The sequence below is a fragment of the Castor canadensis genome, chromosome 4 (genome assembly GCF_047511655.1).
Source record: "Castor canadensis chromosome 4, mCasCan1.hap1v2, whole genome shotgun sequence".
Lineage (NCBI taxonomy): Eukaryota > Metazoa > Chordata > Mammalia > Rodentia > Castoridae > Castor > Castor canadensis.
The window spans coordinates 111134205-111380472 of NC_133389.1; the positions used below are offsets into that span (position 1 = coordinate 111134205).

General features: G+C 38.4%; 2 protein-coding genes and 2 non-coding genes across 16 annotated transcripts; 2 read left to right on the forward strand and 2 right to left on the reverse strand.

The window, feature by feature from the left end:
* Positions 1 to 17884: 17884 nt before the first annotated feature.
* On the reverse strand, positions 17885 to 35560 carry Nr4a2 (nuclear receptor subfamily 4 group A member 2). 9 transcript variants are annotated; one of them, XM_074070819.1, is made up of 8 exons: positions 35122 to 35560; positions 24030 to 24153; positions 22682 to 23369; positions 21797 to 21926; positions 21235 to 21398; positions 20122 to 20324; positions 19612 to 19790; positions 17885 to 19461 (listed from the first exon to the last, which is right to left on the reverse strand). In XM_074070819.1, the coding sequence occupies exons 3-8, from the start codon at positions 23354 to 23356 to the stop codon at positions 19205 to 19207; spliced, it is 1608 nt and encodes a 535-aa protein (XP_073926920.1). In that variant the 5' UTR covers positions 23357 to 23369; positions 24030 to 24153; positions 35122 to 35560; the 3' UTR covers positions 17885 to 19204. The 9 variants fall into 9 exon arrangements, 8 of the variants coding, with proteins under 8 accessions (XP_073926920.1, XP_073926918.1, XP_073926919.1 ...); XM_074070817.1 differs by having other exon boundaries at positions 22682 to 23547; positions 35122 to 35558; XM_074070818.1 differs by lacking the exon at positions 35122 to 35560 and adding an exon at positions 25830 to 26112 and having other exon boundaries at positions 21310 to 21398; positions 22682 to 23547.
* A 41112-nt stretch (positions 35561 to 76672) lies between these two features.
* Trnaa-cgc (transfer RNA alanine (anticodon CGC)) lies at positions 76673 to 76744 on the forward strand. The gene has a single exon. It is a non-coding gene; the product is annotated as a tRNA-Ala (tRNA).
* Positions 76745 to 77013: 269 nt separating this feature from the next.
* Trnag-gcc (transfer RNA glycine (anticodon GCC)) lies at positions 77014 to 77084 on the reverse strand. The gene has a single exon. It is a non-coding gene; the product is annotated as a tRNA-Gly (tRNA).
* Positions 77085 to 106059: 28975 nt separating this feature from the next.
* On the forward strand, positions 106060 to 243222 carry Gpd2 (glycerol-3-phosphate dehydrogenase 2). Of its 5 annotated transcripts, XM_020186043.2 has the most exons (18): positions 112069 to 112205; positions 147137 to 147246; positions 162542 to 162713; positions 174475 to 174599; positions 175865 to 175962; positions 176803 to 176966; positions 206580 to 206744; positions 207580 to 207724; positions 214329 to 214522; positions 225957 to 226091; positions 226327 to 226502; positions 227612 to 227743; positions 228955 to 229113; positions 234025 to 234137; positions 234251 to 234329; positions 234909 to 235007; positions 240001 to 240122; positions 241973 to 243222. In XM_020186043.2, the coding sequence occupies exons 2-18, from the start codon at positions 147145 to 147147 to the stop codon at positions 241974 to 241976; spliced, it is 2184 nt and encodes a 727-aa protein (XP_020041632.1). In that variant the 5' UTR covers positions 112069 to 112205; positions 147137 to 147144; the 3' UTR covers positions 241977 to 243222. The 5 variants fall into 5 exon arrangements, with proteins under 5 accessions (XP_073926922.1, XP_073926924.1, XP_073926923.1 ...); XM_074070821.1 differs by lacking the exon at positions 112069 to 112205 and adding an exon at positions 106060 to 106279 and having other exon boundaries at positions 240001 to 243222; XM_074070823.1 differs by lacking the exon at positions 112069 to 112205 and adding an exon at positions 111198 to 111344 and having other exon boundaries at positions 240001 to 243222.
* The last annotated feature ends 3046 nt before the right edge of the window (positions 243223 to 246268 follow it).

Sequence of the window (246268 nt, forward strand, 5' to 3'; positions counted from 1 at the left end):
TCACACACTAAGGGGAGAATGCATACAGGAGGAATAGGGAAAGGGAAGGAAACCTAAAACTTGAAAGTGTTTGATGTGACCACTATAGAGGAGCGAATAAAGTAATCTTAAACTGGCAGAGGCCACTATGGGAAGGTGACCCCCAAAGTAGTGAAGAGGTCTGGTAGAGATGAATCAAATTGGGTTGTAATACACATGTGCATGGAAGCAATGCTAGGAATCTCTCTGTATAACTATCTTTATCTCAAGCTAGCAAAAATGCTACATCATTCTTGTTATCATTTATGTTTTCTCTTCAACAAAATTGGAGAAGAGGGTAGAACAGGTTCTGCCTGGAAGTGAGGGGGGTGTGGGTGGAGGGGGAAAGGGGTGGGAGCAGTGGGGAGAGATGGCCCAAACAATGTATACACATATGAATAAATGTATAAACAATTAAAAAATAAAATAAGACCATTTACATTTAGGGTTATGTATGTACCTAATTTTCCCTTTTCCATCTTAGAGGTTTACCGGTTTGCCAAGGTAATGTTTGATTTAAATTCTCTCGTACTTGCCATTTTTCTATTCTCCTGGTGATATTTATTCTTTTATGATTTCTCATGATTGTGTATATTCTACTACTTTTGTGTGGAATATTCCCTTAAAGTATTTTCTGCAATGCTGGCTTAGTGATAATGAATTACTTTAGATGATGTTTACCAATGAATGTATTTCTCCTTTGACTCTAAAGAATAACTTTGCTGGATATTATAATCTTGTTTGGTAGTTATTTTGTTTTAGGTTGTGAAATACATCAGTCAATGTTTCTTGGATTTTAGGACCTCTGCTGAGAGGTCTTATGCTGATAGGTTTGTCTTTGTAAAATCTTGGCACTTCTCTCTTATAGCTTTCAGTGGTCTCCCTTTGTTCTGTACTCTTGGCATTTTAACTATAATATGTGGAAGGTTCTTTTCTGGTCATGTCTATTTGTGTTCCTAAATGCCCCATGTCCTTAATGTTTACTTCTTTCCTTAGATTTTGGGTTATTCTCTGGTATAATTTCATGAATAAGTTTTCTATGCCTTTGTTCTGTATCTCAGTTGCCTTTTCTACACCTCAGATTCATAGGTTTTGTCTCTTAATCATGTGATTAGACGTTGTGATCATGATTGGTTTTTTCTTTATTGCTATCTGAATTTAATAAATCCTCAGCTTTGCCTTCAATCCCTGGTATTTCTTCCGCTTGGTCTAGTCTGTTGGTCATGCATTCCATTCAGCTTTTTATTTTATTAAATTTTTCATTGCTAAGATTTCTATTTTTTTAAATAATCTCTGTATCTTTCCTTAATTTCTTCTCCGAGTTGTTGACTTTCTCTTTGTCATCCAGCTCTTGAGTTGACTTTCACTCATCTGTTTATTTGAATTCTCTTTATTTTTTTTTTATGGTAGTGAGGGTAGAATTCAGGGCTCTGGATTTACTATGTAGATGTTCTACCACTAGAGCCACTTTGCCAGCCCTATTGCATTGGTTATTTTTTAAATAGGTTCTTGCTTTACGCCCAGGTCAGCCTAGACTGCAATACTACTTATGCTCCCCCACACCACTGGGATACAATGCATGAATCACTGCATCTAGCCATTGACTGAGATGGGAGGCTAGCAAACTTTTGGCCCTATCATCAAACTGCAGTCCTCCTGATCACTGCCTCCTAAGTAGCTAGTCTTATAGGCTTTACCCACTTCTCCAAGCTATGAATCTTCTGTAGGGTCATTTATCATTTTTAAAATAGACTTCTAAAATTTTTGTCTGGTATTTCAACCATTTCAATATTTATGGGTTTAGTTATTGAAGAGTTGTAAACTGTTGGTGCAATCCTGTGTCCTTCCATTTTCAAATTTCTTGTATAAATTGTGATTTACATGTCTGCTGGGATGGATATCTCCTTCTGCTTTATTAGTGAACAGCCTTCTCTTGAGGACTCAATCTCTAGCACAATGCATAGAGGAGGATAGCAACAACACAAAAACAAACCAGCTACAGAAATATAATTAAAATCAATTAGATGTGACTATTACACCATGAGTAACCAGTAAAAAAAAAGAGAGAGAGAATTAAAAACTAAGATAAAATCATAATGATAAATGAAACAAATAAGGGGGCAAGGAAAGGGAAAAAAGAAAGAAGCAAGAGAAAAGAAAACAAGAAGGAAGAGAAGGAGGAGGTGAAAAAGGAGAAGGAGAATGTGAGAAAGAAAAATCTGACTTCAAAACAAAGAAAAATACATAAAATTATATGAAAATAAGAATAAAAATAAAACATAAAAGATATCTAAAAAATAAACTAGTAAAAGAATACTAAAAATGTAAAAATTTTTTAAAGTTTTGTGTTTAATGAAGAAGAATTGGAGAAGCTTCTTTCTGGCCCTCTAATAATGGAATCTGGAGTCTATTGCAGTTCCTACTGTTCAGGATGGTGCTACATGAAGGCTGAGGGCCAGGATGGTCAAGGGTTGTTGTCAGCATCAGGGCTGCAGCTTTAGGAGCTTCCCTTCTTTGCATATCAGGAGCCACTACTGAACGCAAGGACCATGGCAGCCTGTAAACTAGGCAGATTCTCACTCACTCCAGAAGACCCCAGTTTGTTCACCCAAGCTTAGGGGTATTCCCTAAGTGTGTCAGAGTATAGAGTAAGCAAATAGAATACTGAAATCTACACTGGAAAAGGGTGAGAACTGAGGGAACCCAACACTCTGCCTGTTGGTAATCAGCTTTGATACTCTGTCTAGCAATAAATCCTTGTGGGAAGGAAGAGGCTGGGGAAATCCAGTGACCTGGACCTGAACTCAGAGCCCTCAGCCTCCACAGTAATCTACAGCTCACCCACCTCACTCTGTGCCACAGAGGGCAGGCCACCAACTACTGTGTTCTTCACAGCCCAGTTTCCCTAGTGCTTAAACTTCTCAGCAGGTCCATGTCCCCCTCTCCACAACTGTTTCTGTGGCCATCTCTTACCCAGACACCATGGCAGAGTGTCCGCAGGCTCCCTAACTAGTTATTGTTCCTCATTTCTGGTACCCAGAATAGCTCAGTCTCAGACAAACACTCAAGATACTGACTGGTTATAGCACTCCGAGATATAGGGCCCAACAAAATGAATTTCTTTTTCAATGCTGGCTTGACATACAGGAACTACTGTCACATCAAATTCCCCACCTCCACCACCACTTGATTTAAGGCTTGGAGAACTGTGGCTTGTCCTGTGGCTAAGATTGCCAGTCTGTTGTCATCAAAGCTGCTTGGCTTAACCATGTAGTTGTGGCTTGGGTTTCCCCATCTCTCCCTGGGGAGTCAGGATTTATGCAGGGGACAGTCTCCTGCTTTTCTCTAAACAGTCTTTCTGTTTCTCTGTGCTTTTCAGCTGTCCTTGTCACCTCTTTCTTGACTCCCAATGCTCTTCCTCTCTTTCCCTCTTGGAAATAAAGTCTGTTCTTTCTTACCCTGACTCTTCTTATTCACAGTGTCACACAGAGGAAACTTCTAATCTGCCATCTTACCCAAGAAGCTCTTTTTTCAGTTGACATTAATTTTAAACACTTGGGCATTACAGTTTGGCAATTTGCTGCATATATGCAATGCATAATGATCAAATAAAGATAATAAACATTTCCCTCTCCTTAAACATTTATCATTTCTTGGAGTTGGGAAGCTTCAAAATACTCTTTTCTAGTTTTTCATAAAATACATAATATATTCTTGTGAACTACATTCACTCCACTGTGCTGTACAGCACCAGAGAGTATTTCCCCTTTGTAACTGTATTTTGGTACTATATCCAGTCTCCCTCCAGTCCCTTTCCCCTCTATACTTCCAAGCCTCTAGTGAAGACTACACTCCCCCACTTCTAAGAGATCAACTTTTTTAGCACATTTTAAAACATGAAGTCATTATTTATAAATCCACAAAAAAAGTGTTAAGCAACAAAGCTCACCATTGTCAAAAACTCTCACATTCATACCAACTTAAAGACTTACTCCTTGGGAAAAAAAATCAGTGGAAGTTATTCACATATGTTAAAGAATCATCTCAAAAAAGTACTTTTTCTATAAATAAATACATTTTGTATAAGTAAGCCAAATGTACATAATGTAATTTAGCTACACTTGGCATCCTAAAAACACTTGGGAGAGTATTCACTAAATCATTCACTAAATGCTGTAATATTCTGTCACTGTATCATAATATTTTATATGCAAAATATGCCCTTCCTAAAGTGGGCCTAAAAACAGTCATTTCTGAGACGTTTATCTGGAATATAAATGTGTTAATGCACTACAGAATAAAACAGTTCAGTGCCTAACAATTTTTCACTCAGTCCCAAAAATTCATCAAAAAACAAATCTTTCATTCCCTTTAGTGGGACATCCAAAGAAGTTAACATCTAAATATTAAAGAGCTCTTTAATTTTGTTTTATTTTGTTTTTTTGCAAGTCCCCATCCCATGACACATTACCCTTATTTAACTGAGATGTTGTCTTTAAGGGAAGCAAAGCAAGATTGGCCACAAGAAAGAAAGATGGCCTTAGCCAACCTTGTGAGACCATTTTAAGCTTTATCATTTCACAATTCAATAAACAAATAAGTGCTTATCCTCCTAAGATAACAAATGTAAACTGTCTCAAAAGTGAATCTAATTCACAAAACAGACCTCATAAACATTGCACAATTTATGTTATAGTTAATAACAATGTTCTTGTTATTAACACAAAGAAAATTCAAGTACTGTACAATAATGTAGTGAATTTGTTAGAACCCAAGCTGTCTATACAACCTCATTGCACAAACTTCAGCTTCCTTAACATGGATGTTTTCAAAAGACAGGTGAAGAAGAACCACAAACAGCTGTGTAAGGAAAAAAAGCAATTGCTTAATTACTTCAGGATGTTTGTGGTTAAAAAAAAAACTCAGCTCAAAATAATTTAGAGATTAAACTGAACAAAATGTTTAATGCACAAATTGAAGGGTTAGGACTAAGATTCTATATGGAAGCCAAGACTAAATGATAAAAAGAAATAATTAATTTTAAGCAACTCAAATCCTTGGTTATTGAATAAATTAAAAATTAAAAAATAATAAAAGCACTTTGCAATTAAACACTTAGATATAAGCTCTCTATATAGAATAATTCAAAATTCAACATTCTTTTAAATGATCAGAAGAATTAAAAATGCTTGGAGTAAGCTAATTAAAAAGCTTAAAACAAAAAACAACCCCTTCTTTATTCACATTGGTATTTTTAAACTCACAAATAGTTACAGCAGAAATGTTTCTTTTCAGAATAGTTTATCATTAGTCTTACAAGAAAAAGTCAATGATAGCAGCTTTATTTACTTTAATTAATTTTATTGCAAAAATAAGGTCATTTTCCTACCAAATTATTAACACAGTAACAACAGCAAAGCAATTTAACAATTATAAATGTTTGCTTACAGCATAGTCTACCTGCATAATCTGTTCTCTACTGCTTTTTAATGAAAAAGTGATTAAATTAAATCTTTAGGCTGAGGAGTTTGCAAAAATTAAAACAAATTATGACCATTTATTTACAAAATGAAAAAATATATACTGAAATCTTACAATATCCTCTCTGCTTAATAGAACTACCTAATAAATATAGTTCACTGAATTAAGACAATGCATTTTTTAAATTGATTATTCTTAACACATAATAATAATAAAGAAAAATATTCATCATCTGCAGCAGAGTAAGAGGGTATCGTTCAAATACTTTGTCACCTTGGAACTAAAATTATGTGATAAATTTTGGTATAAAACACATCTATCAGAAATTTAAAGACAGTATATATAGTAAATTGGATGTAAGTGAACACAAGCTACAATATGCTTGCTATGAACAATGACAACCCCTTAAAAAAAAAAAAAAGCAAAGCAGCACAGTAAATCTAACCAAGTTCAGACATCAATGTGTACAGATATTTTCAAGGGAAAATACTTCCAAATATGATATTCACTGCTAGAAGTATAAATGATACTATCACACAGGAAATATCAGTTCAAATAAAGACACTACAAGTCAGTGTTATCATAGAATCCTACAAAGGATCCTATCCAGAAATAATTACAGGCAGCCTTCTGCAGAATGCACACCCTGAAAGCTTGCATATGTTGGCTTCTCAGCCGCCTGACAGCAGGCAGTTTCCAATTGCGTGGAGAATGGTGAGCTCCTGTTAATGAGATTTTTCCTTCTGCATCTCTCCACCTCACATGCTGCATCTTCTAGCACAGGAAAATTACTCTCCTCCTAAATCAAAGAATGCAGAAGATCCATATGGACCTTCCATTTGGATCCTTTTTATTTTAATGTTTTCTTCATTAACACTGGAAGGAATCCTTTCCTTTGCCTGGCTTCTGGAGCAGGATGTTGTGCAATATCTCTTCCCTCACTTCCATGCTTACTGTAACTTAAAAAGTGGCCACTTCGTTCCATTTATTCTTTTTTCTTCCAAGTTGAGCCACAATGTTTCATAGGGCTATGACAGCAAAAAAGCAGTAAAATTTTGTCCCCTTAGTATCATCATGAGAACAGTTTCATGCAAAGAATATTTTATTAAAAGAAAACATTAAAATTTATTACCCTAACCAAACTAAGATTACCCCACTATGGAATAGATAGAGTCAAGAGTAGAATTGATGCTAAGAAGACCTATGGAAGTAGAAATTGTTCTGTTTTTAGGATGGCCTCATCTACAATTTACTCTGATCTTCACTTCAATGTGTCATTTAATTTCAGCTACATATAAAGTTCTTTGCATTCTAAGTTGAAACAAATTACTGGGATTTTCTCCCCGTTTGTCCTCATCTAAAAGTTTTTCCAACCATGAATATGCAAGTCCTTTCTGAATTTTTGGAACAAAAAAAGCAATACAGTTCACCAATTCTTCAAAATTATTTTTATTATTTTATAAATAACAACTATGCAAATTATTTTTATAATCTACCAAATTCTTCTTTACTTATTTTCTTCCATTTACTTATTTTCTTCTTACTTCAAAGTTATTGCCACATTAGACCAATCTAAACAATTAATTTCCTACCTTGATATTTACACTCTTCAAATAATCATACACATTTTTTTGTCTCTCCTCCACTCTACTGCTTATCTTGTTTGGATAAGCAATACATAATTGGTTCCTTTAATCTATTCTCTTAAGTCAATTGCTCCAGCCCCTTTAACCATTTTTGCTGTGCTTCTCTGAAATCTGTCTAATTTGTCAACATCCCTCAAGTGCTGGGAAGCCCAGGACTGCATGTCAGCTTCTGGTACTGCCTCACCAATGCTTTATACAAAAAAGGATTGTCACCTCACCTCTTCTGGCAGTGAGAAGTCCCAGGAATGCAGTTGAAAAAGCACATCAGGCTTTTTGTTATAATTTTACACAGAATATTTCTACCTAATTTTTTTCACTAGCCTTCACTGCAAGCATTAGCATTTTCCAAATTTCTTTTTCACTCATACTCTGTGTTTCAAATTTGTTATGCTGAGCTGTGTATTCAATATATATACTTTCATCTTTTACAGCTGAGAAATTCTTTATTTTCTCTGTGTATGCCTGACCTCTCTTTGTGCCACTGTGTTCTCCAGTCTCACCAAGTTCTCTATTCAGTACCATTTGTAAGTATAATTAATACAATCTTTGCCCATTATAAGGGTTATTAATAACAAGGTTAAATAAATACAAACTTTATAACGGCACCACCATGGAATCACTCCACACAAGTCATCTTATTGCTAGATAACATCCATTTTATTTATGGTCTTTCCACCAGCTTGCAGCATATGTGACAGTGCCAATGTTAATCTGAATAAGATTTCAAATAGAATTTTGTGAAACTGTATCATAGGCTTCATGTTCCTTTTAGTTACCAGTTTCATAATTCGATTTTTTAAAGTTACTGTTATTAGCTAGAGAAAAAAATGAGTAGGCTATTCATACTACTGGAAGATTTACTTCTCTAAATGAAAGTCATAGGAACTCAGATTTTAAAAATAATAAGTGTTCATTGTAAAATCATATACATTTAATAATATGTGTAGTTTCCATATTTATGGTCCTGTTTCACTAAGTTATCATCAAAATTTATGAATATGTCTACATAATGCAAGTATTTGTATTCAAGTTACAGAAAAGGGAAAAATGTTTATTTACAGCTTCTTGTTTATAATATTTTCCTATAATACACTGCTACTTGCTATTTAGTGAATGGTGCATTTCTTACTACACACACCAACTTTCCTATAATCATCAAATTCCATGACTATTTTACATTATGCTACATTGGAATGCTTATTTTGAATACATGTTAAGGGAAATTAACTCAAGGAAAGACAAGCACTTGATTTTCTTTTTCTTGCTTTTTTCAGTTAAGTACAGGCAAGAAATGTAATGAGTGACTCAACAGTACATATTTTGATGAAAGCAATGCTGAGCATACAAAACACTGCACATTCAAGAAAAGCCTTGCATTTTTCCTAACTCATAACACTGAAAATGAGATTCACAATCTTGTTAGTGTCATACTATAATCATTCACATTGCTCTACAAATCAAAATAATATTTTTTTAAAAAACAGCACTAGAAAGAAAGAACTGCACTGCACTTTCACAACGTTAAAAGTTTAATATTGTTTTGTATTATGTGAGTGAAATTTTGCCCAGGAAGACCCTCAAAGAAAAGTGGAAAACATACAGGCTTTGTTTGTCAGGAAGAGAGAGCCCAGGAGGATACTCATAGACAGTGCATACAAGTTGGTCTCAGTATCATTTGAATTGCAAGAAGCAACATTAAATACTTTTGCTTACTGAAAGTAAACCTTCAGTATTCTTATCAAACCTTGAACCACAATTGCTGTGCCTGTCATGGAGGTGATGAGTTTTTCTCCAGGGACAGGGTACAAAGGAAAGAGCACATAAAACTTCCGCTCCAAAGGAAATGCAGCTCTGACACTCTAGACAGAGAAAGTGGCCCTTCTGTCCTCCACCTGGAGGTACACTGCTGTCTTGACATGTGACAACAAGTAGAGATTAAAAACAGGAGAAATATCTGGGACAAAAAAATGTCAAACCCTTAGAGTCACTTGCAGCCTTAAAAAGAACATCGAAAAGGAAGTCACATTCTTAGCAACATGGACTTTAAAAGGAGAAAAAGTAATTAGCAATATATTAGTTTGGAATTACAAAACTTTCAGCCAAATCCATCAGAGAAATGTGAATAAACGTTAGAACAGACTTTGTATAGCACTCAGGTTTATTGAACAAGGGAAAATGTAGCTGCAATAGTTTTTCAAAGTTGTTGCCTTTTCCAGAACTCAGAAAAACAAAGGCTAGTTCTTCTAGTAGCATGGTACTCATAAATTCAAAAAATATTTCACCAAAGATGAATTTTGAGCTCATTTAGAAGATACAAAGGGTAGATGACCACAGTATCAAACCTATTTTATTCAGTGAATACTATTGAAATCTCTGACTCTACATTTATTTAGGTGTATGCTTTGTTATAATACACTTATCTCAAGGCCACCTGGATTTCTCACTTTACAAGGCAATTTCCCACTAGGGATCCTTTTACCCTTTCCAAAAATAAATGAATAGAGGACAATTTTAAATACTTCTCAGACCTATTTCGAAACCTCTATTCACTACACCCAGATTCTGGAGGCACAAATTCCTTAGCTTCTGAGAACATAATCATTCCATACCATTGCTTTTCTCCTTTTTCACTAATCCAGAACCATGACAAATTTGGGATATTTGAACATGCATCAAATACATCTTATCATATATGGCTTCTTCAAATAATTGAAAATCTACCTCTTCTTTATAAAGTCCTCTTTTTGTATTCATATCACAAATAACAGTATCATCCTAATACATAAAAGCATTATTTGCATAACTAACAAACAAATCAGTTACCCAATAAGCAGACTTGTAGACCCCAAGTATAAACACCAATAGCTGCATTTTAGTAAGAAAATATGCACTATTGGGGGAAATACAAGACAGACAGAGCAGTACACCATACATAAAATGTCAAACATGTCAAAACACTCATGAATACCAACATCTCCCACCACACCACGGCCAATTTTAAAGGTTACTTAGGGCTAACACATCTGCAAGTGCAGATTTTATAGCAGCAGACTTTATTTTTCTCAGATATATTAAAAATAAGTCACTGATGTGTCAAATGTTTTTGATGTTGTTTCCACACATGTGGACCATGTAGAAAAATCTGCCCAGCACTGCTTACAGAGGGAAATTACACAGAACACACACTCCTGGCATCAACTAGATTCATGATGGATTTCTGGAAGCTTGTTTTAACTGTATAAACTCAGTATGCAGAGAGGATAATTAGGCAAAAGACCAAGAAAGCAAATGTAACTATCTTCATTCTTCAAAAATAAAAACCCCTCTTAGGGTCTCCATAATTCAAGTTTCCAGAACTTCATTTCAGAAAGGCACATTCATGTCACAAGGCTTCTTTTTCCCTAAGCCACTGATTGTGAATTATTTCTCCATAACTGCAGACAAGTAAGTTTTATAAGACAAGAAGCATAACACATGCAGAATGTACTTATCCTATTCCTGGCCCTCAGATAAGTGAAGCTTAAATTAAATGTCAAAGACGAACAAAATCTATTGTATAAGCAAATAGCTGACCCAAATCCACTATATTTTGTTTGCCAAGTATATACATTCTAATAAATTTTGAAATATAATAAGACTATTTTTGCCACCCTTTGACCACATGAAGACAATCTTCCAAAGAAATATTACTTTCTACTTGACTTTCTGAGCAAAATCTATCTATACCAATTCAGTAGACTGTGAGAACAGCTTTTAGGAAAATGTTAACAACAGTTGAACATTGTAGACCACAATACAGGGGAAGGAGAGAAAAACAGTAAATGGCTCATGCATAGCCAGTTTTTCAGTTTTACTATGTGGTCTGCTCAGACCTGGGAGTATCTAGAACTAATTTACTGATGTACAATTTGGCTTTCCAGATAGGAAACCAGGAAGTTGGTTGAAATTCAATGGTAAATATATGAAGATTTAAATGGGTTAGGAAGGAAAACATTTTCCCACTTTATTACCTTTTATTTGACTATCTCAATGACACAAATACATACAACAGCCATTCCCATTCTTGGGCAGCAATGCAAGCAACTCTAAACTCCTTCACACATTAACTATGAAAAACAATTTTAAAAACTTTTAAAAATTTTTAGAGAGAAGAATATTGTGCTATTATCACCACCCCACTATGACTTCATGTCTTTGTTTCCCTCCAAAAATCTGAACACACGTGAAACAACAGCCTCACCTCTCAACAGGTGAGAAAATCCCACTCAGCTTCTGCAGAAGCAGTGGAGAAAGGTCACTCCTTCTGGGCTAGGCAGTGCTAAAAAGCAAAGCAATTGAAATTGCATGTCCTGGCTCTGAATTCAAAGTCCAGTGATTCCATGTACTTATAGCATTCCAAACACTCAAGGTATTCTACAATAGCTTTGAGCCTTATCTCTTCATCTGTAAAATGAAAATAATAATCCCAGTCTCACAGGTGACAGTTGAAAGGATTGCATCACAGGAAATCTGACTTTGCAACATGTAGTAGATAGTTATCCTGATGGAGGAACCTCAGGAAACATGGGAAGATGTCCTCTGTCCACCACCCAGCCTACTTCTCACGATGGCTTGAGTCTTTGAAGCAGTCCATGTCATCCCTGCTTGAAGGTTACAGCACCATTTAGGAAACAAGCCCTTTAGCTAGAATGGAATGATAAGAGATACAACATTCCATGCCAGTGTTTTTATTTCTTTTAATTCCTTTATCATAAAACTTGATATCCCTATGTGGTCCACATTAACCTAGGACTTCCTACATTGAATGCCATGATCTCTTTAAACAGTCCTATTATCATCATGCCCAGCTTTCGTCTCATACCTGCACACCTACCACCCAACATTCTTCAGATGTCCTTCTTTGTTCAGTCTCATTTATCTTTTTTTTTCTTTAAACTCACCCTCATTAATTTTGGCACTTCAGTATTCTTTATTTCTAGGACACTTTAGTCTTCTCTTTTCCATTTCTATTTGCCTGCAACTCTAACTTTCTAATTAAACAAATCTTCTTAATTGTCTCTTCCTATGCCTCAGTCCTCCCTCCCCTCAACTGGTTCATTTACAGTATAGTTTGTTATCATTAACCATCCCTACCTCTACCCATTTCCTGCAAAAGCTTTGGTTTCCTTCTTGTTCTAGGCATATAAATGAGAGGGCTTGACATGGGGTGAGTGGACAATGAGATAGTCACTGCTCTGCCTTCTCTCAGTTCATTCTCTTCCCAGGTACATTTGCTGAGGGAGATAAAGGAGTTAGCTCAATGTTCTTGTACCCAGCCCCTTCTTCCTTTCAGTTGGCCCCAAGCAGATAAGGACTAGAGGATGAAGAGATGCTGACGTCTATCAAGGGAGGAAGGAGGGAACTGGTTGACAAAACCAAAAAACCTCACAACAGGTTGAAGAAAAGGACTGGCCACAAATCACACGCCTAAGAAGCCTTCTCAGTGCTGCTCACTAAATGCAGCCCTCTCACTTAACTACACAGTGTAGTCCACCAGCAGTGGCTATCCCACATTTTACCGTCAAACTTTCAAACAATATGACCCATCCTTATAAATCGATTGCCAGAAAAGTTTTGGCAAACAATGCTAAGGCTTCTAATACTTTTCTACCCTGTGCAAAACACTCATAGTTTCTACTCTATTATTCTTTCATTTCTCTGTAAGACAATTCCGATAGCACGCTAGTATAATAATTTAGCAAACTGCTAATGGGTCAAAACCCTCAGTTTGAAAAACACTGGCCTACTTAAAGCACATTGATAAAGAATCCTCTCTCTCTCTGTCTCTTTCTCTCTCTCTCTCTTAATTTGTAAACTTGAAGTTGTCAGCACAATCCTCTTGTTCAAGCTTCCAGAGCCAGGAAATCTTAGTAGGTTCGTTTCCTCTGGAAGTCACTCTCTACCTGAGTTCTCACACTCAAACAGCTCCTTACTGGCTAAAGGAAGTCAGTATCAGAAACCTGTACATTGGGAAAGTGCAACCTTGTACTGAAAATTCTACTTTATCTAAACACATGTTTAGATGGAAATAAGAAAACAGAACAGATGAGGGAAGGAACGCAGAGGAAAGCGTTAAAACTGATCTCTCCTAATATCAGATCGGCTGCTTGGCGCGGTGTCCAGTTCAACCGGAGGGCGGTGGGCAGCCGGCTATCCGCCTCTTCCAGAGAGGAAGGGATGCGCTCGACTGCCGGAAGGGTCCCCCGCCCCTCCAGGCATAGCACTGATCTGCCCATTTGAGTAGGTGTTGTCTCCAGTGAGCCGGCCGAGGGCTCTTTCCACGTGTTGAGCGCGGAGACCTGAAAGCCCGCAAGGACACGCGCGATCTCCCTTCTGCGCTTCGGGGTGTAGGCACACGTATGGAGCACGCGCACGGCCTGGGTCTGTGGGCCGCTTTCCCAGCCCTCCTAAGGTGCGGACGCGCTTAATACTCCAGCTGTGTCTCCGCCCCGCTCCTTTGCACGCCCCAACTACTTGAAAAAGAGTTTTCCCCAGTGCCCTATGTGAGGACGCCTTAGCCTCGCTCAGCGCTGAGGTAGACCCGAAACTGACCTCTGATCGGCGAGTGCTGGGAGAAGCAAGGAGCGCGCTCGGCCGCTCGTCCTCGCGACCTGAGGCACAGATCCTAACCTAGCCGAAACTAGAGAGCATGTTGTGGCCTCCGCCCTGGGGGGGGGGGGGGGGGAGGATGTAGAACAGCTGGGAAAGACGCGGGAAGCAGCAGGGGAGGGCGGGGGACTGCTAGAAGGAAACAGTTAACCCGGAGGAGGCTGTGCTAATTACTCCTAGGCTCTCTCGGCCAAGTCTACCGGAGCGACCTTCAAACTGTCTCCAAAACGTAGTGGAGAAAGCGACAGCTTTGGCTTTTCCACTTTCTCTAGGGTGGGACCCCCGATACTCGTCCTCTACAGTAATCTTAGGATCTCAGCATCAGACCAAGCCGGAAGGAGGGTCTATTGAGAAGGCTTGGGGCAGGAGTAAGCCACACGAGACCCGCCCTCCGGAGTTCTCTCGCGGGTATCTGCAGGGCCCAGAGTGCACGTCGCGGCTAAGGACCAGGGGTGCGTCTTTCCTCTGAGCATCTCCAGCTTGGGATGGGGCTACTCCTTGAGGAACTCTCCGACAGAAGTCGGATTTTTCCTAAGGAAAGGCACAAACTCGGAGGAAAGACCTGTGGCCCCACCAGTCGCTCTCAATTGTGCTCAGGAAACATAGTAAGGGAAAATTACTTTCAATGACAGACAGCTTCGCCATCCTAAATGGTTGTGTGAAATACTCATTTTGGTTTCTATTAAAATTAAAAAGTAAAAATAAGAGAATTCTCATGTGTTTATTATTAAAAACGAATTATTAAAAAATGGCCTGGTTGAAATTCCTATCTGGCTTTATCTATAAAGTCAGCAAATATCGACTGAACCAATCACTGCGAAACTCTTTTGAAGACTACTGCAAGCAGGAGCTCATTTTTTAGTGGTGACTGAGACGTATGGGAAGGGGGTTAGTGATTAGACTTCTGCTGGGACCCCCACCCCCCCCCCCCGCAACAGCGTATTTCCCCTGTAGGACTACAAAACTAAGTTAAATCCGGCCCGCGGGGTGCCCGTAAAGTTAGGATTGGCAAGAATTCCCGGGCGCGCCCAGGAAGTAACAATTCCAATTCTCGCATAGAAGGGACAGGTGGGAGGAGGGGGGAGAAATCAACCTTTACAGCCCCCTTTGGAGGAGGATGTGTTAAAGATACTTATTCCCAGACCTCTATTCAACCGTGTAAGTAATAGTGGGGAGGGGGGTTACAATCTACGCTCTGGATAGCCTCTCTTACCCTTTAACCTTGAGGGAACCTGTTTCCTTTTCTGCTGTGGTTTTCGGACAAACGGTCTCCTCTCCCACCAACGGAAAGGAAGCCGTGCGGGAGAGACCCTCAGCCTTTACTCTCCGCAGCCACCTCCGCGCTGCCGCGTGGCGGATACAAAAGGAAACGATGTGTGCGCTAAGCAAGGCAGGGAGCTTGTGGCGCTAAGATGCGCAAAGCACGCTATGCCTTCAAAGTGCTCTACCATCTATACGGCCTGTCGAGATGGAAATTTATCCTGTACCAGAAAGGTCTGTGGTCAAAATATTACAAAGAAATAACATAAAACTTTTCCCTCCCAGACCTGTTTGCACCTTAGAAATATTTATTTCTTCAGCGAAGACACCTAGTTTAAAATATATTTAGATAATTGGATATTCGCAGTGACGCACTGACACCGGCAAAGCCAAGAGATGCTGAAGGCAAAGTGAAATTGAACCTTGGAGTGACATTCTTAAATTGGCAAGACTATATCTCTTTGTTGAGCATCTTGCACTCAAAGAATTAGTGGGATAGACTTACAACCACTATTTTTAAGAGAGAGGATACCCAAACTCTAGGGATGAAGTCGGGCACCAAAAAGAAGTACACAAGACAAGGTCCTTAGATGCTGCTGTCATTGTAGGGTACTCCTGGGTGATGCATATCCCATGTCTTAGAATCTGGAACTGGTATTCTCATTCTCTTTCTTCCTCTCCTTCTCCCTCTCCATCCTTCCTTCCCTCTATCCCTCCCTCCTTCCTCGTTTTCTCTCCCTCACTTTCTCCAAAAAGCGGAAAGTCAGCCCGAGAGGACAGCAGGACACTCAAAAGACACTACATCGCTCAGACTGCAGAAAGGCAGAACCCAGCAAATAGCAAGCAATAGTGCTGCTCACCCATTCCTTGAATAAAGTGCATCGCTGCACAAAGTCAGAGCTTTGTAGACAACCATTCAAACAAGGGCTGAACGAAGACTTAAAACTAGACCTCTCAGAGTTGAGAAGTGTATGACCATGACTTTGAAAAAATGCTTCTGTATTTTCCGTTGCTGCAATGATAACCAATAACTTACACTCAAGAGGACGGTGGAGGGAGATATAAAGATTTAATCTCTTTATTAAAAAGTTCCATGCAACGTCTGCCTTTGACATCGTAGTATGTCTACGGGTTTTCCTGAGTTTTACTCCTAGAAAGTATAGGACAGGAGAAGTCTTCAGCTGCGAGAACCTCTGAAGACACCGGAGGATGCAAGGGCAGGCATCTTACCCACACAACTCATGCGCAGCCTTGGAGTTGGGAAGCGACTCTGAAGCAGGAAAAGTCCTAGCTACTTTGCCACTTTGGAAACACAACGTAACGTAGCAGGTGCAGACAGCACGCGGGCGTGGAAGAACACCATGCCTCCCTCCTTTCACCCTAAATTCTCCAGGGGCGCACTACCCGACTCTCCATTGGCCTAGGGTGATGCGCCCCTGCTTTCTTTAGGGAGAACCAACAGCAAAGTTCGTTTCTGGGTTCAACTGTCTGGTATGGTGCAACGGAATGTAATTGTCTCAGGGCTGCAGACACCTGGGAGATGAGTGGTGACGGCTCTGCAGACTCAGACTCGTAGCATTTCTAAAAAGCTTTCTCTCGCTGCCTGCTTATTAGTTTGTGGCTTTGGTTGGGCATAAGATGTGAAAATAAAATGAAATGGCTAGCCTCATCTTTCCAAGAAAGCCAGGAAACTGGACATTTGGTTATTATTTGATCTTTTATGTGGCCTCCTTCTTTTGCCCCTCAGTTACCCGGAGAGAAACGCGTCGCGTCGGGCAAAAATAACCTTAAATTACCACGGAGACCTACTTTCTCTCTTTTTGCGGCCCGCGAAACCATCATTTTAAAACGAGAAGGGGAAAAAAAGGCAAAGGAAAAATAACAATCTGAGAGTTCTCGCGGCAATTTACTGTTCTAACTCGCATTTTAAAAACAATAACGCTCTTTGTAAATTTCAGTGACCCTCAGGTCATCTGTAATTCGCCAGGTCAGGGGAGGAGATCATCCCCATCTTGTACTGTCTATGAATTCGCAGCTGGCCTAGGGCAAAAATGGCAGACCGGTCCGTCCAAAAATAAGGTCGCTGAGAGGAAGCTCAGTCCTTAAGCTACAGCATCAATTTCATTTACTTGCTGAAAGTTAGTGCTGGATTGAATCCTAGAAGCCATCTTATAACTTGACTTATTCCAGACGCAGGACTTGACTAATAGATTATTTATTATCTATCTGAGCAATGTATAAGGTGTATATTTTATTTTAAAACTGCAAGTTACACCTCCTAACTATCCACTGTAGTAGAAAATAAAGTTTGAAGAAATAACTACTGTATGCCAAAGTCTGACCCAAGGCTCAGTCCTCCAAGACTCATTCTAACAATTATATCCAGAAGAATTGGAAACTCAAAGATAAAGTGCAAGACTTTCCAAATCTGAGATGATTTTCTGAGTTTTAGAAAGATTCTTCCTAAACCCTGTCCAATACAAGAACTTAACTAAACTCCCAACCTTGTAAAAGTTAAAAGGCATTTTGGGGTCCTGAACTTGACTTCTGGAAGCTGCACTTGTAAAATTAAAAGAGGAGTGATATATTCTAAATTGATCCTGATAAAATGTAGGTCACTAGACTGGAAACTTCTGGTTAAGGGAAAACATTGTACTGAATTCTCTAGATAATTAATTCAATTACCCTACTCCTTTTGCCAGAATATATTTAGGCTGTCAGTTTGAAATTCAGATATTGCGTAAGTGACCTATCCCAAATGAATCTCCAACTCTTGACTACTGTCTGTTGTTATTCAGTCATATTTTTCCTAACCCAGGAAGAAGACGAAGTTCTGTTCATTTACATGGTTTATTGTTGTAAACATTAAAATTGTCTTTCTCAAAGAAAGAATTTATCAGAAAAAAATCAGCATCTCTAACTGTCATACACCATAGAAAAAAAGGCAGTGACTCATATCATGTGCCATACTAGAAATATACAAAGAAAAATACTACAGAATATGGCAATATTAAAATTCTTACTCAAACATAAAATAATATATTAACTGACAATTTTAGACATTGAAAAAACAAAAAATTCAAAGTGCTCAGTAATTTCCAGGGAGTTATGTATATTATAAGCACTCTGGAAACAGTCAAAAGCTGCTGCATGCAAGTTTTGTTTAGCTTTAGACAACAAAATAATCAAGATATAAACTTTCTTTTATCAACATCAACGGTACATACAACACTTACAAACAAGGAATGTTGGACGGTGTTACAAACACTATGTGTCCCTTTTTGTCAGGATTTTCTGATGTGTTAATACTTGTGCCCACCTATTTTACAATTGAGAAAATGTTTAAGCTCAGATAACTACCAATCTTTATAAAATCTAACAGACTACATAGTGTCTGAAATACTATTTATATAATATAGACATTACTGAAGTAGCAAGTGCCTATAACATTTTCAACCTAGAACCAACATGCTTGTCCCTTTTTATGTAGGTATTTCTTTTCTTTTTTTTTTTTTTGCAAACACACTTATTTTTTAGAATTTGTAATATTTATTCATAAATAGGCACAAAATAATTTAAAAAGCCAAACTGCATTGGGTAAATTTACAAGCCTTTACCTTCTTCAACTCATGCCACCCACGCAACATTTAGTTTTACTATATATTACAGCTTTCTTTACAGCAGAAAACTTTGAAATCTTTTAAAGGGCAATACTTGTTGAGTCCCCTTAAGATGTGTGTGTATGTGTGTGTATGTTTGTGTATGTGTATTACATTTGTCTTTTAACTGCAACAACCAAGCATGGCCAAACATGTCCCATCATTCATTACCAATCTATATTCTGAACAATAAACTTATTTTTAACTGATAAGAAAAAGTTTATACCACTGTATTGTGTGTAGTCCGTGTTCTAAATCCAGGATGCCCCGGAGCCAAAATGCTCTTTCAGGTTCTGCCTGCAATTTAGGAAATAGCAACAGTTTTTGTTTGTTTGTTTTCTTTAGGGATTAGGGGACTAGGAGTTTTACAGAAAGGGGAAACAACTTGAGCTGAGATAGCTCAGGGGGCTGTCTTCCCTCTGGCAGAGACTAGCCCCCTTTGGACAGTTTTAGTTTTCTTTCCAGTTCCTTTGAAGTACATGGGAGAAGATCTTAGAAAGGTAAAGTGTCCAGGAAAAGTTTGTCAATTATTGCTGGCGGTGGTACCAAGTCTTCCAATTTCAGGTAGAAAATGCGCTGTAGCCCCTGTGTGCAAAGGGTACGGAGTTCTGGGAGCTTCCCCAACAGTTTGGACAGATAATTGGGGCGGTTCAAGCCCCCATTATTGAAAGTTACGTGGTCTTTGAGACAATTTACAATTTTGTTTTGCAGTTCTTCCACTCTCTTAGGTTCCTTGAGCCCGTGTCTCTCTGTAAAAAACACAATCAGAAACAAAAGAAGAATGCACAAGGCAGGTTAGTTAACTAGCAGGACCAGGGAGAATCCCTGACAAGGGAAAGTCAGGACCAATCCAGCTAGGCAGTTCTGGAGGGGAAGTGCCCTGCACCTGCAGTACTGACCTGTGACCATAGCCAGGGCAGCAATGCAGGAGAAGGCAGAAATGTCGATGTTCATATTCTGCAAGTTGGAGGAGAATTCAACAATGGAATCAATCCATTCCCCAAAGCCACGCACGCATTGCAACCTGTGCAAGACCACCCCATTGCAAAAGATGAGTTTACCCTCCACTGGGTTGGACCTGCAATTAATACCAAAGAGAGGGGAGAAAAAGAGAGAGAGAAAAGCTAAACAACTAATTACTTGAAGAGCAATAAATGAGGGATTTAAGAGGCACCTAATTACTGAAGAGTTAATAAAATGTAGACCAGTGGACCTTAAAAAGGTTTAATTTCATAACAATCAAGAACGCCCCCTATCCCACCTCCATTCCATCCATCCAAAGCTTATGGGCTCACACTCCTTCCTTTCTCATTTTTTAAAATAAGTTTTATTTCCTTCCCTTTTCCTCCCTTTCTTTTACTTTTTTGATTCCTCTCCCGGCCTCCCTGAATTGATTCCACCCTCATTACCTGTACGCTAATCGCAGTACAAACAGTTCTAAGAAAGCTGATTCAAAAAGCAGGTCCTGGTCAGCTTTGGGCAGATCAGCGAAGCCGGGGATCTTCTCTGCCCAGCCCCTGATGATCTCCATGGAGCCAGTCAGGAGGTCATAGAACTGCTGTATGTGCTGGGTGTCATCTCCACTCATCTGATAGTCAGGGTTCGCCTGGAACTGGAATTTCATTTTAAAAAGCACTTAATGAGGCTCTCTAAAATATATAACCCGTGAAATTGCTAACCCCGTTTCTAGTAGGGGAGCCAGGTTTTTATAACAATTAAACCTCTCTCTGACCAGTAAGGAAATTAGATGTTCCGGGGCAATTAATTCAATTAGGGATGGTGCTATGAGGTCGATGCTTTAAATATGTAAATTACCATTTCCATACAGACTAAATACAGTGCGATCCAGCCCTGGGAAAGGTTCACTCTTATCTCCACAAAACAATTGACACGTTAGTATTCATACTAGTCCCAGAGTGGGTCTTGTGCTGAGGCGCCTTTTGCAAGTCTTAATATTGCAGTCCCTTCTAGGTTTGCCCAATGTACTTCCTCCAATTAAAGCCTGCACATTTTTCAGCTGGAGTAAAAGAAGAATTTGACCACATGATTCCCGACCCCTGTTGCCATTCCTTACACCCTCTCTTTTCATTCCTGGCCCCAGGCAGCTCCCACATCCTTCCTTGGACATTGGCAAGAAGGAGGAGGATTACATATCTCTGCAGAGGACTGGGGATAGAGTAGACCTGGTGGAGGGGTGAGGGTGTGCAGCTTGTTTTTTTGCTTAGAGATACTGGTATGTATGGTGGTGGGGTTACATCCCGTTGGCTTGGGGGTTCACAGAGATTCCACCAATCTGGCATGTCCCCTCCTCTTTCCTCTGCCTGTCCTCTGGTTTACACTTTCACTTAACACATACTACCGGACTGTCTGTCCCGTGGCCCTGTCCCAGAATTGTGAGGCTTATAGCCTGGCTTGCCTCCTTTCCCCATTGGGTCTGGGAGGGGTGGGTGGAACTGGGTGTGGGGAGGGGGTCTTGCCCATCTGTTGGTTTGTCCACATGATACCCCCCACCAGCTTCTTACCCTGGAATAGTCCAGGCTGGTCATAGCCGGGTTGGAGTCGACATGGGCCCTGACGAGGGCACTGATCAGACTCACCGGGGGTGAGGGGGGAGAGGGATCCTGTGGGCTCTTCGGCTTCGAGGGTAAACGACCTCTCCGGCCTTTTAAACTGTCGGTGCGAACCACTGCAAAGGAACAGCCCTGTTAGCACGCTCCCTCGAGACCAGGCCCAGCTGCCGCCTGGGCTCCTCCCCCGGAAGGCCACAGCAAAGGGGCGCCAGGCCAGGCCGTTCAGGGTCCCTCTGCTTGTAAAGACTTTTTTACTGACGAGAAGCATAAAAAATGCGGGGTTATTTTATGTCTTCCTCCAACTGGTTCATATAGCTAAAGGCGAGGAGGGCCTGGTCAGCTTTCTCTAGGGGAGGCTGAGCAAGCAGGCAGCTGGCGGATCTTGGAGGCCAGACGAGGGAGGGGACCGGCGACCCCCCCAGTCTCTTGGAAGCGGAAAGTGGAACTCCGATACAAGTAGCCAGCGGTTTTTCAAGGACGAAGACTAAGGGGTCAACAGCTTGCCGCAACCTACCTTCTTTGACCATCCCAACAGCCAGGCACTTCTGAAACCGGCAGTACTGACAACGATTCCGGCGCCGCTTGTCCACTGGGCAGTTTTTATTCGCTAAACATACGTATTTCGCGTTTTTTTGCACAGTGCGCTGTAAAAGGACACAATGTAGGTCAAGAATTATTATTTTTTTCCTTGAAAGTCCAGCAACCCGGACTAGACCCGGAGACAATTTCTAAAAGGCTTGGATCTACATTCCCTTCCCACAAACAAACACAAACACACAATTCCTTTTTATTTTTTTTTCTTTTCTTTTTCTTTCTTTTCTTTTTCCTCCCCCAGGGCATTTAACTGAAGAAAATTGATAGCGTTAACATTTGAGCTAACCTTGCCGCTCCTTGCTGTGTTTTATATGCCAAGAGAAGGAGAAGGAGACGCTCAGTAAATACAAATCCGTGGGCATTCATATTATTTACATTCCTTGGAGACCTTCTCTATTTAAAATGATAAGATTATTCAATCAGGATGGCGAAATAAAGAGATCACTTAATTTGACCATAGGGAATTCTGTTCCGCTTGGTTAGCTCAGACACGGTTCTCTGTCCTAACCAATTTCAATCTGAACGGGGAAGACAGCTCCAAGCACATGCAAATAAAGCCTCTTCCAACTCTGGCTCCAGCAACTTCGGGCGGGGGTCTGTCCCGTCGCCTAGCTGCTGGGCGGAGGCGCCCCGAACCTCCCAGTCTTCTCGATTCTTTGCTCAGACACCCCAAAGCCCATTTCTCAGCCCAGGGGCGTCTGTAGAGCAGCCTGGGCTAACCCGGGAAACTTGGGTAGAGGACAGACTCTAGGGTCCCGGGCACTAAGGACCCCTATCTGCTCCCTCCGCTCCCGCCTTTGCTCACCTTAAAGAAACCTTTGCAGCCCTCACAAGTGCGCACGCCGTAATGCTGGCAGGCCGCATTGTCGCCGCACACTGCACACAGCCCCTCGTTGGAGGGGGAGCCCCGCGACGGCGGCGAGGGCACCTGCGTGTCGAGCAGCTGAGACGCGTGGCCGATCTGCAGGCCAGGGAAGCCCATGGATGCGGGCTTGCGAATGGGGTTGGGCACAGCGAAGGTCTGCCCGTCCACAACGTGGTGGCTGCCCGCGGGCTCCGGGTTCATGGGAACGTGCAGGGGCCCATCGAAGCGCATCTGGCAGCTAGACACCGGAGTGCCTGGGGGCGACTGCTTAAAGGAGAAAAGCGAGAGGCGGGAGACGGGCGTTTTCCTCTGCTCGATCATGTGCGTAGTGGCCACGTAGTTCTGGTGGAAGTTGTGGAGAGACCCCGGGTCGTCCCACATGGGGCTGTGCTGCACCTGGAAGCCCGGGGTAGTGGGTGTCGGGGGCGAGGAGGGCTTGTAGTAAACCGACCCGGAGTGCGGCATCATCTCCTCGGACTGTGGGGGCAGGTGGCTGTGTTGCTGGTAGTTGTGCATCTGAATGTCTTCTACCTTAATGGAGGACTGCTGTCCGGACAGGGGCATTTGGTACAAGCAAGGTGGCTTGACGTCGTAGCCTGTGCTGTAGTTGTCCATAAAGGTACTGAAGCTGGGGAGAGAAGTGGTGGCAGTGATTTCAGTGTTGGTGAGGTCCATGCTAAACTTGACAAACTCTGGAGTTAAGAAATCGGAGCTGTATTCTCCCGAAGAGTGGTAACTGTAGCTCTGAGAAGCGGGGCTGGCTCCTTGAGGCGAGGACCCATACTGCGCCTGAACACAAGGCATGGCTGGAAATGAAACAGGGTGATATACACTCAGCCTGGTCAACTGAACACTTTCTCCCGGGCTCGGGTACACCTGGAGCTACACCGGCAGCCCGCGGCGGTCAGAGAGAGGGCAGGGGAGCGAGAGGAAGGGCGAGCGAGATCGAATGCAGCAGAGCGACAGTGTAAGGTGTGAAATGACTGATTCAATACTGACCCAGAGCTAGTAAGCAATTGAGGGTCTACACTCCCAGATATTTCCAAAAGCCTCCCCCTCCCCATCCCCTTTTCACAGCCAAGAGGCTCTGAAGAACCTTTTCTCTGAAGCTCTGGGATCAGCAAGCTTTCTAGAAACGAAGATCTAAAAATGAAGTTGAATTGCACAATGAGAAAGTTGTTCCCTGTAACCTTAAGTTACGGGGTTGGACTGAGAAGATCAGGTTGCCCTGTTTCTTGATAGTTAGGGAACTCGGGAAAGGTAATGAAAGAAATAAAAGTTCACTAACCTTCAGCCGAGTTACTGGCGTTTTCGAGGAAATTAAACGTGGACAGTGTCGTAATTCAGTGAAGGACAAAGTTTCAGAGATTTTTAGAAAAGCAATGGGTAGTCCAGCCAGTCAGATCTCCTCCCTGAAATACAGACACAGGAAGTTTCAAGGTGTCTTCCCCACAGAGATTTGGCTAGGCATATGTAGACTCACCAGGCAGGCAGGCCCTTTTATGTCTCATTGGAAATTAGTGTGTAGCTTACCAAAGAGCAATTAAAATGAACGTGTAAAAGACATGGCTAGAAACAACAGATAATGCCACCCATTGCGCCCTGTGAATCCTTGCAGAGAGAACATCCTGAAGGAAAGGTAACCCATGAACCCATTTGACACTTATGATGTAATGAATTGGCCCCTTTGCTAGAGTGTGGGTGGAAGGGTCCTTTCCCTTTAGTTTATTTCAGAACTGAAATAAAGAAGAGGGCTAGAGCTTAAGAGAAAGTACAACATTGGAACCTTCTCTTGAATTTTTTTTTCCTGTGGTGACATGGGCTTTTTTGGGGAGGGGAGAAGAAAGTTAGTAGAAGTCAAGAAAATAAAATGAGAAAACAATAACCCCTTTACAAAATGTTAGCAAGGCCTGCACAACCAAGAAGCCAATGTGAGTGGAAGAATCTGAATTTCTTAATTGCTTTTGACACAGCACTGTAATTGGAGGATACAAGTGAGTTGGTGTTCTTTTCTCCAGAACACTTGGCTTTCAACAACTTTAATAGCCAAGGGGTCATCAGAGGGTCCTCTACTTTTCCACGATCATGTTGGGTCAATTGCAGAAGGAGGAAAATACTGCTTATGGAGTATTGGCACCCATGTTAGAAGCGCTTCCCCACACAGCAAGACGAACACCTTCTTCATAATGCCTTCCCCAATCTGCCTATTTGCCTGAACAAGGAATACTTGAGTTCTAGCAGTTTTCAGATGCCCACATGGAAAGCATTCTAGACCTAGACAATCCTTTACTAATGATAAAGAAAGTCAACTATTCTTTCTGCTCCCTCTCTCCTTCCCCCTTCTTGCTTCTAGATGTGTGTGGGGGGAGGGGTAAGAAGGTTAACCAGAAAAAAAATAGAAAGAAGACTTGACCCCAACAGCCCATTCCTGTGCTGGATATTAACCCCCTAGTAGCTTCACAGTTTCATTCTCTTTACATATTCATAGTGTCTGTCTCTGTGCGTGTCTCTGTCTCTCTCTCTCTCTCACAATGACAGCATATGTCAAACTCAGAAATTTCAGGCAACTTAGTAACAGGACACTTTGCCAACACCACCCTTACTCAACAGTACCTGGGAAACATCGGCACGCTGGCTAGCCCAGGTGACACAGTTCCCAAGCAACGCATAAACTGAAGAACTTTTTCTCCCTGTCAGTTTGCCGGCAGCTGCCCTCTTATACGCAGGACCAGGAGTCTACGTGTTCACAGACCACAATCAATTCCGCACTGAGAGCAAACTCTGCGCACATTTCCGCGGACAAGTCCACAGCTCCCAAACTGTGGAGTCTCCCTTCCACGTCCACCAATGAGAAGCCAGGAAGCCTCAGTTGGGAGTCAACTCCCCTCCACCCCGTAATGCCAAAGCCGGAATGCGACCAAATGCCCCTCGTAGCTATGTGCTCCAACTCCCCATTCTCCAGCCCCACTCGCGCTCCAAGCCTCTGGCGCCCACTTCCAGAGAACCTGTACCACATAGGTGGAAAGAAGAGACAAGAGACGTGCAAAAGAATGAAAGAACGCGAGCTGCACAGGCTGCACCTACTCACTTAGGAGTTCTCCGCGTCTGTCTTCATTCATTCAACTCTGCCCAAGTGCAGTCCCCTCTGGGAGCCCGAGGTCCGGGGTCCCGGGGAGGGGTGGGCGAGCTGTGCCAAAGAAGCCGGGACACTGCAGTCGGGGAAGGAGCGCAGGCAGGCGGCCCGCTGGGCAGCCAAGAAGGACCGCGGAGCTGTGCGCGAGCCGCCAGGCGGACTGGCCCTGGCCGCCAATGTGCCTTTGTTTATGTGGCTCGCGCTGCGGCTGCCAACATGCACCTAAAGTCTCCGCGCGTCAGCGCGCGTCAGCGGTCCGCCACCCAATCGCCGCGCCGCCGCACTCCCCGGACTCCTGGCCCGCGCTCGCTTTGGTATATTTCCGACCTGACGTCACGAGCAGGGCTGATTTTAAGGTGGGAACCGTACTGCGTTCACCTTGGTAGCCGGCTGGGGCGGTTTTGCTTTTTTTTTTTTTTTTTTCCGAGAGAAGTGTGACCTCTCTACCCAGGTCCGCGAAGCCCGCAGCGCTGCTACACTTCACCTTCCCCCAAGCCCCCATCCCTCGCGGCCTCTCGGCCGCTCACACGTGGAGAGGGTGCAACAAAAGCCTGAGGGGAAGGGAAAGCTGGCGTGGGACAGGTACCCCGCACCTGGAGCCGCACGGGATGGGGTTTGCCTTGCACCCACCCTCGTCATCTTAGCGGAAGTGCATACAGATGTCCCATGACACATGCTAGGAGGGCTCAATCAGTTAGGCGGGATTTCCCTAGCCTGGGGTATCTCCCCTTTCTCCCTGTTTCTATCCCTATCATCCATTTCTCTCTCTCTCTCTCTCTCTCTCCTTTCTCTGTCTCCTCTCATCTTTCCACAGACACACCCACTGTCCTTGCTGACAGGTAGGGCCTATTTAGCTTTTCCTTCCTTTTTTCGTACTGCCACTTGGAAGGGAGGTGACAATACGTGGAGGGATGAGGAAGGGGAATGAGTAGACAGTGACCCATCCCTTCACGGACGCCAAAAGTCAAAATGAAGCATTCCCTGCTTCTCTTTTGCAGACAATGCTACCAAGGAACAGGCAACAGGTGCTTCTGCAGAAAGGTGTTCTGATCCCACCTTCTGCTACCTCCGATACTTTCATCACTTCTCAGTGCCTACCAAGTCGTAGCCTTTCCAAGAGTTTGGAGAAAATAAATCGATTGTCTTCTGACACACAGGAGCTATCATAGCCCCGCAGTCAAAAGTAAAAGGCAGTCAAGAGGAAAAGGCAGATAAGGGGTAGTGGACAATGTCCCAGCAAAACCTAAGGTGTGCTTACAAGCCCTCACTGGACTGGGTCCGGGTGGGCTGTGGGATGTGCCCCACCCTCGCGGTTCTGAGAGTCGCCAAAGACTGCTTTGCAAGACAATCCTTCCGCCACGCCGAAGGCGCAAGGAGTTTTCTAGCAAAGGAAACGCCGCTTCCCCGGGGGACGAGCCTTCCTCCGGGTCCCCCGGCCGAAGCTGGCTTCTCCCGTGGGGCTGAAGAGGCTGGGACGAAGGGAGAGTTCAGAGGCGCCCCCACATTTGTGACCGCAGACCGCGTTCCATCCGCCCCTCCTCCTTCAGCGTGTCTCGCTTTCTCAAGCTGCGGAGGCCCCTTTGCAACTCGCCCCCATCTTCAGCATCTTAGCATGGGTCGAAAGGCCGGTGGACCTCTCCGGGTACCCGGGCTGCTCTTCCCTGCTCTGCATCTCCGCGAAGGCTTCCCTCATACCCTGCGCCCCCGCGGCTGGAGAGGCGTAGCCGTCAGGTGCCATGTGGCTGCCTGGAGAAGCCGGGGCTTTACAGCGCGGCCGCCCGGGGAAACCTACGTGACCACCTTAAGTTTCCCCCAGATGTTGAGGCTGCAGCTACAAGAGGCAGCCGCTGCAGCTCAGCGGTGCCCTAGTGGGCGCGAGAAAAAAAATAATAAAACCAGGAAGTGTGTGTGTGGGGGGGGGGGTGTTGTGGTGGCGGATGAGGGTGTGTGAGTAAGGGGGATGAGAAAGGGGAGGGTGAAGAATAGCTTATTAGTATGAGCTCGGTAGCGTCAGCGCCCCGTGGGCTGAAGCGATTCCACGCGAACGAAAGGGAAAAAGTGAGAGTTTGGAGAGCAGGGGAGAAGGAAGGGGGTGGGGGTGGCGGTGACGCAGGGGCGCAGGCATTGACGCACTGTCCAGGCTGGGCCCAAAATAGCAGCAACTCCAGCACACAGGCGCCCTCCTGGGTTCTCTTCCCCTTCCGCGAGGGAGCAGAGTGAGGCCAGAGGGAGCTTTCCTTGATCCCCGCGGTGGACCAGGTTCCCGGCAGCTATTTTCAGACAGTCAGTCGGAAACACAAGCTTAGCCACGCTGGAGTGGCAGATATTATTTGTTTAATATACTTCTAGGAGAGCGGCGTTTAGAACTTTAAGGTTGTAACCACAGCCTTCACACACAAATGCTCCCGTCTAAGTAAATACATCGTGCTCACTCATTGCCATGAAAAAACGAAGTAATTTGCTTTAGGCTGGGTTGAGTCTGGGAACAATTTGAAAAATTCCCTCCCAGAGAGAGGGAAAGTGTCCTGGAGTTTTTAAAGTAAGATCCAAGGAAACCAAATACTGTAATAGGATGCTTTTTTCTTTAGCAACAGCCTGTCGAGCAAACCTTCGTTGCTCAAATCTTAATGCACCAAAGAGCCAAGGACAGTTTTCACAGGAGCTTTTTATGCAAAGTATTGAGAATGGACTAATTAAGTATAACATTAAAATGATAAAAGGGGGGGGACTTTTTCCTTTCATTTGTGTAAAAAATTTCCCTCTCCTCTGCAAATTCTTATTCTTGTTCTTGGGAAGCGTTGCTATTTCTTAGGAAGACATACAAGATATAAGACTTAATAAACTCCCCTAGACTAATGCTTGGGTGAACTAATTCTTAGGTTGGAGTTTTGGGTAGGGCTCAGATATGCTCAGGGTAGAAAGGATCCAGCACACAGATCGGAAAGAATAAAGAGCCACGTTTAAAAATCTCTGGCTACTGTTTTCCCCACTAGATTCTGATGGGGAGAAGTCTGAGGAGCACTGCCAATGTCTGTAATTGACTGATCCTGTCAGTAGGGGGCCTGACTCCACAATGTTCAATAGAACTTGTCACACACGTGCACGCGCGCGAACACACACACACACACAATTTGCTATTTACTGTTTAGGCTAAGCGGGAGAAGAGAATGTTGCAGGCCCAAATATTCATATTGTGCAGGAATCCATAAACAACTACAAATCTTTTATTCTTTTTTATTTTCTCCAAAAGGGAAACAGTTCAACACATGGGATTAGGTTCACAGTGGATTTTCTTTATTTCCTCCTGCCCATATTTAACTCACTCTTGGGTCACGGGGCGGGGGGGGGGGGGGAAGGAATCAAAATGGTAATAAAATCTCTCATTTTATCACCAAGCAGTTCGAATTGGCATATAGTTTGGAAAAATGAAAGCATGTTTTAAAATCCTATGATTACATGTTTAAATAAATTATAGTTTAGAAGAGGATTCCTGTGGGTGTATTTGCTAGTACATAAGAGAATGCTTTTGTGCATAGAGGTTTAATTACACATATAATGGAATCAAAATGTAGAATTGAACAACCTTTCAGAAAATGTGAAAACGATGCTTTAGGCTAAAAGAAACTGAAATTCTGCATTTATATGACTGCAATCCTTCTGGATTCTCACACATAAATAGTTCAAATAAAGTATTTTATAACTCAATTAAAATGACAATAATGGTTTTTTCAGGGCCAAGCATCTGATATAACTTTAAATTATTGCCATGTGTAAATGTGTAAAGTCACCCCACAACAAAGGTCTATTTTGTTAATAATTTAAAATATATGGAAGCAAAACTGTTACTATCCATAAGTAGCTCGCTCCTTGGAAACCAACAAAGTTATATATCCTTACTATTAAGAAATGCAACTGCACTTCAGAAAAGCATTTAGGAAGGTAATATTATATTATCTTTTATGATATTAACTCATATTAAGGAGAAGACATTGGCACATGTATGGAAAAGATATTTTCATTAAAATCAACATAAATACACATACACTCACAAACTAAACCAAAGTATTTTATTTTATGCATAGCTAAGCAGATTATTCTTAATAAAATTGAGCTTTTGGTATAATTTAGAAAGCAAACATGGATGTAATCCCATAGGATTTTCTATTTTAATGCATGGGAAAGAGACCTCTAGGGATTTATTTCACTATTCTTTCCCCAGATGAATTCAGAGAAGACCTAACAATGCAGAAACAGATGTACCTGTGATGCCTGAAGACTAGAGGCAACTTTAAGGTATGTCATTTAAAAATTACTTAGTGAAACTTATTATAAGCATTAAGAGATATACATTTTAAATTATATTTGGACAAACTTTCATTCACAGTATTTATTGCCATTCAGCAGGCCATCTTACAGTAGTGACAGAAAAAGGAAATTTTGACTTTGAAAAAACTCTGTTCCTTAAAATGCAAAATAATTTTTATTATTGAATTTTTTGTTGTCCTGCTTTTGCCATTTCATTTGCACTGGTAGGCTATTAATCGACCAAACTGTTCCTTTCCCATAGAATGCACAGAGAACAAGTCAATAGCTTCCTTTATTCACATTTTGGGTAGTTATAACTTTTATTCAGTTTTACTTAGTCCATATTTCACAAAAAAACCACATAATGCATAAGCTTTAAATTTTTCTTGCTTTGATTCAGAACTCAGTTCTAGAAATGTGTAAAAATGTGCAGAAGTAAACAGCACTTTTTCTAGAAGCATCTACTTGTAAATTAAAATTATAAAACTGAACATATGGTAAAGCCTCATGCCACTCAAAAAGTATTTTGCATAATAAAAATCTTTCATCTTTTCCTTGATACTTGACTCACAGTGGCCATCTCCTAAATATTTGCTTTTAAAAATATTCTCTTAATGTTTTCTTTTGTAACAATTTTCCTTTAGGCAAAGAAGGATAACTTAGGTTTTAGATATTGCTAATATCAGTAAACTTGGGAGACATTAAAATGTATCATCACAAAACACATTTTAAAGATTTTGAAAATAGCAACTAATACCAAAAGCACCTGAAATTCTAATCATAGCTAAGGATGTTAAAAACCCCAGCCATATGAAGGCAGCATTTCCTTAAGGAGATAAAATATATAGTTTGCCACAGTTTTTACATGTAAATCATAGCTGACTCGTTTTTGTTTGACTTTTAATGATAAAATAACCACTTTTTTTTTTTTTGCCTCAAACCAAGTGGTGGATAAGAATCTCTCAACTTAATGAAAATAAGGTATTGGTATATTAAGACAAAGACTTGTATGCCCTTTTCTCATTATAATTCATAATTATCAAGCCTACAATTTTAACACTACAAAAGTAACTTATAGCAAGGACCCTTATAGTGATAAGTAATAAATCTAATTACCATATCCTTTGAATAGATGTAATATAAATTTCATTGCTCACTTAAAAGTTCTAAAGTTAACAGCGTAAACTTGAAGTTGAGTAATTAAGTAATCCTTATATAGACACTTATTAAAGTATTTATACATATTATCTTAAATCTACATCTATCATTTTGCCAATTAAAATTAGGACTTTAATTGCAATTAAGTAATTTAATTGCCAATTGAACAGCAAAATTGCTAAGTGACTAATTTTAATGCCTATTTTAATTACCAATCATGACTGGGGAGGGAGCTAATCAAGTTACATCAAGCAGTACCAGAGTAATGATGTGAAGAAAAAAAAAACAGTAGAACAAACATTCAAGGCTCCATGCTTTAAAAAAAGAAACATAAATTAAATACAGACAAACACAATCTTATAAATGTATAAAAATACTGCATTTCAATATCTGAATACAGAACATGAAAGAGAACAAGATTAATTAAAGTGCCCCTATCAATCTTCAGTCAAAGGAAGGACAAGAAAAGTAAAAATTTTATGTGGTTATTTACATGGCAATCATTACTAACCCAGATGAAAACAAAGATGGCATGTAGCCGAGAATAAAAGCCTGTTTCCTGCATGGCTAGTTAAATATTTACAGATTGACAGTTTAAAAAAATTTTTTTAATGAAATGCTTATAAAAGAGAGAAACAAGTTTTCACTACAACAGGATTTTGCATTTGAACAGCAATCAGGGCAAGTGTAAAGGACTAAACTCTCTTCTGATGGCTCTCCTCAACCCCATTCACTTGAATGAAGAGTTCTCTTAGCGGTCTTAATGCCTGTTCATAACTTGCTCCATGTTACTTTGAGAAAAACATAAATCTGGCCTATCCCAAAGATAAATTTGCTCATGAGTAAAAATAAGAAAACATCTAGGATTATGTTACAATTAAAATTACTAAGCATGAGGGATATACCTAGATCTAAGTCTTTTTTTAATTTTCAGTTAGAATAAACATGGCACTCAAAGGCCTGAAATCAGCAGCAACAGAAGCACTGGTGAAAATCTTCTTGGCCAACACAAACATATTTTCAAAAATTTTCCTATCTAAACAAATTCTCAGATTAGCAATATGGAAGGGTAATACTGAAAAGAGCAGGTGGAATTGAGAATTCAAAAAGCAGAAAGTGATTCCCCAGAAAACAATAACAAGTGTGGTACTTTCTGGCTATAGGGCTCGCCTTGGCAGCCAGCCACATCATTTAGAACAACAATGCATTATCCATCAAATCTTCACTTTTCTAAAAAGTCATGTTGTAAAACACATCTTGGTTTCGTTGCCATATAAGTATACCAAAAATATACATTGTTTATGTCTACAAATGGGGTCTGAAATTAATTATAAAATATATGTAATGATGTAAAAGCAAATAGTGCTGCTTGGGGTTTTATTTACTAATGGACTTGAAGCCCAGCAGGACTTTTGGCCTGACTTTTGAAGTAGGAACACTTTAATAATCACTGGGTTTGACAAAAGGCTGCAATATAAGTCCATGACAGTAACAGCTTTATAAAGCAAGCTGTGTGGTTGATTTAAGGGTACACGCTATGTCTATTCACAAGTCTTGGAGTTGGGGTTATTGACAAGCTCATTCCTGATACTGGTTAAAGCTCATGGAGTGCTGATGCTACAGAGAGAAATAAAACCTCAGCTACTAAAAGATTACCAAAAGCAGTCCCAGAAAAAGAAGTTTACCATAACTTAGGTTTATCTTAATTTGTTCTGTATAAAGATCTTACTTAATAATAATTACAAAATGATTGAATGAACTCAAGTAGTAGGTAGCAAATCATCCGCCATTACAAAAAGGGGAAACATCATCTTGTAATTCCAAAATGATTCTGAAAGGACATGATGTACAAACTTTCAAAATGTTAACACTTTAAACCGTGTATAACTAAAAGTAAGTACATTTTTAGACTGTTCATCTCTATTTTATGTATTTTTGCTAGTCTGTAGACTATCAGTGCACATGAATTAATGTGGCTTACATATTGTTGGAGGCAAAAACTTAAAAGAGAAAAATAGTAAGTCCCTAGCTTTGTGATATCCCCTAATAGGTAAACATGAAAAATTTTTTTTAAATATAATGCTATTTTTTTTACCCCTAGGCCATTGCTTGTCTTTCAATGTGATCTGAATTCATGAATGAAAAATAATGAATACAGTAAATAACGATCATGTTTACAATCTGATGTTAGAGGCACGCGATAAAAACATTTTGTTTGCAAAGATAAATAAGACCTGTGAAATATTACTAAATTGTTCCAGTATGATCCAAGCAGTGACTTCAGCATGCTGCCACTGAGATGTTGGGAGGAAAAAACCAAACTACAAGTACTACCACATTCACGATTCAGCTAACATGCACAAATAGTGAGGTGTATGGGAGGTGGGTGCATAGAAATGGTCTAAGAGGGTCCTACTTATATTTCTTGGAACTGTTTTCCTTAAGCTAATTTCCAAAGTTTAGAAAAAGCTGAATTTTTTTTTTAAATGGAGAATTTCAAATAGTGATTGGATTTAGGAGTTATGTATAAACAACTCAAAGAGAACCCATTTTCCCTAGGAATTCTTTGATTTTTCTGGGTTTAAAGTATGGTGTTCCTAAAGATTGCTAACTTTAATTAACTAGCTCTGGAAGTCATATTTTCCATTTCTCCATATCTCATCGAATAGTCAATTGATTAGCAACATCCAAGGTAACAGTTTTGTTAAACTTTTTAAATTTTGCATGTCTAGAGGTGGTAGTGGGGAAGAGGAAGGCAAAACAGAAAGAGATTTTACAGTCAGGATGATTTGACAGGGCCCCTCAAACTACAAATAGATGTTATAGAATTTGAAATGTAGCTCTGTAACTCAATTTATACCACAGAAATTGTGAGATGCTATCTTCCTGTTGTTATAACGTATCAGGTCAAGGGATATAAATTGTACCAGGTAATTCATTTTGCTGTACAGAGAGTCATTAAGTTCCTCCCAGAATATATGTGATTGATATCCCTGGAGGTGAAAGGCTAAAGGAACCATATGGCAACATGTTGCATTCCGTATGCTATCTGCCCATCCGTGCTTAAGCTGCCATTAGCAACATCTGTACCTTAAGGAAATCCAGCTGCGCCGACGACGGCTGACAGAATTGTACTTGGGGGGGAAATCTAGCTTAGCGCCATTAACTTGAGACTTAGAGTCTATCTACCAGGACGAATGGAAGCTTTCACAATTAGACGAGACGACACAAATGCTTTATTAAAGTTTAATTTTGAACTCCCAATTAGCGCAAGTGCATTACAAATCGATTGCAATTTCCTAGAAGGCACAGCAAGTTCTCTGCTTGCCTGCCTGCCACGTGCGAGGGGTTCCAACTCCTGGCAGCTGAAAGGGGATGGTTCAGAGCTGGTCTCCGCATCCCCGGAAGTCCCTAAAATTCTTGCCAGCCCCTCCTTTCACAAGGCAGGGGTAGCGAAGGATTGCACCAGCCTGAGGTGGTGGAGTTGGGGGAGGGGGGTGCAGGTCCCCAGCGTGAGGATGGGGAGGCGACAGGAGGGAGTGGACTGGGAGGGGCGACGGAGGCGGGCGGGCGGCCCGGGGGAGTCTCTACTGGGGTGGCGCGCAGAAGTTTCTCTTTCGCTCTTCGCGCTACACACCCACCTCAGCTTCCTGCGTGCAGGCGAAGGGGGCGGAGGAGCGGAGCGAGGAGTCCCGGAAGGGCTGCCCTGCGTCCCCACCCGCGCCGGCTCCCCTCCCCACTCCCCCAAACAAAGCCCCCCCACGCCAGGTCCACGATACGTTACCTGCCCGGCGCTCCCGGCCCCTCGGTCACCGCGTCCCCCGCTGGGCGCGCCTGGTGCGGGTCCCGCTCCCCGGGGCGCGCAAAGTGGTCGCCCCCGGCCGCACGGATGGCCCTCCTTTCAACTTGGGGCGGAGGGCAGAGGGAGACGCGGAACGGGAAGCGAGGCTGGGGCGGGGGGAACTAACTGATAAAATAAGGGGGAAAATAAAAAATAAGCCCGCGCTGCCCGGCCGGGGGCGGGACCGAGAGGCCGGTTACCTTTCGGGGGGCCGTGGCCGGGAGCTAAGGGGGTCAGGGAGCGGCCGCCCGCCCCCCTCCCGCGGCCCCTGGCGGCGGCTGCAGCTGCACACACAGAAGCCCATTGTCGCCGGCGCCCGGCGCGTAGCCCCGCGGACTCGGCCCCGCGGCCAAGCGCGTCAGCGGCCCCGTCAGCCAGGCCGGGCTCCGTGACGTGCGCGCATCCCGCTCTATAAATAACCCGCCGCCGGGCGGCCCGGGCGGCTTTCCAGTGACGCCGGGCCGGGCGCGGGAGGAGGAGGCGAGGGAACAATGAAACCGCCCGCCTCCGAAGCCTCCCTCCGCCCTCCCGGGCCGCCCTCCCCGGCCTTTCCCGCCGCGCTCCCCTAGCCTCGCCCCGGGCCGCCCGCGAAGAGCGCAGATCTTCGGGGAAGGAGCGAGTTAATCCGGCGTCTTTCCATCCGGCCCGGGAGCCGGACCGAACGCACTCCCTCTCCCCCGGGGGGCTGGGGAAGGGACTGTTCACACCCGCCAAGGCGGGGCAGGAGGAAACTCAGCCACGAGTCTAGCAAAGGGGTCGTTGTGGCCCTCCCAAGTTAATTTAAGACGTGTGTGTGTGTGTGTGTGTGTTTTTCCCACTCTCCACTCCCATTCTACTGCAGGTCGGAGATGTTTTGTAGTAGTAAGTTCTCAATGGAAAACAAAACTGTTGCATCTTAAACGTAAGCACTGTGTATGTTGGTGGGGGAGGGGACGAGTCCACATTATCGTTATAATTGGGAGGTTAAATAAGAGTCCCCAAGATTAGCAGCGTGGCATGGGCTCCAGCTCAAGTGCGTGTTGTGTCCTTTTGGCCTGTGTGAACACAGGATATTTTAATTTTCCCAAAGTCTATAATCTTTCAGCGTTGGGCACTTTACTTAAGGCTGCTACTTATAAGGAGCTTTCTTTATGGGTAAATTTTTTTGTGGGAACTTCCGTAGCTAACTTCGTCCTCAGGCAATTCTGTCACACACAGTGACCCCTGTCCTATATACATTAAAGTGTCCATATACAGCTGGAGGTAGACAGTTTTTCCGGGACTGTCAGCTAATAGATGATTAAGACAGTATTTCTTCCTGAACAAAATGGCTCAGACATGTGAACTCCACTTTTTCTGGAACTGTGATATATAGAAAATGGGCGGGTGCAAATTTGAAGCGACGGGGCATGGACAGAGTGAGCTAAAAACTCCCAGAAAATGGTTGTTAGTTCACAATCTAGGCAAAATGGTGAGAGGCTTACTGGGAGTTGTAAGACCAGGAAATTCGAGCTTTAATTATGTCGTCATTGTTCTTTGCTGTACCCCCGTGCAGAAATCACTGTATCTCTCTGCCACACTACTCTCATCCTTAAAATGAAGGACCAAATGGTTCTTTTTCTGATATTCTAGGAAACTAGAGGATACCATTATGTTTAGATAAAAAGTTTCATCATAGTAAGGTGAACATAGTAAGAGAATAACAAATTAGAATAATCCAGTCTTCTGACATTTTTGTACATTTTCTAGAGAGGAAATATATTACAGCCACTTCAGGAAAGTAATACATTGGAGTATATCATTACAACTATTTTAAGTGTCATGATTGCTTCTTTTACCTAATAACAGGTGTATGAAATCTGATGCTATCATAGACCCTTTCAAGTACCACTTTCTCATGGGAGAAACGGATTATGTGTTACAACATCCACTAGGACCACTTCCTCCAATTTTGTCCTAATGTCTGGCTTATGTGTCTTTAAGAGGAAGTTTTCAGTTGAAAGACACTCTATTCTCAGTGAGTGGTGGAATTCAAGCCCAGGGAAGTCTTCGGGTTGACCTTCAGTAGACAGTCAGAATGTGCCTTATTCTCCTGTCTTCAGGTTGGTGAAGGAGGAAAACATAAAAGTGGCAGAAACAAGTTTAGAGCCAAAACATTTGCTTCACAGAGACTCCAAGGAAGTGTGTTCACAACTACAAGTTAACCAATATTCTTCCAGTTCCAAAAGCACATCTGTCTCTTTTTCCTATGAAATGCTTGATATCGCTTATTTAACTTTGTTTTAAGGTTCTTTCTTCTTCTAAAGATGTATTTCTGTTTCACTGCCATTTTCATGAAATATCTAGCTTCTCACATAGTTTTAAATTAAAACTCTTTCTTCTTAATCCCTTTTAACATGATGCGTTCAATCTCCATTAGTGCTATCCTTAAATTTTAATGGAATGAAACTAGCATATCCTGGCTTAATTTGAACGTCCAACTTTAGAAGTTAGGGTGTTATGATTTGCATCTGAAACATTCACTAAAGGTTCATGTGTTGAAGGTTTGATTCCCCACTGCACTGTTGTTCAGAAGTGGGGCTTTCAGGAAATAATTAGATCATGAGGGCTCTGACCTATTGACTCAATTAATCCATCAATGAATTTATTATTTGATAGGGTATTGAATGGGTGGTGATAGAAAGTAAAGGTGGAACCTTGGAGTTGTGCATTTGGGGACTAGATGTTGTCCCCAGCCCTCTTCCCATGCTTTGCTTGCTGGCAACTACAAGGTGAGTAACCTCCTTTACCACACATTCTTATGGCCATGATATTTTGCCTCACCTCAGACTCAAAGCAATAGACTCAACCCTTTGCAACTGTGAGTCAAAAGAAAATTTTCCTTCTTTAAATTGTTTATCTCACACCAAAAAAAGCTGACTAAAAAAGAGTTACGGTTTAGTTTTAGGACCAGTAGAAATATAGTGAAACAGTCAATTTCTGAAACAAAAACAAAAAAGAAAATTAGCTTACACTTGTAAAATAAAGGGATGAAAATATGGAAAATCTTTTATTTGGATCTCCTTGATACCATAAAGTTTGTTACAATTTTCCTAACATAGTGAATGCTTTAGAATGTGGACATTTCCCAATATTTCCAAAGTTTCTGTCTACCTGAGTTTAAATCCATCAAAAGACTCCTTTACAGTAACAGTATTGAAGAATTTATTAGAGAAACTACTGTGCACTCTTGCTTTATTACTCAGTTAATCCTGTTCTATATTTAGAGAGTGGTGCCAGCCAGGTCGAGGCTCCAAAGGAATGAACACAAATATTTGCCATAACCTGTGCAGTATAGTTTTGGTGATTGAAATGAAAATTCATTTTGGAAAATATCACTGAAGTTATAGCATAAGCAAATCTTAGCAACCTTGAAATGGATAAATAGAAGGTTAACAAGAAAAAAAAATGAAGTGTTTCAGTATTCCAAATGAAAGAAAAGAGACAACTCAAGTTACAGATCTGGGAACTTTCTTCATTTAAAAGGCTAAAAGATTCAAGCAGGCAATGTTCTTAAAAATAAGGTTGACTAGCTGGATATAGTGGCTCACATCTATAATTTCAGCTAGTCAGGAGGCAGAGATCATGAGGGTAGTGGATTAGAGGCCAGTCTGGGCAAAAAAGTTAGCAAGACCCCCATCTCACAATAAAGTTGGGCTTGTTGTCACATGAGACCCTATTCAAAAATAATTCAAGCAAAAGTGCTGAAGGCATGGCCCAAGCGGTAGAAGTGCATTCCAAAAGTATGAGGCCCTGAGTCTGAATTCCAGTACTGCCAAAATAAATAAATAAATAAATAAGATTGACTAAATCCAGCAAAATTATAGGGCTCCCAACATCAGTTCAAAATATGGACAGACATACATATCTGACCCTTCTGATAAGTTTGCCCTGATTTTATTGGTTAATCTGTCAAACACCACATTGAGGGAAGCCATTGTAAACAATGTTCTTGTTACAGTGTAAACTATCAACATCAAGCAAGGATTTGTGAACAAGTTGTAAACCTTTGTGAAGGTTTAGAATTCTAAGCCTGCTTGTTCTTAGATCCATTCCTCTCTCTTGTTTCCTCCTCTCTGGTTTATCTCACTGGTAGGTACCTCAAAGCTGCATTTACACTGCTTCCTGTGAGCTGCTGGAAGCTAGATTTGACCAATGGGAAGCATGAGCAGAAGTAGAGAGGTGGAGGATGGGAAAAGCTATGTCTTCCCCACCTTTCTCCCATGTGCCAGGTCCTGACAAATGACCTTTAACCCCTGACCTGGTCTCCAGTAACACCACCTCTTCCCTTTATTACCCCAGTTTAGGAGCTTCAGTGGCTTCATTTTGATGCAGATCACAAAGGGAACAGTTCTGATTTCTCTGCTCTTCTGTTACCTGCTTACAAATTATTTGCATTAAATTCTACCTGTGTTGGATACTTACAGCACTTTCTCTTTTCCTGGTTGGAGCCTGAATCCATACTTCCCATTAAGAAGGGGTTATTGGATGGTACACGTGAAAAATCTGATTGTTCTTTGAATTTCTTTTTCTAGAAGTTCTTTTTTTAAATGTGCTATTTGAAAGTGCTAATAGATGATTCAGTCCTCCAAAAGCAGAAACTTAATACATTTTAAAAAATCAATTTTCTATGAGGATAACTAAAATTATAAACACAATATTATATAACTTTACTGTACATTAGTCAGAACAGAGCAAATACTTAGCTGAGACTGAGACATAAATTCTATGCTAATAAGAAGGGTGGCATATAATACTTGTCAAGGCTTAATTTACATTACACATCTTCTGTGAGGCCCACTCAATCACTAGCTTGTTTGCCAATGGTTTCTGCCTCCACAGATCTTAAATGAGAGAGAGAGAGAAAAGAACTTTCAGTATTGCTAATTTGAAATATCCTCCTATATGAGAATCCTTAGAATAATATTTCAAAATCTAAATTATGTCTTCATTTTTCTTCTCCCTAAATTTTCTGCTGTTGTATCCCTCCTTCCTCCCCTCTCCTGTGAGAAAATATCCTTCTAGCTGTTCATGGCCCCAGGAAAAGGCAAAATAAAGCAAGTAAAAATGGTCTATAAGTATTTCTGACTTTGTTTTATAAAATCCTAAATTCTCAAAGGGCTCCAAGACACAGTCCAAGCATCTTGAATGAGTTTCAAAGGACAAAGAGTTTTCCTGAAACTGGAAACAGGATCTCAGTGGGCATACATAAATAAGGAAAGGGAGAGACTGAGAGTTTTCCTGAAACTGGAAACAGGATCTCAGTGGGCATACATAAATAAGGAAAGGGAAAAACTGAGAAGGATCCAGTTTCCCGAAGAAGAAAGAAGGAGCTGGGAGCTGATACTTGGAAAAGTGAACCAACAAAGAAGAGGCCCAGGATGGACTTGGCAAAGGAATTCCATGAGGTTACGATAGTAGCATCCAGGTGTATCATGGGAGATGAGTCCTCACACAAATACTACATAGACCTCACTCATTTGTACCAGAGATTATACTAGTTCTTTTTCCACTGACCAGTCTGTACCCCAGGTAGCTAAAGTGACTCAAGACTTGTGTGGGAACCATCAGAAAGGATCTCTCTCTGTTTTCTGCACTTCAACATGGAAAAACATAAACTACCACCAAAGAGCAAGAGTCTGCTGGAGAATAGAGCCAACACAGACAAAGCAGATCCAAAAGAGGGAGAAGGAAGAACAATTGAGCAGGAATCAAGCTCTTCCTGGAACCACACCTATCACTGTTAAATGAATAAATTTGTTCTTTTACCTGAAGTCAGTTTGGATTGAATTTTCTGTCATTTGAATTGGGAGAACCCCAAGTGATACACTTCACCTCCTCACCAGTTCAAAACTTTAGTAAGCTGGGCCACAGGAAGTATAGAATTTACCTGTTGACCAATTCAATGCATAAACACGCGATGTTGATTTATTATGATTACTGCTACCTGGGCAAGGGAAAGGGAGATTTATTGCTATCATACATGTGTCATGTCAAAATCAAACGGAAGTGCTCATTTTTGCTTAGTCTTCTAGAGATGGGAACCTTACCACAGAGTCATCAAACTTTCCTACTACCACAGAAAGCTCAACAGTCAAAGCTGTAGACATGAAGCATGATACCTTTGCTCCTACATTTTCTGCCTCTTTACTGCTGTGCCCCAATCCCAGCTTCCAGTCCTCAGCAACTAGTAGTAGTTTTTAGACATTAGCGTCTGAACTAACTCTTGCCTTACACTTCAGTGAACTTCCCCCACTATCGATCCTTCAAGTGCGCAGCCTCTGTGAAATTTTACTAACATTACCCTGCTTTTCATACCTCCCACCCATATGCTCTAAAATGCAGTACTCATACTATGCTCTGTGCATGCTTCTATTTTGACCTATCTTCAAGGTTTTGTTGTTGTGTATTCTTTAGCTCTCCTAGCACTACTCTGAATTCACTCAGGGCAGGAATTCTCTTCATTTCATCTTGGAATTTGAAGGTCCTACTCATTCAGCTACTAACAATTGTTTACTAGTAGTATCAATAAATAATTGACTAAATGAAATGAATGAATGTAGAAGCAGAAAGATTCATACATCTTTATAGCAGAGAGCTTAGAGTTCACCTAATACTTGTGAATTAAAATATATACTACAATAGCAGGAATAGCAAAATTACAAAAGAATGACACTTTTTGGTTTTATTAGAACTCATCATCTGATAGCATTCTGAATTTTATCCTTGCATAAATATAGCACTATATTACAAAGTGTAAGAATTCTTATTTAAATTTGGCTGTCTTCCTTCACTATTTCAAACTGAAGACCTTTCTTTTTCCTATATTTTCTTTCCTATGCCTGTCTGATTACTCCCCAGATCTATACAATATTTGTTATTATGTACTGTTTTATTATAGCCAAAACCAAAACATGGTTCAAATAGTAAATAAATTCAGATACCGTAAAGAGACAAACTGAATGCATCTGGAAAAATGAACCTGCACCCACTTTGTACAAACACATACATACATTCATATTCATACTCCTTAATAATTCCAGGATTTCAATGTTTTAGTGTTGGAAGAAAGTTGTTGTCACTTGAGTGAGCTACTGTAATGGACACTGTTCTGTATAGACCTGTAGGAATCTGGGCATGCTTTGAAGCAGGAGGATGAACAAAGTGTGGGTGTCCGTAATAATTGCATAAAAATGTGCCCGTTTATCTCCATTTGGAATAGACTCATCACAGACTGTGCTTATTTGGCTCTCCAAATATGTTTGTCCTCCTTAATATGAATTGTCTCTGATGATAATTATTTGCCTTGAGATAATACAGATAGATATAGCTGTGCAGAATCTAATGGATGATCAAAAAGAATGAGGTGGAGTTAGGTATAGTAATACATGCCTATAATCTCTCAAGTGTAAGCATTTGGGGGGCTAAGGCAGGAGAATCACAAGTTTGAGAGCAACCTGAGCTACAAATAGAGATCCCATCTCAACCTCACCCCTCCCACCACACACACACACACACACACACACACACACACACACACACACGGAAAAAAAATGAGATGTTGATCTTTGCTGCTATCAATTGTCTAGAATTAGAATGAAAACTCCTCAGGGACTGTGCTGTGATAGTCAGTCTATGCTATTATTCTAGAGACCTAACACAGACTTTGGGAAAGTTATTGCTAAAAATGTATTATGAATTGCACTGGTAGGAAAAATGGGAGGAACCCTCCATGAGATAAACTACCATGAGTAAGGTATAAAATTTTGATGACATGCACAGTAGAGATATGGGACAAGTGTCTTCTAATAGGAAAGCAAGACTAAGAATCAGAGTATGCTTTTAAGTGGAGCTCTGTGATAATTTTAAGGTTTTCATTGCTATATTCCTTCGAACTATTGGAAAAGTTTTACTTAGTGAACATTTTTTGATGACATACAGATTTGCAATGTTCTATACACCACACTTCTTTATGGCTGGTGCTGTAGTCCTGACATCCTACTGAAGAGAGTTCTGACACAAAGCAAGGCAGTGAGTAGCAGCGTGAAGAGGAGAATGATGGAGAATGTGAACCTTGAACAAGCTATGAAGAAGCAGGTAGCTCAAAAGCAAAGGAACAGGAAAATAAAATTAAAATACAAAAATCTACCATGCACCAGTGGCTCACGCCTGTAATCCTAGCTACTCAGGAGGCAGAAATCAGGAGGATCTTGGTTCAAAGACAGCCCTGGGCAAATAGTTGGCAAGACCCTATCACACACACACAAAAAAATCACACACACACACACACACACACACACTTACACACAAAAGGCTGGCAGAGTGGCTCAAGTGGTAGAACGCTGGCCTAGCAAGTGTGAGACCTTGAATTCAAACCCCAGTACTGTCAAAAAAAAAATCCTTCTCTCCTAAATGTACCAGAGCTTTTCGCCAGATCTATTAGACATGTGCCAAAAGGACATGAAGTCAGCATACAAAACAGATACCTGCATCCCCATGTTTGTTGCAGCACCATTTACAATAGCCAAGGTATGGAATCAACCTAGTGCCTGCCAATAAGTGAAGAGATAAATAAAATATGGCATATATACACACAATGGAGTATTATTCAACCTTAAAGAACAATATCTCATCATTTGCTGGATGGAACTGGAAGACATCACACCGAGGGAAATTAGTCAAACACAGAAAAGCACATGTTTTCTCTCATAAATGGTAACTAAACAAATGAGTTAAAAGTAGAAGAGGACAATTAAGAACTATTAGGAAAGGGGCCAGAGGAGAGGGGACAGAAAGAAAAGACAGTAGAAGGAAGGGTACATGTGATTAATACATGATCTATCCATTATTTTAATACGTTCTCCAGAAAACGAAAACAAAACCCCAAAAAGGCTTCTTTCCAAAGATACCAGAGCTTTGTGTCAATTCTACCTTTAAATACCATTGCGCTTCACTAAAAGTGTGGCTGTTTCTTCCCTTCTTTAACTTTCCTCATTCTTACCCTTGTTGTCTTGTATCACAGATGCTCCTTGCTCTGCTCTGGTTGCACTCCACACTGTTACTGTGCTTGTCTTTCTACAGAGCTTTGGCTCATGTTCTTCCCCAGTACTATACCAAAGCCACCTGTACAAACTTTTCTGCAGCTGGACGTGGTGATGCCTACTTATAATACCAGCACTTGGGAGACAGAGGCAGGAGACTCAGGAGTTCCAGGCCAGCCTGGGCTACACAGCAAGTTCAGGGCCAGCCTAGGCTACAGTGAGATTCTATCTCAAAACAAATAAAAAAATAACAAAACTAACCATGTTTATCATGGATATGCAGAAATAGTGGACTTGGACTTTTTCAGATCCATTAAAAGTGTGTTGTTTTGTTTAATTAAGAAAAAATCCTTTACCATGCTAAGAGATTCCATTTAAAGATTTACCCCTGTAAAGACTACTCAGGTTTTCAGTTTTGAGACAGATGGTCCTACAGTATAAGTGGGAAAAGTAAATGCTCATATAGTGATCAGTTAGGTTTGTGAGATATGCACCTTTAATAATTTCATAATTACATCACACATTTCTGGTTCTAGTTGACTCTGGGCCGTGGTGATATAGAACCAGATAGAGAGGCTGGTGAGGTCTTTGGCCATGGATTTTAGGTACAAATACACTTGTTCTGACACAGCACATGTGGGATTCATGGGTTAGTTTCTTCACTTGGGCAATCTCATCACAATCATTTCATGTCACAGGTTTTATGGCACACTCAGCCCACTCAGTTTCCTGAAAGTCAATCTTAGCATTGTCAAAAGCCTCCTGTGAATTTCAGTTCATGACCAAATTTCTACAGTGTGTAACAAATGTGATTTATAAATACATTGGCTAGAAAGGAAGAACCTGAACACACCTTCCTCTGTCTACCCATTAAGACACCCCATGGTAAAGGGGCCCAGACATAATTTCAAAATCCAGTAGAATCCATCTGATTCTACTGATTGAATGGATAGCACAAAACTGTTGTACAGTATTGTCCTCATCTCTATCACAGAGAAACCATCATGGATGTCTTTGTAAGTATCAATGATATAAAATTTGCTGTATATCAACAAAGACTTTATAATACATTCAACTTTGGTATTTAGTTTATATGCCTTATATTCAAAAGCTCTTCACCCACTGCTGCCCACATATGCTGACAACTGTTCCCATCCCAGCAGGAGTAACAGATTTCATTTCTTAAGTACTGCAGAACTACAACCAGAGTGTTATTATTAGATGAAAGATCTCATATTGGTTTTGCAATAGAGGAAGAAGAAAAAAATTGAGATGAAAATAATCTAGGCTATTTAAAAGTGCTCCACGTTTTCAATATTGCAATTTCATTTGTTTTTCAAAGGTAACATATTTAAATGTTGAAAATTCAAAAGGTACAAAATTATATAGAGAAAATAAATTTGGTTATATCTAAGTTTCCCTGCAATCAAGTTCTTTCCAGGCTAAATCAATGTTATAAAATGTTTACATTTCTTCACAGATATGGTTTATGTACACAAATAAATACGATCTCAGTACATATTTGAGTATGTATTTGTCTATATTCTCTTGGCAATAGTTTTGCATCAGTACACAAAGAGCTTTTAAATCTTTTCTGGTTGCATACTACTCCATTCTTTAGAATAAACACTTAAAAGTGGCATTCCTTGCTTAAGCTATGTTTCATATATATATATATATATATATATATATATATATTTTTTTTTTTTTTTTGGTGGTACTGGGGTTTGAACTCAGGGGCTTCATGTTTACAAAGCAGGTGCTCTACTGCTTGAGTCACATTTTCAGTCCATTTTGCTCTGGTTATTTTGGAGATGGGGGCCTCACAAACTGTTTCCCTAGGCTGGCCTCCCATAGTGATTCTCCCGATCTCAACCTCCCAAGTACCTAGGGTTATAGATGTGAGTCACTGGCACCCAGCTTGTTTTATAACTTTTTAAGGAATGTAATTTATACATTTTGAATCCTGGTTAAAAATATCAAAAGTATACATTTTAATATATAAGTTTTCTTCATACCTTCTTTGCTCAACTACTTACTTCCTTTTTCTGAGGAGCAACTATGTTACCACTTCTTGTGTATCCTTTCAGAGATTTTTACACACAAACACACGCACACACAAACACACGCACACACACACACACACACACGCATACATGTATATCTGAAAGTTCATGTAGGAGAATTTAATTTATTGAGGCTGATTTGTATTTTCTTCTACAATACAACAAGGTACTTGTAAGAGACTAACTGAAAGTATTCAGTATGACATTTCACATAGGAGCACACTCTCATAGCCTCATGCCTCATGGTCATTTAAAGCACTTGTATAAATTCTATCAATTCTCCCAATGCACATCTATTCTATAGAGAAGGAAAGGAGACTGAATAAACAACCCTGCACTATTCTTAGCCAAAAAGTTTCTAATAAGGTCCAATCTAGAGAGTTCATCCTGTATGCCTGATGGACAGCAGCTGCCTTGTAATCCTATCCTGCCCCTTTTTCTGAGGTTGGAGCTCCGCTTCCTTTGGCAAGTAATCAATTGTGTGTGTTTGTATTGGTGCTGAGGATTGAACCCAGGGCTTCATGAATGCTACACAAGTTCTTTACCACTGAGCTGCATCCTCATCCTTCTCTTTTTCTTAATGTTCTGTCTGCCGCTCCCCCAAACCCAACCACTCTCAGGATATACTTCCCAATAGCCCCAAAGTATATGAGAGATAAACTTTTGAGCTCTTTCATTCCTAAAAATTTCTTTTTTCTTTCCTCCTATTTAAATAACACTTGGGCTCGTAATAGAATTTTAGGTGGGAAATGTTTTGTTCCAGAAATTTGTAGGCATTGCTCCAGTCTTATGGTAAAATCCAAAATTGTTGCAATTTCTAATTCAATTTTTTTCTCTCTGGAAACTTTTGTGTCCTCTTAGTCTCCAATGTCCTAAAGAATTTCCAGTAACATACCTTGATGTGATTTTACTTTTATCCACTGTGTTTAGCATTGGATAGTTCATTTAATCTATAGTTTGGGGATTTTCTTAAATTACTTTACTTTTGAGCTAGGCATGGTAGTGCTCGGCATTCTGGAGATAAAGTCAGAAGGCTTACAAATTGGAGGACAGCCTGGGCTACACAGTAAGACCCAGTCTTAAAAATAAATATTTATTTCACTAACAATTTCCTTCTGTACACATTCTTCTTCATCTCTTTCTGATGCTTGTTTAGTTTTTGGTGGGGGTGGGGTACTGGGGTTTGAACTCAGGTCTTCATGCTTACTAGGCAGGTGTTCTACCACTGGAACCACTCCTCCAACTCTCTGATACTTTTTTTTTTTTTGTCCATAATGGGCCTCTTGCACATGGCTTCAAATTTTCCTATTCCTTATTCTTTTTTTGTCCCTTTGTTTTTTTCATCTCATTTTGTTTTTTTCTGTAATTTCTGAGAAAACTCAACTTTATTTTTCAATTTACATTCTTATATACTTTTAGATTGTATTTATTCATTTTAATGTGTAAAAATATATGTAAGAAAATGAATGTGTAAAATATATGTAAGAAAATTTGCTGTTTTAATAATTTTGGATACACAATTCAGTAGCATTAAGTACATTCACCTTGTATGCAACCATCACCACCATTTCCTCTCAAACTTTCTCATCTTCCCAAACCGTGACTCTATACCAATTCAATCCCTCCCACTCCCCTCTTCCCCACTCCTGACAACCAACATTCTACTTTCTGAATTTGACAACTCTTCCAGGTATCTCATCTAAGTGCAATTCTATAATATTTGTCCTTCTATAATTGGCTTATTTCAATTAGTACATACTTTCAAGATTTATCCATGTCATAGAATATATCAGAATTTGCTTCTTCCTTAAGGCTAAATAATACTTCACTATATGTGTATACTACGTTTTATTTATTCATTCATGTGTTGATGGAGAATTGGGTTGCTTCTACATTTTGGCAGTTGTAAATAATGCTGCCATTCACATTGGTGTATCATATCTTTTTATTTATATTATCTGTATTTTTGTTTCTAAAGTTTTCCAAAACTTTATTCTTTAACTGTTCCATTTTGGTATTATTATTCTTTTTTCTTAATTCTGAGAACATAAAAGTATGCCCAAGTAGGGAGAGTCAGCCTCCCACTGTGTAGAGGTGGGAACACTAAAGAGATGGCTGCTTCTCAATCAGCTTCCACCTGAGGGTCTCATTTCACTACTGACCTCCCCTCCAAATTACCTTGTGATACCATTTCTGGAATGTTCAGGATTCTGTTGCATTATAGGGTTGCTACTCAATTTTCTCTATTACCAGCTTAGTTTCTATTTCTGTCATCAGCAAAGGCAACCATCTTTCATCCACCTATTTTCCACTTTTCAAAAGAATGCTGTTCTTATCTTCTCTTTTCCTCCTCATCTTTTCAAGACTTAAAAAAAAAAAAGTCTTCAAGATTGCATTAAAAGAATTCCTTAAATGTTGACAGTGAGTATGTAAGTGTACAGTTCTTACTTTTAACCCTGACCTGGCAACTGGTGTGGTGTATTTCATGCTTGTTGGGAAAAAAATGAGACTACTCTTCCTGATTCACTAAACTTCCAATATATTTAAAGAATTAAAATGTAGTTTATGCCATTAACTTAATGTTGCCTTATTTAAAATTCTTTCATTTCTTTTTTTAAGGTAATACTTAGAAATTTCTATGCAATGAAGGCTTTAAATTTAGGCCTAAATCATATGAAGTGCCCATTTTGAAAAGGAAGTTGAAGGATGGGAGTGCGGCTCAAGCAGTTGATCACCTGTGTGAAGCTCTGAGTTCAAACCCTGGTACCACCAAAAAAAAAGCAGTTGACACATAAGTAAATAAAGTTATTAAATAAAATAATGTGAAAGCAGAGCATGATGGTGACAACAGTAGTCTCAACACTTGGGAGGCTGAGACAGGAAGATTACGAGTTTAACGATAGCCTGGGCTAGAGTGAGACCCTGCCTCAAAATAATAAACAAAAAAAAGGTGAAATTTGCTATAAATACCCTATGAGATGAAACAGTCATCGAAGAAATTATATTTATTTATGGCATATTTTAAATTACAAATGATTTGTGTTGTTTGGTCTCCATTTATCAATAAATGGAGAAGCGGTCTTTTTCCAGAAGTTCCACATTTATTCTTTGAAGTCACTTTTGCAGCTGGTCAAATCCAAGTAGTATCACAGTATTCAAATGAATCTGCAAGAGGAAAAAAAAACTTAAAAATAAAAATGGCACCTGGTTATTACCCAGATATATCTGTTCCCTTTGCTTCATTTTAGTCATAGCTATTTAATTTCCTGAAACAAAAAACAAACAGATTTTTCACTAATGTCAGTACTTCAGAGCTAGCATGGGACAGAAGAGCCAGCTGTACTCGATTTTGTCTTATGCATCATCAACAAAATTGGCAGCTAAGTTCTGATTTCAGAGCCTTTATGGTTAATGATGATATACAAGCTGTGCTTGATTTTCAGATACAAGACAGATCTTACTTTGCTCACAGAAAAATCTATTTTTGATTTGTAAATTGAGTGAATTTGTTGCAAAATTATTGATGTAGGATAAACGCAGATCATGAAGATATCATATTTAGTCTCCTATCTCTAACCCTAAAACCACTTAAGTTTATTATTATTATAATCATCATCCTCCTTATGATTATTAGCATTACAATGATGCATTCAACTAAAATTGCAGTTAAGTTTTGTAAGTGAGTCATATATCGACAAGGATTATGCTAATTTACGGGTGTGATTGCAGTGAAAGTGGGCAAAAGGACTAATTCAGCAATTGATTATGTATGTATATGATGCTAATTTAGAATTATGTTGCAGGTGATCATAGGTAAAGTATGACATTGTGTAAAGAATGGTGGAACAAACAGATGTAAAGGAGGGAAAATGCTTTCTTGATTCATGTATATATGGAGATATATATATACATATATATATATATATATATATATATATATATATATATATATATAAAACAATCACTGCTTAGAGCAACTGCTGTATATACATACATGTATACTCACACACACACACACATATTGCCAGTACTGTGATTCCAGGCAGGTGCTCTACCACTTAAGCCACACCCCCAGCCCTTATCAATTACTACATATTTTTGATCCATGTAAGTCAAAATGATCAAACTTGCTAATGGTATGCCATTGAATATTTTTAGAGACAGCAATGTTGGTCTTATGCAAAATTATGTAGCTTAAGATCGTGCATGAGATATCTTTCATCTTGTTCCAATTTAGGAGTGCCTGTTTCCTGAAAGAAGTAGTCCTTACCTACCTCCTGCTCAAGTTTGCCTCTCCCTTATTTCATACCTGTTATCCTTAGCCCTATCAAAACCTACCTGTTGTTTGTCTAATTCTTTTAAAGTTTTGCAAGGATATGCATGTTAAGAACCGAAAAATGTTTGTTTTTTAAAATATGATATCCTTCTAGGAGTACAAATTTGCATTTTTAAGAACTCTTGAAGACCTATTGCCAACAGTTGAAAATGTCACATCTTCTGTCTGTCAAGAGTGGCAAAAATCCATATCCTACAATAACTGGCTTTTACTTATTGATTCCACCCAGCTTAAAATGTGTGTTTCTGAAGCATAATGAGATGGAGATTAAAATCAAGGGCTTCAGAGTTGGACAGGCCTAATTTTAAACCTCAACTCTGCTGCTTACTAGCTGTTAGCATGATTTAAATGTCTTTAGAATGGAATAATGGTACCTACCTCATAAGGTTGTTGTAAGAGGTAAATTAGTTACTGCTTGTAAAATAATTACTGTAATGCTAAACAATACTACTGGTCAGTAGTTACAGACAGCTATTATTTACATAATTGATATGTAATTCAAATATTTTTCTAAATTGTTGATTTTTATTGATATCAAATATGGGTCGTATATATTTACATATATAGCAATATTTGCATCCTCTATGAGAGAGATGTAAACCTAAGAAAGCCAAGCATATGTCAGGCATGGATCTTTGTTTAGATTTTCTTCCCCAACAGTGTATTGAACAGGATTTTGTATATAACTGCTAAATAAATGTCAAGTTTTAATCAATCCACGATGCAGTTTCTTTCATGATAATCTGGATTTCCTATCAAGCAGGAATAGCTTAAATGAGGAAAAAGAAATGTTTGTGCACTAATATGCTTCAGTTGGATTAAACTTTTTTTATGTTTTCATCAGCAAAAGTCAAATGAAGCATTCTCTTTTCTATGGTTTTGCTTTTTAAATTTTCCCCTTTTTTATTAGTATATGTTCATTGTGAATTTCCATATATGTATATAATGTAGTTTGATCAGATTTAATCCCTCTATTACTTTTTCTTATCCCCCTCACCTCCTTTAAAACAATTTTAGCAGATTTCATTTTTCTGTCTTCACATTTGCATATGAATTGAAGCATTCTCTTAAGAGACAAGCCCATCTCTTTTGTCCCTAGTATAACAGAAACCTCACAAGTTATGAGCAATAAGCAAGTATCCCAAGGTTTAATTTACTGCCAAGCAGCATAGTAGTTACCTTCAGACTACAAGAAAGGATATCAAATTATACTCCAGGGGTCTAAAAAGTTATTATCTCCCAATAGCACACAGTCTGTTTTATTATCAGGCACTAATTGAAACACTAAGAGAATTTGTTTTAATAATATCAGCAAAATAACAGCATTACCATGTTGGTCCAACTTTGTGGGGTATAATTAGTGAGGTCAAGTTAAAAATCTTTGAGAAATGGTGGTGAAAACCTATCATTCAAGAATCATTAAAAATGAGTAGCCAAGAGTCCATTTCCAAGTACAGAGTTTACTTAGCATTTGCAATGAGTTCAATTAGCCATGTTTTTGTTTTTGTTTCTTTCTTCTTTTGAGGCAAGTTCTCACTATGTAGCTTTGGACTTTCAATCCTCCTACCTCGGCCTCCTAAGTGCAGGCTTATAGGCATGTGCCACTATATCTGGCTCAGAGTTTTTTGAAAGTTGTTTCTACAGATGTCATAATGAGTGACTAGTGAGTGACTCTAACTATGTCTGATGCAAAATATCAAGCCCTAAAGCAGACAATTTGATATCTAACAGCCTGCTTGATTGGAAGCTTAGAATCATTTTTAAACATTGGAGAAGCCTGAATTAACCTGCTTTGTGATTGAATTTGCAAGTACAGACATGAGATGAGTAAGAAAATCTCACCTATTCCCATCTTTACCCATGCTTACAACTCTTTTCATTAGAAGGTCAAAGAGTCTCTACTTTGCCCTTTACCACTTAGTTAAAATCAACCTTCCTAAATCCAGTGGGGTTGTTCATGTCTGTAATCCCAACTCTCAGGAGACAGAGACAGGAGGATTTAAAGTTCAAGGACATCCTGGATTACATTGAAAGACACTGTCTCAAAACAGCAACAAAAAACAGAAACAAAAAATATAAAACAAATGATCAAACCAAAAAAGTGATGCTGACTATCCTGGAAAAGAAATAGTCCTGAGCCTCTAAATCTCCACTTACCATTCTGTACTGCACTGGAGCCACTCAAAAGAAGACATCTTCACCACAAAAGTCTCCTTGTCCCCTTCAGAATGGTTCCATGGCAGGATCTTTCTCTCTTCCCTGGCTACCACACTTGGGCAGCAGACGCTTGGCAGCATTACATCTTTCATCTTAAACCAACTACCATCTTCTCGAGGAGAGAAACACTCTCATTTTGACCCACATTACTACTTCTCTCACACATCATCAGAATCATGAGCTCTCTTTATTACCAACTCTGCTTATTACCAATGGGCTAAGTTCTACCCACTCCAAAACAAAATTCTATTGGAACATAACCATATCTACTCCTTTGCATATTGCTTTCACACTAAAAAGGCAGAGTTGAGTAGTTATGACAGAGACCATCTGGGCTGCCAAGCTTAAAATATACACTATCTGGCCCTCTATAGAAAAGGCATGCTGACCTCTCTCTTAGATGGTCATCCTTGTTCCACCCTGCACACCCTCAAACTGACCTGATCTTTTACTTCTCCTGCTCCTACACTCTTCCCTTTTGCTCTCCAGAGCTAATGGTCCATTGTGGCAAGTTTGTCCACATCCTCAACTTCATCTCTGAATGTTCACTTTGCTTTCTTACTCTTGGTAAAATCTGGCTGAGCCCTACTGAATCCATTTCTGCTGTAGCCACAGGCAGTGAAGGCTGTTTCTCTTTTTCACCCTACCTAACTACAGGCCAGGCTTGCTCTCAGTTCCACTTCCAACTCCCAGCTCCAAGGAAGTTTATGCCACCAGACTTTGTTATCTACTACCCTTGTCATCTGGAGAATTCAGTTGCCTTCACTCTTTGATAATTTTATTGTCTTTTTATTATTCTACTGTTTCTCTCACTGGCTTTCTTACTTACTTCAGTATCATGCAAATAGTACCTCTAATGCTTTGGACTCTCAGTTTCCAGATCTCCTGGCCTTACTTTACAGTGGTGTTAGTCCTCATCACCCTTAGCTACTCACTCCTGTGGTCATACTTTTAATCTAGTGATAATCTCTGAAATCTCAAACTCAAGCATGTCATTCTCTATGTCTCCTATCCTATAGCCCATTAAAACAAGTCAAATACATTTATACAAGCACCATGCTGACTTCCTTAAGACTTTCCAAATTTGTGTTTACCGCTGCACCACTACCAATCTGCTCTCTGTGGGTACTCCCTTCCTTGCCCACTCTCTTGCCTCCACCATGCTTATTCACCTTCTGCAAATCTATTACATGTAATAGTCTCCATGTTCTGATGAAACTCGATATTGATGAAGACACAAGAACTACACTTTTGCTGGGCATGGTGGTTCACATCTGTAATCCCAGCACTTGGGAGGCTGAAGCAGAAGGATTGTGAGTTGGAGGCCAGCCTGGGCTACAGAGTGAGTTCTTGGGCTTCATAGACACTGTCTCAAAAAAAAATAATAATCCACACAACTATATTTGCCAATATCATTTTAAATTTTGGCTATAAATCTGAAATGAGTAGTCAAGGGCAATCGTTACTTCCATAGGACTTTGGCATTTCAATTTTCAAAAATAATTTCACATTATGTCTTTATTCCTTAAATCTCTTAATGTCCTTTATTTTTCATACTCTCAGCTTATAATCTTGCTTCATAAATTGTTGAGAACATAAATCTAATCTGACAAGATTCCTCACCTTCCCAACTTAAAATCACCCACCCTCCTCATACAGCCTCCTATACCTGTTCTCTGCTTGCCTTGATTTACCATAGAGCAAGTGTCTCTGCATTTCCACTGGCACACACCTCTGGTTTAATCCTGGGTGGCCTTGCTACCACCATCATCTTCTCAAGGGTTTGGTTTCTCAGTTATGTGCCACTAATTCTTTTTTTTCTTTTTTAAACAGGGTCTCACTATGTAACCAACGCTGGCCTCAAACCTACACCCTTGCTGCCTTAGCCTGCTGAATGCTGGGATTATGACCATATACACTCTTAAGTTATCACCTTTCTCCTCATTCATGCCCATTGTCATAAATAACTTCTGGTAATTCTTTTCCTAAACACACCACACACACACACACCACACACCCCAACTACCAAAACAATATTAATGATATCAACAATAGCTGCAAAAAGACCATCCACTTCACCTAACATCCTTATTAAAAGGTCTCTTGGGTCTCAGTCTAAATGTCCTCTGAGAGGAATTTTCCCTGTCCACTCACTTAAAAGTAACTTTTTATTATGCCATTTGATTATAAGTCTCTGTGTTGCATTATCACTCTCCTACATGTATATATGTTGATGTTTGTTTACTGCTTTTCTGCCCCTTGCCATATGACATAAGCTCTGTGGAAGCCTGTATTATCTGTCTTTTCTTCTCTGTGTTCCTACCCCAGAGGACAGATAGAAAGCACTCAACAATCATCTTTGAGTGATTAAATGAATGAATTAGTTCATTTTCCTGTCTACTATTGACCCATAGGGTTCTCCAGGTCAAGAACTTTGTCTTTGTGTCTTCTATGTCTTTGTAGTTGTGTTCAACAAATACTTGTTGTATGAGTGAATGAATCATTGCTATAAATGAGCAATAACCTAAAGATAAAAGTTATTAACATGATGTTCTACTTTTAAAATTTGCATTGGCAATTTTACTTAAAAGAATCAAAATGATATCTTTTAGGATTCCACTAATTCCTTCTAAACTAGTGCTAATTTGTTTGACTTATGCATATGCATCAAAATTAATTTTTCTAACTTTAACTATGACTTATAAATAAATAAGTATACATATATGTATGTAGATGGATGGCTATATATACACCTACCCACACATATATAAAACATATGTTAGTCCTGTTCTTAGGCTCTGCCAAACTTTCTTGGTAAGACTTGCCAATTGCAATCATGTGACAGGATGACAGTTCTCTTCTCTGGGAGAAGTCCAGACTTCCAGTGTCTGGGACAGAAATAATATAGACCAAGAAACATATATAGCTGATGATGGATGATTTTTGGCTCTCATAATGTGAGGTTTGGATGTCTTATTGGGAGTCTATGAAAATCATTAGACCAGAAATTATTTTTATTTCTACTCAGCTGAAAGAAGTTTTCCTTCCTGAATATCTGTATGCAGGCATACTGCAAAGACAATTTTCCTGGTCAATATGGATTTATATTAAACTCTATGATAGCATGAGATCTTTTTGCCAGTGTAGCTGCCTTATTTTTATTGGCATGGTAAATATGTGTCTAAATATACCCAGTTATAGATGCTTTCTTGTTACCAATATGGTGCTTTTCAAGAGGAAGGATGTTTTCACTTTAGGCAGAAATAACTCTGAGGACATGACAGGGACACTTCAGTGGTTGCATTTATACACAAAGAGGAGGTAACAGAAATTGCTTTAGCTGCAAGCAAGAAAAGAATCAACTAATAGTGGCTTTAATGATTTGGGGTTCAGTGGTTCAATGACATTGAAGTTGTCACCTGTACAATTTGATTGCCTTCTCCATAACAGTTAAATGATAGTTCCAACACAACAGTATTTCAGCCCTTTTGTCTTTCCAAAAGAGTGTCCATTGCTCAGATTGGTGGCACACATCTATAATCCCATTATTCAGGAGTATGAGCAGCAGGACTAAGAGTTTGAGGCTAATCTGTGCTAGACAGTGGGACCTTGGCTCAAAACAAACAAACAAACAAATAAAGAATGTACAAATGCAGGAAGCAAGAGGTGTTGCAAACAAGTGAGTTTCTCTCTATGCAATGTTCTTTTAGGAAGGAAAGAAAACTTTTCCTTACAACTCTCCAACAGACTTCTCTTTATATCTTGTTGGTTACAAATTGGTTCCATAACAATTCCTAGAATTGCCTTTCATGAGAACTAGAGATCTTGGACTGATTTCTGGATAAACTGAGGCTTCACTTGAAAGGACAGAATGGGGGATGGTGTTTGCAAGAAATAGTCTTCCAGAGTCTCTTGGGCTACCAAGCAAGTTCCTGAGGTTTTGTGGAGGAGATAATGCTTATGTTTGAGTCTTGAATTCAAGTAGAAGATGACCAGGTAACAAAATTTGGAAAGATTGAAAGGCAGAGAGATGGTTCTATGTATGTCTGCAACACCACCTAAGAATGGCAAATAATTGGTTATAGCTGAACATTCTGCAGAACAGTGAGAGAAGAGTCTGCAGAGGTCAGCAGGAAGGAGCATGCCATGAAGGCACTGTGGAAGCAGGAGGCAGATTCTCATACATTCTAGTGCTCTATCTGAGGCGAAGTCAAAATCTAACCAATAGAAATGCACGTTATTTGGTAATGATAAACTAACATAATCATATCTTCTCACTTTGGGAAGGTTTACAGACTAGGAGATGTATGCCAGAAATGTCAGTAGCAGAGGAAAGAGATGGGAGGGAGAGAGAAACAGCTAGAGACAAAGAGAAAGAGGGAAAGGGGATAAACTGAGCTCTAGAAATTAATAAGTCTCTGATCTTGGAAAAGAGTGGGGGCAGAAAAAGATAAAAAGTGTCAACTCCCAAATATTCTTTAGTGACCTGGACCACACATTATTGCTGAATCTATTCTCAAAATGTAATCTAATTCTATTCCCTCAAAGAATATAATATATTCTGATAGAATTATTGATGAAGGTTATAGTTATACATTATTTACAACCAGGTTGAGTTAATCCCTGCCTTCCATGATAAACCTCTGAAGTGTGAGGTCTTTGGGAAAGAGTCTCTGAGAGTTTGTGGTTTATGGCTCAGAGGGAGGTCTTTCTTTCTTTCCAGGGTACTTCAGAAGAAGAAAACAATGGTCAAAATGTAATGTAATTAGGCAACAAAAGAAAGAGGTAATGTTTAGTTATCTGAACTTAGGGTAATTCATGGATCTGCAGGGTGTAGAGTATAGACTGAAGTGCAAATAGAAATAGATTGAAAGTTGGGTGTTGGTAGCTCACACTGTAATCCTAGCTACTCAGGAGACAGAGTTCAGGAGGATCATGGTTCAAAGCCAGCTCCAGCAAATTGTTTGCAAGACCTTGTCTTGAAAAACCTCATCACAAAAAAGGGCTGATGGAGTAGTTCAAGGTGTACACCTTGAGTTTAAACCCCAGTACCACAGAAAGAATAAAGGAAAGAAGAAAGGAAAAAGAAGAGAGAGAGAGAGAGAGAGAAAGAAAGAAGGAAGGAAGGAAGGAAGGAAGGAGTACTTAGCTAAATAACAACTAACAAAAAATTGTGACATTTGTGACTTTTATTCATCAGTGTTACTTAGTTTTCTGACTTTAAAATGAGTGTTATAAATCTAACAGCATGGTTTTGTGTAGATAAAATAAAATAACATGGATATTTTCAGATACGTAGGAAACACTCAGAAAATTCCCTTTCATCAGGTAATATACTTTGGTTTGCTCAGTTTAACTCCTCCCATTTCAACAATAAAAGTGATTCACTGTTTCAGATAAGTGAAACATCTTCTCCTTGTGGTGGACATCAGGTATGATTCAACCAGGACTCTGGCTCCACTCTTCTGTGCTTCTTTCTCTTCTCTCCTCTGCTTTTCCTTTGTGCTTCTGGGATAGGTTCTCAAGGTGGAAGGGAGGGAGGAAGGAAAATAGAAATCTCATCAAGATACCATCTCTTTTAGTATGCATCAAATATTCTTTTCATGTAGTTGTGGTAAAGTTATTTATATTTGTGTCTTAAGCATAATTAATAAACAAACATTCATTTGTCTTCGATGACAGATAATATCTACCACTGGATGGTTTATTAGTCTTTCCCAATTAAAAGAATGACTCAGGTAATCAATATGAGTTTTAAAGATGTGGAAACTCATAACTCAAGTTTATTAGCAATAAAAATGACCACTACATCCATGCATGTAGCTCTCTTTTATGGAGGAGAAGAAGCAAGGGAGGGGCTATAATAAGTCTTCCAGCATGGCTCATAACTTTGGAAATAGCTTAGCCAATTTTCATTTTACATTTTTTTAATCAAAATAGTATATACATAAGCTATGGCCTGAATGTTTTTGTTGCCACCAATTCACATACTGAAATCTTAACTCCCAAAATGATAGTATTAAGAAGTGGAGCCTTTGGGAGATGATTAGATGATAACGGCAACACCTTCTTGAAGAGAATTAGTCCTGTCCTTATAAAAGAAACCCCAGGAACCAACCTGGTCATGAATGCCTATAATCCAAGCTATTCAGGAGGCACTGGCAGGTGGATTGCTAGTTCTCCACCAGCCCAGGCAAAATCCTGTCTCCATCTTCTGAGTAGCTAGAATTACAGGTGTGCACCATGAGCATCTTGCTTTTTGAGACAGTGTCAATTATTTTAACTGGCTGGATTTGAACCTCTATCCTCCCATCTCCATCTCCCTTGTTCTTTTAGCCATTTTTTTCTATACTGTATTGTCATGTTTCTTAACATTTTAGTGCCATTTATAGAATCCTAACTCTGAAAGATGAGTATTTAACACTCTTCAATATACAACATAACATATTGACGCATTTCTGAGATTAAGGGAAAATATGCTCTAGTTAAAAGCTATCTTGGTTTTAAATCAGAAATTCCCAACTAGGAACATAAATTAAAGGTCTGTATTAAGCTGAATTTTTTAATTGTCTGGACACTTCTTACTTTAAAATCTGTGCAAGTCTATATAACTACTTTCATCCTCCTTATTATACAATATCAAAGCCATAAAAGCTACTGTCCACCCTTTGTGTAGAAACTGACATTTTGTGAAGCTTTAGCGTCTATTTCCAAGGAGTGGGTTATTGCAACGGACTCAGTCATTTGATAACAACAGCAACGGCAACAAAAACCCCAGCAACAACCAAAATGATTTCTGCTGATTTAATTAGTATCTTAATTTTTTACTTTTTTCACTTTGGAGAAGTCCTCCATTTGAACTACAAGCATTGTTTTGTTTTCTTTCTTTCCAACCCTGTCATATCAGATAGGACCTCAAAGGGTAGACAGTGCTCCTACCACTGTGCTTCAACCCCAGCCCTGGCAGGTGTCAGTTTTAAAGGACATATAGGTGAGTGATCACCCATTTCTCTATACAAAGGACCACACCCAACAGTTAGGGTTAGAGCTAAGTGTGGTGAACTGTGCACTGTGTGCATTTATACTGGAGCCTACTTTAAGAAAGAAGATACAATAGCCTAACTCCCATTGTTGCATATTCCTCTGGGTCTCCCAAACCTTCTGCCCTTGGCCGTTAGCTATGAACATCTCATCTGGAGGTTGCAACTGAACATATTCAGAATGTTATCCTTGTCCCTTGCCCATGCCACCCATGTGGATTAACTGAGGAATGGTGTTGCCAACCATGTTTAATAATACCTTGAGAGTTGGAGGTCAGAATTGGGACCCCCTTTGTGAAGCTATAGTATAGTTGAATCAATTCTACCTATGCCATGCAAATGCTGAAGGAGACAAGAAAGAAAGCAAGTCCAGAAACCTACTTCTGAAGGTGAGATTTATCTAGCAGGACCAGAGGACAGCATAACACAGAAGGTGACTGCCAAACCCCTGCATAGAACATGAGGAATTCTGATTCATGTATCATCACCCAAGACAACCCTAGTACCGACTGAATAAGATACTGAATCTTTTGAGACTGGATTCTTTTCATATCCTCTGGGCATGTGTGTGGTGTGTGTGTGTGTGTGTGTGTGTGTGTGTGTGTGTGTGTGTGTATTATAGTAAATTGCACTATAGCATATGCCCCAATAAAATTAAATCAACTTAACCTCTACTTTGTAATGGAGAATTTTTTAAATATGCTGTGACATTCCTTTAATGAACAAGTTCAGTCAGAAGCTTAAATATTTTAATGATCAAGTGGACATATAAGCAGAAACTTCTAGTCTGAAGGCTGGGTCATTCCCAGTAGAACAGAACTTAGTTTTTGTTGGTTTTATGTTTTTGTTTGTTTCTGTCTTTGTTATTGCTGGTGGTTTTTGTTAGGAAGGGACTCATTAAGTAGCCCAGGCTGGTGCTACCAGGCCTAGCCTAAACTGAACTTCTTTACCTAAGCAAAACAATGTAAATCAAGAACTGATCATCCTGAATTACACTCTGGATATTTATTTCAACTTCTGGTCTTGCCAGGAGTCTATGAGAGATCTGGCTAGAGTTTATGAATGGCCTTCCTAGTGGGTAGGAGCAACACTCTTGTCTTCCCCTAAATTGTGTCCCACAAACACCTTCAGTATTTTCTAGTACTTTTTGTCATGGTAGAATTCTAGGATCATGGTGGCTCAGATTAGTGCAAATCATTTTAAAAATTTCATTTAAACTCTAAATCTACCATTAAATGGATTTCAAAACTGCATATAACAAGTAACAGCCACAGGAGGGTCATTAAATGTCTCCTACTATAGGATTGCTTCTTTATGATGCAAGTTGAAATTCAAGGCAAGCCATAAAATTTTTGAGGCAATAAATTAAAATATGGGACTAGTCTCAAATTCCTCCCCAAATGATTCTGTGTTCTGGAGAACGTATGTGTGTAACTTTCACTTTTGTATCTACATTCCTGGTATTTTATTGTATTCAGTACAGTCATAGAGAAATAGCTCATATGTATTATTTCTATGTACCACACACTGTTCAAAGTGATTTTCACTTGTTTACTACTCAGTTTCCACTTAACTTTTTGTCATGCCTATTTAGAAGCTGAGGCACAGAGGCTGGAGGTGTGGCTCAGCTGGTAAGAGAGCCTGCCTACTGAACTTGAGGTCTGAGTTTAATCCCCAATACAGCCAAAAAATAAAGAAAGAAACTGGGGCACAGAGAGAAAAATAACTTTCTCAAGATTGCACAGGGAAGAAGAAGCAGACCTAAGTTCCATCTTAGGCAGTGGAGTTCTGGCATCAAAGTACTTAATCACACACAATAATGCCTCTCAAAAATTCTTAATTTGCTACACATATTTATCAAATCATAGGATTTCAGATTTCCTGAATGGGAAGGGAAAGAAAGGAGCTGCTCAAAAAATGTTAGAATCAAATACTATACTGCTGTGCTCATTTTTTAAAAATCCTTTTCTGTCCTTGTGAGCACAAAGAAATGTGTCTTCACCCAGACAGATATCAAACTGAGTGTTCCAGAAATGGATCTGAACTCAAAATCTTTGATGATTATAGATAAGCGACATGGGAGAATCTAATCCAAACAAGATGATTTGAGCTAAACACAAAGCTCAAATTAATTGCACAACCTAGAAATGCTCTCTGAAAGGCTAAATTTTTGGATTTTTATACTATTTGGAAGAGGACTGGGTTCTGTTAATAGGACAGACTTCGTGCAACATATGTTAAGAAAAAATTTGGAAGCACTTAAAAAATACAAGCTTGGAAGCTCAATCTTGCAAAAAGGAAGAAAAAAAATCTTCAAAATGTTTTGGAGCTTTTAGAAGAAAGTCAATATTAAAATTAGTACAGAACATAGAGAAAGGGCTTTATGAGTTGAGTGACTGTTGTTTTTCTAAATGTCAGCATGGAAACCCAAACAGAAAGAGGTGAGTTGGGTCCCTGGAAAGACTGACTGGGAAAACTGAGTGTTAAGTTTGTGACGTGGTTAATGGCAACCAAAAATTGTCAAGTGTGGATGACAAAGTATTTCCTGGAACGAGGGCTGCTTCAAGACATACAAACAAGAGTAACACTGTGGGGTCATCTGCTTTAAACCAAGAGGCCATCAATATGTTGCAATATTACCACGGTTTAAACAATGTTCCCAGATAAGCTCTCTGGGATTTGGAAACCATTCATAGTTTGAACTGAGCTTTATACTAAAATGACAATCCTTGTATACAGCAGAAGAAAATAGTCAACTTTAAAATATGGCTTGCAGTGACTGGTGATATAGCCTAGTGGTAGAGTGCTTGCCTAGCATGTACAAGGCCTTGGGTTTGATCCCCAACATCCCCAAGGGTGGGGGAAGGAAACATGGCAGTAATTTTAAGACGTGTGATGCCATCACTTCGGAAGCTGAGGTGGGAGACAGCCTGGGCTACATAGAAATACCCTGTCTTAAAAAACAAAACAAACAAACAAAAAATCCCTTAACTTGCACTATGCTTTTAACAGTATGGAAAATAACCAAATTTAAAGCATATTCTATGCTTTCATCAAACAAAATTATTTTGATAATATATAATACTTGGCTATTAACAGAGGTTAGGACTTACTTCACTATAGCTTTAAAGTCTCACATCATATGTAATTGAGCACTAAACTTTAACTTTCTTAAATGAAAGACAGGAAGGTAAACCAGGTCCTCTCCAGGGGTGGATACCAGTTGGAGTGTGTAAGGCATAAGGACAGGGTGAAGGAGGGAGAATAAGGTGGAAGTATTTTGTATTCATGCGTGAAAACAGAACAATGAAACCCGTTGAAATTGTTCTAAGAAGGAGGGTGGGGGGGTAAAGGAGAAAGATGGAGGGAGTGAATCTAATTAAGACATATTGTAAGCACGTATGTAAATGTCACAGTTGACTTCCTATAAGGGCACTACCACCTGCACTAAGGAAAGCAGGAAATTGTGCTCCCATTCTGGAAAGCCAGGCACAGTGGCACATACCTGTAGTCTTAGCTACTAGGAAGGTTGAGGCAGAATTGTAAGTTTGAGATCAACCTATGCAATGTAGGCAACATAATGAGATCCCATCTAAAATAACACTCAAAAAAGATGTTGGTTGTTGTTGCTTTTACTTTCATAATCAAACTCAGATATTATTATTATTATTTTGGGTTTGTCAAGACATGGTATCACTATGTAGTCAAGGCTAACCTCCATCTCATGATCCTCCTACTTCACCCTTCTGAGTGCTGGGATTACAGATGTGGACCACCACACCAAGCTCAAAATCAGATATTATTGTTGTTGTTTGAGTGTTTCCCTATGTAGCATGGGCTAGCTTCAAACTTGAAATCTTTTTACCTTACTCTCCCTAGTGCTTAGATTACAGGTGTACTCCACCATACCCACTAAAACTGAGATATTACTGTTTTGACTTCTTCATAGAGTACCTTCTAGTTCTAATAGAAGGGAGCACTAAGTGTGTGTGTGTGTGCATATGTGCATGTGTGAGACAAACCCACCATACTGCTTTATAAATAAATGTATATTACACTATAAATACATATTATATACTTTATATATATTTATATACATATTATATTATACACAAATCAATATGATGCTTGGAAAATTTGCCACATTGTAAATTAAATAAGAAACTTTTATGTGGAAATGAGAGAAGAAACTTACCTAGATTCTCAATATACTCTAGAATGATTTTTTTTTTTCCCTCAAAGTTGAAATGCATTTTGCAAAACAGCTAAATCGATAGACCAAAAAGAGTTGTGATTTTCTAAAGCCTCCACTGTTTCAGGCTAGTACCTTACCTTTTATGGGAGCAATTAAGTGTTTTTGTTTAAAAGTCTTTTCTCTTTAATTAAACAGAGATAGACCTGAGTCAACAATGGAATTCTGGAAGCTGACAAACTGAAATGTCAATAAGCTATTGAAAAACACCCTTTGTCTTTCAAAGTTATTAAGAAGCTGCATTGATCCTGAATCTTAAAAGAAAAAGACCTTCAAATTATAAAATAAGCCTCTGGAGGAGCTAAAGAACCTCCTGATTAGCTTGATCATGATTCTTTCCCCTTAGGAACCCTTTTTGATCACAGGCTAGAAAGCAAAGGCTTTTGCCACACTCCTGACTGTGCAGCAGTGGTATTTTCTCATCAGTGCCTCCTAACCTTTTCGTGAAGTAGAGGGAATTTGTTTAGCAGAATGCTACTAGTGCTAGGAAAACAGATGAGCTGGGTTGCATGCAACGATTTGTCTTTTATCTTTCCTCATTCTTGGGAGTAGGGAAATTATGCATTGACCACAGAGTATCCTCAGCCTCCTTAAAACTTTTACTTAACACAGTAGGTTCCAAATTTAAAGCAGATGGTTGCACAACTTTGTAAATATATTAAAAACCATTGGATTATATACTTTATTTTTATTGGTGTATGTTAACTATATACAGTAAGAGGTTTCATTATGACATCTCCATAAATGTACTTTGATCATATTCACTGGTCCCTTACTCTTTCCTATCTCCCTCCTCCTTTCCCTTCCATCTCTCTAGTAGTCCCCCTTCTATTTTCATAACCTTGCTATTGTTTATTTCCCTAACTTTCACAATGAGAGAAATCATGCCATACTTATTTTTGTTGGACTTATTTCACTTAACACAATGATCTCTAGGTCCATCCATTTTCTAGCAAATGAAATGATTTCATTCATCTTAATGACTGAGTAAAACTCCACTGTCTACCTAAACCACATTTTCTTTACCCATTTGTCTGCCCATAGGTACCTACACTGATTCCATAATTTGCTATTGTTATTAGTGCAGCAATAAACTTCAGTATACAGTATCTCTATACTAATCTGATATTAATTCTTTTGGGTATATGCCAAGACAAGGTATGACTGGGTCATATGAGAGTTCTAGGTTTAATTTTTTGAAGAACTTCCATACTGATTTCTGTAATGACTGGACTAATCCACATTCCCACCAGTGGTAAATAAGAGTTCCTTCTTCCACCCACATCCTTGCCATTCTCTGATGATTAAGGACATTGAACATTTTCCCCTGTATTTATTTGCCATATTTTCTTCATTTGAGAAGTGTTAGTTCAGATCATTTGCCCATTTGTTGATTGGATTATTTGTTATTTTGATGTTTGCTTGAGTTCTTTGTATATTCTGGATATTAATCCCATGCTGGATGAATATCTGGCCAAGATTTTCTCCCACTCTGAAGGCTGTTTCTTCACTCTATTGATTGTTTCTTTTGCTGTAGATGCTTTTTAATTCAATGCATTCCCATCCATCAATTTTTTCTCTTATTTCCTGGACTATTGTAGTCTTATTCCAAAAGTCCATTCCTGTGTCTATGTCTTGAAGTGCTTGCCCCATGCTTACCCATAGTAGTTTCACAGTTTCAGATTTTACGGTAAGATCTTTGACCCATTTTGAGCTGATTTTTGTACAAGGCAAGATATAAGAATCTAGTTTCTTCTGCATATGGATATCCAGTTTTCCCAGAACTTGTTAAAGAGATGATATTAAATGCAGCAAAACTACATTACATGGGTCACACTAAGGGGAGGCCGTGCAAGGGAAAGATAGGGCAAGGGAAGGAAACTAAAAACTTGAAAGTGGTTGATGTGCTTACTGTACAGGAATGAATATAGACATTTTAAACTGGCCAGGGCCACAATGGGAAGCAGACTAGGGAGGAGTGAGAGGACTGGAAGAGGTGAATCAATTGGGGTTGTAATATGTATGGGAACAACACAAGGAAACTCCTTGTGTAGTTATCTTATCTTTATCTCAAAATAGCAAAAACGTCGTGTTTCTCATTTTATCTTTTATGGTTTTTTTCTTCTACAAAGTGGGAGAACAGGAGGGCAGAACAGGTTCTGCCTTGAGGGGGAGGGGTTGGCACTAGTGGGGGGGGAGGTGGTGGGTAAAGGGGTAGGAGGATGAATATGGTGCAAATACTGTGTACACATGTATGTAAATGCAAAAATGATGCCTGTTGAAACTGTTCCAAGAATCAGGGGAGGGGGATGGGGGAGAGCAGTGGAGGGAGGGGAATTCAAGTATGATATGTTTGATACATTGTAAGAATCTTTGTAAATGCCACAATGTGCCCACACCCAGCACAACAATAAAAAAAAACAAAAGAACTGAATAAAAAAAAAAAAGAGGCTGTGTTTTTTCCAATATGTGTTTTTAGGACCTTTGTCAAGAATCAGATGACTGTGGCTGCTTGGGCTTATTTCTGGATCTTCTATTCTATGTTATTGGTCCATGTGTCTCTTTTAGTGCATGTTTTTGTTACTCTGACAGTGTAAAAGCAGGTGCTACCATACCTCCAGCAATGATCTTTTTGCTTAGATTTGCTTTGGCTATTTTGGGTCTTTTGTGTAATTCCAGATGAATTTTGGGATTGTTTTTCCTATTTTTGGAAAGAATGTCATTAGAGTTTTCATAGGGATTGTGTTGAATTTGTACATTGCTTTTGGTATGGCCATTTTAGCAATATTTATTCTGCTAATCCATGAACATGGGTTACATCTTCTAGTGTCTTCTACAATTTCTTTCTTCAGAGCTATATAGTTTTTATTATAGAGATGTTTAACACCTTTGGTTAAGTTTATGCATAGGTTTTTTTTTAGGTTATTGTGAGTGGGATTGCTTTCCTGACTTCTATTTCAGCCACTTGATTGCTGGTGTATTAAAAAAAGATACTGTTTTTTGCATCTTGATTTTGTATCCTGCTACTTTGCTGAAAGTGTGTATTATTCAGTCTCCAAGTGGGGTCTGTAGTGTCTTTTAAGTACAGTATCAGATCATCTGCAGCTAGGGGTAATTTGATTTCTTCCTTTCCTTTTTGTATACTTTTGCTTCCTGTCTCTTGTCTTCTTGTTTCTCTGGCTAGGAATTTAAGCATACCCTTTTCTCGTTCCTGATTTTAGAGGAAGTCCTTTCAGATTTTCCACACTCAGTACAATTTTGGTTGTAGGTCTGTCATATTTAGCCTTTTTTATGTTGAGGTACAGTGTTTCCATTTCTAGTTTCTTTGGTTTTTTTTTTTTTTTTTTAATCATGAAGGGATGTTGGCTTCCATGTAGAAATGTGTTACATTCTAAGTTGATTCTTCTGGAACTGACCTTTTTTCTAGTTCCTGATCCCCTTCTCCTATTGACCTCTGTCACTTTAACGTTTCTGTATTAGTTTTTCTGGATTAAGGACATCAAATACTATCATGTTTTTTGGGTTTCTTACCTACCTTTTGGACTTTTAGTTCAGCAGTCTTTTCATTATAAAGATCTGTCTTTAAAAATGCTGCTTCAGCATGTGCCAGCCTGGCACACTTCAGAAGCTATTGTTTGAGCACACTTAGGAAGTTGTACTGTAAATGGTGCTAGAAAACTGCACAGACAGTGCATAATTTGACACATTTTCCCAAAATTCTTTGTAATATTTTTATCTAAAAACCTGGATTTGTATGTCAGTTTGTAAGGAGTGTGTGTGTGTGGGGGTGGGTGTGGGCGTGGGTGTGGGTGTGTGTGTGTGCGTGTGTTGAGAGAGAGGAAGATATAGACATTTATGTTTGTGGAGAGAAAGATGGAATATTATTATAATATAAAATTACAAAATAGAACATTTATTTATTTGTATGTGAACTGTTAAAAGAAACTAACTATAAATCTACTTCCCTCCTATCATTAACCCTTCCCCTATTCCTTGAATATAAGTGCATCACCCAGTCCCCTCCATCCTCTTGAGGTGAGTTAGACATCCCTGTGGATGGATGTCTCAGACGTCTATGCCATTTTTTTTTTTAACCAAGTAGGGATCAAACCCAGGGCCTCTCATGTGCAAGGTCACTAAGCTACCAGCATCAACAGCCCTTGTCTCAAGCGTCTTAATTTTTGATTTTGTCATCATTATTAACTACATGCCCACTCTATTTTGGGCATCTGCTCTTGAGATCATGGCATCACCTGAATGCCTCTGTGTTTGAAATATTTATTCCACATATTGAACTGACCTTAGCTCTCTGATTTGACCTCCAGGAATTCTCCATGTATATGGACAACCCATTCTTCTCTATACTTCCTTTCAAGAAAATCTTAGATTTTAACTAAGATTCAGTGCTGTGGCACATGCCTATGATTCCATCACTTGAAAGGTAGAAACAGGAGGATTGTGAATTAGAAGTCAGCCTGAGCTCTGCTTCATTAGTTCAAGGTCAGCCTGAAATATATACTGAGACCCTGTCTCAAAAACCGAAGGGCTAAGAATGTAACTCAGTGATAGAGCTATGGCAGTGTCCAACACTGGGGGGAATAAACTTAAATTCTATGTTCAGCTCTTTAGTTATATGCTTGACAGTTCCCACATTTCCTGGCCCTATGGCCATATTGCCGTGGGCATCTAACAGAATATCTACTCAGGCAATCTGGCCACCCTCTTCCACTGCTTACTGTACTTAGTAGCTCTGTTTTCCTCCTTTGATTCCTATGTTCTTGTCAGTGCTGCCTGGAATTCCTTCAGCTCCTTCAGACCGTTGCCACTTTCTTCATATCTTTAAACACACAATTTGACCTTAAGACCAGTAACATGCTCTCTCTCTCTCCTCCCTCTCTTTCTCTGACAAAATAGAAGCCTTTTTCATGTAAATGTCTTCAATTGACTGTCTCCAAATCTCTAAAATTAACTATATATCCCAAAACCTATCTACCCCTGCTTTTCTTCTGTTATGATAAGGTATGCATGTCTTTCTTCTCTTTAAGGGAGACACTGAAGATATTTTTTGCACACTTTTATTGTCTCCCTTTCTCTAAAACCTTCATATTTTCATTCAAATATATTGAATCATCTATCTTAAAATAAAAATAGAACAAAGCCTTTCTTACCCCCAGAATTTCTCTAATCTACTGTTCTTTCATTTAATTGCTCAAGTTAGATGTTCAATGATCATTATTGTATCTTCCTCTTCCTTATCTTCTATGCAACTGATATACAAGTTTTTTCAAACCCGTTTCCTCAGTATCTCTTTATTCATGCACTTTTCTTAATTTCCAGTGGAAATGCTGTCCAATAACAATACCATATGAACCACATTTGTAAAATTTAAAATTTTCTGGGAGCCACAAACAAGTAAAAACAAAAAAAAAAGAAATTCATTTTAACAATACATTTATTTAACCCAAACATAATTTGTTATTTCCTTAAGCAGAGTTATTAAAATACTAATGAGATATTTTGCATCCTTAATCTGGATTAGTCCCATTTCAATAAGTGTATATCACTAGTGGCTACCGTATTGGACAACACAGCTCTAAGTCAGAATCTCTTACCCAGGTCATACTCTTTGCTGGATGCCAATAAACTCCAGTGGTCTCCATGCTTTCTTTCAGGTCCCCTTCCCATATGCTCTGTATACTAGAACCAGAATAATTTTTCTAAAAATAAAATCTCACATTGTTTTCCTCCCTAGAACTCAGCATGTTTCTTACAGCATTATGAGTTCTTATGATATTTACTTTAAGCTCTGCATAAAGTGGACCTTGTCTACTTTCCAGCTTCATCTCTTCCTATTCATAGTCCAGAATATAGTGCACACTTGTATATTTGCACACACATTCATACACACAATTCGTCTTCCTTAAAGCTATTGCGATGTTCTTGGCTCCTGGGTCATTGTCTATTTTTTTCCTTCTGTATAGAATACTCTTTTTTCTTCCTCCTTCTCCACACTCATCCTCTCTAGCTCACTGCTGCTCATGCTTTGTTTCCTCAGAAGTCTCCCACACCCCTAGATGTAGGTCAAGTGTTCCTCCTGCATGCTCATGTGGAATTCTTATTTTCTTCCACCACATCTCCTCTTACACTATTAATAATTTACTGCCAACACCCTTAACCCTAAGTATAGTCAGAACAAAGATAGCACTAACTTTTGTCACTTTTTTCAGCAGCTCCCTAGTGCCTAGCACATGGGAGGTGCTCAATAGATATCCAAATATTTGAGGGATCAGAAAAGAAGAAAATAACCTTTTCTCTCTGTAAATTTCCTGGTGATTTAAAGATATTTGTGTCTCTTGTCCTTTCTTAATTTCTTAGATTCTCTAGTTTGCACATGAATTTGCTTCAAAAGAAATAGTTTCTTTACGGTAAGTATTAAAAAGTAAAGAGCATGAAGTAGATTTTTCAATTAAAAGAAAGACAGGAAAACTCCCCAGAATCACAGTGAATTGCATAGCATTTATTAGGAGAATTAACATCGAATTCTGCAGAGAAATAACTATTATTAAAGGTAACCAACAATCTTCATGTCCCTTCAGTCTAATGGAAACATTAAAATTTTAAATCTTGGTTTTATCTTACCTGATTTCTCAGGTGCCAGTCTTTTAATATCTCTCTCACTCACTCTCTTCTTCTCTCCCTCTCTCTTTTTTCTAGTGCTGGGGATCAAACTCCATGCCTCACTCATGATAGGCAAACACTCTACCATGGAGCTAGCCCCCCCACCCTACTCCCGGCACTGAACCTCCCTTCCATTTGAAGCTCTCTTTTCCCATTGGGACCTCTGAGAATTTATCCTTGTGGTTTTTCTTCTAACTCCCTGGCTGGTCCTTTTCATTCTCCTTTCTTGGTCTTAAATGTTAGAGTTACTCAAAGCTAGGCTTCAGTCCCTTCTTGGCTCATTCTTTACTATTCTCTTCCTAAACACTCCCATCCAAATCCATGGCTTTATTTTTCCTTCAAGGCCATCATCTAAGTATCTACCTAAATTTTCCCTTGGGAGAGATGAATGCCTTCAGAATTGGATAAAATAAAAACAGAATTAATGGCCACTGATAAAACTTACTCTCAGTTGCTCAAATAGTAGAGCACTTGCCTAGCAAGGGAAGGGCCTGAGTTCAAACCGCATCCCCCTCCCCAAACAAAACCCTCACTCTCATCCAGGTGTGATGGTACACATCTACAATCCCAACACTCAGAAGCTGAAACAGGAAGAGAGCAAATTCAAGGCCAGCCTTAGCTATATAAAACCAAAAGTACAAAAAAACTCACTTTCCTCCCAATGTCTACTGTTTTGTGGAATGGCACTACCCTGTACATAATTGTTCAAGCCAGAAAAAACTGAAATCATGGTAAACACCACCTCATTCTCTCATTTTTTTGTTTGTTTTGGGTTTTTTTAGTAGTACTGGGGTAACTCAAAGTGTCAGGTTTGCTAGGCAGGCACTCTACCACTTGAGCCACTGTCAGTCCTCTAATAGTTCTTATTTTCAATATACTAAAAAAATCAATGAATATTTAGTAGGTAGATAAGTATTACAAATGTTTTACATTATTAGATCTGTAGCGTTTTTAAAGCACATATATTATTAAATATCATCATTATGTAATTATATGCAATTTTGCAAAGCTATGAAAAATTTTCTGGGATTCCACACATTTACCTTAGTGCTATTAAATTCAAAGCCACTTTTATTATTGTTTCTGTCTTTTGGTACATAAATGGAAGACTTAGTTTTTTGAGTAAGGGTAAGGAGGACACATCATAGTGGCATCTCCTTTTTTTTTGGTCAAGAGCAACAAGAAAAAATGTGCTTTTTGGATATCAGTGAACATTTATATTCATTCTTTTCCTCCACTTTTTTGGGGAGAGGATTTGAACTTAAGAATCAAATTGTTAGGATTGCTAGGCAGACAGGCCTCTAGCAATTGGGAAATGCTCCCAGTCCCTGTTCTCCACCTTTTTTTTTTGATGATACTGGGGCTTGAATTCAGGGCCTCATGCTTGGTAGGCAGGCACTTTTACTGCTTGAGCCACTCCACCAACCCTGTTCCCTACCTTTTAAGGAGTTTTTACATAATGAGAAGAGCTTAAAATTGGAGGAAAGCAGCATGAGGTAAAAGTTTTGGGAGTTAAACTTTTGAATCCAGAGAAAAAGCTACAGTAATAATTTTTCTATTAATTTGCCTCTAACCAATCACAAATAAGTAGTAGAGTATTTCTTTATGAAGCAATTGCCTTTACCTCTATTTCCTTTTTGTGGATAAGTGAGCAAAAAGTTGTACGTTCTTCCTAATGTAGGATTAATGAAAAAGAAAATTGCTGGCTGCCAAGGTGCTTGTGCCTAGATCCCTTCACTGCTTCTCACCAAAGCATGTCTTTTTGGGTCACAGAGGCAGCAGATGTCTATGCATGTGCTAATTCTTGTCATGTGAAGCATTTTTTTATTAGTTAGAATTTAGGTTCTTTCATGGAACATGGAGATCCCAAATAAAGTGGCTTAAATGTGAAGCTTTTCTCTCCCTTAAAAGTCTCAATATAGACAGCTCAGGGATGGCATGGTGGCTTCACAGCTGTTTGAGACCCAAGCTGCTCCCATCTATACAGATGTGGTCTTCCTTCTTAAATTTCAGCCTTCCCTTTGAGTTAACCTGACACTAAGTTCTAGCTAATGGGATGTGAGGGGAAATGTGAAAGAAGTTCTAGGATATATTCCTAAAGAAAAGAGATATTCCTCTTTCTCCAGATGCATGTGGTTTTTGTAGCATTTCTTTCTTCTTAAATGCCGTCTTAAATGTGTAACTCCTTCTGTTTTAATCTATTTGTAACTAGAATCTAAATGATAGAATTTACAACTTTCAAAGTAATATCTATCTTACTGTTAAATAAATACTTCTAATTCTAAATGCAAATTATGATTACTATAATTTGTCACTTTGGGATACTTATTGAAAAGAGTAATGTTTATTAACTTTCTCTGAATTAAATGTAACCAGTAGTTTTCTTGGCTCTCAGTTATTATTAATTATAATTAACTGTGGTGATGAAGAATTACTAATAGTTATGACCCTGAGGAGCACAATAATGTATTTCAGAAAGCTGCTTGTTCCTTCAGGTATTGAGTACAGCAATCCAGTCCTTTTTTAATCCAGGAAGCTATAAGCAATAGGCATTTCCAAGTGCCTAGAGGTCACACTCCTCCTACCCATCTCCCAGCCCCTTCTCGAGCCTTTCCAGATGCCAGTAAATCAGTAGGGTTATCCTTGCTAAGTGACCCATTCATGCACTATGAATGTGGGATGGAGGAGACAAACTGTGAGGGTAAGAAATGCTCATTTTTAACATTTGAATACTCCCTCTACCTGCTTCATCTCGCATGAAGGAAATTAGGGAGGAGAACTTGGAATGAGTCAACTTTTTTCATCCTCTAGCAACACTAATCCCCGAGTACTGGGGGCTCAGGGCAATGATCCTTCCACTTTCAGAATTATGGCAGCCTTGGTGTTCACACACAAAGTGAAGAACTTGGGTATGTACTAAAATGCAGTGATTCTCTACCTTGACTGCATATTAGAATTACCGAAGCCTTTCAAAAAATCTCATGCCCAGGCCTTTAGATCAGGATATCTGGAGATGAGATCCAGGCATCACTGTATCTTTAGAGCTTTCCAAGTGCCCCTAACATGCAGCCAAGGTTGAGACCCATAGGCCTAAGAATAGTCATCTCTTGTTGACATATAAACCACTCTCAGGCAGTAGCTCTGTTTTAGCTGCACACTGGAATTTTCAGAAAGTTTACAAAGATACTGATGTGGGGACAGATACTGTTCAATAGGTACAGTTATAAGAAGAACAATTTCTGGGGGTCTAATGTGAAGCATGTGTTGTAATGAATATGCTAAAATTTGATTGTGGTAATCATTATACAATGTACATATATAGATGTGTGTGTTTGTGTATATATGTCATCACATTATACATTGAATCTTTATTTCTCAATTAAATATAGTTTCTAAAAGATACTGATGCCTGGACTCACTCCTATAGAATCTAATTTAATTAGACAGGGTTTGGGCTCAAACAAATGTCAGTGTTTTTCTAATGCACATTCAGGAGTAATAACTATTGCCTGGACTGGTAATAAACATCTTAACTTGGAATCAGCTCTAAGGGAAGGATGCTCAACACCTGTTGGTCGTAAGTGCCAAGACTTGAAGCAAGATATGTGAAAGCAGAGCCAGAGGTAACTGTCTCCTGCTTCAAAAGGGTACCTGAGATCAGGCTTTGTGAATGGTGTGTGTGTGTGTGTGTGTGTGTGTGTGTGTGTGTGTGAGAGAGAGAGAGAGAGAGAGAGAGAGAGATCAGTCAAATATGTGGCAGAGATGAGATATAGGGGAAATTTGTCTCCAACCAAAAAAGATGTGGGAAGCATTCAAGATAGAACTAGACTTTATTGGTATTCCATAGTTTGGGACATTTGGCCAATCTTTCCACATCTAGCAGCTTGTGGAAAGTTTTATTTGCAAGCATAACAAAAGTGATCCAAGTTTTCCTGAAACCTCTAATCCCATGTCATCTCTTCATCAGCCTTCCATGGTGAAAACACCCAGTAAGTTAGAACATTTCTATTGGACTAAACTAGAGCCATGGCTCAACTTTACATCTTCTGTTGGCTTTAGAGCTCAGCCTCATGTTCTTTAGCAAGTGCACCTTCACAGGCCTTGGATATCTAGAACTAGAGGAGTGAGTGTGTAAGAGAAGCTGCCTCTGGGCTTAATTCTGAAATTTTAGAATTGCTTGAGAAAGAAGTCCCAGAAAGAGAAGTTGTCAGGGATGGGAAAACCAGCCATAACAGGAGGAAGGGGATCCTAAAGAATAAGTCAAACTGAGTCATCAGAGGCAAACATGCTTCTTTCCCAATGAACTGGGTTGTAATTAGCACTGGTGGAAGGCTTGGGGTGGAGAAATGGCTCTGTGTCAAATTTCTGATTCAGAATCAATTGAAGAAGTTTATGTTCTTGCCCTGGGGTGGGGGGGAAATGCAGGGAAATTCTTAAAACTTAGAGCAAACCTCCTTAATACACTGACTTTTTTTGGAGGGTAGGGGGTGGAGGGAGAGTCTGAACTATAGTTGAATTAAGTCAGCAAGTGATTTGTTCAAGTTAAAAACAAAATTTGATTCTGAGCTATTATTTGTTTAAATTACTGTAAGAAGCACAGTCATTTATTGTTAAACCAGAATTTGATTACAAAGAGTATGGTTTATCCAGAGAGATTCAGAAACTGCTGCTTTCTGTGTGGCTTTTGCCGAGGTGACCATTTCATTTTTCAGGGGTGTTGAGGGGAATGGAAACTCTAGGCCCTCTCTCTGCTACCTGTTTGGGGTCAGCCTTACAAGTTGACTTCCCTGATACCAGCTCTTTCCCTTGCTACTATCAGAGGGTGGCTTCTACTACCCAGCCTTCGACTCCTCGATTGGTAGATTGGTATAGCTTAAACTGAACGCTGAAGGGTGGAACCCACTTCACTTCACTTTAGTGAAGTTAATCGAAGTGCCTGCACTCAATGCCTGCAACTCAACCAACGGGAGCCAGGCAGCTTCCAAGGAACAGGACTCAGGGTAGGTCTTTAACTTTGGGTCTGGTGTGCAATTAGAGGTCAGAGAGAGTCGAGGATATTAAAGGTAAGGTTGAGTTATTAACATTTCTGCATTCACATATCAATCAGTCAGATTGGCCCAAGGCGTAACTATCAAACGGAGTGGAAAAATCGATCTGGAGCAAGTTCTCCTCCCCATCTTTTCATCATTTACATATAATTAAGCTACAAAGAAGGGTGGTGGTGTCATTTTCTTTCAGCTTAAGCCCCATGCAAATGAAGGACAAATTGCAAACTCATTTTTATCTGCAAGGGTTGGCCACAACCAGCATAACCAGTCTTTGGAAATTGTAGTTAAAGCAAATGTGGGGGATTTGGGGGGCGTGTTTAGGTAAATTCATAAGGTCTTCATGTGTAAAGAGATCTTCCCCGCTCTCCTTTAGGAACAGGTCTCCTTGGGCACCATGGGAGATATTGGCAGGCTGAGCTGGGGCGCCAGGTCGGGGTCAGGGGGTGACCCGAGTTCCGGCAAAGCCGGAGGGCGGACGCCGGGCGGCCTTAGGATCCCCGGCGCCTGCGCAGTGAACCCCGGAGCAGCTCGGGCTGGCTTGGCTCGGCTCCGCCCGGTCCCGCCCCGGGGCCGCACGGGGCTCGGGGCTGCGCCCGGGTTCCCATCGCGTCTTGGCTGTGGGCAGCGGGTGGGTCCGCGGGGGCGGGATGCACAGAAAAGGCGGCCTGAGACCCTGGGGAGAGAACAAGTGTGATTCAAAGACAGCTATCAGCATAAATCCAAGGACTTTCGACAGTAATTTGACTGGAGCCCAAGGAACTGAATGAGTATCTACAGTAGAAGGCTGGCTCTCGGCTGGGGGATGTAGCTCAGTGGTAGAGCGCGCGCTTCGCATGTGTGAGGTCCCGGGTTCAATCCCCGGCATCTCCAAGCAGCCTCGGTTTATGTTTTTTTTTTTTAACTCTTGCTGAAAGTATCTACTTACTGCCTCTATTTACTTTTTGGTCATATCTAGGGCGCCCGATAACAATCAAAAGAAAGGCTAAAAAAAGTAATAATTTTTATAATTATAGTAAATCGCTAAATGTAGGGAAATAGTTCTTTTGAATTCTTGAAGTAAAAGTGAAACCAGAAGCTACGCATAACCAATACCCCTTTCTTAGTTATTGTGAAACTTTCTGGCTCGTAAAACACATGTTTGCATTGGCCGGGAATCGAACCCGGGCCTCCCGCGTGGCAGGCGAGAATTCTACCACTGAACCACCAATGCCCATGTAAGAGAAGGCTGTCTCCCATTCTATAGTAGGAGGTACTTCTTATGTGCGCTATGACTCTTAGTAGTTACGTGTTTATGCATTCAAAACTAAAGAAAGTAATAGAATTCTTAAGTGATTATAAAATATTTGGAAAACATTAACATTTCTAAAAAATGCTCCTGTTAACTTCTGCTGAACTTTATGAGATTCTTCTGAAACTATCCTTGGTGAAAGAGGCAAATGAAAATTTTGTTGTCTGTTTAGGATTAGGCAATCACTTAGTCTATCCTCAAATACTTAGATCACCCCTCCCTCCACCTTTAGCTGTTCAGACAAATACATGATGGAAATTTGACTAGGATTGGGAATAGGGACCAGGGACTGAAATTGTAGGGATCGCTGGGGATGTAGTTCAGTGTTAGGATAGATCAGAGTGCTTGCCTAGCATATGGGTTCTATCCCCTGCACCCCACTCCACCCCCCCAAAAAAATTGCAAAAGCAAATTATAGGGATATATTGGAATTATCATATGAGATCTGCACAGAGAACTTTGAAACATTAGCCACGTGACCTGAATTTACTAAACGGGCCCCTTCTTGTGAAATGACTTAATCTTGGGACCCCTTTAACTCCCATATTATGAGTCTGAACCTTTACCTTTAGTTTTCATGGAAAGTGAAATTGCCAATGATACAGTAAGTATACATGAAGAGGAGAAAGTAACATAAAAGGAGAAGGACATAAAGTCAGGGAAATGACTTTAAATGTACAATAGAAGGCTGTGGATTTAGGCACCCTTGGCCCTGTACTTTTAGAGTCCCAAAATGTTATGATTCAAAATAAAAAACAATCAAAAAGGATCTCAGAACCTGAGAGACACTGATGAAAGTTTAAAACAGATGAAAGAAATCAACTAGGAAATATGGTCTTATGGCAGGCATCATTACTGATCTACTCTAAACCCATTTTATTTTCTTTCTTGCTAAAAGTCTGCCCATGTGTTCCTAGGCCCAGGGACAAATGTGGTGCCCTAAGCCAGTTAACCCATTTTCCTTCCAAAGATTGATCTGGGGTAGGTTTAACAAGCAGAAATGCAGTCAACTAGGGGCTTCTGGACAGATGGCAGGGAGATCCTCTTTAGTGCTTCATTCCTTCTTGTAGTATGAGGGTACAATGCTTGGGGCCACCCCAACCATCCTGAGACTTAACAGGACACTGGGGACACCTCAGAAAAAAACACTGCACCATCCCAAGAGTCTCTCCTTCCAGGCTGTTGATGAGGTAAACAAATTAAAGATCTTTTTGGTTTTAAGTGTCTTTGCATTGGAAATCTTGTTACATGCAACCAAAAACCTTTAAGGACTATGTGTGTGTGTGTGTGAGTGAGTGTGAGTGTGTGTGTGTGTGTGTGTGTGTTTGTGTTTAACAAAGGAATTACTGGAAGTGCTTTATGAAAATGGGAGTAATCAAAGAGAGAAGTGATGATTCAGGAGAAAGTAGGCTGATAATTGAGAAACCAAACCCTTGAGAAGGTAAGGGTGGATAGAATCCAGAGTGGAACAGGAAACTCTGGTAGGCAGTGATTTGGGTAGCTGTGTGATCAGGCATGGAAAGATCAGAAGGATGACTGACAGTGCTTTCTGGGTGGCACCCACTAACACTTTCCCAGTCTGGTCTACTTTCAGGCTCACACAAGAGCTGTCCCCATTGAGACTGGCTGAGAGAAGAAAGGGGAGTGCTGTGAAGTCCCCTGAGAGATACACTGCCTGTCTTAGACAACCCCAGTCATTGTGGCAGGTCAGTGTTCATAAGTTGCTTAGTAGCACCTTGGGGCACTTGCTCAAGTCACCATCAAGTTGCTGGCTGGTAAAAAGAAAAAAAAAAAGTTGCTGGCTGGTGTTGGCTCACTGTGGCCAGTTTCCATCATCTGAAGAAAGTAAACCATTAAGAAACAGAAATAGTTCCTATAATACATCGTCACCAAAGCAATGCCTTTTTTTTTTTCTTTCCTTCTTTTTTTAACTTGTGAGTGATTGTATTGATTTAATACGCACAGCTTATTTCTGTCCCAGGTTACAAACTAGCCCTGGGGAAATGGTGGAGCCTGTCATTTGGATTGCCCTTTTCTGGCTGGGAATTAAATCATTACTTATTCCATTTTAGAATCACAAGTAGTACCCTAAGGCCTACTTTCCTAAGGATTAAAATCAAGGCATGGCAATGAAGAATCCAGGTGTAATTCTCAGATGCATGCAGCTGTTGAGAAAGCAGCAATTTTTCCTGGAACGCTGTCACTGCACACTCATCTGCTCATGCCTCCTAGTCCTCAACCATGTCTAATTAGTCTACAAGTCTGAATTTCCTCCTTGATGATGGCGCTGAGTCTGGTTCTACCCTATGCCAGTCTCTCCAACTACAGCCATTATCAGGTTCCTCCCTGGGCTACCTGAGAATTCTCTGATTTCCTTTGCTTTGCGGCATGCTACTCCAAGTTGAATTTTCTCCCCCTCCTTTCCTCTCTTTCTTCCCTCCCTCCCTTTCTTCCTTCATTAATTTTTGAAAATTCAAACTGTTCTTTATTTTTGTCTCAAAAATTGAATTAATTTCCAAGTCATCCAGAGTCCTTGGGATGGAGGAAATGAGAGTGTGAATTTGCCTACCACCATCTGTTGGCAGAAATGGCTTTGCCTCCTTTCTCCATGACTCTCTTCTTCCCAAGTCATTTCATATCTCAAACATATGCACAGAGAAAGCTCATGCCTATGGTTTAAAATTCCAGAGGTGTTAGGGAGTATGCATTGGAAAGAATGTCTTCGGGCCGAACATGGGAGCTCAGGCCTGTAATCTGGGCACTTGGGAAGTCGAGGCAGGAGGATCACAAATTCAAAGCCAGTGTGAGCTACATAGTGAGAAATAAAAGTTTTTTAAAAAGAATATAAGAACACATAGAGCTACACTTTCTTTTTTAGGCCTCTGCGTTCCTTTTTAATTGTCAATTATAGGCTAAGAATTAAAACCTTTTTTTCCATCTCACAGTCACAAATAGTGCCCTGAGGCCAAGTTTCCTGAAGATTAGAATCAAGGCATGGAAATGAAGACCCATTGCAATCTAAGATGCATGAAGACAGTGGCAAAGTCCTTTGCGTGGAGTTGCCATAATTACCTGAACCAGGTCCTTGAAGGATAATTAGGCTTTTTGATCTTTTGCTAGAAGGAACAATACTGTATCAAATACTTAGAATAAATGCCATTTTGCCATGTATGATAAATTCCTAAAGCAGAGTTGCTAAGTCAAATTGTGAGTGCTTTTTAATTTTGATACACAATGCAGAATTACTCCCCCAGAGAACTGTTTTTGTTTTTTTTCAAACATTGCTTTCATTATAATTTTTTGCTCTTAAACCTCAGTGGATCCCTAATTCTAACTACATTTTTTGAACTTTGCTAGGTTCAGAGTGGGCTTCATTAAATTATGTCACATACTTTTTATTTTTGGCAACACTGGAACTTGAACTCAGAGATTCACGCTTGCTTGACAGACACTCTACCACTTGAGCCACTCCACCAGCCCAAACTTCCTTAATTTTCTGTTGTTGCCATATGGTAATTCTGAATCTTTGAAGAGATGGCCTTGTATTTTCATCTTTCTCTGGGCCCTGCAAATTATGTGGGTAGTACTAGTAAAATTCTCTAGACTCCCCAGGTCCTAATCCCATTTTATGATTGCAGCCATATGTTTTTGTTGCTTTCTGTCATGAACAAAACTCTGCACACCACTTCCTCATAATGATGGCTTTGTTAAGGCTGCTTTCTCTCTCCAGGGCATTTCCCTTTGCTCTCTGTGCATCTTCCCAAAGGGAGTTTCAGCTTTATCTGGGAAACTTGACTCAAGTATGGAAGCCATATTTTATTTTTCCTTTTCTATCTGGCTCCAAAGCTCTGTTTCTTCCACCCTGAAGTTGATCAATTCTGGTTCTGCCCCTAAAGTCCCTTCAGTGTTATGTGAGTCATTTATTTTCTTTGGACCTTGGTTTCCTTAGGTGTAGAATGAAGGTATTGTTCTAGAGCACCAAGGTTCTTCTCAGCACTAATAATCAGAATATTTTATGCTGCTTTGAAATAAGAATTTGAGATTGTAGATAAAGTATACAAGTTTGAGTTTGTTGAAAATATGTAATGATAAGAGGTCTTGGCAAGGTGAAAGAGAACAGATTGGAGTGGAGAAGGCATTTTATCATTACATTCTATGAAAGTTATCAAAGAAATTCAAGTTAAAAAAGACATATCACTTTACACCTGCAAGACTAGACAACATCATAAAGGTGGGCAATGCTGGGGGTGTACGGGGACATGGGGACATGTGACCCTTGCCACTGATGATAGAACATTTGTAGAGACATTTGGGAGAGCAGCTGACACTACTTGGGAAAATTAAGCTTACATGTAAATGATGGTGTAGCATTTCTATGTGTGTGTTCATTGCAAATAAATTCTTACATAGATCGATAAAGGGGATTGTACAAGGATGTTCATTGTGAAAACAACCCAAGCATCCTCTGGGAGACTTAACAGGTAGCTCATGATTGGGTATGCCATAGATTTCTCTGTAGCACATTAAATGTATCCCAGAGCAATATAGGAGCTTCAAAAACATGGTACATGTGAAAGCTATGAGATATGACAATATAATTGGTATTGTAAGTTTAAAATTATTCACACAAAACAATACATGCTTTGTAAGTCCACACATAGACAAAAGGATGCATGTTAAACATGATATAGGGACAGACTCTGGAGGGGCAAAGGAAATGGAATAAAAATGTAAGGATAAAAGTGAATAAATATGTAACAGAGAGACTGTGGCCTAAGATAACATACATATCATGAATACAGGAATGTGATTAACTCATCCCCATGCAATGAGTTTCCTCAACAGAAGAAAAGTGATAAAAGTAAAAAGTAAACATATATATTACAAAAATGCAAACAGCACAGGAAGGCATAAAATCAAAAGTAAAAATTTCCATCCATTCTAGTGTCCATCTTTTCCATACTTCCTAAGTCCAGGTCTTAAACTTAAATTCTACTAATAAGTTTTTGTTTAACCAGTCCCTCTATATGCTCATCTCAGCACCAGCCAACTTGCCCTCGATGTAATAATGGCAGATTGCTCTGTGAAAGGACAGAGCACAACTTAATCAAGTCCCTTTTGATGGGCTCTGTATGCTAGAGTGTTTCTCCTTTCTGTGCTGATATTTAAGGAGATTCATATATCAACAGACATTTCTTATATTCCCTAAGTTTTTGCAATGTTTCTAGTTTATCAAAACTTAGTTCTTAAATATTTACTGCTTGAAAAAAAATTTTTTATCTACCTAATACATGGTCCTTGTGGTCAGAAGAACTTTTTTTTAGTTTCCCCATAGCCTAGACTGGTCTCAAACTTGTGATCCTCATGCCTCAGCCTCCCGAATGCTAGGAATACAGGTATGTACCACCATAACCAGCTGGGAACTTTTAGTGAATAGTTTGACTTATTTGCTTTTCCATAAATACAATGTATACATAATAATAGCTAGTAGACATTGGCAACTGAATATACAAAGCAACCTGTCAATAATCTTCAATATCCATATTAATCAATTTCTTTGGTAGAAAACCACAAGAAGCCAGGAGAGACATGAAATAGATTCTCACAGCTCACAGAAAGAACCATTTCTACCACACCTTGACCTTGAACTTTGACCTCAGAACCAAGACATTAAATTTCTGTTTTTTAAGCTACATGATTAACAGTTTTCAAGAAAAAGAAGCTTAGTTAGGAAAATAGAGTGTGAGATTTTACTTGCCTGAGACCAGAATACTTGTTTATTAATAGCATTAACTTTATTCTTAATCTTAGTTCTTGACAATCAGTCTATAAATTAAGCAACATAAGGCTAGACCCGATAGTATTCTGATACAAAAATGCCAAGAAACAAAGTATTCAAAATCAATAGGGGAGAGAACTAAATTCTATACAAAAATTCATCTGAAAGATAATATTCTGATCAAGCATGGTGAAACACATCTGTAATCCCAGCACCTGAGAGACGGAGGCAGACAGATTAAAAATTCTAAGATAGTGTGTACTACATAGTGAGACCTTGTCTGGAGGGGGAAAAAAAGATAATACTCTGATTATCAAAATTTAAGAAAGCTTAGTAAAATATTTTGAATTTTTTACATAATGTACTAGTTCCGTAAATGAGTTATAGAGTTATTTTTAGTTCCGTAAATGAGTTATAGAGTTATTTTTAGGAAGGTTCATAAATGACAAAATAATTTTGACAACCATGTTTTTTTGAACAGCCACTTTTAAAATTAGCCTTTCTAATCTCTAGCACCACAAAATAAATAAGTAAAATAAAATAGCATTTTGCTTTGGATGAATTTCTATAATAATTCCTAATTTAAGCATTTATAGTTCCATTTTCATGGTTATTTTCAGGGTAGAAGCATTAAATATAACTAATGGTTATGAAGGATTACAAATATGGTCATACACAAAGCAAGGTGACATGAAACTTTAAGGAGGGAATGAAATATTTTTAATTTTCACCATCAATCTTGTAAATATCATTGCAAAATCTATGTATTCACTTTGGCACATGCATAGTTTATTAATCATCTTAGCTTTGGGAATTTTCTGATTTAATTTTAAATGTTAACCAAGGTTCCACACACCCCATCAGTCGTGCATGTGGATGCCCATACACACACTCATATTAGTCCTCTCTCCCCAGAGCAAAAATACATGAAGGAAAAACCTATGGGGGTGTATAGGAATGAGATATGTGAGCTAGATAACATTCAGTATATGTTTTTGTATAGCTTTGTATCTTGAATCATTTAAATATATTAAAACAATAAAATTCAGTAAAAATTATGCAGAAAAAACCTCTAAAATTTGAATACAAAGAAACCAGAGGACCCAATGGTATATTAAAATATAACCACACATACACGAACACTGTATAGTACTTTGACTACTTAGTGGATATGCTCTGAGAAAAAAAATTGCATAGAAATCTTGAACTTTACATGATAGGTATGTCATTAGTAGTAGTATTGGTATATTCGTTGACATTATTTTATGTACTGTGGGATAGAACAAATGAATAATATATGGATTTTTGTGATAAAATCTTCTTTTCTTTTTCACCTTTTAAAAAATAATATTATTGTTGAACTGGGGGTACATTGTGACATTTACAAAAGCTCTTACAATATATCATAATTGAATTCACCCCCTCCATCATTCTTCCTTGTCGCCCTCCCCAATCTTGGAATACATACATACATGAGTATGTAATATTCCCACTACATTCAATCTCCTCTAGCATTTCTTTTATCTTCCTGCCTCCCATTGGTACCAACCCCTCGACAGGGCTTGTTTTACCTTCCTGCTCTCTGTTTTTGAAAAAAAAAAAGCATTTTTGTGTGTTTAAGATAGCTCTATAGGGATATTTCCATGAATAGATGTGTTATAACTTGAATTGGTTCATGTTTCTCACTTTGGAAAGGGAGGGGAGGAAATACAGATTAAATAGGGGCCTGGCATATAGCTCAGTGGTAGAGTGTGTGCTCAGTATGTGCGAGGCCCTGGGTTCATATTCCCAGCACCAAGGGAGAAAGAAAAGACTGGGGAAATAGAATAATGAACTCTGTGCTACTGAACTTGAATAGGAGGTTATCACTACAAAATCATGATTAAGAAATGTTTTCTCTTAGTTTTGTCAAATGAAAGGGCACAGAAGCAGCGATAGTTGCCCAATGAGTGTATCTCTTGGCTAGACCTGCTTCCTAACGGCCTTCATGATTTATGGTGTGTGTGGAAAACAAAGGCTCATTATGAAAAAGTCTTGTACAATCTTATTTTTGCAAGGAAAATAATGTATCTAATTATAGGGAAAACAGTGAAAGAGAACAGATAATGGGAGCAGTGTGGTATGTGGGTAACTACACACTCTGCCATTTAACAGCTGTGGAGCCTTATCAGGTGCTTAACCTTTTGGCTTTAGTTTTTTCCTCTATTAAACAGGAATAATAGAAAGTCCAATCTCATTGGATTTATATGTATATAAATGGATTTATATACATTTAAACATTTAGAAGATTTCTTGGAATATCTTAAGGGCCTAATAACTGTTACTACTATGGACAATTTAAAATTTGGGGTTTTTGCTTATTCAGATTTTAAAATTTTCCACAGGTATTAACTTGAGTAAAAATAATTATCTGAATATATTTAATTCAGTGGGTAATTATCAGTCATGAGACTGGCACTTGATGGCAGTAGATCTCAAGGTCAAAGTCAAGCTAGATGTTTTCTTGGCCTTCTAGCATTCTCCTTGGCAACTTCCATATCTCAGTGTCTGATTCTCAATTTCTCAAGCTCAAAAACTTCATTGTTGGTACAATGGAATAAAGCCACCTCAGGCCAAGGAGGTAGCTCAGTAGTACAGCACTTGCCTACTATGCATGAGGCCTTGGATTCAATCTTCAGCCCAGAAAAAAGAAAGAAAGAAAGAACAAAACAAACAAAAATGTATTTCTCTGAGTCACATGCACATCAAACAAGAACCACAATGATTTGGTTTCCAATTCAAACTGCATCATTCTCTTGTACAAACATTATTGTCTTTTACACAACCAGTTCATTTTTCTTTCTATGGTCAAATTATAAGGGAAGTCAGGCCATAATCTGATAGATTTGGGTAAATACAACTGGATTTAGAGCATGGGGGACATCATTGTAAATTTATCAACATCATTTTAGAAAACATTTAGTGTTTCCATATTTATAACAGATCATATCCCTGCCATGGGAATTGAACACAATGCAAGGCCCTGACCTTCCTCCCTCTGGGGTATGCTGTACATTGCTAAGATATATTTCTCTGTTTCATAATAAATATTGTTAACTCCTCCCCAGAGACATATCTTTTTTATATTTTAAGAGCACTGGTAAAGTTACAGTTGGTTCTAGCTTTTGTGCTCCTTACTTAGGAACTCTGGCTTTTGCTGCCTATAATATATCATCCTGATTTTGAAAATCAGTTGGATGGCTGGACAGCTATTTCCAGGTTACATTTAGACTGTACAATATAAGGGAAATAATGTGAAACAGCAAACAAAGCCTTCCTATCCAGAGGAGACTTCTCTTCCAAATATCTTTGTTTATTCACAACTAGAGAACATTCATGATAAATTATTGAATTAGTCAGGGTATTGGGTGACTTATAAAGAATATACATTTATTTCTCAAAATTCCACAGTTCGGGAGTCTGAGATCAGGGTGCCACCATGGTCAAGTTCTCATGGGGGAAGCCTCTCATCAATTGCAAACTGTTGATTTCTTTGTATCCTTGTATAGCAGAAAGAGAGTGAAGCAGCGCTCTGTGGTCCCTTTTATAAGGATACCAATTCCATTCATGATGGTTCCATCCTCTTAACCTAGTCACCTTAGAAAGGTTCCACTTTCTAATACCATCACACTAGATGTTGGGATTTCAAACTAAGAATTTGGGGAGGTATTCTATAAATATCCAGAACATTGTTATTATAGAAAAAGCTTCTTTTCCAATGCTGTCACCAGTCCAACAAGAGCCTACTTGTTGATGTTGGCATACCATAAGGTTCCTTTCATGTGTATTCTGTTGTCTTTTCTCTGTGGACCCTGCTCTTGCTATTGACCTCTCTTTTATAAATAATTCCCAATTTCCTTGCTTTGGGGGCATTTACTGTGTTTAACTCAATATTTCCTAGGCTCACTTCAGGTTAGCTCCAAAGGCCCCAGAGTGGATGCTGTTGTCCTAGAGAGTAAGGTCAAGGTAATGTTTTATATAATCATGTGCTCTCTCAGCACTTTTCCATTGAGTTTTCTGCTAGGATATGATAATATGATGAATGAGTTCGTCTTTTGAGTTGTTTATAAATTCCTTGATCCCTTTCTATCCAGGGTATGAGTCAACCTAGCAGTGAAGGTGTGGACAATGAATAAGATATCCTGAGAGAAATTTCAACATTTAACCTTGGTTGAATCATTAACACATTGGTCTTTTTAAAATTTTATTTTCACTCATTTATTGCAAGGTGCTGCATTGCAAAGTCATATACCTTTTGACTTTGCTCCTTAACATTCATGACTACCTTATCTTGATTTTATGCTTAAAAGGTTAATACTGCTGTTAGTTACTTAGAGACCTCTTCACTCTTCCCCTTTCCTCTCTCATATATATATACAATATTTACGTAAAAGGGATATTGCATTGGAAAAAGGAAAATTCCATTTGGTCATTTAACTGATTATCTAATACACGTAAATTATTTACAATTTGATATGCTTTTTTCACTTCTAACTAAGTAAAATTCTTCTAAGACATTCTATGTAGTGAAAGAAAAAAAATCTGATTTGTTAAGTAACACTTAACTCAGTCTCTAATCAATTTGAACCAATAACAAAGTAATTGACAGAAACTAAAGCACTTCTAGCAACAGATGAAAAAATAAAGACATAAGTAGCTTGCTAAAGACCTTCCAAAAAGTAAGTAGAGGATTGGAAGTATGACTCCAGAGCTAAGATTCTTGACAACTGGTCTATGCTAACAGATGTACTCTGGACCTGATTTGTATAACTTCCTAGTCATACAAGTTGCACACATTAAACAGTGCATCAATAAAATTTCTAGTGTTGTTCTTTTTAGCACCCAGTAGCTGGAAGACATCAGGCTAATCAGATGTCTTATCCTGTAAATTTATGGGTCATTAAATCTAGATTTGTTCTTTAGAAGGGTATGAAATCCCAAAAATTAATTGCTATATTCTGATCCTAGGATCCTCTATTATAGAACTAGTACATATTATAAAAAATGTTCCAATCATTGATAAGTTTTTTTATAGAATCCTTCGTGAGTTTAGGATATCATACCTATTAAGAAACATCAAACTCACTTAGATATTAAGTCATTTCTTTGGCTCAGTTTACCTTCCTAAGTGAAAGTGCTCACCCAAATCAGTTAAGAACATCCTTATCTACAGGAAGCTTCTAATAGCCTTGAGCAGCAGAGGTAGGGTTGATATTATGAGTCAGTCTTAGAAAGTGCCTGCAGATAACTGTATGAAAATCTTGTGTGGTATAATGGGTAAGAGCACAGAATCTGATTGGGCTGCCAAGGCTTAAATTCTGTCTCTTACTGACTCAGTGATCTTAGACAAGGCACTTAACTTTGTTGTCTCAGTTTCCTCCTTGGTATAGTGGGCATATTTGTATTTATGTCACAGAGTTGTGAGAATTAAATAGGTTAATGCATATATAGCTCTTGCATAGTATCTGGCACACAATAAGCTTGGCTCAGTGAATGTTAGCTATTGTGATAGCCAATGAAAACCAATATAGTGTTGTAAAACCTGCTTATAGCCAGTATAAAATGAGTAATATGTTATGAGGAAAAGTAAATATAAAGCTGAGAAAAGAATCTACATCGTAGTCAAAATGTGTTTTCTCTAAGCTTGCAAAAATGCCGATTCTTTATTTTCATCAATATTTTATAACCTTTCTGCATTCAGTTTTAGGGATATCTTAGTAGAGATGATATTAGAAGTAATAACCACAGAGGTCCTTTATATTTGTGATCACAAAGTATTTTGTAAGCATTTTGCTTTGCCCCACTCAGTATGATAGGTAGCATTTTCCTGTTTTACTAGTGAAGGAACTGAGGCTCTGAAAAATAAAGGTAATATTTTAAAGAGGCAAAATTGGGATTCAAAAAAGAAGAAAAAAGGCTTTTTAGGGTCTTGCCTAGCATGTGAGAGGCCCTGGGTTTGATCCCCAGTACCTATCCCCACCAACACCCCTCTCACCACCAAAAAAAAAAAAAAAAAAAAAGAAATGAAAGGTTTTTTAAATTCTAAATTTCTGAATCTTCTTCTATGGGAGTATGTGGAATCCAGTAAATAACTTATATGCTCAGTAAAATTAGTGAATCAACAGAAAGTATTCAATTTGATTTAGTTTGTTTAAAAATTCATTCAATTCTGCTTAAATACTTTTAGTATTGAATTAAGAGAGTTGGTGAAAATACACAAATATCATGAGGACAAAATTAGATTTTCCTTATAATGAAGGATAAGGTCTTGATGTCATTCTTGCTATTACACTTAAAAGTTGTAACACAAACAGAGAACATATGTCATCAGTCTATTCTCATTTGAGCATCCTAACTGAAATCACTTTGAGAATTGATGTTTTAAAGCAGAGTGTCATTGTTGAACATACATAATATACAATTGACTACCAATGCATCTTTCCTATTCTTAAAATTTGTTATAAACTCAAAGTTAAGCCTACCAATTCTGTGATAATTGATGCTGAAGCCCAAGGAGAGAGAATCAATGTGAGGTCAAACATTCACATTAAAATTTAAAGAATAGGTCTATTAACTGAAAGTGTTCATAAAGATTCTTATACATATATCTAACTGTGTTTCTACCCTATGAAATATATGGATCCTGAATAGCTTATATATTCACATGTTTTATGGAAAAGGTATGAACCCAATGATCTCAAGTTACTTTCTAGTTCTATACCTCTGTGGCATTTCAATGGCTTTAACAGCACTGTATTATTGTCGAACTTTATTCAATGTGGATGAGTTCTAAAATTTTTTCAAAGGTTATTTAGAACTACCATTACTTTAGTAAGTACTTAGTTTTTAAATGATTGCATCAATGCCACTTACACTTTAAAATTGGGGCTGACATCAGTTAATCCACATATATTCTAAATTACCATGACTGTCCCAGAAAGAATGAGTAGATCTTTAATATCTGTTGCTAAATAAGGACATAAAGACATTGCATACTGTTTAAATAGACTCAGAAATTATATTATGGCAAAGTAATTACCATAAACTAAAACACTTCTAGTCAACAGATGAAAAAATAAAGACATAAGTAGCTTGCTAAAGACCTTCCAAAAAGTAAGTAGAGGATTGGAATTATGTCTCCAGAGCTAAGACTCTTGACAACTGATCTATGCTAACAGAAGAAGAGAGTCTAATCCAAGCTCTTTACTTTTTGCTAATTACTAGACTCTTCCATTAGGTATTTTATTGAGGGCTTTTATATTTCACTATTTTAGTCATTGATGACATATTAGTGAAAAAACACAAAAAATCTACTGTGAATATTTTAATATGGGGAAGCAAACTAGGAATCTCCCTATATAGCTATCCTTACCTCAACTAGCAAAAACCCCTGGTCCTCCTTATTAATGTTTATACTCTCTCTTCAACAAAATTAGAGGTAAGGGCAAAACAGTATCTGCTTGGAAGCGAGGGGGTGGGAGCAAGAGGGAGGGGGTGGGAGGAGAGGGAGGGGGTGGGGGAAGGGGGGAGTAATGACCCAATCATTGTATGCACATATGAATAAAGGAAATAAATATATATATATATTGTAATATGGGGACAGTAGACACAAAAAAAGACAAAAAAATTTTTTGGTGGTACTGGGGTTTCAACTCAGGGCTTCACGTTTGAAAAGTAGCCATATTTCTACCATTTGAGCCACATTTCCAGTTCAACAAAATTTATAGTATGCTAAGTACTGATAAGTATGCAGAGATAAAACAAGCCAGAGATGAGTGTTAGATAATTACTCAAATTGTAAATAATATGGTGAAGAAAGGCCTGACTAAGCAAATGACATTCTAGTGAAACCAGACAAAGGGACATAAATATTCTAAGTTAGAGAAAATAAAATGAAAAGTCCAAAGTCTTTGAGGTGGCAAGTACTTTAAAAAGAACAAGTAGGCTCCATGGTTAAGAGTAGAATGAAGAAGGGGGAAAGTGAAGGAGATAAGTAGCAGGTAGTGACCATGATAAGGACTTTAGGTTTGGCTTTGAATGGTACAGGAAGCCACTGGAAATATTAAAGCAAGGAATGGCCCCATTTTACTTCAAAAGTGAATAGGCAAGAAAAGAAGCAATGAATTGGACTGAGGATGTGGCTGTTGTGGTTGAGTGCGTGCCTAGCAAGTGTGAGGCCCTGAGTTCAATCCCCAATACCTCAAAAAAGGGAAAGAATGAATCAAGTTAAGAGGTTATTTTAATAATCCATGAAAAATCATGATGATGGTGAAAAGTTGTTAAACTCTGAATACGTTTTGCAAGAAGAGCCTTATGTTGGATGATCCCCCAAAGCTGAGAACATTTCAGGCCCAGAGAGGCTATAGCTTGACCAAGGCAGCCTGTTATGTGCAGAACTGTTATAGGATTACACGACTTCTTCCACCTACTGATATTGTCCACTCCCCCCCATCTCACTTGTATGAAAACTGAAAACACATTAGAAAATGAAAATGTTTCTTAAATGAGTGTGTCAAGATTCTTGGTTTAAAACTAAAAGGGACAATTTCAATGTCTTCTCATGGTTTATATCACTTTATCCTATAGTTCATACTGATTCTCCTGGTATACTGGTCAGGATATAGTTGGATTGATTTTTTTTTTTCCAAATGGTTAACATCTGACTTGACGCCTTCACTTTTTCATGTATTTTAAAGATGATTTGTGAGTACCTACCAAGGTTCCAGATCCTCGATATTAGTTGCTACCTGACTCCGCTAAAACTTGACCTTGGTTGTCTTCAGGCATCATCTGTCACTCATTCCTTTGTACTCCTATGGCACTGATACATAGGAGTTCAGTTCATTTGTTTAACTGAACTACTTGGTTTCCTCATGAACTATTAAGCAATTTGAATTTCATTAGCTCTAGTCATTTAAGTAAACTCTGAGACTTTAATTGTATAAAACTAAACATATATCAGGAGACGAAAATTATAGTTGATTTGGTGATTGGGACAAAATCTTAATAAAAAAGGCAATTATTTATTTACTTACTTATTTTTGTGTGACAGTGTCTCACTATGTAGCATAGGCTGGCCTCAAATTCTCAATCCTCCTGCCTCAATCTCTTGAGTGCTGGGATTACAGGCAAATGTCACAATGTCTAACTGAGGTGATCATTTTGGTCAGTAGATTCAAATTAGCCTGAATGATATGTTCTGCTATGAAAGAGGTTATATGAACTTTGTAACCACAAAACAAAGAAGGTCATACATCAGTATATTTACCAAATATGTTCAAAGAGGGCATTAGGTTGGCAGGTTGCAGGGAAGTAGAAAGTCTTTTCTATTTGTTTTAGACATTGTCTTATAGCATTTTTGGCTTTGGAGTTGATGGCGGCTAGATGTCTGCTAAACTTAATGGTACATTCTGAGAGTTTCGTGATACATTCATGAGGATGTTAAATTCGATTCAGAGGTTGAAAGAAAATGACTATTAAAGGAACTAAAATAACCCAAGATAATTGTTTCTCAACCTGAAACCCCTACCTATCCCATAGTCACAGTGTCTGAGATCAGAGTCTCTAGAATCTTTCCCCAGCCTCTTGGGACAGGGTCTCACTGTATAACCCAGGCTGGTCTTGAACTCTTGAATCTTCTGCCTCCCAAGTGTTAGAATTGAAGTCATGCACCCCAAGAATGACCTGCAGGATCTTTAATATAGGTATGCATTCTTCAAAAAATGTCAGTTCCACATTTTCTATTTGCATCTTATATAGTCACATTCCTAAACAGGCTGCTGTTAGGGATCAGAGAATGTCCCCACACACACACACACTGCCCCCCACCAGCCCCTGCTGCAAAATAAGGTATTTTTGGTATGCTCAGAAAGTAAAAGGCCTTAAAGACAGGGTCAGAATCAAGGTTTCTCTAACTTTGTCTTGCTTATCTACCCAGGGAGAGGCTGTTATTGGAATTCCCCTTACCAGCAGAAAGTGCAAAATGGACCACTCAGTGCAAAATGGACCACTGCCTTCAAGCCTCACCCTAAAATTCCATAGTCTTTCTCAGAAAACAAGACTGGGAGACCAGGCTTTTGGTGCATCCTGTAATCCCAGTACTAGGGAGGCTAAAACAGGAGGATCAAGATTTCAAGGCCAGCCTAAGCTACATAGGGAGACCCTGCCTCAAAAGACCCCAAAAAAGGACTTAATAATGTACCCACACCTGGACAGCATAATGCTTATCCTTGAGGTCCATACAAATTCCAAAGAGAATAGTTTTTCAAGTTAATTTCTGTTTCCATGACTATTTATTTCCCCCAATAATTATTCACAGCCCCTCAAAATTATCCATGTTCTCCAGTTTTCCCCTTCTATGGAAAAAGAGACATGTAAGCTTCTGAATTATACTGGGCTGGTGGTTAATTACACTATGTAACTGCCTCTGTACAGAGGATAAATTTGTATGTTTTTGCTCTTATTTAATCTGTCAGTTTATTACAGTGAAACTTCAGAAGGCAGAGGGGAAATTTCCCTTCACCTGTACAACTGGTAAAAATAAGTTAGAATGTATTCTTTAATTTACAAAATATATATTGAGCACCTCTATGCCAGGATTTTCCAAATACTGTTGGTTCATTAGATGAATTTAGATGCCATACGGACATCTTAAAACTTTGATTATTTATATTAAAGTATAATTCATATAAATTACTTAGGAAGAAGTTAGATCTTTTCTTTGAAAACCAAACTGATTTAAAGGAAAATGTTACATTAATAACAAATATGCAAATCTTAAAAATTTGAGGAGTAATATATCATGATCAGGCAATGTCAACAAGGAGATCTCCAGGGATACCTATTATCCTGACCAGCCAGATTAAGTATTTTAGTTGATATAGATGAAGCTTAGTTTCATGAAATAATGATCTTTCTCTCTAGTTTCAAGGAGAAAAGATTGGGCTTTTAATTTATGGTTCTGGTTGTTAAGATTACTGCTTTTGAATTTATACTGAGTGTTATAAAATCTCTTTACTGGTTAAGTTTCATCTACATCTCTCCGACTCCGCCTACTTTCCCTTCATTTTTTTCTTTTTTCATTCATTTGCCTTCTTTTTATTTATTTTCTTATTTATTATTTATTTACTTATTTATTTTGAGACAGGTCTTGACCTTTCCATCTTCCTGCCTCCCCCTCCCATTATTGGGATTATAAACACTGGCACTTTTGTCTTCTTTTATCATCATTATCCTACTTATCATCAACAAGAGCAAGTTAGCAGAGAAAGAATGTGGTTACATTTACCTTTATGTAAAGAGACATTGGTCTTCTACAACCTCTGTAAACTTTGTTATTATGTTGTTGTTGTTTTTGTGATAGGGATGTCTCTAATGTTGCCCAGGCTGATCTTCTGAGCTCAAATGGTCCTCTGTGTTCAGCTCTTCATTTCATTTTCAGACCTAACAAAATTAGAAACATTTCTCTAAATATATTTGTAATATAGGAAACTGTAGGATACAAAAAAAGAGTCACTTGGTCCAACATATATGTTTCCTTACAGTTTATTCCAAATCTCACCCATGTAACAAGTACAAATTCCTTTTTTTTTTAAAGCGGTACTAAAGTTTAAACTCAGGGCCTCACACTTGCTAGGCAAAGCCATTAAAAGCACTCACTCTTCACTTGGGCCTGCAAATGTCCAAAGGGTAAGTAAAACCAAGATACAAACTTGGCCTCTCTGTCTCTACTTTGCATCTGTCTGCTTTGAGCCATTTTCTTCTGCAGTCACTTTGGATTCTGGAAGGAGAGGAGTGATGGCTAAACATCTTGTGACAAAACTTGAATTTGGCCAGGTGCTGTTGTCTCACGTCTATAAACCTAGCTACTCAGGAGGCAGAGATCAGGAGGATCACGGTTCAAAACCAGCCCTGGTCAAGTAGTTCCCAAGGCCCTATCTCAAAAAAGGGGTGGTAGAGTGACTCAAGGTGTAGGCCTTGAGTTCCAGCCCCTTACCCCCCCACATACACAAACCCCTTGAATCTGCACCCCCCCAACACACACACAGGTAGCAAAGACTTTCTCGTCCTGACAAGGCCCCACCAGACCAATCTTGAAATAATGATTAACAGGATCACAACTTTGACCAAGATTTTTAATTATGCATACCTCTTGTCTCAATTCTTCCTCTGTATAAATCTAAAGTCCATGTGAGTACTCCAGAGATAAGCTGAAATGCTCACTTTCCCTCTTCCTGTGGCTGAGTTAAAGGAATTTCTTCTCCCTGTTCTTTACCAATCCTCATCTCTTTAATTGGCATTTTGATGGAGTGAGGAGTGGCCCAGCCTAGTCTGGTAGAACTCCCAAATTTTTGCCCTAAAATTCTAGTAACGACCATACCTAATTTGAAATAATTATTTAATGGAACAGTTGAGATCCTAACAAGTATTCAGATTTTATCATAAAGTGGTTATTATTAGTTAGATTTCCCTAAAAGACTAATACAATGAAGTTTGTTAACTCAATAAGGTGGATTCCTACCAATTTTGTGTCTCTTAAAATATCAACCAGTAATGCTAAACAAAGGCTCCATGATTTTCCCTGTTTTCTTTTAGTCTCAGACGCATAATTTAACAAGTTAAAAGGTTGGTCAATAAAAAGTGACAAGAGATATAATACCAAAACTAATTTTATTTCATTTAACATCTATTGATCATACTTCAAGATCTAAATCTTTCTTGTTGCAACCTCTCATGAAGTCACTTATACCTGGAAAAGAGATAGAAATTGATATGGAAGCAGAAGAGGAGAACAAGAGAGCTATTAACAGATCTTTTAGATCTCATTTTTCCTCATTACATTTCCAGAATGTTGCTGAAGGAGGCTTAAATGCCACAGGTTTATCCTTTTGGGATCCCACTACCCTTCCCCCAGTATTACTGAAGTGATGCTGGAAAGAACTTGAGATACCGGTTCTTTGTTGTATATTGTCAGTGTCTAGTGCTATGTGGATTCTAGCCCCCTCACTCCCATCACCACTACTAAAAGGAAACAGAACAAAAACAAATGGGTTGGGCTTCTACTTTTCATAGTACTTTTTTCCTGTTGGATTTACTCACAGACTCTTTATTAACAGCTAAGTCAAATTATCCAAATCTTAAACATTTTATTACCATATAAGAGGCACCAAATTACCCACATTTAATGTGCTTACAAATCATCCAGGAAACTTGTTGGACTGCTGATTTCATATAGTACACTTGCAGTGAGATTCTGCTTTTTTTTTTGTTTGTTTGTTTCATTTTGTTTTTTCAGTGCTGAAGATGGAACCCAGGATCTTGTGTATGCTAGACAAGCTCTGTACCTCTCAGCCACAACCCCAGCCCAGAAATTCAGTACCTGCAATAAGCTCCCAGGTGATGCTTTTGGTACTTATATAGGAGCCATCCTTTAGTAGCAAGGGTCTAGAGCAAGTGTTCCCCATGATGTAGTCTAAGGCCTACCCCACATCTAAATTGTTCATTAGAATGTAGACCCTTAATCCCCAACCTATTTTTATAGAGTCAAAATATGTGCAGGCTGATACCATTTATTCCTAGGAATGAGTTTATCCTCCTCCTCCCTCTTCTCCTCTCTCTTTGCAGTGCTGTGACTTGCACTCCTAGGCAAACCCTCTAACACTGAGCTACACCCTTAGTCCTAGAAATAAGTATTTTTTATACAATCATTCCAAGTTGTTTTTATATCCATTACCTTTAAAAGAAATTTTTGCCCTAAGTAGACTATAATTCTGTACTTTCCTGGAAGCCGAGAGAAGACTAAGTAGGTTTGGAAGAACAACCTAAGTGGTAATAATGGTTTGCTTACTTGGAAATTCTGTCTATCCAGTGTGTGGATCATGAATATGTGTGTGTTAGTCCTCTTAAACTCTTTAGAGTCTGCTAAAGAGTTGGAAGAAAAACACCTCAGTCTTACCCTTTGTATTTTTATTTTTGATTACTCCAAAGTTCTCTTTTGAAACTATTAGTCCTGATAATCTAGTTAGCCAAGAAGAGTGCCTTCCTTTAAGGTATGAACTGACTTTTCTTCAGGCCTCTCTTCCCACTTATCCTTCACCACACAGCGCTGATGTCCCCTTCTCTTCAGAAGAGAAACTTGCCCTTTCTTCCTGGGATAAGCTAGTAATAGGTGTTAAAAAGTTTTTTAGGATTGGGAAGATGACTCAACTGGTAGAGTCTGATGCCTAGAAAGCACAAGGCCTTGAATTCAAAACCATACCACTAAAAAGAAAAAAAAAGAAGAAAATAAAAAAGTAAAACAATCTTTTAGCATTTGCCTGGATTTTGGTCTCTCCTCAAATTTTCACATTTGTACACATTAAAGTATTCCAAATGTCTGAAAAAAAATTGGAAAGACTTCTTCCTAAGCATTGTGGATAAGGGATACTGAGCCCAGTACCATATCTAGCTCACTAATGTGCTTTCAGTGCTTAAAATGGAGAGGGCTCTTAATAAATGTTTGTTGGGTGAATGGATATGTTGAGGGCTTTGTGTGCTCCAGGGAATGTCTTAAGAACTGTACCTATTTAATCTGTCTTATTTTTCCAACAATCTATGTGATAGACAGGAAACTGATGCTCAGAGAGATTAAGGAGCTCACCCAAAGCCATAAACACAGAAAGTGACAAGACCTGGCTTAGAGTGACCTGACTCATAGCCAATGTCTTCACGTATTTTTTGTTTTTTATTTTTTTAAGTTGTGTAGGTGGTAGGGATGTAGCTCAGGGGGTGGTAGAATACATGGTTAGCATGCATGAGACCAGCAAGAAAAAAATTAGTGAAGAAAATGTGCAAAATGTATTATTAGAAAGCACTTTTAAGTGTTTGTGGTAAGCTATTAAGAGTGCATACAGTTCTGGGGACAATACGGAACTCCATGTGAACAGCACCTGTGGAGTCATGCAATGTTAGCACGACTAACATACGTATTTCCTTAAACTGGTCCCCATGTTTAGTTCCATTATGAAGTCTTTTCCTGCTAACTCTTGCTAAATTATACCCTTGCTTATTAGTGTTTATTTATTAGAGACTCTAGTTACTGCTAATTAAAAAAAGAGTGGTTTATTATGACCCAAACAATTAATTATAGAGATTTTTAAGCTTTTTTTGGTTTATATATCTTCATGTTTCTGAAATAATTTTTTAAACAAAATACCTACATTAAAAAAAAACTTTTCGGGGGACTGGGGATATAGCTCAATATTACAGCACTTGCCTAGCATGCACAAGACTCTGGGCTCCAACCCAGCATCACCAGCAAGCCCCAACCTTTGGGGGGTTTATTTCCATAACCATCTCCACTAACAAAAAAGATGTTTATGGCATTTTTATTTCTAGAAAGACTGAATCATTCCCTCTGGCATGCAATGTTACAACTCCCATTTTACATTTCTTTTTGCTCTTATATAGTAATTATTGATTCAGAGGTGTTCTTTCCAACTTGACTAAGTTAGAGAATGTATTTTATTCATCTTTGTGTTTAGTGGGGCTAATACAGAGCCCGGAACACCAAACATAAAAATAAAGAGGTTTACCTAATTGAAAACAAATCTTAAAATAGTGTCTTTTTCCATTTTTCCACTGCCTTTTCATTTTTCTTTGCCTTTCTCCTCTCTTCTTGTGCAGTAAATATTATGTGTTTGCTCCTAGGCTGTGCTATGATAGAGTCAGTCTCTATTGCCCTTTATCCCCTACTGCTAAAAGCAGTAGCTACTAAGTGTAAAAAATCAAAACAAAGCACTTTCCCTTCTCCCCAATGGAATAAGAGCAGTGAAGCCCAAATAATGCTTAGTTACCAAAAGCCACGCCAGGTGGCTAATCGAAAGGGTATTGATTTTAGCTAGTAAATAGCCCTTAATATAGTTAGAACTTGGGTTGAATATGCTGCCTGGTAATTAGCTAATAAAGCAAATAAGGGCCCGGGAGAACATGGTGCAGTCGGATAAGTAGCAGCTTGTCATCCAGGAAGCTTGCCTTGGTCTAATACCTTCTTACACCAAGGACTCAGGTTACCTCCAGGACTCTGTGCCTAGTGTTTTCAGCCATTAAATAAGGAAAAATACTATAAACCTATCTAGGGTTTGAGATATAACTAAAAGCAGTTGTAAATGTTTTACAAATACAACATGTTCTAGAAGTGCTTCCTAAAGACACAGATGCTGCAATTTAATAATCTTAAGTGGTGAGGTTTAATAACTATTTTAGATCGTTAGGATAATGTTTAGTGCTCCAGGGTAATTATTAAACTGTTCTCAGTTTGTTAAATCCTCTAATAACTCAGATAAATCCATAGCCTGATTAGTTATCACATTATCCTCCAACTGCTCAATGACATAGAAAAGTGGCAGAGGACAGTTGGAAAAAGAGAACTAGAGAGAGAGAGACAGAGACAGAGACAGAGAAAGAAGGAGAAAGCTAGCCAGATATCACTGTGAGAAAGTTACAAATCAAGAAGAGAAGTTCATAGGGCTAAGGCACAGGGAAACATGTACATGCCAAGGACCGACTTCCAAGATGGTAAAGCCAAAGCCTCCAGGTGAGCCTCAGCATCCAAATGTGTTATGTCAGACCTGGACAGAGTTTTAATTTTTGGTGTTTTTTAAAGGTTTGGCTGTTAATATTTTCTCAAAACTGGAAAAAAATGTTTATCTAGGTGGTATTGGGGTTTCAACTCAGAGCTTCATGCTTGCTAGGCAGGCACTCTTACCACTTGAGCCACTCTACCAGCCCTTTTTTGTGATATATATATATATTTTTTTTTTTTTTTTTTTTTTTTGAGATAGAGTCTCATGAGCTATTTGCCTGGGCTGGCTTCAAATCATCATTCTCCTTTTCCCTGCTTCCTGAGTAGCTGGAATTACAGGCATGAACCACTGGTGCCTGGCCAAAAAGTCTTTTACATAAAAATTTTCAGATTTCCTATTTATTTTGAAAATTCAGATAATCAACTAACACTAGGTCAGATTTTCCTAAAGCAACAATGGATAATAGCTTCATAGAGGCTGCCACTTTTATTTATGCTAAAAAAGTTTAATTATGAAAATCTTTTTTTCAGCATCAGTGGGATTTGAACTCAGGACCTCACACTTGCTAGACAGGCATTCTTACCACTTGAGTCACTCCATCAGTCCTTTTTATGATTTTTTTTTTTTTTGAAATAGGGTCTCACAAACTATTTGCCTATGACTGGCTTCAAATCCTGATCCTCCTGATTACTGCCTCCTGAGTAGCTAGGATTACAGGCATGAGCTACTGGTGCCCAGCTGATTATGAAAATCTTAAAGCTTACTATAATTTAGAAAAGTAAATGTACATTCATCTATGTCTACGTTCGACAATTGTTAATATTTTGTCATATTTATAAGATTAAGTATGTACATTTATACATTTATGTTTTTGTTGAACCATCTTAAAATAGATGTTACTTCACCTTAAATACTTTTGTATGCATTTCTAAAACTGAGGACAGCTTTCTATGTAATGACAATATTAATATCACACTGAAGACAATCAGTTGAATTCCCAAATTCCAGCTTTACTCAGTCCATATTCAAAGTTTTCCTTCATCCCTGTGTTAATTTACTTTTCTTTCTTTCACTTTTATTTTATTATTGCTATTTTTTATTACTTTATTTTATTATTATTTTTTATGACAGGGTCTCAATGTATAGCTCAGGCTAGTCTGGTACTTGTAGCCCAAGTTGGCTTCTAACTCAATAATCCTCCTGTCATAGCCTCCCAAATGCTGGGATTACAGAAACGAATCACCACACTTGGCTTCCATTTTTCATTGCTATGGTGCTAACTTAATAAGGAAAAGAGATTTATTTAGTTCACAGACTTGGATGTTCTAAGAGGAGACAGCATGGTTCAGACTCTGGCGAGGGCTACTCCTTGACTGTGTCACCTCCTGGTGGATGGTTATGGTGAAACTGCAAGTGAGAAGAAGAGGTCAGATGATGAAGTAAGAAGGCAGAGAGTCTGAGTGGGGTCAGACTCAGGCTTTTAATCTGGGCTTCTTTTTTTTTTTTTCTGGTACTGGGGTTTTGAATTTAAGGCCTTGAGCTTGCTAGGCAGGTGCTCTACCGCTTGAGCCATGCCCCCAGCAGGCTCAGGCTTTTATCACAACCCTTTCTCCAGAGGGGTGAGGATACACCCTCAATTGCAATAAAGATCTCACACTAAGCCCCACCTCTTTAGGTTCCAACTCTCTCCCAATACCACCGTGGGAACCAAGCTCCCAACATAGGAACCTTGGGAGACAAACCACATCCACACATACTAGTCCCCAAAAGATCTTTTATATCCATTTTCTTTTCATACTGAAATTCAATTAAAACACATTGTTTTTTGCTTACAGGATATAAGTTGCTTTTATTCTAGATCATCCCTCCCCCCAGTTTTGTTTCTTCTGTGGCATTGTCTTGGGAAGAGGTCAGTTATCTTGTGGACTAGAATTCAAAACTAGAGCCTTGATTAACTCAAGTTAAATATTAGAGCAAAAATGACTCAGAGGTGATGTGGGATCTTCCCATCACTTAAGAAAACACATAATGTCTGGTTGTCCTCGCTGGTCACACAGTTTGATCTCAGGGTAGGGTGGTGGGCCAATCTCATTGGATATGGCATACTTTCTCCAATTCTCCACAGACACCACACTTATTTGTTTTATACTTGCTTAACAAACTCATTTTATCTTGCTTAGGAGACATATGTGAACCTTGACCTAAAGTGTATCACATACTGTAGTCTGGAGTGAGTAATGAAAAGCATATACCCTGTGTCCTGGAAGAGGGTAATAAGGCTTGGAGCAGGGTGTGCTCAAACAATGTCTACCGAATGATTAAAGTTAGAGGAATATAAGTTAGAAATATTGGAAAGGAAATAGTATGTGAGGAAGATTTCAGCAAATCATGTTCCTGAGTTACATGTGGTTCAGAGAAGTCTTGTATCCTTACATATGCGGGGCATACTGTATAGCTCTAGGGACTGGTTTCTTATTTGAATTGGACAGAAAAATATAGTCCCAGTGAGAAATCAAAACAAGGAAGAAGAGATGAAGTTAAAATTCTGCAGAAGATGAGGAGTTTTTGTTAGCTGAAGTTTCCTGATCCAGACTGGTTTTTTCAGAAGCAGATATTAGATAGGTATGACATGCAAGTTACTAATTAGTACTAATATGTGTGCAAGGAAAAGGGCAGAAGGAGACATAGCCTCAATCAACCTAATTAACTAGCTCAGTCTTTATACTTAGGTCTCATTCAATCACAGGATAAGTGTTCGCACAACACAGAAATGATTTTGAATAAGGTAGCTCTCCACAGTTTAGGCAAATCCTGAAAGGCATGACTGTTGGTGGCTACCCGCTGAAGATGCTTTCAATAGCTAGAGAAATTAAGTCCTACTCAAAGGAAGGTTTGGGTGGTACAGAATATGTCTACTGAAGATCCTGCATTTAACATTCTATTCCTATATCTAAATAGTTACTGAAGCATTCCTTCTGCTAAGGATTAGTTACCAAAGTATAAACATTCAAATTATACTGCCATTTTTTTCAACCTTATTTTGACATTTCTTTCTTTATTAGGAAACTCAGAAAATATAATATGAAATGATCCAGGAGCTGGGGATGTAGTGCAGTGGTGGAGTACTTGCCTAACATGTGCAAGGACCCCCATTTAAACCCAGCAATGCAAAACAAAACAAAGCAAAAAAAGACCCAAGCCTCTCTCAAGAACCTGGTATTGCTTGACTGTCCCACAGGGTAGAAAATTGAGCCCATTTTCAAAGTTGCAAGTTACTTTGGTATCTTAAATGAAAAACACCCTGCAAATATCAATGGGTCTAGGTCTAGGATGGTAGATTGGCATTACTGCCAAAGGGAAATAAATGGAGGTGGCTGTATTAGTTTCCTGTTGTTTCTGTAACAAGTTAACACAAACCTGGTGACTTAAACAACAGAAATGTATTGGATCACAGTACTTGAAGGTCAGAAGTCCAAAATCAGTACCACTGGACTGAAGGCAGAGGCTTGAGGGAAACATCTACTTTGTGTTTCTTTTTGCTTCTAGTGGATGCTTGCATTTCTTGGAGTGTGTCTGCATTTCTCCAGTCTCTGTATCCATGGCCACATTGCCACTTTTGTCTGTATGTAACTTCCCTATTACTTTTGGTTTTTAAGAATGTATGTGAGCCATACTTTAGTGTGGTTCAAGTGGTAGAGCACCTGTCTAGCAAGTGTGAGGCCTTGAGTTCAAGCCCCAATGCTTGGCCCAAGTCCCCCCAAAAACCAAACCAAACAAACAAAAGAAACTTTCTCTTTTGTTGCAACAACTTCATTTATTATATTCTATTACAGTCTTTAATCTCTGTCAATACATTCAAAAATAGAGGTGGGTTTAGGAAATCGTGCTTTCAGAACTTTCAGCCATTACACTACCTTGAAACTATGTATTTTGTTTTTATAGTAGGACTTTTTAAAAAAAAACATTTTAATTAACATATATTAGTTGTCCAAAGGGGTTTCACTGTGGTATTTCCCTACATGCACACAATGAACTTCGATCAAATTTGCCCCCTCTATGTCTTCTCCTGTCCCCCTATACCCTTCCTAAAACAATTTCAACAGGTCTTATTGTTCTATTTTCATAAATGTGTATAAAGTACTTTTATCACGAAAGGAATATGAGGACATATATATAAAGAACTTCAACAACAAAAAAAGGAGGGGATGAAACAACTTAGATTGTAATACATATATACAGGGAAATGTCAGAAGGAAACTCCCTATATAGCTATCTTAAACAAACAAAAATATCTTTATTTTTTCTGAAAACAGAGAACAGGAAGGCAAAACAGTTCCTGTCTGGACCCCCCTGAGAAGGGGGACAATATAAAGAAAGGGTGTAGGAAGGTGAATATGGTGGAAATATGATGTATACATTTATGAAAATGAAAAAATGCGACCTGTTGAAATTATTCCAACAACATGGGGAGGGGGAATAAAAGAGAATGATGGAGGAGGTAAATGAACTATGGTATATTGTAAGAGCTTTTGTAAATGTCACTATGTATCCCCGGTAGAACAATAATAAAAACAAACAAAAAACGAATACAGGTGAGTACTGGGCATTGTGGTGCACTGAGAGAATGAGGCAGGAGGATCTTGAGTTGGAGACCAGTCTAGACTACATAGGGAGACTCTGTCTCAATGACCCCACCCCCAAAATGCATATGATTTCATTTAGGGACCACACTGATAATCTCTTCATCTCAAAATACTTAATCACATGGGTAAAAATCACTCCCACCCCCCACATAAGGTAACATTGACAGGGTCCAGGGATTAGAGTGTGAATATCTTTTGGGAAACTGTATTCAACAATATTATTCAACAATATTCAAACAGTATAGCTCTTAATTCTTTTCTTTAACTTTCATTAGTTTGGATGGAGACAGTTTGCTTTTCACCTGACACAATGACCCTTAGGGTGGGGACAGAGAGTTTGCTGGACCCCATCTCAATGGAAAAAAGCTGGGTGTGGTCGTGTGTTCCTGTTATGCCAGATGATGGTGGGGCAGGCTGGCCTGAGCAAAAAGAGGGGCCCTATGTCTAAAATAACCAGAGCAAAAAGGGCTGGAGTCGTGGCTCAAACAGTAGGGTATCTGCCTATCAAGCGTGTGAGCTCAACATCCTAATACTGGAAAAAAAAATGTGTAAAGGGTTAGGCTAAGAGTGGAAGAGGCAGTATTTCTGTCCACAGCACTTTGAGACACACATTGGAAGGCTACTGCTATGAAGGCAGAGGCAGAGCTTTTGCTGTATTTCAAAAGCACAAGAGGACCAGGCAAAGAGCACATGGTCAAGAAGGACTGCCTTGCTCCACATTTGATGTTGAAAGATATTTTTAGAATATACATTAAACTTGCTAGAAAAAAAGTAGGTTTTCTGACATGAGTTTCTAGCTTCTTTTCATATGTTAAGTTGTTCAGTTCTCAGAAACTTGGCCAGGGTTACTATTTACAGTGTGCTCCAGAGAATTTTTAAATAATAGACTTTCCGTTAAGTTGCAAAATTTCTCCTTAGCAGATGTTACATTGAACCAATCTCTTCTTCTGTTTTATGCTCCCCCACAGAGTTCTTCCAAAAATGAGCTTCAGTTTGTAATCCAAGGATAACAGAATGAATGTCCTCTACTTCGTGTCTTTTATGTGTAGGCTTTGTATGGGGATTTTGCCAATAGAGGACGATGAAGGAGATTTGGTGTTGAGGCCAAGGTATTTGCTGAGGGAACAGCACCTGTTACTCTCTGGCCTGTCCTCCCTGTGTGTAAAATACCTTCCTCATGGCCTGGCAGAAATTAGGTCAATGCCTACATGTTTCAAGGCTGTTGAATTAAGATACAACCTCATTTTAAAGCTAATTATAAATTATAGAAGCTAGTTATAAATCTTGGCCACTGCTCTTGTTGTTCTGTTTTTGTTGTTCAGATTCATTAATTTTTTAAAAATCACTGTCTTACATTATAGTCAGTGGTCACATTGGTTTTAAGCATTTACTGCTGAGATTTTTGGCAGTACTGAGGCTTGAACTCAGGGCCTCATCCCTGCTAGGCAAGCACTCTAACCACTTGAGCCATTCCCCCAGCCCTTTTTGTGTTGGGTATTTCATGATAGGGTCTTGAAAAAAAATTTAAAAATAAAATATACTGTATATTTACCTAAAAAAACCCCAAAAAACCAAAAGGTAGGGTCTTGCAAACTATTTGCCCAGAGCTGGCTTTGAACTGCCACCCTCCAGATCTCTGCCTCCTGAGTAGCTAGGATTACAGGCGTGAGCCCCTGGTGCCTGGTTTATTGCTGAGATTTATACCATCTCCAGGTTATATAACAGCTATTCCAAAGCAGGACTGAACAAATCTCCAGTTTCTTGGGCTGTTTGCCCTGGGCTCAGTTATCCCTTCATGCAAACATGCAGACGATAGCTAACTTTCCTCTGAACCCAGTTCTCCTGTTTCAGCTTCCATATCAGAGCCTAATACTTATGCTCTCTACATGAGTTTCTGAGGGTGTTTCTGCTTACCACAACCTTCCTCCTGTTATTAAATAGGAGGTTGCATTCCAGAAACAACAGTATTCAGTCTATACCTTGATCAACATTTGCATAAGCTTGTTTTCAGTGCTGCCCTGCTCTACGAACAACGCGAATGCCTGTCTAGGAAAGGAGACACATTTCCTTTATCCTCAAGACCTTTAAATCTGAGTAAGTTTCTTGGTCCCATGTTATATTGATGCTTTAAACATTTATTTTAAGAACACTTTCCTGGATTCTTATAAAGCAGAAATAAAACTTCAAGTACCCATTTAAAAATATATTTGGTATTTTTATTTCATCTTTTCAAGGATCATATATTTTCACCTCATTCTTGAGCCTAACTCTTTGAGAATCATTGATGTGAGAAGATGTTCTGTTGGGTATTTTTAGATGCCTATTATTCTGCTCCTAAGAGTTCACACAATAAGTAGGTAGAAACCTACTGACTGACCTGTTCTGATCTTAAGGTCCCCAAGTGATTGGTGCCACCCTGTTCAATGATTCTAGATTTTTCTGAGTAGCATTGTTAAGTGTTTAGCAATTCTTTTTTTTGAAGCTCTGTAGTCCAGGGTGGAGTTGAACTCATGATCTTCCTATCTCAACTTCCTGAGTGCTAGGATCATAGGCATGTGCCACCATATTCTGTATTATTTTTTTATTTGTAAGTAGTAAATTTGAGCCTTCATTTAGTTTTTGGTTAGCCTCAGTGTTTTCAACTACTGTTAACAAGTAAGATTTTAAGTAGGCGCAGTACTTCCTAATTCCTGTAAACTACTAAAATGTACCAAAGTTAAATAATGTATGGAGGAAAGATGTGAACATACAGAGCTCAGGGCAGAGTCTTGGCAGGATGTTTGGCCAAGGGTCAGACTGTGGTTGGGGAAGGGAACTGACAGTGGTGGTATTTTTATTGACAAGCATGCCAGGCATTTTACATACGTTATCCCATACAATCCCACTTTGGCTGTTTGCTAGCTGTGTTGGGTATTACTTGAATTTTCTACCTCAATCCTCCTGTTTGCCAAAACCTAACTAAGTTAAACCAAACCAAAAAATTCATAGAGTTATTCTGAATTTGAAAGATTATATGTAGCTTGCTAAGACTAGTGCCTTGGCTAGGTGTGGTAGCACATGTCTGTAATCCCACCTTTTGGCGGCTGAGGAGGATGATTGTGGGCTCGAGATCAGCCTGAGCTATGTAGCGAGATATTGCCTCAGACTAGTACCTAACACACAGCAACTACTATGTGAATGTTTGCTTGCTGATGAAGATACCGAGGTTCCAGGAGGCTAGAGAACCAGGCCATGATTGACCTTATAAGAGGATGCAGTTGAAGGACATACAGTGTTTTTGATACCAAGGAATTTTTCTCTTCTTAGTTTTGAGTCTATGTTTTATTAACTCTGTAACCTTAGGAAAAACACATAACACTCTGAGCCTTGGTTTCATCATTTGTTAAATAAGGATAATAACATTTATGGCCCCTTTCACTTCTAATATGCCACAAATTGTATTATAAACTTTGGTGACCAATGAATTTACTTGCCTATGGGGAAAATTTGTTTCTGTCTGGAAATGTGTAGGGACTAAAATTGTTGGCCCTGGTCTTGTGGCAGATGACCATTAGAAGTGCCTGCTAGGGACTGGATGTGGAACTCAGTGGAAGAATGCTTAACTGGCATGTACAAGACCTTGGGTTTGATTCCCAGAACTGCAAAATACTTAGTAAATAAAAATCACTAAATGTGGAGTACCCACAGGTGAGCAATATATTTTTAGTCCTCCACTAGCTTAACTGTACATAACACTGATGGGTTGTAATGATAACTGTTGCCTAGGCTACTTTTCAGGGACTTGAAAGCCACTTTTGTTGAAACCTCTACTGACTCTTCACTTTGGCCTGTGAAAGTGTCTCATAGGTGACTTTTTTTTTTTTCTTTTGAGACAGGGTCACACTATGTTAGCCCAGCTGGACTTAAATTTGAAGTCTTCCTGTCTCAGCCTCATGAGTGCTGAGATTACATGTGTACCACCATATCCTGCACTGATGAGTGACCTTTTGACATTAGGGTGCCAACAACTCAGATTATGCTAATGCCACCATTTTCTGAACATGTGTCCCATGAAGTCACCTGATTATTTTACCTCCAGTAACCTTTTCCCATCCCTCAGGCCATTCTGCTTTTTCATCCATATATTTCCCCAAACCCTATACCTAGAGGAGGTGGCTTTAAGAGTTGGGTCCCTACCTCCATGCTAAGCCACCTTATTTTTTTTTTTTTCATTTTTCTTTTATTATTCATATGTGCATACAAGGCTTGGTTCATTTCTCCCCCCTGCCCCCACCCCCTCCCTTACCACCCACTCCACCCCCTCCCGCTCCCCCCCCCTCAATACCCAGCAGAAACTATTTTGCCCTTATCTCTAATTTTGTTGTAGAGAGAGTATAAGCAATAATAGGAAGGAACAAGGGGTTTTGCTGGTTGAGATAAGGATAGCTATACAGGGCATTGACTCACATTGATTTCCTGTGCATGGGTGTTACCTTCTAGGTTAATTCTTTTTGATCTAACCTTTTCTCTAGTTCCTGGTCCCCTTTTCCTATTGGCCTCAGTTGCTTTAAGGTATCTGCTTTAGTTTCTCTGCATTAAGGGCAACAAATGCTAGCTAGTTTTTGCTAAGCCACCTTATGAATAAGCTTTCTCTTTTGCAAAACTCACTGTTCTCGTGATTGGCATACTGTTTAATGAGAAAAATGGGCCTGGTTTGGGAATATCAGTGCATTTCTTTCATTGGGAAAAGTCTTCCTGGGCCCCCCAACAAATGACAGTACCCGTAGCCCCCTCTTCAGGCTTGGGACAGGGGAAGAGCTTTCATTCAGTTTGTTACACTGGAATATAGGGAATAACTGAAAATCAACTGATAACAATACAAAAGCAAGATGAGTGAATGGTGGGCAAACTTAGGCTTTGGTAAGACAGAAGACATGAATGACAAGGGGCAAACTTTTCGGAGTTTTTAGTTATGGGAGGATGAAAACCCATGACTGTTCTGAAGTTTTCTTAGGCACACAAGAAAAGAGGTGGCACCAAAGTTATTTGATACTGGCAATCTGAAAGACAGTAAACATAGCTGCTTTCCAAATGCTTAGTCATGTCCATAATGACAAGGAGAAACACTTCAAACTCTTAACTTCCCTGGGGTCCTGGTCTTCAAGATTGCCTTTACTGAAATAACTTGCTCATGTTTTAAATTTAGCTATGATCAGTGCTTCCCTTCCCAACCCCCACTCACTTTTTCCCTTTTTGTTTTTAATCCTTAAACCTGTTTTCATTCAGCTTTGTTCTAATTCCATGAGCAAAAGGAAGCAGTAGCAAGTATCTGTTATAGAGGGAAGTGGTTTTGTTTTTAAAAAAATATTGTTTGTGGATCTAGTGTAATAATTCTGAAGAGCAATTCCTAAATTAATGATGCCCCTCCTCTCTGTGAAATTATTTTAATAACAATAAAAAATTGCTTAGGCATGTGGGAAAGTGTGTTCCTGTTAGATATTTCAACCCCCCCAAAAAACCCTTTCAGTGGAATTCCTGTTATAATAAGAGCAAGACACAGGGACAGGGCAGAGATAATGGAGCTGAAAGCGTTATCAAGCACTCATAAATAGCATCCTTAAAAACATTTTAAAGCATTATGTATTAAGCTAAAAGGAAAAAAATGTGTTTTTATATTTTATTCCTTTTGGAAAATATTGATGAGTAAAGAATATGTCCAGATTTTATAAGCCTGTGGGATTTTAAAGTGGAACTATCATAAAACTCCAGCTTTTGAAATCATTTAGTATTCATTTTTCAAAAAATTAACCTTTTCTGTGCTCTAAATAAATATACTGAATAATTACAAGTCAGCAATAATTTTATCTAGTAAATGAAAGTGTCTCCTATATACCAATTTCCTCTTTATTTTATTAAGGCCATAGTTGAGGTGTGATGTGTGTCTGAGAGTGAGTGCAGAGCAGAGGCAGGTGGCTCTGGAAAAGAAGATTCAGAGTAAATTACTGGCTATTCAGGTGCAGCTTCCTGTTTCTTTTCCTTTATTCCACTCCCATACACATCTCTTTTCTTCTGTGTTCCTCCTGAATCCCACTGGATGCTTAATGTCCTGCTCTCCTTTGTTGCTTTGGGGCCTAACTTTGCTGGGTGAAATAAAATCCAGAGCTTTTGACTTCTGTCTACCTCCTCCCACATCCAAGTCAGATCAGGGGTCTGAGGGATGGCTTTGGGTCACTGATGAGAACTGAATTCCTGTGGGCATGGTAGCAAAGAAGGGGAAACCAAACAGCTGACATAGTAGGGCCTGAAACAAATTGTTCACGGAAGCATTTATTTCAAACCAACACACAGGTAAACACGTGTTATAGGCACCGAAGTACAAAGGTGAATGACACCTGGTACCCATTTTCAAAGAACTAAACTCTTCTAGTAGAATTAATGGGAAGGAAAATCAGGATTGGCATTGGTCCATTTTATAGGAGTTCTCAATTCTGGCTGTGAAGAAGAATCACCTAGGTTTTTAAACAGTGGTTTTGAAACTTTAGGGTGTATCAGAATCACCCCAAGGGTTTGTTAAATCTGGGAGCTGAGACTCAGCCCGAGTTTATCAATCAGGTCGTCTGGAATGCAGATGGGAACTTGCATTTCTATCAAGTTCTGTCAGCTGAGGGGGTCCCATGACTGTTCTGGGAGAGCTGGTTTAAATTATAAGGATTTCCAGGTCCCAGTTCCAGGCACATTCAATGGGTGTAGTGATGGAAATCTGGGTTTGATCTTTTTTAGTCCCTTAGTTTTAATGGGTGTCCAAGGCTGAGAAGCAGTGTTCCTCTGGATAGGCTCTGGTTGGCCTCCTAGAAGTTGCTATGAGTTTGGGACTCAATTCATCTACACATTTCTATGAGTCGACTGGTCTTAAAGTCATAGTGTCCATTAGAATCCCATCTGAGTTCTCCTCGGGTCCTTTAGGGCTTACCTAGCCCTTGTAGGGCCAACAAGTGGGCTGGGCATGCTCACTGGGCAGGGTCGGTTTTGAGGGTGCAAGTGGGAAGACTGCTGCTTAACTGCTGGGGCTTTCCATCTCCCCCCACCTGTGCGAGGCTGGGCCTGAGAAGCCTGTGCTCAGCATCCCACCCCCTGGTGACTGGGCTTGGTCTTCTCGGCGGGTCCCCGCGCTGACATTCAGGTGGGGGGTCAGAAGGCCTGGCGCGCCTGCAGAGTGCGCAGGGGGAGCCTGAGTGAGCGCTCTAGACTCTGACGGCGGGGTCCCAGGGGTCGGCCCGCAGCCTAGATGCATTTCTAGGCCCAGGAAAGCCTGCCTACCCGGAGGTTCAGAGTAGGGAAAGCCAGATCTGGGGGCGGGCGCTGAGAGATCAGGTAAGCTAGCCTCGCGGGCGCGGCAGGCGAGCGAGTGTCTCCCCTCTCCCGGGCAGATGGTGTGGGCGGCCGCAAGGGGAGGGCGCAGGAAATCGGACACCTCCTCGGGCTTTCCTGGCCTAGCTCAGCCCTGGCTTCCCCGTTCGCCCGCCAACTGGCAAGATGGGGTGCGGAGTCTGGAGGCCGGCACCGTGGGAGCGCAAAACCGAGGCAGCAGTGTGGGGCGAGGGCCGTGCGTCTAACGCGGCACGGCCTTCGCCGGCGGGACCCATGTCCCAGTGTCCTTATGTTCACCCGGCGGCAGAAACCTCTTCGGCTCGCCGCCTGCTCGTCTGCAACGTCCCCCATCCCCCATCCCCCCAGCCGGGGCTCCTGCTCCACTTCCGCCTTTCACTGCTGGGCCAGAGGAGCCGGGGACCGGGAATCGGGGCTGCTGCGGTGCGGGGCCAAGGGGAGGCGCAGGATGGGGAAGGAGGAGGAAATGGCGGGGAGGCGGGCGCGGCGGCGCCGGGCGTGTCGGGTTACACAGGCCCCGCCTGACCTGGTGACATCCCCGCTCGCCTCTCCCCGCCTGCGTTCAGGCGGTCGGATTCCCAGGGAGGCCCACTCGCCCTGGCCGGAGGACCGGCGCTCCTGTCGCTGTCCCCTCGCCCGGGAGGACCGATCTCAGGTGTGTGCTTCCTGGAGAACCCCCAGCTTCCTGGAGAACTCCCGGGGTTTGGAGGTGGGGTGGTGGGTCTGGGAAGAGAAGTGGTCCCTTTCTGACCCCCGAGAACTAGGGGGCTGCGGAGGTGGTGGTGGCGGGAAACTGGGGAAAGAAAGACTGAGAGTTTCCCCCTACCATCGGGAGATGGACTTGCTCTTATTTCGGGTTTCGCGTCACATTTTGGAGGGGACTGGAGTGTGATACACTGGAAATACACTTTAGTTAAGAAAGTGACAGGACATTGGTGTCCCAGTGAAACGTGATGCAAACTTCCAGCTTGTGAATGTGGCTGGTCCGATGAGAAGGACTAGCTCCTTTCTAAGGCGAGGGTGTAGAACGGCAGGGACGCGTCTTTGGGGAACTCAGCTGGCGGGTGTGACCACTGCCGAACCTAGAACAGCCCTACTGCCACCAGCGAAGAGGGATTTGCAGAGTGCTTTGGCAGGACGGTGCGCCGGGGGACGGAAGAGCAGCTTTTAGCGGGTGGGTCTCTGGATGGCCTTCCACCCTGGGCTGGAGTATTCACTCCAGAGACCGCCTGCCTCAGCAGTGCCAAGGGAACTTAACAAGCACAAATCCTCACAAAGGCTTAGGGACAGGGGCAATCCATTTAGCACACCACATTATCACTATCACAGGAGGCAGCTATGGAAACAGCTAACAGCTAATCTAGCCACGTTATGCAAATAAGGGAGGGAAGGAAATTGATAAACTGCACTGTCTTCATTGCTTAAGACAAAACTTAGTATTTTGCATACGTTCCAAGTTTAAGAAATGTGGAGTTTCTTTTTGAAGTAATGGCAATGGTCACCCCGGGACCAGGCACTTCTTGGTAGCTACTAACCACTGTGGTCTCTGAGTCTCTTGCTGGTCGTCATATGACAGCTGGAAGTCATTGCCTAATTAGACACACGTGCAGGCTGCTGGACCTTCTGAAGTCAATGTTGAAACTTTCCTGCGCTTCTCCTGGGGCATCCTGTCAAGTTACCACACAGCCCTGCTTTCAGTAGCTCCACTCTTCAAAACGATAGAATAGTGGATAGAAGATAAGATTTTGGGATTGAGGATGGACATTGTGGAGCTGTGTATTCTGATAACTCACATAGTTACTTTATAGGAGCTTAACATTAACAGTTGGTTTTATGCCCCCCTTTAGTTTTTGTAACTATTTAATCTCATTTATAGATAATTGAAAAGATTTGATTACTATTGTGTATAAATCATGTTGACACAGTGTTATAACTATGAAATTACCCTGTTTGGTTGTGTTCTGCCTTCCATTCCTACAATGTAGGTCTATGGAAGCTGGACTTGGTCTCACACTTGTCTCACACATTTTTAAATCTCTAACGCTCAGTGTCAACTAAAGGCTTAGAAATAAGCACTCAATAAATGTTTTTCCTCCCTCCCTCACTCCTTCCTTCCTTCCTTCTTTCCTTCCCTCTTTTTTTTCCCAACATGGTCTTGCTATGTAGCTCAGATTAGCTTGGAACTGGCAATATTCCTTCCTCAGCCTCCCAAGTGCTGTGATTACAAGCATACACTACCACACTCAGCTTCAATAAATGTTTTCTAAATGAGTGACTAAACTGTGGAACAAACTGAGTCTAAAAAACTAAAGACTTTGGCTTCAGTGACCTATTTAAACTCACCAAGCTTCAATTGTCTCATTGGAAATATACAGATAATAATAAAGAAAATGTGTAAAATTACCAGGATGTGACTGGTAGGCAGTAAACTTCAAAATATTTTTGTGCTCCTTATATTTTCTTTTTATACTCAAGAAATATAGTTAGCTAGATAATTTAGTTCTTAACTGTGCATGAATTATCCAGTCTTTTTTCCCTTTTCGTTTGGTGTGTGTGTGGATTGGGGCAGGAAGAGAGGTGGGTTAGTGGCAGTGATGCTGTTAGAGAAGGGAAGTAACTTCCAGGTCATTATTTAATTCTCTCTCTTTGTTTTTGGAATGTGGTCATATTTTCACATAGGTTTTCCAAAACTTAACTTCCTTCTTAACACCTGGAGTCATCAGGCTCTCTTAAGTACAGAAACAAAACTTCAGAAAGACTACTAGAAATCATATATGCCTTGCCTTTCTTCTTCTTTTTTTTTTTGGTGGTACAAGAATTTGAACTCAGGGCCTCCTGCTTGGTAAGCAGGCGCTTTACCACTTGAGTCACTCCACCAGCCCTTTTTTGTGTTGGGTATTATCGGGATAGGGTCTCTCAAACTATTTGCTTGGGCTGGCTTCAACAGTGGGCACATTGTAACCTAGGTACAATTCTGTAACCTAGTGAGGTGGAAGCCTTCTTAGTTTGTCTAAGTACGATCTATGATGTTTCCATGATGAGGTCACCTAATGAGGAATCTCTCAGAATGAATTCCTGTCCCTACATAATGACTGTAGATATAAACCAATTGGAGAACAACCTGATGTCTTGTGTAATCATATACCCAGTGGCAGGACATTGCTTAAAACTGTTTTGGTTATGGAAGGGAGAGGTTAACATTGACGGAAATAGTTGGAAATAGCCTTGTGTTAAAGAGAATGTCATTTAAGATCAAGATCATCCTTGTTTTAAGAACCTTCACAGCTGGGAGTGGTAGTACATGCCTGTAATTCCAGCACATGGGAGGCTGAGGTAGGAGGATCACGAGTTTGAAACCTGTCACAAAATAAATGCTATATATATATTTTTTACTTCAATGACTGAAAAAACAAATGCAGAAATGTACTTTTAAAATGATCTTTATGTGGAAAACAGACATTTTCTGTGAAATTTTGTGTATGCATGAAAGAAAACTTCTCCCTGTCTGAACTATCAGGGGATTATTCATCATAATTGGGACCCCCACAAATAACTCCTTTCAGGATTGCTGTTTTGGAAGATTGCAAAGAACTTAATGGAACTTAAGGAAAGTATTTTCCAAGTAGGTTTTAGTTGCTCATCAAAATACTGGGATAATTCCTTTGTGTCTTATTACCTTTGAGATAAGAAGAGAAATTGCAGGTGGTATCTCATGGGAAGAAAAAACTAAAGAAGACATGTTTTTATATGTTGATTTATTTTTGCTTTAAATTGTTGACAAGACGGGTAAAAAGAAATGTATGAGGGAAAGATGGTCTGATCCAGGCCCCTGTGGGAAGGACAAGGGCCAAGGTGGCTGTATGCCAGAAATGGCTAACAACTTTAGAATAGACCTCTTCCTGTGATGTATAACCAGGGATCGATCTCAGAATCAATGAGGAAAGGAAGCAAGAAATGCTGATGGCTTGACTATCTGAGGATGTTTACCTAATGACTGTGGTCAGTTTGCCTAGAATTCTAATTTGTGTTCCTTTCTAGGATTTTCAGCTTTTGTTTCAGGTTCTACTGGTTCTTTGCTTGCAATATGTCATGTTTGTACTCTTGCTTCCCATTTTTCAGCTGAGAATTTTGTGGGTTTTTTTTTTTTTTTTGGCAGCACTGGGATTTGAACCCAGGGCCTCACACTTGCTAGGCAGGCACTCTTCCTGCTTGAGCCACTCTGGCCTTTTTTTGTGAAGAGTTTTTTCCAGATAGGGTATCCTGAACTATTTTGCCCTGGGCTGGCTTCAAACTGCAATCCTCCTGATTTCTGCCTCTTCAGTAGCTACGATTACAAGTGTGAGCCACTGGAGTCCAAGCTGTGTTGGTTCTTTCAGCATCAGATTTCTGGTTTGTGTAGAAAAACAAGGTTTTTGATTTTGATTAGGTCATGCATTGGTTCTACTCGGTTAGTTGACTAAAATTAACGGGAAGAATTAGTTAATAGGAACTTTTAGTTTCTCACAACTAAAAATTTATTGTGACACATTGTGATATAATAAATGCATATTCACCCCTTTCTTGACACAACAACTTCTAAGACCTTGGGATTTTTGGAGGGTGAGTGTCTTTTTGTACACTAAGGAGATTACAGAAGACTTGGTAGCCCCTTGATAGCTTCAGGAATGGAAACTGGTTGCCCAAGCGAGCAATGATAAGAGTTGAAACTTTTAGCCCTACCAGTGAGCTCTGGGGACCTGAGGGGTGCTGGAGATTACCTTATTCATCAATGGGCCAGTGATGTAATCAAATGTTGTTGCATCATGAAGCCTTCACGAAACTCCAAGGTTATGGGTTTGGAAAGCTCTGAATGTGCTAGCACATGGAGGTATTGGAAGAATGGTGTGTGCAGACAGAAGGAATCCCATGTCCCATCCTTGCACTATGTACCTCTTTATCTTGTGGTTTATTTATATCATACTTCATACAAAGGTAAGGAAAATGTTTCCCTGAATTTTATGAATTACTATAGTAAATTACTAAACCTGAAGAGAAGGTTGTGGTAATCCTCAATTTGTTGTCAATAAGATAGAAGTGTGGGTAACCTAGGAACCTAATCCTTAGGACTGCTGTCTGAAGTGTGCAGAGTTTTGCTGAGCTAGACCCTTAACTTGTAGGGTCTGTGTGAACTTGGGCAGTTAGTGTCAGAATTTAAATTAAATTGTAAGATGCTGAGTTGTTGTTCTCAGATAATTGTAGAAATGCTTGGTGTGGAAAACCCACAAATTTTGTATCAGGTGTGTTTTGAGTAGAGGAAAAGTTATCCCTCACATAGGTGTTAACATAATTTTAAGACCTCTGTGGGCATCTTTTAATTATTCAGGCAAAATTAAATAAGTATTTTATTTTTTAGCAGTGAAATATTGTAAAACTGTGGGTACTTTTTGAACAATGACTATTCAGTTTTTTCCAAGCTTTATATTCTTTGAATAGTGATATGTCTTTTGTGGAATCTTACATTTGATTGCCCAAATATATTCTCCTATAAAAGGTTTTAATGTGGAGGGAAAACAACTGCACAACATAGAACAAAAATGCTATTTTCTGAAAATGAGATTTCTAGACGCTGCATCTGAGTAAGGCTTGGTGACAATGGAATACCATGTTCAAAAAGCTTTAATAATAACCATATACCTGCTGGTGACCACTAAGGCCCTGTGGAGACTTTAGATGTTCATACATCTGAGAAAGAAAAGTTTATGTTCAAGGTAAACATTGTTGGAAACTTTGGGTCCAGATGTTTATACCATTATGCCAGTAACACAGTAAGCTTCTCAATGTGATTTCAAAAGTGAGGAAAATAATACAGTTCAGAGTATGAGGTTCTCAAAAGTCAGTTTCCTTTGATTAGAATGGAAGAAGTAGAGGATGTATTGTTTCATTGTAAACGTCAAACCTTTGATCTTGTCTGATTCTGTGCTCCACCTTTCCGGGGTGGGTTTGCCTTGTGGGATGAAGTTGCAAAAATTGTTATGGAATTCACGGACTTCTCCAGCCTTGCCCCAAGGTTCTGCCCTCATCTTCTGTGGCCTCCAGTGCAATTTCACTATTTGGAATTCTCTACATCTACCTCATTCCTAGAACTACCCTGTGCTGTTGCTCTTCCTTCTACCTCACCTTTCGAAGGCCCTGACCACTAGCTTTCAGTTTTGTGAAATTCTCTTCTCACTCCAGTGAGAAGTGCTTTACACGTTTTCTGAAACCTTATACAATTTTTTTTTCTTTTTTGGCAGTTACTGATGTTTGCTTGTGCTTGCTAGGCAGTGCTCTACCACTTGAACCACAATCCCAACCCTTTTTGCTTTCCTTACTTTTCTAATAGGGTCTCGTTTTTTATGCCCTGGCCAGCCTGGACTGTGACCCTCCTATTTACACTTCCTGGGTAATTGGGATGACAGGCACACGCTGCCACTGTACCCAGTTTTTCATTGGTTGAGATGGGGTTTCGCAAATTATTTGCTGGCTTTGAACTGTGATCCTCCTGATCTCTGCCTCCTGAGTAGCTAGGATTACAGGTATAAGACATGGCTCTCTTCCTCAATTTCTCTTTTGATGCCACCCATAAATCCCTTATATATTCCTATGTATTGTAATTAATTGAAAACACATTATTTCCTTTCCAGCAGAGACTGAACCTTACAAGTTCTATAGACCTCATGTGACTAACCCAAGTGCCTTGCATGTGAGTGACACCTAGTAAACAATTGTTGAATGCATGCTTCCCCTAGCCCCACATACTCATCCCTTAATTCTTCGAGAAATAAACTTTAGTTGGGTATAACTGGACAGCAGCTAACACACAGGCAGATTTATATCAGACATTAGTTCAACTGGATGCTTCAAGCTTTATCTCTCTTTAGGCCTTACTTTTCTCCCTCTACATTTGGCACACCTGCCTAAAATGCTTAAGGCTTTAATGTTTAAAGGATATTTGAGAAGGGGAAAGGATATCACTGCAAGCGAACACTGTCAAAGTGATCCCTGAGGAAAATCACCAGAGGAATCTGCAAATGAGGAAGTCACTAAAGTCCATGTCTGTCAGGGCTCCTAGGGCTCCCTTCTCTTCACTAATTTCTCCTTTCTTCCCCACTTATTCACCTAGTCCAGTCTCTTGGGAAGGAATATGGAAAATTAACTTATAATATGGTTGGTAAATTATCCCCCCACCCTTACAAACAAAGGTCTCTGGACTCTTAAGAAAACAAAACCTTGGGCACCATTTGTCTAGCTAGGTGCAAATGTTAGGGGACATGGATGGTAAGTCCTTGTTGTCTCCAAAGGAGTCCAGTAGTAGACACATAGAGGAATGTTTAACAGAAGAGATTTATTTAAGCAAAAGCTTGATTTTATTAAAGCAGAAGTGATTGTGAAAAGATAGTACACCCCCAAATAAACTGTGGGTGGGCAACTTGACTAAGCAGTCTATTACTCCAGGTCCCCAGTCTCAGGATCTTTTGTGGATGGGGTTAATTATGCTAATGCCTATGACCAAGATATGTACTTAGTTGTGGAATTTTCCAAGAAATGGGAGTGCATTTCTAAGAATGGAGAAGTGTGGAGTGGTCTAGGTAATAAAGTGTCCCCAGAGCCAACGTGGCAATTTGAGGGGAGTATGTGCCTGAATTCACAGCTATAGGGAGATAAATGATGCCTTTGGCTGACCTGTAGAGCCACGGTACCAAGAAGTTGTCTCTACCGTAGTCATCCATTGCTCCTGGACAATGGTGGAGCAGGCTGTTAGGCAAAATGTACCTGGATAGTGTTGCACCTGTTCTCTGGCTCCTTTGTGTTACTATTATTCCCTTTCTACCTGTGTATTCTGTATGAGATAGAGAATGGGGAGTGGCTTTTTTGTTTTGTTTTATATTCTGATAGGGTCTCACTATGTAGCCTAGGCTGGCCTTGAACTCACCATCCTCCTCCCTGGTATGAGAGAAACTTCTTAAACTGCAAAGCAATAATAAAATGAAGAGATAATCCTGCTCCTATTTCTGTAAGATGTTTCCTGATTTTTGCTACTTTGGATTCTACTGCTCAACTCATCGAACTTTGCCTTTTGACACTTACACTTCCTAACACTTGGCTACTCAACAGATTTCATCAGTGATGCTAAACTTGTTCAATGGTTGAATGGAAATTACGGCACAGCTGCCTAAAATGATACCCTGTTTTGTTTTACTTCTAGAAACCCTGAAATCGGTAATAGCCTCTTAGTTCTACTGGATGTGGAAACAAGCTGCAACTTCGTCAGTCTGCTGTTTCCAGTCCTGAGCCTGGACTTGTGAATGCTGTTGAGACAGTGAATACAAGCGTGCAAATTGTAGGCACATATAAACTTAGGGTTCCTAGCTTTAGCCTTGAGGGAATTCTTTTCTAATTGTTTTTAGACAGCACCTCTCTCTATTTCTTTGTAGTCCAGGCTACATAGAACTCACCTTCCTCTTGCTTCTGCTTCCAGAATGGTGAGATTACAGGCACACACCATCATGCCCACATACTTTTCTCCATTTCCTCCCATAGCTTTTCTAAACATTCAGCATTTTCTTTGAGCATTTATCCCACTATGCATTTGCTTATCAGAAGATGATTGTTAGTGGTTAGGGCAGACTAAACTATTCAGAAGTAGATCCAAGCTCAAAGACATTTTCTTTTTCTCTCTCTCTCTCTTTCTTTCTTTCCTTTTCTTTCTTTCTTTTTTTCCTTCTCTTTCTTTCTTTCTTTCTTTCTCTCTTTCTTCTTTCTCTCTCTTTTTTTTTTCCCCTTCTGTCCCTCCTTCCTCCTTCCTTTTCTTTTTGCTTACTTTTTATCTTTTTTTTTTTCTTTTGACATAGGGTCTCACTATGTATGTGTCTTAGACTGACCTGGAATTTGCTGTGTAGCACAGGCTGGCTTCAAACTCATGATTCTCTTGCCTCTGAATGCTAGGATTACAAGTGTGTATGACCACACCTGGTTTACAAGTTTATTTCTTGCTTCTGCCACAGTTTGGTTGGTGTATGGCTTTCCTTCCTTGATAATTCAAGTATTCTCGATCTTTCTATTTTGCAGCTTACCTATTCCTTAGGGGATAGGTAATTCCTTAGGGGATTCCTTTGACAGCATCCAGCTGATTGAGGGGGAAGGGAAAGAAGCATATCTATCTTCTAACTGTATGGTCTTGAAGGTGTCAGTTCCATTCACATAGAGTGGGCTGAAAATCCATTGTATAGACACCCTTGTCTTCAAGGGAAGTTGACAGATGCAGTTGACTGGGAGCCCAGGAAGATGGGTCTTTAAAAAGATGCCCTCTTCACAGTGTCCTTGTAAAAACAGATAATCCTGTCCACTGTTAGTATTTTCCTTGTTTCTGAATCCGTTTACTCCATCACCTCCCACTTAGAGGTAGAGTTATCCTAAGTTGATACTTTCCACAATACTCCCAGTCCTCCATCCCTTTACCTACTTCATGAAATTTCTCTATGCTCCCTTGCATTTTAAATACTTACAAGAATATTCAGACTCTTCCAAAGCACCAACAATCAAGATCAAACTCTGAAACTATTCTTTCATTCTGCATTCCCCTCTAGTTACATGCTTACTTTCTCCTTTCTTCAGGCTATGCTTCCTGAAAGTACACTTCATATGTTTTCTTTTTTCTATGTCCTCACTCTTTCCATTTACTCTATATCTTTTAGAAATTTGACTTAAGTCTTAAATGAATGTGTTTTTGTTATATTTATTGATGTCCTGGTTAGCAAATCAATGGAATCTTAGTTCTTAAAATTTCTGTATTCTACTCAGTTCCTCCTTTATGAAATTGAGTTTTCACTAAGACAGCTTGTTCTACTTTTGGATTATTTCTTATGGTTCTTTTGCAGGTTCTTTGCCTTGATGTTGGAGTTCCCCTGCTTTGTCTATAGTCCACTGTCTTCTACACCCGGTTTATTCAAATTCTTGATTTGAATGATTCCCAAGTCAACATCCCCAACCAGATCTGTAGGGATCCCTGAGCTCAGAGTCAAGACATTTCCACTTGGATGTCCCACAGTCATGCCAGGACTTACCATTTCTTCCCTCTTCCTCTCCATGTTGTTTGTCTTCTCCTTGGAAATCATCACAATCTTTAAGTTTAATACATGTTGGTCATTTTCCTGCAAATTAATACTACAGTGGTCTACAAAACAGTTTCTGCTCTTGCAAAGTTTAGATTCTAGTAGAGAGAAAAATATTTATGATTAAGTAAAAAAAGGGCATTTGTGATGATGAGAGCTATATGATTACTGTGGATTTGGATTGTTTGGGAAGGCATCTATGAGATGTTTTAATTGTGTTCTATATGACCAGAAGGAGCTAAGATTTGCAAAGATGAGGTATAGAGCCTTCCAGGCAGAAGAGACAGGTGGTGTAAAACCTTAATTATATTCCTGAAGTATCTGATAGACAAAGGAGGCAAACAAACCTCGAACTTAGTGAGTGAAAGTGAAAGTTGTCTGTATTAGTTTCTCAGGGCTGCCATAAATTTGGTAGCTTAACACAACAGAAATTTATTCTCTTGCTATTTAGGAGGCCTGAATCAGAAGTCAGTTTCATTGAGTCAAAGCAATATATTGAGCTCTCTACCAAAGTGCTAGGGGAGAATCTCTCCCTTGCCTCTTCCAACTTCTGGCATTCCTTGGGTTGTGGCTTTATCACTCCATCCCTGCCCCTTTGGTCACAGTGTCTTCTCTCTTTTGTTTGTATCAAATCTCCACTTACTTCCCTCTTAACAGGATACAAAGCTATTACATTTAGGGTCCACTTACTAATGAGTAATCTCTCCATCTCAAGATCCTCAATGTAATATTTGAAAAGTCTTTTTTTTGGGGGGTGGTGCTGGGCTACATAAGATAGTGCTCACAGGTACTAGTAGGGGTTAGGATATGGATATCCTTTGAGGTCATTATTGAATTTACTGCAGTGTTCAAGAAAAGCTTTAAAAAGTAAGTAGAGGCCATATCTTGTAGGGATTTGTAATCTAAGATAAGATATTTAGATCTCATTCTAGGACAATAGAAGCTGCTGGAAGCTGCTGGTAAGTGAGTGAAATGAATAGTGTCTCTTAATTTTTTAAATTGTGTCCCTCTAAGAACAATTAAAATCAGTTAATTAAAAGCTGAGAGTAAGTTTTCTTTAGCATTTCTTTTTGTATTAGAAAATAAAATTTCATTGGGTTGGGTTGAGCTTTGTGGGATATAAACCATTGTAATATATAATACATTTTACCTGCCAAGAACCAATTGTGGGTGATAGTTGTTGCTTCCACTGAGAATCCATCTTATCAGACTGCTCTGGCTACTAACAGTACACAGGTTTACTGGAGGCAGGGGAAAATTATTGGAAGCAGGACTTTAGTTAAGAGTCTATTTTATTTGCACAACTGAGAAATTATCATTTGTGGATAAACATTGTGTTAAAGATGGAAAGAAGTGGATTTTTAAAATTTGTGGTGGCACTGGGTTTTGAACTCAGGGCCTCATACTTGCTAGGCAGGTGCTCTTACAGCTTGAGCCACTCCACCAGCCCTAGGGTATGTTTTTGAAATAGAGTTGAGTGACTGATTTTTTTTTTTTTGTGAGCTTTAGCATTTGAACTCAGGTCCTCATGTTTGCCAGGCAAGCACTCTGTCGCTTGCCCATGTCGGAGTCCTTTTGTTTTTAGGTTTTTTCTTTTTCTTTTCAAATAGGGTCTTGCATTTTTGCCTGCTCAGCCTCTGACCTTGATCCTCCTACCTCCACTTCCTGAGTAGTTATGATTACAGTCCTGAGTCACCACCATACCTGACTTGTTGTTTGAGATAGGGTCTCATTAACTTTTTGCCTGGACTGACTTTGAACAAAGATCCTTCTGTCACAGCTTCCCAGTTAGATGACTGTATTTGATGACAGATTAATAAAGTAAGTGAAAGAAGAATTTAAAAAAAAAGATTATAGTTTTTACTTGGAAGAAGTGATCCAATTTCTGAGAAAAGGAGAATTCAAAGAGAAACAGGTTTGCCCCATGCATGAAGCTCATGCCTGTAATCTTAGCTACTTAGGAAGCAGAGATCAGGATGCTTGTGGTTCAAAGCCAGCAAGTAGTTCGGGAAACTCTATCTCAAAAACAACCAAAACCTTCACAATAAGGGGCTGGTGGTAGACCTTGACTTCAAACCCCAGTACTGCCAAAAAAAAAAAAAAAAAGAGAGAAGCAGGCTTGGTGGAAGACAGAATTTGTTCTGTTTTGGCAGTGTTAAATTTAAGGTCTTTATTAGACATTTCTTTGAAGATACATCTAATTGGATGAATTGAGTTTATAGAGATTCTAAAGGAGGTGTTGGCTGAGGATACAGAGTTAGGACTTATTTGCTAGGCAGGCACTCTACCACTTGAGCCATATCCAGCAGGAATTATTTGCATGTAGGTTGGATTTGCTTCTGGGTGGCGTTTCCTATAGAGAACATATAGATATGGAAGGACCATTGGAGCAACTATCACATAGAAGAGTAGTTGCCAGTAAGAAGGAATCCGGGAAGATGTGATATCTCTAAGGCCAAGAGCTAAAATGTTTCAAAAAGTTGATGGTTGTGCTGTGTCAATTGCAAAGACTGCATTTGGTAAAATGAGGCCATTTGTCATTTTGACAATCTGGCGTGGTTTAAGTGGAGAGACTGGGACAAACGCTTATTGGATTTAGTTGTGGAAGTAGAGAGAGTACTTACAGACAACTCTTTTGAGATGTTTCATTGTGAAAGGAAGAAGAGAAATAAAATAGGTCTTAGAAAGGGATTGTTAAGGAATGTTCTGTTAGAACCAGAGAATGATAAGATGAGTTTCTTATCTTCTTGTTTTGTTGTTGTTGTGGTACGGGGATTTGAATTCAGGGAGCCCCTGGGATGAGTTTCTAGGCTGGTAAAATAATTAAGTAGGAAAGAAAAGCTGATAAAAGTAGGAAAGATTTATAAGAAATTGTAGGAGAAAATTCCCAAAGAGCCAAGAAGGGAGGAGACCCAGAGCACAAATGGAGGGGCTGGTTTTTTGTTTGTTTTTTTTTTTTCTCCCTGAGGGATTGGTCTTTATCAGGGTAAGGGACTCTTGTTTGGATGGTACTTCTATTTTTCCCATAAAGTAGGATGATGTTGGGATGGGGAAGGGTTTTTGAAACATTCAGGGGAAATGTAACAGGGTCACTGGTCAGTGTGTGTTGCTCATTAGAGATCTGTAGCCATGAATTTAAGTTTAGTCCACTATGGTTATGTGCTTTTCTCTAGAGAGTTTCTTCAGCTGTTTGGTAAAGGTGTGGAGCAGGCGGATAGCTGGGTTTAATCAGTTTATAGATTTTCCAGGTGATGAGGAAGGGAGCAACGGTGCTAGCAAGGGAGAAATTACTATCATAGACCTTTATGTTTAGCTGTGCAAGAAGGGGATTGATTGAGAGTGAAACAAATAGTAGGTGAATGGTTTGGAAAGACAGATAATACCAAGATTTTGGAATGAAAATACCAAAGAGAGTAGACAAGCTGGAAAAAGAGAAGGTGGTGTTCGTAGCCTGGGGTGCTTGAAGCTGAAGGCACAAGAGCTGACACAAATAATCATGATGCCAAATCAGGTCATGAAAATGGTAGTGGGTGATGGAGGTAGGGCCAAAGAACAAATCATCAGAGGTCAGATGATTGAGGAATTGGAGCCTCAAGGTAGATGTAGAAGATAGCAAGAATGAAGACAGAAGAGTTTGGAAAGGGAAATAGCCAGGTGCTAAGGTAATCAGTGAATGAGGAGAAAGCTGTAGTAGATGGTTAGATGACAGCATGGAGGGGTGATGGATGGTAAAGTTTATTGGCATGAAGTTCAAAATGGGTAAGAGTCTGAAAGAGGATAGAGGAAAAATTGGAAGTCAAATTGGAGAGAAACTAAGTCCACCTCCATGTTGGAACATTTAGGGGGATATGAACATGGTTGTTACTAAAAATATTTAAGAGCTCAAATGAAATGGGAGTACACAGGAGCAGAGTCCTGGGGGCCTTTTGTGAGACTGTTAGCTCATAAATCACTTGATCACATGGAAGACCCCGGAAAGGGACTAGTTATCAACTGGCTTAGAGATGTTTTGATATTTTAGCACTTGGTGCAGCCATTTTTATTTTATTTTTGGCAGTACTAGAGGTTGAACTTAGGATGTTCTATCACTTGAGCCACTGCTCCAGGCCTCATTCTTTTTTATACTGACTGTAGTTAGACTTAAATGTGAGAATAAAACAACATTCCCTTAATGGGATGCTGGGAAACAGTATTTTTAGGGTTCAATTTTCAAAATTCAGGTTAAATCTTACTTTTTCCATATTATCAGAGTTTACCCTGGTGAAAGGAACATTGAGAGAAGAGAACATACTTGAATTTTTTTTTTTGAGTCACACAATGTTTATTGTGTCCCAGTACATATGAAAGTTATATGTACACTGTACTATCGCCTACTAAGTGTATAATAGCATTAAGTCTTGAAAAATCTATGTTAATGTTAGGCATTAAGTCTTTAAAAATCTAATTTTAAAATATTTTATTGATAAAATGCTAATGATCAAAAAATAAAACTATTTGATAACCATAATTTGAGTTTCAAAGGGCAGAATGGGAGGGGAGAGGGCTGGGAAGGTGAGACATTGGGAAGACTTGCTTTCTGGTGATGCCTGAAGGTATAGGATTGTAGAATGTGCTGGGGTTAGTCCAGGTGAGGTTTTGGGAGAAACTGGGTGGGGACCAGTTGGCAACACCTGTCGGTACAGTAGCCAAAGGTGAGCAAAAGCTTTCTCAGGATGATTAACCCCTTGCTCATGTTCTAAAGACTGGCTGTCAATTAGAATGTGTAGGCTCCTCGGGGAGACTATTCTTGGTAGCCAATGAGGTGCTCTAGGTTTTACCAGTTTTTACCTCAAAACTGGGTCCTTCATCTCTCTAGGAGTTGTGGAACCAATAACAAGATCAATCACAAATTTAGCAATAAAGAGACCTTTTTTATTGACCAAGAATAGGAGAAGTGGGAGAAAAACTGGCAAGTCAATTTCTTAACCCTTGGGGGTTGTGAGATTATACATAAAAAAGTAAAGGAAGTGAGAAGGAGGGATAGGCCAATAAAGAGGAAGACTATCTTTTTTTGGAAAGGGTAGAGATTTTCCTGCAATTGGAGCATCACCTCTTTTTTGCACCTTTTGTGGTTCTTTCCCTTCATCTGGCTCCATGGCATTTGCCAACTGTCCAAGCACCTGAGGGTGTGTCATTTAGCTTGCAGATGAGGTTATAATGAAGTTAGTGGTTGTGTGGTGTTCATTCTGGCAGCCACTTAGATCCAGTCAGCTTCTGCTAGTTGTGAAGAGGCACTTCTGGCCTACAAGTCTTATAGGAGATGTAGATAGATAGATTCAGGGCTAGTCTCTGCAAAAACTGAGACCTTACCTCAAAAATAACTAAAGATACAAAAGGCTAGGGGCATGACTCAAGTGCAGTAGTGCCTGCCTTGCAAATGATGAATGTGAATTAGAGTAGGGTAGGAGTTCAGCTCTATAATCTAGGCATTACTCAGGTAACATTAGGGCCTCTTATCAGACAGGAGGATGGTGTAACCTTCAGGGGCCTTCATTTTTGGCAGAAACTAAGGGCTGTTGCTTCTGGGGACAGTCATTTTAGCAGTCCTCCCTCCAAATTACATTTGAACTCTGCTTTCTCTTCCATTGTCATTGTCTTAATGTGGACTCTTAAGAGGTTGTGTACAGATGTTCATGTCCTGTTTTTTTCCCTCCTTTACTCATGTCATTTTAGTTCATGCCCTAGCATTGCTTCTGAGAATGGGGCATAGAGAATGAAGGAACTTCCTTTTACATTCAAATGTGACTCTATCAAATCCTACCAGGAATGTTGTAAGGATTAATATAACAAGTTGACTAAAGTGGCCCTCATAACACAGTATGTACCAAGAAATGTGCTTAAAAGGCTTCATTGGTTATCTATGGCCTACTGGACAAAGTCTGAATTCATTTGGTTCTCATGGATCATATAAGGTATCAAGCATTTTGCCCCACCTACCTCATTCTTTCTCATCACCTCCTCACTTATGACTGCTCTTACTGTTATTTTTACCCTGCCTTAATCTGTTTTACCTTTGAGGAGAGGATACCTAGGTCACAAGTTCTTTTTCGAGTGGGCTAGCAGAAACAGGTTGGATCTAAGATGGCTGCCAGAGTGACCCCAGACAATCACTAACTTCATTATAATTCCACCTGAGTGCTAAATCACACATCTTCAAGTGTTTTTATTATTGACAATTGCCATGGAGACAGATGATTATAAAGAAATGTAATAGGAGCAAATGGAGGTGGTGCTGAATTTCAGGAAAATCTCCATCTATTCCCAGAAAACACATGAATGCTCTTCCCTTTTTTAGTGACTCTCTCATTTCTTTTACTCTATATCTTTAACCTCCTATTTCCCAGGGCTTAAAAGCTGACTTGCCAGTTTGCCTAGCACTTCTCCTTCTCTTTGCCAAGAATAAAAGTCTCCTTTACTGCTAAATTGGTGTTTGGTCTTTGTTATTGGTTCCACAATTCCCAGAAGGAAGAAGACTCAGTTTTGGGGCTTTACTACCCCAAGCTTTAGTTAGACTACAACGCCTCACTCCTTTTTTCTGGAAAATGCTGTGCTCAGTCAGATCATCACATCTTTGCTCATATTTATTTTTGACATTAGAGTTAAATATTATTTTCTCTATGAACCAGGTCTGACCACGTTGCAGACTTTCCTTCCCTTCTAGGGCGGTAATTCCCATAGCTCCTCATCTGGACTTTATATGTCTCACTAGTATTGGTTTCTGAGTCTTCTTTTCTAAACTGTGAGTTTTTTAAAGGCAGAAACTACAACTTATTCACCCCCACGTTTAGCACACTAGGTGCTTAATAATTTTTTAAATGTTTTTTGAATAGGTGAAAATGTGGTACATATTTGAATTTACATACGGCCTTTAGTGTAACGTAAATTATGTTATACACCTTTCTTAAAAAAAAAAAACCTTGTTAATATTGGAGCAAAATTTTCTGATGAAGTAGAATGAGTCCTGAAAATATTTGTTGTCCATATGGCTAAATCAATCAGGAGGGAAAGCCAGCATGATCCTGTGTTCTTTTGCTTTTTTCTTTAGAATGCAAAGTATTTTATTTTTAAATTTCTAAAGTCTGAAAACAAAGTTGAATGTGCTCATATGGAACTCAGTTTTTCTGCCTGAATTATAAAAACAACTTCCTCAAATGCTTAGATGGGAACACTATGTTCTGGTGATCTATGAGTAGCTGAACTAATCAATCTTAGTTGGTATCACCCTTTTTCTCTTTGGTAAGGGTGTAAAAAATTATAGACATGTTGTTATAGTCTTAGACAATTTTGTTGGAACATCTATTGGGAGGTATCCACCATATGTAGGAATCCATCTCCATCCTTCTCAAGCAGGTACACCTTGGAGATGGGCATGAGTTAGAAAGCTTGATTAGCTATGAGCTGTAAGTGCATTCTAGTTATCTTGATGAACTTGCTCATGTTGACGTCAACATGACCTGATTTGTCCATGATGGGCAGCTCCTTCTCACCTTTGTATTATTCTATTATCACTGGGATCTTGGCACGGTGTTACTCTCCCATGAGTCAAATGTCTTCTACTCTGTGCTAGGAGGTGTGGCTGCTCGAAGGTCTTCTCTGATGGTGTGGTGCACAGTATGGTGCAGGAGACCTGGGGGTGGCAGCGAATTGCCTTGTGTCTTCTCAGCCTTCAACTGGATCAGTTGACCAACCTGTTCTTTTGCTTTTACAGAGTGACTTTTATTGCTTGAATGATTTTGTTCACTCACTGTTGTCATTGCTTTATGCAAGTTGTAATCATTAACTTTTTAGTGAGAAATATAAACATCAAAGAATGTGGTTTTTTGGTGTGTTTATGTATAATTGGTTGGGTTGGATGTTTTCCAGTACCCACCTATTAGTACAGGATTGGTTTGTGGAGCCTTCTGCAAGTTTGGTTAAAAGTTCGGTTCCTTTTAGGTCTCTTCAAATGTCAATTTCCTTGATCCTGCATGACTAATAATTAATTCTGTATTCTAAAGGCTTGAGATAACGTATGTCAGATACTAGAGATATGAATTTAGTAAGAGTGGCATAAGCCAACTTCAAATGAGGAGGCAGGGAAGTTGCTCCTTAGTGTAGGTGAATAGGGGATGGATAAGGGGAGGGCTAGCTTAGGAACCTGTGAGGAAGGAAGGCGATGGTGTGGTGTGGGTAACAGTGGCTTGGGGAGGTAGTAGATTACTGGCCTGTGGTTGGCATGCTCTCAATGAGTGAGCAACTGTGACCTGCTTTGGCACTTTAAGATGGTGTCACTCTTGGTCCTAGGTTCTTGGTGTAAGGGTGAGCAAAGTCATGGTGTAAGTTTTTATGATCAAGGTTATCACTTTTGAAGGGACACATTCTTGAGAACCAGGTTGAGTTTTTTAAGAAACTTAACCTACAGAGGTTGGCTTATTTTGGTTTTATGTTAGTATTTTTTTCTAAGGGAGATGGTATCCAGGATTTGTGATTGAGCCAGAAAGAAACTCCCCAGTTTCTCAGCATTGAAAATAACTACCAAGAAGTACTATTTTGAAGACAGGGTAAAAAACCATACTTGTAGGGCACTGTTGTCCCAGTGACTTGGGTTAATTCAGTCCACAAACCTTTGGTCAGGCTTCTTACATGGAATACTTGAAATCCACCAGCTAACATCATCGGAGGTACAATCATTGAACTCCACGTGATTGGAGCCTGACCTGAAGTAAAAGTCAGCTACTCTCCTCTGACTTCTGCAACAGGCAACCTGTGGCCCATATCAGTGTTAGTGCTGGGTTTTAGAGGGACTTATTTGTGATAGAATACTCCACAAATAAAAGTACCTGTTCTGTTTGAGAGAATGTTTATTTTGGAGAGAAATGCTGGAGAAAGGTAGAAAGAAGCCTGTCTACTGTTTTATCAGTAGAAAGTGAGTTATTCCCCTAGCTTGTGAGTGTTAAGTGCCCATTGGACAGAGCAAGTGGTGGTTAGGTCAAAGCAGGGTTGTGACCTTGTAAAGGTGGGCTGCTCTTGTCCCTTCCTTTATCTACAGTCACCCATATCGTCCAGTTCTGCATTGCAAATGTGCACATCGTAAAAGGTTCAGAGTTCATTGGAGCTCCTCAGTAATCTTAGATATTAGCAGTTAGAATCCTGGGTAGCAGGTGCATTGTACACTCTACATTATCTCATTCTATGTAACTTTTTGATGTATAACTTAGTTATATAGCTGTAAGTGGCTAAGTTACAATTCAGTCTGGGGCTGTTGGTGTCTGATGCACAGTGAATGCTCTACAGTGAATATTGTACTGAACATGACAATGATACCATGAGGATGTGCCAAGGACAGCACCTGTGACTAGCAGCATCCTAGCTGGGTCTAGAGAGGTGACTGTGTTCTGCAAACAAGTAGTGAATTGCTACTAGGAGAGGAGAGAAGAGAGGTTGCCTTCACTATAGGATGGGCTCTCCTTTCTCTCTCTATCTGTGGGCTCCCTCTTGGGCCTGGCACAGTGCAAGTCCCCCTTGTGTGTGTTGCTCAGTGAAGAAAATCTGTGCTTATGAAGTTGAGGACTGGAGAACACACACTTCCAAGAAATCTGATGAGCTTGGCAGGTACTGGTTTGGTCTGTTGTGTTAAACGTTAAATCCCTAGCAGGTGCAATGTGCAATAACTGAAAATGCAGGTCTAGTTTAGGTTTGTTTTAACTCGGGTTTAAATAGTTATTGTGTCAGATGCTCAAGGCAAATTCATTCTAGTTAAGATGGAGACTTGAGGTTCTTCAGAATAAGGTAGGTAGTTCTGTTGCATTTTGCAGCTCTTGCTCCAAGATTGCTAATAAATTGCAAAGGTAAGCTATCCTTTCCCCTTTTTCTATATGGTTCTTTTACTCTTGCTCATTAAAGATAAGAAAAATTGTGTAGAGGAAAATCACTCCAGTGGTGGTCAGATGATATGGGATTTAGTCAAATGTCAGCTATCCATCTGTGTGCTGCTCTTTAGAGTTCTTATATTTTTCCATTTATTTCTTTTACATACACATAGACACAGAATTTTTCTTATTACATGAATCATACATGCTCATTTTGGCAATCTAGAAAGGAAGAAAGTAAAAATGACTTACAACCTTACCATTGAAAAATGAGATTCTTAACACTTGGGGTTTACCCTTGTAGCCTTCATGTTTGTATTCACGTGTACTTTTTTTTTTCAGTACTTGGATTTGAACTTAGGGCTTCACACTTGCTATGCTGATGCTTTAGCACTTGAGCACGCACATACATGCATACACATCCACATAGATATTGTTTTACCTATCTACTTTCGTTCTCTTTATAATTAATCATTTACTTGTTCAGTACTCCATCTCCATGTAATTAATTCAGAAAGAATTTGTTACTAAGCAATGGAGAAATTCTAGCGTGTCTAACTTACTTAAGACTATCCACATGTTTCTAGAACTTTGTTTTCTATAATATGTATCAATGTAAAAATAATTGCTTTTTCAGTCAGAGTAGGATAAGGGGATATCAGTGGCAGTCTTTTAGGTGTGGTAAGTTGAACAATACTCACTGTCCAGTTGGGTGGGAAAACAACAGTAGGCCCTGGAGAGCAAAAGACCAGAATTACTGGAGTCCAGAGATGCCACAAAGAGGGAACATACAGGGGATATTTCTTTTCTCCTTTCCTTCCTTCCTCCATTCCTTCCTCTCTCCCTCCCTCCCTCCATCCTTCCCTTCCTTTTTCCCTCCCTCCATCCCTCCCTCCCTTCCTGCCTTCCTTCCTTCCTGCCTTCCTTTCCTTACTGTTTTTGGAGGGGAGGTTGACATAGGGTGTTGTTCTGTAGCTCAGACTGGCCTAGAATGAGTTCTAATTCTCCTGCCTCCCAAGTGCTGGGATTACAGGTGTGTCTTGTACACCCAATGGGTCTTGATCTTTTATGTCAGGAAATTGAAGTCTGGAGAAGTCAGGTGGTTTTGTTCAGACTGAGATGTCATGGGGTGCAGTGACACTTCAGGTCATAAACTCTGCAGAGCACTTAACTGCCTCAGAACATAGTCTGAATGGGAAATGTGTAGCTGCCAAACTAATGGCCCGGGGAGTAGGCAGAAGTGCACTGGGTAAGGTCAGGCCTGAAAGTTGTTGCATTGCTATTGGAACTTAGAGTTTTGACAGGAATCTTATTAGAAATGCCATTTTTCAAGTCACTTGTCTCCTGACTGTCTCATGGTAAGAATGGGGTCCCAAGCTATGGACTAAATTTTTTGGATTAACTTTGAGCTACTCTTAACATTGTCTCAAGATTTCTCACTGAGGAGAGGCTGTTGAGTCTAAATTGCTAATGAGCCCAGCTAATTTCTGGCAGCCATGTGACTTGGCTGACAACGGTGTGAGCCTGGCCCTCTGGGGTCTGGTGAATTGCATCCATGCAGCACTGTGTTTCTTGAGCTGGAGTTGAAACATACAACCCTTTAGTTTCCATGTGACACCAACTGCTCAGGCAGTTGCCTTTTGCTCTTAAGACTCCTACAGGGGGAAAACTATGAAATAAAATGGAGAGAGAGCAAGCATCCTCTTCACCATTCAAATCCATGAACATAAATAGCTGTAATTAATCACACTCAGTCTCTCTTGCCTATGAAATCCATACTCAGCTGGGTCAACATGTTTCCCAGCCGGGCATTGGTGGAGAATACCCTGGGTGCCATCGAGGGCCTCTCAGTTCACTTACTCTGCTCTTTGTACTGGCTTGTCAGAATGAATGAGATAAAGCAGTCTTTCAAGTATGTGCATTGAGTGGTTATTAATATTCGCATTTTTCCTTAGTATTTGTTTCTCTATGGTAGAGCTTATTTATTATTGTGGTTTGCAGTTTATTTTCTCCTACAATTTGTTCATTCTTTGTGTCTGTCCCCATTATGTTCTTTTCCTACTTTTATTTACTCATGAGCATGGCTAATGAAAAAGTTTGTTTATTTATTTATTAAATTTTTTTTATATTTTGGCAGTGCTGGGGCTAGAACCCAGGGCCTCATGCATACTAGGCAGGTACTCTACCACTCAGCTACACCACAGTCCCTTTTCTTTTGAAACATAAAATCCATCAGCTCATTTCATGACCACCCCCGCCTTGACATCATATCTCTATCCTGTCAGAATGAAAGCCTTGCAAGGCAAAGGTCATATGTGACATGGTTCCTGTGGAACCCACTGCCCACTCACTTACTCTGCTGCAGCCACTGTGGCCTTTCGATTTCCTGAAGAAGATGGGCCCATGCTACTGCGTGTCTGTTCTGTGTGTTAGCCTCGCTCCTCAATTACATTTTTCCACATCACCTCCATGAATGCTTGATATAAAGTAGGCTCCTTCTCCCAGTTAACCTGTGAGTCATCTTATTATTTCATAGCATTTGTCAGTTTAAAAAAACTCCTTTTAAAATTTGTTTACATGTTCATATTTTGTCTCTCCCAATCCCTGAGAGCAGAGGCATTCTCAAGCCCCTGAGGTGTTCAGGGATCTGTCAAGCTTACCATCTTCCCAGGTGAATGCCTTTCTAGTACCAATGTCCCTCCTTCCTCCTTCTGTACTTGGAAAAGTCCTACAGTCATACTTTATATTTCATGGAACTCTTGCTTTTGTATTTGGTAAGAAGGTACAATTTTTATCTTTCCCTTGTTAATGATAAAGGTGGTTTTAATAAAGCAGTTTCCAACAAAGAAAATTGAATGTTTTTTTTTTTTCAGGAGTGACAGGTTTGGTCTATTTATCTGTACACTTTTCTTTAAGTCCAGGAGAACAAAGAAAAATGTTCCAGTTGTTTATACAGCAGAAATAGATTTGCCACTTTTTTCTTTTCTTTTTTTTGATAATGTGGGTGTGTTTAGGTGAGGCAGAATTGAAACATGGATTTGCTTTTCTAAAGCCTAGACTATGTCCCTATATCTGGTTTGAATTTCTTTCTTTTCTTTTCTTTTTAATGGGGTTTGAACTCAGGGCCTCGGCCTTGCTAGGCACTCCATGAGCCCTAGTTTGAATTTCTTAATCTTTATTTGGGCCTTGGGTAGTTAGTTTTATTCAATTGTGTATAGCAAAATCCACAAGTTCTGAGGTAAATCTCTCTAATCTATGACATAAGAAGAAAGGTGAGAAGGCCACCAAATAGTTAGAGCCAGAAAGTTAAAAATCCAGATGCTAAAATGCTGGTAAGTAGTTCTTTTGTTGTTGTTGTGTTTTGGATTTTGGATTTTTGATTCAGGGTCTCACTATGTAGCCCCAACTGGCCTCAAACTATATTTCTGGGATCACAGTCATGTGCCACCACACAGGGCTAAGTAAATCCTTTTCATTTTGAGGGGCTAATTATTTGTAGCTGACACAGTTTTAGCTAATTCAGTTCTCATGTTTCTAGCCAGAGTTATAGATAATAAATTAGAAGTTAGTTGGAAAGCTCAAAGATCAATATAGGAAATTATCAGACTGATAGTTGGGAAGAAATATAGTAACTTTGTAAAAGCAGATAGAAGACCTCAGATGGGGGCACTTGTAACCAGGGACCACAAATAATGAAAAGATTAATAGCATTGTCAAACGACAATGCTCTTTTCCTGAGTTCATTACCCAACCATAGCATGTGTGTATGGGTAGTTCTTAGTCATCAGTAATTGCAGTCATGGTTAATGGTCTCTATTTAAGAAGACAGAGTAGGGGCTGGCAGAGTGGCTCAAGTGGTAAGACCACCTACCTAGCAAAGCTTGAAGCCCTGAGTTCAAACCTCAGTGATGCCAAAAAAAAAAAAAAAAAAAAAAAGAGTAAGAGTGGGACATGAATTTTTGAAATACTTTAACCCAAAGTGGTTTTATTTTTGTAAACTATGAGCTCCACTGTAAGGTAGGATTTGTGTCTGTTTTTAGTTGTATGTTCAGTGCCTGGCATATGATAGATGGTAAGTAATTATTGAATGAAAGAGTGAATGCAAACCTTAACTATTCAACAGTACTAAGTAATTTGGACATTAAAAGATTGCCACCATGTTAGTCAGCTTTCTGTTACTGTGAGTAAGTATGAGAGAATCAACTTAAGTGAGGAAAGATTTACTTTGATTTAGTTTTAGTCCATGTTCACTTTGTTACTTGCTGGTTTGAAGTGTTGCTGGCTGGTGTCAAGGTTCCTTGCCTTTATGGGCCAGAGAACTGGCTTGTAAGGCAGATGATTGATGAGCCAAAACCTGTATAGGAAGTAGGATTTATTAGAGAGAAAGGAAAGGCGACAGCCAGAGCAGTGTAGCAGAGCCTGGAAACCAGTAGCTCACTGCTCAGGTGAAGGCTGGGGTTTTTATGGATGCTTTAACTGTGGGTTTGTGTAAGGGTTAGGTGGGCTCTTTTCATTGGCTGTGGATTCAAGGGCTTTCTTAGATGAACTGGTCTGTTTGCCCCTTATTGGGGGAGGGAAAACAATCTTGAGAGCATTTTGCTCATCAGCCCTGTGGCAGATCTATCAGACTCTGTATCTCCTCTGCAGGGTGCAGGAATACAGGTTTAAAACTCCTTCTCAGGATGCAGGAACCATAGTGCTCTCCATGGGGGATGGGATACTCACTCATTTGCCTTAGGTCTCCAGACCCAACAACTTGACCCTGTTGCTTTAGGGCCTGAGTCAAGGCAGAACATCATGTTGAAGTGCATTGAAGAAGAAACTTGTTCACCTCTTGGTGTTGAGAAAACTAGAGAGAGACAAGAAGGGGCCAGAGAACTGATGCCCCCACAAGGACATGACCACAGTGACCTAACTTCCTTCCATTAGGCCCCACAACCTAAAGAGTTCCACCAGCTCCCAATAGTGCTACAAGCTGGTGATGATGATGGCTTTTGCACATAGATTTTTGGGGGGCATTTAAAATCCAAACTATAACAACACCTTTCATGTATTGGGGGGCTTTGGGTCCCCCCCCAACCCCCTATACCATTTGGATAAAGAAAAATCCTGAAATAATGATTTTAAAGTTATATAATAATATACATTTAAATAATAATTTACAGTTAATATAGTTTTGGACATATTCAGGATACCTCATTAATAGTTGGAGAATCAGATCAGCAAAGTCAAACAATTTACTTGAAATCACAATCAAGTTAGTGAAAGAGAAAGAATTACAAGACAAGTCTCTCTAACCTTTCCTTCCAGAGTAATCTGGCATTTGGGAATTGAAAGAAGATAATCTTTTTTTTTTCAATAACAGCTTTAGAATATTGAGTAGGGCCTTTTACGTTCTCTATGGTATGTCAATTTTACTGTCATCTGCTCTACTGTAACGCTGTGTCATGTTGGTACACAGTGTCGTTCACAGAGACTACACTTGTTTATAGACTGGTACTTGAATACTTTCTACTTAGGGTGCGTGCCAGTCCTTTTAAAGACAAAAAGAAAAATCTGAAAATGAGAGATTTGGACAGGATGCCTCATTCAAGTGGGGAGAATAAGATCTTATGACCAAGACTGTTTCAGCCAAGATGACTAAGATGGAAATACAGCTTTGCTCATTCTTTTTGCATAGTTAAGGAAAACATAGACTGTCTTTACCGTTTTTCCGGAGGGTGAAGGAGATGGGCATTTAAAAAATGTAATATTTTCACATACTTTCAAACAAGATTTTGCTATTAGTGATATGAATTACTTCAATCTCTGTCTCCTCTTTTCTGATGCTTATTTTCTTAAGGGTCAAACATTTGTGGGAAGTATGGTCTCTTAGCAAAATAATACAATGCATAATTATTTCGACTCTAGTACATTTCAGATTTTCTTTGCACATATATATATATACATATATATATACTGTGTGTGCAAGTCATACGTCCATATTTATACACGTGGATTATTAGATGTGTTGAGGAGTGAATTTAAATATAAATGTAGCAGGGAAAAAAGAGTATAGGATGTAAAATGTACTTGACTGGGTTGCCTGGGCATATTCTCACTCTCGAACAAGCAGAGTGACTGTCTCCCCACCCAGCATGCTTTGGATCTCTGCCATGTCCCTCAGCCATGGTTCATACATTAAATATGTGTGTAGTGTTGTTTGTAATAGATCTGTATTCATACTTAGAAGTAGCATTTTACAATGTAAATAAGTTAACTGAAATTATTGTGCTATAACTAGATATCATAAAAACTCAGAGGTGTTTAATAAGCTCAAGATTATATAAGCTATCTTCAACTACTATTTCTAAATTTTTTTTTTTTTGAGCCAGAGTCTCGCTATGTTTCACAGACTGGCCTTGAATTCACTAAGGCCAGTCTTACTATGTAGCCCAGGCTGTCCTAGAATTCTTAATCCATCTGCCTCTGCTTCCTGAGTGCTGGGATTACAAGCCTGCATTACCATGCCCAGCCCATTTGCATATATATGCAAATTATGTACATATATAATACAATTGCAACTAGAACTTTTGAAAGAATTATTATGGTTTCTTCTCATTCAGTGATAAAATATTAAATAAAAGCTAAGAAAGATCAGCTGACATTGGCTTATTTATTTATTTATTTTTGATGGTTGCTGTTTTGAGACTGTCATTCTACGTAGCGTAGCCTGACCTGGAACCTGAGATCCTCCTGCCTCAGCATCCTGAGTGCTGGGATTACAGGTGTGTACCACCACTCCCAACTTTGTTAAGACTTTTTTTGTCTTCAAAGAAAAATGCTTACCTTCAATAAGAATGCAAGATATTTGAAAAAAGGTAAATAAGAACTTAATTGTCCAGTGCACCCTTTTTATGTTACTTAGTTGAAATTTTCTTTTGGTGCATTTCTTTTGATTATAAAGTTCATCATGATTATCCTTCATATGAAGAAATCTCTTCATTTGACACAAGGACTTTGCATCATTTCATAGTATCTCAGCCTTTTATTCATTTATTCTTGGTGGGATCAGCTTTTGAACTTAGGCAGGGCTTCATACTTGCAAAGCCGGTGCTCTACCACTTGAGAGATGCCTCTCGTCCATTTTTCTCTGGTTATTTTGGAGATGGGGCGGTCTCACTAACTATTTGCTTAGGTTGGCCTGGAACCAATATTTTTCAATCTCAGCCTCCTAAGTAGCTAGGATTACAGGAGTGATCCAGCAGGGCTTCTAAGCTTTTTAAAAATATGTTCATATGATGAAGTAGACTTTGTTTTCTTATGAAACATTTTGGAATGTATATTCAATAGCCACAACTGTCAGTACTTTGTAGGGCTTTGTTACTGTTTCAATAAATCTGGATGACCGGCTTCCTATATTTCAGTGTGAAGACAGACATTTTGTACTGTATTGTTTCGCATGTAGTATATTGTATAACAGAAGAGCTTTTTCTTAATTATGAAAGTAGAGTCTATAACTGCATGTACAATCTAAAAATGGGTTTGTGCTGTCAAAAGAATGTCAGCTGTTTTCTTAACCCAAGATTAGGGTTAAAAAAGGACAGAAGGACTGAAGGAGACACAGGAATAATGAACTTTTTGTGTGTGATTCTTTTTCCTCAAGGCAGGATTGAAGTATTTTCTGAACCTACTGCATTCTTTTCAGTGCCAAGATGAGGCTTGTTATCCACTCAGTTCCTTAACCTGGCTTGTGGTTTTATAAGGGATGAATATATTCGGGAAGGAATGTTCCAGGTTTTCACTTGTGAGGGTCATTTCATTTTAGGCTTCTCAGGATTACCTTATATTACATATATGGTAAGCAAAGAAGGCAGAGGCCAGGCAAGGGGGTGCAAGGCTGTCATCCCAGCTACTCTGGTAGCGGAGATAGGGAGGGTTACTGTTGGAGACCAGCCTGAGCCAAAGGTTAGTGAGATCCCCATCTCAACAAATAAGCTAGGCATGGTGGTACAGACCTGTAATCTCAGATAGATGGGGGATATAGATAGGAGGAATGTGGGCCCAGGTTAGCTGGGGCAAAACCTCAATCTGAAAAATAGCTAAAAGCAAAAAGGCCTGGGTATGTGGCTCAAGTGACAGAGCTCCTGCTTAGCATGTGTGAGGCCCTGAGTTCAAACCTCAGTCCCACCTGATACCCCCAAGATAGATTTGTATGACTTTATGCAAAAATCCATTCATTTACCTAGGATGATAGAGAATGTGTATTAATTTTAATCTTAAAATGGAAAACAAGCTTACTTGCATGAAATAACTGAATTTTCTTTTTAAAGATTTTTGTAGCAATTCTATGGAAAGCAAATACAATGTAAACTATTTTGTTATGAATTAAACTATGATCATTTGCATTAATGAATATTAAATCTATTATTAGCTGAGATTTGCTTTGCTAAAAATAAGGAAAAAGGGTCAAATTTATGATATTAGTTTCTGTGTGCATTTTAGAAATGGCAGAAAATACATAATATGGCAATTGCCTTGAAAGTAGTATATGTTTTGTAAAAAATTAGATCTTAAACACAAGTAACAACCAAAGTGTGAGCATTTGTGTGTGCCTCTGAGTCCCCTCTCCCTTTTGATATATTTTTGCTTTAGAGGACTCTGAAATAAATGCTTGATTCATGGCTATGATCTTGAATATTAAGTTAAAAGAACAAAAATTTTTCTTTTAACAATGAAAAAAGCTTCATGTAATAAGATTTGAGACAGATCTTTCATAAACAGAGTTTTTCAGTGTGCTCACTTTAGGTTCATCAGTGGTTCAGTGGTAGAATTCTCACTGAGCTCACTTTAGTTTTTGACCTGATTTTCTCCTTTTATTTTTATTTTTGAACTCTGACTTGAACTCTGAACCCAGCTCGAGTCTTTGCCAACTCCTCCTCCTTTCCCTGCCTCCTGTCCAGCTTGGGCCCTTCTGGCACGGGATTGGGGGAATGAATTGGATGCTGAAGATGCCTTCCCCTGAAGCAGCCTGGCTTTCTGGAAGGGTGTTGGAAGCCAGGGACAAAGCTAGGGTTTGACACTGCACCATCCATTGTGTGCATATCCTCGTTAGCCACAGCCTCAAAGTTTATACGTCTGGAACCAAAAGGTTCACTGTTCTTCTAATGCTTCTGCTGCTTCTTCGCTGATCCTTTCATTTGTCTTGTGTTATTAGGAGAATAATTCTGAAAAGCCAAGTGTGGTTTGCTATCCTATTCAGTGTGCATATTCTTTATAACCACGTTAGCATCGTGTTATGTGTGTGTGTGTGTGTGTGTGTGTGTATGTTAATCTAAAGGTGATAGAAGGTAAGTATCTGCTATTTTCTCAGGATTTGATAAATTCACTTCTTTCCATTGGGATCATCTTTTGTGAATAACCTTGTGACCATTTTCTACCCAGTCTTGGCCTATTTTTGTTTAAAGTAAATTTAAAAATGGTGGTTCATTTTCAGTTTGTGGTATAGGAGTCCTCTGTCTGCAGAACACAGACCAGGCACCACTGATGTTGACTGTTGTTCACTTCTGTCTGAAAATCCTTCAGGAAGCATGCTGGAGGGCTCTGCACTCCTGTTGGAATCAGGGTTGCTAGTCAAGGGGTGTGCGACAGAGCCTCTGTGTGGCTGGGGTGACAGGAGTGGACAGGGCTGGCCCTTGTCCCAACTATAGAGTGAACCTTGCAGAAAGAGAAGGTGGTGCGCTTTGATTGGTACCTGTCTGGGGAAACACTTTAGCTGCACTTTTTTCATGCATCTGAAGCAGGTGGTGATCTGGTATCACATTAACTGGATTACTAAAGGGCTTGCTTTATTAAAACAAGGCTAGTTCAAAGTACCCAGAAGTGTGACTTTTATATCTAAAAATGGGCTGCTGCGTGGGAAACTGCTTTCTTCAAAACTCTTTCTTTGTGGTGTTGGGGTTCAAATTCAGGTCCTCATGCTTAGGTGCTTTACCACTTGAGTCCCCAGCCCTGGGAAGATGCTTTTGAGCTCCCTTTTTCTTCTTCCATTTTGCTGGGGACTTGCTCTCTAGGCCCATGATTATAGACTTACTTACCGGCTAGGATTTCTTCCGAGGACGTCCACACTTTTATTTTGTAAGATTCATGTTCCTTTCTTTTAAAAGTCACTGGATTTATATGTGGGTGGGCCATGCAGCATGGTCCCCTGAGTTGTGGCTCTCATGGTGTGACAGTGTGACATGACTCAATGTAGACGAGGGGGTGGTTTTCCATGCTCAGCTATAGTGGGGGTGGCTGTGCAGCTGCAGTGTGAGGGGCTGTATGTGACCTGTGGTCATGCTTCCATCCTTAGTTTGTAAGGGGTTTAGTGATGCAGCAATGCTACCCCTACTTTACATCCCAAGGATTTTATTTTATGTTTGGAATGCCTTGGAGTTTTAACTCAGGGCCTTGCGCTTGCTAGGCAGGCACTCTCCCGCTTGCTACTCCTCCAGCCCTGTTTGCTTTATATTATTTTTCAGATACAGTCTCTTGTTTTTGCCCTGGCTCGTGGTTCTCCTACCTATGCCTCTTGTGTTGTTGAGATTACAGACATGAACCATCATACTTGGCATGTTGGTTGAGATGAAGGTCTTGCTGACATTTTTGCTGGACTGGCCTTGATCTGAGATCCTCCTGATCTCTGCTTCCCAAGTAGCTGGGATTACAGGAGTGAGCCATCATGCCCAGTTTACATGAAATCTTACATATGCCAGATTTACATCTTGATAAGGAAGGCTGCTGAGAGAGAAAAAGTAAGACAGAAGATATCGAGAAGAACTTGAGTACTGTAGGTAGAGAATTTAGGGGCCTGGAAATGTGCACTTTTTCTAGAATAAGTTTGTTAACAGGTTGTTCCTGAAGAGAATTCATGTATTTTCCAATAGGTGGTAATAACTTGCTTTGAAAATATGTGGTTAAGTCATCCAAATGTGTGATTTAGCTGAGAGAGTGGCCTTGCCTCTGAGTGGGAGGAAGCAGAGGTGAGGAGGGCTCGGTGACTGTGTGTGGAATAGATCTGAGCAGTTGTCGTTATCACTCTATCTGTCTATAATGGGAGCCCTCACAGGATAGGTTGCAACAGTCAGCCAGTAGCAGGGGTCAGTAGTTGTGGAGAAGCCGCAAGTCCAGTTTTCCTTGACTGGCACTGAAGTACTCTTTATTGTGCAGCAGTTGTGTCTGTTGGTTCTAGGCTGAAGTTTCCTAAGCCACAACATTGCCTCTGATTACTCTCCTGAGTTTTAGACACAAACAGCCAACTCTTTGCTGCTTTCTTCAAGTAGGTATTCTGTCAAGATCTCAAATTTCCTTTATTCCAAGCTGAGCTCCTTTTCTCCCTTCAACCTGCTTCTCTTTTTTGATCTGAATATGGTAACATGGTGGTCAATCCTCAGTTACCCAGGCTCACAGCCTTCAGCATATTCAGTCTCTGCCCACTTCCTCCTGTCACCACTTGTAATGGTCTCCAGTTCTGTCACTGGAGATTTCCACAATGCATCTGCATTTTCCAAAGTTGTCTTACACTTCTCTTTCTCTCTGACAGCACTGGGGTTTGAACTCAGGGCCTCATCCTTGCTAGGCAGGCACTTTACCACTTGAGCCACTCCACCAACTCCAAAATTGTCTTAAACCAGACTCATGGCCTCTCACGTGGGGACTATTACCTTGCCCTCTCATTGCTCTTTCTTGTTTTTTTACTCAAGCTTCATTGCAAAAATCTTGAGCACTGTAAATCTCATTAACAAAACATCTTGTTTCCTTCATCTACGGCCCCAGCCCCTGTTGCCAAGAGAATGTCATCAAAATATCTTTCTTCACACATATAGACTTCTTCTCTTTTGCACAGGACTTCTTTTTTAAACCTCATTTCCAGCCGGACACCAGATAACTATTTGTATACCCTGGGATGTTACCATAATGTCTCTGTCTCTCCTTCGAACACTCATTCTTTATGAAAACTTTTCTCTACTCACTCCCTTCCAGATCTTTTCTTTTCCTCCAGCTCCTTCTCACCAGGCACATTCTTATAATCCCAGCACTGAGGAGGCTGAGGCCAGCCTGGGCTATGCAGCAAGACTACCTCAAAACAAAACAAAATAAAACTCCTTCCCAAATATCCTGTCTTCTTTAATTCTTTCAGTCAGAATCAGTCCGTCGCTTTACTACAATGATATAAGACCTTTCTTTCCTTTCTACCAGAGTATTTGTCATTCTCTGTATAGCACAGACAGACATAGTTCCAAGGTAGACTTTGATATTTCATCCACAAGTGGATTGTGACATGTTTGAGGCAGGTGATAGGCTCTCAGATAATTTTAGGTGTTCACTGTTTTGTTAGGGCTCTGAGCTGGTGTTCTCCTTGGAAGAGTTAGATTTGGTCTCTGCCAGCACCAGAGGCAGTTCTGAGTCAGTGTGCCTATGATTTAATAGGCTGTAAAGGAGGGATGTTGAGCTATCAACTAAGTTAATTTTTCTTTGGATTATTTTCTCTCTGCAATTTTCTCACACTTTTAATTGCAAAAGGTGAAGATATGTCAGTACCTCTGGTCCCTTCTTTGCTAACTTCCTAGTTACAGCTATTACTTAGAAGGAAATAATGTTTTTTGTAACTTCTGTGAAAACTTCTCCTCACAAGGGAATGTAAATGGGTTCACGTCCACAGTGTAGTGTATATCTATTTTTAACTCTTTCTTTCCATAGTAAAACAAGGCCCTTAATGTTATCTGGCAGTAGATTACTAGTAGATACTTTGTCAGAGGCTTTTTCCTTGCCTTTGGGAGAAACCTGAACTCAATAGACTGCACACTGTGGGAGATTGTTTGAGAATAGGGCCTTCTTTTGGGAATGATAGCTAAGTATGGTGTAGCTCTTGAGGAAACATTGGCTGTGAGAACAAGGGCAGGGCAGACCCACCAGTGGCTAAGAACTTAAACAAAGTCATGGTTTCTCCCTTACTCGGGTGACTTCTGACAAATCCCCTACTTCTTCTGAACCACAGCTGCCTCTTTTATAAAATTAGATGTTGTGAGGATGAAATGAGTTAATGTGTATAAATAATAATGATAACCTTAGGGGAGATAGGCAAAACTACTTCTGTGCTTTTTTTTAATCACTTGTGAGTGATTTAAATCATTTTAATTAGGTGATCTTATGGAAGGAATTGATCACAGTAGAAATAATAATCCTTAAGCATAAGTTATGTTATGAAATTATCAAAAAAGGAAACTCTTTATTGACTAGTCGATATTATTGAAAATTTGCAACATGTGATAACTCTAGTTACTCTAGAATTAGTGTTTTATTGAGATAATACTTGGAAGTATCCCCTGTTGCTGCAAGTTTTGGCCTTGAATAAATCAAATTGAAGCAATACAATAAGGTGGGTAGGGAACCTACACTTATGGAAAAAAACTTGCTCCAAAGGGCAAATCAAATTGAAGAAATATAATAAGGTGGGTAGGGAACCCACACTTACGGAAAAAAACTTGCTCCAAACTTAACTAGCTAAATACACCTCTGAGACATTTTCAATGACAGTATTGTATACATCATCCCTCAGTTGTCCATGTTAATGAGTGGTATCCTTTGTGAGGTCATCAATGACATTATCAACAAGACAGAGGCATTATTAGGCTGAAGTCAATAAGCCACCACCCTCACATCCAGTGGACCACCAAGCTGCTGTCTGTGTGGGGTCGGTATGTGCATTGTGTGGATAATTAGAACCAGAACTCTCTTCTATGTTCCCAATTGATTGGGGAGCTCAGTTAGCTACCTTTGGGCTGCTAGGGTTTCCATTGTTGTGTGACAGGCATCCATAGGACCATATACAGAAGTAAGTACCTTTATGATGATAGTGTGCTATGACAAATGGGTGCCTGCTAAGTTGTGGCTTTTGGCTATCAGAGCAGCCTAGAGTATAAGATTTTTGCCTCAGGTTGATTGAGTATGATGGAGTCCCTACCAGTGTACACCAGTGTCGTGCATGTGGGCAAGAGAGTATGATTAGTAGAGAAAGGTTAGTAAAGAAGAGGCCTCCAGCCGCAGAGTATTCATGTGAAATATTTTTCTGGTAAGAGTCTTAATAAAAAAAGTCATCTTAGAATTTTGGAGTTTGTGAGGAATAATGAGATCAGAGGAAAAAATAAAGTTTTAAGAAATGCCAACTTCTATTTTAGTATATCATTTATAGTATTCCAAAATGAATTTTCTGTAGAATCATAGTTACCAACTGTACTGAAATTCTTTAATTTAGGATAGTATGGCAACAGATATTATACATTCAATATGGGTCCAAACATGTAACTGTATCATAATTTACATTGAGAATACTATTTTTTTTAGTGTCCTTAGTTAAAACTATCTTCATAATTAGTAAGTTCCTGAGTCATGAGGTATCAGTAGGGCATAAGGTGTGTGATTCAGACAGGTGTGATCTCCACCAATACAGGAAAATAGGGTAGTGGCTTCCTTGTAAGAGCTGGGTGTGCCAGCTGCTTTTGTGAATGGAAGGAAAGTCTTAGGCAAGTCAAATTGTGCAACTCTAAGTTAGAATTTCTTTTCTTTCTTTTTTTTTTTTTAAGGCGATCACACAGTGTTATCTTCTTTAATAGAATAAATGTGGTCAAGAAGACTTTTGATGGAATTTTATTTCTATACAATTTTTATGGGTTCTGAAAAAGTTAAAAAATAGGCTTAAGTCCTCAACAAAGCTTAAAAAAGTCCACTCAGACCAACAGTGGAAAACAAGAGAAAATAAATAAAGAGCTAACACAATACAGGGCTTTATTTTGACATACACTGTGAACACCAAAAGACTGCTTGGTCTGAAGGGCTTCCCCTTCAAACTGTGGAGTCATGCACCTCTGGCTAGCAGAAAACTTTTGATTTTTTGATTCTTTCTTCTTTTCAAAGTTCCCCTATTGAAAGGAATTACAGCACGTTAAATTTATCAGTTTGTCAAAGGATCAAGGCATGGTATCCATTAAGTGTAAATTCTTTCAATGATAGAAATCTAAGTGCGTTGGCTTTTGGCTCTAGTGAGATCTTGATTAAGAAGGGAAAAATCAAGGCAGGGAGTTTTACCACAATTTGAATTAAACACTTGCCAAAGAACTTGATGCAGGCCTAAGGTTTATTGTCATGATGAGTGACCCAGGACTTCTACCAGTTCTCCTTGTGCAGGGGATTAGCTGTTGAACAAATTTGCAAGTAAAGCATGCAGTTTTGTCAAATACACAATGACATTTCTTTTCACAGCTCTCTTGACTTTATACTGTTTAAATACCCTGGGCTGTCTCTAAATTTGCATTTCTTTAATTCCTGTCAGATCTGAGTATAACTTTTACATAATCAATTCCCTTGTTCAGGTTTTTTTGACTATTGCTTTTGAATTGTGGTATACAGTTGGCATGTTAGTAACATCTTTACTTTGTGTTTCCTTTTCTAGTTTATAACATTTTTTCATAATCCGCAGTCTCTTTGTTGTTGGGATTACTATGCAATAAAATCCTAATTAACTTCTGTTTCCTCTCCCTCCCCCCTTATAGGCTAAGAAATGGCATTTCAAAAGGCAGTAAAAGGGACCGTTCTTGTTGGAGGAGGTGCCCTGGCCACTGTGTTAGGACTCTCTCAGTTTACTCATTACAGAAGGAAGCAAGTAAGTAACCGAGCAGGTATTGATTATATGTAATATGCTATTTAAAACTGCAGAAGAAGTGTGTATGCGGTGTGTATATACAATTGGCTTTGTTGAGGAATTGTGGTTGAAGTTTCTCATTTTGATTTGAAAGATACTAATTTACAATACTGCCTTAGAGATCTCTGAGAGTGTGTGTCTTTTTTTTTTTTTAATGTGAATTTCTGTTTTTCAAGGAGCATTACTTAGCCTCTGTTTGGCTCTTTGGTTTTTAAAAGACTACTTCATTTGTGAGTGCCAGGGTTTGTTCATTTAGACTTGCTTTGTCCAGTTCATCAAAATGTCTGGATGCCTTCTATGTTTCTGCCAAAAGTGTTCTTGTGAGAAGACAGGCAGACCAGAAAGGAAGTGGGAAAGAAAAGGCCCGACCCCGAATCCTGGGTTCATTTCTTAGAGATTTAGTTACTTGGGTAGTAATGCCTTACATTAGGTAAACGTTTTCATGGGTGAGAGGAACATGATGATGGGATTGACATGAAGCTTGCAAATAATCTCTCAGGTGTTCAGTTTTTTCCTTCATTTTATTTTTCTCTTTTACACCACAACTGTGCCTTCCTGTAGTTCATATTAATTCTGGGCAATGATTTCATTGTTTTTAGGCTTAAAATGCTAGTAACCACCTCAGTAGTTAAATTTAGTCTTCGGTTTCCATTCAGCCATGTCATTTGGGCATTTTGGGATATCAGCCAAGTGGTATATTCCCATTCAAAGATGCAGGTAAAGGAATTTGTGAAGCTTTCTGTGACTGTATGATCTATGAGCTACTGATTTTTTACATTTTTGTGGGTACTTTTAAGCCATGGATGGTTTTGTGCTTGTTGCTTCTGTTTCTTTGGCTATAAGGTGGTGGAACAAGGTATATTGCTTAGTAGTCCATATTCTAAATGGGAAATATCCATTTATTTTATTATTTTATTTATTTTGAAGTACTGGGGATTAAACTCAGGCTTTGGGTGCCTGGACTCTTCCTCTTAAGCCACACCACCAGTCTTTTTGCTTTTGGTTTGTTTTTCAGATAGGGTCTCCTGCTAACTTTTCCTTTGGGACTAGTCTGAGAATGATTCTCCTGTCTCTGCTTTCTGCATAGGTGGGATTGCAGGCATGTATCACAAACCTCATAAAAAATACCACTTTTAAAGTATATAGTAGGAAGATTCTTATGTGCTGGTTTATAGTTAATAAACAGGAGTTTGTTTTTATGTGCCTCCTCCTAAAGATAGTTGATATGGAAGGGGATATGTTCATCTTTTTCATTCTGAATCATGGGCACAGTACCTTAGGGTTTCTTTCCCCCAGTATGTATGTTGCAGGTATTATTAATTGACTGACTTGCTTTTGAAATGCTTCCTTCATGTGTTTATTGTGCTTGATTTCTTTTAAAATATCACCTTGTTTCCTTAAAAATAATTGTTAAAAGATGTTGCTTCTGCTGAGTCTATTTCAGAAGTTGGGGACAGGGCATTAAGGGATTAGATTACTTTTGCCATCTTTACCCGTGTTATCTGAAACGACACTAGAAAATGCCAATATCAAAGGTCATGATATCTAATAGTTGTTGCTAAATTTGTATGTGGCTTATGACTTTTAGCCATAATAAGCATGGTCTTCTACAAAGTTTATGGCTTAATTTGTTCCTAAGTAATACTGTTCCATCTTTTTTTTGCTTGTTTTCTCTTTAATAATTGATCTCACAGAAAAGAATAAACAGGAAGTACTACCTGCAAACAACCAAGTAAGGCTAGATTTTGGTCAACCAAGTCAAAATAAGGACTGATTGATTCCTAGAACATTTTGTCATTTTGTCCTTCCTGAGTCAGACATCCTGACTGCCCTAATAACCAAATGAAATGGATATCAGCAGCTTGAAGTCAGATATAATTTTAAGCTGACAAATTCTCTTGAAAAAAACTAGTACAGGCATAAGAAATTAACTGTGTATATTTCTTTTGTGGTGAAAACTGTCTCTTTAAGACACTGCCATGAGCATATATTTCAGGGGTTATGGTGTGATGTAGCCATAGGGATTGATCAAGAAAAAAAAAAAAGTGAGAGAGGAAACAATTTATTTTAGACATTGACATAAAACGACCATAGCCCTCCCTTAACTCAGCTGTCTTCTCTGAGAAAGTACCTGCCAATCAGAGCCATTCTAGGGGGGAGAATTCCTGGCTTCAGTAGTCTGCCCCTTGAGACACATCAGTTGAATGCATTTTTGTTTGTAGAAGCTGGGATCTTAAATGTGACTAGGTGTGTTCCATTTTCCTGCAGTGCTATATAGCATGTTGTCTGTGTACAGGTATATTTATCAGGTATAGTCTTTAATTTCCTAAGATGGTTCCAACTAATACACTGCCCTCCTGTAAGAATGAGTTGTTACTGAAACCCCACGATACCAATATCCTGGAAAGCCATCTGTGGACTTTAAGCACATTGTGCTGCGTCCTGCTCTTTCTGTCTCCCCGGCCCCTGGCTTGTGCATGTTTGGTATTCCCAGTACAAAGCTTCTTTCTGAAAATACAGGCAGGGTTTGCATGCTAAGGACAAACGGGTGGATTCTGAAAGTTGGGAGGGTGTTCAAACGCACTTGGTGATGAGACAGTGCTGTAGGGGTGTTTTACTGCAGACGGGCTCACAAAAACCTTTGAAGTCAGTCCTTCAACTAGGTTACTATGTTTAAGGAAAAGAATAGTAGGAAAATGATTATGTATATTTTTGAAAAATGAACTAAACAAAACCCATTGAAATTGAATAAGATGTGGTTTTGCTGACCTTTTACCTAGTTGCTTGAACCAAAGCTGCTTATAATTAAGGAAATAGAAAAAAGCCTTGTGGTGACTGGCATTTCTGGAAGTCCAGCAGGGGTTAGAGGTGGTGTTGATGATTCATTTGTTTAACTTCACAGGGTGGTTTTTCTTAATATAAGCATGTTAATTACTTTTATTAGTGATGAATAGTACCCACGTTTTTTTGTGGGGGGGCGCGAGTAGGAATTTTGAGGCAGGTTCTTACTATTCAACCTAGGCTGGCCTTGAATTTGCAATCCTCCTACCTCAGCCTTCCAAGTGCTGGGATTACAAGTATGTACCACCATACCTGGCAAGTGCCAACTCTTGACCAAAGTGAAACCTAGAGATTTTTGTTTTCTTTTTAGACAAATGATGGTAGAAGGTCAAGGCCATCCTAGCCTAAGAAGAGGACTGTTATTATTTTTCTATTGTAGCTAAGGCAGCCTGAATCCTGCATTGAGGAAGGTGATGAGGGAAGGGAGAATGTTGACAGATACCTTTTGACTGTGCCTACCTGAGGGGAAAGGAGTTTGTGGCCACTAATGATATCCACGTTTCAGGCCTTCCTTTGCATCCAGGGTTTTTTTTTAGGGTAGTCTCAGAGTAGCTTTCTATTCCTTTCCTTTCTTCTTCCTTTTATTTCCTCACCAATAAGTAAGGGTCTGTGTTACCACATGGGGTATTGATTTTTTTCTTCTTTCCAGACCAAGGGATAGGAGACTCAGTAGTAGGACAGAACCTCCCTCCCTCCTTCCTTCCTTCTTGTTGTGGAACTGAGGATTGAACCCAGGTCTTGCTGCATCTTAGGCATACATTCCACCATTGAACTGAATCCTCATGAAGTGTCACTTGTGGGGGAGCCTCCTTTTTCTAACTCCAAGCTGATGATAGAAGAGGGTCATAGAAAAGAGGGCCTTGGGGTGCTTTCAGATCAGGTAAACATTCATGAGAAAGGAAAGTGAAGAGAATTAACATGGGGGCTGCAGGAGATTCCCCAGGTAGCTGGGAAGAGGGGAGATACTGGGGAGAATGAAGTGAGAATAGGGTTTAACCTAGGACTACTCTGATCTTTTTTCTTTTTACAATAGGACAGGGACATTTCTTTGAAACTTTTTGTTTTTAACTAAGTACATATTTCATACCTTTTAGGTCCTAACTGGAAAAAGTGCGTGTGATGATGTGGGCTCATTTTCCTTTGACCCCAGTGGTGTGGTTGATGTAACAGAGATCTATTTAGGTTTGAGGGTGGGCCTTCTTGTACAACATATGCTAGATTTGTTCCTTCCATTACCCATTCTGAAGGTGTGATGGGCTTTGTGAGCCCACTCTGAGGTGAAGTCTGAGAACCACTGAGAGCTTTCTTAAAGTCCGGATGTGAAAGATTTTTCATTCTTTCTTTCTCTTCTTGCACCAAATATAGGCAAGGAGTGTGCTTCATGGTATCAGGCCTTTTTCAGTGTGAAAAGCGATCTTAATAGACTTAGGGAACTGAGCAGTTCTCAATGAATGACATTCAGTTCAAAAGCAATGTAACCGAAGCCAAGAGTGTGAGCTGTGGGGCAGTACTCCTGAACTGCTTGCATCCAACTTCTTCTACTTCCTAGGAGCTTAGTGACTACAGGCAATTTACTTAAATTCTCTAGACCTTGTTTCTCCCCTTCTGTAAAAATGGGGATAGCAGTAGTATATCCCTCTTATGATTGTTGAAGAACAAAGAGATGTGTAAATAATTAAAAATTCACAGAGATTTTGAGAACCTTGTTTTAACTTGTATTTCATTCTCTTCATCTCAATACTTTATAGAGCAATTTAAATTACAAAAACTCTTCTTAAACATCACTTGTCAATGCTATCTTTTTTTCCCTTTTTTATTGTTCTAGGTGGGGGTACATTGTGGCATTTACAAAAGTTCTTACAATGTATCAAATATATCCTACTTGAATTCATCCCCTTCATCATGTCAGTACTATCTTTTCACAGTAGGTTATACATGCCTGTATCTTTTCAGAGTATAACCCTGTTTATTAGATACCCTTAATATCACTGAGATTTAAACCTCAGTTAGGAATATTCTTCTGGTTCCTAAGCAAAGAAGTATCTGTGTTTTAAAATCAGTGTAGAGCTTTCTGAACACTAATGTAGCTGAAATTATCATGTGACTAGTTTGCTTCATGTTTAACCAGATTGCTTTTAACTTTGTGAGTCAACTCAGACTACCAGACTTGTTTGCTCTCTCTGAGTAAATAGCCTTCTATCTCCAGAGGCATTTGTCATAAGTTTATATGCAGCCTTTTTATTAAAAAAAAAAGTTTTACTCTTAAAGTGTTGTAAAAACAAATGTTCCTAAACAGTCTTTAGTTTTATTATTTTTTTATTCTTTCTTTAAGCTTGACTGAAACTTTGAATTCCTTGACCAATATTGCTTCACCCCCAACATCTTCATACCCCAATTCTGGGTCTTGATAGCCACTATTTCTGGTTTATGCATTTGACTATCATATACTGTACACACACACGCACACACACATACACATACATACATACCATATTAGGGATTTAATTTAGGACCACTTGAGCCACATTTCAAGTCCAGAGTTTGATTATTTTAGATTCCACATATGAGTGAGATCATGTAGAATTTGTCTTTTTTATGTCTGTCATATTTCACTTAGCATAATATCCTCTAGGCCCATCCGTTGTCACAAATGGCAGGATTTCCTTCTTTTTATGCAGAATAGCATTCCATTGGTTGTTTCCATATCCTGGTTACTGTAAGTAATATCGTGTTCTAGAATTACAGTGTTAGATACCATGTGGAAATTATATTTGAAGGTGGAGAAATAGCTGGTTTAGGAATAGGCTTCTTGTTCTACCTGCCTTGTTAAGGAGCCGTCAGCATCAGGAGTATGCTGAGCAGGAGGACAGAAATGGCTTGGCATCAGGGTTTTCTGGGATTGCATTTGATGATCTATCCTTTTGCAGATTTTGTTTGTTTGTTTGGGAGAGAGGATCTCACTCTGTAGCCCAGATTGGCCTCAAACTCATGATACTCCGACCTTCACTTCCCATGTGCTGGAATTACAGATGTGTGCCACCATGCTTGGCTCCTTTTGCAGTTTCATCCATATGGATTTATTTTTCTACGTGAGGCCTCATCCCTCAGGAAACCTTTCAGAATTATGTATGGACCATATACATAATAAGTGGGTTGAAAACCTTGGATGGCTAAGCATATCTCATAGTCGTGTATTAACTGGAGAAACCCAGTTGGTGTAACAAGCAACCCCTAAAGCTTAGAGCTTATCATAATGAAGGTTTACTTCTTTTTTTAAAATTAAAAAAAATTTATTAGCATATAATAGCTGTACAGGGGGATACATTGTTACATTGTGATATTTATATATGTGCTTACAATATATCTTAGATTTACCCCCTCCATCGTTCTCCCTCCTCCCTTCTCCTCCTTATTAGAACAATTTCAAGAGGTTTCATTGCTCTGTTTTCAAATATGGATGCAAAATATATCCACCATATAAACCCTCATTCCTCCTTTCCTTGTGCCCACCCCCCTCCCACTACTCACCCCCAGAAAAGACCTATTTTTTCTTCCTTCCCTTCATTTATGTTTAAGTGTTTATTGATAGTTCAAGGAGGTTTCAGCTTGGTACTTCATGCTTTTATATATGAAGGTTTACTTCTTACTCATCCTATAGTTCAATGTGGGTAGGTGAGGAACCTATTTCTTTTTGTTATTCGGGGACCTATGTTCCTTTATTCTAATGGCTCATTACATATGTGTCCTGAATTTAGTTTCTAATCCAGTTGACAGATGAGCTGTGTTTCTTTTGAGGAGAGTTTGATTGTTAGGGTTTATGCCAAAGACTGTGCCATTCATTTGCTTCTCTTATTTAGAGCCCTGTGCATAGATTCCTGGAAGGATTGTTTTTTCTCCTAGAAATACAACTAAATGTGTTGGGAATGTGCCTGAGATCTAAAACTTGATGAAGATTCTGAATACTCTGTATTTTAGATAAGGCCAGTGGAAACTATTCTTAACCACTCTATATGGTTAACTGTTTCTTCTGAGGCATGTTTCATCGAAGCACTGAAATTATGCAGACAGAGCTGGAAATGTTCTCCGAAGAGCATCCTATCATTTTCCTTCTAATTTTGGTTTTTATTCAACACTTAGCCCCCAAAGTGGAGCCATGGCAATATCTTCGAGTTATAACTCACATCAGGCCTTCGAGGAGTTTGTGATGCTATTTTGTTGCTGGCATACAAAATCAGTGAGGTTAACTGTGCTTCTATAGGTCAGCCAGTGAGTCAACGACAGAGCTATGATTAGCGTTGACAGCTGGTGAGCTGCTAGGCGTTGCTAACTGAGCAACATTGACATTCATTTTGATTTGACTTTGCATTTCATTTTCAACTATTTATTCATTTTAAGGTCTCTTTAAGAAACTTTTTAAGGATACTGTGGGACTGAGGAAACTTTCTATAAATGCTTTGGGGAGAGTCCCTTCTTCCCTCTCTCCTCTCTCCATCTCCCAGCTTAATTGTTAAACTATGTTTGTGTTAGGAAAGCTTCTTCTAGGTGTTTTTATAAATTAAGAAAATAGATGCTTTAAAATCAGTGTTAGGTGATCCCAATTTTACTTTATTTATTTTGCAATTTGTGACTTTTTCAACACAGAATTTCTGAGACCTAATTAGATAAGTTATACCTACACTGGATGAAGGAATTCACAGAGGAATGGAGAGTGTGTATCACAAATTTGATCACAAACTATTTTGAACAGAAGGCTAAAAGTATAGCTGAAAACCATCTGGATTTTCAAGCTTGAAACTGGTTCCTTGACTCTGGGTCAGCATTATACTCTTCTGATAGGGATAGGGGGACAAGTGAACCCTCTTTCAGTTCTGGATCTAAGTGAAGTTTTTAAGGTAAAGTGCTGTTTCATAGAGTCATAAGTGTCAACTTAACTGCCCACTAAGGATGGCTGCTAGCTAGATCTCTTGGATTTCACTGACTGTATCAAAGGTTCTGCATTGTAAGTGACTGGCTGACTTAGGGACCCATGTAAGTGGGCAAAGGTGACCTAGCAAAGCTAAGGATATGGGATTTGGAGTCAAAACTGGGATCAAGTTCTGATTTCTCTGAATTAGTTACCCAAGGAATTAATAAACTTGGTTTCCTTGCTGGTCAAAGATGCATCTCTTCTAGTGCGGTTATGAGACCTAAGGGACTAATCTACTGGGGGCGTATGGAGCAGCAGCTGCTAGGCAAACAATAATTGTGCCTTGTCTTCCCTGTCTTCCCAATCCCAGGCTTACTGTCTAGGTCTTCTACTTCTCAGCAAGCTATTAGAATTGAAGAGCAATATCAAGTTTAGATAACTCCAAACATAGATATCTCTGTGTTTTAAAAATATTTATTTGAACATCAATAAAATTTATCCTCTAAGCCTCAGATCATATAATCAATTATGATGATAATTTATTTTAAGTATGTTCGGACAGAGCCAAGGCTTTTCCCTATTTTTCAGCTATAAAAAGTTTGATAATTGTTTGGCTATATTTGGATTGCAAAGATCAACATTCTGTGTGCTTCTTCTAAGTAATTAAAGCTGGACAGCACCTTCAGCCATTCTCAGTCATCTAGAAAGATGGGCTTATCTTCTTTCTCTTATCTGGTTCTCAGAGATGAGAATCTACCCATGTTTATCTAGCATCACAGTAGTCATGACTCCGTCACCAATATGTTTACACTGAAAAATGTTGTGTACTATCATGTAAGTACAAGGAATACCACCAGTGTTATAGAATCACAACGTGACTAAAGAAAAAAAAAATCAAACCTTAAGTTCACTGTATAGAGATGCTTGTTGAATTTTTCTTCTAGAAATACACAAATGGGTTCATCTTTTTCAGTGACAACAAAACAAGGAAGCAATTTTTCTTAAATCAACTGAGTCCATTGATTGAACCACATAATACGGGAGAGTGAGAATGATGGTTGCAGTCTGAAGTGATTTGCATGAAACCCTGCTTTATACTCCAATTACTACTGTACATGATTACAGGACAACCTGTCTGTTAATTGCCTGTGGTCTTTAAATATGCACTTCTTTCAGAAATAGACACTAATTATTAGATCTTGTTTTCGGTCTCACCCAAAGTTGCAAATGTCTAGGTTTTTTTTTTTTTTTTAATTTGCAAGTCTAATGGTGCACAGACATAGTAAAATTGATCTCATTCTGAATCCTGCTAAGGGTGAAAATTCTCTGGGTTGTAAACCCTCAAAAATTATGAACTTGGCTGGCAATTCTGTGTAGATGTCCACACAAGTCTCTTGACAAAAGCTGTATGTTTGCTATAAGAATGCTGGAGAAATTTTATCTTTCTAAAATGTAGATAAAAATTGGTTTACAACTTTAAGGAAAAGTCCCTCCTCCCCATCCATAATCCTTATGTGCAATCAGAAATAACATCAATGCAACATTAAATTTTAGATTTTAGCCCAACTCAGAAAAGATTTTCTTTTGTTTGGGATCTGTGGCTGGAGTGATGCTTAGAAAAAGCCAGTTTGCTTTGTGTCTTGGGCTCTCCTTTCTTCTGGCTTCATCGGTTACATCAGGTAATTCGTCTTGAATCTGTTCATGCTGAGCTTGTCCCTGTGTTTAAGCCAGGCCTGGCAAACTCATGTACCTAGGCATGTAACTCAGTTTTTAAGAAAGTAGTATGTCAAAGGGAGAAAGTATACTTGTATGTCTTCTTATTTTAATACATGTGACTCCCATTTTTTTTTCCTGATTTCTGTCACCCACTTAATGCCTACTGGTCTTTTTTGACTTGATTATTATTTCCAGAAAGTCTTAGGTCTGGATAACAGATGCCTCCTGTGACTCATTTAGTTTCTTCTCTTGTCTTAAACCCCCTTGCAAGCAATACTATAATTGCCTTTTTTTTTTTTTTTTTTGCAGTACTGGAGCTTGAACTCAGGTACTCTAGCACTTGAACCAGGCCTCCCACTCTTTTTTTTTTTTGAATGGAACTCAAGTCCTTGGATGTACCTCCTTGAGTCACACCCTAGTCTTTTTTGTTTGTATTTTGTTTTTGAAACAGAATCTTTTTAGCTTTGTAAGGACTGACTTCAGACTCTCCTTTTGCCTTGCCTCTGCTTCCCAAGTAGGTGGGATTACAGACGGGAACTACCACACCCAGAATAATTGCAGCTTTATCTTTTTGTTTGTCTCCTCGTCTCCAGAATCCTTGGGGGGCCTGGAAATTATTGATTGGTTGAATAAGTGGTGGTGAGTCAGGTGTCTCTGCAGATCACCTGAGGGTTTTGGTCTTTGGTGACTTAGGGCATTTGGTGTTCCAAGGCATCTCCCAGAGCTTCTGGGTCAACCCATAAGTGCAGCCTGCCTTCCAGATTCCTATTTCATCAAACTGCTTTTGAAGAAGGAGGCTGAGGGAAAAGGGTGGTCTGGGTAGTTTTAGAGCACAAAGACCCTTTTCTTAAAGCATGCTGTTACTTACCACTACTGGTTTATTATTCCTGCTGCCTTTCTTCTTTTTATTTCCCTGAAATCAACATATTCTGGAGAAGGTAGAGTGCAGATGTGTTTTTGTGACTCAAAGCCATATGAAACCAAAATGAGTCTTTCTCCTGTCATAATTACAAGTAGGGCCTTAGGCTGTGTTTACTGCCTCTAAAATAAACGTGGTGCTTAACTTCTCAGTTGCAACACTTTCCAGCTTTTATGAAAGAAATAAACAAAAATAAAATGTTATTTTAAAAGTAGTGTCAGAAATTAAATAAATTACCCTCAATAGTGCTGTTTTTTTTTTTTTTAAATTGGAGGGACTGTTCAGTAAAATCTCAACAACAAAACCACACCAAAAAAAAAAAAAAGCTTTCTACATTTGGCAATGGTTATATCTCCTCCTGTTAAAACCATTTAGTCTGCTTTTTATATTTTTTTCTCAAATTATATGAATACTCAGTACAATGTTTAGTATAAGTCTAGTCTCTGTTGCCAGGTTCAGTTCCCGGCTCTCCTGTGAACTGGCTGTACAATTTTGGGACAATTACTATCTCCATATCTCAGCTACTTCTTCTGTAAGTGGAGATAATAGTGCCTTACTCATAGGATTATTACGAGGATTAAATGAGTAGAGAAAAGCAGAGCCCTTAAAAAGGGTCTGGCACAAAAGTAGTACATATATATTTGGTTATTATTTTTAAGTCAAGATTATTGAGGTATAATTTGGCACAATTTAAAGTGCGGTAAAGTTAACCCTTTGCAACACATATAATTATGTAATCATCACCACAGTCAAGCTGTGAAGCCCTTCTGTCACCCTCACATGTTCTCTCATGCCCTCTGGAGTCACTGTGTCCCAGCTGCTGGCAGTCACTGATCTGTTTTCTGACCCTATACTTTTGCTTTTCCAGAATGTTGTTCATACAGAAGCATCAGAATCAGGTAGAATGTAGACTTCTGAGTCTGGCTTCTTTCACTGGGAATAGGGATTGGTGGATTTTGCTGTAAAAAGGCAGAGAGTAACTATTTTAGGCCTGCAGAGCATTTGGTCTGTGTTATAATTACTCAACCCTGTTGTAGTCGTGGGCAGGACATAAAAGTATTGATTAGGTTTGACTGTTCCAATAAGACTTTGTTTACAAAATAGATGGCAGCCAAATTTGGGCTGAAGATCATAATTTGTAGAGCCCTGATTTAGCATAATGCATTTGAAGTTCATTTATGTTGTTTATCAGTAGTTTCTTTACATTGCTTATTATTTCATTGCATAGATACCAGTTTAGTTATTCACCAGGTGAAGGACATTGGAGAACTTTTTCCTCCTGGTTGTGGGCAATTTACAATAAAGCTATTGCAAATCTTTTTTGACAGGTTTCTGTGTGGACACAGGTTTTCATTTCTTTTGGGTAATTATCTAGGAGGGTGATTGGTGGGCTGTAAGACAAGTATATGTTTACCTTTTTAAGACACTCCTGGCTGTTTTCCAAAACAGCTGCATCATTTTGCATTTCCAGCAGCAATATACAAGAGTTCAAATTGTGTTGCTCCCTCCTCAGCATTTGTATTTCTTTACCATACTTAGGGATTGAACTCAAGACATTGCACTTGCTAAGCAAGTGTTCTACCTTTTTTTTTTTTTTAATTTTAGTCGTGGTAAAAGACTATGAAGAACACTAGACACCAGACTAAAGATGTTTACTTTTAACCAAAATTAAGTTGGAAGCTCTTCAAGGGTTTTATACATGGAAATGACATTATGTAGGTTTAAAAATGATTACTTTAGCCATGTGGAAAATGATTTGGAAGGAGACAGTGTAAGTGTGTGAAGACCTTTGGGAGGATGTGACATTAGCATAGGGAAGAGGGAAGAAACCTTGACTTGAAAGGTGGCGGTAAGATGAAGAAGTGACAAGATGTGACAATTTTTCAGAAGTTAGAATTGATGGGACTTAGTGATTGATTAGATATGGGACTTAAGAGAGTGGAAGCTGTCAAGGATATTTCCAGAATTTCTGGTACAACCAACCACATGAATAATAGCACTTTTATTGAGATGAAGAATAGTAATAGAGAGAAAAGTTTGAGGCGATAAAGTCATTAGATCAATTTTTGAGGTACACAAAAGACATCCAAATGGAGTTGCTAATTAGGTAGCTTGGTACCAGGGTTTCAAAGAAGGGGAACAAAATGAGAAATCATTAAGGTATAGGGAATATATGAGATTCTGTACACAGAGAGTTCTTAGTGATCTGAAGGAGTGAATAGGACAGCTTAAGAGGAGGTTTGGTGATTAATGCTGTGGTCTACATAAACCTTACAGCCTAAATTCGTTTTGTTAACTCCAACATATAGGCACTCGAGTGACATCTCGAGGAAGCTGAGAGTGATGTGGGGAGGAGGAGAAAGATAGCTGTCTTGAAGATGCTGAGTTGAATGTACAGTTAAGTTTGTGTTCTGTTAGATATAGTAGATTCGTAACCATTAGACTGTCTTGATGGTGATGGTGGGGGGTAGTGTGTATATGAAAATCCAGATTGTAGTGAGTTGGAAAGTGAGTAAGGAACAAGGGAATAAGGAAGCAGGAAATCAAGGGCCTACAGATCTTTCAAAAAATTTTAGGGTGGTTGTCAGAAATATGTGAAAGAGGTGTTTTTATTTGTTAAGATGAGGCAGGTTAGAGCATTCGGGTAAGAAGGTGAGTCAGGGATGAGGGCAGAAGAAGCAGTGTGGCCAATGGAAATGGCTGATGCCCATCAGATCTAGCCTACCTGCTGCAGGTGAAACTCAAATATTCCACTTTAATCTTCTTGGCTAGAGGAGAATACAGAGCTTTTAGTAATACCAGGTTCTAATGAACTGTATCATCACTTGGTCTTTAAACTTATTTCTCAAGTATTTCTAGAAAACTTACCAAGCAGAAAATGTCAGCAGTTCTGTTGATGTGTGAAAATGCTCTGGCGGTTTAGTCACTTGTCAGTCCCATGTCCAAATCCTACCCATCTGTCATGGCGCAGTTGAAACTCTCAAACGAAAGGCTTCCCTCCCTCATCTGAATGGTCATAGGCTGGTGTTGTTTTTTCTCTATTTTGGCATTTGTTCCATCTACATACTTATTATATATGTATATACTGTATGTATGTGTGTTTTCTTTTCCGTTTTCTTTTTGTTATTAAGATGACAGAAGACAAAGACCATAACTAAAAGATGTTCTGTTCTCCATAGCACCTAGCAGTTACATTTATTTAGTTACCTTAAATGTATGTGAAGGTAAACGCAAAGAACTAGTTGTTAGCAGATAATTAGTAGGACTTATAGGCAGAAAAGGATTTTTGTGGTTTGGCATATGAGTTAATAGCCTGAAAAAATTGTAGCACCTGATTATCACCTTTGTTTTTATGATACTTAGTAAAATATGTTTTGAAAGCTCCTTGTTACATGCTGCTAAGGAGAAAGAGAACAATTTTTTGAGACAGGGTCTTGCTACGTGGCTCAGGCTGACCTCATACTCACAATTCTGCCTTGGTCTCCTGAGTAATGGGAAAGCAAATGTGCAGGATAATTGCCTGGTGAAATAAAATTAATTAATAATTAATTAATAATAACTATTGGACAGTACTGTAGTTTACTGATGAATTTAATGTCATTATTCCATTCAGACAGAGGATAACCCAGAAATGCAGAGATGAAAATGTCATGGGGATTTTATTTTTGTTTTACAAGTGAAGAAACAAGAGGCTGGAGGTGTTCCTTAAGTGGTGAAACATTTGCCTAGCAAATCTAAAGCCCTGAGTTCAAACCCCAGTACTGCCAGGGAGGGAAGGAAGGAAAAGAAGAAACCAAGGCCCAAAGAGATGATATGTTAAAAGTCACATTGTTGGTAAACAGGAATGCAAAGATCCAAGCTGAGACCCTCTGACCCTAATCCAGAATTTTCACAATGTACCCTGTGGCTTCTAGATATGTTTTCATGAAATACAATTGGCCCAATGATAATAATTATAAGGGGTAGTTTAGTTTACTTTAACTCAATAAAAAATAGCTTTTCCTGAATTTGTCAGTATAATTTTTGTGTAAAAGCTAAGGGCACTTCTTGAATAAGCTTTGCACTCTGGTCATTCACAGCTGCGTATGTGGCCCTGACAGCAGGATGGGAAAAACACCACCACCATTATGGATTAAAATATTTGAAAAGTATCATTTTTATTGAATATAGCTGATTATTTAAACTGTATAGTAACTTCTGCTAAACAAAAGTTACTTCTTTTTTTGGAGAAAGCATCTTACTAAGTTGCGTAGGTTGGCCTCAAACTTATGGTCTTCTTGCCTTAGACTTCTGACTGTTGGGATTGCAGGCATGAACCACAACTTCTGGTTAACAGATTCTTTTTAATTGCACTCATTTAAGCTTTTAGGCCCCAAACTCTAGATTACATTTTTTGTCATGAGAATTGAAGAATGAGGAACACATACTTTCGGGAAGTTGCATAAAGACATGCAGTGCTCTTTTCTCCTCCTTTTATGTGATGTCAATACTTTTAAATGTTTCCTGAATGGATTGCTGCTGCTACTGGGCAAAATATTTCCTTCTGCTACCCTGTAAGTTGTTTTAGGTAATATATTTTGGAATTGCTGTATGGAGGTGGAAATAATTGAAATTGGCTATGTATAAAAACAAAACAAGCAGTTGAGATATTAAATCTGAAATCAGATGTCCAACTATTTAGTTGAGATTTACAAAAGCAAATACACTTAGCATTTGCTCAAGTCCAAGGCAGTTTCTCCTGTGACTCCATGTGCACAGTGGTCTGGATCTGGTATTCCTTATGTTCTCTACAAATTGCTTCTTTTAGTGTGCTGTAAAGTTTCTTAAGTTTTCATTGCAGATGAACTACTAAAACCAGTATGCTTGTACATAAGGTGAACCTGGCCTATGTGGAAGCAGCAGAATGCTTTGCTGAGCCTGTTAACAGGGAGCCTCCTTCCAGAGAAGCTCAGCTACTGACTTTGCAAAACACGTCTGAATTTGACATCCTTGTTATTGGAGGAGGAGCAACAGGCTGTGGCTGTGCCCTGGATGCCGTCACCAGAGGTGAGTCCTAATGCAGATAACAGTTTCACCTGCCTCCCCCACCATAAATATGGACAGTATGTACTCTACACTGTGAAGTTACATTTCTGTTGGTGTTTTCTAATTTTTGTTCCTTTGAGAAACACTTCTGTGATTTTGAAAATATTGCAAAAATGCAGAAGTTTTAAAATTAAGTGTGCTTTGTTTTCATGTTTATTTAAAAAGGAAACTTTATACTCTTGCAAATTTATTAATGTTTCTAATTTTTTCTAATGCATAATAAAGTACATAGATTTATATGACATAAAAATATTTGTATAGCAGCTGAAATCACAAATTTGCATGAACATAAAGTTTCCTCTTTAATTAAATCACAATTATGCCAATCAAGGGTAGAAAAATATATTAAAATGAAGTAATCCAGTAGAATGATTCTTGTTGCTTATGTATTTCTTAAAATCCTCTCTTGAGAGTCCATCTTATCACATAAGTAGTGGAAAAAACTGTTACTAACATACAGTTCTCTCAGTTGCCCTGTCTACTGTTTGTGAGCTATAGGAAAGACAGGATAAAAGTTCCCCCAAAATGGAAACATGACACACAGAAGGAACCTCAGTGCTCTCACAGAGAATATAGTTCACAAAGTAATCTATTACCTTTACCTTTGGGATTAGTGTAGAGATTGGAGTCAGGGACATCTAGGTACATGTTCTGGCTTGGCTTCATTGAGTGGTGTGTGTGTGTGTGTGTTTGGAAAAATTGCTTAATTTCTCTAAGTTTCTCTGTCTTTCAAATAGGAAAAAATACCTTCTTTGCTGTGAGTGTTACACACACTAACAAAAAGTGCTCTAGATTACTGTGATTTCACAGGACTCATGTTTAGTTTGTGGTCTACATAAACCTTACAGCCTTAATTCTTTTTGTTAGCTCCAAATAATAGTGGGTTCAAAATATAGGCACTGGAATCTACTCTTATACCAAGTTGATGTCTCCAATAATGGAATATAATTGGAGCCAGATTATTCTTAAGCATGCTAAGCAGATGGGAAAAACAGTTACAGTTATCAGTAGGTAATTTGAATTTAGCTTTCTACCCTGGGAGGCCTGGGAAGGAAAGTGGAAAGAGAGGAAACATTTCTAACACAATGAGAGATCTTGTTTGGGACTTTTCCTCAAGGAATTAAAATTTACTGGGTGACAATTTTCTGTATCAAAGAGAATCCTCGCCCCAGGACTATTTAGGAAACTATATTTCTCATATCACCAGTTATTTTCACTATTGTATGAAATATATAGTCATTTTTTATTTCAATTCTGCAAATATTTATTGAGTTCCTACTGCATGCATAGTAATACACAAGGTGAGGACAATCATATCTACAGAGAAGGGTGAGGAGTAAGAAAGCTACTGTTTGGCAGAATATTTTTTTTTTTTTGCTGGCACTGGGATTTGAACTCAGGTCCTCACACTTGTTAGGCAGGCGCTTTTTTTTTTTGGTACTGGAGATTTAACCCAGGGAAAGCGTTCTACCTGAGCTGGGACTGCAGCCCTTTTGTTTATATTTTGATTTTGAGATAGTATCTTGCTGACTTTGCCTTTGCTTGCATTGAACTCATGATTCTCCTGCCTCCACCTATGGAGTAGCTGGGATTACAGGTGACCATCACACCCAGCTGGCATAGGCAAAAATTTAAAAGGCAAGTTTGCCTCTTAAAAAAGTTTGTTGAAAGGGTTCCAAACTGAAGAAATATGTGGGAGAAACAGCCTGGTATCAGTGAATGGAGGGATTTGGGGGGCAGGAAGGACAGACTATGACAGAAGTGTGGAGAGACAGGGCTGGGTTTGGTGTGGATGAGGCCTTAGGTTTTATCAAGCAAGCTTCTTGAGATGTTAGAATGTGTTAGGTTGGTGATACAGAAGGAGTAGAGATGGGAACAAACTGTCAAGAGATCTGGAGACAAATGAGATAGAAAAGGGATAACCTGACAGTGCAAAAGGATATAAAGAAGGGAGGTAAGTTGTGCAAGGATTTCCCTCCCCTCCCCTCTTCTTCCCTCCTTTCCATTCCCTCCAGTAGGGTAAAATCCAGAACTGAGAATTGACTGGGCATCAATGATAAAAGGAGAAAATGAGAGAAGATTCAATGGAAGCTCAGGAAATGGTTTAAAGGTAGATCTAGAGCTGAAGTGAGTAGTGGGTAAGAGAAGGCAGAAAGCTTGGATGGGTTGAGGGACCGTGAGTGCAATTAATAGGAAGGCAGTCACAAGAGCTTTGTATCCCCTTTTCCTTTTGTAAAGTCTCAACTAGGCACACTTTCATGCACTTTCTGTACTTATGTCTTTAAAAAATGTAGATAAGATCATATTATAGTTACTTTTTTGCAGTGTTTCTTCTAAATGACATTACATTTAATCAGTCTTCACATGCATGCAATATTCATTCTTTTTAATGGCAAATTCTATTATATTTTCACTTTATGAGCACAGGTTTTAAAAAAATTTTTTTATTGTGCTGGGTAAGGATACATTGTGGCATTTACAAAAGTTTTTACTATATATCAAATATATCATACTTGAATTCAACAACTCCAGTTTTTTGTTTGTTTTCATTTGTGCTATAACTGAAGGAAGAGCCTTGTGCCACATGCTCTACCACTGACCATACCCCCAGTCCAGTTTTTTTAAACAATACTATTTATTAGTCAAATTTTGAACTAACTCTAAAAATATGAAGTCAAGTAAGATGTGACCTTGCCCTTAAAGAGCTTACAATTTATTGATTTTTGTTGAACGAATAACGTTCTTCATTCAGTAGTGATCAGCACTTTGGTTAATCATTAGCAGGAGATTGGGGGTAATGACAGTGATGATGGGAGTGACAATTATGATTTGATTAGCGTTTCCAAAGTGTGACTATTGATCAGGTCTTTAATTTTTATAGCTAAATAGCTAAGAAAATGATATGATTTTAATATCTCTTAATATATTGATTGCTATCTTAAAAATTAGCCAATGTCTTATTTTATATTTGTATAGAATTGTGATTTATAGAAACCTTACTTTTCATCTCTTTTATTATACTGGTAGCTCTCTGGAGTAGTGTTTATAATTAAAATGTGTTAGGAGATGCTGAAGGTAATCTATATTTATCCTTTTACTACAATTTCTGATCATATCAGTGGTCCTCTGAAGTGTGAAATAATCATGGGCATTTGGTTAATGAATTGTGCAGTGTTGCTGTTCATTCATGGAATTTGCTCTTTTATTATATTTGATGCTTCACTTAACAACAAATTTTGCTTTCTCTGCATTTGATATGTTTTTACCAAATTATTCCTGATTATATCCATTAATCTTTAGTCACATTTGACAAAAACAAATTACTGTGATCTTTTAAAGTTACCAGTAATAATTAGATTTTTCAAGACATCAAAGTTTTGGGGGGAAATACTAGATGTTAAAGGGCTTGTATGAAAATGTTTGCATAGCCTTTTGATAAAATACTGTGCCCAAATGTAATTTTGGTAATGGATAAACAAGACTTAAGAGGGAAGAAAAGAAGTCATAGTGTCTTCACAATGAACACTTATTTGCATTCTCATTATCTACATTTTCTTGGGAACCAATTTTCATTTGTTTCATTTGGGAATATTATTTTATATTCATTCACAATTCTCCTCACACTCTCTTGCAGGTCTCTAGGATCAATAGAAAATGCTTCATGGCTTAAAACCTCTGTGTCCAGTTCCTAGTCAGAAAGCACAACCCTGAAGCCCATTTGGGGCACTTGCTTCCAAAGGCAGCAGAATGCAAAAATCTTATCAACATATTCTCTCCCTCAGGAGTCTCCGAGATGTTTTCTTTAATTCTTTATGTTCTTTGATGTGACTTTACCTGTATATATCCAGAATCACTGAGTACATTTTTGGTTTAAAAGTTCAATTAATAAATTTTTATGGCTTTAGTTCAAATTCCAGAGATGATAGCCTCTTGCTGGAGGAAAGCATTAATTGGATTCTCTTGTTTAAAAATGAGTATGCAACTGTAGTTTGTAAATGGTGTCTGGCTAGCAGTTGTTGAATTTCACCCTGATTCTTACAAGTCTGAGGCAGTATAGTCAGCATAGTAAACAAGGACTCAAGCTATGGAAGTACAATGAACTAGGCTCAAAACTTGGTTTCATTGCTTAGGTCCATGACCTTCCACAAGTGTCTTAACCTTACAGAAAGCCTCAAGGTTTTTCAGAATAAGTGAGAGATAATAATAACATTGTTCTACTTAAGTAAAGGTTTGGGAAAGGGAAGTATGTGTATTGCAGAAGAAGAGCAGAATAAGGAGAGTCTTGGAGACTTATTTATTGCATAAATTAAAATTTATCAATGGCAAAAATATAATAAAATTTAGAAAAATATTTACAACAGATCAAATAGGCAAGGCTTGTTTCAAGTGTTTTCAACTTTTCTGTATCCTTTTGTTTTGCATTGTCTATGATGAACAGTATGTGGCAAGATTCCATTTATTTACTTTTATTTTTTATACTTAATAGATTGTATCTTTTATTAGGTAATTTGATCCACTTATTTAGTGAATCAGTGCACATGAGTGCATGTGCATTTATTTGTATTTTTTACCTTTTTTTGTTTTCTTTTCGCTCTTTTCTGTCTATTACATAAGGTCAGACTTTGTATCCTGCTCTATTCCTATGCCTTCAGCTTTGTAGGCAGTCACTACTACCCTGAAGTCCCACCAGGGACTTTGATGGAGCCAACTGAAGTTTCTCATCTGTGTTGATCTTATGGACCTGCAGACCCATCTACTGAGCCAACTGGCACCTTAGTTTGGATGCTGGTGCTCAAGCCATGTCTGTCTTCTTGTATCCTGGCCATGACCTGGAAACAGGTCCTGGACAGTGGTCAGAGTAGCTTGTCAACCTTCTTGTGCAAGAAGCAGAGCCCTGCAATTCAAACACTCATCTGGTTTCTTTACCTTTGCTTGCAATGCATAGTTTGTATTCCTCTTACCCTTGAGGAACTGAAGTCTTGGTTGTCTTCACTATTTCTAGACCCTGACCCCAGCAAGATAGAAGCATTAGCATAAGACCCCAGCAAGATAGAAGCATTAGCATAAACACTCTCCTCTGCTACATTTCTAGTCCATGGAATGTTTATCTTATTTTTGAGTCAGCCATGTCTTCTAAGATAATTTTGTCTGAATTTAGAAAAGAGAAATTCAATGCTCGCTGTCAATGCCATATTATTCAGAATTTTCTTTACAGCAATACTTATAATAGCAAAAAATTGGGGATACTTAATAAATTGGACTATATTCAGTTATTGAAAATAAGTAGACCTGTAAGTATTTTCAGAGAAAATGGCTAAGATGTGTTATAAATTGAAAAAGCAAGTTGTGAAGAATGAATGTTAATTTTACCTTTTTTCAAGCAAAAATGTATACAGATTGTATACTTTCATAAGGATAGAAAGTTTGTGATAACATATATGAAACATTTAAAATAATTAATCTTGTTTTCCAGTGGATTTTGTAACTAGGAAGCCAACAATATATTATTTTCATTATTTCTTCTTTTCCTTCTCTATATCGTTTGGAAATTTCTCCTGTCTTTAAACATTGGTTATTTTTATAATAACAAAATCAAAAGGAAAGCAATGCCATCAACTTTCTCCTTTCCCAAAGCTGTCTTATTTCAATGTTATAACAATACAATTTGCTGACTCTATTATTACATGTGTATTTAAGTACACAGTGTATTAATCATATACTCTAACTTAACATAGTATCTCTATTAGTAGTTTACTGATTTCCTAATGTACACCTAGAAATGGTATTAAAGTAACCAACATCCAATATTTTACATGCCTATAAAATGCTAACACTCACTGTCAGAAAACACCAGGCAAAGTATAGGATTGTGATGCTGGGGATTAGCAAGCCAGGATTACTTTACAGCTTTACAAGGTGTTATTTTTTAGAGAAATTGATCCTTCATATAAAATGTTCAGCCTTTGGGTTAGTACCTTTTCTTATTAATGACAATGGCTGTCTGAAATCCAAAGTTAAGTGCCCAGAGCTTTCTTAAAGAAAGATTATCTCACCTTTGTTTAAACTGTATCAGTTTTTCTTCACAGAGCATGTGGATTTAATACCTATGCTTATGGTACTAATATAAAAAGTATTTTAAGTTTTCTGTCTTGTGTGTTATTACTTTAGTGCCTCTGGTAGTTATTTCATAGTGATCACTCTTGCTTTTCTACTTAGCAATACCTTAATACTGACATTTCTGAAATTTTATCCTAATGAAATAATTAAAGATACAGAGAGTTTAAATGAAGACATAATCTTGAAGTACAATCTGTAATAGAGAAAAAAGAAAATAAGCCAAATGTTCAAAAACAGGGAGCTGAATAAATAAATCATTGTAAACATTTAAGGTAATACTATCCATGCTTTAAAAATGAAATTATAGAAAAATAATTATCGATATGTAAAATGCTTACAATAAACAATATTAAATGAAAAAAAACCCTTAAATATACCATATGATCCTGTTTTGTAAAAATGTACATATGTGATTATATACATGCATAGAAAATGTGAACATTTAAACATCCAAATGTCAACTGTGGTTATCTCTGAGTGGTGTAATTACAGGAGAGTTTTATTTTGTTCTCTTTGCTTCTCTGCATTTATTATATCGAGCATGTTTTCATGCATAATAAGATAATCAGTAAAAGGTATTAAAGTATACTTCTGTTCTATTCCATGTTGTAAAAGTTAAATGTCGTACCATTTCTCCCCTTACATTGTAATTACTCCTCTACATTCAACCAACTGTCTTGATCCGTGAATTAGTTTAGTTGGAAGTAGTTAGGTGGTCTTACTCAGATCAAAAACACAAAGCTGTAAAGAGCTATATGTTCAGTTCAGACACCTTGCCCTGCCCAGAAGACAGGATCACAACTTGCTAAAAGATGGGATGAAGATGAGTGAAAGGTAGATTACGAGTTGACCGCTGACCTCATTCTTCCACCTCAATTAAACTGTGTGTGTGTGTGTGTGTGTGTGTGTGTGTGTGTGTGTGTGTGTGTGTATGAGAGAGAGAGAGAGAGGGAGAGAGAGAAAGAGAGAGCCACAAAAGTATTCCTCATAAAATCTTGAGCTACTTTAGAGACTTATCTTAAATGTACAGAGGCCAGCACTTCCCTGCCTGCGATGGGGAGGTCACTCTTCTACTCTGCAGGATGATCTTCCCCAGTCTCCTCCAAGCCATAGCAGAGTAGTTGCTTGAATCCTGGAAACATTTATTTTGATGTCCTTTAAATGTAACTGTTTTACTTAAGAAGACAAAGCATGAACATTGATAGTCACTTGAAAACACTTTCAGTCAGAGAGGATAAAACAGGTCCCTCTTTTCACTTCTTTACCTTATATTTAAAGTAGACAACTAAGCTTTTAATTTCATACCAGTAATTTTTGTGGGGTGAGGTACAAAGGAACAGAATTGCACACAAGAATACCAAAAGGCTTTAAAAAATTTTATTGTTTTCATTGCAATGAGCTGATCAGTCAAGAATAAAATTATGAGAAACAGTTATAACTTCTACTAATACCTTTATTTTCTGTCATTTTCCTCCTTCCGGCTTCCCTCATTCTTATCAAAATGAGAAATTCATATTTGATATACAATAGCTGTTGAAAATTTAGATCTTGTCTTCTTTTAGAGTATCATTTTTTTGCAGTTCAAAAACTATTAGTAATGTTTTTAGGTTGTATGGCTATTTTGTGTATCACTTTAGCTATAATTTTGGAGACTAATTTTTTGTTTTTGCTCTGAAGGAGCACTCTTTCTTCATAGATATTCAGGTGGGTAGTTTGGTGATTTGATATTGGAAATAATGGGATAAAAGAACAACATCAACAAAACCAATTCAGTTTGACCAAGGGACTCATTTTAATTTTTGCTGTTATTCACTAAGATTTTTCACATAAATATATATGTGAATAACTTGTAAAATGTCCAATACTGGAAAAACCCATTCTGAGAATTTGAAAGTGTTTGCTCTCACTTAAATATCCTGAAATATCCTTCTGAGATGGCTTGCTAGAGTAGTTCTCTGCCTCACACTGAGTCAGTTTGGGAAAGAAGAAAAAATATCCTCCCTGACAGCATTGTCCATAAAATTCTCTCTTCCTCTCCCTTTCCAATACAGTCTTCTCCTTGTGAGGCTGGATTGTTCCCTACCCCACTCATGCTGGTGGCCTGGGTCTCCTTAACTGTCTCCTGCAGCCAGCTCTTTTCCTCTTCCCTCCCCTACCTCCTTGGTTACTAAACTCTTTCTGGAATGTTAAGAAATTTTTTCAAACTAAAACACTGTAATGGTTCCCTTGATAGGCGGCATAATAGTATTTCTCAAAAGAATCTGAGCACTGGAAAAAACCACTCCTTTTTAAAAAAGCTGTCAGGCATACCCTGGCTCCTCAGGATGGGTACCCTGTAACTGAGTATAGCACTCATGTCCATATCTGTGTGTCATTGATGCCAAATCTTTATCCTTGTTGGAAGTGTGTTTCTAAAACTGACCCAGGACCTGTAACCATGTTCTCAGAGGCATTTTCATTTTGAGGAGACCCAGGAATTACTTACTTATGACCAACACTGGCCCCAGGACAGGGTCCAAATGCCTCAGTGTAGTGAAAATCCCTTTGTGATCTGCATTTTTTTTTTTTCTCTCACTGGGATCTCCTTCACATTGACTCTCACACGCCACATTCCAGCTCTTGAATGATAAGCAGCTCCTGAATAAGCTGGGCCATTTCAAGCATTTGCCTTTTTTTTCTTCCTTTCTTCTCTTGATTCCTTCCTTCCCTCTGTTAATTCCTTCCTTCCCTTCTTCCGTCCCTCCCTTCCTTCCTCTCGTAGTTTTGTTGTTGTTGTTGTTAAGATCTCTCTATGTAGCCCCAATTGGCTTTGAACTTAAGATTCTGCTATCTCAGCATCCTGAGTGCTGGGATTACAGGCATGCTCCACCATGCCTGGCTTGCCCACTCTTTGTAAATTGTTCTTTGGCAATGATAACTCCCCACATCTACTCTACCCATCTGTAACACTACCTTCTAGACTCAGCCTTTTCTGAAGATACCATCTTGAAGGATATTAAAATCTCCCAACTTAGCTGGGACTATTCCCCACACAGGGATTTTTTTGTCACCATTAAACTATCCCCCAAAATTTAGGGACTTAAAACAGTAGCAACAACATTATTTATCCTCAGTGAGCTAGAAAACTAGGAGAGCCTCAGCTGGGACCCCAGGCTGTACATCTCTCATAGGCTTTAGTGCTTCCTGATGCCTCACATACTCTTGACAGGGCTCAGTTTCTCCCAGGTTGTTGAGCTGAGGCCTTGGTGCCTCTTGACCTGTTCTGTTGTCCAGGGGATTCTCTTGACAATTTGCTTCAATAGCAGAAGAGGTTGGGGGGTTGTGGAGAGAGGGCGAAGAAGTGGGAGAGGGAGAGGGAGAGGGAGAGAGAACACATCCACTTTTGTAACTGAATTGCTGTGGTCTGATCCTTAGAAGAAAGGCACTACTCCAGCCCACATCCAAGGGCAGTGGGTTACATGAGAAGTGAGGAAGTGAGGACTGTGTAAAAAGTCTGTTGACCATAGCCTGTAGGACACCCTTGGGCAGGCCCCGGTGAAGAAGTGACCGTCAGATGGGATGCTGCTTGTCCTTTTCATCTCAGTTTCCTGTTCTACTAGTACAGACATCTCGGTGCTATGTCTGTGATCCCAGCCTTTTAAGAGAGGGATATTTTAAATAATCCAGCTCCTAAATGACATTTGAAAGTCAACTCCCTCATCTGATCTTCAACTGAAAAAAAATGCTCTATTTTGGTGCTGAAAGAACTCTCTGTGTTGGACTTACAAAGTAAAGACGATACAGCTCACCAAGACAGTGCATTTCTTTTTTTTTTTTGAAACAGGGTCCCACATGTAGTCCAGGCTGGCCTCAAACTCAAGATCCTCCTAGCTCAGCCTTTTGATGCTGAAATTACAGGCATACACCACCATGCTTGACTTTGAGACAGAGCATTTTTTTTGAGGTTTGCAAACGTAATTTTGACTATTTGCAATTTTGGAGTTCAGATCCTGAATTCAACTTATAACCTGGAGTGACACAAGACCTGTATTTTCTAATGCGGCCCCTGTAAAACTCTGTTGCCTTCATTTACTTTCTTCAGTTTGAGCTGGGGGCTATTTGACAGCCTGGTCCAAGCCTCAATCATATCCAGCACCAGTTCTTTGACTTTCTCCTTTAAAAAAATATGTACTAATTTGGTATCTTTCCTTGTGTCCTTAATGCATCAAGTACTAAATTTACTAGGCAGTGCTAGTGTTTTAATAGTTGAGATTGTTACAGAACTTTCTCTGAAGTACATGCTTAAAAACACTGGCATGGATCTATGATACCTGTAATTTCTGTGTTATTTTACTGGTTAGTTAGGGCATTAGCAATTTTTGACCTTGAATCACAACTCTACTTTTCTCTCCACAGTTTCCAAATATTTTGTCCTTTTAAGTCAAGAGAATTGCCCTGATTTTATGATGACATTTGGGTACGATATTTAAACTGTTAAAAGTTACAAAAATGACCCTTTGGTATTAAATATAATAAATGGCTCTGGATTGAAGGCATGCACAGGTTCTCCTATCTGAGCTTTGTGAGCCCGATCTGCTCCGGTTGCATATTCTCATTGTAATTGAATTCCATGACATTCTCTCATCCCCAAGAGTATGCCAGCCCATGGAAATCCTCACGGCCTGTGTTGGTGTATACCGTGGGTCTTGTGAGATTGTGGTTTGTATCTCTCAGTTAGTGTATGACACTTGCAGTGCTGCTGGTCACCACCAATCCTGAAAAGACAAGGATGCCTTTGCAAGAAAACAAACCAAACAAAAGTAGATTTTCCCCCAAGAAATTTATAGCAACCTTCAAATAAAGGGGACAGAGTGACTTCTGCAATGGGTATATCTTTGCTCAGCTGCCTCTTACCAAGAATATTTCCTTCTTTATTCATGTAAAATATTCATTTGCACTGTGTTCATTTTTTCTGGCTTGTATTTGTTTGTAATTCTAAAATACTATTGTGCTCAAGTGTTTTAAATTGGACTACTAACTCCTCAGTAGTAGAAATGACTCTCTTTTCATTCTATTGTGATACTGTGGATATTTTCCCCCATTTTGTTCCCAGTATAATACTGTTCAAAACATATTTTCAAGTAGGAGTCAGCACCTAGAAGTTGGGGGGGAGGTGGACTAGATTTATTGGTGGATGTATTAGAGTAAATCAGAGATGATGGGCTGGAATAGATCTGAACTCTGGTAGGGAAGGATGAACATGTATTCAGAAGGCTTTATAACAACATTCACTGATACTCTATATGGGTAAAAATGAGTGCCAGGCTTTCCTTTGACCTCCTAAATGCACCAAAGTATGTTTCTGCCGTGAAATTGTACTGTGATATTTTCTGGTTGTGATTCATTCGCAGTTTAATATGCTTCTAGTTCTGGCTTGACTTTTCCCTTAGGAAGAGCCAAAAATCTCTTCATTATAATATAGACAGTGTACTGCACTTTGAATACAAATTTATCCATGTTCAGACTAATTTTTCTTGTGATTGTCTCTACCCTGGAGAAGTGCCTTTAATGAATTACATACAAATTGTGTAATTTAAGAAGTTAATTTGGTTTTCTGGTTACACAGGACTAAAAACAGCCCTTGTAGAAAGAGATGATTTCTCATCAGGGACCAGCAGCAGAAGCACTAAATTGATCCATGGTGGTGTGAGATATCTTCAGAAGGCCATCATGAAGTTGGATATTGAGCAGGTAATTGTGTATGCTGGTTGTTAAACAAAAATTGCAGCTATGCTTTTTCTACCCAATTAAATCAGGCTCTTTTTTTTTATGGCTTTTAATATCTCTTCCTGTTGGAAATACTATTTAGTATATACTGCTGGAATATCTTTCAGGAAAGGTGTATTCTTTCTTTATAGTATTATGTTTATGGGTAATCAGAATTTTTTTTCTACACAGGCATGTCAAAGTAGCAGATTTACAAAATCACTTTTGGATGTGTTGCTTTTTAACAATTGTGATTAGGTTTTTGACAATGGCCACCAAATTGCTCCTTCACAAGCAGTTTCATGGAGCTGTGTTGTAATGCAGGGGGAGTGCCAAATTGATCCTCTTAACTGTAGCTGCAATCATAGGCTCATATTGTCACTGACATATTCCTAGGGAAAAGATGATCTGAGTCATGCTTTTCCTATGTCACACGTTATTGTGTCCAGTCTGCCACCATTTGAAAACTGCCAAGGCAGTGTGGAAAATGACATTTCCCAGAGGGGTAAAAAAAAATCAGTAGTACTTCTTATCTGCTTTTCATACATGAAAAACATACAGCACTGACTTGACATTGTCAAGTTTTGAATGTCCCCCTTTTCTCTTGACAAGTCAGTTTAGAATCTGTCCCCTTTTCTTATGTTTCTCCTCAGCATCATGATGGATGCAAAGAAAACAGCACAGAATTTAAAATCAGCTAACTTAGGATGTGTTTTAGCTTGTTCATTCATTACATATGAGCCTTCTTGTGTGTAAAATTAGTATTATAATAACAATGCCAGCTCTTTAGAGAGACATAAGAAGGACTACAACCTTCTTTATAATCTGTAAAATATGTGCAAAACTCATCTTTGCTGGGATCAGTGAAGGCAAGAAGGAAACTTAACATGAATTTGAACAATCTGTTATCTCCTACCTGGAGAAAATATTATGGGAAAATGAGAAAGGGAGACAATACAGAGAATGCAAGATAAATGGTTACAATAATCTTGTAACGCAAGTCAGGAAAATATCTTACACCTAGGAACTCTGACAGCATGTTTTTCTCCTATGCAAATACAGTTAAGGCTTCTAAAAAATCTTTGAGGGTGACAGCATGATGTATCATTAGAAATTTGATTAGGAGGGAGCTATCCTCACTCACAGGTAGAGGTTTCTGTGTATCAATCAGTTGGCAGGGTGTCTATTTGCCATTTGAAAATATTATGATCTGTTACTGCCAAACTAATTTTCTCTGTTTTGATTTTCAGTATAGAATGGTAAAAGAAGCCCTTCACGAGCGTGCCAACCTACTAGAAATTGCTCCCCATTTATCAGCTCCTTTGCCTATAATGCTTCCGGTTTACAAGTAAGCCCTTGGTATTATCTGTATACTATTTGCTTATCTGAGGTTAATAGCAGAACACAGTTTTAAATTCACATTGAGGGAAATACTCCCTCAATGTGTATTTCTTAATGTGATTTTAATTACTCCTAATCTTTGGTCCTTTTCAAACATTTTCTTTGGTGTATTTAAAAGTATGGGTATTCTTTAATACTCTCTGTGGATCCTGTCAAAGGACCAGAGTTTGAAAGCAGAGGATGAGGTATTCTGTATTTATAATTAGTAGCATTTTATTCCAGTTTCTGAGAGTGTATAGATGAACATTTGCACCAATTCATCAAGAGGGTCATATGTAGAGTATAAAATGTAGACTACACAAATATCTTACTGAAAAATCTGGACCAACCATGCAGCAACTGAAAACCTAGACTATTTTGGGTCAGTTAAGTAAAACTGAAATTTGGCTAGGTGGTGTCAGATTATAAATTATAAACTCAATTTTCCTAAGGTTGTTAGTGCTATCCATGAAGTTGCCTAAAGTTGGAAGCACAGGTACAGTAATATGAGAATCAGTCTTGACATGTGAGGCTGACATTGCTACTTGTTTTTAATGCCCCAAGGAATTCTAATACACAGCCAGGACAAGAGCCCTAGAGAAGATCCCATTTAAATTCTCACTGATTCATTTAATTTTATACTTCAGCTAGATACTATCAAAAGTAGTTATGCAGGGCTCCTGTTTCTTTTGCTGTCCATTTCTAGGTATGCATGCTTAGTTTTTCTGGAATGAAATTCTTTGTAGTTTAAGGTGGCATTCTATAATGTTACACTCTGTCTAAGGAACCCTTTCCACTTATGCTGTAGGTGGTGGCAGTTACCTTACTACTGGGTAGGAATCAAGCTATATGATCTGGTTGCAGGAAGTAATTGCCTGAAAAGCAGTTACGTCCTCAGCAAATCAAGAGCCCTCGAGCATTTCCCCATGCTCCAGAAGGACAAACTGGTAGGAGCAATTGTCTACTATGATGGTATGTGATGTTTTGTTTTGTTATTTACAAGATACTTTTCTCTCTTACTGTGATCCCTTAGAATGCTCAGTGCCCCTTACGATGTACTTTAGTGAGATGGTTGTGCATTCTTTTAGTGCTAATTTTACACAGTATATAAATGTCCACACACACATACAGACACCATTTTCTCTAATACTGAAAAACTACTCATAATATTTTGTTTCTAATAGTATTTGTTTTATATGTTCCTTTTCTTCTTCTTTTGTCTCATGGTTGGTTTGGTCCGTTTCTCATCATTATGAATTTGGACTCCACACTCATGCCATTTAATTTGTTATATGTTTGCTGGTGAATCCTTGCCTTATGAATATATTATAATGTTGAAAGAAGCTGAGGATCTGTTAGGTTTTCTAGATGAAACCTCTATTTTCAAGGGGTTATAAACCTAGGGAAAAATGCCCATTGGGCTGAAATCGACATGTTTTATTTTGCATAGGACACATTCTTGAACCTATAATTTATGTGATGAAGGTAGATGAACATTGCATCTGTTAAGCCAAACCCTCAGGTTTTATTGCTATTGTTAGATGTTTTCTAATGGACTTAGAGTCCATTTGCCAGTGTTCAATGTTAGTTCTTTTGTATGTATGTGTGTATAAAATATAATTTGCACACTTTTATTTGAAGAACTTAACAATATATCTCCAGATGCATCATAAAACAATACAAAACAGGCAAAGCCATTTGTAAAATGTTACTGGTTGTTTTGAATAGTGTATAGGACTGGAAAATAGTCCATGTCCTTATAAATGTTTATAAGGAGATAGCTGGACACAGGTAATTGTCCATATCTTTATGACATAAAGGACTGCTTAGGTTTTATATCTCAATAATCCCCCACCCCTCCTTTATGTGGTATTTTATATTTGGTGCTGGATATCTAAACCCTTATCATGAAGAAATGTTTGTTTGTGTTGCTTTGGGAGAGTTTGATGCTTATGCTTCATATTATGGGATGTCGTCAAGACCACCCCTGCCTTTTTCCCCCTTCTTTTCCATGTACTTTTCTGAGTCAATTCAGCTGTCTGTCAGGCTTTCGTATACAAATGCAAAATGTGTGTGTGCAGACGGGGCAATGGGGACGATACTCAAGAAAATGTCCTAAGAGCAACAATATCAGAAAAATGTTAAGGGTCTTAGACAAACATTAAAAGATAGAAAATTAACAGTTTGCAGTGCCTTCCAGATCTGAACACCATGGGGGGGGCACTTAACTACTTTTTTGGTGCCCTTGATTGAGCCTACATGGCAAAGGACAATGTTCATTGTGAGTGTGCTTTCTCCACATCAGGCCTTTAATGTTAATCCATTGTAGTTTATTGGGTGATTATAGCAAAGAGGTTTGTGGTCCACAAGGAGTAAAAGGCATCCTGGGAAGAGCATCCTGCCTATCCAACATGGAAATGTTTGTGGCCTTTGCCACATACTACTCATTTCTTCCTGCATACACCCTCTCAAATTCTTGTCATGTGACATGTTGGGTACTAGCTAATTTTATTTGTCAGCTGCACATATCTGAATTGCCTAATGAGGATCATTAGTGGATATCATATCTGAATTTGTGACTATTTTTTATATGTTTGATATTGTTAGGAATTATAGATTCTTACTGATTCCACAAGGAAAAGCCAAGGGAAACCTGTGTTTATAGCTTACTATAGGTTGCAAAATTCTAAGTTTAGCAAAGATATTTTAAAAATTTTAAATTATTTAAAATAATTTGAAATTTCTGTTTGGAAATTGGTTGTAAAACTTTAAGTCTCAAACTGAGGGAGTGAAAATAATTCTCATCGGTCATTTTAAAGAAATTATTTGCCTTTTTACCTGAAATGATACAGGCCCAACTCTGTCATATTTGAGGTAAGGGAAGACAAATGAAAGTGTATAGTTCTTTAGCTTCAGAACTGTGTTCACAGATAAAGACAACTCCTCCTTTATTGAATATGGTGTAATGAGCAAATTAAGTATGGATATGGAAATAAGGTAGGAAGGAGCATGTAGGTAAGGGAATGAAATACAATAAATGCATGCTTAGAAAAAGAAGAGAACGTTTCACTTCTTGACTAGAAAAACGGTATTTCCAAAGATTTCAGAGAGAAAAAATATCTTTGCGAATGATAACCATTTCAAACCCAAATGTAAACTTTATAATTTATAAATCTTTCTTAATAAGAAACAAATGCTCTTCTTCATAAATTGTCATTATGAGAATATAAGTCCCCTGTATTATTACAAAATGAACTCAGACTACTTGAAAAAACTTTTTTAAATACTTCAATTCACACATGATTACCTATTTTAAAGTGTGTAGAAATAATTCTTATAACACCTAGAGAGAATTTTGATTCTGATAAGAGAGTAGCATAAGAAATAAAATGAATTTTTAAATGTCACCGAGTTTTAATAACTAAAAACTCTCATTGGTACTGCACAATACTTCAGTACCAATGAAAAGTGAAATATAATGTTATAAAAATATACTGGACAGATTGGAAAACATTTCCATGAACCTGGACTAAAGGCTGAGACAGCCTTTATGGTCACTTCAACACAGAGATATTGGAGCTGTAAGATGTTCCTTTTGAAATATAAATGTACAAAGATCAAAAGATTTTTAAATTACTCACAAGCATAGTTTATTCTGAATAAATTCTGATGGCCATTGCATATGATTAAGGCAAAACTAATTTCCCCCAAAAAGTTCATAAAGTTAGTGGAAAAAACTCTCCATACTTTTTGATGTAGTAATTATATCAGCTATTTTGTGTATGGCATGTGCATGATCCATTACCATATTGTTAACTGTTAAAAACCAAACTGATACTTAAGGAGAAATAACTTCTATCTTTTTAAATGCAGACAGAGTAAAATGCCAAGTCTCTTTGTAAAATCCATATGAGGTGAAAGTTGAGATACTGAGTGACATACCAGGTTTTCCTACTATTGTGTTTAGAGAAAACAAACATATAATCAGCTTATTCACTTCCTGTTTGATATATGTCCTGGTGATTTTCATTTAGCTCCATGGCCCTTTCCTAGTACAGACCCACCAGCTGAGCCCTGGCCTTGGCCATTACCACTGATGTGAGGGTGACCAAGCCAATTCTCCTAAGACAGCAAGAAGTGTTGAAGGCATTCTATGCTTGGGTGACCCTGCTGCTGGGGGGTAGCCAGTATCCTCAGAAACTTATTTTGTCTTCTTCTGTGAAAACTTTACTTCAGTTTTCCAGCTCCCAGAGTGGACCTGATGCCGTTCTAGTTGGACTACAGTCATTTGATTCAGTGCACAGAAAATGAGATATAATTAAAAATCATTAAATATTTAAATCCATTAAGTATCCCCATTAAGCCTCTGTAAAATTAAACTGGAGAACAAAATTATAGCTTTAAATTCTTCCTTTCTGCCAGTCAAGGGATTGATAGAGAGAGATGTCTGTTATTTCATACCTGACCATGCTCGTAAGTATTCTTATGCACATATGAAAATAGCAACCTGAAGAAATTACATTGGCTTTTCCCAATGTAAATAAAAGTTGGTTACATCCATGTTTCAAAGGGGGAATTAAAGCCCAGCTTACACTAGAATATTCATTTTTATTCCAACCTAAAACTCACAGCATACAAATAGATGAATTCAGCTCGTGAGAGAGCAAAGCCAATTTAATCTCTGACTCCCCTGAGGTAAATGTAGTTCACGGTCCTGCCCCCACCCCAACCTCAGTTATAATCCCTGGCTCCTGGAGGTAAAAATGCACTGAAGTGAGGAAAATTTTGCAGCAGGATATAATGATCCAAAATGACAGGGACAATAATGACAATGAATTTCATGTCTCCCAGTCATGAGCTGGAGATGCTTGACTAGGCTGACTTATACAATTAAATTGTTACAGGTACAGCAGGAGACGCAGTTAGCTGTGTGCTTTGGAGAACGATGCCTCTGGCAAAAGGCATATTGTGGAATCCCGACTCTTTTGTTAGGAGCAAACTATTACTCCTTTAGGCATGCACCCAAGATTGTACACTTTAATAAAAGAAAACCTGGGTTAAAGACAAGTCTTTTAAGGTGTTGATTTTATCTACATTGAAAGCTAAAAAAAAAAAAAATCAATTACTCAATACCACAAGGTGGTTTTTTTGCCATGTTTCCATTGAGTTTCTGCAACTTAAGTCAAATTTAAAGACGATGTCTATGATCCTCATTTACATAATTTGTAAATACGTTTTGAAGTAAGTGGGGGTTATCTTTGAATCGGACAGACATTAATTTCTTCACAGTAATACAAATAGATTGAATAGGCAACTGAACATTGTGGATTTAAACAAAGTATCAGTGGCCATTTTGCCATTTTGAGCCACTTCTGCTGCTTAACATAATTCTTTTTGTAAATTGGAATGGCAGCTCCAAAGTGGATTGTGTGCTCCTCTGGGTTCTAGGAAGAACACATTAGAACTTCTGCATAAGTTATTTTTTTAAAATTAGTTTTGTTATAAATTTTCAGTCTTGTGTATGGTTCAAATGGGTATAATTACAGTGGTCTGTACATGTAATTTATAAATAAATATACCTATTGGGGATATATGCTGACATATTACTCTTGGAAGGCACAGTTTTTCTTTTTTGGGTTACTGGGTGCATAAATTGTCATCATTTTATTTCTTTGATAATTGGCTAATTTAAATGTTTTCAAGATAGATGTGTTTAGCAAGAGGTAAAAGTTCTTTAGAAGGATAAATATTACCAGATCTTTTCCTTCATTTCCCAAGGTTCATTTTCTACAAACTTTGATGTGGCTAAAAATAAACAAACAAAACTAGATTAAAAGAGAATATTACCTTAGGGACCTTAAAATTATCAAAATTGGCACAATTCATTAAAAACTGTAGTTACTATTTTTATTTTAATCTACATCTTAAAAGAAAAAATTAACAAATTTATTAAGTTCTATTTGCCAACAATTCCCAGAGTTCCTACCATTTTCAGATACTTATTATTGTGTAATCAAGGTTTAAAATTATGTAAATATTGATGCATATAGAAGAAAACATTTGTAAGTTATGAAGCTTAATCATAAAGACTCTGGAATCTACAACCACATTTAAAATGTAGGCTGTTGCCAATGTAGCTACTGTGACTATTCCCCATTTCATCCTTTTCCTAGTATTTAATTTTTAAATATTATTTCCTGATATTAATTGTTATTCTAAATTTTATAAGTAGGGTTCTGTTCCTTTCTTAAAATCTTATACACCTGCATTCTAAAATAATCTGCTCTTTAGTTTTGATTTTAATTTTGTAAAAGTACTACCTGATATGTTGTATAAGTTGACATCAACACTTGACTAGCAGTTGAGCACACACAGTAGAGTTGGTCATGCAGGTTCCTTGTGATTCAGTGGCTCTGATACTAGGCATAAGCCCTAGAGGAATTTTTACATTCGTATACCAGAAGACGTTCAAAAACACTGGGTATCAAGCTAGCTGGGAGCTGAGATTGAGAGAATCAAGGTTCTAGGTGGGGTCCTGGCCAAAAAAAAAAGTTTATGAGATCCCATTTCAACAGGAAAAAAGCTGGCCATGGATGTAATAGACAGCACCTGTCATCCCAGTAGTGGTGGGAAGTATAAAATACGAGGAGTGAGGTCCAGGCCAGCCTGGGGCGGAAAAAAAAAGTGAAATCCTACCTTCAAAGTAACCAGAGCAAAAAAGGGCTGGAGGCTAGGCTCCAGCGGCTTCTAGCAAGCATGAAGCCCCTGAGTTCAACCCCCACCCCACCCCAGACACAAACAACAAAAAAAAGAGTATAATTTAAAAAATGGAAAAATGCAAATATTCATTAAAAGACAAGTGAATAAATAACTTACAGACTATTCACGTAATGGAGTAAAACAGCAATGAAAGTAAATGAACCACAACTGAGCTGAGCAACATGGGCGTGTCTCAGGAAAACGATCAGACTGGAAGTGGGGCTCAAGTGCCAGAGTGTCTGCTAACCCCCAGTACTGCCAAAAAATAAATAAACAAATAAATAAAACCAGCAAAAAACAGAATGTTGAAAATTGAATGGTAAACTATGTCCACTGGAAGCATCATTCCACAAAGCTACTTTCTGAGTATTATCTTGTATGGAAGTCCATGAGTTCTTTTACCAACTTAGCTGTATTTAAAGAAACATGTCACTCATTTATAAATTTAGGTTTCTGATTCCTAACTCACAGACTTTTGAAGTTTAAATGAACTAGTAATGAAAAATACCTTTATAAGTGTAAAACATTATTCAAATATTGTTTTATTTGGGTCAATTTTATGGATGCTCTACAGTCCACCAAATTTCTACTTTTCATGAAAATATTCCAAAATGAAACATTAGTTCCACAAGCATCCTGTAGATATTTGAAGATTTTTTTCAGAAAAATTTGCCAAACGGTTTTAGGAAAAGGGAAAAACTACTGTGTATGTGAACAAGCTTTAGGTAAGTGAATAATGTTTGATAATTAAGGATCAGAGACCAAAATGTTTTAAAGGGACTTCCTCTGAAATTACCTAGTTTTTAAACATCGTGATTTAAAGCACAATTTTTTACTATTTCTTTTTATCCTTGTGCAGTTTTACACATCTAAATTAAGTGACTAGTTTTTAATCTTGATTTGTTACTCAGTTTTCCTGTTTCTTCTCTTGTTTTCTATGAGTTACATTAATGAAGCTGACAGTATTGCTCATAGAGCAGGCATTTTTTTTTTTTGCCCTCAGATGCTGCCTTTTTGCTACTCAGTGTATCTGGATACCAAGGAATGCTAAATGAAGTTTGACGTGTACCCCTAAGAAACAAAACTTATAAACTGTGGCTTCAAAAGAAACCTTGAATAAATAGGACACACTGTGTCCACCCAGACTAACATCTAACATATGCTTTAGCTTCCTGATGATGAGGCACAGCAAAATAGCCCTTAGGAAACCTTGCAATTGTTTATTGCTCACTTGACCAGCATGTATTAAATACCAGCCTTTCATTCTCTTACAGTTAGTTAAAAAGAAATCCAAAGCACACAAAAATAGATTTGATCAGGAATAATATACTGAGCTAGTAGACATCCATGCTATCCTTTGTGTATAAAATCTTAAATATGTTGTTTGAGCAAATACTTCTTAGGGGGTTCATCATAAGAGTGGGAGCTCTCTGTTGCTTAATTGACTTTTTTAAATGCAGCATCAAAAAGGCAAAAGCTATTATATTAAAAATCTGTTCATTTTTCCTTCCAGTTTGCGTACTCAACTGAAAAATATACATGGAGCCTCCACTCTTTGCCAGGCATTGTGCTTGGCATTGGAGCCAAATACATTAGAGTTCCGAGGTAGCAGGTTGTGGAGAGTTCACTACATCTATATATGCTAAATATATGCTAAATATTTTGCCAAACACATGGTTCTTACTACCAATGGTGTTTTGCATTTGTGTAGCAGAGTATGGTTTTCTCAACATTTTCCCCATGTTATCATAGTCAACTAAGCTCCATATGTATGCTGGCATGGGATGTACGATCCCTATTTTATAGGAAGGAAGAGGAAATATAGCTAAATATCTGGGTCAATAATTTAGACATTTCAAGATATAAAAGTAATTTTCTGAACTTTACAAAATGAAGATGATAGCATCATGGCTTCTTTCAGTTACCATTGATTTTCAAATCTGTCACATATTTTAAAAAGTAGTCAAATGATTCCCCAAAGTAAGCACATTTTTACTATGGGAATTTAAATGTATGCAGAAGTAAGGGGAATAATAAAAAGAGCTTCTACTTTCAACACTAACTCATGGCTAGACTTCATCTGTATTCTTATCCATTCCTCCTACTTACTCAGATAACAAACATTTCATCAAGAATATCCATGAATATTTAGTCTTTAAATATTTAGCATCTCTGAAGTTAAGGATTCCATTTTAAACACAGCCATACCTAAATTGCTTAATGATAATGTCTTAATATCAAACATCTGGTCACATTCTCATATCTCTTCTAATCCCCTAATTTTAACAGACTCTTAATTAAGAAATAGACTCATAAAACACACAAGATCTGCTGGGTGTGGTGGTGCACACCTGTAGCCCCAGCACTTAAGAGGCCAGCTTAGGCTACATAGCAAGTCTCACAAAACCAAAATGAATGTAGAAGCAAGCAAGCAAAGCAATAACAAAAACAAAAAAACAAAAAAAAAGACAACAATCCTAGTTAAGTTTCTTACCCTAAGTTGATTCATTTTTTTTAAACTAATAGACTTCCCATCTCCTTTATTCCCTCAAGCTTTCATTTAACAGGTTCCTGTATTTCCTGTACCATTAATTGGTTGATACATAGGAAACAAAATCAGTGGCTAAAAATACCTGATTGTCTCCCCTAGTTTTGAAAATGGGTGGACTCAGCAGGGTGTGTCTCAGTTGGGATCCCTCTTATGGTCACAGTGAGATAGATGGCAGCTGAGGTGGAAGCTTCTGAAGCTTTCTTACCTGCCCAGTGCCTGGTCTAGGAAAGCTGGAATGGTTGGGTATTTGGCTGACTTTTCTCTCCTTGTGGCTTCTCTATATAGCCAGCTTGGACTTTTTCATAGGGTCATCAGACTTGTAAAGAGGTAGCTGGAGTACCTCCACTGAGTGTCTAAGAGACCAAGGTAGAAATGCAAAGCTTCCCAACCTAGAAACACAGTGTCACTTTTCCATGTTCTATGTTAAAGTGTCATTCAGACTTAGGGGGTAGGCCATTATAAGAGTAAGAAAACAGGAGGTATAGTTTATTGAGGAGAGATGCAGCAAACTTCAGGGTGGTGAAATCTAATCATTTTGTCAAAAACAGTCTGGGCGCTGGTGGCTCATGTCTGTAATCCTAGCTACTCAGGAGGCAGAGATCAGAAGGATCACTCCTGGCAAATAGTTCTGGGAGACCCTAACTTGAAAAAACCCTCAGCAAAAAAAGGGCTGGAGGAGTGGCTTAAGGTGTAGGCCCTGAGTTCAAGCCCCAGTACTGCAAAAAATAAGACAAAACACTGTTGATGGTGGTGTGTTTTCATTATTGTCTTTTGGTTCCCTTCCCCCCACACCTTTTTAAATTTTTTTTATTAGCATGTTATAGTTGTATAGGGGTACATTGTGACATTTACATAGTGCTTACAATATCTTAATTAGAGTTTACCCCTCTATCCTTCCCCGCCCTTTCTTAGTACAGTTTCAACAGGTTTCATTGTAATATTTTCTTGGTTTTGGTGGGACTAGGGTTTGAACTTAGGGCTTCATGCTTGCAGTGCAGGTACTTTACTGCTTGAGTTATACCTCCAGTCCATTTTGCTCTGGTTATTGTTGGAGATGGGAGTCTCACAAACTATTTGCTTCACAGCCTTGAACCATGATCCTCCGTATCTCAGGCTCCCAAACGATTAGGATTACAAATGTGAGCCACTGGCGCCCAGCTTCATTGTTCTATCTTCATGCGTAAATACGAACTACTCCATTATATTTCACCCTTTCTTTATGCCCTCCCCCCTCCCACTATACCCACCCCTGGTCAGGACCTGTTTTACCTTCCTGTCCTTCATTTATTAAAAAAAAAAAGGTCAGTAATAGTCCTTGCCTAGCTAATTATAATATTTCATTAGAGGTTTAGAAGTTACAAAGATGGTACTAGAATTCTGTTTTTTCTTTATTTATTAACTGGATCTTTTTACATTTAGGATAAATGCTAGATTGTTTCCATTTACTTACCAGTTTTCTAACATCTTCCAAATGCAATTAAGTGGGTTTTTTTTTTTACTATCAACATAATCTCATGAATACAAGTGAACTGGATGTGGTCAATCCATTAGTCACTGATGTTCATATTGCCTCATCTTCGGGGTTGGGGATGTAGCTCAGTGGAAGAGGGCTTGCTTAGCATAGGCAAGGTCTTGGGTTTGAACCCCAGCACTACAAATTGCCCCATCTCTGGCCCATGGCACCTTCTCAAGGTGGCTCTTGAGTCCTTGATTACCACGGTGGTCTATGAAGAATTCTAGCTCTCTGCTTTGACAAGATAAGTTGAGCTCATCTTGCAACTTTTTTACCTGTTTCAGAAGCAGCCATTTCTCCCTTGAAGAAGTGTGTGGAGAGTGGTCATAAAAGGCCTTAATCCACTTGCTCTGGATGCTCTATTTCTAGGCCCTTCAATAGAAAGAGGAAAAATTTTATTTATAGTCATCAATCATACTTCCAAAAATCTTATTACTAAAAGCAGTTTAACTTTGTTTCCAGGTTTATTACTGTTCCTAGAGTATATGCCAATGGGTATGGTACAAATTGAAGGTTTTTTAAGTTCCTATCAATGTGGTTATGCCACCAACTGAATGCATCAAATCAATTTTATTTAGATCATTCAATCTCTCCAATCTCTCTCTCTCTCTCACTCTCTCTCTCCCCCTTCTTTCTTTCTTTCTCTCACACACAGAGCTTGGCAGGTGGTGGTGGTAGAGGCTGGGTGGGGCAGGTGCTTTGCCATTGAGCCACACCTGCAGCCCTTTTTGCTTTAGGTTTTTTCTGGATAGAGTCCCACATTTTTTGTGTAGGGCAGGCCTCAGACCACAAACTTCCTACCTATGCCTCCCTCAGAGCTGGGATCACAGGCATGCACTGCTGTGCCAAGCTTATTTGTTGAGATGGGTGCTCACTCACTTTTTGCCTGGGCTGGCCTCAAACTGTGATCTTCCTGATTTCTGCCTCCTGAGTAGCTGGGAATACAGGCTTGATCCATTGTATCCAGAAGGAGATCTTCTTTTAAAGCTATGTTTTTGTTTGAAAACTACAGAGTTTAAAGAAAATAATTAGAATGGACTACTTAAACAAAGCTGACTTCTTGTTCTTTCTTTCTTATTTCCCCTTTTCCCTTAAAGTATGATTTTTATTTTTTAGACTTTAGTATATCCTTTCATTATAAGTATGGATAATATCCTTTCATTAGGAGCATTTATTTTTGCTCTGCCATTACACATAATATGAATATATGGACACACACACATATTTGAGATAGTGTCTGTCTCTGTAGCCCAGGAGACTCTCCTGCCTCTGCCTCCCAAGTGCCAGGATTATAAGCTTGTACCACTCTTCCCAATTTCCACAGTTTTTAGATAATAGTAACACCCTGCATTTTTCACTTAAGAGTAGATATTGCTTTTCATAAATATGAGGCCACAAAGTAAAAGAACCAAATCTAAGAATCAAATTTCATGGAATTAATGTTTATAACTGTTTAGATCAAAATATCTTCTATGATATATATCATCAACAAACCACATAAAGTTATTTTCCTTTTTATAAATGAAAATGAATCTTATTTTCCTTCTTTGAACAGCATAACAAATGGAACATTTACCAGAGACCTTAACATTAATCTGTGAGTCTCACATACTATTATTATCATTATGTATAATATGTCTTGATTTGTTCAAGTTTTCTATCACGTGCTTATACCAAATGCCAGTCTCCTCAGTCAGACTAAGTGCTTATGTTAATTATAGTTTTTTAAATAGATGGCTCTGTCCTATACTAATACATGAAATTATATACTTCTTGGTAAAATTTTAGTTTGGTATGCTTATATTAATGGTACATTTTGGAAAATTTGGAGATGAAGCTAGTTAATTGTAGTTTGAGGTTAAGATGTAAAAGTTTGAAGGGCTCCTTCCTTTTGTTTTAGAGACCTTGGGGAAAATACTTGCCCAAGGACAAGCCATGTTTAAGAATGCTGCATTTTCTCCAGAGGTGGAGACAGGAGGATCGAGGTGTGAGGCTGGCCTAGGCAAAGTTAGAGTGAGACCCAACTGAAAAACTAAAAAGCCAAATGACTAGGGAGTGGCTAAAATGGTAGAGCATCTGCTTACCAAGCTCAAGGCTCTGAGTTCAAACCCAAGTATTGCACAAACAGCAAAAAACAAACAAACAAAAAAACAGGGCTAGAGGTATGGCTCAAGTGGTAGAACCCCTATTAAGCATAAAGCACTGAGTTCAAACGCCAGTACTACCACCAAAAACAAAAAATAAAAGTGCTGCATTTTGAAGTTTAAAGCATCTAAAAGGTTAAGAAAGAGAAATAGAAGTGGTGGATTTGCTCAAAATATATTATATGCATATATGGAAACACAATCAAGCCCCGTTGTACAATTCATACGCACTAATATAAAGTTAGAAAAGAAACTTAAAACTATCTGTCCAAAGAATCCATCTCAAAGAATTCTTCAGAAACAAAATCTCATGGATCACATTTAGAAAGAGGGAGAAAGAAATAATTGGTGTTGAAATATGCAGAAACAAACAGGAACTAAGGGCCAGGATGTTGATGGTTAGCAGGTCTCAAGGATTGATTTTTTTTTTTTACTTTATTGTAAGACAGTTTAGTGCCTCACATGTCTGTTGGCAGTGTGTCTGGGTGCTAACAACTCTTAACATGTGTTCTAGCTTCCTTTCTAGGGGATCAGAGTCTTTGCCTAGAAAAATGCTTAGAAAAAGGAAGAAAGGGAGAAAAGCAATAGATACATTTTGGAGTTATTCTGCAGGTGACTCACAGCAGCTGTCAGTGTAATGGGAAGCCAACCTGGTACTATGCATCTATTTTCCCAAGAAAGAGCACTGTATAAAAAATATCCCTTCAATTAAATATCCCTTCAATTAAAAAGCTTCACACTTTAGTTTTGGTGACCAATTCTACAACAAAGCCCTGAAAATATAAGAGTTATGAAAAAAAGTCATTGGTACATTAATTCCTTATAAATATAACTAACACCTTGATAGATTAAATTCTCTGGAACCAGATAGATTGCTATTTTAGAATGAGAATTTTCAAACTAGTTTATTAGTTTTAATACTTACTGATATCACACTATATATTAGTAAAACACTTCCTAGGTCATTATAGTCACCCACAGAAAGCATGAACCACCCAACACCTATTTTTTTTAACTCAGTTCTGCTTATTAAACACACACAGACACACACATACACACAACTAGCTTCCCACACAATTTATATAACCACTGCTCCTCTCTTGTCCAAAATCAAATATGCATTCTTTCTTTCATTGGAAAAGCATTCCTAATACATAATTTTTCATCTATTCACAAGTTTTTGAGAAGAAAATGTTTTAAAATATACACTAAGTAGATGAAAGCAACTAACAGATTAAGAACAAAGCTCACTGGTATTATGTCTTTTTATTGTTGTTGTTTGTTAGTTTCTTGGATCTGGAGATTGAATCCAAGGCTTCTTGCATGCTAGACAAATGCTGTACCACCTGAGTCACATCCCCAGCCCTGATTATATCTTTTGTCAAACTTCCTTTACTTTTAACTCTGAATTAACTGGGGAGAAGTAATAGAAACTTCATATTTCTCACTAGTTTTGGTTGTGTGAGAAGTTCTCACTCTGAAGCCCAGGCAGGCCTTGCACTTTCCATCCTGTGTCTTTCCTGGGATTACAGGTGTGCTCCACCATATCCAACCTCCTGGGAGTTTTAAATTTTCTAAATTTTTAAGCTGAGGAGAACTGTAATGAGTAAACTTGATGATTCGTGTTTCACTTCTGGGGGAAGTCTCACTGAAAGGAAACTCCCAGCGTAGGTTCTGGGAGAGCTGGTTCACTCACTCTCTTGATCATTCTCCATGTGAAAAGCACTGTACCTCAATAATACAAATCTATTTTGGTAAAAGAGGAATTGTAAATATTTTATCATGAAAAAGTAATCCGAATACAATTAGGATTATCAAATTGTATAAATTCACTAATCTCACTCTCATAAGAGAATAAAATAAACCCAAATTATCTTAATTTAATTAATTGCTTGATTTATGATTTTTTTAGATCAGAGTCCAAAAAATATGTCTTGTGTAAAACAAGATCTGTATTTATTATCTATCTATCTAGCTAGCTAGCTAGCTACATATATATATACATTTTACCTTTTCCCTGTGTCTTCTTGCTTTTTTTCATCATACCTTTGGGTAAAATTTTTATCATCGTGATCCCTAAATATAAATGGAGAAAAATACATTTCTTCACTCAATCATGTCGAGTTTTTAAAGTAGCAAAAGACCTCATTAAAAAGCTAAGCGTAAACATTATTAAGACAAACATAATGAAACACATATACAATTTAGAGTAATATTTAGAGTAATATAAATACCTAGATGCAATTAAACACCTCATTCACTAAAGTCTAATTATTTTAATTTGCTACAGTTACTGTTTAATTTAACCTGGGGCCTCTCTTTCCACCCCACCCCAAATGTGGATTGAATTAATTCACCCCATAAATTTTAATTTAGACTTATCTTTTCCCCTTTTTGTTACTAGGTTTCAACAAGACTTTCATTGTATGTAGGTATAATTGAGGGATGTCTGTGTGCCACAGTTGTCTGTGCTTAGACTTTTCCTCCTCTTCTCTCCAAGCCTCCCCCTCCCTCAGGTTTTATGAAGGTCCTCTTCCCTCAGTGCTACACCTTTTTTTTTTTTTTCCCTTTTGTGGTACTGGGCCTTGTAGTGAGGGCCTCGTGCTTTCTAAGAAAGCATTTTACCTCTTGGGCCCCCAGTATTTTGCACTTTTTGCTATAGATTTCAGACTACTTGCTTCTGTTAATTCCCTTTGAATTTTGGCATTTTAGCAATTCTGAACTTGAAAATTTAGAGATGCCAGGAGAGTCTGATCCTAACAGCTTTTACTGAAATTATTCTACCTGCTGCAGTGAGAGTTACTCAAGAGTAGTGCCCCCCAGAAATGGGTAGAACCAAGTCAGAAATTGTGAACATAATCAACAGAGTTAACGAGTTTAAAATGCCATTGAGTAGTAGAGTGCTTGGGCTGAAAAAAAAAAAACAAAACACAAACATTTTCACCTCTGCAACCTGTATCTAATATAGAAATTATGTTTTGTTTAGTATTGGACAGAGCCACAAATTACAATAAGTTTCCATGAAGGTTTTCCTAACTCATGTTGACAAAGAGCAGCAATACTCTGTATCAGGAAGGAATCTGTGTTTGCAGGAAAGGCCCATGGAGCATTAAGTTACCCCAGACTTTCAAAATCATCTTTATTGTCCACCAGAAGGGAAACAGCAGCCACCAAGCACAGAGTGTGTTTCCTGTTCAGTAGATTGACTGTCTCGCTGCTTTCAGATTTCTGCATCCTCTTGAAAATTCTGTACCACTGCATCTTGGAGAACTTGGTGGTCTCTGTGTGGACATTTGCTTAGTCTGCTGAAGGGAAGCAATGCAAAGCTTCAACTTAAGCACTATGAGTTCTGCTGGAGAAGTGTTGACCATCTTGAAAGCTGTATTTGAATTTTATTGTCATCTTTCCCTTTCCCCTCCCGTTCCCGTTTTCCTCCCTCCTTCCCTCCCTCCTTTTCTTTTCTCTCCTCCCCTCTTTCTTTTCTTTCCTTTTTTTTCTCTTTCTTGAACTAGGGATTGAACCCAGGGCCTTGTGCATGATACTCTAAGTACACACTCTACCACTTGACCATGCCCCCAACCCAAAAAATTTTGCATTTTTTTTAGCAGTACTGAGGTTTGAACTGAGAGCTTGAACCTGCATATTAGGCAAGTGCTCTACCACTGCAGTCATGCTTTTATCCCTTTTGCTTTAGTTATTTTTTCCAATAGTGTCTTGTGTTTTTGCAGAAGGGCACTGGTGGCCTTACACCAAGAACCTCTTACCATGCTTCCCTTATAGTTGAAATTGCAGATGTGTATTCTTGGCTTCTTGGTTGAGATGGATTCTTGCTAACATTTTGCCTAAGCTTGTCTCAAACTGTGATCCTTCCAATCTCTGCCTCCCAAGTGGCAGGGATTACAAGAATGAGCCACTGCACCTGGTCTCATAAACTTCTTTTTGTTGAATTTTAAGAAAGAGTAAAGTCAGTGGAGGAGAATGTTGATGGGAACTCTGTGGCCAAAGGCATGCAGGCATATGGAATTCAGGAAGCAGCTGTGTGGAGTTTCAGTGTAAACTGGGGTGAGACATCAAATAGCAAACAGAACTTGATTGTGGTGGTCTTTGTGTGGGTCTGGATCATGGAGTATCAGGTCTGCCAGGCTAAAGAATTTAGCTTGAATTCTGTAGGCAATGGAAATCCAACTGTGAGAATCAACTAAAGTCAGTTCTTTTCTGTCAAAGGAATTAATATATAAGTAATCATTGTGTAGTTGTCAGCTAACCTCTATGAATTGCTGCCTACATGCTTTGCGAAACATTGCTTGGCGTTGCAAGGTTCTTGTGGTCACACAAAGAGCTCTTTATTACCAATTGTCCTAATCTCAAACTGCTTGCTTAAAGATGAATATTGCCCAAAAGAATTTTCTTTTTCTCCTTTTTCCAGGCCCTCTTCCCCCATGTTCCCCCTTTTGTAAGTAGCCATTTGCAGAGATTGTGAACCCAAAACGGTGCATCAGGGTGAGGGGCAGACTTGCATGAGAGATAAAAACTGAGCAGACTTCCCACTCAGTGTGCTCACCTGCTTGACTCTGGTCGTAGAAGTAAATTTTTTACCTTTCTGCAGAAGTAAGTTTTGCCTTGCCCACCAACTTTCAAGCACATGTCTGATTTGTGATTGCCATTAATTCTAACACAATAAGTAGAAATACCATTTGGTACAGGGAACTGAGGATCTAGAAGGCACATCTGGATGACTAATGGGACAGTCTTGGATGAGACTTAATGTCGACGGGAGAAACTTTGGGCCAGAAAGAGAAGTGAAGAATGGTGTCTGTTCGCTTAAGCATCCACTACCTAGATTTTCTGATTTTATTGATCATTGTCATTGTGGTTTGCATTAATTGTGTGTCTGCCCTTTCTAATCTTTTGTTAAATCTTTAATTTGGAGGTGAGTTAATAAACTCATGTCAAGCATTTCCAAATTCTGTTTTAGGAATAATCTAGGTCTTTTAAAACTTCAGTAATGTGGGCTTTAAAAAATCTGTGATTGCCCAACTGGTTTATGTCAGCATTTTGGAAAGAATACCAGTCTTTGAAGCGGTGTTAGAGATAGAAACCCTCTGGAGAGTGAAGAATGCCTGGTGCATGCTAATTTTGTACTTATCCAGGTGGAAGCAAGAGAGGAATAGCCAAAGCTATAGATAGAACAAAGGCATGTCAGTTGCAACCTGGTCTCACTTTGGGCTCAGTTCTCTTCACCAATCCTATATCGGGATATTGGTGGTTTATTTATTTATTTTTAACTTGTATCATATTAAGATCTAACTTTGACAAATTGCATTTTGATTTATAGTCTGTGCTTTTGGCATGTGCTTTAATGGCATTAGCCAACTCTAGACACATACTGAATTCATTATGTACCTTATGTATGTAAGTAGTAATACTTCCTTTTAATGAACATACGGTCACATCAAAGTGCTGTGAGGGTGTTTTACAAAAGTGTCTTTGTGCAGTGCTCCTCAGAAGTTTGGAGATGTGTGTTAGGTTGAAGACTAAATAGGCTGTAATCTAAGTTGTATTTTAATGGGGTTATATATTATAATTTTGCCCTTGCCTAAGGTAAATAGTTTGTTATAGTTTGCTTGAGTCTTCCATTCTTAAGTCTCCAGCTTAAGTGTTTAATTAGAATTCAACATTTTTGACATTTAAGTTTTTTATTTGTGACTAGCTGAATTAAGAACTTATAAATTAAAATTGACTTTGAATTTCTAGCCTAAACTATAATATTTAGAAAGACGATAAGAGATTGTTTTTCTTACTTTCTATAAGTGATGAGAAATTCACAGAATCTGCTCAGACAGCTATTTGGGACCATACTAAACATTGACTGTCTCCTAACACAGTTCTTGTCCTCTTATATTTGTTTGCTTATTTCATATTTTTTTGAGACAGGGTCTCCATATATAACCCAGGCTAGCCTGAGACTCCTCCTGCCCCAGCCTTGTGAATACTGGGATTACAGGTGTGTGCCTCCACCCCATGGTGGTTCTTGTCCTTAAAATGTGGACACCCTTCAATAACATTTGAGGACAGGGCTCTCCTAGGTAGAGTAGAAGAGACAGAGACTAGGACCAGCAACAGATAGGATGTAAGTTAGCCTAGCCAGACTGAGAAGTCTCCAAGAGTAGTGGGTAGCAGTTTAAGCCACCTGTCCAGGCTGACTTGGCCACCTCAGTGCACATCCCAGTCCCTGTCACTGTGTGGGATCTGATCATGGGTCTGAGCAGGGCAGCAGTTTTCTTAGTAATCTATGGATTCAAATCCATGGGGAGTCTTTGGAGGACACTAGACAATCCTTTGAAATGGAGAGAGACCAGTCCTTGGGGTGAGGTTAGGTAGAATGTCAGAGCTCTGGACAAGCAAGCTGAGATGGTTAAGCAGAGATCTAGTCTAAAGGAACACAGAGTGCACTGGGGCATGAGACACATGTTGTCTGAGGGTTTCTTGAAGGCCTCTATCAGTTTGTGGGCATGGTTTCTGGAGGGATGGGTCTCCAGGTAAACACCTCCAGGTGCAGTTAGGATTGACTCTGGAACTGCCTGGGACTAAGTCTGTAAATTGAAGGCTGCCAATAATTACAACAGAGCAAGGGCACCTTGACTGTCTCGGAAACTAATATGATCTTTCTTTGACAATAACTAGCATTTCCAGGAAGACCATGAGAATTGCCTGGAATATGACCTAGAAGCCAAACTCCCTGAAAGATAGAACTTAATTCTTTTTATTTTTCATTATAAAACAAAAGTGAAAACATTGATAATAGTTATGGTATGTCCCAGCTTTATATTTAAAAGTTGAAAGTAAAATTAATAAATGTATTTTCAGTTTGACTGGTATTGTGTAATATCTAAATTTGTTGTGCATATTTTTAAAGAATAGGAAATGGTTAGAAGTGAGAATGTGGTTGGTGTTTGGTTGATTTTTTTACATTTATTTCCTGTTGCATGTTACTATGCTCTAGCATTTCAGAGACAAAGGGAAAAAATTTGACATTTATTGAATTCTTTTTGTTGAAAGAGCTGGGTTTTTTTTGTTCTGTTTTGTTTTGTTTTTGAAGGGGAATTGGAGTAGGGTCCTGCTGCATAGTTCAGGCTGCCCTGGAATCCACAATCTTCCTATCTGAGCCTCCTGAGTGCTGGGGTTATTGGTGTGTTTCACCATGCCAGGCAAGAGCTGTTTCTGGAACTGTTTCATTGTAATTTGTGTAATAGCTTATCAGAAATGAGTCTGTAGCTCATTTATTGAATTATTTCATTTGTAAGCTCATACATATTTATTGAGTGCAGATTCCAATCAGACTATCTAGAATATTGGACATGTCTTTCTCAAGTACAGGGGAGTATTGATTATATCTATAGTTATTTTCTTCCCTCTCATGACCATAAGGTGAAAGTTTTATTTTATGTGTATATGTGTTTTACCTTAACAAATTTGTTGGCTTTAAAAATATGGCCAATATCCATCATATTATTTGATGTATATGGCTGCAATACTGACATACTTTTCTTGTTATCTACATTGTATGTGAATTTCCTTTTCATTCTTCTTATCTGGAAGATAAATCAGATATTCCACTAGCAATTAGGATGCCATCGAGTTAATCTGATTCTCACAGTATTTGCACCTCAGTTTTTTGTTTCAGCGCATGGCTTTGGCTGTAAAGTTCAGAATATGTGTTCTATCCTTTCTCTCAGAATGGTCAGGCTGTGGTAAATTGATTAGCATTAGCCTGACGTACAGCTATTATAAACTGATCACCTTAAACAAAAAATTGTTTAACACCTTCCTTCATGCAAGGTGGTATTGTCCTTGCTAGAGATAAATTCCTGGAAGTGATAGTGGGGGACAGACCCAAGTTTCTGCCCTCAATTTTTTCATTCATTTGAGAAGTGAAATATCCGTGTAAATCTGATGACTCACATTACTGTAAAAAAAAAAAAATATCCAGTAGGGCAAACCTACTGGATAATCACATTATGATCAGGTTTTTGCTTAGTAACTATGGAGAGAAGCAGAGGCAACTGGACATTCTTACTACACACTAGAACAATATCTGCTGAAGATGTATTTGTCAAATGAGTCTAAACATTTTTGGTTGTATTTAAAAAGAGAATTAAATTCTAACTTTCCATTTCTTCTTCTTTTAGAGAATCAAGCCCCAAATAAAATCTTCTGAGAAAGATTGAATCTTGGTTGCTGAGAGATATTATTTTGATAAATGAGGAACATTTGTGATATAAGCATTAAATAAGCTGGTGGAGTGGCCCAAGTGGTAGAGCACCTGTCTAGCAACCTGATTCTCACAGTATTTGCACCTCAGTTTTTTGTTTCAGTGCATGGCTTTGGCTGTAAAGTTCAGAATATGTGTTCTATCCTTTCTCTCAGAATGGTCAGGCTGTGGTAAATTGATTAGCATTAGCCTCAGTACCATCAAAAAAAAAATCTGATGAACATTAAATAAGAGGCTATCTCCAATAAAAGGAGGGGAAAGGTCAATTTAATAAAAGCAATCTTTACTAACCAGAGTAGTTTCATTCTTATAATGCTTTCACATATGCTCAAATCTGGTCACTTCCGATGGGCAGAAAAATTGATGATATCATACTTTATAGATGAAGAAATAGACCAAGGAAAGAATGTGTCCAGGTTTGACAGTGGTAGATGGGGTCCCTACCTCACAGCATCCTGAGTCTCCAGGCCTTGCCTCTCCCTGGGTGGGTGACAGTGAGCCTGCTGTTCATGTCAACTCTCCAGTACATGTTCTTTCAGACAATCAGGACACTGGGCTGTGGTCAGTCTGATTTGATAACAATTTGATAAGGTGTGGAATCTTCCTGTGATTACAGCAAGAAATCTGATATGATACAGGACTCACCAGGAAACAGATAAAGGTTCTCAAAAGGCTAGCTCCAGTTAGAATTCCCCAGCTGGTCCTTAGCACATGGTTCCATGTGTTTATTATGTAGCTCACACTCAGAATCACCCCTGGGGCAGGTCAAGACATTCCAGCGTTTTGTAGAAAGTTGTGTGCATGTGCTCACACACAAATGAGGAAAGCGGACTCAAAGGATGGATCTGTGTGTGTGAAAGAATTCACCGTCCTTCACTGGCCCTTTGATGAAGGATGTTTAGCTACATCAAAGGGCTTCTTTGGGCTTGGTATGTAATTAGATTCTTGAGTTTTTGGTTGGTTTATTTGAAGTTTTATAATTGCAGTTTATAGCATTGGTAGAGTTGGGAGGTATCAGAGAAATCATCAGTGTCCACTCTGGCTGAGCCATGAGGAAGCTGAGGCACAGAAGTTGGGGCTGATCCAGGTGGGAAAAGAAAAAAAAGAAACCAGAAAACCTGGGTGACTTTAACAGAGAAGGAATTACTTGAGGACACTGAGCAGCAACAGACCTTCTGGGAAGCAGAAGACACAGCTTAGAAAATAAGGGGCCATAAATGATTTGTAGCAACCAGAACCATAGGCAAAATTTTCCCAGTACCAGTGCACTCAAGACTTGATTGCTGCTTATCACATCTCGCTCTGATATGGCTGCTGACTTCTCTGTCACTTCTGGCCCTGGAAACAGGATAGTGAAGCTAACATTGCCTCCAACCCCAGATTGGAGGTTCTTTGGGTCACTGACTCTAGGTGGAGGAAAGCATGTGATTAAGGAGCCAGGTGAGAGGCCTACCTCTCTAGGCCTCCTTGGGAGGAAAGGCTATGGCTCTACAGGGGTTCTAAAATGAGGAAGCAGGTTGGAAGCTAGGAGCTCAAGCCAAGCCAAACCAATACAGAAAGAAGACCAGGCAATTACCTCTCAGGAATCATCCCTGTTAGTGTCTGTTTAAGGGATAAGAACTCCAGTTTTGTGGGCTTTCTCAGGTTACCAAATTTATATCTGGTGTTGATTTCCTTTGTTAAAACTGGTGGAGGTTCCCTAGTTTCTAAAAGAAAATGAAGTCCCTTGGATTAAGATATGGCAATTTTAATATCCTGTAACACTCAGTTATTCTGGATCCCTCTTTTCCTCTGGATTGAAAATTGCTCTCTTGCCTACCTATCTTTTGTGACATAAAGAAAAACATACCTTACTTGTTAGTGGTAAACTATGAAGAGAAATTGAAATAAAAAGAGCAAACAGCATTCAGGAAGTGCAGAGATGGAGATTAGGTGCACATTTTTTTTTTTTTGAGCAATAAAACCATTTCTAGAAAATACTCAGGACTTTTGAGGTTTTAGGGGGTTTTTTTGCTTCTTTTTTAAGTATTTAGGCAATAGTCGTAACTTTTAATTAAAATATAAAGTACTATTGACTTTCCAGTAATTTTTAAAAATAGAATAAAAGGTAAATATATTAATGAATTTATTGAGAAGTATTATGCTGTAGCAGGCACCATCTAGGTGACTTGCTTCTCACAATAATTCTGTGTCAATCCCAGATCATATCACTTGTATAGATGAGATAATAGAACCTTAGGTAAAGCAACTGGCAGAAATGAGACTTGACCTTAAACACACATTCTCTATAAAGGAAGCTTTGCAAACCTTCCTGTGTCTTAAGAGAGAAAAAAAGATATGTCTAGGAGATTGGGTTGGTGATATTGGAAGAAAGCTGCAGAGGAAAGAGAAGGGAAGTGTATTAGGATGCTGAAAGACCTTTGAGAGCACATGGTTTTTTCAAGATAGATGGTAAACTTCTGGTATCTCAGTGTCCTGGGGCAGCTGGACCAATTAGACCTTCTCCAGTTTCTACACCCCTCAAATGATACTAACTCTGTGCCTGGCACAAGGTAGGTGCTCATTAATATTTGCAAAAGAATGAATCTCAAGCATCTTTAGGGTTAAGATACCATTCTGTCTACACCTTAGCATGAGAGACCTTTTCCTTCAAAGCTAGCCATTCCAAAAATACTCACCAGTGAGTTCAATGCAGTTCACAAACAAGCAAGGAAACTTACCCAGGCTTTTTAGGCCACATAATTGTGTGGTCTGTAAAAGACACAATAGTATGTTTTGATTTCTGACTTTCCAACTTCTTTTCAGTTCATTTTTGTACATTGCTCCCTTTCCCTTTTTTCTTTCTAAAGAATATTTTAAAAACTACTTTTGGCTTGTGCTAGAGAGAGAATTGATTGTCTCAGAGCAGGCAAAGGGAGTCTTCATTGTAAACTAATGTATAGAACATTTTTGTACGGAAATAGCTAATGAATACCCAGAGCATTCTGTTGTTTGCAGTTTAAATGTGGTTTCATTTTTGTTCAACTCTTGTTAGATTCCTAAGTGTGTGAGAAGTAGAAAACGCACTCCTCATTAGATTCATTTAAAACTTTTTCAAGAAAAGAAAGTCCTGAGGGTATAGAAACTTTATGTACTTAAGTATGTCATGTTAAGGCATTTGACAATGTTTCGTTTACATGGGGCCAAAGACCACAGATCCACCCTGATTGCTAATTATTCAGATTGTAAATAGCTTATTCGAGAACTTAGGGTGAGACAAAAGAAACATGAAGGAACAAAAGGCCTGCAATAATGAAAAGGATATTGTGAAGAGAAAGGCTGGGCAAAATTATGATGCAGGTCACATTCTGTGCCTGCATTTAATTGTACCTTTGTATTTAATAATAAAAATGATTACATGCTCAGTGCTAACAAGTGTCCCTTTTTGAGAACTGTAGTACGGATAGGTGACAGCAAATTACTCCAATTCATAAACTTGGACTGTTATGCTTTAATTTTAAGTTTCTCCAGTCTATATGAGAAGATATTTTCTGCAAAAACATACATCAACCCAGGAAAATTTTTAAAACTGATTTTATATATATGAAACATAGGTGAACACTTTCAGATATAAATTAAAGACAAAAGCTTTTGTAGGTACTACTTAATTCACTGGGGTTGTATTAACACCCTAGTCACATTTCTAGAATTCTTATTTTACATAAGCTTTGGATGTAATTACAAATTAACAATGATTTAAGTTTATCGGTGTTCTTTCTGCTAGAACTTGCTGTGATTGTGGCCATAGTACTCATAAATTAGAGTGCTCATCCAGTGGTTCTCTGATCTTGTGTGGGGTTAGTGAGGTGATTCTTTGGTCTGCTGAACTTGTTCTGTGTGGAGATGTTGATTGACTGAGCTGTTAGAGGATGGCCTTGGCTGGGATTAACTGGGGAAAATGCATGTCTTCATCCTCTCTTTGGCACCAGCTATCCTGGCAAGAGCACAGCAGAAACACATAGGTGCTCCATTAAGGCTCTGTTTTTATCACATTTACTAGTATTCCACTGACCAAACATTTCTCAAGGTGGAATTCAGAATCTAAGGGAGACTGTGATGACTTGTGACAAAAGGGTATGGCTACAGGAAGGGGAGAACTGGAGGAATACTTGCAATATACTACATAGCACATAAAATTAGACAAATAAAAATTTAATCATAATTTTAGATCCAAAGGAAGAGAATGATTTCTGATTTTTCTACTTTTCTGATTTCCTTCATGAATCACCTGTCTTTTGGCCATTATGAATTCATGTCCGGTTTCTTAGATACACTAAGACAAAGTCAGAGAAACTAGAAATGGGAAAAAAGTTAAGTGAAATCTGCAAAGGGATAGGTAACTCTTGAAGACTGGCATTATGTGCACTGTCTGATTTCAAAGGTAACCAGCTCCTCTTTTCATGTAGGACACAGATGTCCAGAGGAGGGGAGCTCTTCATTCACAGGCTCTAGCCACATTAGTGACACACTCAGAAGTTACAACGCAGGTGTTTCAAACCCAGAACCACTCTGCCCAGTGCTTTGTAAGGTCTGTTCTCTCAGCAGTGCCCCATGTGCTCCCTGACCTCCACCATTCTAGCAAAATAAATACTTTTATAAATGATTTACTTTTGGAAATGGTATGTTGTCATAATTCACCTTGAAAACTTTTATTGCTAGCTTTTCTTTTCAAGTTTACATATGACTTGTACTTAAAGCAGAATTTAATAATCCTCTGATGTACATGTGTATGCACACACCTATTTTGTTCTGCTTCTTCCTGCACTCTTCTCATCAGAAAGAGAAAATTTAAATATATAATGGTTATATTACATTAGCTTGGATTTCATAGATTAGCCTTCAAATTACCTGTGCCAGACTGCAAAAGGGAAGCTGCCAGAGAGGTCACTGTGACATGCAGACTAAGACAATGAAGTGTGTTTTGTGGAGTTTGTTAGAAATGGATAAAAGCTGTAGGAAGGTGTTCTTTCTTGAACACATCCTTTCTCCCCTTGGTAGAAGTAGTTAGAGTGGTGGCATGAGACCCACATCTGGGCACAGGGGAACAGAGGAAATATTCTCAACATTGCAAAGTTGCAGTTTGTGTTGGTAATGAAACTATGCACAGGTGTTATTTTAATGAAAACCTTTTTTTTTAAGTAGTTAGACTTTGTATACTGCTAGGTAAGTATAAGATAGGTAGGTTGTACATATAGAGGTCTGTGTATAGTGAAGGATCACTTAAAAGTACATTGCTATTAAAAGGAAAATTGTATGTAGAATTTCACAATATCACACAATTTTAGACCTGAAGGACCAGGAAAATTTATTACCTGTCTTTTTCATTTTTCATATTTATTCATTGTTCATACCCTTTACACATTCAATGATTATTTCTTTTTTTCCCAGCAATTTTGTACATTAACTTGCCAAACTTTGATTCAAGGAGAGCAATATTGCTTTGTCTCCAAAATATTTATAGATAAGGCTTATCTTTTAGATGGTTACACCCTACAATATGTGTGGTCATGCTTTTTTGGCTTAAAGTTCCTCTTACTCTTCTATGTGTAAGGCTGTTGGGAGTTAGGACAGAATCTCTGCCACCAGCAACCTTTATTCTTTCGGGTGGGTGGGTAGATTTCATATTTTGTTGTTCTAAACAAGAGAAAACAGTTATAGTTCCACCTCTTATTTGCTTCCTCTCCTCTGAGTTGTAAGCTCAGTATGCGCACATATGTAAGATTTCAAGTGCAAACGAGAACAGAGCAGGAAACAGATTTTCCCAGTCGCCGTCTGGGTCCTTGTGTAAGTGCCAAGGTAAAGCTACTCGCTGATCAGCGAAACACAGTATAATGTTGCCTAGCTCTAAGGAAGCAGATTTGAAAATCTAAACTTCATGAGCAGATCAATTGGGTGGGGATTTGAGATGATTGTATCACATTCCAGTGATATGTAGTGTTGTCAGAAACTTTTCTCTCCAGAAATAAAATTACAGGAGGCATGGAGATACCTTTCAAAATGTCAAGAAAGGGGGTTGGGGAGATTTAGTTAAGAATACACCCCAGGAAGCATACACTGCAGGCATCTCTCAGGGTGAGGGCAAATTTAAAGTGGATACAGGAGGAGGTTTGCCCTGAATCCAAGTAGGCATATCAACAGAGGCTAATGTCTGGACAGAAGAGGATTGCTGGGTGGAGGTGTGACCTCCAGGGGGAAGTTAATTACTTGGTCCTCGGTTTTTAGCTATGTTTGCATTTTCCTGCGGAGCAAAAGGGCAATGGTGACATAAGATCTGAGAGAATCATTCATAACCATTTCACCTCCTCTTCCCACTTATGCCACATAAATACAAGGGCAGTTTTGGGGTTACATTCAGATCTTATACTATTCTGGGATCTCTCTTCTCCTCTCAACTTACTGGTAGCTGAAATTTCTTTAGCAAGAGATGCGACATTCTGAAGTTAGAGATAAGGCTTTGAATATGTGTTTATTTAAAATACAGAATATAAGTTAGTTAAATTCAATACTTACAGAATACCTATTCTGTGCCTGGTACTTGAGAGAGAAAGGCAGAGAAAGAAGGGGGGGGGGCAGGGAAGAGGAGGAGGAGGAAGAAGGAAAGAAAGAAAAGAAAAGAAGAAAAGAAAGAACGAATATGAGTAACAGGCTTCCTGCAACATGGGAATCACACAGTAATTATGGTGGGAGGAGAATTCCAGCAGGGTAGACACTGCCCTCTATCTTTCTCATCATTATATTCCCTACATTTTTCACAGTGCTCTACTTATAACAAAGGCTTATTATTTTTGTAAGTAGATGAAAATAGTATCAGAAAGACTATGAAAAGATATGTGGAAGACAGAATGCTGACCTAGGAGAAGGAGTGAACACTTTTACCTTGGGGGAGACTTCATGAGGAGATACTTGAACCAGCTCATTAGAGATGAAGAGTGATTTTCTAGAGCTTCCAGAGTGGTACCCAGCCAGAAGAATAAGTGAGCCAAAGACAAGCATTTGTGAAATAGCTTGCACATTCAAAGAGATGCAAATAATTTGGCAATCCTAGATAGTAAGAACAATGGGGCTAGAAGAATTGTGATGGAGGAGGATCATACCTGAAGGGACTTGTCAATAAGTGACATTTCTTATTCAAGCCAGGCAGGTACTGCTGTATACAAGGGACGGATGTGGAAGAACAAGGACCAAAGGCATGTGTTTCCACCTCACGTCTTTAACTGTGACTGATCTTCTTTACCTTAAATTGTATTGGGATTTAGAAGCTAATTAGGGAGACAGTCCTTAGCATGGAAGCAACAGAAATTGATGAACTGCACTGATACTCCAATGTAAGCTGTACATATGTAATACACTGATGCTGTAATGAGATTTCATATTTGTTAATATATGAGAAGAAACCTCTATGTTATCAAAACCAGCTTACAGTCAGATGATTGCATAATAGATAGGTCACTGTACAAAGGAATCTGTCACTTAATCAGTGGAATTTATGCTTGCTTCCTTGGAACAAGGATTTAAATCTGTTCATTCACACATGACTTTCTAGAGACTTGTCCTGTATTTTTTTAATCAACACACCCAAAAGATGTGTTTATGCTCATGGTAGGAATAAACATGACTTGGACTTATTGTGCTACCAAATGCTTACATCTGCTGGTGAGGGTGCTTCATCTTTAGACAGTTACATCCACCAGAAAGATTGGGTAGGATGAATACTGTGTAGTGTCCTCAGCCTAAAAAGAAAACCTATAGTGGGATTTTCATTTAGTCTCTCTGGGCTGCGTGCATTTAACTTTGTGTTACATATTCTGATTTTAAATAAGAAGCCCTACATTCATAAAAGTTGGTTTCTTAAACTTGACTTTTAGTAATACAAACTATTTTAAGCTTTAAGGGTCATGCTGAGTTGAAATGGATAGATAAATTGTTGCCCTTCCTTCCAACCTATAGCTCAACTGCTGTGCTGTCATTGTGGTTTTCTTTCTTCTGCTACTTTCAATTTATTAATTTTTTGGATATTATAAATCCAGGATAATATATTTGGGGGCAATAAATGATAAATTTTTGACTGAAATAATCCCAAAATAATAAAAAGTGTGCATGTTGAGGTTTAATTATATATTCTCCACTTGATAGTGCACATAATTTTTGGGGGGGGATGTGTTCTTGGCTGATGGTATTAGCTCAGTGTTTTAGAATAAGATGTTTGTAGGGAGGGGTGACAGATCTCCAGTCATTGATTCTCTCTCTATAACTTTGCCCTTTTAGCTGGAACAGATGACTTGTGTAGTGCTTCTAGCCCTGCACAGACTGAATCACAAGGAAGAAACTTTACATAAACCATTTATACCAAATGTTTGGTATGCTGGCAACATAAATCAACAACAATATCCATTACAAATTCATCCCTTTATCAGTATTATCTTGATAGAACTGATTGCAACGTGTGGGAATTTGAACTCTGCTTCAATACATCTAGCCCTGGATAATTAATTATTCAGGGCACAGAGAACCTGGCCCCTGCAATGTAGAGTAATTCTTCCTGGTCAGCGTTAACTCCACTGGCAATAATAAATAGAAAAAGTCTCCAGTGATGCCAGTATTTTAAAGTGATTAATCATCTTCCCCCTTTCTCCTCCCCCTTAGTTTTCTTTAACTAGGATTTTTTCAGCAATAAATCTTTAACAATGCAGGTAGGAATTGTTCTGTAATTAAATTTTGCCCTGCTTAATTTCTTACCTTTTATGTGCAATTAAAAAAATGTTACATTTTAAGGAGCCCTGATCAAAATTCAAACCAAGAAAAGTCCTTTTATGGAATACTGAGAGATTCTCCATGGAAGATTAAGCTCTTGATTTTGAATATTAGATAGAGCACATAACCATAAAAATTTGTTCATCAACACCAGTTGGGGTGTCAAATATTCTGAAGTTTTGAATTGCTTCACTTTCAGGCTTATGGTTTTCTGTATTAGGAAAAGTCTGACATACATATGTTCCCAAATGGAAAGAATAATTACTTCTTCCTTAACTTTCAGATAATTATGTCAGCCCTGTTATCTGAAAGACTTTATATATGTATTGCCATTTTCCTGGTACACAAAGTGCTCTTGCTGAAGTGGCAGGTAAATGATGCTTGGCTGAGAATGACCATGTATTTTCAAATCATGCCTTATAGAGCTATCTAGCCATCATGGATATTCTGGGTGACAGGGACAGATGTGACATATCTGTTGTGACACACTTCTGTACCACCAGTCTGTGGCTCGAGGTGACTCCTGTCCATCCCCTGATGCTTCTCCCTGCTGCAGGACAACACAATGATGCACGGATGAACCTTGCCATTGCCCTCACTGCTGCCAGGTATGGGGCTGCCACAGCCAATTACATGGAGGTAGTGAGCTTGCTCAAGAAGACAGACCCCCAAACAGGGAAAGAGTGTGTGAGTGGTGCACGGTGCAAGGATGTCCTTACAGGTATGCCAAGTGTCTGGGGGGAGGTCTTTCTGAGCATTTTGCCCTGCTTATATAACGACTGAATTATAATTTTTCTGTCACTTTTCTTTCATTTAAGCCAGACTTCAGAGTCATATTAATTATATTCTTTATTGTCAACAATGACTGGTTTAACATGAAAATATTCACTTGTGGGACTTGGCAAATTTTCCCCTTTGTGTTGAATAATAATAATGATAAGGCTAATAATAAATGCCTACAAAACTCCCCATAGCTATGAATGCATTCCATTTTCTGTGCAAAAACATATTATTAATAAAATTAAATAAATGTGCCAGATTTCAAAGTATGACTTAGGTGACATGGCAGTCATTTACATGTCATTAAAGTCAATCACTTTTAACCTTGGTGAGGTTTTCATTCTGGCCCTGGTCCTTGGCCATGTAGGCAGTTGCAAAATTACACGGTTTCATAAATAAAACCAGCACTAGGAGATACATGTTTCTCACTGCAACGCTGTTTACGCATTTGTGTTTTAAGGAGAAAACGGCGTATTTACTCATTCCACTTTCTTTATGTTGGGCACCTTAATCGTGGGCACTTTATAAATAGACTGAGAGCCACAGAGAAGAAAGTGGCATGCTTTTGTCCCCTTTAATTTGGACTCGTTTTTGGTAAATTTACTCAGGAGTGAGCCTTTTGTTTGGCTCTTCAATAACTCTGGCTGCTCATGTCACTTAGTGTGGTATGCAATATACTTCTCCATAGGTTAAGTTAATAGATGCATTAATAATCCACAGCATCAGTGAACAGAGAAACAAATGGGCTGTGTGATTGATGCTGCTTTCTTTCTCAGGGCAGGAATTTGATGTGAGAGCCAAATGTGTTATCAATGCGACGGGACCTTTCACAGACTCTGTGCGCAAAATGGATGATAAGGACGCCACGGCTATCTGCCAGCCGAGTGCTGGGGTCCATATTGTCATGCCCGGTTACTACAGGTAACAGTGTTCTGTCTTGGTGGTCATTGCCCGAGAAAGAGGGACACAAGTCCTGTCTATGCACTTAATTATTTCTAGCACACTCTTCTTAATAATAGGTGCTCTAACTTGCTATTCAGAATGAGCAGAAATAACTAAAGGAACTCCTCCAAAACAAAATGCAATCCAGACAATGGAAGTTTTTAACCACTATGGCATAAGAGTTAATGATATGGGACCTGTCTATTTTTTTTTAACACTGTATTTTGTTGTTTGTAGTTACCTTTAGAGATGAAGTATTAGTATTTTTGAATCATTCTTTTAATAAAACATTAAAGTTTTGGCAAAATTTTCCATAAAGGATGATTTTAATTAAATCATTAAAATTTTGATTTTGCAAAATATTCATATTTGCTTATGAATAATCTAAAATGTGAGCCACTTAGATATTCTTAGGTTTATAACTTTGGAAATATGTTTTTAAGGATGTGATAGCAAGAAAAATCAGGTATAATTTCCAGTGTATCAAATTGAAAAAAGATAAGTAAGAATGAAGACTTAAGCAGGAATGAAATAAGGATAGCTATGAGGACTGGCAGAGTGGCTCAAGAGGTAGAGCACCTGCCTAGCAAGCATAAAGCCTTGAGTTCAAATCCCACTATGTTAAAAGGAGAAAAAAAAAGAATAGCTATGAATTGAAAACCACTTCAGCTGGGTGATGGGTGCATGGGAGATCATAAAAATCTTTTACTGTTTTATATGTTTGAAAATTTTTAATTTATCAAAAACATTTATGCATTTCTTGCCAAATTGTTAATAACAGTTACCCCTAATATACATTTTAAGAAATCTGTGAAAAAAAAATCCATACAGCTTTGCTAACAGTATGGGACATACATAGTGTTTTTATTTCTGCATGTTTTTAATCTAGTAGGAAACTAATAATTGTACGTGAGCTAATGACTTACTTGCACAAGTATTCATTTTGATATTATTCGTTGTTGAGAAAGGTTAGAAACTACTTCAGCTCTTCATCCTGGAGGAATAAATAAATTATGGCATATATATAAAGGGAATATCATTGAAAATGATAGCTGTAAATAACTTTAGTGTCCTGGAAAAACACTAATGATACTATGTTAGTTTAAAATTCAGGTCATTTGTACAGTAGGGTCTACATGATATATTTCTGTTTATTTTTCCATATAAACAAAAATACTGGGAAATCTGTTAAATGTTAATTAATGATGATTATCTCCAGGTAATATGATTATAGGTAAGACATTTCTTTCTATGTTTTAATAATTTTTCATAAAGTCTTTTAGTATTTGATAAATAAGATAGATATCCAGAAACATTTTTTTTAAAACACCTGCACTGCTCTAGAATGCTACTCTATTGTGGTATAGCTGATGACACTACAGATGTAATTATCATGTATATACATACCCTATCCTTACATTTATTGAGATTTTGCAACACTGTTTTTTCTTTTTTGGAGATAGAGTGTCACTCTGTAGCCCAGCTGCCCTTGAGCTCATGATCCTCTTGCCTCAGCCTCCTGAATACTGGCGATATAGGAGATTATTTTATATTAAAATACTAAAATAGTCCCCCAAAGCCTATGTGTTAAAGTTTTGGTCCCCAGTTTGATGATGGTGAAAACTTTAGGAAGTGAGGCCTAGTACAAGGTCTTGAAGTCATGAGGCAACATGCCCTTGAAGGGGATTGTGGGACCTGGTTCCTGCTGTCTCTATCCTTTTGAGTCTTGGCCATGTGGTGAGCAGTTTTGCTCTGTCACTTGCTTATGTCATGATGTGATACCTCACCCCCTGCAGTGGGTCAGCCAGTCATGAACTGGGAAACTCTTTCTCTTTGTAAAATAATTATCTTGAATTATATATATCTATCTATATATATATAGATAGATATATATATACACAAAACATTTGTAAAGGATTTTGTAAATATAGAAAATTTAAAATATAAAAAGAAAATACAATTCTTCATCTTAATGCCCGATAACCCAATAGAGAGAAGTAAGACTTCAGCTACTATGTAAAGATTAAAAAAAAAAGAGAGAGAATAATAGTAAAGCCTCCCTCTTGTTTCCCCAGTCATTTTCTAATAATCACTAACCTTCTTTCCAGTTCCTTCCATAAAGCTTTATGATTTCACTTGCAGAAATATGTATCCTGTTAAAAATTTTGCTTGAAAGTGATCATACTACAGATACTGTTCTGTGACATGCTTTGTATACTTTACGATAGCACACACAGATTTCTAATAAGAAACATATCACATAGATATAATATTTTCAAAACAAAATGCCCTTATTTATTTTTTTTCTCATTTATTCATATGTGCATACATTGTTTGGGCCATTTCTCCCTCCTGCCTCCTCCCTCTCCCTTTGCCCCCCCTCGCTTCCAGGCAGAAACTGTTCTGCCCTTATCTCTAATTTTGTTGAAGAGAGAGTATAAACAATAATAAGAAAGACAAAGCTTTTTTGCTAGTTGAGATAAGGATAGCTATACAGGGAGATTCCTAGCATTGCTTCCATGTACAAACGTGTTACTTTCTAAATTGATTTATCTCCAACTGACCTTTTCTCTAGTTCCTGATCCCCTTCTCATATTGACTTCTGTCACTTTAAAGTTTCTGTATTAGTTCCTCTGCAGTGAGGACCTCAAATACTATAATGTTTTTTGGGTTTCTTACCTATCCCCATAGCTCCCGTGTGCTCTCACCTTATCATGTGACCAAAGTCCGATCACATTGCTTTATTTGCCCTAGATCTAAAGACCGAATATGAGGAAGAACTTATGATTTTTGGTCTTCTGAGCCTGGCTAACCTCGCTCAGAATGATGTTCTCCAGTTCTATCCATCTACTTGCGAATGATAAGATTTCATTTTTCTTCATGGCTGAGTAAAATTCCATTGTGTATAAATACCACACAAAATGCCCTTTTTCAAACCTAAAAATTCAGCATTCGCTTCAGGCCACCTCCCCATAAATCATGCAAGAGTTAGCCACAGGTAGGTCTCTTTCAGTCTAAAATGCAGTAAATGATCTCCTTATACTTTGAGAGAAATTAGTACCCCATTTTTAGCACTGTGAACTACAATCACTGTGCATGGTTTTGAAGCAGTGGCCAGCAGCAGCCTGACTACAGCTCAGGCTCTGGTGCAGTTGAACTCCTTGAATGTAGATTGAAGCCTGGAGTCAGGGTTGTTTTCCACTTCTAGCACTCACTTGAAGCAATTGTAGCCCTTGCATCCCTTGGGAATGGTCTTTCTTTCATATCAAATCATTCTCTTGGATGGGTACAGGAGACCTTAGAATCTTATTTCATCAGTCAGTGAAATTTAGCAGTTGTAACTCAAGGGCTTTGGCCAAGTCTTCAGGGATGAACCAGAGCTGGATTAGATCTTCTGGGGATGCCCTACCACTGGCTGGTCAGATTTGTTTCTGTTAAACCTGATTTGTTTGTGAATGCAGTGCGCTTAGTGGCCATTGGTTTATTGAATATAGGGTAATAAATGAAAAGTGCATTTACTAATAAGTGAAAAAGATGCATGCCATCCATCTTTTTTTTTTCTTTTTGGTGGGACTTGGGTTTGAACTGAGGGCTTCCCACTTGCAAAGCAGGCCCTTTACCACTTGAGGCATCCCTCCAGTCCATTTTGATCTGGTTATTTTGGAGATGGAGTCTGACAAAATTTGCCTGGGCTGGCCTTGAATCACAATTGGGATCCTACAGATCTCAGCCTCCCACGTGGCTAGGACAACAGACATAAGCCACCTATGCACGTGCCATCTATTTTGTTGGGCTATTTTCAGAAATGGTATCTGTTAAGTTGGTTATGACCTGGCTCATGGTCCACAGTTGGAATTATCTTAAGTTATGTGGCAGCATTTTGGGTGGGGAGGAGGCAGAAGGAATTGTTTTAACTTTAGAAAATCCAATACACAGAAATCATTTTCACTAATCTACTGTTTGGTTTATATTAAGAACCAGTTTGGAATTTCTATCCAAATTGTGGCTAGGGCTCATCCAAAAGCAACAATAATATATCAAATAAATGAAATGAATCAAATGAATGAATGAAAATAGTCACGTCCTTGTTCTAACCTACTGATGCTTTTTACAGTGACAAGAGGTCAATCTCTTTCTATAATGTGTGTACATACTGTTAGTTCTAACACTGATCGCTAAGTAGTTAACAATAAATTGATTTCAGCTTAACTAAGGATACGTCTGGAAAGCAATGGTCTGCATGAGAAAAATGTTCATTACCTTTAATCCTAGACACACACATAAATTAGCAAGCTTTTCCTCCTGATGTCAAATGAATCACACAGATTGAAAAGAGACCTGTGCCTCACTGCACTGCACATAGCATCGCTGTAGCTGATATCCATTATCAAACTTCAGTGCAACTTTGCAGAATTAATCCTTCATAAGAAAACAAATATTTCCCTGAGGGAGAGTATGAATTAGGTAATTTAGAACTGATGAAGGATATTTCCAAGTGGATTCTTAAATTTTTATAACTTTCATTAACAGCTTTGTCTTCCCTCTGTGCTTGTTAATTTCATGTTTGACACATATGTCTTTACTTAAGCAGTTGATTCTCTACAGGTTTCAGTTATGTGTGTGTTGGTAAGCGTCACCTTCACCCTTTAAACAACTTTTATTGTGCTGAAAATTTTCAAAGGATTCAGTAGTTGTACTTTTCCAACTACATTTTATACTCAGGTTGCTGAATATTATAATTTTATGTTTAAGTTTATTATGTTATTATGTGAGGCATATCACAAGTGCATGAGATAGCTGTATATAAGATATATCAACATATAATTTATTTCACAAACAATAAAATTGGAAATTCATCCATTTTTCAATAAAGTATTGTTTAGCAAACTGTATGTTTGGACTTTGAATGTGTTAATTTCCAGTCCCAAAGTAACTGATTTAATCTAAAGGCATATCAATATGTAGTCAGAAAAGTACATACAAAACCCATGATTAACTAGTTTAAGAGTTTTCGAGTTTTGTGACAAAGAGAGTTTATAATCATATTTAGAGACCAAATATACTCAATATTGATGATTTCCAGTATATTAGAGTGAAAATAGAGTTGTTTCCTCTAAATAACCCTGAGTGAGGATGAGAACCCTAGCCAAAGTCTAAATGACTGTCATGCTTCCTGGTGCCTTTTGGATTTGCAAAGCAGAAGAATGGCGCCACTCCTCAAGAATGGGAAGGGCTGAGTAGTGCGTTCCCTGTGGTGTAATAAAGGAGATGCACTAGGTAAGATGACTGTAGATTTCTTTTAAATAAATATATAAAAATATTTTTGGTTTGCTTTTAAGCAGTTATTATCCCTCTCATCCTGACACATTTAAAGAACTCTTTTGGAAAATTTTAAGGGAATGAAAAACACATAAAGTTGTCTCTGTACCCTTTTAAATTTGTGTGTGTGTGAGAGTGATTTCTTGAAATCTTCAAATAGCATTTTTTCTTTTTTATGAAATCACATTAATAGAAGCTAAAAATGTATTTCCAGAAAATACCTTTAACACTGACTTTACATGAGAATTCAGTGAAATTGAAGCACCTGAAAAATTGCAGTGTACTACTAGAATGCTTTCAGTTTCTTTCTACCCCCTTAACAACTTCTGCAAATGCCTTTGAATGGCTAATGAATGCATTAAAACATTAGTTTCTAGTCATAATCTAATGGGTTTTGTTAATGTTTATTTGTGGTTGGCTATTCCCTTTCAAATGTGTTTCCTAATTTTTTTTGATTATTCAGTATGTATCAAAGAAAACTCCTTGGCTTATAGTTGGGAAGATTTTATATATTTTTCAAAAAAGGCTGCTTTGCACCTTGATTTAGTAATGTAACACACAGTGTCCTTTATTTAAAAATTTTCATTGCTATGGTATTACTCTCTTGTTGAGCTGTACTAGGACATTGTTATTTAGGAGAAAACTGAAATCTTTTTTTCTACATTTGCTTCTTGAGATTTCTATAACCTTGAAATAAAGTAAGAAATCTTATATTTGGTGAAGTACCACAAGTTCATCTAGGCACAAAGGAGAAAAGAATTTTTTGATTACATTTTAGTTTCAAGAAAGTTAGACTCTTCATTTTCTCATGTATTTCTGAGACCTTCTACTGAAAGATGTGCCAAATGTCAAATGTCCTAGGAAAATACTTTTCACAGACTCAAAAAAAGGTTAAAGAGCTATTCTTAATTGACCATAATAAAAGAAATTATAGGCATTTATCCCAGTGACATTATCTGATGTGAATGGTCCGGGAGTATAAAAACCAAAACAATTGGAAGCTAATTAACCTTGCATTGTTGGGGTGGAGAGGGTGGTTCTGCAGCAGAATAATATATTATCACATTTGCTTCTTTCTTTTTTGTTACCAAAATTATGTTTTTTTCTTTCAGAAATTTCTAGACTAGGGTAGAGACAGTACAAGTAATAGTTCAGGTCTTTCTTCTTTTACTTTTTTGAGCATTAATAAATAAAATTACTTTTTAGTATACAGATTAATATGATATTTCTGCTAGCTTCAGAAATAAATTTCTTTTTACTCCAGCCCGGAGAGCATGGGACTTCTTGATCCAGCAACCAGTGATGGGCGAGTTATTTTCTTCTTACCCTGGCAAAAGATGACAATTGCTGGCACCACTGATAGTCCAACGGATATCACACCACATCCCATTCCTTCAGAAGAAGATATCAACTTCATTCTGAATGAAGTGCGTAACTACCTGAGCTGTGATGTTGAAGGTAATAGTCACATTCCAATTCAGCTCATCCCCTCTTTGCCATCTCCAAAACCTGTCCAGCTCTCAGTGAAGCTGCCTTGCCTCTGGGTTGACTTATCTTCACACCTTGGCCCACTATAACTCTTATGAGAGTTCTTCTAGAAGATTATTAGGACCAAAATACAACATGATAGAAAGAAATTGCTTTTCCTTTCTTTTTTTCTTTATCAGCATATATGAATTGTGCAGAGGGGTTTCGTTGTGGTGTCTCTGTACATGCATAGAACATACTTTGATTTTTCCTCTTGGCTTTCTGCATCCACATGAAACTCATGCAGTCTGTTTCTGATCATTTCTAATGCCAAGGTTAGAGTGACACATGCAATCTTTAAAACACTCATGCACTTTGAGAAGAATATGAAATGATTTCATCCCTGTTTAGCTTTGCAGTTTGGGAGGGTTTAATTTATAAATACAGGACATCTGTAACAAATAATTGAGAAAAAAATGTGGAGATAGAAGTATATATTATATTCTAAGACACTTCCTGGTCTGAAGTCTGTTTTGTGTTACTCTGATAAAATACTTGAGACTGGGTATTTTTGTAAAGAAAGGAGGTTTACTTAGCTCACAGTTTTGGAAACAAAAAGGCCAAGATCAGTTATCCCTGTCTGACCTCTGGGAAGGGCCACAACATGGGGGAGAGCATTACATAGTGAAAGTGCATTTAAGAGAGTGGGAGGAAGAAAAGAGGGGAAAGCAAGACAATAGAAGGTCAGGCTTGCTTTTTATAGCAACTTGGTCTTAGGAGCTATTTTACTACTGGGTTAGGAGATCAGCATTAATCCCCTTATGAAGGTGGTCATGATAGCACCATCTTCCACTAGGTCCACTTTTTATAAGTGCTACCACTATTCAATACTGTTACAATGGTGACTAAGCTTCCAACACATAAACCTTGAGAGCAAACCATAGCAATCTGTTACTACATGGAAAGGACAGAAAAGCCATAGCTTACTTCTTTCCAATTCTTTTTTTAACTTGGATGTCATAGCATTTTCTGCAAAGAACTTGTGTAATGAAATACCTTTTTTGTACAGGATAGTTCCAGATGTTTGCTAGCATTACCCTTCTGTATTTGCTACCTCAGTTCCTCACCTCACTGTCTGCCTTGTCATCCAAGGTGCAAATGTAATATTTTTCTTTGGTGTTCCTTTCTCTTTCTATTTCTAGTCTAGTTCGGATCTATGACCACTTTGAATACTAGGCAAATCCCTTCCCACTTTATTACCTGGCTCAAACCTATATCATTTCTTATCTGAACAGTTACTACATTGGCCCCTAACTGGTCTCCCTCTGTCAAGTCTCTATCCTCACCCTGTTTTCCATCAGAACGCACTTTCTAAAACACAATTTTGATAATCACTTTGCTGCACAACAGTAACTCCTGAGTTGACTTTAGGAAAAATTCTTAACTCTTTTGCATGGAATTTAAAGTTTTTCACAATTATCTTTGCAGGTTGGTATTTTATCTATTCCCTTTCCATGTGTTCAATGGCATAATCATTGTATTATTTAACACTTCCAAATCATGCCTTGTTTCCAGAGAGGCCTTGTTCTGGGATACTCTTTGTGCCAAATCCTTATCTTAGCAACACATTTATACTTTAGGAACCACGTATCCTTTGTCCTCCCAGGGTGCAGTGGCCATATTGCTAGTAGATATTGCTACAATATTGTAGGTCATAGTCTAAGATGTGTTTTTACTTGGAGTTTCTTGAGGGTAAGCAATCTTTTTTTTAAAGCTGTGAAGTTTGTTATCCAACTGACATATTATTTTGAGTTACCATACTTTCAGGATTTTTAATACTGTTAGCAGTTTGAAAATCTTTCCATATTAAAACAAACAAGTTTGAAAAGTAGCCCTCATCTATTAGTGTCTGCAATCTTCTTATAATGTTGGTTTCAGTGAAGGGCACACAAGCACTATTTTTGTCTTGATGCAAATCATTTACTTCTACGAGCCCTTTTACCCTAAAGGATTGTTTTCCCATTGTATGATCACATATTTACAAACCAAACAAAATGCTTTAAGATATGGTTGAGGTTACTGTCTTAGTTTAATTGATTATCCATGTCATATATTCTTAGTTAATTCTAATTTAAAGTAATAGGTATAATTTTATGCGATATTTATAATAATATAAATATTATGGATATTTATGATAATATTAAATAAATATAACTGAAATCTGCATAGTATTTATACTCACACATAGTTTTCTGGGAAATAGTCATGCCTTATTTATATTTATCCATGTAAGTACTCAAGGCACATTGTTATTTGAACTTCAAGCTTTATTTTCCTTTTTGAAATCTAAGAGGAGTTCAACATCTGGGTATGATTACCTTTCAATGCATTTCTTATTGATAATGAGTCCTGCTTTGTTTCACATTTAGCTGGATATAATCTTTGTTAAAATCAGGTTTATATCTCTGCCTTAAGATCAGGAAGTTTAGATTGTTGGAACAAACATAAAATTAATTTGAGAGCAGAGAGCTCTATGTTGACAGTTTCCAAAATCTTAAAGTTCAAATGCAGTATGGATGAGAAATCTAACTGCTTATGCTGCTGAGAGGCTGGATGTACCGGAGGCAGTGTGGTTTTCAGAAGGCCATTGTGTCCATACTGTGGGTGGGGAGCTCCACCAGTGAAGTGAGCCTTGGGCTCTGACAGAGACTGGATCACCTTCTGAGTTTTCTTTCTATACAGAAGATTTGGCAATGCCTGTTGATCCATAAAGTCCTTTTCAAATAGCAAACCTTTTGGTAGTCAGGGAATTGGTGAAACTAACCAAGAGTTATTGTTAATTCTGATGTTTGGTAAAAGTGGTTGAAATTAATACCTAAACATTACACATCAGGCCTTTCTCCTGGTGGCCATCTTGAGAGTATAAAGTCCTCCAGGGTAAAATCAATATCCAGGGTAAAAGCAGAGGTGACTGCTGTCACAGACTGCACATATTTCCCGTGTGCACCATCTATCATGTCTTTCTTACTTAGAAACTTAAGCTTTTAAAATGCTTCCATTCTTATTTCTAGTTGACTGAAGGCCTATTTGAGGGATTGTACTTGGTCTTGATAAATACTGTCAGTTAGCTAAAGTATATCTAAAAGGGAAGTGAAGACATTGACATTTGTGCTTTGTTCCATGAAATTTTAGTGGAACCTGATATTCTCTTCAGTACTAATGAAATATGAAAGAGAAATTCAGCTTCAGGAGCTGAATTTAGTCAACTATAGGCTATTGCTACACAAATTTAAATTACTTTTATGTGCTTTATTTAAAAAAAAAAACCTCTACCATTATTGAGTATCTCTTACGCTAGACACTCTGCTAAGCAATCATATTGGCAATGTCCTTTTGATTTCTTATAGCAGCCTTTTGAGGTTTATTTTGATTTCTTGCAATAGTTGAAGAATGTGAGGCCCAGTGACATTAAGCTTCTTACCTGTACCTACTGTTGGAGGCATGATGTAAAGTAAGACTAGTTCCAATATGTTCATCTAAATACTGCATGGTACTCTGACTAGTAGTTCTGGATTCCATGGGAGTGGTTGAAGTCTATCAATTCATTTCATGGAAGCTGCTAGACATCTTTAGAATGATAGTGACCTTTGCTATTGGCCTTATTTGGAGTTGAGTGTTAAACAAGAGATTTCAAATTGCATAATGAATCCCTTGGACCAATCAATCAGTCTTTTCCACAGAGTTACAAAATAAAGTTTGATTTTGATCCTACAGCAATAGTTTTGAAATGTTTTGCATTAACCAGGGTTGAAATAGTCACTCTGAATGGATTTATTAAATGGGTAAGTAAAATTCTGACAACAGTTTCTGAGCCTCCTCAAATGGCTATATCCTTAAGAGAGAGATTTAAAAAAAAAGTGTCAAATCTTAACACTCCATGCTGTTCACAGCAGCTGCCACACTTCTGCAAAATGCGTCAGAACAATTCTGAAAAGCATTTTGCCTGTTGGGAATAAGACCATGTCTTCTTTTACAATTTAGAAAGCTCTCCATTCACAGGCTGAATTTTCTAGATTACTTGTTTGTTCTTTTCTGAAATGGGTAATTGATAGTTCTGTGGTTCGTATTGAGTTAGGAAGAAAAACGATCTTTTGAAAAATGTATCATTAAGTGTGCTGTGTTGAGGTTAATCAGAGGGATGCAGTGGTGAGACTAAGCTATGACTTCACTGGATTGAGGAAGACAGAAGATTTGCTGAGCATTTTATCCATGTAGTTTTTCTGGAGTGCTTCTCTAGGCAGCTTCTGTACTCGTACACAGGTTTTCACATATGCAATTAGTACTGTTTATAGATTGCCTGTTATTCAATTAACAACTGAGCTGGCCATATCAACTCACTGCAGACCTGCCTTTTCACTGCCAGAGATTGTACCAGGGTTATCAACTTACACAGGCTTGGATGTCGTCCAGCTGTTTAATTATAGTGTCACACGCTTTGCTTTTTCTAGTTTCATTAGTTTATAAATGTAATGTGGTATCTTATTTCTGTGATTAACACTTCATTCCAGCAGGTTAAACATGCTGGTTGAGAAGTATTGATTTCTGACACTATTTCCCCTGTGTTCGTTTAGATATTTTCACATGGCTTTTATTGATTTTTTTTGAAAGTGGTAAGCATGAGAAAGAATACCCCAAAATGTATGCCTAAATAACTAATGTAAAGCAAAACCACAATTTAGCTCCTAATCATCACTTCCTGCGGACTTCGTTTTCTATTAATCTTTTAAACAAACTCTTGTCTTGCCAAGTATGTAAGAGTAAAAATCTTAATTATAATTTGGAGCAATCATATTATGCTTAGGGTTTTTTTCAGCCAGCTGTGAAAAATGCATGTTCACTTCACTATTTTTATTTTAAACTTCATATTTTTTCCTATAGTATAATCTGAATGAGTTATTTATTGGGGATGTAATGAAAATAATTCTTAAGCATGATGGTGAAAGGCCTATTTTACTTTTCGCTTCCTTTTGAAAATATTGCCAAGTACATACTGCCTGTTGTTGCTTTTTTCCCACATCTGGGAAATTAGCACCTAAAAAATCAAATAGTTATTATCTGGGTGAGTCACTCCAGTAAGTAGTCTTCAATGATGAATTATTTTTAAACTTTACTTAATAGTAGTTTTGTTTCCTTTCATTTTGTTGTATTTATAGCATTCACTATTTTAAAAGGGAATACCCAGTTATTAAACATGTAATAGCCAAATACCTTATAGAAAGTCTAACAGATTGGCTCAGAAGCCCCAATATTTTTGCTTTTGATTTTGTAATATAAGGTGTTATAATGTAACATGAAAAGTTTAGAGAATGTTTTAAAGTTCTATTTATTATTTATTGATAACTATACATGAACATGACTCTTGATACAATATTTTTGGAGGTATTTGAGCAGTTTTATACTTGACACTGCTGAAGACTAGCAATGTGACAAGGAAGAGATGAAATAGTAATTAGTTTTGTTTAGCTATCTTGGCAATATGAGAATCGAAAAAAAATAAGATGAATCTTTGAACTCTGAAGCATGAAAGCCCAGTTTATGATATTTTCTTCACAGATTTTACCATAGAGAGTTACAGTAGCTCACATTCACTACCTACTCTTGCCTACAGTCTGTATGGTAGGACCATTTCCGGGTAAGAATTTGAGGGCAGGAATAGTTAAGTAAAGAAAAATGTGTTTCATTTCTTTGATCTTATAAGATTAGTAAACAAGGAGGATAGCATGAAATGATGAATGTGGAACATGGGTAACAGTACAGTGGAGATGAAGGATCTATTGAAGTAGGTTTTATTCTCATGGGCAAAGTGAGGATAGTCAGATTTCAATGGGAAGGTCCATTACAGATGTGGGGATGGTAACCTCGATGTAAGTACCTAGCTTGGTGACCTACCAGGACAAGGCTGGAAACATTTTACTCTACAGCTGCCATGAGCGATATGGTAGCCATTTATTACTTGTGTCTATTTAAATTTAAATTGGTTAAAATCCAAAGAAATTTGAAATGTACTTCCCACATTTGAAGGACTTAATAGCTGCATGTTGCAAGCAGGTAACAAATTGAACAGTGCAAATATAGATCATTCCCATCATTCCAAAAATGCCTACAGGACTCCTCTGCTGTTCTTCTGTAGAGAAGAAAATGCTCAATTCACTGGATTCATTGAATTGGGGGTGCTAAATTGTTAAATGAGACAAAGAAATTACCTTATAAAGCAGAACTCCAGAGGTAAGAAGACTTGAGGTGAGTAATGTAATGATTCAGCCATGTCTACGATGCATGGTCATTATTTTTCTTTACAATTTCCACATTGGGTTTTTTCCTAGTGCTGTTTCCCCCATGGTTACAACTCTAGGCAGAATAAAAAGATACGATAGTGATTCTTTATTCAAATAAATTTTAATTAGGTTTATTTTAACAGTATACACTATTTCCACCTTGGGTAAATAAGTCATAAAGAGAGAAATGTTAATTCAGTTACTTCCTTCTTTTTTTTATTTAAGAGGTTAAAATCAATGCTTCACACACTTAGTTGTGCTGTGTCCCATGGACACAAATTATAAACATGGCTCTGTCAAGTCTCTGCTGAATTTGAGTGGTGGAGAGATACAAACTGTGTACTTCAACAGCACATAGCAGTTTTTTGTTTGTTTGTTTGTTTTGGTAGGTACTGGGGTTTGAATTTAGGACCTACTTCTTGCAAGGCAGGCACTTTACCATTGCAGCCATGCACCCAACCCTTAAATAGCATTTTGAGTAAACCATAATAAACATTAAATCTTCATGTTGGGAGGAAGCCGATAGATAGATAACCTGATCCAACCAACCATCTTCTGGTTTAACAATGCAAAAATTCTGCAGGCCATAAAGACTTATTCCTATTTGAAATAAAATTTTATTATCCTTAAAATAAATCTTTTTGAATAATTCAGTCCCAAAATTTATCTGGTATAATTCTAAAAAGCTGAATGCTAAGATCTCAAAATAAAAATAAAGTTATAATGAACTCTTTCTTCCTGATAGTGGTTTGTTGTTCACGTGAGGATCATTCCAGGAATACAGATTCAAAACAGTGCTAGTATGCAAGAGGCTTTACTTTGTCTTCCGTTGGAAGTGAAGAATTGGATATTTCACTTTGGTCGTTTTGTTTGAGACAATGCGATCTTGTAGATGTGTTTTTTCTGTTCATTAGAGTGGAAAAGGTAAAGCATTTGTCACAGATTATTCACATATGCTTCAACTTATTCTGGAAAATCTAATCTTCCATCCAGTATTTTAAAAATTAGTCAGAGAGCTTCAAGAGTTGAAGCCAAATTCCTCATCAGTGTGACTACCTAAGGAATTTCACAGACATGGGAGGGGTTGTGTGGTGACCACAGTGACATTGTAAGTGGGTTGGGTTGTTTTATTTTTGACTCCGAGGGTGATGTGAACTCTAATGGAAAATAGTAGTAATTTCCTAGTTAGGTTTTTTTTTTTTGGTAAAGATTGAAGCACTTTACACTATTTGTGTTGAGGCTTTACAAGACTAGTAGAATGGTTTGAAGCAGAAATTTACCCTAAACCACAGAAGCCACTGGGATTTAAAGTATTTAAGATGCATGTATCAAAGTTACAGATCTAGGGCTGGATTGCCAGCACGGACAATCTCCAGTTAGCAAGACTGAGAAATCTTAGATTTCCCCAGTAGTTAATTATGTCTTTTCTCTAAGTTACAGTGTTTAGTGTTGGGTTTAATTGAACACCTCCTAGCGGTGCACAGTCTCCTCATCTTTGAGAAGATAGTCGTTTGAAGAGGGTGGCCTTTAAGGAACTACATTAAAATATGTTAGATTTTCTTTAGTTGAATTTATTTTTACCAGAAATCTTTTTTATTTGAGATCAAAATGGGGTGACTATCAGTCATCCAATACAACTTGTGTTTAGGGTCTTTCCCTATACTTGGTAAGGTACATTTATTTTTAAGATCATTTCAATCATTTCAAAGAGTCTTTGTGACCCTTTAGCATAGATATTGTAGTACTTTTCACTTGATGCTGTGTATACTGACAGTGTTTGCTGTTCCAGAGCACACAACCAAAGGGTAAGCAGGAGTTGAAATACAGCCTGTCCTGTGCTCAAAAAACTGTTCCTTGCAAGGCATTTATGTATTATGTCTGTGTGTGTGTATTTATTTTATTATTTGTGGTACTGAGAATTGAACCCAGCGATTTGTGCATGCCTGATAGATGCTCTACCACTTGAGCCACACTCTTGGCCCTCACAAAACACTTATTAATTTGAACTAAGTCCTGGGTATGGTAGACACCTGTAGATGTTCTGATACTTCTGTATTATATGAAAACTATTTATTTAATCTTTGGAGGTACTATGATTTGAACTCAGGGCCTGCCACTTGCTACACAGGTTCTTTACCATTTGAGCCTTTCCCCTAACTTGTTTATTTTTTCTTTTGCTATTTCAGCTATTTTTTAGGTAGGGTCTTGCATTTTCACCCAGGTCTGGTCTTAGACTTCAGTCCTCTTACCTGTGCCTCCCAAGTAGCTGGGATTATAGATGTGGGCTACCAATTCTGTCTTATTTGTTGAGATGGGTTCTGGCTAACGTTCTGCCCTAGCTGTCCTTGACCTCCATCCACCCCCATCATAACCTCTTGAGAGCCAAGATTACAGATATGAGCCACTGTGTCCTGCTGTAAACTATTTTCTTAACCATCTCATATTTTGAAACTTAAGTTGTATCAGCTTACTCTTTTATCTTGATTTTTTATTGTAGTTAAGTATACATAACATTCACCATTTTAAGTATACAATTCTGTGACATTAATTGCATCCACATTGTTGTGCAACTGTCACCACCATCCATCTGAAGAATTTTTTCACCTTCCTAAATGGAAATTCCTTACCCTTAAACACTAACTCCTACTCCCTCTCTCTTCTCCTCATGTCCCTGGCAATCACCTTTCTTTTTCTGCTTCTGTGAGTTTGAGCACTCAGAAGTACCTTATATAAGTGGAATAACATAATATTTGTCCTTTTGTGATTTACTTATTCAATCAGCATGTCTTTAATGTTCATCCATTTTGTTACCTATATCAGAATTTTCTCCATTTTTAAGGCTGAAATAGATTCTGCTGTTTATGTACCACATCTTGTTTATTTTATTCATCTGTTGATGGACAGACACTTGGGCTGATTGTACCCATTGGTCATTGTGAGTAATGCTTGAAAATGGGTGTGTAAACTTTCTCCACTTTGAACTCATTTGAGTATATATCCAGAAGTGTAGTTGCTAGATCATATGGTAATTCCAAATGTTTGATTTTTTGAGGAATTGCCATGCATGTTTTCATAGCAGCTATAATGCTGTTTTCTGGGGGGTTCTTTTGTTATTTTTGTTTTGTTTATAATAACGATCCTAATGAGTGTGAAAACCACATTGTGGTTTTCATTTACATTTCCCTAATGATTAGTGACTTTGAGCATCTTTTCTTGTGCTGTTTGAATACTTGTATATCTTCCATGGAGAAATGTCTGTAAAAGTTCTTGTCCATTTCTTAATTTATTTTGTTGGTGATGAGATTAAGGGGTTCCTTATATATTGTGAATGTTAATTTACCTCAGATGAATGATAAGCAAATATTTTTCTACTTTTGGTGGAGTGACTTTTCATTCTATTAATAGTATCCTTTGATTCACAAAATTTTTTAATTTTGTCAGAGTTCATTTTATATGTTTTTCTTTTGATATCATATCCAAGAAATGCCATGAAGCATTTCCCTTATGTTTTCTTCTAAGAGTTTTGTAGTTTCATTTCTTTTGTTTAGGTCTATGACTCATTTTGGGTTAATTTTTGTATATGGTATAAGGTAAGAGTTCAGCTTTATCCTTTTGCATGTAGAAATCCAGTTTTCCCATTATCTTGAAGGTTTCAAGAGTATCTACCATCAATTTTTTTATCAATACGCATAATGGGTAAGAGTATAATGGGTAAGGAAAAGGCCCTAGGACACAAATGAAGCAAAACTGCCTTTACATCTGTATTATCCAGAAGTGGTAAGTGCAGCAGAAAGGAGCAGATAAACATTCACCTTTCTACACTTTACATCCTTAAGCAGCTGTTGTCTTGGTGTGCGTGATCATCAACTCACATAGAGGGAAAGAAAGCAAAGCCATCCCTAAAGCTATCTTCGAAGAAGAAGGACAAATTTGGAAAACCCAGCCTTTGAGTTTTTATCCTACCTTGATGGTAGACCAGACCCATATTTGATCTACTGTCCTCAGCCATTTTTTAGGTCAGTAATGAATGCTATTTGGCTGCTAATTATGATATGAACTCCCTCAATTCTTCATATATATGGATCATTGCATGTTGGCAGAGATAGTAAGGATAATTTCATGATGTTTCATCTTGATTATTGAAAGAACTTCCATACCCAATAACACAAGTGTTACATACGTACCAGGAGAAGTCATGTATCTGTTTCTGTGTCGTTTATAAAAATAAAGCATGAGACTGAAAGAGAGCAAAGTATGAGAATTATCAGTAGTTGAGAGGCAGTTGAGAGTATGGACTTCACAACCAGTACTCAATTCTGATGCTGGTCCACCATCAAATGATGTTTGTCTTGGGCTGGGGAGTAGTTCAGTGGTTAGAGCACCTACCTAGCAAGCTTGAGGCCCTGAGTTCAAAACCCCAGTGGGAGAAAAAAAACACCCCCCTCCTAAAATGATGTTTGTCTTGGACATGTTGATTGCCCATTTTGGTCGGTCCGATTTTATCAGTTTGTGTGGTGAGAATCATGAGATCCAATGCTGTGGGGCTTTGTGAGATTAAATGAGATGACATGTGTATGTCAAGTGCTTTGACCAGTGTTTGGCCTGCTGTCAGTGCTCACTCAGTGGGTGTATTGATGAGAAGAGGAGATATCCCTTGCAGCCTTGTGTTTTTAATTAGAATCTTTGTCTTCCTGGAGAAAAGATAAGACCTAGAAGGACATTTAATAATTCATAAGTATCTTGAATTGTTTTTATTTGTTTCTTCCTTTTTGTTCTTTTAACTGCTCCTCGTTGTGCCTGATTGAGGGTTGCTAACATTTGTTTCTTCTGCTTCCTCTTTGGTATCAATGACAGTGATTTTCAAGTTCTTTGCTTTTTTTTCCCAGATAAATTATCTGTCACAAATAATAAGTCTTTGAGTTTCCTTGCATCTACCCTCCCTTATAGTTCTTACATTTAAGGATTTTCTCTCTCTTCTACAGTGCACCCACATTATATTTATCTTTTTGAATGTATATTAATTATTTTGTACTTTTGTTGAAATGTTTTTTTAAGTAATCCTCTTAACCCTTGGCATTGATCCCTACTAGTGAGAAGAGGGGACGTCCTGGCAGCCTGGAGTGGTATCCGCCCCCTTGTTACAGATCCCAAGTCTGAAGATACCCAGTCCATCTCCCGAAACCATGTTGTGGACATCAGTGAGAGTGGCCTCGTCACAATAGCAGGTTTGGATCTGGCCTTGTTATTTGGATGTGCTTCTGATACAAGCTTGACTAAATTGTCCCATGAGATTCTTTTATAACGTTAATAAAATAATTTTTTTTCTTTTTATGATTCTAAGTAGAGTCTTACACATTGCTTTACCACATGTATTATAAGCAACAGGTAAATTTATTATTAGTAACTTGACAGAAAAATGAAAGGAGCAACCTAGTGAGTTGTGTGTTGCCTTCTTTGTAGGCGGGAAGTGGACAACGTACCGGTCCATGGCAGAAGACACGGTGAATGCTGCCATCAAGGTTCACAATTTGAAAGCAGGACCAAGTAAGACAGTTGGGCTTTACCTTCAAGGAGGCAAAGATTGGAGTCCCACACTGTACATCAGGCTGGTCCAGGATTACGGACTCGAAAGTGAGGTGGGTGGGAGTTGCCAAGTCATTTTGCTCTTTCCTTCATCTTTCACTGTTGTTAGCAACAGAGCTGAAACTACAATGTGGCCCCTTTTGCTGGGTATATGTGTCTTGGGCACTGCAAAAGTCAGTGAAGAGAAAAAGATGACCCAGCTTTGCTACAGTTGCCTAAAAGATAGTGCACACATCAGTTTCTATATTGAAACCTGGAGTTTCTTGGTTTGTTCTAGCATATAGAGCTTCCCAAATTCTTTCTCCCAAGCACAGGGAAGTCTGAGCTTCAGAAGAAACACCAGAGCAAAATGAAGCTGAAGCTTCATCCGTCACCGATGCAGTGATACATGAGTCCTTGAGTTAGTGCTGGCCTAAGCATTTGGAGCTCAAGTGTTCCCTCCCACAAAATCAAATCCTAATGCTCTCTCAGAACTATTAGTCACAGGCTATAAGGAAACTGACAAGATAAGCGTGAACTTGGTGTTTATTTTATTTATTTTTTTAGTACCTAAAATGTACCAATAAGGCTCAGAAGACCAAAAATCGTATGTTCTCCCTCATATGTGGACTTTAGATCTAGGGCAAATGCAGCAATGTGGTTGGACTTGGGGTCACATGACCAGGGGAAAGCATGGGAGACATATGGGGATGGGTAGGAAACCCAAAACATGAAAGCGTTTGATGTCTCCACTCCAGAGGAACTGATACAGAAACCTTAAAGCGACAGAGATCAACACGAGAAGGGGATAAGGAAGCAAGGTAGTGATCAGTTAGAGATGAATCAGTTTGGGTTGTAACACACTTGTGCATGGAAGCAATGCTAGGAATCTCTCTATATAGCTATCCTTATCTCAACCAGCAAAAACACTTTGTCTTTCTTATTATGCTTATGTCTTCACTTCAACAAAATTAGAGATAAGGGCAGAACAGGTTCTGCCTGGAAGCAAGGGGGGTGGGGCGGAGGGGGTGGGGGTGGGGGCAGGGGGGAGAAATGACCCAAACAATGTATGCACATGTGAAGAAATGAATCAAAAAAATAAAAATAGAAATAAAAGCACTGGAAAAAGAAAAAAAATGTACCAATAGTCAAAGTGTCTGCCTAACGCAGTTTGTTTCTGCAGGTGGCACAGCACCTGGCTGCCACGTATGGTGACAAGGCTTTTGAGGTGGCCAAAATGGCAAGTGTGACTGGAAAAAGGTGGCCTATTGTTGGAGTACGTCTTGTGTCAGAATTTCCATATATTGAAGCAGAGGTATGTGAGTGGTCACTGGAGAACCCCTTGCCTGCCGTATAATACCATGTATCTGTTCATTCTTCATATTGTTTATCTTATTTCATTAATTTATTTTCTGGTGGTACTGGGATTTGAACTCAGAGCCTTACACTTGCTAGACAGACACTCTACCACTGGAGCCATACTCCCAACCCCCACCCCTTTTTTTTAGTTATCTTTTGGATAGGGTCTTGCAATTTTGTCTGGGCCCTGCCTCAGGCTGAGATCCTCTTACCTATGCCTCCTGTGATGTTGATATTACAGGTGTGAACAACTGTACCAAGCTTATTTGTTGAGATGGAATCTCACTTTTTCCTGAGCCTGGTCTCAAACCATGATTTCCCCCTAGTCTCTGTCTCTCTAGTAACTGAGATTTCAAGTGTGTGCTACCACACCCAGTTCTGTAGCTGAGTTTTAAAGTATGTTTTAGCTAAAACCTAAGTGTCTTTTTGCCAAGTGTAGACTCTTCTATTTATGAAATTTGAATTCTGAAGTGATGTTGATAACTGGTCAAAGTAACAAATATGAGTTCCTTTTTTCTCCATGAAGCTATCCCTAATCTTGTGAGTTTACAGTCATTTGTCCCTTTTGTGAATTTTAGTTTTCAACTTTGTGCCACTCCTGACTTACCGATGACATACCTTCCTGCTTTGACAATTCCTCTACGTCTTAAGCTTTGTTTGTCATCATGTTTTCAAATTTTCTGAAACAAGAGACTATGCCTTGTATTTATTTGTAATTCATTGTGCCCCAGTAAGCATTTAATTGTTGGCTGAAGTCAAACTCTGTCATCTGGTTACTCTGAGACAGAATTTTACAGCCTGAAGGAGCGAAACCATAGCTTCTCAATGCTTACCCTCTGCCTGCTCATCTGTGTCAATGAGCTTCCCCTCTACATATGAGCAAACTGTTCCTGCAGACGGTTAATGAGAAGTGATGCAGTTCGCATGCTTAGGCCAGGCTTTGTTGAGGAAGAAGGCATTAACACTTGTCCAGTTCTTCCCATTTCCCAAGCCTCTTTTCGCAGGCAGTAGGGAAGACTTGGGTGGCACCACCATTTGTGTCATGCCTGCTAGAGAACCAGAGACTCTAAAGCAAAATATCACCTTTTCCAAGCATAATTTTTTAAAAGTGAAACTGTATTTCTTCCCCAGAGGAAGATCTAAATAAACAATTTTCCTTTAATTCAGGTGAAATACGGGATTAAGGAGTACGCCTGCACTGCGGTGGACATGATATCCCGCCGCACCCGCCTAGCCTTCCTCAATGTCCAGGCGGCGGAGGAAGCCCTGCCCAGGATTGTTGAGTTGATGGGCAGAGAGCTGAATTGGAGTGAGGCTAAGAAACAGGTATTCTATACACTCTCCCTTTGTGAGCAAGTACGTACTTGATCTGTTTGTTGGTGGTGATCTTAGATTTCTTGCCAACGCCTGTATGTGTATGTATTTAATATTGCTAGGCCTCAGGAAAATGGAAAGAGAGTCTAGTACCAAAATGTGATTGTTCTTGGAAAACCTCTTATGGACATTGCTTTTCAATTTGCAGTCCTAATTCCGGGAAAAGAAAGCTATGAATGGTGGTGGCATAGGATCTTTTTCTGAGATTCATTGAAAATACTTTTAGAATATATTTAGTGGAAATTCGTGTGCTTGCTCATTTGCCTTTGGTAAAAAGCAATGGTTTTGCTGCCTGACCACCAAGTGCACATCATTTGTGTCATTAGAGATTTTTTATTTATGTCCAAATTTAAAAGAGAAAGCCAGTAATGTGCTCCCTGCCCTTTTACACACACACACACACACACACACACACACACACACACACACATACATACCCATGGATGTTGTAATAAGATCTTCATGTTTTTTTCATGTATTTTTTTTTAAATTATCCCAAACTTGTGACATTCAAAGGCCTATGAAACATTTTCATCTATTCTAAAACTACTTCCAACACACACAGGGTTCAGTTCCCTACTCCCACTCTCACTTGAATCCATTTTATTCCAGCTCTTTTAGCCATTAGTTTGTTGTTATTAGCCCTGGCCAACCTCACCAGTAATAACCACACTGCTCAATATACCTGTCAACTCTCACTTCTCATTTTACCTGAGCAGGCCACAGCGTATGACACAGCTGATTCTACCTTCCTTCTTGCACTACTTCCTTTTGTTTGGATTTTTGAGACATGCTCTCTCTTTGTAGCCCAAAAACTACTGCCTCCACTTCCCAAGTGCTGGGCTGCTGGGTGCCAACACCCCTGACTCTTAACTACTTTTTACCACTCTGGAAGACCATTTCTCTTACCTCCTCCAAATGCAATGCCTAAAGACTTTTCCATATCATAAGTAACTTTTTTTCCTTCAGTTGCTCAAGCCTAAACCTGAGAATACTTTATATATTCTCTCATAACTTATCTACATCCATCAGTAAATCTTGCCGTATTTATCTTCAAATAATGGTTTGGTTCAACCCTTTCTTAACACACTCACTACTACCACCCTGGTTCAGGCTGCTAGCAACTCTCGTGAATTATCACAGAACTTATCTCTCCCAGTCCAGCGTTTCTGCTTTAACAACTTTGATGATTCTATGAAAACATAATCCAGATCTCTGGATATATCAGTTGGGACCTGAGCTGGGGACATACATTTGAGTTGGCTTTTAAGCCATCAGAATGGATGAGATCATGGAGAGAGTCAGTGTAGTTAGATAAGGAAAGTGACCCAGAGACTTTCAGAGACACCTTAACTTTGCAAGTTATGGTGACAAGAAAGAATTGAGGAGAAAGAGAAAGTAATAGCTAGTAATGTTGGAAGATATATGCAAAGACTAAAATGGAGTTGTGACCCAGAAGATAACAGTCTGCTGAGATGTTATAACAGAAATACCATAGATTGGGTGGCTCAAATAATGAGCATTCATTTTTCACAGTCTGGAGGCTGAGACATTTTGGATCAGGGCTCCAGCAGATTTGAGTGCTGGTGGTGCCACTTCCTGGTTCGGGGGCAGACACACCCTTAGTGTGTTCTCACGTGGAGTGAATGGACATTACTGAGCATCTGTGTAATGTGCTGAGCGTGCAGTGAGGGATTGGGCATATGGTCTGTCCTTAAGGTGTTCTCACCATTCCAAAGATGGTTACCTGTCAATCACCTGGGAAATATCGGAGGGGTGAAGAGCAGGTTTAGAGGACTTATTTTCGACTGTAGGTATCAAAGTTCTCAGAGATGAAAAGTGACCTTACTTTTAAAGTTTTCCCCCAGTAATTTTAATGCCGAATACTGCCATGCACTGATGGTAGAGGTCACCTGTCAGAGTGCCTTGATTCTGATGATGCCTCTGTGAAGGGTAACTTTTCCCCCATTTTGTAGATGAGGAAACAGGTTCACAGAGTAAATCCCTGACAGAGTTTATACCAGCAGTAAGTTGTAGCTCTGAGATGAAAACCTAGTGTTGTTCTGATCCTAGAGTATGAACTTTCCCAACCCTGCCCAGGTGCCTCTGCATCAGCTTTTGAGTATTAGTTTAATCAGTTAAAACTTCGTACAGAGCCAACACAAGAATCAAACTTATGCCTTTGTGACTACTAATCATTTTTCCTTTTCCAGTTATGTTGAAATGATTTGAATATGCAGGAACATTTTTTTGTGCTAGGAATTGAGGAGTTAGGAGGTAGGAAGGAGAAAGAAGCTCTGAAACTGGTTGTATTTAGCCTTCTTAGGAAACTAGAATTAACTTCATTTCAAATTTATGAGAAGATTTGTGTGCTTTGAAATACTCTTCTATCCCCCATAACACAATAATAAAAGTGAAAGACCTAAGTTATTATTCAGTGTCTGAGACATAGGAGTATTAATGAGAACCGCAAGCAGTCTAGAGAGAACAAAGGAGGGGGGAAGAATTAAAAGGTTAGAAAGTTGGACTTCTGAGAAAAGGTTAAAAGCAGTGGGATTATTTAACCTGCAGAAGCAAAAGAGGAGCGAGGTGATAAATAACTTTCTGCAGATGAATTGTGGTTGTTTTTACTGGTCAATACTTAATGAGTGACTTGTATACTGAACATTGTACCATATATTTTAGAGGAATAATAAATAGCTCATGGTTTCAAGGATTTTTGTAATTGTGCAAATACAACACCTTTTAGAAATGTGTGTATATTTTCAAATTTTACAGAAGTACTTAGAGGAATTGTTACTCAAGATTGAAAGCCAAATCAAGTATGGTGGCTCAGTGCTCTAACCCCAGCATTCAGAAGGTGGAGACAGGAGGGCCACAAGTTTGAGGCCAGCCTGGGCTACATAGTGGGATCTTATCTCAGAAAACAAAATTGAGACAATAAGATTGAAAGCCAACTAATCAGGAAGAAGAGAGGAAGGCATTGTGTGGTAGAGGTGGAAACTGATTGAGGAGTGGATTGGGACATTTAGAGAAAGTGACATTGCAAAACTGTGTTCCACAGGATATGAATTAATATATGTGAAAAGATAACTACAGAGTCAAAAGAGTTTGGAAATTCTGTGTTAAAGAAAGAAAACTCTTTGTTTTCAGTTCAGATAATTTGGAGCCTTCTAAATGCTTATATGTACTGTCAATTTTTAAAAGATTGGAACTTTCTTGGACACAGACCACACTTTCCCTTTTGGAGAAGGCTAAGCAGGAAAGGGTTCACATTGCTTAAGGACATATTTTGGAAATGCTGCTCTGAAGGATTTGGTTGGTAAGGTGAATTTTTTTTAACATTCAATGAAAACATAGTTTTCATTGAGAGACTTTAAAGATCACTTAAATAGCTTAAAGAAAGTCTCACAAAAAGAAACATTTTCAAAGTTAATCCCCAATGAGGAGGAAAAAGGAAGCAAGTAAAGAAATGACCACAGTTTAAACACGAAGTTTAAAACAGATTGAAGACAATGAAAGGATGGATATCAGAGATAATATTGATTTACATGAATAGTGTCAGGAATTGGCTGAGTGTTGGGGAAAAATTGCTACAGGCATCAACATAACTATTTTTTTGTGGGGGGATGTGACCATGTAGCCCATGTTGACCTGGAGCACACTGAGCCCAAGCTGGCCTCAAATTTATAATCCTCCTACTTGTTTCACTGGTATTTACACTTCAGATAAGAATGGCCCATTGAGTTAATAACATTCTTTGATGGGAAGCTGGGAATTTGAGACTTGTATCGGTTTTTTTGCTAGGTTGCAATGTATAACAAGCAACTGCAGAATCTCAGTGGCTTATCACAGCAAGCATTTATTTTTCACTTACATTACATGAAAACAGCATGTTAGCTGCCATAGCTCTTCTTCATACTCAGTTCTCATCTAAAACATGCCCTTCTCATGGCACAGGAGCAAGAAAGGCAAGGAAAACTAGGAAATTATTTTTAAAGCTTTCACTCAAAAGTGTCATGTTGTGTATTCATTCATGTTCTATTGGAGTTTATGTAAGGGGGAAAAGTCTCTCTCTCTCTCTCTCTCTCTCATGTGTGCTCATTTATATATGTGAGAAAAGATTTGCAAACAAATATTCTACAACAGAGTCATCTTGGAGGTACTTTGATGGGAGAGGAGAGTTATATGACAGAAACTAAGAAAGACAGCATATCTAGGTTGGTTAACACTGAGGACATTGAAAACAGAAAGGATCACTATTGAGGAGAGCTTGTTTCTTCCTGATTCTGTAGCTATCAGAATCCTGGTGACAAAATTTCGGCATACTAATCTCCTGATGCATGCTGTATTATAGTAGTGAGTCAAGTCCTAGATATCTTCACTTTCAATCAAATTTTTTTGTTCTCAAACTATAAGAACAGAATTTAGAATTTGCTGGTTAATACTGTGAGAGAATACTGTTCAGTAAAAAGAAACAAAACATTAAAACATGTAGCACATGAATCATTATAATATGTGAAAGCAGTCCAACACAGAAGAGTACATTCTATAAGAAACCTTTGGTATGAAATTCCAAAAATTCTGCTTTTTTAGGGGAATGTCTGGGACAAGAGTTCAGGGGAAGAAACCAACTACAGATGAACACGAGGATGTTTTTTAGAGTTATGGAAATGTTCTATATCTTGATCATATTAATTGAACACCTAAAGAGGTGAAATGTATGTCCATAAAATTGGAACATATAAATGTTCCGGTCAAATGAGGATCAATTTTCTTTTTGAAGACCAAAAGGAAAAAGGAGAAAAAAAATCAATAATTCTTTCTATAAGTCTTTGAACTTTGTGTGTGTCTCTGTTTTAGGAAGAACTTGAAACAGCCAGGAAGTTTCTATATTATGAAATGGGCTATAAATCTCGATCAGAACAGTTGACAGATCGCTCTGAAATTAGCCTACTGCCTTCAGACATTGACAGGTACTTCCAATAAGCTCTGTCTTTCCTCTTCTTCCTGTTCCCCTCTTCCTTCCCTTCCCCCCCTTCCTCCTTCTTCTTTGTAAGTATATTTTCCTATTATTATTGTGTTGCAGATATAAGAAGAGATTTCATAAGTTTGATGCAGACCAAAAAGGCTTTATTACAATTGTTGATGTTCAGCGTGTATTAGAGGTAATATATATATATATATATATATATATATGACAAAAAATATAGTTTTTTGGTTCAATATCAGTCTTTGGTAATAAAAGTATATAAAGATAATATTGGATAACTTTTTTGTCATCTAGCATTTTCTACAAGCAATATTTAATTTTTGAAAGCTTGGTAACATTGGAAAATGGATATGCACTGGGCTGGGGTGTGGCTCAAGTGTACAAGCCTCAGTACTGCCAAAAAAGAAAGGATATGTATAATTTTCTTTACATTTTTTATTAATCATATTATCGTTGTACTGGGGGTACACTGTGACATTTACAAAAGTGCTTACAATGTAACATGGTTGAATTTACCTCCTCTATCATTCTACTTTACCCCTCTCCCCTCGTTCCTGGAATGTCTTCAACAGGTCTCATTTTTTCATTTTCACACATGTGTACATAGTATTTCCACCATATTCAGCCTCCTGCACCCTTTCCTTGTAGCCCCCCTCTCCCACTGGTACCAGTGGACCTGTGTTACCTTCCTGTTCTCCATTGATATGCATAATTTTTAGTTGAACCTCACATTCTGTATTTCATTCCTACTTAGAGTATCAATGTGCAAATGGATGAAAATACACTACATGAGATTCTGAATGAAGTAGATTTGAACAAAAATGGACAAGTGGAGCTCAATGAATTTTTGCAGGTGAGTCATGGTGAAAGGACCTTTTAGTTGTCTTATCCTAAAGGAATGTTTAAGATTGAATTCTTTTTTTTTAATTATTTATTCACATGTGCATACATTGTTTGGGTCATTTCTCACCCCTGCCCCCCTCCCTCACCCTCTCCCCCTCCCCCCTTCCCCCACCCTCTCCCCCACTCAGTTCTAGGCAGGTCCTGTTCTGCCTTTATCACTAATTTTGTTGAAGAAAAGACACAAGCCTAATAAGGAAGACAAAGCATTTTTGTTAGTTGAGTTGAGGATAGCTATACAGAAATAGTCCTAGCATTGCTTTCATGTACACATGTGTTATGACACATGTTAATTCATCTCTATCTGATCTTTACACTGGTTACTGATCCCCTCTCATGATAACCTCTGTTGCTTTAAGGTTTCTGTATTAATTCCTCTGGAGTGGGGACATCAAACGCTTTCATGTTTTGGGTTTTCTACCTATTCCTATATCTCCTGTATGTGTTCTCCCCTTGTCATGTGATCCAAGCCCAACCACATTGCTGCTGCATTTGCCCTAGATCTAAAGCCCGCATATGAGGGAGAACATACAATTTTTGGTCTTCTGAGCCGGCTCACCTTGCTCAGAATGATGTTCTCCAGTTCCATCCATTTACCTACAAATAATAAGATTTCATTCTTTTTCATGACTGAGTAAAATTCCATTGTGTACAAGTACCACATTTTCTTGATCCATTCATCAATAGTGGGGCATCTTGGTTGTTTCCATAACTTGGCTATTGTGAATAGTGCTGCAATAAACATGGGTGTGCAGGTGCCTCTGGAGTAACCTGTGTCGCATTGCTTTGGGTATATCCCCAGGAGTGGGATTGCTGGATCATATGGCAGGTCTATGTTTAGATTTTTAAAAAGTCTCCAAATTTTTTTCCATAGTGGTTATACCATCTTGCTTTCCCACCAGCAGTGGATTAGGGTTCCTTTTTCCCCACATCCTCACCAGCACATGTTGTTGGTGGTATTTTTGATGATGGCTATTATAACAGGGGTGAGGTGGAATCTTAGTGTGGTTTTGATTTGCATTTCCTTTATGGCTAGAGATGGTGAGCATTTTTTCATGTGCTTTTTTGCCATTTGAATTTCTTCTTTCGAGAAAGTTCTGTTTTGTTCAGTTGCCAATTTTCTATTTGGTTCATTGATTTTAGGAGAGTTTAGTTTCTTAAGTTCCCTGTGTATTCTGGTTATCAGTCCCTTGTCTGATGTATAGCTAGCAAATATTTTCTCCCACTCTGTGGGTGGACTCTTCAGTTTAGAGACCATTTCTTTTGTTGTGCAGAAGCTTTTTAATTTTATGAAGTCCCATTGGTCCATCCTTTCTCTTAGTTGCTGGGCTGCTGGGGTTCTATTGAGGAAGTCCTTGCCTATACCTATTAGTTCCACAGTGTTTCCTGCTCTTTCCTGTATTAACTTCAGAGTTTCAGGTCTGATATTTAGGTCCTTGCTCCATTTTGAGTTTATACTAGTACAGGGTGATAGATATGGATCTAGTTTCAGTTTTTTGCAGGCAGGTAACCACTTTTCCCAGCAACATTTGTTGAAGAGGCTGTCTTTTCTCCATTGTATGTTTTTGGCACCTTTGTCAAAAATGAGGTGGGTATGGTTGTGTAGATTCATATCCAGGTCCTCTATTCTGTTCCACTGGTCTTCATGTCTGTTTTTGTGCGAGTACCCTGCTGTTTTTATTGTTATTGCTTTGTAATATAGTTTGAAGTCAGGTATTGTGATACCTCCAGCATTGCTTTTTTTGCTGAGTATTGCCTTGGCTATTCGAGGTCTCTTGTGTTTCTAAATCAACTTTAAGGTAGATTTTTCATAAGATTAAATCCTTTTTTTAACATATGTTAATTGTATAAAATAAAATGAGTTGCCTTATGACATTTCATACATGTGTTTAATGTACTTTGATCACATTCTTAAGTCCACATGTTTGTCACTTCATTCTGAAAGAGAAGAAAGCTTGAAGCCAGCAACAGTTGATGTGTCTACTCTCAACGATAAGGCTCAACTTTTGGCACATGTTCTTTTTCTTTCTTTCTGTGGGAATATTCTGTTATCTTGGGCAATTTAGCTAAAATCCAAGTTAAACATGGCTGAAAGACCTGAATAAGAATTGTGCTTCTTAAAGAAATATACCATAGAATATCACTGTTGGACCATTACCTACATCAGTAAAGAAAACACAATACTTCTAATGTAGAAAGTAATTTGATATTTTGGGGGTTTTTTTGGTGAGGGGGTGGTACTGGGGAATTGAACCCGGGCCTCACACATGCTAGGCGAGTGCTCTACCACTTGAGCTATGCCCCCAGCCTTTCATTGTTGTTGTTCTGTCTGGTTTTTGAGACAGGGTCTCTTTATGTAGCTCAGGCTGATCTTAACCTCTCTCTGATCCTACTGCTTCTGCCTCTCAAATGCAGTGATGTCTATCAAGCGCCACCATGCCCAGCTTAAAGTCATTTTTTAATGAAAGAAATTAAAAATTATAGCTCTATTCATTTAAGAACTATTTTCACTTAAGAATGTAATTATTAGATTGTTATACTGTAAACAATCAGAAAAACAAAAAGAAGGAAATTTGTACTGTTGGGTCAAGACCATATAATTTAAACATTCTCATTTCCAGTTTTCAATTTACTGAAGATTCAGTTGTTTAATCTTTGGAACCATGAAGGAAACAAATTTTGTTTCTTTAACTTTAGTCTAGTTGCTATACACCATTTCTTAAAAGTTCCTTAAAGGGAAGAAATTCAGTAAATCTATACATTATTTGTAGCTGTCCATATGACTGTAATCATTTGAAGAATGTATTGGTTTCCAAGCAGCCAGGTTTTTTCTGTAGTGTTTCTTGGGCAGGTATTTCAAATGAATGCCGGGTCTTGCTTGCACCATGGCAATGATGAATGCTGAACATGAAATAAATTAATGCTGGGGATTTTGGTCAATGTCAGCCCTTTCTTCACTGTGTCAAGTTAAACAAACAAGATCAAGGCAAAGGAAATGGTAATTGTCTCTCTGGAGATGAGCTGCAGATAAGAGCATTGTGGAATCTAAATGCAGAAAATTTTCTCAGGTTGTGTCCAGCATTATAAAAAAGAGTGTTTAGTCCTTTAGCTTACTGTTTAACTAAATGCACATTTTAAATTGAATTTATAATTTATGCTTGGGAATTGGAAGCCATTTAATGCAATTTTTGGTATAGTTTTTCTGGAAAACATTTTATTGTTTGTCTCAGAATTTTACAAAACTTTTCTTCAAAGAAATGGCTTATGCTTCATTGCATGTGCATTGTAAATAAGCAACAGCATTTAAGGTTGAAAAAACTGGGGTTTTAGAAACAAAAAACCATCTAATTTTTTGGGTATGCTATGTGGTTTGGGTTTTAAATAATTTTCTTGAATGTAGTAGAGTTAAAACACATAGAAAATAATTTAAACCACCTGCAGGTTTTCTTGTAGAGATTTTTAAATAATTATTTCATGTCCAATTATAAATGAAAGAGACTATTCGTGTTTCAAGCAAGTACAGATAAACAGTATAATTTCCATTTAAAAATGATATTTCTCATATAATATATTCACACCCAAATATAATTTTTTTCTTGTAACGTGGTTTTTAGATACATGTAGTATTTAAAGAAAACTGACTTTTTGAGGTGGGTACGCTATTTTTGGCTGGAAGAAAACTCTAGCTCTGTCAGTTTTTATACCTCTGATATACTCTGAGGGTATTCTTAGAATCAAGGACCAAACAACAAACAGTAAATTGTTCTGTCTTTAGATGTCATCATTCCTTATATTACACTATTCCTCAGATGTAAAGTATATTTTCTGGTTGGTTTGTTTAATAAAAATATTTTCCTTTTCTGAAGATTAAGGGCCCACATTCATCTTGTTAAAGATCTTTTTTCGAATGCAGATATGAGTTTTCAATCACCTTTCTGGAAGGATCACTATAGACAGTGTCTGATTACATGACTTTATTTCCAGGTCTGGGCTTTTAATGACACTTCTGCATGTAGGAGTCCATCTCTAATAAGCAATCGCTTGTGAAACAGCTTTTAATAAGGTCACGAAATTCTCATCCAGCCCCTTGGCAGGTGCTTCTGACTTATATGTAGAGCTGTGTTTTTAGAAGTGCATCTCTGTAGGATAAAAGCTTTAACAATAAAAATTTTTTAAGAATTTTCATAATGTATGTTTTCTCTGTTTAAGGCAAGCAAGTAAAAAAGATTAAGGTAATGAGATCAAGAAAAGCAAATAGTTAAAACCACCTCAATGTGGAAAGTGAAGTGGGGTGGGGGGATGCTCAAACTCATAATTGCAAGGTGCTTTCCAAATTAAAGGCCTCTGCCTGCTGACTGCATGTAATTTCAAGACTTAATTCTGATTTTATCCATTGGATAAAAATGAATTAGCTAAAATCTGGGCAATGGAGTGCTTTTGATTCTTAGGGCACATCTCTGGGTCCATTTTCAAGGACTTACGTGTAAATTGCTTTTAAAAGTCTTTAAGGAATTTGAGGGAATTGAAGTTGTCAAGTACAGTTAAAAAAGGATAGTTACATATGGGACATGGTTTGTCTTTGTTCAATCCCTGAAGTTCTTTTTAAGATTTCAGATAGAATTAAAGATGCAGTATTTGAAGTTGTTTCAGAAACAAAAGTGCCCTGAGTACACTAAGGCAAAACGTGATGCATTAGATGTGCTTATAGAGGCAGCCTGGTTTGCAAGGTAGATGTTTTTTTTCAGTAGTAGTAGTGTACCTGCCCCTTCCCCTCTTTTTGAAATGTTCAAAAACTTTGCCCTTCTTTTTTGAGCTGTCAGACTTATGATGGCTTTTGGTGGATCTCTTAGTTACTTCTGCCTTGCCCTAATGGTAACCACTGAAAGATAAGAATGAGGGAATAAGCTGGCCCATCTTCTGAATCTGTTGTCTGTTTTCTCTTAAAGCTAATGAGTGCTATTCAGAAAGGAAGAGTGTCTGGAAGCCGCCTTGCTATACTCATGAAAACTGCAGAAGAAAACCTTGATCGAAGAGTTCCAATTCCAGTGGACCGGAGTTGTGGAGGATTGTGAGTCTGACCAGTAAATCCACAGCCAACAAACCTAGGAACGACAAATCTCCATGTAATGGCCAATCGAGATGACTTAAATCACTCTAACATAATAGCTATGATAGCTGCTTTTTTTTTTTCCTTTTTAACACTGGAAAGCATTCCAAAACTTTAGGATATTAGTGTATTTGCCAACTTAATTTGCCAATACTTTATTTGCATTTGCCATTCAATCAAGCTTCTAAAAAGTATATTTTCTCATTTTCAAAGCACATTGATTTAATGTTTGATATCCATTTTGTGACCTGTTAGACTTGATACTCTTCTTTTGTTTATTCATTGATTCTAAATCAGTCCTAAAGTCAGAATATTTTAGCAGAAATTGAAAAAAGAAGCTAAAAAAAATGCTGTGACACACACAAAGCTCTGGACATTAAACTTGTGACAGCATTTTTTTTCTTAAAAAAGAGCAACTATTGAAATGATTGTGTTTCTGGAGCCTTCTCAGCCTTTTTCTCTTCCAGCTTATCTACCTCCCTCTTCCAAATAATTTTGCACAGTTTTGTATCTGGAGCATGACTGGCAGAGCTGGAGAAGGGAGGAAAAGTTTAGATCTGGTTACAGATCTCAAAGAGAGACTCTGAAAGCCTCTTGAATCGCAGGTAGAAGATAAGGCTCGTAATGACATTTTCTGGGACCTACAATGATAGTTTCATCTCAGCAGTTCCTTTTTTCCTAGTCAGTGCTGATTTTCTTTGACTATGACAGTTTCCAGGAAGATCCTTACTTTTCTTACTTTAAAACCAGTGTGTTAGTGGCAAGTTGCATATAAGGGGGTGAGACCAAATCTTCCTACTCTTTATAGTAATAAGATATGATAAGACAATTTTCAATCTCCAAATCCTGAATTTTACACCAGGTGGTATTGTCAAACGTGTCCTTTAGGGGCAAGTATCTGCAAGCAGACAGTAAAATAGGATAGAATAGACTTTAGTTAAAATAAGGCACAACCCTTCACTATCAAAGGCTAGTCTATTGGCTAAAACTCTTCTTTTATATTCAGCGGAAAAATTCTTAATATATTCCCCCACCCCAAAACCTCACACCCAACACACATTCACACACACACGCACACACACACACACACACCAAAAAACAGTGTGCATTGAATTTAGCAAGTGATACACTGAATTAAAATGCCAGCTTGGGATTCTTGTGCTATATTTTGTTGGCATTTTAACGAGTCACCTTAATATTTATTAATTGTGCTTCCTCTTTTGAAGCTAACTACCTACTTTTTTTTTTTTTTTTAAAGATCAGGTTCTGTCTACAATAGGAAATGTATCACTTTATTTCAGGGTTGGTTTTCATTGACTTGGTCCTAGTTTTGAAAATTGGTGACTCTCTTTCTACTTATACCAACATTCTGAAATATCTTTATGCTTCTCTCATGTAAGTCTTGAGCCTGTATGAAACTGGAACGTTCATTTACTTATACCCCTACTTACCACCTCTGAAAGGAACATAAATGGGAGTCAGAGACAGCATCTCAACCATTTTTTATTTTTAAATGGAGTTTAGATACTTACCAGTTCATAAAGGAAAATCTAAAGCAAAGCATGTAATACTTCCAGATGTCACTGTGAATTTTTTTTTTCAAAGTGAATTTTTTACGCTGGCTTTTTCTTCTTTTTACTAAATGGAATCATGTGGATTTGCAACTTGGTGTTCTTCTATCAAGACAGTAAATTTCACCGTTTAGAACCTAGTGACACTGAGTAGGTAGAAAAGCTGTCCTTTAAAACAATATTGTACATTTGTTTTCTCTCTCTGTTTCTCTCTCTCTCTCTCTCTTTCTCTTTTTCTAGCTAGATCGAGATAATGACGACTATATCCTACCCGATTCCATTACAGTAGGGACGGGGCTTAAAATGTCCCTGGCTTGGGCAGATCTGTGTTGGTAAAAACAGGCCTCATTTGTGCTCGCTTTGCTATGAATGAAGTTCCTTTAAGGACAAAGAAAAGTGCACTTCTCTTCATTTGAGCATATCTGTGTTTGCTTAAAATCTGCTAATTCTAAAACACACGCTCCTTCACCAATCCCAGAGACTCGTTTTGGAAATGAACTGATTTCAAGCCATTACTGTGAATAAAGCTCCCAACATTTTCATAAAAGTTCTTATTTAAACCTGTTCTTCTTTACTTGATTGAAGCAAAGGGGAAGAAATAGAGGAATAAACCCCTTCAAAATCCATTATGAGCACAAACCAGTGTTTTTTTTTTTCTTTTCATACAAACTGATGTTAGTTGCTTCTTTTGGAGTCTGGCAGTGGTGTGCAGGGATTGCCTTATATCATCAAATGATTTATTCCAAGAGCCTAGAGGGGGATTCAGGTGAAGGAACCCCAAGAGGTGGTTTAGCTCCCACCTCAGTCATAACAATAGAGATAATGCTGGATTATTTGTTAAGCCAAGGTTGTCTGCCTCATGTCCATCATGCTTTCAATCAGCTTATACCAGGTGTAACTTTAGTATTTCTAATATTAAATGCATGCTTCTTATTCTGCCGTAGTCTCTGGCTTGATTTTGTGTTCTCTGTTTCTAAATATAGCTTCCTCTTTTGTACAACAAAAATTTCATTCTGACTTTTACTAAATTTTCTGTAAGGGTCATCATTGATTTTATTCCCCTCTTTTTATGCATTTGTAAAGATTTTTGCATATAAGTGTAATCACATGTTGAAGTCATGATGCTGTACCTTGCACTGTTTTGCATTATGTTAACTTTTTTAGGGAATAAAAAAAGCCCTACTTGTTTTCAAAGAATATCAGGATAAGCCCAGCCCTGGAGTGGATATACACACTGCATGTTTTCATATGTGGCACTTTTATGTATTGTGTTGGGTTATTGTTCTAGATTGGACTGTTAAATACTATGTTTGAGGCTGGGTTGTCATTTTTATAACTGTCTTGGTATTTTATCACTATTATTTATTACTTTTGATATACAGTATGAGCTGCATGCATTTATAGAGCAATAAGACGATGTATTTAATGTGCCTTGTTTTTAACTGAATGAGAACTGAAAGCATGAATCAATAAAACTGATTAAAATGGTCCATTTGCTGGCATTTTGATGTTACTTGTAGTCAGATACCTTTGACTACTGTTGAAGTTTTAAAAAAGTTTAAAATATTTTTAGAAACTGTATTTTTAATGACATATCAATTCTTTTAACTTGAAATTTTGTGATTTTATCTCAAAAGTGAGATTTCTGCATAGACACATGTAATTTTATGAGACAAACAGAATTATTTGTATTAATTTGTTAGTACAGCCTTTAGTGTATCCCTTCTGTATTTGTGCAATCCTATTCTAAAATTACATTCGTACTATTACAATTCAGTTGAATTCTTTTTCCTTTCCTTTCTTTTTTTTTTTTGTCAACCGGAGCCTTTGAGCCTCCGCATTCCCAGGCACACTGATGAATTTTATCATAACTAAAATCGATAGAAATGAATGGGAAAGATTACATAATCCATTTTGATCATCTTACATGTCAAGTTAGTGCGGGGTTGCCAAGTGTTGATAAATGCTCTGACAGAAAAAAATGCTATATATTTTCATTGTCAGTAAATCAGTAAAACTGTTATCAGTTTTAACAGTGGTCAGATTTTATAATGCACATGTTATTTTCTAGGTTTTAATTTACACATATACATGAGTACATGGAGTTCTCCACATGTGGTTTAGAGGTGATACCTCTTAGTTATGTGTGCTCAGAGGCATTTTTGAGCTTTTGAAAGTTCTTGAAATTGTATAGACTATCCCAAAGTGAGGGCTCCCAGGCAGACTTGGAACAATGAACTGTTCAATGCCTGGGAAAAAAACCATAATAATTCAAAACATTTTTCATTGATCCTGCTTATCAAATTTGATATCACTCTAAAATTTGTCAAAAGATTGCCCCCAGTTTTCAAAACATTTAAGAGTTTGATGGTCATAAAAGGGGGATACATGATACTAATGTCAATATTTTGCAATTTTGTCAACAGTGCACTATCACTAGTGCCAGATTCACCTGGTGGCATTTGAATTATGAAGGCAAGAAGCAGCAGAAGTTTTAAATTGATTTGGTACACTCATAATGAGAGGATTTCTGTATAGGAGGCAGGAATGATGAGTCTTTTGTATCCATACTTTGTATTTTAGGTTTCTGATTAGCTTCCTAACTTGTGAAATGCAAGCACAGAACGTAATGCATGTAAGCCTGGATGACACCAGTGCAGGTCCTGTGCTAAGGGGTGTGGACCCTTTAGAAGAGTCAATAAGTATCCTTGTATTTTGTTAACTACCTGGTCCAGAATTTAAAAAACAGAAAGAATCATGTGACCTAAGCAGAATTATAAGCACTATGTCTGTTCTCATATCTCATGTCACATGTTCATAACTCCAGTGAGAACATGAGCACTATCTCTCTTCGCGTTGACATTGGATTGAATCTCTCAGTATTCTCTACCATAGGTGTTTGCCCTGGGGTCACTCAAATCTGGGGAGATTGAGGCATGTTTCCTGCAGCCATACCTACAGACGTAGGTAGTGTGTTTTGTTTCAGTGAAAAGAGAGAATTGAATTGCATGGAACCTGCCTTGGATATTAGAGCTGTGCACGTGGAACAGCTGGTTCCATGAGTTTCTGAGCCATTCAAGGCCAGTTTTGTATCTTCAGCAGAGTATCCCTGTACTCATTCTCAAGGTAAAATGGCTCCTGGAGAACCATGCTCTCTTCTCTTTTTCACTGGCTGTTGCTAGCTTCCCTTCATTGTGTCAAGGAGTCGAGAGGTGTAAAAAAATGCATATACATTTAAATTTTTTTCTTTTGGCCCTGGTACTTATAAAAGAATAGGTCTGCCTAAGGAGAATCTTAAATTGGAGGGTGGTTTTTTTTCCATACAGGATTTATTTGTTTGTTTTATAAAATTGGGTCTAAATTTTTTAAGGATTAAATTGACTTTTATTAGCAATTCTAGAGTCAGACACATCCTCTGAATTCAACCTCCTCATTAGCTTTTTTTTTTTTAAGTCTAATGTAGGCACATTTGACTTTTGCTTGTCTCAATGATCTAAATGTAATGAGCTCAATCAACATACCTCTATTGTTTAACCTGACTTTAATGCCCTCTTTTAAGTAAGGGCCTCCTTACTAGCTCCTTCCTCCAAAGGTTCCCAGTAAGTAGACACTACTACTTCTTGCCTTTTATTTGTTGGTGGTTAGATTTCTCACCATTGCTTCAATATCAAGTTTTTTTGTTTGTTTTTCATCTCCATCATTAATTGACTTGCAATTCATTTTTATGCATAGAGTTTTTCCTATCCAAGTTAAGAAGTTGTAAATCTTAGATACATTGAAATGACAGTGAGAAATATTTCATTTTATCTCATGAATCACTTGCCATTCTTATCGCAGAAAAATGGCAAAATTATGGTGCACGTTTTCATAAATTACTCTGCCCCCCCCCACTACAGTTCATTTCATTATCTGTTTGGAAAGACTTTAAGAATCAGAATCCAGACATTTGTGGTAAACAATTCTGATTTTACAGCAGGCTAATCAAAGTTTCATACCTTTACAAATTAGTGCCTCTGGTACTGTGAAGAATTTAGTTCATTATAAAATATATCATCTATTTTATAAGTCAAAAATAGCTTGATATTAAAGTTCACCCTGTGATTGCTAGTATAGCAAAAGGGGAGGAGTGCTGGGTTCCTTAAATAATGTATATAATTTTCACTGATCATATGTCAAAGTAGTCATTTATGTCCTGAAAGGTGTGTGCTTTGCACATTGGGTTTGAACACTATTAAATAATCATAGCTTTTTCCACAAAGGACAAATCATAGGTTTGCATTTCACATATGATCTAGAATGAAATAACTTATGCAGAGACCACCCTCTCCCAATCCCTGTAAAGAATATCCTTAAAAGTAAATAACTAAAAATACGTCTAGAAATAAATACCGTTAAAAGGAATAAATGAAATCAGCTATTACTTTATAATGTTACTAAAATGGGCAGATTTGGCTTTTGCTCTTAATCTCTATTTATTGTCATCTTTTAAAGAACGGCAGGCAGTCAGTTGTTTGTACAGTCTTAGAAGTCAAGTTT

Excerpts from the sequence above, each read along its gene's own strand:
- Nr4a2 (XM_074070817.1), bottom strand. The coding sequence starts at position 23,545 with ATGCCTTGTGTTCAGGCGCAGTATGGGTCCTCGCCTCAAGGAGCCAGC. Across the intron at positions 21,927-22,681 it reads GCTGCAAAGGTTTCTTTAAG|CGCACTGTGCAAAAAAACGC; the intron begins GTGAGCAAAGGC and ends GTCCTTTTACAG. Across the intron at positions 19,791-20,121 it reads GTACTGCGATTAGCGTACAG|GTCCAACCCAGTGGAGGGTA; the intron begins GTAATGAGGGTG and ends TATTAATTGCAG.
- Gpd2 (XM_074070821.1), top strand. The coding sequence starts at position 147,145 with ATGGCATTTCAAAAGGCAGTAAAAGGGACCGTTCTTGTTGGAGGAGGT. Across the intron at positions 175,963-176,802 it reads ATAATGCTTCCGGTTTACAA|GTGGTGGCAGTTACCTTACT; the intron begins GTAAGCCCTTGG and ends CTTATGCTGTAG. Across the intron at positions 235,008-240,000 it reads AGCTCAATGAATTTTTGCAG|CTAATGAGTGCTATTCAGAA; the intron begins GTGAGTCATGGT and ends TTTCTCTTAAAG.